This window comes from Oncorhynchus mykiss, chromosome 17 (genome assembly GCF_013265735.2).
Source record: "Oncorhynchus mykiss isolate Arlee chromosome 17, USDA_OmykA_1.1, whole genome shotgun sequence".
Lineage (NCBI taxonomy): Eukaryota > Metazoa > Chordata > Actinopteri > Salmoniformes > Salmonidae > Oncorhynchus > Oncorhynchus mykiss.
This window is the reverse complement of record NC_048581.1, coordinates 71,151,288-71,439,645: the sequence shown is the minus strand read 5'-3', so window position 1 is coordinate 71,439,645 and position 288,358 is coordinate 71,151,288. Positions and strand designations below refer to the sequence as shown.

General features: G+C 43.7%; 1 protein-coding gene and 1 pseudogene across 9 annotated transcripts; one reads left to right on the top strand and one right to left on the bottom strand.

Moving 5' to 3' along the window:
- Positions 1-70,686: 70,686 nt before the first annotated feature.
- LOC110494499 (membrane-associated guanylate kinase, WW and PDZ domain-containing protein 1) lies at positions 70,687-261,133 on the top strand. 9 transcript variants are annotated; one of them, XM_021569625.2, is made up of 24 exons: positions 70,687-71,521; positions 157,897-158,013; positions 194,202-194,321; positions 194,970-195,176; positions 205,769-205,979; positions 206,261-206,343; positions 207,812-207,847; positions 211,446-211,503; positions 212,354-212,457; positions 213,312-213,431; positions 213,992-214,177; positions 214,473-215,105; positions 228,003-228,034; positions 229,127-229,364; positions 231,526-231,617; positions 235,515-235,707; positions 241,307-241,621; positions 248,870-249,073; positions 254,840-254,933; positions 255,033-255,126; positions 255,533-255,676; positions 256,422-256,560; positions 258,006-258,091; positions 259,213-259,377. In XM_021569625.2, the coding sequence occupies exons 1-24, from the start codon at positions 71,224-71,226 to the stop codon at positions 259,267-259,269; spliced, it is 3,861 nt and encodes a 1,286-aa protein (XP_021425300.1). In that variant the 5' UTR covers positions 70,687-71,223; the 3' UTR covers positions 259,270-259,377. The 9 variants fall into 9 exon arrangements, with proteins under 9 accessions (XP_021425300.1, XP_021425295.2, XP_021425296.2 ...); XM_021569620.2 differs by lacking the exon at positions 258,006-258,091 and having other exon boundaries at positions 229,130-229,364; positions 259,213-261,133; XM_021569621.2 differs by lacking the exon at positions 258,006-258,091 and having other exon boundaries at positions 229,127-229,358; positions 259,213-261,133.
- A 5,268-nt stretch (positions 261,134-266,401) lies between these two features.
- Positions 266,402-267,633, bottom strand: LOC110494500 (annotated as a pseudogene).
- Positions 267,634-288,358: the final 20,725 nt, after the last annotated feature.

The window sequence follows — 288,358 nt, the reverse complement described above, 5'->3', positions numbered from 1 at the left end:
CTTTGTAGTCTGTAATAGTTTGCAAGCCCTGCCACATCCGACGAGCATCGGGGCCGATGTAGTATGATTCAATCTTAGCCCTGTATTGACGCTTTGCCTGTTTGATGGTTCGTCGCAGGGCATAGTGGGATTTCTTGTAAGCTTCCGGGTTAGAGTCACGCACCTTGAAAGCGGCAGCTCTACCCTTTAGCTCAGTGTGAATGTTGCCTGTAATCCATGGCTTCTGGTTGGGGTATGTACGTACAGTCACTGTGGGGACGACGTCCTCAATGCACTTATTGATAAAGCCTGTGACTGATGTGGTGTATTCCTCAATGTCATCGGAAGAATCCCGGAACATGGTCCAGTCTGTGATAGCAAAGCAGTCCTGTAGTTTAGCATCTTCTTCATCTGACAATTTTTTATAGACCGAGTCACTGGTGCTTCCTGCTTTAATTTTTGCTTGTAAGCAGGAATCAGGAGGATAGAGTTGTGGTCACATTTACCAAATGGAGGGCGAGGGAGAGCTTTGTACGCATCTCTGTGTGTGGAGTACAGGTGATCTAGAATGTTTTTCCCTCTGGTTGCACATTTAACATGTTGATAGAGATTTGGTAGAACTGATTAAGTTTCCCTGCATTAAAGTCTCTGGCCAATCAACAATCACCTCCCGGAGTCCTGTTTATACCCAAATAAGGCATTGAGAACTTTGGGGGAAATCCCACCATATTACCATGTATGGTTTGTATGAAAAATGCTTTTAGTTTTTACAACACAACTGAAAAGACAAGCTCTATATTTAAAACACATGCTCGGGAATGTTGGCGACTACTAAGTATTTTTTAAACCTCCCGCTTTGGGCTGGATGTGTACATGTGTAGTTCATACATGCATCGTCTATGAGCAGAATTACTGTCTTAACTAATAACATGAAATCCCTAGTTTGAAAGCAATAGTTTTTTCTGGGAGCTGTGTTACGCCCTTTTCCCTAGATGTTCTGCTACGTGGGTCAGCCCCCTATCAATTCCAGTTCTACTCAATGAGCTTCAGCCTCTCGCCATTTGAGTGACAGCTAAGATGCACACACAGCAGAGCGAGGGAGCAATGATGCGACATACTACGTACTGTAGTACAACATTTTCAGGGACAAAAGTACTGGAGAATCTCTTTAATGTGTCAGGGAAGATTTTCCTGCTCTTGCATACCTCAGGCCTGATATCAGGTACTTCCCTCCTCCACATGTAAAAACCTCTGTATATGCTGTGTTAAACCTCATGGCACCAGACACGGTTCCTGTTGAGCCACATCATCTCTCAGAATCTCACCTCAGCTGTCAGTCCGTCAAGCAGAGATGTGGATGGAAGGATAGGTGTTCTATGACTCAATAGCAGTACCTCAATAGATGTCTCAAATGTTCCCACAGTTAGCACTGTGCAGGGCTAAGGTGACTGACCTATCATCAGCACTGCAGCCTGGTGTAGTTTATCAATGGACCACATAGAACTACAGCCGGGCTACTATCCACAGACATTATCTTCTATATCACGGGACAGGAGTCAATCAATAACTGGCCTTTCTCGCCAGGATTACAGCTTACGGCATTCATACATGGACCTGGATGCAGCATAATGGCAAGTCAGTGGTCTATCCTGACAATGGTCACAGCCTGCAGCAAGAGATCACATGTGTAAAAGGAGATTGCATCCACCCTCCTGTCAATCCCCCCCCCCCCCCCCAGTCAGGCACTGCACATAGATCAATAGCAGGAGTGCCTGTCTTGGTGGGAATTAAATGTCTTTGAGTGGTTCTCATGGCAATGCTGTACAGATTGATGTGTCTCTGCTACAGACACTCCTCAGGCAGGGGGAAAGAGAGGAGAGTCACTGCTGCTTGCCCGGGGGAACGTCACTGATTGTCATCGACTGTATGGGTCAATAAAGGAAAAGCAGGTATTTCTGTGAAATATGCACAAACATGCCTTGCAATACAATCCTATTTGTGGTACTGTATGTGTCAGCCGTAATGGGAACATGGATTATCTATGGGAGGAATCCTTTCACAGCGTCATTTGACTTAGCCCTTTATAACACGCATCTCAGCTACAACACAAGAAATCCCAAATTAGTCAAGAGGGGTCTGTATATATTACAGGTATAACAATAACATAGTAGCCAATTCTTTCTATTTGATTAGATGTTGATTTAACCTGTCAAAACATACTATTCAGTACTGCATAGTACTGCAATACTGCAGTACTGCAAACTTGCCCTTTTTCCCAGATGGATTATGCAGATATGATATTAGAGTACAGAGGTCTTTGGTGAGACAGTGTTACTGTACATGATAAACTCAAGATACCATAACACTGCCACCATGTGGATGCGGAGCTACAAGGATTTGATCGTCAGATTTATACAGTTACCAAATCTCAGCATTAACATTATTGTCAATATTTTACAATGTTTTACAAGGGTTTAATGTCTCAATTTCTGGACAGGAGAATTAGTTATCTAAGCCTTAATGTTGAAGATTTAAATGACTTTGATTAAAAGACATTATGCTAAGCTTAGTATCTTAATTTGCTTGGCTTATGTGGAAATAACGACCTTGCAGATAGCAAAGACTCAGAGCAGAGCTGAGGGAGAAATCGACTTTCAGATTTAAAAAAGCTGAGAACATATTTGAACCATTCATGGTCTTATATTGCCATCTAGTGGCATGAAACACGCAGGGAAATAGTACAATAACAAAGCATTTCCCATCGTGACATTAGGAACCCCAATCAACTTACAGGTGATCTCAATCAGACATTGTTATATGGAAACTATGTTATTTGAAACTATTACTAATAACATTGCATTTCCCCACAGAGAGAGAGTGAGAACAGATGAAGTGTTCTTCAACAAACATTGTGATTCAAGGAGTGCAAGTCATCATCGGATACAATGGGGGAGAGTGTGTGTGTGTGTGTGTGTGTGTGTGTGTGTGTGTGTTACGGATACAAGTATCCTGTGTGTGTGTGTGTGTGTTTCTTTTCTCTCCTTCTCCCCTCACAGGTGAAAATCATCACTCCCCAATCAGTCACCAAGCCAATCAACAATCAGAAGACACACCTCCTCCTGTTTCTTACCCTATCACGGTTCCTTTCCCTTGGTTTAAAAACCCCATCAGTTGTTTGCTCTAGAGCTTAATCTCTCTGTAAATGCCATGTATGTAGATCGCTCTGTTTCACTCGCGTTGTGTCTTAGACCTCTCTTTTGTTTGAGCACCTCCATAGCACTTTGTCATCACCTGTGAGTATTGTTTTTGGTTATGGTGTTTGTGTTTGATTGCTGGTGGGAAAAGGGGAAACCAAGACAAGTCGCCCATGGGCATACACTACCCGTAGGTAAACTTTGTTAAATACACTAGTTAGAACTGGGCGGACCACCCACTGTATTTTTGGTTAGTTAGCTGTTGTTAAAGTAGGCTAGTCTAACTTAGGGGTGTTTTTGTATACTTATTGTTTCTTTCCTTGGGTCCAGCTCAGCCCCTTTTCCTGCTCCCGCCATTACCGTGTGTTTATAAGTAAACCCTGAGTTTGACGGTAGATTTCAGTTGTCCTGGTTATTTTGTTCACACTTTTACTTTGTCACAATTATTTGCATGAGTTATGTTACGGGTTTCATTACCATCCTCCCTAGACTGTCGGGCCAAAAGGGATTCGTAACAGTGTGTGTGTCATCCCATATATCAACTGTCACAAATTAATATATTGCCTGTTGACCTTCAACAAAAGAGACACAACTGCTTTGGTGATAATGTGTCTTTGAAACCAAGGAGACTCATGTATGTTTTTTGCAATATCCAATTTGTGTGTAATTGTACAAGTTCACTTTTTCCAACAATTGCCTCATCAATATTTTACCTTTATTTAACTAAGTCAGTTAAGAACAAATTCTTATTTTCAATGTGGGTTAACTGCCTGTCCAGGGGCAGAACAACAGATTTATACCTTGTCAGCTTGGGGGTTTGAACTTGCAACTTTCCGGTTACTAGTCCAATTCTCTAAGCACTAGGCTACCCTGCTACCCTAAATGCCAACATCACAGCTCTCATTTCCAAAACACTATAGTACAGCTCTCCCAGCTCCTTATGGCTTACTAATGAGTGATGCATCACTGTCATGCATGTCAGCTTAATTTAGCCTATTTTTACTCATGCCAGAGATACTCCTGGGCGTCAGGTAGCCTAGTGGGCCAGTAACCGAAATGTTGCTCTCGATGTGCCCTTGAGCAAGGCATTTAACCCTAATTGCTCATGGAGTCGTTCCAGATAAGAACATCTGCAAATTACAAATGTAATACTAATTCTTATGACATTGTTGACTATTCCTCATGTGAAAGGACCTTAACCTGAACTGTTGAAGAGCTCTTCCATTTCCTGACAGTGAGCAGTTTCTCAATTGAAATTTAGACAGGCATGCAACAGTAGTGGACATCTATCCAATGTTGCAGTCATTATAGGGGGGTTCTATGATGACATAGAAGCTTCAAAAGCTCTGGTTGGCTTTGTACTTCAGTCAGTGATTCTGTATATCTAAGGGATTGGATATACAGCCCATTGATCCAAGCCTTCCATCCATTCGTTATAAAGGAGTGTATATTTGAAGATTACTCCCTTCTGTAATATGGTAATTCTGCTGACAAGGGATTTGAGTAAGATCTCAAGTTTCCCAAACAGTTGTGGGTGTCAACTGCATACTGATATTAGTAGTGTTTAAAGTGGGATGGTATCCAGATAATATCACAGCCATCTTATTCAAGAGGCAGTATTTTATCAAAGTTTAAGAATTCAAACCAATTATCTTTTCTATAAAGGTATTAGTATTTTCACAAGTATGTGGAACATTTTTATAACTCTTAGTATAAAACTCAACTGGTAACAGCCAGTCGTACATTCAAAACCTTTCAGTGTCCATTTTGTTTGTACACATCTTTCACCACACAACCATTGATCCAAAATATGTTTATTGTGAAATATGAGTACATTGGTCTAATCACCAACACAACATAATGATATCCTCTCAATTTAGTTATTTAAACATCCAGTTAATCTATTTGCAAAACATTTAAGATACTACATTCAAACTGCAATTTTGAAATGTGTATGCTACAGTCCTGTAAATGAATGTACATTACACTGTTTTACATTAGGCAATACACTGGAACTATCCATTAAAATTGACTGAACATCACTTTTCCATAATTTCTATCCCATATGTCATTAATGGGGCGCTCATTGAAGACAGCTTTCACAATGTAACTTAAACCTTATATGAACATATATTGCAATGTGAATGTATTTCTAGATGAGAACCTGATTAGGTTTGGTGAAAAAGTGACCGTATGATTTTGTGTTGTACTTAGTCGAGTGAAAATGTGCTTAGAGTTTTGAAACAACTGCACTTTTGATGATCTGGTTTGAGTTTTGTATTAACAGTTGTGAAAAGTGACCACAGACTTGTGAAAATTGCACCAAAGCGATTTAAAAGTAAGCGCTCTCAGTTTTCTTAGCCATATTGCAGTACCCCTACCTCTCATCAGAGACTGTACATGCCATCAGTTAGTACTGCTAAACCTCTCACAAAAGCAAACTATTAGACATGGCTACCAAAGCTTAAAGGGGCGATCAGCCATTGCTACATCAATTTGTGGACTTATGAATTCATATTTTTGAAGAATATAACTCATGAGCTTAGTTTAACTGTCGTATCCCATCAGAACCCAAAATATAAGCTTGTTTTACTATGTTTCAAATGTATTTATATAGCCCTTTGTACATCAGCTGATATCTCAAAGTGCAGTACAGAAACCCAGCCTAAAACCCCAAACAGCAAGCAATGCAGGTGTAGAAGCACGGTGGCTAGGAAAATCTCCTGAGAAAGGCAGGAACCTAGGAAGAAACCTAAAGAGGAACCAGGCTACGAGGGGTGGCCAGTCCTCTTCTGGCTGTCCCGGGTAGAAATTATAACAGAACATGGCCAAGATGTTCAAATGTTCACAGATGACCAGCAGGGTCAAATAATAATAATCACAGTGGTGGTCGAGGGTGCAACAGGTCAGCACCTCAGTAAATGTCAGTTGGCTTTCATTGCTGATCATTCAGAGTATCTCTACCGCTCTTGCTGTCTCTAGAGAGTTGAAATCAGCAGGCCTAGGACAAGGTAGCATGTCCAGTGAACAGGTCAGGGTTTCACAGCAAGGCCAGGTGGACTGGGTACGGCCAGGTTGTCCTGAGGCATGGTCTTAAGTGTTAATATCATGGGAGAGAGAATAAAGTAGACGTCAAACGTATGATTTATGACCCTATGTCAGGATGACGTGTGCATGCCCATATTTGGGCATCCGGTCAGGACACCGTGTTCCTGTTGTCACGCCTTAGAGGGTGTGTGAAGTTATGTATATTCCTTTGAAGTTGTCATGATTGATGTGTAGGGTCCTGGTTGAACTGGGGGGGTCTGTGTTTGAACCCACACCCCCTATTTTATTGCCCTTACGGTTGTCTATGAAGCAGGAATGTCTGGGAGGGGATTGTGTGTGTGTCTGCATGGGGTGTTAGAAACAAGGTCCCTTTGCATTGTGTACATTTCAAGCTTTCAACAACAATAAATAAACCATCGAGAATGCTTCTCGGCCCAACACACTGAGTTTCCTATTTAGTTCTCTTTCTATGTACATGCATTAAGCTTCCAGGTGGCTCCAGCCTATGGATGCTCGGTGCATGTACACTTGGGGGATTTTGAAAGAGGGAGATTAGAACCCCAAAGTAAAAGGGGGTAAGAAAGATCCTAAAGGTAATTTCAGATTCAGGTTTAGGGTGTAATAACTTGAGGGAAACCGCATTTCACACTATGTACAGACATAGAGAGCCAACACATAAAGGTGTAACAGGGATGAATGGATATTCAATGTCCAACAGTAGTCTTCTGTAACAAGCAATACGTGTTAAATATGTGCCACAGTCAATCATGACTGCCTCTTTATGAAAGGCCTTTACTTATGACTTAAACAGATTCATTTTCTACCCATCGTATTAATTAATACTGTGGGATAAATCAGGTGTTTCTTGGTGGGCTTAAACAAATCTACTGTGAAACAAGTGTACAATCTACACATGTTTACTGACTTTTAAAAAGACCACAGTAACATGACAGATATAGTGGAGATGCGACAAAGTCTGCCAGTTCTCATGTATCTTCCAAGGCATGCATGGATGTCAACTTTTTTTATGCCAGTGTTTAGCTTTAAATGGAGTGATTATCCCATATTCATAACCCTTATGAATAAGCTGGAGTCTTTTCCAAAATCGTGAACAATTATGGCGCTGGCCGCGGCTATCCTTGAGACATACCTAGGACCTACAAGCCCGACTGATTATCTACCCATGGAGTGAACTTATGGAGCTTTGATAGTGTGCATGAGAGCCTGGCAAGGCGATGGTAAAATTGGATACGGATAATGGTCAGGGCTAACCAGGCCCTTTATCTGTAAGAAAGGAATAGTAAAAAGGTGTAATTAATTATGACATGCTTTAAACTGTATGTACTTGATATTTTGAATTAAATAAAAAATTGTATCTCACCCGCTCTCGTTTTCTCTCTCACCCAGTCTGTCACGAAGAAAAATAATTACGGAAAAGCCATGTGCGTGCATGTGCTGGTGTATGTGTGTTTCAAAAACAAAAAGGGTATGTGGGGTGTGTGTTCAACAATGCCCAAGCATCTGCACTCAAGGCCATCTCTCTCTCTCTGTAGGGGTTGTTTGAAACCAAGGTTTGCACTATCATGCAAACGGTATGTACAGATATCTGCCTACCCCCCCACCAAAAAGTGTCGGCGTCTCTTAAAATGGGGACTTTCGATTCATTAACACATATGCCCTTTCAAATCCTAATTTATCTCACCCCTCAGAGGATGTGGGGGCTAAAAAGTCAAACAGCCCCCAGAAAGAATGCACTATGTCTAGAACGACCCCCGGGGTTAAACATTGATATTTCTAATCAGCACATAGACTAACGGTGCCCCCACCCCGGGCTATAAATTTACACCGGACACCCCCCAAGGTGCTAACCCCGAGGATGTAGGAAATCAAAAGGGCCACGTCTTACTGTCTCGACACCCCTCCTGTTTGAAATCACTACCGTTGTAATCTAAACCAAATATACAGGGTGTTGCATACAGGATATCGCCAAAAAAACGTCACCCCAATGCCCAGTAAACTCATTCCGTACTTTCTCTCCTTTTGAGCCATGACCACGAATGAGTCTAGTGACAACCGATCCACTCTGTTAGCACCGCTTTAGCGCAGCTACAAACCTACAAACCCACAAACACGAATATTTATCGGACTGAACATTTAAAATATAATCTGTGAATCCATCCTAATGGAGCTTCCTGAAGGTGAGTTCGTGAAAAAATATATATTAGATTTGGATGAGGGGAATTGTTTGAATATTATGGATATTATTGTAATATTAAAAATGAGTTGTGTTTAAACCGATTTAAAAAAAAAAAAAAAAATTTAAAAAAAAAATGTAATGTCAAATGCCCATATTCTTGTAATTTTAAAAATGTGTATATATATCGTATAACATGTTAATGTTATCTAACGTTCGCAGGATATCCAGAGGCTACCGGGCATCATTGATTGGGAACCGACAGAGTTAGACGGGGATTCTCAGAAGCGTAGCCCTTCACACTACTAAGTCCAAAAAAATAAAATCCATAATAATATATATACATTAAAAACAAAAAGCGTGCACCCTATTTTAAAAGCTATTTTTGTGTTTACAGCGGACAGCCAACAAACAGGGGTACATACAGCATTAGGGACTTCAGAAGAGCAGATGAAACAGATACTTTTCTACGTTTTTGTACTAACGGCCTTACGCTAACTCCAAACACCAGGCAGCAGTCCCAGGACAGATAAAACGATCATCGGTGAATCCTTCCTTCCTCATGGCCTTACCCTAACTCCAAACACCAGGCAGCAGTCCCAGGACAGATAAAACGATCATCGGTGAATCCTTCCTTCCTCATGGCCTTACCCTAACTCCAAACACCAGGCAGCAGTCCCAGGACAGATAAAACGATCATCGGTGAATCCTTCCTTCCTCATGGCCTTACCCTAACTCCAAACACCAGGCAGCAGTCCCAGGACAGATAAAACGATCATCGGTGAATCCTTCCTTCCTCATGGCCTTACCCTAACTCCAAACACCAGGCAGCAGTCCCAGGACAGATAAAACGATCGGTGAATCCTTCCTTCCTCATGGCCTTACCCTAACTCCAAACACCAGGCAGCAGTCCCAGGACAGATAAAACGATCATCGGTGAATCCTTCCTTCCTCATGGCCTTACCCTAACTCCAAACACCAGGCAGCAGTCCCAGGACAGATAAAACGATCACCGGTGAATCCTTCCTTCCTCATGGAACTTTTTGAAGGGGAGTTGAATATTCAAGGTGATGTTTGTATATAGATATATATTATTTAAGAATGATGGGTATTAATTCTAGGCATTTACATGTATGTTTAAAAAAAATGAAGGCTAACCATTGTTTTTATTCATACTGTTTGTAAACAATAGCTTCGGCCTTCTTAGGGTCAACTTGACCCGCTTATTGATTAGAAAGTATGATTAGAAACCAAGGCGAACTATATTCAATCTGTGATTAGAAACGATAATTAGAAGCTATGACAAAACTATGATAATAAACTATGAACAACTATGAAGACAGGGCTGTGTGCATGAATGATCTATTATTTAAGTGTGGAACATTACTCTCTCTCTCAATGTATACCCTTTCACTCAATGTATACCAAAGTAGCAAATATTTAACAACGTTTCCACATCAGGTATTGCAACAATTATGAAAGACAATGACCTCCGATTTTAGGCAATTATCAACATAATGTGTTACATAGTGTGCAGCTGTGATAACTTTAGGTAATATATTCTCTCTCTCAGGCTATGAAAAAGACAAAAGATAGGACATTGACTCCTGAGTGTTGAACTTATGCCCACTCTACAGCAACCCTGGTTGTTATATGACCCCGAGGGTCATCTACGAACGTTGGAACATCTAGAAAAAAAGGGGCACATGTGCTCTTAAATGTCCACTCAGAGCATGGTACCTCTATATTTTTGTTCCTAGGTTTATGACTTCTATGGCGTGTTTCCAAGAGGCTGTGTGCTAAGGCATATAGGTATCCAGTGCGACTCGGCAGTCCAGAGTGTCCGGCGACAGTACCCAGTCCAGAGTGTCCGGCGACAGTACCCAGTCCAGAGTGTCCGGCGACGGGCCACAGTCCGGAACCTCCGGCGACGGGCCACAGTCCGGAACCTCCGGCGACGGGCCACAGTCCGGAACCTCCGGCGACGGGCCACAGTCCGGAACCTCCGGCGACGGGCCACAGTTCAGCTCTACAAAGGCGGAGGGACCCGTGTAAAGAAGGAGGGCGGCGTCCAGAACCAGAGCCGCCACCGAGAGTAGATGCCCACCCGGACCCACCCCTATAAGTACAGGTTTGCGGTCGGAGTCAGCACCTCTGGGGGGGGGGGGGGTACTGTCATGCCCTGACCTTTGTTATCTTTGTTTTCTTTATTATTTTGGTCAGGGTGTGACTAGTGTGGATATGTTGGTTTTTTTATTGTCTAGCGTTTTTTGTATATCTAGGTTTCTTCTGTAAGTAGGTTTATGTAGGTCTATGGTGGCCTGAATTGGTTCCCAATCAGAGGCAGCTGTTTATCATTGTCTCTGATTGGGGACCATATTTAGGTAGCCATATTCCTTGGGTATTTTGTGGGTTCTTGGTCTATGTTTAGTTGCCTGTCTGCACTACGCACATTAGCTTCATGGTTTGTTTTGTTGTTTTCTATAGTTTGTTCAGTGTTCTTTCTTTAATTAAAGAGGTATATACTCTTACCACGCTGCACCTTGGTCTCCTCCATACAACGAACGTGACAGAGTGATTACATTTCTCCAGTCCCATCCCTCAGATTTTTACTATTACAGTTGGCAGGGATGTTCTATGGTGAGAGGAGAGTAGGAGAAAATTCAGCCCCTTGTCAGAATCAAAGTTTAGCCATGAGAGGGAGAAGAGAGGGAATGTCAGTCATGGCGCGTCAGGGAAAAGTATGAAATGAAAGGTTGAACTAAACAAAAAGAGGAGAGCGGTTTTCTCCCACCATCTTTCCATCTAAAAGTCTACTGTTTGAGAGGGTGAGAGAGAGAGAGAAGAGATGGGGCTGGCTGATCCGGAGGAGTGATTTCTCATCCCGAGACAGTGGGGATAATGGAGGCAGATAATGGGTCGTCTCGTCTCTGGTTTCATCAGTGGGTTGTTTAATTAGATCAACGGCTGATAAATTACTCTATACTTTGAAATGAGCTTCTGCTGATGATCTCTACTCTGTCTCAGTCCTCATGAGCATTGCTTGGTTTCCAAAGTCAGCGTGGCCTTTAAAGTCTCAGTCTAACAGCAGTGGTTTCCACTGGCGTCATGGACCCATTATTTTAGAAGGGGCATGAAGTGTTAACCATTTTGCACTAAGTGTTAACTTTTCCCCGCAATCTGGAAACAGAATTCTATGGGGAGAAAAAATCTAATCAAATGTAATTTGTCACATGCGCTGAATACAACAGGTATAGGTAGACCTTACCGTGAAACGCTTACATGCTGACTAGCGTCCACATGCGCTAATATAATATGCGTGCACCATCGCACGCAAATTGATTTTGTCCATCCACACCACACAGGTTGAAACATGAAAACAAACCCTAAACCAACTTAATTTGAGGACAGGTCAAAAGCATTAAACTTTCATGGCAATTGAGCTAGCTAGCTTGCAGTTGCTAGCTAATTTGTCCTGGGATATAAACATTGGATTATTTTTTTAACCTGTAATGCACAAGGTCCTCGACTCCGACAATTAATCCACAGACAAAACCGAGTTAGTTTCTAGTAATATCTCTTCCTTCAGTCTTCTTCTTCTTTGGACTTCATATGACGGTTGCAACCAACTTTAAGGTGCATTACCACTATCAGCTGGACTGGAGTGTGGACGTCAGTTCATCTTCCAATCACCACATGGGTATTTGCTCCTAAAACCAATGAGGAGATGGGAGAGGCGGGACATGTAGCACAACCAGCGTCACAAATAGAACCAAGTTCTATTTTAGCGCCTGACTATGCAGATGCTAGTTGACGTGCGCGAGTTGTTTGGATGCAAAGTTTAAAGTTTGTCGGCATACACATCGCGGACAAACTGAATTGGTCCACCCACACAGACAGTGTGGTGAAGAAGGCGCAGCGCCTCTTCAACCTCAGGAGGCTGAAGAAATTTGGCTTGTCACCAAAAGCACTGACAAACTTTTATTGATGCACAATCGAGAGCATCCTGTCGGGCTGTATCACCGCCTAGTACGGCAACTGCTCCGCCCACAACCGTAAGGCTCTCCAGAGGGTAGTGAGGTCTGCACAACGCATCACCGGGGACAAACTACCTGCCCTCCAGGACACCTACACCACCCGATGTCACAGGAAGGCCATAAAGATAATCAAGGACAACAACCACCTGAGCCACTGCCTGTTCACCCCGCTATCATCCAGAAGGCGAGGTCAGTACAGGTGCATCAAAGCAGGGACCGAGAGACTGAAAAACAGCTTCTATCTCAAGGCCATCAGACTGTTAAACAGCCACCACTAACATTGAGTGGATGCTGCCAACATACTGACTCAACTCCAGCCACTTTAATATTGGAAATAATGATGTAAAAAATGTATCACTAGCCACTTTAAACAATGCCACTTAATATAATGTTTACGTACCCTACATTACTCTTTTCATATGTATATACTGTACTCTATACTATCTACTGCATCTTGCCATCTTTATATAATACATGTATTACTAGTCACTTTAAACAAGGCCTCTTAATATAATGTTTACATACCCTACATTACTCATCTCATATGTATAAACTGTACTCGATACCATCTACTGCATCTTGCTTATGCCTTATCTTGTACCATCACTCATTCATATCTTTATGTACATATTCTTCATCCCTTTACACTTGTGTGTATAAGGTAACTGTTGTGAAATTGTACGGTTATATTACTCGTTGGTTATGACTGCATTGTCGGAACTAGAAGCACAAGCATTTCGCTACACTCGCATTAACATCTGCTAACCATGTGTATGTGACAAATACAATTTGATTTGATTGAAACTTGAATAAGTTACTTACAAGCCCTTAACCAACAATGCAGTTTTAAGAAAAATATATTTAACACTAAAATAGTCTTAACATTCTGTATACTACCTTTGTCCAAAGGGTAGAAAATGACCCGACTTCACTAAATCCATCAAATAAAGGAACTTCATTGAATTTTAAACCCCAAATCTATTTTGCATGAAGAAACAACCTGTCATTCATCTCAAACTTGGTGAGTATCTGGGTGTTCCCTCTTCACAATGCATAAAGACTGCATTTAATCAGTGGACACCACCGTTTTATTACAAAACACACATAATTGTTTTCTTTACAGAGGTTTATTATATTATTATTGCTAAAGGTACTGCATGGCTGTAAACATACATTTCTTTTAGCAAGAGAGAGAACTTTTATAGTCTAAATAAGTAACAGAAATGTGAGGAAACTAGTTTTGAATGCATTTTATTGAAGGGAAACAATAAGTCTTGAACTTTTTTGGCAACATAGTGATATATTCCTACATACTGTACAATTGTAAGGGGTAAGTAATCGGTGGCAGGGAAGTCAGACGCAGGAGAGCGGAACTTGGTAATAGCCAGAGCAGTTTAATAGCAAAACCCAGGCATAAAAATATCAAGAATAATTGGGTACAAAAACCCGTCTCGCACCAAACAACATGTGCACAAGCACTTACAATAAACAATCCCACACAAAGACATGGGGAGAGGAAAGGGAAAAAACAAAACGGGTGAAAAACATGGCCCATCTTGCCTGGCGAGGGTTCAGTCTCCTCGCTGCCCGGATGTACTCCAGATTGCGGTGGTCAGTCCAGATAAGAAAAGGTGTTTAGCCCCCTCAAGCCAATGTTTCCACGCCTTCAGAGCCTTGACGACAGCCAACAGCTCCCGGTCCCCCACGTTATAGCTGAGCTTCTTCGAGAAGAAGGCACAGCGGCGGAGCTTCGGTGGCATACCCGAGCGCTGAGAGAGCACGGCTCCAATCCCAACCTCCGTGTCCACCTCCGCTATGAACGCCAAAGAGGGATCCGGATGGGCCAGCACGGGAGCCAAGGTAAACAGAGCCCTCAGGTGACCAAAAGCCCTGTCCGCCTCAGCTGACCACTGCATATGCACCAGGCCCCCCTTCAGCAGTGAGGTAATGGGAGCCGCTACCTGACCTAAACCACGGATTAACCTCAGATAGTAATTGGCAAACCCTAGGAACTGCTGCACTTCCTTTACCGTGGTGGGAGTCGACCAATTACACACGGCTGAAATGCGGTCACTCTCCATTTCCACCCCCGAGGTGGAAATGCGGTACCCTATAAAGGAGTCGGCCTGGCATTTCTCAGCCTTGACGTACAGGTCAGTTGACCAAGCACCCTGCGCACCAGGGATACATGCTAGGCTTGTGTAGTGGAGTATATCATAATGTCATCCATATACACCACTACACCCTGCCCATGCAGGTCCCTGGAAATCTTGTCTACAAAGGTTTGGAAGACTGACGGAGCATTTATCAACCCGTATGGCATGACGAGGTACTCATAATGCCCTGAAGTCGTACTGAACGCCGTCTTCCACTCGTCTCTCTCCCGGATACGCACCAGGTTGTAAGCACTCCTGAGATCTAGTTTGGTGAAGAAGCGCTCCCCGTGCATTGACTCAATCGCCATGGCGATAAGAGGTAGCGGGCAACTGTACCTCACCGTGATCTGATTTTGGCCTCAGTAGTCAATACACGGGCACAGACCTCCCTCCTCCTTCTTCACAAAAGAGAAACTCGTGGAGGTGGGTGAAGTGGAGGACCGAATGTACCCCTGACGCAGGAATTCGGTGACATATGTTTCCATAGCCTCCATCTCTGCCTGTGAGAGGGGATACACATGACTCCTGGGAAGTGCAGCGTCTACCAGAGATTTATCACACAATCTCCCCGTCGATGGGGTGGTTTATTGGGTCGCCTTCTTTTTGGAGAAGGTGAGCGCCAAATCGGCATATTCAGGGGGAATGCGCACAGTGGAGACCTGATCTGGACTTTCCACCATAGTAGCACCAACGGAAAACCCTAAACACCTCCCCGAGCACTCTCGCGACCACCCAGTGAGAGCCCTCCGTTGCCAAGAAACAGTGGGGTCATGACAAGCTAACCAGGGTAGGCCTAGCACCACGGGAAACGCAGGAGAGTCAATGAGGAAGAGACTAATTCTCTCCTTGTGACCCCCCTGTGTCACCATACCCAGAGGAGCGGTGGCCTCCTTAATCAACCCTGACCCTACTGGTCGACTGTCTAAGGCATGAACGGGGAAGGGCACAGCCACGGGAACAATGGGGATCCCTAAACTAAGTGTGAACGATCTGTCTATAAAATTCCCAGCTGCTCCTGAATCGACGAGCCCCTTATGCTGGGAATGCAGGGAAAACTTTGGGAAAGAAACATCAAAAAACATGTGTGCAACAGAGGACTCTGGGTGAGAAGTGTGCTGGCTCACTCTGCGGCCACAGATGGTGCACAAGCCGGAACCAACTCAAGTCTCACTGCGCACCTCCCAGCTCCATGGGTACCGGAGTGGCGGTGCTGGGGGATGGAACCGATAGAACCCGATCTGGACGTCCGCGGGTGGCCAGCAGGTCCACGAGCTGGTCGAAAGTGAGGGTGGTGTCCCTGCAGGCCAACTTCCGACGGATGTCTTTGTGCAAACTGCAGTGATAGTGGTCAATCAGGGCCCTATCGTTCCATCCCGCGCCGATGGCCAGTGTCCGAAAATTCATGGCGAACTCCTGGGTGCTCCTCATCCCCTGCCTCAGATGGAAGAGACGTTCACCCAGATGGAAGAGATGCTCTACCCTCGGGTGGATGATCAAAGACTGCCTGGAAGCTGCTGGTGAAATCCTCGAAATGGTCCAGCGCCGCATCTCCTTCTCCCCACACGGCGTTGGCCCACTCCAAGGCTTTCGCAGAGAGGCACGAGACGAGGGCGGACAACTTCTCACGACCTGAAGGAGCTGGTTGGATGGTTGCCAGGTAGAGGTCGAGCTGTAACTGGAAACCCTGGCAGCGTGCAGGCGTCCCATCATACTCCCGGGGAAGGGCGAGCCAAATCCCACTGGGACCGGTGAAGGGAGGGCGAGTAATGGAGACCCTGGTTGTGCTGGTGGAGGCGCTGGAGGAACTCCCTGTCTCTCCCAGCGGTCAATAGTTTGGACAACGCGGTCCATGGCGGTGCCGAGATGGTGGAGCATCGCCGCATGCTCCCGGACGCGCCCCTCCAGCCCTGTTCTAGGGGCTCCTGCTGACTCCATATAGTTGGTGTGGGATTCTGTAAGGGGTGCGTAATCGGTGGCAGGGAAGTCAGACACAGGAGAGCAGAACTGTAACAGAATTTGTAACAGAATTGGTTACAAAAACCCATCGTGCACCAAACAACACGTGCACAAGCACTTACAATAAACAATCCCACACAAAGACATGGGGGGGAACAGAGGGTTAAATACACAACAAATGATTGAGGGAATTTAAACCAGGTGTGAGGAAAAACAAGACAAAACACATGGAAAATGAAAAGTGGATCGATGATGGCTAGAAGTCCGGCGACTCCGAGCTCCGCTTGAACAAGGAGAGGGCCCGACTTCGGCGGAAGTCGTGACAACAATGAGGAATTCAACTATAAAATACTAGTCTTCTCCCATTTATTTTGTCATTGTTCCCACCCACAAGGTGTATAAAAAACAACAATAAATAAGAATAAAATAAGATAATAGATACAAAACAAAAACAAAAAACGTGAAGAACATAAATCAATCAACTCTAATTAGCATATTTAGGACAGTATGCAAGTGTGTGTGCATGGACTTTCCAGATGTATTTCTCACATGTGCAGCACATATTTGTTTTACATTCCTTCTTTGGGGGGCAGAATTGGCATGTCCTCCTCTTGCCTGCCCCAGCTGCAGCCTCAGGTGTATCAGGACAAGATTCAGCCTCCTGAACAGCTTTCACAAGCGCTGCAGAGGCTGTTGTGCGGGGGATCCCTTCTTTGAATGTGTGGAGCTACAAGTGACTTTCCCAGCTGCTCCAGGAACACCATCCTCTTGTTCCGCTTATCAGGCATTCAGGTAGGGTTGATCTTGTTCCATATTATGAAGGCATTGTATGAGGACACATCAATGATGCTATGGAAGATGACCAAGGGCCAGTGGGCAGTCATCCTCCTGCAGCTGTAAGTTCCAATCATCTTGTCCAGGTTGTCCACACCTCCTTTGTTGTTGTAGTCCAGGATGATGGCTGGTTTCCTGTCCTCACGATCACTGATCTCAGCCATTTTGTGCAGTGTGCTCAGGAGGACCACATTCTTGTTACTCTTTGGGAGGTAAGAAACTAGAGTGGCGGTGGGGGTGAAGGCAAACTTTGATGAGAAGGCCTCTCTCCCCCTTTTTGCAAGGAGTGCAGGGGGGAGCTCAGGCTTGTTCTTTCTAACTGTGCCAACCATGATGATCTCCCTCTTAAGGAGATGCTGGAGTTCATAAGAGGTGAATAAATTGTCACACTTGATATTGTGCCCCCTCAGTCCATCTGTCACATCAAGCACAACCCGCATCCCCTGGTTCTTCTCCGGGCCTCCAATGGTCAGCTTTCCTGTGTAGACTTGCAACTTCCATAGAAAACAATCACATAGAAAACAATCACATAAACCAATGATATTACAACAATACATAATACAATTAACAGTGAAAATCACTTGCATTACAGATATGAAAATAAAAATGTTTCTCTGAATGGAACCAGTTGCTCATCCATTGTTACTTCAGGCCCAGGGTTGTAGAGGTATGGCAGACGCTCCACCCACTTCTCCCAGCCCTTTCTTATGGTCGCCAGTTAGTCTCTCACACATCTTGCAGGTCTTGACTCACAGTTGTCAAATCGTAGCATTCTTGAGAAATTGTGAAAGACTTTCAGTGGCATCGTTGCACAGAACATTGCCCTTCCACTCTCTGCATTCCAGAGACTACATGTAGCCTTGCCTCGGGACCTATATACACCCGCTAAGATTAGCAGCCCTATGTAGGCACGCATGTCTATCTCATCCATCCTTTTCCAGTTGTCTCCATATTTTGGGGGGGAACCCTCAAAATTTGACATCTCCAGGATGATTTTTTCGATGGTTGGTGTGATGATGTAGACTGTTGAGGTGATATCCTGGGCATGGGCAACTGCATGTCTTGTGGGCCCTGGGGCCACCCTCATGACATCTTGTGCTTCCATCCTGCCCTAGTTGTCAGATGGTGACAAGGAACATGTTATTTTGCTGTTCTTTCAGCTTGGGGGATTTCTTCTTAATCTGAAGATGATGTATTGTGGTCTGGGTTGAATTCTTTCCCATCTTCTTATTCAGATTCCTCCTCCTCTTCTAAATCATTGTTCTCTTGTTCCTCCTGGACATCTGAAAAAATCTGATCAACAACCTGTCGGGCACAGAAACATGCACTCATGGCTTCAGCAAAGAGGGAACTGGGGGGACTGTCATCTGCAGAACCTTTATAGCCTCTGACTGCATTCCCCATTAGTAAACAATGCTTTCAATAAATGTTTATTTTGTCTGAAAATATGTTTATTTTGACAGAAATTGTTTTATATTTTGTCTGTGAACTTGAGTCATGTGTGGGGTCTTGGAGGGGAGATGCTGCCGATGCACACGAAAGTTTTAGTTTTGTCTGAGTAATAAGTAGCACACATAATCTCAATTTCTCAGTGTGTGTGTGTGGGTGTGTCTTTGTGGTTTTTGTGGTGTGTAAATGATTTTATAACTGTCCTGTGCCCTGGTGATGTACAGCTTTCATGGAAATATGAACAAAGGCGATGTTTCACTTTTTCTAATGTTGGGGTCACTTCAGCACTTCAGGACAAGTCAAATTTCAAGTTGAAAAAATATAATTTAGGGGGTTTTCTCTGCTGTTAAACATAGTGGCGGGTCATTTTTGACCCTTAAGACAACACAAGGGTTAAAAAAGTAACACAATAAAATAACAATAATGAGGCTATATACAGGGGATACCGGTACTGTCAATGTGCGGAGGAACAGGTTAGTCGAGGTAATCAAATGTACTTTTTTATTTTTTTATTTCACCTTTATTTAACCAGGCAGGCTAGTTGAGAACAAGTTCTCATTTACAACTTCGACCTGGCCAAGAATAAAGCAAAGCAGTTCGACACATAACTGTCACGTTCTGACCTTTATTTCCTTTGTTTTGTATTTATTTAGTATGGTCAGGGCGTGAGTTGGGTGGGCAGTCTGTTTGTTTTTCTAGGTTTTGGGTATTTCTATGTTTCGGCCTAGCATGGTTCTCAATCAGAGGCAGGTGTCATTAGTTGTCTCTGATTGAGAATCATACTTAGGTAGCCTGGGTTTCACTGTGTGTTTGTGGGTGATTGTTCCTGTCTCTGTGTTTGTACCAGATAGGACTGTTTAGGTTTTCGCACATTTATTGTTTTGTTAGTTATTTCATGTATAGTTACTTTATTAAAGAACATGAATAACCACCACGCTGCATTTTGGTCCGCCTCTCCTTCACCACAGGAAAACCCTTACAACAACACAGTTACACATGGAATAAACAAACATACAGTCAATAAAAAGTATTAATAAATAAAAAGTATTAATCAATAAAAAGTATTTATACAGTGTGTGCAAATTAGGTAATATAATAGTACATGGTGGCGAAATAATTACAATATGGCAATTAAACACTGGAGTGATAGATGTGCAAACGATGAATGTGCAAGCAGAGATACTGGGGTGCAAAGGAGCAAGATAAATAAATAAATAAAGTATGGGGATGAGGTAGTTGGATGGGCTATTTACATATGGGCTATTTACAGATGGGCTATGTACAGGTCCAGTTAGTGAGGGAGATACAGTGCCTTGCGAAAGTATTCGGCCCCCTTGAACTTTGCGACCTTTTGCCACATTTCAGGCTTCAAATATAAAGATATAAAAATGTATTTTTTTGTGAAGAATCAACAACAAGTGGGACACAATCATGAAGTGGAACGACATTTATTGGATATTTCAAACTTTTTTAACAAATCAAAAACTGAAAAATTGGGCGTGCAAAATTATTCAGCCCCCTTAAGTTAATACTTTGTAGCGCCACCTTTTGCTGCGATTACAGCTGTAAGTCGCTTGGGGTATGTCTCTATCAGTTTTGCACATCGAAAGACTGAAATTTTTTCCCATTCCTCCTTGCAAAACAGCTCAAGCTCAGTGAGGTTGGATGGAGAGCATTTGTGAACAGCAGTTTTCAGTTCTTTCCACAGATTCTCGATTGGATTCAGGTCTGGACTTTGACTTGGCCATTCTAACACCTGGATATGTTTATTTTTGAACCATTCCATTGTAGATTTTGCTTTATGTTTTGGATCATTGTCTTGTTGGAAGACAAATCTCCGTCCCAGTCTCAGGTATTTTGCAGACTCCATCAGGTTTTCTTCCAGAATGGTCCTGTATTTGGCTCCATCCATCTTCCCATCAATTTTAACCATCTTCCCTGTCCCTGCTGAAGAAAAGCAGGCCCAAACCATGATGCTGCCACCACCATGTTTGACAGTGGGGATGGGTGTGTTCAGGGTGATGAGCTGTGTTGCTTTTACGCCAAACATAACGTTTTGCATTGTTGCCAAAAAGTTCAATTGTGGTTTCATCCGACCAGAGCACCTTCTTCCACATGTCTGGTGTGTCTCCCAGGTGGCTTGTGGCAAACTTTAAACAACACTTTTTATGGATATCTTTAAGAAATGGCTTTCTTCTTGCCACTCTTCCATAAAGGCCAGATTTGTGCAATATACAACTGATTGTTGTCCTATGGACAGAGTCTCCCACCTCAGCTGTAGATCTCTGCAGTTCATCCAGAGTGATCATGGGCCTCTTGGCTGCATCTCTGATCAGTCTTCTCCTTGTATGAGCTGAAAGTTTAGAGGGACGGCCAGGTCTTGGTAGATTTGCAGTGGTCTGATACTCCTTCCATTTCAATATTATCGCTTGCACAGTGCTCCTTGGGATGTTTAACGCTTGGGAAATCTTTTTGTATCCAAATCCGGCTTTAAACTTCTTCACAACTGTATCTCGGACCTGCCTGGTGTGTTCCTTGTTCTTCATGATGCTCTCTGCGCTTTTAACGGACCTCTGAGACTATCACAGTGCAGGTGCATTTATATGGAGACTTGATTACACACAGGTGGATTGTATTTATCATCATTAGTCATTTAGGTCAACATTGGATCATTCAGAGATCCTCACTGAACTTCTGGAGAGAGTTTGCTGCACTGAAAGTAAAGGGGCTGAATAATTTTGCATGCCCAATTTTTCAGTTTTTGATTTGTTAAAAAAGTTTGAAATATCCAATAAATGTCGTTCCACTTCATGATTGTGTCCCACTTGTTGTAGATTCTTCACAAAAAAATACAGTTTAATATCTTTATGTTTGAAGCCTGAAATGTGGCAAAAGGTCGCAAAGTTGAAGGGGGCCGAATAGTTTCGCAAGGCACTGTATGAGTCTCCAGCTTCAGGGATTTTTGCAGTTCGTTCCAGTCATTGGAACTGGAAGGAAAGGCGGCCAAACGAGGAATTGGCTTTGTGGGTGACCAGTGAGATATACCTGCTGGAACGCGTGCTACGGGTGGGTGCTGCTATGGTGACCAGTGAGCTGAGATAAGGCGGGGCTTTACCTAGCAGAGACTTGTAGATAACCTGGAGTCAGTGGGTTTGGCGGCGAGTATGAAGCGAGTTCCAGCCAATGAGAGCGTACAGGTTGCAATGGTGGGTAGTATATGGGGCTTTGGTGACAAAACGGGTGGCACTGTGATAGATTTGTTGAGTAGAGTGTTGGAGGCTATTTTGAAAATGACACTGCCGAAGTCGAGGGTCGGTAGGATGGTCAGTTTTATGAGGGTATGTTTGGCAGCATGAGTGAAGGATGCTTTGTTGCAAAACAGGAGGCCGATTCTAGATTTAATTTTGGATTGGAGATGCTTAATGTGAGTCTGGAAGGAGAGTTTACAGTCTAACCAGACACCTAGGTATTTGTAGTTGTCCATATATTCATATAAGTCAGAACCATCCAGAGTAGTGGTGCTGGAAGGGTGGGCGGGTGCGGGCAGCAATCGGTTGAAGAGCATGCATTTAGTTTTATTTCCATTTAAGAGCAGTTGGAGGCAACGGAAGGAGAGTTGTATGGCATTGAAGCTCATCTGGATGGCTGGGTGGCAGTATTGAGTAGGTTGGATGAATAAGGTGCCCAGAGTAAACTACCTGCTTCTTAGGCCCAGAAGCTGAGATATGCATATTAATAATAGATTTGGATAGAAAACACTGAAGTTTGTAAAACTGTTTGAATGATGTCTGTGAGTATAACAGAAATCATATGGCAGGCAAAAACCTGAGGAAAAATCCAACCAGAAAGTGGGAAATCTGAGGTTTGTAGTTTTTCAACTCTTTGCCTTTCCAAGATATAGTGTAAAAAACGCTTACTAAGGCTTCCACTAGATGTCAACAGTCTTTAGAACCTTGTTTGAGGCTTCTACTGTGAAGGAGGGGGGAATGAGAGCTGATTGAGTCAGGTGTCTGCAGAGTGCCAAGAGCTCATTCAGGCGCTCTCCGGTGAGAGGTAGCTGCGTTCCATCGCATTTCTAAAGACAAAGGAATTCCTCGGTTGAAACATTATTGATGATTTATGTTAAACACATCCTAAAGATTGATTCTATACATCGTTTGACATGTTTCTACGAACTGTAGTGGATTTTTTAAACTTTTCGTCTGGCCTGCCCGTCGTGAATTTGGATTTGTGAACTCAAGGAGCGAACAAAAAGGAGGTATTTGGACATAAATTATGGACTTTATCGAACAAATCAAACATTTATTGTGGAACTGGGATTCCTGGGAGTGCATTCTGATGAAGATCATCAAAGGTAAGTTAATATTTATAATGCTATTTCTGACTTCTGTTGACTCCACAACATGGCGGATATCTGTATGGCTTGTTTTTGTGTCTGAGCACCGTACTCAGATTATTGCATGGTGTGCTTTTTCGGTAAAGCTTTTTTGAAATCTGAAACAGCGGTTGCATTAAGGAGAAGTTTATCTAAAGTTCCATGCATAACACTTGTATTTTCATCAACATTTATGATGTGTATTTCTGTAAATTCATGTGACTCTGCAAAATCACCGGATGTGTTGGAAGCAGAACATTACTGAACGTAACACATCAATGTAAACTGAGATTTTTGGATATAAATATGAACTTTATCGAACAAAACATACATGTATTGTGTAACATGAAGTCCTATGAGTGTCATCTGATGAAGATCATCAAAGGTTAGTGATTCATTATGTCTCTATTTCTGCTTTTTGTGACTCCTCTCTTTGGCTGGAAAAATGGCTGTGTTTTTCTGTGACTAGGTACTGACCTAACATAATCGTTTGGTGTGCTTTCGTCGTAAAGCCTTTTGGAAATCGGACACAGTGGTGGGATTAACAACAAGTTTATCTTTAAATGGTGTAAAATGTTTGAGGAATTTTTATTGAGATTTCTGTTGTTTTGAATTTTGCGCCCTGCACTTTAACTGAATGTTGTCATATCGATCCCGTTAGTGGGATCTAAGCCATAAGAAGTTTTTACACAGTGTCCAAAGAAGGGCCAGATGTATACAGAATGGTGTCGTCTGCATAGAGGTGGATCAGAGAATCACCAGCAGCAAGAGCTACATCATTGATGTATACAGAGAAGAGAGTCGGCCAGAGAACTGAACCCTGTGGACCCCCATAGAGACTGACAGAGGTCCTGACAACAGGCCCTCTGATTTGACACACTGAACTCTATCAGAGAAGTAGTTGGTGAACCAGGCGAAGCAGTCATTTGAGAAACCAAGGCTGTTTAGTCTGCCGTTAAGAATGTGGTGATTGACAGAGTCAAAAGCCTTGGCCAGGTCGATGAATATGGCTGCAGAGTAATGTCTCTTATCGATGGCGGTTATGATATCATTTAGGACCTTGAGCGTGGCTGAGGTGCACCCATGACCAGCTCTGAAACCTGACTGCATAGCGGAGAAGGTACAGTGGGATTCAAAATGGTTGGTAATCTGTTTGTTAACTTGCCTTTCAAAGACTTTAGAAAGGCAGGGTAGGATAGATATAGGTCTGTAGCACTTTGGGTCTAGAGTGTCTCCCCATTTGAAGAGGGGGATGATCGCAGCAGCTTTCCAATCTTTGGGAATCTCAGACAATACAAAAGAGAGGTTGAACAGGCTAGTAATAGGGGTTGCAACATTTTCGGCAGATAATTTTAGAAAGAGAGGGTCCAGATTGTCTAGCCCGGCTGATTTGTAGAGGTCCAGATTTTGCCGTTCTTTCATAACATCAGCTATCTGGATTTGGGTGAAGGAGAAATGAGGAAGGCTTGTGCGAGTTGCCGTGGGGGGTGTCGGGCAGTTGACGGGGTTAGGGGTAGCCAGGTAGAAAGCATGGCCAGCTGAAGAAAAATGCTTATTGAAATTCTCAATTATAGCGTATTTATCGGTGGGGTGACAGTGTTTCCTAGCCTCGGTGCAGTGAGCACCTGGGAGGAGGTGCTCTTATTCTCCATGTACTTTACAGTGTCCCAGATATTTTTTGAGTTTGTGCTACAGGATGCACATTTCTGTTTGAAAAAGCTAGCCTTAGCTTTCCTAACTGCCTGTGTATATTTGTTCCTAACTTCCGTGAAAAGTTGCATATCACGGCAGCTATTCGATGCTAATGCAGTACGCCACAGGATGTTTTTGTGCTGGTTAAGGGCAGTCAGGTCTAGAGTGAACCAAGGGCTATCTATATCTGTTCCTGGTTCTAAATTTTTTGAATGGAGCGTGCTTATTTAAGATTGTTAGGAAGGCACTTTTGAAGAATAACCAGCCATCCTCTACTGACAGGATGAGGTCAATATCATTCCAGGATACCCCGGCCAGGTTGATTAGAAAGGCCTGCTCGCAGAAGTATTTTGGTGAGAGTTTGACAGTGATGAGGGGTTGTCGTTTGACCCATTACGGATGCAGGCAATGAGGCAGTGATTACTGACATCTTGGTTGAAAACAGCAGAGGAGTATTTGGAGGGCAAGTTCGTTTGGATGACATCTATGAGGGTGCCTGTGTTTACAGATTTGGGGTTGTACCTGATAGGTTCATTGATAATTTGTGTGAGATTGAGGTCATTAAACTTAGATTGTAGGATGGCCGGAGTGTTAAGCATGTCCCAGTTTAGGTCACATAACGGCACAAGCTCTGAAGATAGATGGGGGGCAATCAATTCACTCACATATGGTGTCCAGGGTACAGCTGGGGGCAGATGGTGGTCTATTGCAAGCGGCAACGGTGAGAGACTTGTTTCTGGAAAGGTGGATTTTTAAAATAGAAGTGTCACACCCTGACCATAGTTTGCTTTGTATGTTTCTATGTTTTGTTTGGTCAGGGTGTGATCTTAGTGGGCATTCTATGTTGGATGTCTTGTTTGTCTGTTTCTGTGTTTGGGTCTGATATGGTTCTCAATCAGAGGCAGGTGTTAGTCATTGTCTCTGATTGGGAACCATATTTAGGTAGCCTGTTTTCTGTTGGGTTTTGTGGGTGGTTGTCTCCTGTGTCAGTGTTTGTACCACACGGGACTGTTTCGGGTTTTCACGTTTCTTGTTTTGTAGTTTATTCATGTATTATTCATGTATCATTATTAAAGAACCAGGAATTATAACCACGCTGCATTTTGGTCCGCCTCTCCTTCCCAGGAGGAATCCCGTTACAAGAAGCTTGAATTGTTTGGGTACAGACCTGGATAGTAAGACAGAACTCTGCAGGCTATCTCTGCAGTAGATTACAACTCCGCCCCCTTTGGCAGTTCTATCTTGGCTGAAAATGTTATAGTTAGGGATGGAGATATCAGGGTTTTTGGTGGCAGGATTCAGACATGGCTAAGACATCCAGGTTGGCAGAGTGTGCTAAAGCAGTGAATAAAACAAACTTAGGGAGGAGGCTTCTAATGTTATCATACTTGAAACCAAGGCTTTTACGGCTACAGAAGTCAACAAATGAGAGCACCTGGGGAATAGGAGTGGAGCTAGGCACTGCAGGTCATGGATTAACCTCTGCATCACCAGAGTAGGATAAGGGTATGGCTAAAGGCTATAAGAACTGGTCGTCTAGTACGTTCGGAACAGAGAGTAAAGGGAGCAGGTTTCTGGGTGCGATAGAAAAGATTAAAAGAAAAGTGTACAGCTATGGTAGGAGGTGAACCTAGGCATTGAGTGATGATGAGAGAGATATTGTCTCTAGAAACATTTAAACCAGGTGATGTCATCACATATGTGGGAGGGGGAGCTAAATGGTTGGTTAAGGCATATTGAGCAGGGCTAGAGGCTCTACAGTGAAATAAAACAATAATCACTAACCAGAACAGTAATTGACAAGGCATATTGACATTAGGGAGAGGCATGCGTAGCCGAGTGATCATAGGGGTCCAGTGAGTGGTTAGCTGGCTGGAGACACGGCGATTCAGACAGCTAGCAGACCGGGGCTAGCAAGCTAGCAGAAGGGCCTTGGAGGGACATCGCGACAGAGGAAAGTCTGTTTTAGCCTCCTCGTGCGGTTCTGTCGACAGACCAATCGTGATGGATTAGTAGGGTTCCGTGTAGCAGAGGGGTCTAGTCCAATTGGCAAATGGATCTATTCAGCTAACAGTCCAATATGCTCTAGACAGCTGGCGAGCATCAGCTAGCAGGCTAGCAGATGGGCATTCAGGGGATGTCGCAACAGAGGGGCCTGTTGGGGAAAAAAAACCTCAGGCAGATTACGTCAGTAGTCCAGTCGTGATGGATAAGCAGGGCTTATCCATCACTTATCCATCACAATTAGCAAAATAGGAATAGTGGCCCGAGAAGTTGGCAGATGGACATATTAGCTAACAGTCCGATATGCTCTAGACAGCTAGCGGGCCGTGGCTAGCAGGCTAGCAGAAGGGCATTCCGGGGACAGTGCGACGTGGGTAACCCCCTCGAGCAGATTACGTCGGTAGTCCAGTCGAGAAGGATCGGCGGGGTTCCGAACACCGTACCAGCAGTAAAAGGGGTCCAAGCCAGTTGGCAAAATAGGTATTATAGCCCAGGAGTGGCTGATGGACCTCTTCAGCTAGCAGGGAGATGGGCCTAGCATGGGCTAGCTCCAGGCTAATTGGTGCTTGCTTCGGGACAGGAGTAGTCACTCGGATTGCAGCTAGCTAGGTGAGAAGGTTCAGAGCTTGCGATAGGAATCTGGGGATATAGAGAGAAAATAGGTCCGTTATGCTCTGTTTTGAATCACGTTGTACAAACTGAAGAGAGCTTTCCAAGCTAATGGTAGCTGATGACCGCTAGCAATGGTTAACTGACTACTAGCTAGTAGCTGGTTAGCTGGCTAGCTTCTGTTGGGTGATTCCAGTTCAGAGATAAAGAAAAATAATTTAGAAAAAAGCAGATCCACACCACATTGGGTGAGGCGAATTGCAGGAGAGTATTTTGAATTTGAGGTTTATTTTAAATATTTTAAAAAGATATGTGAAGAAAAAGATATATAAAGATATATTCATGGGACATGACAAGATGAAGGACAAAGACGTTTCACTGCTACGCCATCTTGGATGACCAATCAAATCAAACTTTATTTGACACATGAGCCGAATACAACAAGTGTAGACTTTATCGTGAAATTCTTACTTACAAGCCCTAAAGTGCAGTTCAAGAGTTAAGAAATATTTACCAAGTAGATTAAATAAAAAGTAATAATGAAAAGTAACACAATAACAATAACAACAACAAGGATATACACAAGAGCACCTGTACTGAGTCAGTGTGTTAGTTGAGGTAATTTGTACATGTAGGTTGGGGCGAAGTGACTATGCATAGATAATAAACAGTGAGTAGCAGCAGTGTACAAAATGAAGGGGGGGTGGGTCAATGTAAATTGTCCGGTGGCGATTTTATTAATTGTTCAGCAATCTTATGGCTTGGGGGTAGAAGCTGTTGAGGATCCTTTTGGTCCTAGACTTGGTGCTCTGGTACCACTTGCCGATCGGTAGGAGAGAAAACAGTCTATAGCTTGGGTGACTGGAGTCTCTGACAATTTCATGGGCTTTCCTCTGACACCGCCTATTATACAGTATAGGTCCTGGATGGCAGGAAGCTTGGCCCAAGTGATGTACTGGGCCGTTCGCACTACCCTCTGTAGAGCCTTGCAGTCAGATGCCGAGCAGTTGCCATACCAGGCGCTGATGCAACCAGCTGTAGAACCTTTTGAGGATTTGGGGACCCATGCCAAATCTTTTCAGTCTCCTGAGGGGAAAAGGTTTTGTTGTGCCTTTTCACGACTGTCTTGGTATGTTTGGACCATGATAGTTCGTTGGTGATGTGGAAAACAAAAACTTGAAACTCTCGACCTGCTCCACTACAGCCCCATCAATGTCAATGGGGAACTTTTCGGCCCGCCTTTCCTGTAGTCCGCGATCAGCTCCTTTGTCTTGCTCACAATGAGGGAGAGGTTGTTGTCCTGACACCACACTGCCAGTTCTCCGACCTCCTCCCTATAGGCCGTCTCATCTTTGTCGGTGATCAGGCCTACCTACCACTGCTGTGTCGTCAGTAAACTGGATGATGGTGTTGGAGTCATGTTTGGCCACGCAGTAGTGGGTGAACAGGGAAAACAGGAGAGGACTAAGTACACACCCCTGAGGGGCCCCAGTGTTAAGGATCAGAGTGGCAGACGTGTTGTTGCCTACTCTTACCACCTGAGGGCGGCCGGTCAGGAAGTCCAGGATCCAGTTGCAGAGGGAGGTGTTTAGTCCCAGAGTCCTTAGCTTAGTGATGAGCTTCGTGGGCACTATGGTGTTGAACACTGAGCTGTAGTCAATGAACAGCATCCTCACATAGGTGTTCCTTCTGTCCAGGTGAGAAAGGGCAGTATGGAATGCGATTGAGATTGCGTCATCGCCTCCAAAGTTCAGTTGTCCTGAGTCTGCACAACTCTACCAGGACCTAGGATCAAGGGAGACACTCAAGTGTTTTAGTACTATATCTCTTGACACAATTATGAAAATAATCATGGCCTCTAAACCTTCAAGCTGCATACTGGACCCTATTCCAACTAAACTACTGAAAGAGCTGCTTTCTGTGCTTGGCCCTCCTATGCTGAACATAATAAACAGTGCTCTATCCCCGGGATGTGCACCAAACTCACTAAAAGTGGCAGTAATAAAGCCTCTCTTGAAAAAGCCAACCTTGACCCAGAAAATATAAAAAACTATCGGCTTATATCGAATCTCCCATTCCTCTCAAAAAAAAATGAAAAAGCTGTTATGCAGCAACTCACTGCCTTCCTGAAGACAAACAATGTATACAAAACGATTCAGTCTGGTTTTAGACCCCATCATAGCACTGAGACTGCACTTGTGAAGGTGGTAAATTACCTTTTAATGGCGTTAGACCGAGGCTCTGCATCTGTCCTCTTGCTCCTAGACCTTGGTGCTGCTTTCGATACCATCGATCACCACATTCTTTTGGAGAGATTGGAAACTTGTCTACACGGGCAAGTTCTGGCCTGGTTTAGATCTTATCTGTCGGAAAGATATTAGTTTGTCTCTGTGGATGGTTTGTCCTCTGACAAATCAACTGTACATTTCGGTGTTCCTCAAGGTTCCGTTTTGGGACCACTATTGTTTTCACTATGTATTTTACCTGTTGGTGATGTCATTCGGAAACATAATGTTAACTTTCACTGCTATGCGGATGACACACAGCTGTACATTTCGATGAAACTTGGTGAAGCCCCAAAATTGCCCTCGCCGGAAGCCTGTGTTTCAGACATAAGGAAGTGGATGGCTGCAAATGTTCTACTTTTAAACTCGGACAAAACAGAGATACTTGTTCTAGGTCCCAAGAAACAAAAATCTTCTGTTAAATCTGACAATTAATCTTGATGGTTGTACATTCATCTCAAATAAAACTGGACCCTGATCTCTCTTTTGACGAACATATAATGACTGTTTCAAGGACAGCTTTTTTCCGTCTATATAACGTTGCAAAAATCAGAAACTTTCTGTCCAAAAATGATGCAGAAAAATGAGTCCATGCTTTTGTCACTTCTAGTTTAGACTACTGCAATGCTCTACTTTCCGGCTTCCCGGATAAAACACGAAATAAACTTCAGTTAGTGCTAAACACGCATGCTAGAATCTTGACTAGAACCAAAAAATGTATCATATTACTCCAGTGCTAGCCTCTCTACATTGGCTTCCTGTTAAGGCAAGGGCTGATTTCAAGGTTTTACTGTAACCTACAAAGCCTTACATGGGCTTGCTCCTACCTATTTTTCCGATTTGGTCCTGCCGTACATACCTACACGTACGCTACAGTGACAAGACACAGGCCTCCTTACTGTCCTTAGAATTTCTAAGCAAACAGCTGGAGGCAGGGCTTTCTCCTATAAAGCTCAATTTTTATGGAATTGACGCAGACTCTGTCTCAACCTTTAAGTCTTTATTCAAGACTCATCTCTTCAGTAGGTCCTATGATTGAGTGTAGTCTGGCCCAGGAGTGTGAAGGTGAACGGAAAGGCACTGCAGCAACGAACCGTCCTTGCTGTCTGCCTGGCCGGTTCCCCTCTCTCCACGCCTCTAACCCTATTACAGGGGCTGAGTCACTGGCTTACTGGTGCTCTTCCATGCCGTCCCTAGGAGGGGTGCGTCACTTGAGTGGGTTGAGTCACTGATGTGATCTTCCTGTCTGGGTTGGCGCTCCCCCTTGGGTTGTGCCGTGGCAGAGATATTTGTGGGCTATACTCGGCCTTGTCTCAGGATGGTAAGTTGGTGGTTGAAGATATCCCTCTAGGGGTGTGGGGGCTGTGCTTTGGCAAAGTGGGTGGGGTTATATCCTGCCTGTTTGGCCCTGTCTGGGGGATCGTCGGATGGGGCCACAGTGTCTCCCGACCCCTCCTGTCTCAGCCTCCAGTATTTATGCTGCAGTATTTTATATGTCGGGGGGCTAGGGTCAGTCTGTTATATCTGGAGTATTTCTCCTGTCTTATCCATTGTCCTGTGTGAATTTAAGTATGCTCTCTCTAATTATCTCTCTCTTTCTCTCTCCTTTCTTTCTTTCTTTCTTTCTTTCTTTCTTTCTTTCTTTCTTTCTTTCTTTCTTTCTTTCTTTCTTTCTTTCTTTCTTTCTTTCTTTCTTTCTTTCTTTCTTTCTTTCTTTCTTTCTTTCTTTCTTTCTTTCTTTCTTTCTTTCTTTCTTTCTTTCTTTCTTTCTTTCTTTCTTTCTTTCTTTCTTTCTTTCTTTCTTTCTTTCTTTCTTTCTTTCTTTCTTTCTTTCTTTCTTTCTTTCTTTCTTTCTTTCTTTCTTTCTTTCTTTCTTTCTTTCTTTCTTTCTTTCTTTCTTTCTTTCTTTCTTTCTTTCTTTCTTTCTTTCTTTCTTTCTTTCTTTCTTTCTTTCTTTCTTTCTTTCTTTCTTTCTTTCTTTCTTTCTTTCTTTCTTTCTTTCTTTCTTTCTTTCTTTCTTTCTTTCTTTCTTTCTTTCTTTCTTTCTTTCTTTCTTTCTTTCTTTCTTTCTTTCTTTCTTTCTTTCTTTCTTTCTTTCTTTCTTTCTTTCTTTCTTTCTTTCTTTCTTTCTTTCTTTCTTTCTTTCTTTCTTTCTTTCTTTCTTTCTTTCTTTCTTTCTTTCTTTCTTTCTTTCTTTCTTTCTTTCTTTCTTTCTTTCTTTCTTTCTTTCTTTCTTTCTTTCTTTCTTTCTTTCTTTCTTTCTTTCTTTCTTTCTTTCTTTCTTTCTTTCTTTCTTTCTTTCTTTCTTTCTTTCTTTCTTTCTTTCTTTCTTTCTTTCTTTCTTTCTTTCTTTCTTTCTTTCTTTCTTTCTTTCTTTCTTTCTTTCTTTCTTTCTTTCTTTCTTTCTTTCTTTCTTTCTTTCTTTCTTTCTTTCTTTCTTTCTTTCTTTCTTTCTTTCTTTCTTTCTTTCTTTCTTTCTTTCTTTCTTTCTTTCTTTCTTTCTTTCTTTCTTTCTTTCTTTCTTTCTTTCTTTCTTTCTTTCTTTCTTTCTTTCTTTCTTTCTTTCTTTCTTTCTTTCTTTCTTTCTTTCTTTCTTTCTTTCTTTCTTTCTTTCTTTCTTTCTTTCTTTCTTTCTTTCTTTCTTTCTTTCTTTCTTTCTTTCTTTCTTTCTTTCTTTCTTTCTTTCTTTCTTTCTTTCTTTCTTTCTTTCTTTCTTTCTTTCTTTCTTTCTTTCTTTCTTTCTTTCTTTCTTTCTTTCTTTCTTTCTTTCTTTCTTTCTTTCTTTCTTTCTTTCTTTCTTTCTTTCTTTCTTTCTTTCTTTCTTTCTTTCTTTCTTTCTTTCTTTCTTTCTTTCTTTCTTTCTTTCTTTCTTTCTTTCTTTCTTTCTTTCTTTCTTTCTTTCTTTCTTTCTTTCTTTCTTTCTTTCTTTCTTTCTTTCTTTCTTTCTTTCTTTCTTTCTTTCTTTCTTTCTTTCTTTCTTTCTTTCTTTCTTTCTTTCTTTCTTTCTTTCTTTCTTTCTTTCTTTCTTTCACCTTGCCCTGATTTAAAGCAGTGGTTGCTGTGTTCAGTTTTGGTTGGGGAACGTTTTAATAGAAGCTGTGGGTATAACATCACCAATGCTCTTGTTAATAAACTCGCACACCGAATCAGCGTATTCGTCAATGTTGTTGTTCACCGCAATGTGGAACATATCCCAGTCCACGTGATCGAAGCAATCTTGAAGCGTGGAATCCGATTGGTAGGACCAGCGTTGAACAGACCTGAGCGCAGGAGCTTCCTGTTTTAGTTTATGTCTAAAGGCTGGTAGCACAATCGATATGCTGATAGAATTTGGGGAACTTTTGTTTTCAGATTAGCCTTTGTTAAAATCCCCGGCTACCATAAATGCAGCCTCAGAATATGTGGTTTCCAGTTTACATAGAGTCCAATGAAGTTCTTTCAGGGCCGTCTGTGTCTGCTTGGGGGGGATATACACGACTGTGATTATGATCGAAGAGAATTCTCTTGGCAGATAATGCGGTTCGGCATTTGATTGTGAGGAAGTGAGTCAAGTGAACAAAAGGACTTGAGTTCCTGTATGTTGTTATGATCACATCACGTCTCGTTAATCATAAGGCATACACCCCCGCCCTTCTTCTTACCAGAGAGATGCTTGTTTTTGTCGGCGCGATGCTTGAAGAAACCAGGTGGCTGTACCGACTCAGATAGCATGTATCGAGTGAGCCATGTTTCCGTGAAGCAAAGAATGTTATGGTCCCGGATGTCTCTCTGTCCTCAAACAATCGCATTGCATGTTTTTGCTGTAATAGCTACTGTAAATCGGACAGTGCAGTTAGATTAACAAGAATTTAAGCTTTCAGCCGATATAAGACACTTATTCGTACATAAATGTTTAAAATGCATATTATTTGTGATTATTTATTTGAATTGCGCGCCCTCCAGTTTCTCCTGAAGTTGTCCTGCTAGCAGGATCCCTAGCCCTTAACATTAGAGTTAGGGGAAGGGTTAGCTAAAAGGGTTAATATTAGAGTTAGGGGAAAGGTTAGCTAAAAGGGTTCATATTAGAGTTAGGGGAAGGGTTAGCTAAAAGGGTTAATATTAGAGATAAGGGAAGGGTTAGCTAAAAGGGTTAATATTAGAGATAAGGGAAGGGTTAGCTAAAAGGGTTAATATTAGAGATAAGGGAAGGGTTAGCTAAAAGGGTTCATATTAGAGTTAGGGGAAGGGTTAGCTAAAAGGGTTAATATTAGAGTTAGGGGAAGGGTTAGCTAAAAGGGTTAATATTAGAGATAAGGGAAAGGTTAGCTAAAAGGGTTAATATTAGAGTTAGGGTTGTTGCAAAGTAGCTACATAGTTGTAAGTAGTTGAAAAGTTGCTAATTAGCTAAAATGGTAAAGTTTTCCATGATAAGATTCATACTCACAACCTTTGGGTTGATAGACATTCACGTTATATGCCTACCCATCCACCTCCGACCAACCACCCAACTTTAGTTTTTGCCTTAAGTAACCATCTGTCTTATGTACTGTAACCATGCCAAACGTAACATATCATAACATACTAACTTAGTCTCCTGGATTTACACTTACTATGTTAGGTCTAGTCTTTGAGACCAGATTGCAACGGCAGATGCTGGGAAGCATCAGTTTCTAATGAAATTCTCATGCTCAAAACATTGCTTCAAGTGACACATTTCTTTATATTTTCCAGTAAATAAAAGTGCCAGTGAGGGAGAATATTACTTGCAAATGGGATTTGTTCCCTATCTGAAATGAATGTTACGCTGCATCAGCTCCTTCTCTGCTCTGGAAAACGAGTTTCTATTGATCTGAGATGAGATTGTTTACCCAGCAGCACTCTGAAAAGTGAAAACATGTTTCCCACTCAATCTACAATATCTGAATATCCCAAGGGGATCTGGTGTCCCCTGGACCCTGGTGTTCCATCTCATTTGCATGATCCCAAGACTTTCTCATGCTCTGTTGGCATATGGTTAATCTCATTTCCTTATAGGTTTCAGACACACACACATAGACCCAGGAGGTGGCATGTTAAGTCTGCATCACTGGGCCATTAGCCATCCCTGAGAATGGGCAGGCTCAGCTATACATCAAACCCAGTGAGGTACAATGCAGCTGATCTTATTGAACTAACTTCATAGTTAGTGTAAATGCAATGGTATCATTCCCTTGTCACATGTTGGCCTCCTTCACTGTCTTATGTGCAATGTTGTCTTAAAAAAATGCTTTTAAAGGGCAACCAGGCACATATTCATTCTATGACAGAAAATATAACAGAAATGTTTATCAGGAGCCATTTTTCTAATCTACGGTTATGGAGACCCAGTATATCTGTATTATAGTCAGCAGATGGCAGCATTTTGATTGTATAACGCCATAGCTTCTGTATTATTCCTATATATGAGAAAATGTATTAATGCTTGCTATTTTACAGTGAATTGTTCTCCCCTCAAGCCCACCAGTAAATGGATACTTTGCTGATTGTTTGATGGACATTTTAAGATGCATCTATCATCTCTCTGTGTGTGTGTGTGTGTGTGTGTGTGTGTGTGTGTGTGTGTGTGTGTGTGTGTGTGTGTGTGTGTGTGTGTGTGTGTGTGTGTGTGTGTGTGTGTGTGTGTGTGTGTGTGTGTGTGTAATGGACACACTAATGCTAGTTATGTTTCTCTCAATGATAGGGATAATTAGAGTGCAGTGGAAACCGTGTCAATATTCAAGGGGCTTTATTGGAATGGGAACCATATGTTAACATTGCCAAAGCAAGTGAAGTAGGTACCATACAAGAGTGAAATAAACAATAAAAATGAACAGTAAACATTACACTCACAGAAGTTCCAAAAGTATGAAGACATTACACATGTCTTATTGTGTATATGTACTGTACAGTGTTGTAACAATGTGCAAGTGGTTAAAGTACAAAAGGGAAAATAAATAAACATAAATATGGGTTGTATTTACAATGGTGTTTGTTCTTCACTGGTTGCCCTTTTCTTCTGGCAACAGGTCACAAATCGTGTTGCAGTGATGGCACACTGTGGTATTTCACCCAGAATTGTTTGTGCATCTGTGTAATCTGAGGGAAATATGTGTCTCTTATATGGTCATACATTTGGCAGGAGGTTTGGAAGTGCAGCTCAGTTTCCACCTCATTTTGTGGGCAGTGTGCACATAGCCTGTCTTCTCTTGAGAGCCAGGTCTGCCCACGGCGGCCTTTCTCAATAGCAAGGCAATGCTCACTGAGTCTGTACATAGTCAAAGCTTTCCTTAAGTTTGGGTCAGTCACAGTGGTCCGGTATTCTGCCACTGTGTACTCTCTGTTTAGGGCCAAATAGCAATCTAGTTTGCTCTGTTGTTTAGTCAATTCTTTCCAATGTGCCAAGTAATTATCTTTTTGTTTTCTAATGATTTGTTTGGGTCTAATTGTGTTGCTGTCCTGGGGCTCTGTGGGGTCTGTTTGTGTTTGTGAACAGAGCCCCAGGACCAGCTTGCTTAGGGGACTCTTCTCCAGGTTAAATTTTCTGTAGGTGATGGCTTTGTTATGGAAGGTTTGGGAATTGCTTCCCTTTAGGTGGTGGTAGAATTTAACGTCTATTTTCTGGATTTTGATCATTAGCGGGTATTGACCTAATTCTGCTCTGCATGCATTATTTGGTGTTTTACATTGTACACAGAGGATATTTTTGCAGAATTCTGCATGTAGAGCTCAATTTGGTGTTTGTCTCATTTTGTGAATTCTTGATTGGTGAGTGGACCCCAGACCTCACAACCATAAAGGGCAATGGGTTCTATAACTGATTCAAGTATTTTTAGCCAGATCCTAATTGGTATGCCAAATTTTGTTCCTTTTAATGACATAGAATGCCTTTCTTGCCTTGTCTCTCAGATTGTTCATAGCTTTGAGAAAGTTACCTGTGGCGCTGCTGTTTAGGCCAAGGTATGTATCGTTTTTGTGTGCTCTAGGGCAATGGTGTCTAGATGGAATTTGTATTTGTGGTCCTGGCGACTGGACCTTTTTTGGAACACCATTATTTTGGTCTTACTGAGATTTACTGTAAGGGCCCAGGTCTGGCAGAATCTGTGCAGAAGATCTTGGTGCTGCTGTAGGTCCTCCTTGGTTGGTAACAGAAGCACCAGATCATCAGCAAACAGTAGACATTTGACTTCAGATTCTAGTAGGGTGAGGCTGGGTGCTGCAGACTGTTCTAGTGCCCTCGTCAATTCGTTGATATATATGTTGAAGAGGGTGGGGCTTAAGCTGTATCCCTGTGTCACCCCACGGCCCTGTGGGAAGAAATGTGTGTGTTTTTTGCCTATTTTAACCGCACACTTGTTGTTTGCGTACATGGATTTTATAATGCTGTGTGTTTTCCCCCAACACCACTTTACATAAATTTGTATAGCAGACTTGCACATCATCATCTGCTCATCTATCACTCCAGTGTTAATCTGCTAAATTGTAATTACTTCGCTACTATGGCCTATTTATTGCCTTACCTACTCACGTCATTTGCACACACTGTAAATAAACTTTATTTTTTTCTATTGTGTTATTGACTGTACGCTCGTTTATTCCATGTGCAACTCTTGTTGTTTGTGTTGCACTGCTTTGCTTTATCTTGGCCAGGTCGCAGTTGTAAATGAGAACGTGTTCTCAACCAGCTTACCTTGTTAAATAAAGGTGAAATAAAAAATAAAAATAAAAAGACCCTCATGCCAAATTTAATTGAAGGCTTTTTTGAAATCAACAAAGCATGAGAAGACTTTGCCTTTGTTTTGATTTGTTTGTTTGTCAATTAGAGTGTGCAGGGTGAATACGTGGTCTATTGTAAGACAATTTGGTAAAAAGCCAATTTGACATTTGCTAACTACATTGTTTTCACTGAGGAAATGTACGAGTCTGCTGTTAATGAAAAGGCAGAAGATTTTCCTAAGGTTTCTGTTGACGCATATCCCACGGTAGTTATTGGGGTCACATTTGTCTCCACTTTTGTGGATTGGGGTGGTCCGTCCTTGGTTCCAAATATTGGGGAAGATGCCAGAGCTAAGGATGATGTTAAAGAGTTTTAGTATAGCCAATTGGAATTTGTTGTCTGTATAATTTATCATTTCCTTGAGGATACCATCAACACCACAGGCCTTTTTGGGTTGGAGGGTTTTTAATTTGCCCTGCAGTTCATTCAAGGTAATTGGAGAATCCAGTGGGTTCTGGTAGTCTTTAACAGTTGATTCTAAGATTTGTATTTGATCATGTACATGTTTTTGCTGTTTGTTCTTTATTATAGAGCCAAAAAGACTGGAGAAGTGGTTTACCCATACATCTCCATTTTGGAGAGATAATTATTTGTTGTTTGTTTAGTGTTTTCCAATTTTCTCAGAAGTGGTTAGAGTCTATGGATTCCTCAACTACATTGAGCTGATTTCTGACGTGCTGTTCCTTCTTTTACTGTAGTGTATTTCTGTATTGTTTTAGTGATTCACCATAGTGAAGGCATAGACATATTTTCTGGGTCTCTATGTTTTTGGTTGGACAGGTTTCTCAATTTCTTTCTTAGGATTTTGCATTCTTTATCAAACCATTTGTCGTTGTTGTTCGTTTTCTTCGGTTTTCTATTTGACATTTTTAGATTAGATAGGGAAGCTGAGGTCAAATATACTGTTAATATTTTCTACTGACAAATTTACACGTTCACTATTACAGTGTAACGTTTTGTCCAGGAAGTTCTCTAGAAGGGATTGAATTTGTTGCTGTCTGTTTCCACACTACATTCCTTCCATCTATAAAATGTCTTAATATTACTCAGTTCCTTTGGCTTTGATGGCTCATGATTGAGTATTGCTCTGTTCAAGTAGACTGTGATTTTGCTGTGATCTGATAGGGGTGTCAGGGGGATGACTGAATGCTCTGAGAGACTCTGGGTTGAGGTCAGTGATAAAGTAGTCTACAGTACTACTGCCAAGTGATGAACTATAGGTCTACCTACCATAGGAATCCCCTCAAAGCCTACTATTGACTATGTACATTTTCCAGCTTGCGACAGAGCTACAGGAGTTGTGACCTGTTTTTGTTAGTTATGTTGTCATAGTTGTGCCGAGGGGGGCATATGGGGGAGGGAATGTTGTCACCTCCAGGCAGGTTCTGGCATTTAGGTCGCCACAGACTAGTCCATGTCCCTGGGCCTGGGCCTGGAAATTATTGATTTCCCGGTCCAGGATGGAGAAGCTGTCTTCATGAAAGTATGGGGATTGTGGGGGGATATAGGTAGCACACAGGATGATGTTTTCTCTGTTAAGATAATTTCCTTTTGAATTTCTAGCCAAATGTAAAATGTTCATGTTTTGATTAGTTTCATGGAGTGAGTTAGGTCTGCTCTATACCAAATAAGCATACCCCCTGAGTCCCTTCACTGTTTCACACCTGGTAGTTTGGTGAATGGGGCTACCAGCTTTCTGTAACCTAGAGGGCAACCAGTGGGTCCGTCTCCTCTATACCATCTTTCTTGTAGGATGACAATGTCTGTATTTCTGACTTCTTTGATGAAGTCCAGGTTCCTGCTCTTTAGGCCAAAGGCAGATGACCTCAGGCCTTGGATATTCCAGGATGATATAGTGAAGGCTTCGTGTTCCATAAAGTGTCCAATGTTGTTGGTCATGGGGTTTGGCCTCAGGCCAGTAAGTGTGAGCAGAGCCTGCTGAGCATCTGGTACATGCTATTGGCTTGGGCTAGTGTAAGAGTGGGTGTTGGGGCTGTTTGCCTGCTCACGGCCTAGGCGTAGGTGTGACTTCCATGTTGAGGCCCTCTTTGCTGGGTTAGGGTGCATGGTGTGGGCAGGAGGGGTATAGGTCTGATCTGAGGGGGCCTAAATAGGGTGTGGGCATGTTTAACTTGGGGTGGTGTTGATTAGTGTTGATTAGTTGGGGTGGGGGTATGGACGTGGCTGGTGGTGTTGATTAGTTGGGGTGGGGGTATGGACGTGGCTGGTGGTGTTGATTAGTTGGGGTGGGGGTATGGACGTGGCTGGTGGTGTTGATTAGTTGGGGTGGGGGTATGGACGTGGCTGGTGGTGTTGATTAGTTGGGGTGGGGGTATGGACGTGGCTGGTGGTGTTGATTAGTTGGGGTGGGGGTATGGACGTGGCTGGTGGTGTTGATTAGTTGGGGTAGGGGTATGGACGTGGCTGGTGGTGTTGAATAGTTGGGGTGGGGGTATGGACGTGGCTGGTGGTGTTGATTAGTTGGGGTGGGGGTATGGACGTGGCTGGTGGTGTTGTGGTCTAGATGTAAACTCGGCAAAAAAAGAAAGGCCCTCTCACTGTCAACTGTGTTTATTTTCATCAAACTTAACATGTGTAAATATTTGTATGAACATAACAATATTCAAGATTCAACAACTGAGACATAAACTGAACAAGTTCCACAGACATGGGAAAAATTAAAGGGGGGGGTCAAAATCAAAAGTAACAGTCAGTTTTTGGTGTGGCCACCAACTGCATTAAGTACTGCAGTGGTCATGTGGTTTGGCCTCAGGCCAGTAAGTGTGAGTGTCCTCCTCATGGACTGCACCATATTTGCCAGTTCTTGCTGTGAGATGTTACCCCACTCTTTCACCAAGGCACCTGCAAGTTCCCGGACATTTCTGGGGGTAATGACTAGCCCTCACCCTCCGATCCAACAGGTCCCAGACGTGCTCAATTGGATTGAGATCCGGGCACTTCACTGGGCATGACAGAACACTGACATTCCTGTTTTGCAGGAAATCACACACAGAACGAGCAGTATGGCTGGTGGTATTGTCATGCTGGAGGGTCATGTCAGGATGAGCCTGCAGGAAGGGTACCACATGAGGGAGGAGGATATCTTCCCTGTAATGCACAGCGTTTAGATTGCCTGCAATGACCACAAGCTCAGTCCGATGATGCTGTGACACACAGCCCCAGACCATGACGGACACTCCACCTCCAAATCTATCCCGCTCCAGAGTACAGGCCCCAGTGTAAAGCTCATTCCTTTGACAATAAACGCGAATCCGACCATCACCCCATGTGAGACAAATCCACGACTTGTCAGTGAAGTGCACTTTTTGCCAGTCCTGTCTGGTCCAGCGACGGGGTTTGTGCCCATAGGCGATGTTGTTGCCTGTGATGTCTGGTGAGGACCTGCCTTACAACAGTCCTACAAGCCCTCAGTCCAGCCTCTCTCAGCCTATTGCGGACAGTCTGAGCACTGATGGAGGGATTGTGTGTTCCTGGTGTAACTCGCGTTCCTGGTGTAATCCTGTACCTGTCCCGCAGGTGTGATGTTCTGAAGTACCGATCCTGTGCAGGTGTTGCTACACGTGGTCTGCCACTGCGAGGACGATCAGCTGTCCGTCCTGTCTCCCTGTAGCGCTGTCTTAGGCGTCTCACAGTACGGACATGGCAATTTATTGACCTGGCCACATCTGCAGTTCTCATGCCTCCTTGCAACATGCCTAAGGCACGTTCACGCAGATGAGCAGGGACCCTGGGCATTCTTCTTTTGGTGTTTTTCAGAGTCAGTAGAAAGGCCTCTTTAGTGTCCTAGGTTTTCATAACTGTGACCTTAATTGCCTACCGTCTGTAAACCGTTCTGCAGGTGCATTTTCATTAATTATTTATGGTTCATTGAACAAGCATGGGAAACAGTGTTTAAACCCCTCACAATGAAGATCTGTGAAGTTATTTGGATTTTTAAGAATTATCTTTGAAAGACAGGGTCCTGAAAAATGGACGTTTCTTTTTTTGCTGAGTGTAGGTCCTCTCTGCGTCGGTCCTCTCTGCGTCGGTCCTCTCTGGGCGGGGTGTCTATTGATCTGTTGCTGTGTGTTGGGGCTGCGTTTGAGAGCGATGTCCTTTAGGGTCCGGGAGAAGGTGGGCACTGCTGCCTTCTATAGGTGGACCTGGTCGTGGTAGCAGGGTGGATATAACCACTTGTGCATTGGGGAAAGTAGAAGAAGCTTTTTCAATCACTCTCTTGAGTGCTGTTGCCACCCTTTCCTGCTGTGCTCTCAGGTCGTTTGTGCCTGTGTGTATTATTATGTGGCTAGGTGAATCTAGTCCATCAACACTTATATATTCATAACAACACTCCACATTCACCAGTAACAAAAAACATACATATGTTTTGCACTTGTCTGCATTACCTTGTCTCTGTTTTTGGCACGTGGAAATGAGGATGCTCCTTGTTATCAGTGGGTTCTCCTTACGAGCGGCTCTGGTGCAGGTCACCTCACCCTGCAGTGGTGATCAATGACATCCCAGTGTGTGTTAACAATCCCCCTGGTCAACATGGATACCATCTAAATGCTCTCAGCCCTCCACATAAAAGGTCCTTCCATTACTCATCCAGCGGCCAAGCTAAAGGTGATATCATCGACGCTAAGACGCTCCACTCACTGTACTCATGCTCTTGTTCTTCCACTGGCGAAGTGGCAAAGGAAAATGATGGTGACAGAGAAAGTGTACCCATCCAACCAGGAGGCACTTTGAGTGTGATGGAGTGAGAGAGGGAGAGGGAAAGAAGGAGAGGGAGATGGTAAAAGTGTAAAGAGGCACTCTGAGAGTGGCTAATGACAGCTGAGGAAAGAGAGGGGAGGAGAAAAAGAGAGAGGGAGGAGGAGAGAATGAAAGAAAGTTGTGTGTTATCGAACAATCATGCTGAACAGTGTTAAAGTCAGTTTATGAGAACACTTAAGTGGAATGGTTCTCAGCTGTGGCGATATGCAAGACTGAGGACAAAGACATCATGGCGGGGTGCTTTGTTTAGAAAATACTTTCTGTGAAAAGTTATGTATAATTATCTATAATTCCATACTCAAAGATTCCGTGAAAGCATTGAAGTCAGAACTTCAATCTCTGCACACAGTGTAGTCTTCCTGTATCTTTGTATGACTGCCGGACATAATTCCTGACTAGATGGCTTCCCAGAGAGTCTCAGTGAAAGTGATGTTTGGGGGGAAGATTAGAAAGCTGTCGGCATAAAAACATAGTGTCCCTGCAGGATGAGGTAAAACAGTATTTCATACTGCCATGGTGTCAAGCCCTGACCAAGTCATCACTCAGAAGTATCCCAGTGGGCTCAGCTTCTCAACTCTACTCTCCACTTTCCAACCAACCAACCTACACACACACACACACACACACACACACACACACACACACCATGAATAAGCCGGAGTCAGACGGAGCAAGTGTGCCATTGGCAATACAGTGTGAGCCAGACAGCATAACACAGAAGACCCCAGCACAGCATGACACATCATAGCTCAGAGTCAGCACAGCAGGGTACTGCATAGTGACAGAGGCCTACTAGAATGGAGTATGCCACTCCTCAGAGAAATACAGAGATTTCCCAACCCACAGAGGCATAGCTCATTCGGCGTTCACGCTTTACTGACTGCTCACTGAGTTGGATCATTTTGTATCTGGAGTTATGTAAAGGTGTAATGGCAGGAGTGTGTGTGTGTGTGTGTGTGTGTGTGGGTGTAGACTACAGTATGTGTGCATGTACGTCTTTCCGGTGAGGATGGTTGTCGGAGCACCATAAACTTTAATGTAAAAATACTCCAGCATGAAATATTTCTCCACAGCTTTGCCACAGTGGATTAACACTATTTTATGCCAAGACACTATGCCAAGACATTTCTCAAGTCATACAATAGCATCTCTGGCCCCAAGTTAACTTTTTACAAGGCTGATGATATACAGCAGGGGTCTTCAACTTTTTCTTGCCCAGGGACCCCCTCCCAGGAAAACCGGTGACCCAGAGACCCCATCATACGTTAGCAAAAAAAACGTTTTTCACGTCTTGTCTCATCATCAGGTGAATAATAATAGCAAGGAGAAGTAATCAACATTTCAACATGAATAGATTTGGTAGATAGTTTTCATTGTTTTGACCTCCTCACATTATAATAGGAAGGGGAAGTGTAAACTCTAACATAGCCTTTTAGCTAGAAAGGTACCATCAAACACATTTTGGTTAAGAGCAGCTGTTTAGTTGATTAAACAAAGGTTTGCCATGTGTTAGCAAAAAGTAATGTCCAAGTCAAAAAAGCTTACCAGAAGCCAGCGGCACTTGCTGGTAGCCCATTCACAAGTGATTTTTCAAAGCCTATGTCAGACACTCCATTAAAAGTATTAGGAGTTGAGAAATAAAGTTGACATCATTAGAACAAAGATATTCTCCTCTTTTCTTCTGTAGGTATGTCATTTAAAATTAGTTAATTCTGTTGTTGATAATGATATTCAGAAATACATTAAGATATATACAATTTTAAAAAGCGGACCTCCTGCAGTACCTCCGCAGACCCCCATATGAATACCCCTGATATATAACATTACTGTATGCAGATGTACAATCTTAATTTGCGCCCGTTTGCTGCAGCAGGAACATAATCCTACAGCAACATGAAATGTGAATTATTATGTGGATTTTTATTTATTTTATTTCACCTTTATTTAACCAGGTAGGCCAGTTGAGAACAAGTTCTCATTTACAACTGCGACCTGGCCAAGATCAAGAAAATCAGTTCAACACATACAACAACACCGCACATGGAGTAAAACAAACAGAGTCAATAATACAGTAGAAAAAGTATATATACAGTGTGTGCAAATTAGGTAAGATAAGGGAAGTAAGGCAATAAAGAACTGGAAGGAAATGCAGCCAAAGGAGGAATTGGCTTTGAGGGTGACCCGTGAAATATGGAGCGCATGCTACGGGTGGGTGCTGCTATGGTGACCAGTGAGCTGAGATAAGAGATAAGCTGAGATAAGGTGGGGCTTTACCTAGCAAAGACTTGTAGATGACCTGGAGCCAGTGGGTTTGGCGACGAGTATGAAGCGAGTGCCAGCCAACGAGAGCATACAGGTCGCAGTGGTGGGTAGTATATGGGGCTTTGGTGACAAAACGGATGGCACTGTGATAGACTGCATCCAGTTTGTTGAGTAGAGTGTTGGAAGCTATTTTGTAAATGACGTCGCCAAAATCGAGGATCAGTAGGATGTTCAGTTTTACGAGGGTATGTTTGGCAGCATGAGTGAAGGAGGCTTTGTTGCGAAATAGGAAGCCGATTCTAGATTTACATTTGGATTGGAGATGCTTAATATGAGTCTGGAAGGAGAGTTTACAGTTTACAGTCTACAGTCTAACCAGACACATACTGTATCTTTGCTGGCCATGGCAGAACACTGACATTCCTGTCTTGCAGGAAATCACGCACAGCACGAGCAGTATGGCTTTTTTTGCTGAGTTTACATACTGTATAAAGCAAGTTTCAAGAGCAACTAAATCTTGTCCAAAGGTAGAGCCTGTAGCCATTCTATCATGATGAAGGGAGTACTCCCTGTACTATGAAGAAGTGGGCATTTTAGCACAATTGCTGTCAAAATGTCACCCTTAGTCACTATTCGCATCAGCAATCTGTATTTGAACATCATTAAAACAGATATGCCGGGGGAGTGTAGTCGAGAATGTTTACATTATACATATACTGTAGTGCACACTGCATGAAGAGTAGGGGTCTGATGTATAGTCGCCACCAGTCATGCTCCTGCACATTTTACAAATAGAATCCGTGGTGGATATACAGTATGATACGTTCTAAAAGTCAAATAATTTGAAGGCCTTTTTTTGAGGACTGTTTTGAATTATTGTTCACATCTTGACTCACCCTCTTGCTTAGGGCCTCCGCTCACTACACTAGGTCCTATGTGAAACTCTATCCAGTAACAGTAATTTGAGTAGTGGCCGGAGGGCACACATTTAATGTATTGTGAAATTGGTTGTAAAATGTATTTTAATGTTTAAAAATTGTATTATAATGTATATTAGTGCCTTAATTTTTTCCTGGACCCCAGGAAGAGTAGCTGCTGCCTTGGCAGGAACTAATGCGGACCCTTAATAAATATAAATACAAACAGACAGGCCATCCCTGGGCTGTGGCCTTCACCCTGCCTACTGAGAGACCCTCACTCTGGCCCTCCTGGAGCACAGCCAGAGGCCTCATTCAACACTACTCCAGAAATTGGACCTGCCTTGGAGACTGGTTTGCTGTATTATGAACTGAAGAATAGAAATGAAATACGCTCCATTTCTCAAAATGGAAATGAGAATTAACACCGGGCTATCTTTACTGCTACTTGGATTCCGACATAATATATATTTATTTGTATACCTTTATTTATCCAGGCGAGTCAATTAAGAACAAATTATTAATTACAATGATGGCCTGGCCAAATTAAGGAACCCCTTCTATGATTAGTTCTACATGCTTTAGTGAAACTACTACAACAACAACAACAACAAAAAGGCCACACAACAACTGCCCAGACAGAGAGCGCATGGCAAGCATTCCCTTTCCATGGCAACCAGATCTTCCTCTAATCAGTCCACATTCCAGAACACAATGACAGCCTCTGTGCAGCATTGCAGTCTGGAATGCCAAAATGTTCAGTCAGATTAGTTGTTTTAGAGAGCATCTGGGTTCACGCCTGATCTCTCCTTTCTCCTTTCTTCTTCCTCTCCTCTCCTCTCTTCTCCTCTCAGGTAGAAGCAGGCAGCCTAGCGGTAAGAGCATAGGGCCAGCAACCAAAAGGTTTCTGATTTGAATACCAGCCAGAAAGGTGAAAATCTGTCGGTTGTTCAGATGGGAAAAGCACTTAACCCTAGTTTGCTCCAAGGGAGCTGTACTACTATGGTTGACCTTGTAAAACAACACATTTCACTGCACCTATATCTGGTGTATGTAATCATAAAACATCTTCATTTTTTTCTCTCCTCCCCTCCCCTTTGGGTGTGCCTTTTGAGGCATGACTGCTTTCACCATTACACACATTGTATACACCTAGTATGATATTGTAATTCACAGGTCATTATCAGTCTCCACCACATTAAGCCCACTAGCCCCTTGATTGCTATAAATCTATTGGGCTTTAGAATGGAGTACCGAGCAGATGTAGCACTGTATTGGTTTCACCAGCGTTGCAGCAATGCCCTTTGTTCTCCTCCATGACTGAAGGAATCCATTCTCACCAATGCAGAGTGGGCTCTGAGAAAAAGAGAGGAGAACAACCTGCACCTGGCCGAGAGAGAAAGGACCATATGCTGCCTGTCCTGGACTGAGATTTATACATTGGGAAGTCTAGCATGTGCCAGACTGGAATAATGCAAGCTCAGGTTTCCATATAACAGGGCAAATGTGTTTCATTAGTGTCCCCCTCCTCCTCCCTCCGCACAGCCCACTCACACTCACTCTCTATGATCTAAGGACTTCCACTGCCCATGCCAGAGGCCCATACTCACAATTCCCTCGCTGGCTGGTATATTACTGGAGGGGTGGTGTAGGATTATGAAAACAGAATGATTTTAGTCATGTTGTCTTTTAGATGGATCATATTAGTGCTGGGATTTCAAACGGGGATCACTTTAAACCCCCATCCAAGGCCCCACGGTCTGACTCATAGGAAACGGCCATTACTGCCATATAAAGAAATATTGGGACCACTCTGTTTGGTGTGTTTTGGAACGTGTCCAGACTCTGCTGCTTTCCTCATGCGGTCAAGGGGGAGGTGGAGGAGCAGTATGTGTGCCTTCTCTGCTTGACTGAACATTGAACAGGAGAGAGAGAGAGAAATTTAGAATGGAGGAAAAGGCCATTTCAGTAGAAACAGCAGTATACTTTTACTTAACATTTGAAGTGTTGCAGATCTAAGCAAATACTAGCAACAAACACAGAGTGAATGTACAATGAGTTATGTGCCCCAGCAATCAACAGAATAGCCAACACTTACAATAAGTTGTGTTTCCCCCACCCCCATGCCTCTCCAAAATCAGATGATCCAAACAAACAAGAAAATGCTGGCACACTGCTGTGAATTGTAGACGAATCAGAACAGGGTTGTGGTGGGGGTCTGGGGGGGTGAGGTCATGCTTGGTAGGCTAAAGAATGCACCAAGGTCACTGCGTCTCCCCTCATTGTGTACCTTGGCAGTCGTCATGCCGCTCCAACCAGCAAGGTCAAGCAAACAAAAGAGCACCTGGACAGAGTCAAACAATGGTTTCCTTTTCAAATCCACTGTGCATCAGGTCCGACTTGGCACAGACACCAAATCAACGTCTATTCCATAATTAGTTCAATGTAATTTCATTGAAAGTATGTGGAAACAACGTTGATTCAACCAGTGTGGCCCCCGTGGGTTATTTCGAGAGAGAGGGAGAGAGAGAGAGAGAGAGAGAGAGAGAGATGCTTTGTAGACAACAGGTGTGGACTAACAGTGAAATGCTTACTTACGAGCCCTTCCCAACAATGCAGAGAGAAAGAAAAATAGAGAAATAATAGGTTAGTAAAATGCGTCATAATAAAAGCAATAATATGTACACAATAAGTCATGATAACTTGCCTATCTATATACAGTGGGGAGAACAAGTATTTGATACACTGCCGATTTTGCAGGTTTTCCTACTTACAAAGCATGTAGAGGTCTGTAATTTTTATCATAGGTACACTTCAACTGCAAGAGACGGAATCCAGAAATCCAGAAAATCACATTGTATGATTTTTAAGTAATTAATTTGCATTTTATTGCATGACATAAGTATTTGATACATCAGAAAAGCAGAACTTAATATTTGGTACAGAAACCTGTGTTTGCAATTACAGAGATCATACGCTTCCTGTAGTTCTTGACCAGGTTTGCACACACTGCAGCAGGGCTTTTGGCCCACTCCTCCATACAGACCTTCTCCAGATCCTTCAGGTTTCGGGGCTGTCACTGGGCAATACGGACTTTCAGCTCCCTCCAAAGATTTTCTATTGGGTTGAGGTCTGAAGACTGGCTAGGCCACTCCAGTACCTTGAGATACTTCTTATGGAGCCACTCCTTAATTGCCCTGGCTGTGTGTTTCGGGTCGTTGTCATGCTGGAAGACCCAGCCACGACCCATCTTCAATGCTCTTACTGAGGAAAGGAGGTTGTTGGCCAAGATCTCGCGATACACGGCCCCATCCATCCTCCCCTCAATACGGTGCAGTCGTCCTGTCCCCTTTGCAGAAAAGCATCCCCAAAGAATGATGTTTCCACCTCCATGCTTCACAGTTGGGATGGTGTTCTTGGGGTTGTACTCATCCTTCTTCTTCCTCCAAACACGGCGAGTGGAGTTTAGACCAAAAAGCTATATTTTTGTCTCATCAGACCACATGACCTTCTCCCATTCCTCCTCTGGATCATCCAGATGGTCATTGGCAAACTTCAGACGGGCCTGAACATGCGCTGGCTTGAGCAGGGGGACCTTGCGTGCGCTGCAGGATTTTAATCCATGACAGAGTAGTGTGTTACTAATGGTTTTCTTTGAGACTGTGGTACCAGCTCTCTTCAGGTCATTGACCAGGTCCTGCCGTGTAGTTCTGGGCTGATCCCTCACCTTCCTCATGATCATTGATGCCCCATGAGGTGAGATCTTGCATCGTGCCCCAGACCGAGGGTGATTGACCGTCATCTTGAACTTCTTCCATTTTCTAATAATTGCGCCAACAGTTGTTGCCTTCTCACCAAGCTGCTTGTTGTTCTGTAGCCCATCCCAGCCTTGTGCAGGTCTAAAATGTAACCCTGATGTCATTACACAGCTCCCTGGTCTTGGCCATTGTGGAGAGGTTGGAGTCTGTTTGATTGAGTGTGTGGACAGGTGTCTTTTATACAGGTAACGAGTTCAAACAAGTGCAGTTAATACAGGTAATGAGTGGAGAACAGGAGGGCTTCTTAAAGAAAAACTAACAGGTCTGTGAGAGCCGGAATTCTTACTGGTTGGTAGGTGATCAAATACTTATGTCATGCAATAAAATGCAAATTAATTACTTAAAAATCATACAATGTGATTTTCTGGATTTTTGTTTTAGATTCCGTCTCTCACAGTTGAAGTGTACCTATGATAAAAAATTACAGACCTCTACATGCTTTGTAGGAAAACCTGCAAAATCGGCAGTGCATCAAATACATGTTCTCCCCACTGTACAAGGGGTTCCAGTACCAAGTTGATGTGCAGGGATACATGGTAATTAAGGTAGATATGTACATATAACTAGGAATATAGTGAGAGAAAATAAACAGTAGCAGCAGCGCATGTGATGAGTCCAAAAAGTTAGTGAAAAAAGGGTCAATGCTGAGAGTTAAATAGTTAAACAAATAGCTACCTGGACTAACTATTTAGCAGTCTTATCTGGTTAAGATGGCGTAGACAGAGGACACCTCGCTTCGAGCTCTGATAAAACATTACAGGTTTCTACTTTTCTTTTGTGTTTTCTGGTGTTTTCTTGATCAGTTTATTTCATGCATTACTACATACACCCAGGTAGGAATCACTGGGTACTCACTGTCCTTCCGACCTCCCCAAATTCCCTGAGACTGAATTTTTTTTGACTAGCTTCTTCTGCGAGGTGCCAGGCTACTTGGCAGACATAGCAGGGTCTTACTGAGATTAAGACGCCGGGTGACCCGTCCTCCATTACCTGAGCATAGCACTCTCCAATGTTCAATTATTAAAGAACAAACTTGACAAACTCAGAGTGAGGATCTCCTTCCAGAGGGACATCAGATCCTGCAACATACTATGTTTTTCTGAGACTTGGCTGTCTTCCGACATCCAAACGGATTATATATAACCAGTTTTTCGAGCGGATAGGATGCAGACTCTCTGGCAAGAGGAAAAGGTGGTGGGTTCTGCTTTATGACCAACAACACATGGGATTATCGTCATGGCTGTGTACATAAGGCCCTCCCCCGTCCTCCTTTCAGCAAATCTGACCACGACTCCATCTTGCTTCTCTCAACTTACAAACAAAACTCAAGAGGGAAGTTACGATGGTCAGGTCTGTACAGCATTAGTCCAACCAATCAGATTTCACTTTCCGAGACTGTTTTGATTACACGGACTGGAATATGTTCCGGGTCGCCTCTGGAGATAACATCAATGAATACGCCGACTCAGTCACCCTATTCATAAAAAAATGCATAGATGACGTGATACTGATAGTGCCTTTCAAAGAGTTCCAGAAGAAAAAAAATGTGGATTGATACCAGCCTTGTAGGGAAACTGAAAGAGAGAGATGCTGCTTATAAACAGGGTAAGGTGACCGGGGACAATAGTTTGATCAAACAGTACAAATACGACTTACGCAGATCGATCAAGATGGCAAAACACAAGTATAGGGACAAAGTGGAGGAGCAAATCAGTGGGTTGGACACAAGATGTATTTGGCAGGAAAGAAAGACAGACACATCACGATCACCAATGCCACCCTACCGGAGGACCTAAACACCTTTTACTTACGATTCAGGACAGGATACCAAGCCGTGCCCTCAGACCATGTTCAGACCAGCTGGCTGTTGTGTTCTCTGACATTTTCACATCTGTTCCTAGCTCAGGACGCTATACTCACCTGCTTCAAGATATTTACCATCATCCCCGTGCCCAAGAAAGGGAAAGTAACTGAATTGAATGACTACCGACCAGTAGCACTCACTTCCATCGTGATGTGCTTCCCGAAGCTAGTCAAAGACAATATCACCTCCTCCCTACCTGACACACTTGACCCTCTCCAATTTGCCTACCGCCCTGACAGATCCACAGACAAAGCAATCACCATTGCTCTGCACACTGCCCTTACCCACCTGGACAAAAGGAATGCACATGTGAGGATGCTGTTCATCGACAGCTCATCTTCATTACCATAGTGCCCTATAAGCTCATTACAAAGCTCACAGCCCTGGGTCTGAACTCCTCCCTATGCAACTGACTCCTGTACTTCCTGACGGCCCGCCTCTAGGTGGTGAAGTTAGGCAACATTACTTCCGCAACACTGATTCCCAACACGGGGGCTTTGTACTCAGTCCCTTCCTGTATTTCCTGTATACCCACGACAGGCGTGGTGCCAGGTAAACAACCTCTCCCTCAATGTTAGCAAAACAAAGGGCTGAATGTGGACTTTAGGAGGAACCAGGCTGGACACGCCCCCATCCTCATCAACGGGGCCACCGTGGAGACGATCAATAACTTCAAATTCCTCTGAGTACAAATCTCAGAGAAGTTTAAATGGCCTAATCAAACCAACACCGTGGTGAAGAAGGCACAACAACAACTCTTCAACCTCAGGATGCTGAAGAAATTTGGCCCGTCCCCGAGGGCCCTCACAGTGTTCTACAGGAGCACCATCACGAGCATACTGTTGGGCTGCATCACAGCCTGGTACAGCAACTCCACCGCCGCGGACCTGAAGGCTCTTCAGAGGGTGATACATGCAGCTGAACGCACCATTGGGTGAACACTACCTGCCCTACAGGACACCTACAACACCAGGCATCGCAGGAAGGCCAAGAAAATCATCAGGGACCCCAGCCACCAAAACCATGCCCTGTTCTTCCTGCTTTAATCACTCAGACGTGGGCAGTACAGGAGAATAATGGCAAAAACTGGAAAACTGGCCAACAGTTTCTACCATCAGACCATCAGGCTGCTGAATTGCCACCCTATGTGAAAATGGTTTTACATACCTGGAAGAAAATGTTTCTACCTGGACCCAAAAGGGTTCTACGTGAAACCAACAAGTATCATTTGAAAGGTTCTCCTATGGAGACAGCCTCTTACATTCCTGATAACACCTTTTTTCTATGAGTGTAGCTACATTAAGCATGTCTCTGACATCAAAATCATATCAAATTTGTCACATGCTCCAAATACAACAGGTACCTTACTGTGAAATGCGGTTACAAGCCCTTAACCAACAATGCAATTCAAGAAAGAGTTATATTTAATAAATAAACTAAAGTTAAAAAAAAAATAACACAATAAAATAAGGAGGCTATATACAGGGGGTACCGGTACCGGTACCGAGTCAATGTGGAGAGGTACAGGTTAGTCAAGGTCATTTGTACATGTAGGTGTAAGGTTCTGTATTTATTTTCTTAGTCAACCTTGTGTTCTGTTTTGTTGTGTTCTTGAACGTAGCCCTGTCTTTCATTTTTGTTCGTTGATTTCACCTGTGTTAGTTACTCACCTGGTCTCATCAGCTCCTTTTTTTAGTTCAGTTAATTCTGTTTGTGCCTTTGTGAGGTATTGTTCGTTTTGACTCTACTAAGCCTTTTCCTAGCTCGTTTGTGAGAACCAGTTAAAGCCTTCAGTCCTAGTTTTGATTCACCTGTCTGTTTTCCTACCTGTGTATTTATTTATTTTTATCTTTATTTAACTAGGCAAGTCAGTTAAGAACAAACTCTTATTTTCAATGACGGCCTAGGAACAGTGGGTTAACTCCCTTGTTCAGAATGACAGACTTTTACCTTGTCAGCACGGGGATTTCATCTTGCAAACTTTTGGTTACTACTCTAACAACTAGGCTACCCGCCAGTGTATGACCATTGCCTGGCTGTGACCACGAATCCTGCCTTCTGCGAAGGCGAAATAAACAGATGGCGCGCTCTGCGCGTGAATCTACACCTTTTTCTCCCTGAGTATTCATTACAGTAGGTAGATGTAGAGTGACTATGCATCGATAATATCACCATTTGATAATGCAGTCTTATGGTGTGGGGGAAGCTGTTTGGTCCTAGAACAGTCTATGACTTGGGCACTGGAGACTTTGACAATTTTTTGGGGCCTTCTGTTGACACCGCCAAGTATATAGGTCCTGGATGGCAGAAAGCTTGGCCGCAGTGATGTACTGTGTAGTAGAGACTAGCTTCTGTTGTGCCTTACGGTCAGATGCCAAGCAGTTGCCATACCAGGTGGTGACGCAACCGGTCAGGATGCTCTCGAATGCCAGTCTCCTGAGGGGGAAAAGGTGTTGTCGTGTCTTCTTCACAACTGTCTTGGTGTGTTTGGACCATGATAGTTCGCTGGTGATGAGGACATTAAGGAACTTAACTCTCGATCCCGCTCCACTACAGCCCCATCGCTGTTAATAGGGGTCTGTTCGGCCCACCTTTTCCTGTAGGCCAAAACAGCTTCACTTCCATACAGTAAGCCTATACATTTCACATTCTATAGAATGAAACAATTACCATTCTACCATTATGATTTAATGGAACAATACTTGAATCATTAAATGTATACATTTTGCATGTCAGGCCACTCTCATTCTCTGACATTCTTCTGTAAGCTGTTTGGTGCAGCTGTCCCACTGTCAGAGTTGGAAGCTTGCCACAGAACCGGTGGAGCAGCCCGTCTTGCATGTTGTCAGGGAAAGCATCTTTACATACTCAGATCAGAAACATGAGGGAGATTGAAAACGATCAGGTAGCGCAAGGCAATGCACTCATATGGCCCGGAGTCTGACACAAACAATCAGTTTAGACACAATCTGCCCACCGTCTCACTCTTTGTGTATTGCTTTGCATTGTATTTGTGTTTGAGTTTTTGGGGACCCAAAGCAACAGAAAATGAGGGTTTTAATAAACACAGAAATATTCCCATCAACATGAGTGCATGATTTGCACAAAAGTTAAGGATAGCCATATAAAAAATCTCATTAAGATTCCACCATTAGATGACTTCATCCCCTACCTTAGATACAATAAGTTGGCGGCAATGTGTCATAGTGTACCAAGGCTGGCTGAGTGGGCAAATTGAGCACCTGTTGTGTGTTGCATTGAATTATTCAGCTATGCTTTAACATGGACCACATGACTAATCAGTCAGAACCAGCAAGTCATGTTCTCTCTTCCCTCTATTCCCTATTTTCCTCCCCATTCTTCTTCTCTCTCTCTCAATTTCTTAATGAGAGGAACCACTCCTAATACCATCTCAACAAAAAACTGTTATTTGTTGAGATGATCATTTATGGTACCAAAGCATTATTTCATCAAAATACATGACATACAACAGTTTGGACACCCCTACTCATTCTAGGGTTTTTCTTATTTTTTAAAATATTTTCTACATTGTAGAATAATAATGAAGACATTACAACTATGAAATAACACACATGGAATCATGTAGTAACCAAAAAAGTATTAAATTAATCAAAATATAGTTTATATTTTAGGTTCTTCAAGGTAGCTATCCTTTGCCTTGACGATAGCTTTGCCCACTCTTGGCATTCTTTCAACCAGCTTCACCTGGAATGTTTTTCCAACAGTCTTGAAGGCGTTCCCATATATGCTGAGCACTGAGCTGATTTTCTTTCACTCTGCGGTCCAACTCATCCCAAACCATCTCAATTGGGTTTTGGGCCGGGTGATCTGATGCAACACTCCATCCCTCTCTTTCTTGGTCAAATAGCCCTTACACAGCCTGGAGGTGTGTTGGTCATTGTCCTGTTGAAAAACAAATGATAGTCCCACTAAGTGTAAACCAGATGGGATGGTGTATCGCAGAGTGCTGTGGTAGTCATGCTGGTTAAGTGTGCCTTGAATTCTGAAAAAATCACTGACAGTGTCACCAGCAAAGCACCATCACACCTCCTCCTCCATGCTTTATGGTGGGAACCACACATGCAGAGATCATCCGTTCACCAACTCTGTGTCTCACAAAGACACAGCGGTTGGAACCAAAAATTTAAAATTTGGAGTAATCAGACCAAAGGACAGATTTCCACCGGTCTAATGTCAATTGCTCATGTTTCCTAGCCTAAGCAAGTCTCTTCTTATTATTGATGTCCTTTAGTAGTGGTTTCTTTGCAGCAATTCGACAATGAAGGCCTGATTCACACAGTCTCCTCTGAACAGTTGATGTTGAGATGTGTCTGTTAGTTGAACTGTGTGAAGCATTTATTTGGGCTGCAATCTGAGGCTGGTAACTCTAATGAGGCTCCCAAATGGTGCAGCGGTCTGAGGCATCACTACAGACCCTAGTTCGTTCCTGGGCTGTATCACAACGGGTCGTGAAAAGGAGTCCCATAGGGCGGCGCACAATTGGCCCAGTGTCGTCCTGGTATGGGGAAGGTTTGGCCGGGGTAGGCCGTCTTTGTAAAATAAGAATTTGTTCTTAACTGACTTGCCTAGTTAAATAAAGGTTAAATAAAAATAAATAAAATAATGAACCTATCCTCTGCAGCAGAGGTAACTCTGGGTCTTCGATTCCTGTGGTGGTCCTCATGAGAGTCAATTTCATCATAGCGCTTGATGGTTTTGACACTGCATTTGAAGAAACGTTCGAAATTCTTGAAATTTTCTGCATTGACTGACCATCTCTTAAAGTAATAATATGGACTTGGTATTTTACCAAATATGGCTACATTCTGTATACCCCCCTACCTTGTCACAACACAACTGATTGGCTCAAATGCATTAAGAAGGAAAGAAATTCCACAAATTAACTTTTAACATGGCACACCTGTTAATTGAAATGCATTCCAGGTGAATACCTCATCAAATCAAATCAAAATCAAATTTTATTTGTCACATACACATGGTTAGCAGATGTTAATGCGAGTGTAGCGAAATGCTTGTGCTTCTAGTTCCGACAATGCAGTAATAACCAACAAGTAATCTGACTAACAATTCCAAAACTACTGTCTTGTACACAGTGTAAGGGGATAAAGAATATGTACATAAGGATATATGAATGAGTGATGGTACAGAGCAGCATAGGCAAGATACAGTAGATGGTATCGAGTACAGTATGTACAAATGAGATGAGTATGTAAACAAAGTGGCATAGTTTAAAGTGGCTAGTGATACATGTATTACATAAGGATACAGTCGATGATATAGAGTACAGTATATACGTATGCATATGAGATGAATAATGTAGGGTAAGTAACATTATATAAGGTAGCATTGTTTAAAGTGGCTAGTGATATATTTACATCATTTCCCATCAATTCCCATTATTAAAGTGGCTGGAGTTGAGTCAGTGTCAGTGTGTTGGCAGCAGCCACTCAATGTTAGTGGTGGCTGTTTAACAGTCTGATGGCCTTGAGATAGAAGCTGTTTTTCAGTCTCTCGGTCCCAGCTTTGATGCACCTGTACTGACCTCGCCTTCTGGATGATAGCAGGGTGAACAGGCAGTGGCTCGGGTGGTTGATGTCCTTGATGATCTTTATGGCCTTCCTGTGACATCGGGTGGTGTAGGTGTCCTGGAGGGCAGGTAGTTTGCCCCCGGTGATGCGTTGTGCAGACCTCACCACCCTCTGGAGAGCCTTACGGTTGAGGGCGGAGCAGTTGCCGTACCAGGCGGTGATACAGCCCGCCAGGATGCTCTCGATTGTGCATCTGTAGAAGTTTGTGAGTGCTTTTGGTGACAAGCCAAATTTCTTCAGCCTCCTGAGGTTGAAGAGGCGCTGCTGCGCCTTCTTCACAATGCTGTCTGTGTGAGTGGACCAATTCAGTTTGTCTGTGATGTGTATGCCGAGGAACTTAAAACTTGCTACCCTCTCCACTACTGTTCCATCGATGTGGATAGGGGGGTGTTCCCTCTGCTGTTTCCTGAAGTCCACAATCATCTCCTTAGTTTTGTTGACGTTGAGTGTGAGGTTATTTTCCTGACACCACACTCCGAGGGCCCTCACCTCCTCCCTGTAGGCCGTCTCGTCGTTGTTGGTAATCAAGCCTACCACTGTTGTGTCGTCCGCAAACTTGATGATTGAGTTGGAGGCGTGCGTGGCCACGCAGTCGTGGGTGAACAGGGAGTACAGGAGAGGGCTCAGAACGCACCCTTGTGGGGCCCCAGTGTTGAGGATCAGCGGGGAGGAGATGTTGTTGCCTACCCTCACCACCTGGGGGCGGCCCGTCAGGAAGTCCAGTACCCAGTTGCACAGGGCGGGGTCGAGACCCAGGGTCTTGAGCTTGATGACGAGCTTGGAGGGTACTATGGTGTTAAATGCCGAGCTGTAGTCAATGAACAGCATTCTCACATAGGTATTCCTCTTGTCCAGATGGGTTAGGGCGGTGTGCAGTGTGGTTGAGATTGCATCGTCTGTGGACCTATTTGGGCGGTAAGCAAATTGGAGTGGGTCTAGGGTGTCAGGTAGGGTGGAGGTGATATGGTCCTTGACTAGTCTCTCAAAGCACTTCATGATGACGGAAGTGAGTGCTACGGGGCGGTAGTCGTTTAGCTCAGTTACCTTAGCTTTCTTGGGAACAGGAACAATGGTGGCCCTCTTGAAGCATGTGGGAACAGCAGACTGGTATAGGGATTGATTGAATATGTCCGTAAACACACCGGCCAGCTGGTCTGCGCATGCTCTGAGGGCGCGGCTGGGGATGCCGTCTGGGCCTGCAGCCTTGCGAGGGTTAACACGTTTAAATGTCTTACTCACCTCGGCTGCAGTGAAGGAGAGACTGCATGTTTTCATTGCAGGCCGTGTCAGTGGCACTGTATTGTCCTCAAAGCGGGCAAAAAAGTTATTTAGTCTGCCTGGGAGCAGGACATCCTGGTCCGTGACTGGGCTGGATTTCTTCCTGTAGTCCGTGATTGACTGTAGACCCTGCCACATGCCTCTTGTGTCTGAGCCGTTGAATTGAGATTCTACTTTGTCTCTGTACTGACGCTTAGCTTGTTTGATAGCCTTGCGGAGGGAATAGCTGCACTGTTTGTATTCGGTCATGTTACCAGACACCTTCCCCTGATTAAAAGCAGTGGTTCGCCCTTTCAGTTTCACGCGAATGCTGCCATCAATCCACGGTTTCTGGTTAGGGAATGTTTTAATCGTTGCTATGGGAACGACATCTTCAACGCACGTTCTAATGAACTCACACACCGAATCAGCGTATTCGTCAATGTTGTTGTCTGACGCAATACGAAACATGTCCCAGTCCACGTGGTGGAAGCAGTCTTGGAGTGTGGAGTCAGCTTGGTCGGACCAGCGTTGGACAGACCTCAGCGTGGGAGCCTCTTGTTTTAGTTTCTGTCTGTAGGCAGGGATCAACAAAATGGAGTCGTGGTCAGCTTTTCCGAAAGGGGGGCGGGGCAGGGCCTTATATGCGTCGCGGAAGTTAGAGTAACAATGATCCAAGGTCTTTCCACCCCTGGTTGCGCAATCGATATGCTGATAAAATTTAGGGAGTCTTGTTTTCAGATTAGCCTTGTTAAAATCCCCAGCTACAATGAATGCAGCCTCCGGATGAATGGTTTCTAGTTTGCAAAGAGTTAAATAAAGTTCGTTCAGAGCCATCGATGTGTCTGCTTGGGGGGGGATATATACGGCTGTGATTATAATCGAAGAGAATTCTCTTGGTAGATAATGCGGTCTACATTTGATTGTGAGGAATTCTAAATCAGGTGAACAGAAGGATTTGAGTTCCTGTATGTTTCTTTCATCACACCATGTCACGTTAGTCATAAGGCATACGCCCCCGCCCCTCTTCTTACCAGAAAGTTGTTTGTTTCTGTCTGCGCGATGTGTGGAGAAACCCGTTGGCTGCACCGCTTCGGATAGAGTCTCTCCAGTGAGCCACGTTTCCGTGAAGCAAAGAACGTTACAGTCTCTGATGTCCCTCTGGAATGCTACCCTTGCTCGGATTTCATCAACCTTGTTGTCAAGAGACTGGACATTGGCAAGAAGAATGCTAGGGAGTGGTGCACGATGTGCCCGTCTCTGGAGTCTGACCAGAAGACCGCCTCGTTTCCCTCTTTTTCGGAGTTGTTTTTTTTTTGGGTCGCTGCATGGAATCCACTCAGTTGTCCTGTTTGTAAGGCAGAACACAGGATCCGCGTCGCGAAAAACATATTCTTGGTAGTACTGATGGTGAGTTGATGCTGATCTTATATTCAGTAGTTCTTCTCGACTGTATGTAATGAAACCTAAGATGAGCTGGGGTACTAATGTAAGAAATAACACGTAAAAAAACAAAAAACTGCATAGTTTCATAGGAACGCGAAGCGAGGCGGCCATCTCTGTCGGCGCCGGAAGTATGAAACTGGTTGAGAGAATGCCAAGAGTGTGCAAAGCTGTCATCAAGGCAATGGGTGGCTACTTTGATGAATCTCAAATATAAAATATATTTTGATTTGTTTAACACTTTTTTGGTTACTACATGATTCCACATGTGTTATTTCAAGGTTTTGATGTCTTCACTTTTATTCTATAATATAGAAAATAGTTTTAAAAAATAAAGAAACACCCTTGAATGAGTAGGTGTGTCCAAACTTTTGACTGGTACTGTATTGCACTGAGACAGTTGTAGGAATGCATGGAATGACATTAACTGTGACCGATGCCTTGTTTAAGTACCCAAAGATAAGCCGCTCCTTTGCTCTATTTGAAGTTAAAAAATGTCTGCCTTTTCAACCAACCTTTAAACAACCAGATGTGTTTACATTTTAATCTCCTTTTGTTTCTGCGATATTCTGCAGGGCAACATGGTCTTAAATATCTGTTCCTTAAAGCAGTAATCAGTAGTAGAAACAATTACAAAGCATACTCCCCACCCCTGTTTAGGTAAAAAAAAGCTGAGGGATGGGACTGGAGAAATGTAAACACTTTCAAATTCATAGACATAGCTATGGATGCAAAGACTGACCATCCACAATTATAGTTTTAATAAGCATGTTTTGGGGCTCTATAGTGTTTGTTCACATTTACTTTGTTTACACAAACAGAGTAAATCAAGCTTATGTTTTGGGTTCTGATGGGGTACGACAGTTGAACTAAGTTCATGAGGCATTTATAACTTATATTCTTCAAGAATCAATTGGTATATTCTGTTTCATTAATTTATCATTAAGTCCAAAAATGTCCCTTTTAATGTGTGTTTTTACATAAAATATCTCACTATTACATTAAGATACTGTATAGAGTTTGACAATGCTTTTGTGGAAATGGGAAGTTCTCTGAGGGCATTTACCAGCTAAATGACCCATGTGCCAAGAGAGAGAGGCTCTACATAACCGGTGGTTCAATCTTATCACCAAATCACATCAACCATTTGCAGAATCTCTCATTCTAGAGAAGGAATATATTGCTTTGGAGATGAGCCAGAATTTAGTGCTGACATGATTTGAGATGGTTCAATATCCTGTGTACAGCGTTTATTTTTCTGCGTTTCAAATCTAGACCTCTGGCACTGTTTTAACTTTGTGAGAGTGCTCATCACTCAGTTGCTCTGGATATTGCTTGATACAATTCAGACCAAAACATAACCTACATACTGAACTGCAGAATGGTATTGGTAAGAAAAATTATGATTTACAAGCCCCCAATGACATAGCCTCTCATTGCTGGTGGTATGACAGCAATCCTAAATAGTGTCAGATAATCTGATGGCCTTTTTGTGAGAACCACTCATCTGTAATCTGACAGGGTAACACTGGGCTTTGCTGCTCTGCTTTACATAAAAATAGGGATTTCGCTCCCCCTCCCTTCCTCTCAGTCTCTCTCTTTCTGTGGATATTATGACGAATAAGTCTTTATCGGGCCAGAGAGGAAAATAAGATTAAAAAGACATTGAAGCAAAAAATTGACCTCCTCTTTTACAGAACCCTCTTTTACAGAGTGTTTAACACAGAAACTTGTTGGTTACAGTAGGTCAGTGAATATCTGGCAAACTTGTTGGGAGTCTGTTACAATAACAGACAATCAGGCCACAGAGGGAAAAATGTGCTTATGGTTTTAAAGATTGTGGTTTTAAAGATTTTAAAGATTTAAAGATTGTGTTTTTCAGACCCATCTCTCTGCTGTACTGGCATATCACACATATATAACACTGTTGTTATTAGGAGGTCATCCCTTGGCAGTGCACTATAGCCTTCATAAAGTCTCTTATGTGATTTCACTATACTACTGTAACCATCCCCCAGTCATTCTACAGAGAACTATAGAGCACTCCAAATAAATGCATTTGTTACTCTTTATAGCTACAAACTTGAATGAAAAAGCCATTGTGTTCTGTAGCCTACTGTGCATGATCTTTAACAGACTGTTTGGTGACCAGTTTGTACCACTGGAATACTGTTATAAGCTGGGCATGAAACCTGTACGCATGAAAACTGTATGCATGAAACCTGTATGCATGAAACCTGTATGCATGAAACCTGTATGCATGAAACCTGTATGAATGTATGAAACCTGATATTACTGAGAAAGAGACATGTTCTCTTCATGATAGATCCAGTGAGGGCCAACATCATACAGTCTTCTTCTTCTCTCGCATGCTATGGAGAGGTGAGGGCTGTGACAGGAACGGCAAATTTAGTACCTTTCCACCCCTAATTCAATTACTTTTTAGTTTTACTTCTTTATTTTTCTCTCTCCCTCTCTTCCCAGGTCCAGCCAGTCAATTTAACAGTCCATTCAGGTATGTACAGAAGGGTGTGGACTGAGAGAGAGATGGAGGAACAATGCACCTCCACTACTGGTTACACCTAGATAAAGACCTACTGTATGCTGTTGATAACTCACTAAAACTGTGCTGCAATGATAGTTGTCTCCACTGGGCACTTTGAAGATGAGCTGGTGGTGATTTAATTTACTGAGTATGATGTCTTAATGATGGATGGGGCTGTTACCGTCTACAATGAATATCTAAATCCACTTGCTATTGATTGTGGATTCTTGCCAATACAGACATCTCAAGCACTCAAAAAAGTAAATTGTCACAATTGAAGCATAAAGTGTTTTGGATTGACCTGACGATTAGTCACCATGGTGACCGGTGGTACTTTGTCTACGAAGCCACTCAGCATTAACAACAGTGTATGGAAACCAGTGCAAATGGTCAAACAAACAGTTAGGCTTCCACTGGCTTCACTGAATCATAAATGCAAGTGGTGCCTTGGATATGATGAGATATAAAAGACCATTGATTTGATACGTGTCTCAGGATGAGGTCCTGACATTTATATGATTAGACCCCTCCAGAACAGAAACAACATGTAAACATGTATGCATTCAGAAAGTGTTTTGACCCTTTGACTTTTTCCACATTTTATTGTGACAGCCTTATTCTAAAATTGATTAAATCGTGTTTTTTCCTCATCAAACAAAAACAGAGTTTCTCCCATTCTTCTCTGCAGATCCTCTCAAGCTCTGTCAGGTTGGATAGGGAGTGTTGCTGCACAACTATTTTCATTGTCTCTCTAGAGATGTTCGATCGGGTTCAAGTCCGGGCTCTGGCTAGGCCACTCAAGGACATTCAGAGACTTTTCCTGAAGCCACTCTTGCATTGTCTTGGCTGTGTGCTTAGGGTCAATGTCCTGTTGGAAGGTGAACCTTCGCTCCAGTCTGGTGTCCTGAGCGCTCCGGAGCAGGTTTTCATCAAGGAACTCTCAGTACTTTGCTCCGTTCATCATTCCCTCCATCCTGACTAGTCTCCCAGTCCCTGCCGCAGCAAAACATCCCCACAGCATGATGCTGCCACCACCATGCTTCACCATAGGGATGGTGCCAGGTTTCCTCCAGATGTGACACTTGGCATACAGGCCAAAGAGTTCAATCTTGGTTTCATCAGACCAGAGAATCTTGTTTATCATGGTCAGAGTCCTTTTAGATGCCTTTTGGCAAACTGCATGAGGGCTGTCATGTGCCTTTTACTGACGAGTGGCTTCCGTCTGGCCGCTCTACCATAAAGGCCTGATTGGTGGAGTGCTGCAGAGATGGTTGTTCTTCTGGAAGGTTCTCCTATCTCCACAGAGGATCTCTGGAGCTCTGTCAGAGTGACCATCAGGTTCTTGCTCTCTCCCTGACCAAGGCCCTTCTCCACCGATTGTTCAATTTGGCCAGCTCTAGGAAGAGTCTTGGGTGTTCTAAACTTCTTCCATTTAAGAATGATGGAGGCCACTGTGTTCTTGGGGACCTTCAATGCTGAAGAATTTGTTAGTACCCTTCCCAAGATCTGTGCCTCGACACAATCCTGTCTTGAAGCTCTATTGGCAACTCCTTCGACCTCATGGCTTGGTTTTTGCTCTGACATGCACTGTCAACTGTGGGACCTTATATAGACAAGCATGTGCCTTTCCAAATCATGTCCATTCAATTGAATTCACCACAGGTGGACTCCAATCAACTTGTATACACATCTTAAGCATGATCGATGGAAACAGGATGCACCTGAGCTCAATTTTGAGTCTCATAGCAAATGGTCTGAATACTTATGTATAGTGGTTCAAAGTACGTTAAAGTATTACTTAAGTCGTTTTTTGGGGTATCTGTACGTTACTTTTTTGACTGCATCCCTTAAGAAAATATGACATACATTTTTTCCATACATTTTCCTTGACACCCAAATGTACTCATTACATTTCAAATGCTTAGCAGGACAGGAAAATAGTCACATTCACACACTTATCAACCGGAAATCCCTGGTCATCCCTACTGACTCACTAAACACACATGCTTCGTTTGTAAATTATGTCTTAATGTTGGAGTATGCCTGTGGCTTTCCGTATATAAAACAAAGAAAATGGTGCCATCTGGTTTGCTTAATATAAGGAATTTGAAATTATTTATACTTTAACTTTTGATACTTAACTATATTTTAAACCAAATGCTTTTATACTTTTACTCAAGTAGAATTTTACTGGGTGACTTTTACTTGAGTCATTTTCTATTAAGGTATCTTTACTTTTACTCAAGTACAGTACGATAGTTGGGTGCTTTTATCACCACTATAAATAAGGCATTTCTGTTTTTTATTTTTAGAATAAGGCTGTTACATAACAAAATGTGGAAAAGGTCAAGGGGTGTGAATGCTTCTCGAATTCACTGTATATGTGCAGCTTATGTAGATCTTTGATGCCATATATCATTGTGTCCATGTATGAACATAAACTGATACATTTTTCATTGTCAGGAAAAACAACTTATTATCTTAGACCAAATGGCAGACATATTGCTGAGAAAGAGAGTGTGAGTGTCACGGACGTCGTAAGAAGCGGACCAAGGTGATTCCTCTTTATTAGAATGTCGCCAACAAAAACAACACAAAACGTCCGTGAAGCTTAACAGGGCTATGATGCCTCTAACAAAGTTAACTTCCCACAATGACAGAAGGGAAAAAGGCTGCCTAAGTATGAATCCCAATCAGACAACGGTAGACAGCTGTCCCTGATTGAGAACCATACCCAGCCAAAACATAGAAATACAAAAACATAGAAAACAGAACATAGAATGCCCACCCAAATCACACCCTGACCAAACCAAATAGAGACATAAAAAGGCTCTCTAAGGTCAGGGCATGACAGCGAGAGAGAGAGAGAGAGAGAAGGAGTGAAAGAGCGATAGAGAAAGAGAGAGAAAGATAAGTCTGAGACATATAGAGGAGACAGAAAAACTAGTGGCCATGGGAGAATGGCCTGGCTGTACCCGTCTGTCTGATTTGGCTGACACAGTGTGACAGGAAGCTGGCACTGGCTCTGCTCGACCCCCAATGAAGGTCAAAGTACATCTGACTAGCACTGGCACACCATGTCACTCTTTTAAAGGGTTCCCTCTCTCCTCCTGTCCTCTCCCTAATGACCCTGGAACTGACAAGCACTAGAGAAGTGATAACAATATCACTTACAGCATATAATGATGACTCTCACCTATCCAGCTTCACCAGATCAGGGGTCCAAGGAGAGGCAGCGAGGACAATGTGTAATGGGACACTTGTGTAATGGGACACTTACACAAACGTTACAATGTATAATGGGATACTTATTATTATTCTGCTTACCTCTATGTGATCACCACTCTGAATGTATTAGTAGGCTGTACTATCTTACTAGAGGTAAATTAAGCGATGCTGCATCTGACAACATCTGGTTGACACTATGGTTAACACTATTTACATACATCCAGAGTGGGAATGTATGGTTTAACTCTATAGCCCTGGGCTTGATAAACTGTTCCTGTGTCTGATTAACTGATCTGAGAAGAAGCTACACAGTTTAGGCTTAAAAGCACTCACTCCGTTTCCCGTCCCATCCAGGCCAATGGCTTCCCTCCCGTGGGAAAGAGAGTACTTTGAATGTTATTTTTAGGTTTGGAAAAGCTCATCTGCTTTTCCCTAGGTGAGAGGCACAGCCCATCTGATTCCATCAAACAACATTTCCTGTTCCTACGCCTCAGCCCAGCTGTCTAATGCCTCTCTCTCTCTCTCTCTCTCTCTCTCTCTCTCTCTCTCTCTCTCTCTCTCTCTCTCTCTCTCTCTCACTGTCTATCTCATGATGATGATGATGGTGTGCTGATGATAAAACTGATGACGTTGACAGTTATCACAATTATGTTTAATATAGCCTATTGTAAAATTGTATAGTTGTAGGTCCTATAATGGTGAACACGATTTTAAACATGTTTTGTGTTCGACTCAAATGAAAGAATACACATACCAGGGCTCCATATTAGTAGGGCACAGAGGGGTGTGTATGTCTGTCCATTGGTTTGAGGGGAAGTTCCAGTGAGAGATGGAAGAATGTACCACAGGAAAAACCTGAATTACTGGACTCCAAAGAGAAGAACACATTTATTTCACCTGGCCAAGTGATCTGCATTCCATTCCAAACCAGTAACAGGCTGCGTTCACACAGGCAGCCCAATTCTGATCTTTATTTCACTAATTGGTATTTTGACCAATCAGATCAGCTCTGAAAAAGAGCTGACGTGAAAAGATCTGATGTGATTGGTCAATAGACCAATTAATGTAAGGCACTAACTCAGCCATGCTTGTTGGGGCCAAAGCCCTTTTTTGGGGGGGGGGGGGGGGGGGGGGGGGGGTTGGATAAATGCTGAAAATAAGGTCTGTTGTAAACACCTGCTTAGAAGATCTAGTACATTTTGTTCGATGAGATAATCTTCATCAGCTAATGTTAATGTTTGTGAGTTTTGAACCATTTATGTAATCAAAACAAGCACACAAAAGCTTCATAATTCATAAAGGTCATGTTAACTGACTGATATTATCTCATACAACAAAATGTATAAGATATTCTAAGCCTCTGTTAACCTCAGACCTTATTTTCAGCGTTCATCCCATAAAGCATCCTCCATTCAGGTTGCAAGGGCATTGATTTCCCCCTTAACTAGCCTTAATGGTTAGCTGCCCCCTCCTCCAGCCCAACAACAAAACACTGGAAAAATATGGGTACTGTCTTAATAAAACACAATTTTCCTGACATGGACATGACAGTTTGCCAGGGTAAACACCAGACTGCTGCAACCTGATCGGTAGCATTAGCCACTCTAGCATGGTGGTGGGAAAATGTGTTTTATTAAGTACGCCTATTCTTCATTTTATTGGGGGGGCGGCTCGTCATTAAGGCTAGTTAAGGAGAATATTGATGCCCTTGCAGCCTGAATGGAGGATGTTTTATGCATGAGCCGGACACGAGTGTATAGCTGGCTGCAAAGATTCCAGTTGGACGCAAACAACGTAAAAGGAATAATAGCTCCATCTGGGCTAGTTAGTAGGATGGGGTGGGTATTGTAGTAGGCTAGAGTGCATTCGGAAAGTATTCAGAACCCTTGACCTTTTGCACATTTTGTTACATTACAGCCTTATTCTAAAATGTATTAAATTGTCATCCCCCTCATCAATCTACACATAATACATCTACATTTACTGCTAGGGGTTCTGCTAGTGGAACGTTTCGACAACATCCGGTGAAATTGCAGAGTACGAAATTTAAAATAAATTATTAGAAATATTTAACTTTCATACAATCACAAGTGCAATACACCAAAATACAGCTTAACTTCTTGTTAATCCAGCCACTGTGTCAGATTTCAAAGAGGCTTTACGGCGAAAGCAAATGCGATTATCTGAGGACAGCACCCCATCAAACAAACACATGACAATCATATTTCAACCCGCCAGGCGTGACACAAAACTCAGAAATAACGATATAATGAATGCCTTACCTTTTCTGTTGGCACTCTAATATGTCCCATAAACATCACAAATGGTCCTTTTGTTCGATTAATTCCATCGTTATATCCCCAAAATGTCAATTTATTTGGCGTGTTTGATTCAGAAAAACACCGGTTCCAACTCGCCCAACATGACTACACATTATCTAATAAGAAACCTGAAATCTTGGTCCAAACATTTCAAACAACTTTTCTAATCCAAATTTAGCCATTTTAAAACGTAAATAATCTATAAAATTTAAGATGGAATGAACTGTATTCAATAGCGGATAAAATGAAAGTGGAGCGAGCACTAGGTCGCGCGCCCCAAACTCAATAGTACACTAGACTCGACACTAAGTCTGAACAGCTATACTTCTTCATTACTCAAGAGAAAAACATCAACCAATTTCTAAAGACTGTTGACATCTAGTGGAAGCCCTAGGAACTGCAACCAGATGCCTCAGAAATCTAGATTCCCATAGAAAAGCAATTGAAAACACAGTCACCTCAACAACAAAAAAATCCTTGATGGTTTGTCCTTGGGGTTTCGCCTGCCAAATAAGTTATGTTATACTCAGACATCATTTTAACCGTTTTAGAAACTGAAGAGTGTTTTCTATCCTACCAAGTATATGCATATCCTAGCTTCTGGGCCTGAGAATAGGCAGTTTACTTTGAGCACACTTTTCATCCGGACGTGAAAATACCGCCCCCTATCCCAAACAGGTTTTAATGACAAAGCAAAATCAGGTTTTAAGCAAATTGTTTTTTTTTATGCAAAAATGAAACATGACATTTACATAACTATTCAGACCCTTTACTCCGTACTTTGTTGAAGCAACTTTGGCAGCAATTACAGACTTGAGTTTTCTTGGGTATGACACTACAAACTTGGCACACCTGTATATGGAGAGTTTCTCCCATTCTTCTCTGCAGATCCTCTCAAGCTCTGTCAGGCTGGATGAGGAGGGTCGCTACACAGCTATTTTCAAGTCTCTGCAGACATGTTTGATCGGGTTCAAGTCCGGGCTCTGGCTAGGCCACTCAAGGACATTCAGAGACGTTTCCTGAAACCTCTCCTACATTGCCTTGGCTGTGTGCTTAGGGTCATTGTCCTGTTGGAAGGTGAACCTTCGCCCCAGTCTGAGGTCTTGAGCACTCTGGAGCAGGTTTTCATCAAGGATCTTTCTGTACTTTGCTCCGTTCATCTTTCCCTCGACCCTGCCATGTTTCCTCCAGACGTGACGCTTTGCATTCAGGCCAAAGAGTTCAATCTTGGTTTCATCAGACAATATAATCTATTGCTCATGCTCAGAGTCCTTTAGGTGCCTTTTGGCAAACTCCAAGTGGGCTGTCTTGTGCCTGTTACTGACGAGTTGCTTCCGTCTGGCCACTCTACCATAAAGGCCTGATTGGTGGAGTGCTGCAGAGATGGTTGTCCTTCTGGAAGGTTCTCCCATCTCCACAGAGGAACTCTAGAGCTCTGTCAGAGTGACCATCGGGTTCTTGGTAAGCTCCCTGACCAAGGCCCTTCAGCCCAATTGCTCAGTTTGGCTGGGCGGCCAGCTCTAGGAAGTCTTGATGGTTCCAAACTATTTCCATTTAAGAATGATGGAGGCCACTGTGTTCTTGGGGACCTTCAATGCTGCAGAAATGTTTTGGTACCCTTCCCCAGATCTGTGCCTCAACTCAATCCTGTGTCAGAGCTCTATGGACCATTTCTTCAACCTCATGGCTTGGTTTTTGCTCTGACATGCAATGCACTTTCCGAATCATGTCCAATGAATGTAATTTACCACAGGTGGACTCCAATCAAGTTGTAGAAACATCTCAAGGATGACCAATGGAAACAGGATCCACCTGAGCTAATGTCGAGTCTCATAGAAAGGTGTCTGAATACTTATGTAAATTAGGTATTTCTGTTTTACACTTTATATACATTTGATAACATTTCTAAAAACCTGTTTTTTCTTTGTCATTATGGGGTATTGTGTATAGATTGATGCAGAAAGAATGTAACATAAAAGCTGTAAAGTAAAATATGTGGAAAAAAGTGAAGGGGTCTGAATACTTTTCGAGCATACACTGAGCATAAATAGAAACCGACATGTAAAGTATTGGTCCCATGTTTTATGAGCTGAAATTAAAAATCCCCGAAATTTTCCAAATGCACAAAAAGCTTATTTCTCTCAAATTTTGTAGACAAAATTGTTTACATTCCTGTTAGTGAGCATTTCTCCTTTGCCAAGACAATCCATTTTTGACAGGAAGCTGATTAAACAGTGATCATTACACAGGATCATTAACTTGTGCTGGGGACAATAAATGGCCACTAAAATGTGCAGTTTTGTCACACAACACAATGCCACAGATGTCTCAAGTTTTGAGGGAGCACGCAATTGGTATGCTGACTGCAAGAATGTTCCAAAGAATTGAATGTTAATTTCTCTACCATAAGCCGCCTCCAACGTCGTTTTAAAGAATTTGTCAGGCCTCACAACCACAGACCACGTGTAACCACGCCAGCTCAGGACCTCCACATTCGACTTCTTCACATGAGTGGGTGGGGGAGGCTTGCTGAGGAGTATTTCTGTCTGCAATTAAGCCCTTGTGGGGAAAAACGAATTCTGATTGGTTGGCCCTGGCTGCCAAATGGGTGGGCCTTAGCCCTCAACGGACCACCCATGGCTGCACCCCTGCCCAGTCATGTGAAATCCATAGACTGATTTCCTTATTTGAGCTGCAACTTCGTAAAATCTTTGAAATTGTTACATGTTGCGTTTACAGTTTTGTTCAGTATATAAAGAATTGGCCAAATAATGTATTTCTATACAAATGTACGTATTAAAAAAAAAAAAATGTATTTATTATATATGTCACGCATCAAAAATACATTTAAAAATGCATAAATTATACATTACTTGGCCAAATTGTTATATTTAAAATACTGTATACCCTAAAATGCATCCACAATGTGTGTTTTAAATGCATCCACAATGTGTTTTATGTTTTAAATGTGTTTTTTTTTCGTTTGAGGAGCATTAGGACCTTGTAATAGGTGAAGCCATTAGGCTTTCCCTCTGGACTCCGGAGGGAAACAGGACGCATGCGCTCATTTTACTATCAGCACATCCCGATCGCTACTGCACGCAGTGGGACGAAATGTAACAAAACACAGGACAACGTTGTACCTGTTTAAAGGAGCCGTTGTGGTGCCACCAACCAAATCACCTATTATTCAAAGTAAAACCTTCATCGCTTTGATCTTGAACGGGAAATATTTAAAGTGGTTTCATAAAAAAGGAACTGAGAAAGGATTTGACAAGTGGAGACTATACGTTTGTGGCAGCGTTTACTCGGCAAAGATGTTAACAAGATGAGAAAAACAATACCTGTAAATTAAGACCAGCTGCTCAAGACGTCAATAGAAGTGGTCCATCAGACGAGAATGGCTTGATTTTGTTTGTGTGAACAATGAGCAGTTTTTGACAGCAGCACTCATGCTTCAGGGAAAGAAAAAGAAAGTTTGCTGCGTCTGATTTTGATATTACATCCTGAGACTCGTTTTGTTGTCTATATTGTTATTAGTCGGCAAGACCACCTGTTTGGTTTGGCATATTCACCATGGCCAAAGTGATCCAAAAGAAGAATCACTGGACCACCAAAGTTAACGAGTGCGCGGTTCTCAAAGACGCTCCGGGTGATTTGAATGTGCAATTGCTGGGCGGTGCAGAGAACGGAGAGTTCGCCTTCATCGGACAAGTTAACGAGGATATCGTTATTTACAAAAATGGAAAATTAACGGAGGGGGAGTTGATATTGGAAGTAGAGAACCTATCGATCTCTGGATTGCCTCTGTATGATGTACAGACAGTGATAAATAATTGCAAGGGTCCCGTCAGATTGAAAACAGTCAGACAAGGTAAGAGATGACACAGAAGCAGCAGCGTCTATAGCGCTTCATTCATCCATATGACGTGATGTATTAAAGTGGATGAGGCACACACAGGTTATTCAATAATTATGTCCTGATTCTTTTACAACTTTTCAGAATCCCATTTAAAGTTTTAGTTCTGTCAGATGTACATCCTCATAAAATGTATGACCCTGTTGTTTTTCACTGTACCATGCCTGTGATTACATCAGCATCCCTGTGCATGTGACTAATAAACTCCATTATGTATCTATCATGTATGCATGTTGAAATGCCCCTTCCTCCTTATAGCAACACCCACAAGCCTTGCATTTCAGCATTTTACTTTTATATGATTGGAGAGTACATATGTTGTGGGCCAAATAATATTTGGTCTGTAGACCACCCATTAGTCCTAAGGCACTTACTGATAGTTGACTACATCCCAACCTCTCTGCCTGTACCTCAGCAGTAGGATGACAACACCATTCATTTGCATCATATGTCTTTTTAAAGAGCTTAACTTGATTGCTGACATGCAACACATTTTGGGACTATATCAACAACGATCTAATGAAATTGCTACCAAAATAGTTTTGGGGTGGAATTTTGCAATATCAGCAGACAAAGAGCAGCTCTGGCCAGTGGGAACCATTCATGGTCAACTTGACTCGGCCTGGCCATATAGTTTGACACTAAGCCAGTGTGACCGGAACCCAGTGTGTCTTGCAGGCTTGTAGGGATGCTCAGAGCCACAGAGATGGAGTGTTACTCTGGGATCTGACTGATTTCAAAAGTTTGTCCAAAGAGAGAAAAAAATCACAGAAAGAGAAATCTTAAAAAAATAGCAAAACCATACTTTTTACACTTCTATTTGCTCTATACATCCTGAGCACATATGCCTACTTTGTTGGCACTGATTAAGAGCCTCTTGATGGGAAACCTGTACATTAGCATGGCAGTTCCATACCTCAAAATCCCAATTCAACACATGGTTCTAGTTATGGTGAGTCTCCTCTGTCTATTCGGAAGACTGACAATCCTACCCATGTCCATAAATTACTTGAGACAATTATCAAGAATCTGGCCAATCAGCTCCCACTCCAGTCCCAGTGCTCCACCTGGCCCATTTCCAGATCCTGTCTGGAGGTGGGGAGGAACGGAGGGGATGCCATGGCGATACACTCACATGACCATATTCTCTTTCAGGTTTTAATAATTTACGTTGTCTGGGAATGTTTCTCCCTAATCAGGCTTAATTGGGAAAATATTTTTGGCAAAGGGCCATCTAACCCATATTCAGTTGGTTCAAGGCGTCTGTCATTTTCACACAGTTTACGGAATGGAAAAGCAAAAGACTGCTGATTAGGCTATTGTTCATCAGGTCGTGAAGGTTTCTGCATCATCCCTCGAGTTCAGGGGACAGGTCGGGCATAGCATGTTTGAGTGCTGATTGAGGCATTTTAATAACAACCAACAGTTTCTGTGTGCTATTGTTGTGGGAGGGATTACAGTACACACGCATGACACTGAGCTGCCACTGTGTACTACATACCATTATGTGGCCATGCTGCTGTATTGACACAGTCAACTTGATTATGTAATTGGTCAAAGTTTCGAAATGCATTCCCACACTCTATACCGTGTATATTTTACAGGACTCCCGCTGTATATCACAAAGAGAGACATGTCTTTGATTGACATTTCCTATGTAATAATTTGTCTGAGGCTGTGAGGTATCGTATCCAGTCTGATCACTAAACTGTATTTGAGGGAAATAGGTTGCAGATTAGATTATTATCATTATGTCCAAGGTTATGATACAAATAACAGTTGTATGTGTGGGTGGCTCTACTCTGGTCTACTTATGACAGTTATCAACATTTCCTCTACACCCCCCCCCCCCCCCCCCCCCCCCCCACTTCCCATGAACACATACAGACACACACACACACACACACACACACACACACAAGCTACCATGGGAGTGGATTAGTGTGCCAAGGCTCCCAGAGTGAATGCATGCATGTGTTATTGAGCATGTCCTTGTGTGTGTTTGCTGTATGATCAGTGTGTGTGTGGCGCTCCATGGGGCTTGGGCTGGGCAGACCAGGCAGCATGAAAAATGGGGTCAGGGAGGAGGTATCTAGTGTCTGGATCATGTCAGAACACAGCACAGTGCAGGGTAACTCCATGTGATGCTGTTTAATCACTACACCGGGCTGGCTGACCCAGTCTCAGACACCCAGACTTAGCTTGCAGTCAGTCAGTCAGTCAGTGGGCTATACAGCCTGTGATCAGTCAGAAGGAAAGGCAAAACTACACTCAGTTAATTTACATTTACGTTCAAGCTTTTTAAGCTTCATCAACATGATGTGTGGCTCGCCTGATGAACGATGCAGGCTCAGCAGATTTGAACTCGGTTGTAAATCCAGAAGGCAGGAGTTTCCCTTTTTTTAACAATGTGATGTGAGTATAGCTAGCTGTTCCTGTGGTTTCAATTTATAGCAGTGAATTAACTGTAGGTGGTAGGTGGAGAATGTCTCTCTTTGTCTTTGCATGTGGAAGCGTTTAGTAGTGGTGTGAATGGTCCGTGAAATGCTTTTGTCGAGGGATGGTTTTTCTCCTCTTACCGATACTGCTTATCAGTCTGGTACTTTAACGGTATTCTTATCGATTCTTTTTGTTATTTTTCTACGAAAGAAAATGAAACAAATTAAGAACAGAATTAACATTGCTTTATTTTCTGAAATGTCAAATAAATATACAATTATTTACAGCAAAAAATACAGCAATGTTTTGAACAAATCACTATTATAGACTATAATGTTGTGGTGATGATAATGTAAAACAAATGAAATAAACAATATTTTCCTGCTAAAGCAAATACAGTGGTATAGAGCAACACGGGTGGGGCCTGCAGGTAGGCTGCAGAAGACAATACAGTGGTAGAGCAACACAGGTGGGGCATGCAGGTAGGCTGCAGAAGACAATACAGTGGTAGAGCAACACGGGTGGGGCCTGCAGGTAGGCTGCAGAAGACAATACAGTGGTAGAGCAACACAGGTGGGGCATGCAGGTAGGCTGCAGAAGACAATACAGTGGTAGAGCAACACGGGTGGGGCCTGCAGGTAGGCTGCAGAAGACAATACAGTGGTAGAGCAACACAGGTGGGGCATGCAGGTAGGCTGTAAAAGAAAATACAGTGGTATAGAGCAACACAGGTGGGGCATGCAGGTAGGCTGCAGAAGGACTAACAGTTCTTAGCAGTTCTTCTGGAGAAATATCAACATTTTTATTTTACCTTTATTTTAACTAGGCAAGTCAGTGAAGAACAAATTCTGATTTTCAATGACGGCCTAGGAACAGTAGGTTAACTGCCTTGTTCAGGGACAGAACAACAGAGTTTTACCTTGTCAGCTCAGGGATTCGATCTTGCAACCTTTCGGTTACAAGTCCAACGCCCTAAACACTAGGTTATCTGCCACTCCGGCATATTTGGCTTCTCTGGCAGAAGTCAGGACTTCTCCTGGCTTATTGTGTTCCCTGCAGTCGAAAATACCCTCGCTAGGGGTGGAGGAGGCTTGAGCACAGAGGTAGCTTGTTGCAGTGTTTGTGAGGAGTGGTAGAGTAGTTCTCTTCTCCCACCACCACATCACAGGATCTTCAACCATGGAGATGGGGATGGGATGCACGCCTTTGTAGAGCTCGACCTCTAGGTAAACACACGCTGATGGTGAGGGACGAGGTGTCCTGTTGGATTGTCAACCTCAACTCCCTGTCCTCCTCTGAGAACAGCTCCTCCAAGGCGCTCCTCCAAGGCACTCCTCGTTTTGTTCAATGGAGGGACTGTCTCCTCCTTTTCCTCTCCTTCTCCTTCAGACTCCTCCTCCTGTGTCTGGTGCTCTGTGTCTGTCTGCTCCGACAACCCTGGTGTTGCTCCTCTCACATTGGCCTCAACAGTTGCCTTCCTCAGTCTGTCCCAGGTAGCGTCACTCAGCCTCCCTTTAAATCTGGGGTCCATTGCTGTGGCCTCATGCAGGTAGGCTTGAATGTCCTCATCCTGATAGCGCTCAGAGAGGTTCTCCCACACCTTCTCTTTGATGGTTGCCACAAATGTTGTATCTTCATGCTTCATAGTGAAGTGCTCTTCCAGTTTGTGGAGGATGGGTATGATCTGTCCACAGGGGGCATTCTTTTCACATGACACATACAGTGTGGATGTATAGAGGATTCTCATGAGCTGGACAAACTCCTCAGCCTTATGGAAGTCCTCATCCTTCAGACGGTCTAGGTTGCTTTTTGCAGTCGTTGGTCCAATGCTGCTGCTTGGATGGCTGGATACTGCTCCATCAATCTCTCCATCATTAGATAGAGTTCCATCTGGTCTTGACATCACGGATGAGTGAGTGTTGCGGAAGGCCTGAAACAAACAAAAAAAACATACATTTAATTACCGCACACTTGAATATTGAATTAAATTGTTAAATATGGGAATTTCAAAATAATACTTTAATAGATTGAATTGGCTTCTTACCAAGGAGCTGCTGCTTTTCCTTCAAGACTGTTTTGGACATCGAGGATCTCTTGAACCACACGACCACTGCTCTGATTCTGGCTGCCCATTTATCAATGAAAGTCATTTTGTAGATTTTATGCGCTGCCAGATACAATGTGTGTGCAAAGCATCCTATTTTTAGGATGTGTAGTCACTTGATGGCAACGTCCATATTGCCAGCATTATCAACAGTCACAGCTACAATCTTGCTCGACTCTATCTCAAACTCTTCCAGAATGTCTGAGATCTCCTCTGCCACTACTTTGCCAGTTTGTGATTTGTACACTGCCCTGGTGTGGAGGTCCTTCTGTTTTACACTGTCCTGGTGTGGAGGACCTTCTGTTTTACACTGCCCTGGTGTGGATGACCTTCTGTTTTACACTGTCCTGGTGTGGAGGACCTTCTGTTTACACTGCCCTGGTGTGGAGGACCTTCTGTTTTACACTGCCCTGGTGTGGAGGACCTTCTGTTTTACACTGCCCTGGTGTGGAGGACCTTCTGTTTTACACTGCCCTGGTGTGGAGGACCTTCTGTTTTACACTGCCCTGTGTGAAGAACCTTCTGTTTTACACTGCCCTGGTGTGGAGGACCTTCTGTTTTACACTGCCCTGTGTGAAGAACCTTCTGTTTTACACTGTCCTGGTGTGGAGGACCTTCTGTTTTACACTGCCCTGGTGTGGAGGACCTTCTGTTTTACACTGCCCTGGTGTGGAGGAACTTCTGTTTTACACTGCCCTGGCTTGTGTACTGCACTATAACCATGAGATAGTGGTCCTGACATAGGCTGGTCCACCCGTCTGATGTGATGGCCAGCTTTGGCACGTCCTTCAACTCAGTGATCACATGGGCCTTTTCTACACCATACCAGGTAGGAATGAATGTGTCACTGAGGTAACTCGTAGAGGAAGGGGTATATTTGAGGTTGAGTGCCTTGCTCATCTCCCTACATTAAAAAAAAGAAAATTCAACACATGAAAACTGTCATTATTTAATTATTGTGTTGTGTGTATTATATTGTGGCGTGATGGGACTAACATACAACCCTTTTATATTACTATATCCTAAACATAAATACAACTCAATATATACTGACACTGTTACCTAAAGCCCTTGGACTTCACAGTTGCAAAGGGGTGTAGGCCTTTCACTATGAACTTGGTCACGGCTAGGTGGCACTCATTCACCCTCTCCTCAGTCATCCTCCCACTAGCTGCCAGCGTGAAGGGGCTTTGGGCTGGTCTTTGGCTTGGACCAGCGGTATTAGATGGTGGAGTGGGTTGGTTCATTGTAGCTGCAACTTAAATGAAAATTGTGCAAAATCTTTAAATGGGTGATTGAATTTCTGAACGTACCCACAGCTATACAATCAGCTGGCTAATGGTTCCTTTTGTTAATGGAACCCATGAACCCATGTTCTCATAATTGAGTTAGCTCTGTGTGTGGGCTCCAGGCTGCTAGTATACATACCTAACGGGGATTGGGCAACGAGAGATAAACTACGAGCTACGCAGTCGAAAACTGCATTTCTCTGCCTGTACATGATGCACTTTCCATAGATGTTTGGACAGATTACTCGGGTTTCCGCCCTTACAAGCAAAAGTCTTGTTGCACTTGTGGCAACGAGCATTTTTTTATTTTTTTTATTTTTTTTTATTTCACCTTTATTTAACCAGGTAGGCTAGTTGAGAACAAGTTCTCATTTGCAACTGCGACCTGGCCAAGATAAGGCATAGCAGTGTGAACAGACAACACAGAGTTACACATGGAGTAAACAATTAACAAGTCAATAACACAGTAGAAAAAAGGGGAGTCTATATATACATTGTGTGCAAAAGGCATGAGGTAGGCAAATAATTACAATTATGCAGATTAACACTGGAGTGATAAATGATCAGATGGTTATGTACAGGTAGAGATATTGGTGTGCAAAAGAGCAGAAAAATAAAAATAAATAAATAAAAACAGTATGGGGATGAGGTAGGTGAAAATGGGTGGGCTATTTACCAATAGACTATGTACAGCTGCAGCGATCGGTTAGCTGCTCAGATAGCAGATGTTTGAAGTTGGTGAGGGAGATAAAAGTCTCCAACTTCAGCGATTTTTGCAATTCGTTCCAGTCACAGGCAGCAGAGAACTGGAACGAAAGGCGGCCAAATGAGGTGTTGGCTTTAGGGATGATCAGTGAGATACACCTGCTGGAGCGCGTGCTACGGATGGGTGTTGCCATCGTAACCAGTGAACTGAGATAAGGCGGAGCTTTACCTAGCATGGACTTGTAGATGACCTGGAGCCAGTGGGTCTGGCGACGAATATGTAGCGAGGGCCAGCCGACTAGAGCATACAAGTCGCAGTGGTGGGTGGTATAAGGTGCTTTAGTGACAAAACGGATGGCACTGTGATAAACTGCATCCAGTTTGCTGAGTAGAGTGTTGGAAGCAATTTTGTAGATGACGTCGCCGAAGTCGAGGATCGGTAGGATAGTCAGTTTTACTAGGGTAAGTTTGGCGGCGTGAGTGAAGGAGGCTTTGTTGCGGAATAGAAAGCCGACTCTTGATTTGATTTTCGATTGGAGATGTTTGATATGGGTCTGGAAGGAGAGTTTAGAGTCTAGCCAGACACCTAGGTACTTATAGATGTCCACATATTCAAGGTCGGAACCATCCAGGGTGGTGATGCTGGTCAGGCGTGCGGGTGCAGGCAGCGAACGGTTGAAAAGCATGCATTTGGTTTTACTAGCGTTTAAGAGCAGTTGGAGGCCACGGAAGGAGTGCTGTATGGCATTGAAGCTCGTTTGGAGGTTAGATAGCACAGTGTCCAAGGACGGGCCGGAGGTATATAGAATGGTGTCGTCTGCGTAGAGGTGGATCAGGGAATCGCCCGCAGCATGAGAAACATCATTGATATATACAGAGAAAAGAGTCGGCCCGAGAATTGAACCCTGTGGCACCCCCATAGAGACTGCCAGAGGACCGGACAGCATGCCCTCCGATTTGACACACTGAACTCTGTCTGCAAAGTAATTGGTGAACCAGGCAAGGCAGTCATCCGAAAAACCGAGGCTACTGAGTCTGCCGATAAGAATACGGTGATTGACAGAGTCGAAAGCCTTGGCAAGGTCTATGAAGACGGCTGCACAGTACTGTCTTTTATCGATGGCGGTTATGATATCGTTTAGTACCTTGAGCGTGGCTGAGGTACACCCGTGACCGGCTCGGAAACCAGATTGCACAGCGGAGAAGGTACGGTGGGATTCAAGATGGTCAGTGACCTGTTTGTTGACTTGGCTTTCGAAGACCTTAGATAGGCAGGGCAGGATGGATATAGGTCTGTAACAGTTTGGGTCCAGGGTGTCGCCCCCTTTGAAGAGGGGGATGACTGCGGCAGCTTTCCAATCCTTGGGGATCTCAGACGATATGAAAGAGAGGTTGAACAGGCTGGTAATAGGGGTTGCGACAATGGCGGCGGATAGTTTCAGGAATAGAGGGTCCAGATTGTCCAGCCCAGCTGATTTGTACGGGTCCAGGTTTTGCAGCTCTTTCAGGACATCTGCTATCTGGATTTGGGTAAAGGAGAACCTGGAGAGGCTTGGGCGAGTAGCTGCGGGGGGGGGGGGAGCTGTTGTCCGAGGTTGGAGTAGCCAGGCGGAAGGCATGGCCAGCCGTTGAGAAATGCTTGTTGAAGTTTTCGATAATCATGGATTTATCGGTGGTGACCATGTTACCTAGTCTCAGTGCAGTGGGCAGCTGGGAGGAGGTGCTCTTGTTCTCCATGGACTTCACAGTGTCCCAGAACTTTTTGGAGTTGGAGCTACAGGATGCAAACTTCTGCCTGAAGAAGTTGGCTTTAGCTTTCCTGACTGACTGTGTGTATTGGTTCCTGACTTCCCTGAACAGTTGCATATCGCGGGGACTATTCGATGTTAGCGCAGTCCGCCACAGGATGTTTTTGTGCTGGTCGAGGGCAGTCAGGTCTCGAGTGAACCAGGGGCTATATCTGTTCTTAGTTCTGCATTTTTTGAACGGAGCATGCTTATCTAAAATGGTGAGGAAGTTACTTTTAAAGAAAGACCAGGCATCCTCAACTGACGGGATGAGGTCAATGTCCTTCCAGGATACCCGGGCCAGGTCGATTAGAAAGGCCTGCTCACAGAAGTGTTTTAGGGAGCGTTTGACAGTGATGAGGGGTGGTCGTTTGACTGCGGCTCCGTAGCGGATACAGGCAATGAGGCAGTGATCGCTGAGATCCTGGTTGTAGACAGCGGAGGTGTATTTGGAGGGCCAGTTGGTCAGGATGACGTCAATGAGGGTGCCCTTGTTTACAGAGTTAGGGTTGTACCTGGTGGGTTCCTTGATGATTTGAGTGAGATTGAGTGAGATTGTCAGCATCGACTCTGGTGAAGTGTAGCCACACTTTTGAATGTTTAGTTCTCTTCACCATCGTCACTAATTAAGAGATGTGTGTGCGTGCAAGAGACACAGGCTCTGCGCGAGAGAGATCTCTCTTCTGGATTGGGAACTGCGAAAAACATAGACGAATGTCTTCATCTTATTGTAAATTAGAAACGGTTGGTGAGATAAAATGTGCAAGATCACGTTTATGTAGCAATAATAAATAGGAAATGTATTTTCTTAATTTCTCCAGTACCGAAAGCCAAACCGATAACGTCGGAGCTTATCGATACTACTTTCATCATTTAGCCCCAGGGCCCGTTTAAAACCGGGTTTCGGTACCAATCCCTACTGTTGTCTCTACAAATGTACAATCGACCCTCATTAATCCACTAAAGGGGAACACTCTTTCTCCTGTCTCTCTCAAGTTGCCGGTTGTCCTTTTCTCCTACTGATTAGCTCAACTGGAGCCTCCTATGTTGAATGTGAATGGCTTCCCTGGAGGTTGTCCTCCTTACACATCCTGGCTGTCAGACTGAGAGAAGGGCTTGTTTATTAGCCCTGTAGATGTCAGTGGGCTCCGGCCCTGGCCCTGTGGTTCTCAAGGCGCTGAGGAGGTTCCATTTCTCCAGGTACGGCTGGCCTTGGCGGAATGCAGAAATGTCAATGACCAGGGCCAAGGAGTGTATTCCGCATTCAGCTCAGACCTGTATTCAGCTCAGTTTCTGTATGATTCATTGTGGGTGTATGAGTGTAGGCCTATAACAAAGTGTGACGTAGTCAACATATACTTGGGTTTCTATGGCGATTGTTCTTATTCATCAATGATCCAGGTTAGTTACCAAGGAAATGGGAAAACAGTGAATGGGCTCTCAGCGGTGCTCCAGATGCTTTCTGCCTGCCTGGATGGAACGTATTGTAAATGGGCTCTCAGCGGTGCTCCAGACTCTTTCTGCCTGAGTGATGGAACATGTTGTGAATGGACTCTCAGCTGTGCTCCAGACTCTTTCTGCCTGCCTGCCTGCCTGGATGGAACGTATTGTGAATGGGCCCTCAGCTGTGCTCCAGACTCTTTCTGCCCGCCTTGGAAAGTATTGTGAATGGGCTCTCAGCTGTGCTCCAGACTCTTTCAGCCTGCCTGGATGGAACGTATTGTAAATGGGCTCTCAGCGGTGCTCCAGACTCTTTCTGCCTGAGTGATGGAACATGTTGTGAATGGACTCTCAGCTGTGCTCCAGACTCTTTCTGCCTGCCTGCCTGCCTGGATGGAACGTATTGTGAATGGGCCCTCAGCTGTGCTCCAGACTCTTTCTGCCTGCCTGGATGGAATGTATTGTGAATGGACTCTCAGCGGTGTTCCAGACTCTTTCTGCCCGCCTTGGAAAGTATTGTGAATGGGCTCTCAGCTGTGCTCCAGACTCTTTCAGCCTGCCTGGATGGAACGTATTGTGAATGGGCCCTCAGCTGTGCTCCAGACTCTTTCTGCCTGAGTGATGGAACGTATTGTGAATGGGCTCTCAGCTGTGCTCCAGACTCTTTCTGCCTGCCTGCCTGCCTGGATGGAACGTATTGTGAATGGGCTCTCAGCTGTGCTCCAGACTCTTTCTGCCTGCCTGCCTGCCTGGATGGAAAGTATTGTGAATGGGCTCTCAGCTGTGCTCCAGACACTTTCTGCCTGCCTGGATGGAACATATTGTGAATGGGCTCTCAGCTGTGCTCCAGACTCTTTCTGCCTGAGTGATGGAACGTATTGTGAATGGGCTCTCAGCTGTGCTCCAGACTCTTTCTGCCTGCCTGCCTGCCTGGATGGAACGTATTGTGCTCTTGAGAACCATTTAGATCCATTCTAATTCTGAACACATGATGTTGAGTATGTTGAGTACTCCTGTCAACAGCCTCTTCGTCACCGTGGTCATTCCTCAAGGAGGACAGAGACGGTGGCATTCCTCCAATCCTCATCCCGTTTCCTCTTTATTTCCTGTCTGAAGATGAAGTCACACACGTCTTGTTGAGCAGCTGATATGTAGATTTCGAGCTTTGAGATGTTATTCCCAGTTCTTCTTTTTAGCTTCTCTTCTCTTCACCACATCCCAACCATAGAATCACTTGACAAATCTACTCATAAGGCCTCTGCTTATTCCCACATTGTCAATGTGGCTGTCATATCAGCATAATCCTATATCTGGGAGGTATTTCACAGTCAGTCGTTTGCAGTTCCACATTGTATATGGCGTCTAATAGCTGAGGAGTTTGGGTGTGAGCTTACTGTGAAGCCTTTGACCTCTATGGTAGATTTGATTTAATCTGTCCACTGAGCAGCGACATCACAAGGGACTTGTATTCCACAGTCATTCTACAATCGCACACAATGTTCGTCAGACAGTTCATCTGACCAAACAAAGTTGTGTTCTTCACATCCAACGCATGCAGAAATCTGATAATGTTCATGCCTAGAGCCGAGCGGAGCAGAGGGTGACGCATGCTGACATGGTAAAGACCTCTTGTCAGTTCTGCTTTTGTTTACGCTTATGAGATGCAGCAACAGCATCTCGCCTACAGGCATACTGTTACCAGGAAGTCAACTGATATGAGCTGAGGTAGATGTTTTAGTCTTGTCTTATTGGCCTTGTGTAGTCCATCGGCTATTGGGCCTTCTCTCTACGTAGCAAAGCTGCTCCTATGCCAGCCGCCACTCATAACATGACGCTAAGATATTAGATAGGAGCTAATAGCCGATGTAGCTAGCTGATGTAATAGCCGATGTAGCTAGCTGATGTAATAGCCGATGTAGCTAGCTGATGTAATAGCTGATGTTGTTTTTCTGAACATGCACCATTTTCGGCAACAAGCCATCTGACTTGCGGTGTGAACTATTTACTGGTGTGCTGATCTGACCAGCCACAATTGTATCCGTAAATTGACAATTGATAGTTGGATTAGATGACTGTCGTAATAGGGAAAGAAGGAAGTGTTTCAAAATGCCTAAATAAAGGTTGGCAATAGGTAAAGCTACCTAAGAACCTTCCTGCAAGTTTATGGACCGAGAAAGCTGTAGATGCGTGTGTGCGTTCTCACTTCTCAAACTATGGGCAGATTTGAGTCATTCAGACAATGTGCATGATCGTTTCATCTTTTTTTCCTACCCTCGCTCTCCTTGTTAGATATTATGCACATTTATGGCTTGGTAGCACATGTCATCAACATTGAGCTAGTTCTCATAGTAGCAGTAAACAGCTCCAAGTGATATGAGCGATGCAGAGAGATGTGAAAGGGAGCGGAGTTAGTCTCGCTCTATTCACTCGTAGTACTAGGATCAAGTTACAACCCGCCCATTTCTTGACAGATAGCTGAACTAGCTAATTGAGTTGTTTTGAATTTCATCCTGGCAGCTGAGTTGTTCAGAGATGAGTCCTGAAAGCAGAAAAAAGCAAGGTTTTCCCGATCACAGAAAAAAAGACTTGTTTCATAAGCATCCGTGATCACAAATCATGTTACTTAGGACCCATTTGCGTTGAATAGATATTATTTTCTGATGACCTTCCATACAGGTGTGACATGCTGGAGCAATGCTCCTATGCAGATGTTGATCAGTAAGCTAATATAAGTCCCAAATGGAAAGCAAACAGATTGTCATGTGTAGCACCATAGACTCCACTCATCAGCCACAATAAACCCAATCCCTTAATGCACACGCTCCTATTGAATATGCCTAACTGTATTGTGAGTAGGCCTATGCCATCTTAATTTACCCAGTTTATCAAGAGATTCACCAATCAAATACAATTATTACCATTATGTTGTTATGTTGTTGGATTGTTTTCATTATTTAGATTGATGCATTAATCCATACATGGCTGTCTCTGGGAAATGTTGTCATCCAAATTTTCAAATGTAATAATATTGAATATCGGCCTAAAATGTCAGCCATCCTTGACCTCCAGAAATCAATATCGGCATCAGCCCTGCATTCAGTTGTGCAACTGACTAGGTATCCCCTTTCAAAAAATCCATATCAGTCGTTCTCTAGTCTTGGCAGCATGGATGTCAGCAATGAGTACGTTTACATGCACAGTAATAATTTGATATTAAACTGATTATGGCAGTAGGCAGATTATGCAATAGTCATATAAACACCTTAATCCGCTTATCTTAATCGGCGTAAGATCAATCATGCATTGGCACAAATCTCTGCGTAAACCATGCCAATCATTTCAATGCAAAGTGTGATATTCATCAGTATGAAAGTTTGCTTGAGAGTATGGGTAAATGTACACACAGCCATGACCATGCGTGTGCACAGTGCCAAGTGCTGGAATAAGAGAACTGTTTGTTGAGCAAAGGATAGGGAAATTCACTTAATGTACAAAACACCTTTCTATTACAGACTGACCAGGTGAAAGCTATGATCCCTTGTTGATGGCACCTGTTAAATCAACTTCAATCAGAGTAGATGAAGGGGGAGGATACAGCTTAAAGAATAATTTTCAAGCCTTTTAAGAGACAATTGAGACATGGATTGTGTACAGTGCTTTCGGAAAGTATTCAGACCCCAAGACTTTTTCCACATTTTGTTAGGTTACAGCCTTATTCTAAAATTGATTAAATTGTTTTTTTCCCTCAACAATCTACACACAGTAACCCATAATGACAAAGCAAAAACAGGTTTTCAGTATTCAGACCCTTTACTCAGTACTTTGTTGAAGCAGCTTTGGCAACGATTAAAGCCTTGAGTTTTCTTGGGTGTGATGCTACAAGCTTGGCACACCTGTATTTGGGGAGTTTCTCCCATTCTTCTTAAGCTCTGTCAGGTTGGATGGGGAGAGTTGCTGCAGGTCTCTCCATAGATGTTAGATCGGGTTTATGTCCGGGCTCTGGCTGGGCCACTCAAGGACCTATAGAGACTTGTCCCGAAGCCACTCCAGCGTTGTCTTGGCTGTGTGGTTAGGGTCGTTGTCCTGTTGGAAGGTGAACCTTCCCCAGTCTGAGGTAGAGATCGATCGATTATGATTTTTCAACGCCGATACCGATTATTGGAGGACCAAAAAAGGCCGATACCAATTTAATCGGCCAATTTTTATTTATTTATTTGTAATAATGACAATTGCAACAATACTGAATTAACTCTTATTTTAACTTAATATAATACATCAATAAAATCAATTTAGCCTCAAATAAATAATTAAACATGTTCAATTTGGTTTAAGTAATGCAAAAACAAGGTGTTGGAGAAGAAAGTAAAAGTGTAATATGTGCCATGTAAGAAAGCTAACGTTTATGTTCCTTGCTCAGAACATGAGAACATATGAAAGCTGGTGATTCCTTTTAACATGAGTCTTCAATATTCCCAGGTAAGAAGTTTTAGGTTGTAGTTATTATAGGAATTAGAGGACTATTTCTCTCTATACCATTTGTATTTCATGAACCTTTGACTATTGGATGTTCTTATAGGCACTTTAGTATTGCCAGTGTAACAGTATAGCTTCCGTACCTCTCCTCGCTCCTACCTGGGCTCGAACCAGGAACATATCACAACAGTCACCCTTGAAGCAGCGTTACCCATGCAGAGCAAGGGGAACAACCACTCCAAGTCTCAGAGCGAGTGACGTTTGAAACGCTATTAGCACACACCCCCTAACTAGCTAGCCATTTCACTTCGGTTACACCAGCCTAATCTCGGGAGTTGATAGGCTTGAAGTCATATACAGCGCAATGCTTGACGCACAGTGAAAAGCTGCTGGCAAAATGCAGGAAAGTGCTGTTTGAATGAATGCTTATGAGCCTGCTCCTGCCTACCACCGCTCAGTCAGACTGCTCTATCAAATCATAGGCTTAGTTATCACATAATAACACACATAAATATGAGCGTTAGGTCATTAATATGGTTGAATCCGGAAACTATCATCTCGAAAACAAGAGGTTTATTCTTTCAGTGAAATACGGAACCGTTCCGTAGGGTTGGCATCCATTTGTCTAAATATTCCTGTTACATTGCATAAATATTCTTGTTACATTCAATGTTATGTCAATTACGATGAGCGCAAGAGAAGTGACACAATTTCACCTGGTTAATATTGCCTGCTAATCTGGATTTCTTTTAGCTAAATATGCAGGTTTAAAAATATATACTAATGTGTATTGATTTTAAGAAAGGCAATGATGTTCATGGTTAGGTACACGTTGGAGCTACGATACGCACTGCATCGATTATATGCAACGCAAGACACCATATCATCAATATCATCAAGCATGTGTAGTTAACTAGTGATAATGATTGATTGATTGATTGTTTTTTATAAGATAAGTTTAATGCTAGCTAGCAACTTACCTTGGCTTACTGCATTCACGTAACAGACAGTCCCCTCGTGGAGTGCAATGAGAGGCAGGTGGTTATTGCGTTGGACTAGTTAACTGTAAGGTTGCAAGATTGAATCCCCCGAGCTGACAAGGTGAAAATCTGTCGTTCTGCCCCTGAACAAGGCAGTTAACCCACCGTTCCTAGGCCGTCATTGAAAATAAGAATGTGTTCTTAACTGACTTGCATAGTTAAATAAAGATTAAATAGAGGTGTAAAAAAAAAGAGAAAAATTGTCATGTTCTGACTTATTTCCTTTGTTTTTGTATTTAGTTAGTATGGTCAGGGCGTGAGTTGGGTGGGCAGTCTATGTTTGATTTTCTATGATTTGGGGATTTCTATGTTTCGGCCTAGTATGGTTCTCAATCAGAGGCAGGTGTCATTAGTTGTCTCTGATTGAGAATCATACTTAGGTAGCCTGGGTTGCACTGTTTGTTTGTGGGTGATTGTCTATGTTGATTGCTTCTTTCAGCGCAGTTTGCATTAGCTTCACGGTTGTTAGTTCGTTTATTGTTTTGTATAGGGTTTTCAGTGTTCAGTGTTTTTCTGTAGTAAAATAAATGATGAACACATACCACGCCGCATTTTGGTCTTCCGATCCTTCTCGCCTCTCCTCTTCAGATGAAGAGGAGGACGACCGTGACAAAAATAAATAAATCGGGCCAAATGGGTGTCCAAAAATACCGATTTCCGATTGTTATGAAAACTTGAAATCGGCCCTAATTAATCGATCATTCCGATTAATCGGTCGACCTCTAGTCTGAGGTCCTGAGCGCTCCCACCTTTCTGTTTTTCTTATTTTTTCTACCTTTAATTACACTTAGACCAACGTCTGATTTACACAAATCTCATTAGATTCTGCTGGTTGCCCTCCCAACAAACAAACAAACAAACACACACACACACACCCACACAGAGAGAGTTTCTTGGGGATTTGAGGACAGGCCTGTCCTGATTTAAGAGGATTATATAGACGTGTATGTTTTCCACAATAGCCAGCAGTCTGCCAGCAGTCTGTGTTTGTGTGTTTGGTCTGGTATGGGACACACACCAGAGGAATAACCTCGGCACTGCTCTGGTATGCTCATTGCTGCCCCATTCTCTTTCTTAATCCACCTTCTCGCTTTGTCTTCTGTCTCCTCATCTTTTCTTTTGCCCATCCATTCTCTCAATCTATTCTCTTCTCTCTCGTTAACTAAGTGTGTGTGAATTGTAGATCACTGTGAACCAACTTGGCTGAATCCTTCTCTGCATGGCTCCCTAATTACAGTGCCTTGCGAAAGTATTCGGCCCCCTTGAACTTTGCGACCTTTTGCCACATTTCAGGCTTCAAACATAAAGATATAAAACTGTATTTTTTTGTGAAGAATCAACAACAAGTGGGACACAATCATGAAGTGGAACGACATTTATTGGATATTTCAAACTTTTTTAACAAATCAAAAACTGAAAAATTGGGCGTGCAAAATTATTCAGCCCCCTTAAGTTAATACTTTGTAGCGCCACCTTTTGCTGCGATTACAGCTGTAAGTCGCTTGCCCTTTACCACCTGGACAAAAGGAACACCTGTGTGAGAGTGCTGTTCATTTACAACACCTCAGTGTTCAACACCATAATGCCCTCCAAGTCATCACTAAGCTAAGGACACTGGGACTGAACACCTCCTTCTGCAACTGGATCATGGGGACCCCTCAGGGGTGCATGCTTAGTCCCATCGTGTATTCCCTGTTCACCCACGACTGCGTGGCCACGTACGACTCCAACACCATCATTAAGTTTAGCGACAACACAATGGTGGTAGGCCTGATCACCGACGATGATGAGAGAGCCTATGGGGGGAGGTCAGAGACCTGGCATCCAGGACCTCTATACCAGGTGGTGTCAGAGGAAGGCCCCTAAAAATCCAGCCACGTAAGTAATAGACTGTTCTCTCTGTTCTCTCTGCTACCGCATGGCAAGCGATACCGGAGCGCCAAGTCTGGGACCAAAAGGTTACTGAACAGCTTCTACCTCCAAGCCATAAGATTGCTGAACAGTTAGTCCGGGTGGCCATTTGATTATTTGTATTGAGCCCTCTTTTTGTTTTGCACTGACTTTCTTGCGCTGTCTCTATGCACACTCACTGGACTCACACACACACATATTACACTGACAGACACACACACACACTGCATATGCTCACACACGCATATTGTTGTCACACACACTCACACATACACACTTTCACACTATCTATCCTGATTGCCTAGTCACTTTTACCACTACCTACATATTACCTCAACTATCTCGCACCCCTGCACATTGACACTGTACCGGTACTCCTTCTGTATAGCCTCGATACGGTGCTTTTGTTGTTTCTATTTTCTTTTTTTTCTTTTGCAATTTGTTCTTACTTTTTTTTAACTCTGCATTGTTGGGAAAAGGCTTGTAAGTAAGCATTTCACGGAAAAGTTTACACCTGTTGTTTTCGGCGCATGTGACAAATACAATTTGATTTGTGCGTGTCTGTTCACGGTCCTCCCAACGGCAGCAATCTGGGTCTACTTTTTAGAAAGCCGTGTTCCTCTGTCCTGTCTAGCATGGCCAGATAGTTAGCAGCAGCTCAGACATTGCTGTGATCTGATTGGCAGTGATGATGGATGTCTGTTTCCATGACTAATCTTGATAGGAGTGGAGGAACGGGGCAGATGCCATGGGTCAGGGCTGAAGGCGTCCCCGATGTGAAATGTGCTGTTCACTCTGTCCCTTTCAATCAATTGCTCTTCTCCTCCCTCAGCCAGACACGCCAGGAAAATGGCTCCCCTTCACAATGTCCCCCCCTCCCCTGCCACTGTCCCCACACACACCACCCACCTCCTTTCTACGGGAATATTTGGTGCCTTTGGCTATGAATGTTTTTCTCAAGGTTCTTTGCCCACTTCCTAAAAAAACATATACAATTAGGTGAAACATTGCCTTCCTTGTAGTCTCTCTGCTGTCCTCTCTGAGAGCAATAGCCCTCTCTCCTCCCTCACAGTACAGTACCTCACCCTACACATACCCCTATGGCCCCTACACACACCCCTTTTAAAAGCCCTATGGAAACAATGATGTTATGACCATGACAGGAGTTCACATTCGCATGCATTTATTTGTGCTCTTAGTTTTTCCCTAACTAACCAGCAGAGAGACTGACAAGCTGAATCTAACAAACTGTGTGAAGCTGAGGCTTGTGACCAATCGCACGCTATGCTGAACGCTTTAATGTGGGGATTTGTTTTTAGCTATGTGTTAGTTAAAATGATCATGCACAGAGTGGGGATCTGTTGGCTGGCTCTGGAATTCCATCACCACTTAAAAATTTGCCACACTGCCACTCCTATCATAGGCCTCTCTTTGAGTGTTCAAATCCACACACGCGCGCGCACACAGACCCACACGCATACGCACATACACACACAGACCCACACGCATACGCACATACACACACAGCGCTACTCATTATCTCTATCACTCTGCAGTGGAAGGCTTTATTTGTGTATGGGAGGAGGAGGTCTGGAGTTGCCTGCTCAGAACATGGTTGTATTTCTCTCCCTGCAGATTTCAGCTGTATGTTAGCCAAAGGTTTTTACGGGGACTGTAAAATGTTTTCTTTAGGTTTGGTTTTGCTTCTCATGATCTGGATTAGTGATGACACTGTTACTATACAGTGTCTGCTTACAGTGATTGTGATGGAGAAGGCATTGCAAACTGATTCTCCACATCTTTGGCTTGTCCGTCTCAATTAACTTTCAGATAAACTCCCCAGCTGAGACTCCCCCCAATCTTTTAAAAGATTAACAAACCATACAACTCTATGCACAAGGACTACTTCAAACAAATTTCTGATAATTTTACAAAAACACATTTACTGGAGGAAATGTGTAGGTGCAAAGTTAGTTAACATAATTTTTGTACAATCTCCCTCTTTGTGTCCACGTTTTCCAAGAACTCTGTTAAATATCTACTTGGAATTAAGATACATCGATGTCTGCAGAAAGAATGGGGTGTCAGCTATGACATGAGGCATCGACTCTGAAAAAAATCTGTTTTGGTTATTTGCTTACTACAGTAAGTGAAGTGGATTTACACCTGCAAACGCAATTGTGGTAACGGAATTTCACCATGGGTCCCTGATCTGTACTACATAGAAATGCATAATTATGAATGTCATTCCCTTCATGGTGATGTATCCTAAATAGGTACACAAAGTACTGCACAGTAGAGTTCAATAGAGTATAGTACAGTAAAGCAGTGGTTCCCAAACTGTGGGGCCTGCAGGGGGTCTCCCCCGCCCCCCAAACACACATACACACATGCTGAGCAATTGTTGGCTGCTTTTCACGCTGCGGTTCAACTCATCCCTAACCATCTCAATTGGGTTGAGGTCTGGTGATTGTCAAGGCCAGGTCATCTGATGCAGCACTCCATCACTCTCCTTCTTGGTCAAATAGCCCTTATACGGTGTCCACACCATTGCAAAATAAATGTAAACATGCATGTTATTCAATTATTGCACCCACACTGCTCGCGTGTGCCAACGAGTGTCTGCGTTGTCAAGCGCTAAAATAGAAGGCAGTTCTATTTCTGCCTCTCCCATCTCCTCATTGGTTTATAGAAGCAGATACCCACGTGCCATCTCCTCATTGGTTATGCCCGCGTGGGTGATTGAAAGGTGAACTGAATTTGTTCAGTCGTCATGGTAACTATGAACGTTAGATGCCAATCGCCATATACATTTCAAAGAAGAAAAAGCCTGGAAGGAGGAGAGATGACTATAAACGATTCGGTTGACTGTTGTATGTGTGGATGAATTGTCGGAATAGAGGACCTTGTGCATTTCAGGTAAAATAACAACTCAACGTTTATATCCCAGGACAAATTAGCTAGCAACAGCAAGCTAGCTAGCTAAATTGCCAGAAATGTTTCATGCTTTTTGCCCTGTCCCCAAATTAATATAATTGGTTCAGTGTTCGTTTTGATATTTGAACCTCCGTGTCGTGATCGTGTTTGGTGTGGGGGACAAAATCAATTTGCGCTCGAGGCCGGTTTGAGTACGGTGTTACAAAGTCTGGAGGTGTGTTGGGTCATTGTCCTGTTGAAAACTTTCTTCCAATAGCTTACCAGCCCCTTCCCATTCCTGAGCTCAGGGCAGATAAGGTGGAAGCGCTCTACATCTGAAAGGAGTGCTCTGCTAGTAGTCCCCACATTTGTTTAGACTAATACTGAAGTGTTCACTGATTGTTAAATGTCATAGAATCTAGATGTCCGGGTCTAGAATTGGATCTCTTAGCCAAGAGCATCATCTGATGTGTAGGATCAGCAAGCTTTTTCATATGGACCTCTCTCTCGAATGAAGTCCCCACAATGCACCTACGCAACAGGTCATGAAGTGGAACGACATTTATTGGATATTTCAAACTTTTTTAACAAATCAAAAACTGAAAAATTGGGCGTGCAAAATTATTCAGCCCCTTTACTTTCAGTGCAGCAAACTCTCTCCAGAAGTTCAGTGAGGATCTCTGAATGATCCAATGTTGACCTAAATGACTAATGATGATAAATACAATCCACCTGTGTGTAATCAAGTCTCCGTATAAATGCACCTGCACTGTGATAGTCTCAGAGGTCCGTTAAAAGCGCAGAGAGCATCATAAAGAACAAGGAACACACCAGGCAGGTCCGAGATACTGTTGTGAAGAAGTTTAAAGCCGGATTTGGATACAAAAAGATTTCCCAAGCTTTAAACATCCCAAGGAGCACTGTGCAAGCGCTATTATTGAAATGGAAGGAGTATCAGACCACTGCAAATCTACCAAGACCTGGCCGTCCCTCTAAACTTTCAGCTCATACAAGGAGAAGACTGATCAGAGATGCAGCCAAGAGGCCCATGATCACTCTGGATGAACTGCAGAGATCTACAGCTGAGGTGGGAGACTCTGTCCATAGGACAACAATCAGTCGTATATTGCACAAATCTGGCCTTTATGGAAGAGTGGCAAGAAGAAAGCCATTTCTTAAAGATATCCATAAAAAGTGTTGTTTAAAGTTTGCCACAAGCCACCTGGGAGACACACCAAACATGTGGAAGAAGGTGCTCTGGTCAGATGAAACCAAATTGAACTTTTTGGCAACAATGCAATAAGTTATGTTTGGCGTAAAAGCAACACAGCTCATCACCCTGAACACACCATCCCCACTGTTAAACATGGTGGTGGCAGCATCATGGTTTGGGCCTGCTTTTCTTCAGCAGGGACAGGGAAGATGGTTAAAATTGATGGGAAGATGGATGGAGCCAAATACAGGACCATTCTGGAAGAAAACCTGATGGAGTCTGCAAAAGACCTGAGACTGGGACGGAGATTTGTCTTCCAACAAGACAATGATCCAAAACATAAAGCAAAATCTACAATGGAATGGTTCAAAAATAAACATATCCAGGTGTTAGAATGGCCAAGTCAAAGTCCAGACCTGAATCCAATCGAGAATCTGTGGAAAGAACTGAAAACTGCTGTTCACAAATGCTCTCCATCCAACCTCACTGAGCTCGAGCTGTTTTGCAAGGAGGAATGGGAAAAAATGTCAGTCTCTCAATGTGCAAAACTGATAGAGACATACCCCAAGCGACTTACAGCTGTAAAAGGTGGCGCTACAAAGTATTAACTTAAGGGGGCTGAATAATTTTGCACGCCCAATTTTTCAGTTTTTGATTTGTTAAAAAAGTTTGAAATATCCAATAAATGTCGTTTCACTTCATGATTGTGTCCCACTTGTTCTTCACAAAAAAAATACAGTTTTATATCTTTATGTTTGAAGCCTGAAATGTGGCAAAAGGTCGCAAAGTTCAAGGGGGCCGAATACTTTCGCAAGGCACTGTATACCTGTGATACATATTGCCCCATTTTTTGTAATACTACATAGAAAATAGTCTCTCTGATATGCTGAAGAGTCATTGGTAATAAGAGGGAGTTTGCTGGTGAATCCAGAAGTACGGACGGTACTCCCTGTCCTCAGGCTGCAAACTGGCTTCTAATCAATTAAGGAAGAAATCTAATTTCCCCCCGGTCTCTTAGAGCTGTAGTGGTACTGGCAGTCTCTTCAATGCCAGCATAGCTGGAAATACTTTGGGTGTCTCAGATTGTTCTTGCAATTCTCACATAGAAACTTCATTGAGGGAAGGATGTTTGATATGCTTTTTACATTTTTAACACAAACAATTAGAAAAAATCCTGATGAAGGTGACCATTTTAAGGCCCTTGTTAGACCTTTCTGCCTCCTGTAAGACCCAATGATCTGTGAACTGTACATGATGCAGACACCAACCTGGTGTCAGTATGCTCCTAATGATGTGCTCTAAAATATGGAGTATCACAACATTCACAAATACAATTTTACATATTCATTTATTCAACATTCAAACTATTAATATGTCATTAGTACCTTATCTGATTTTGTAAAATTTGACATTGTTTTAAACAATATACTCGACAAGTACATCAAATTTTCAGAGTGGGCTTTTATAGTTATGGTTCATTTTATGAGCACCACCAATTCAGTGAATGGGAAAATTGATTCAAAGGGTACTCCCTCAGCTGGTGATTTGCTGAATGTGCAATCCTACAGGAGGGTTGTGATTGGTTGATGACCTATAATTTCAATGTCTATGTATAAAATGTATTATTTCGTCATTTCGTAAAATTGTGATGTTTGAAGAGTATTTTGTTCCAAACAATATGTGCATTTTTACATTTTTATATATTTTTTAAATGTATATCAAAAGCTTACTTTTGAGATATTAATAATGTTTTATGTTGAATATATGAATGTTATTTTTTTTCTTCTGAATATAGACATATACTCATTAGTGTGCTCTAAAATATAATGACACCAAGATGTTGTCGGTATCATGTACGGTTTACGGATCATAAGGTTTTACAGGAGACATACGGGCATAGGTCATGCTTTTCTCAAAAAGGGTTTGTTAAACAAATGTAAAAAGCATGTTAAACATCCTTCCTCACAATGAAGTTTTTATGTGAGAATTTCCAGAACAATCTGTGATACATAAATAAAATTCAGGCCATGCTGGTGTGGAATTGCGCTACCGCATTTGATAAGGAGAGATGTGGTGCGGTTTGGTCTCGTCTTAACCCCATTTTGCCTCTGTCCTACTTGTGTGCTGACTCACTGTAGACATACTGCACTGTCTCTCACTGCCACACTGACTCTGCAGTGATGGTGAAGGAGGACATATGCTGGGCTGTTTTGATGGAGGCATGTCTTTCTCTAGCTCTATTACTCACATACCAAGCATTGTTTTCAGATCTCCCCTTGGGGTGTGTAAAGTTACCCTGTAGGTCTGCAAGCTACGGCGAACCTGAAAACCCTCCTCTCCATATATTGTGACTATATAATGTAAGATAAGGAAATTGATTTTCACTCTGTCTGTCTCTCACTGCTCTTCACAGACCCTCTCTCTCTCTTTCTCCTTCCTCTCGTTATTGTCTACCCCCCCATCTCTGTCTCTCAAGCCCTTTCAAGGTTGAGCACCACGTCCTGTGTGTCATTTCCTGAAGCCTTTGCTGTGCTCTCCAAGCAGACTGTTTGAAAGAACCCGTTTTGCCAGTTTGTTTTCAAGAATGCTGTTGGTTGATTTTGAAGAATGTGGCTCTGGATCATATAACAGCTTGTGTCATTTTTAGTTTTTTAAATAATATAGTAATTTTGGCTATTGCAGCATTCCTTTACTCTTATTTCATATGTTCACCGTCTCTGCCTGTAGTGTGAAGGTCTGAGTGACAGTATGGAGTCTCCTGCCTGAATGGCTGACCTGTACTGGCGCCAACATGGGAATGCCTGACATAGCTATGCTTCAACTGTCACCTCTGTGTTGTTTGTGTGTGTGCTGACACAGATGCACCTGTTTCCAGGTATAGCAGAGCCAGTCAGTCAGGTTAGGGCGAAACTGCTGCATACCATCATTGCATCAACAGGTGAAGGGATGTGGCTCTCAGCGGCGTGCCAGCTGACAGGTGAGCAGATCCAAACTCTGAGGCACATTGGTTGAGGAAGTGTCTTTTGTAAATGTTGCCTCCCTTTGAATGTACATTCCCCTTTAACCACTGTGTTTGTCATCAGCTATTTCTGATCCAGGATCAGCTCTCCCAACCCCACCCCTAACTACAAGCATCACAAACTAAACAATGAATAGCAGTCCCTAACTCTAATTTATTAAAGGCATGAAGTATCTACTTTACCTCAGCATGCTGTCTACTAAAGCCTTGTTAAATAGAGTACTGAGACATTCCCTCGAGTTGTTCCCTCTCTCTCCCTCCCCTCCCCTCGTCTCCTTCCCTCCCTCCATCCCCTCCTCTCCTTCCCTCTACCCCCCTCTCCTCTCATCTCCTTGTAGAGTGTAAATGACTTGGAGTACAGATACATATCTGTTGGTCACAGATAACTTTAAAAAGTTAGGGGTGTGGATCAGAAAACCAGTCAGTATTTGGTGGGAACACAACTCCTTCGCATAGAGTTGATCAGGCTGTTGATTTTAGCCTGTGAAATGTTGTCCCACTTCTCTTCAATGGCTGTGCGAAGTTGCTGGATGTTGGTGGGAACTGGAACACGCTGTCAAACACGTCGATCCAGAGCATCCCAAACATGCTCAATGGGTGACATGTCTGGTGAGTATGCAGGCCATGGAAGAACTGGGACATTTTCAGAGATGATGGCGGCAGATGAATGGCACGACAATGGGCCTCAGGATCTCGTCACGGGATCTCTGTACATACAAATTGCCATTGATAAAATGCAACTGTGTTTGTTGTCCGTAGCTTATGCCTGCCCATACCATTACCCCACTGCCACCATGGGGCACTCTTTTCATAAGGTTGACAGCAAACTCCTCGCCAACACTAAGCCATCTGGCAGGTACAGTTCAAACCGGGATTCCTCCGTGAAGAGCACACTTCTCCAGCATGCTAGTGGCCATCGTACAGAAGGTGAGAATATGCCCACTGAAGTCGACTACGAAGCCAAACTGCAGTCAGGCTAAGACCCTGGTGAGGACGATGAGCACGCATATGAGCTTCACTGAGACAGTTTCTGACAGTTTGTGCAGAAATTCTTTGATTGTGCAAACCCAGATAAAAAAATGTAACCCCTTTTTTTGATATCCAATTGGTATTTACTATCTTGTCTCATTGCTGCAACTTCGGAGAGGCGAAAGTCGTGTGCCATGCATCCTCCGCCCTGCTTCTTGACCCACCGGATGATTCTGGGCTAATTGTGTATTGCCCTATGGGTCTCCCGGTCACGGCCTCGAACCCGAGGCTGTAGTTCCAGGCCTCGAAGACGGGCCTCGAGCCCGAGGCTGTAGTGGCACCTCCGCACTGCGATGCAGTGCCTTAGACCGCTGCACCACTCGGGAGGCCCAAACACACAGTTTCATCAGCTGTCTGGGTGGCTGGTCTCAGACGATCCCGCAGGTGAAAAAGCCAGATGAGGATGTCCTGGGCTGGCGTAGTTACACGTGGACTGCGGGCGGTTGTGAAGCCAGTTGCATATACTGCCAAATTCTCAAAAACTATGTTGGAGGCAGTTTATGGTAGAGAAATAAAGATTAAATTATCTGGCTTAAGCTCTGGTGGACATTATTGCAATCAGAATGCCAATTGCAAGCAACCCTCAAACTTGAAATAACTGTGGCATTGTGTTGTGTGATAAAACTGCACATTTTAAAGTGGCCTCATATTGTCCCCAGCACAAGGTGCAGTGTAATGATCATGCTGTTTAATCAGCTTCTTTATATGCCATATTTGTCAGGTGGATGGGTTATATTGGGAAAGGAGAAATGTTAACTAACAGGGATGTAAACAAATTTGTGCACAACATTTGAGAGAAATAAGCTTTTGTGCATATGGAACATTTCGGGTACCTTTTATTCAGCTAGTGAAACTACATGTTGCGTATTATATATACTGTGCATTAGGAAAGTATTCAGACCCCTTGACATTTTCCACCATATTCAATTTTTTACATGTTTTATTATCCACAAAAATCTACCCACAATACCCCATAATGACAAAGCGAAAAGTTTTTTGGGAGCGGGGGCAAAACAAATGCAAAAATAAATGAAATACCTAATTTACACAAGTATTCAGACCCTTTGTTATGAGACTTGAAATTGAGCTCAGGTGCATCCTGTTTCCATTGATCATCCTTGAGATGTTTCTACAACTTGAGTGGAGTCCACCTGTGGTAAATTAAATTGATTGGATGTGATTTGGAAAGGCACACACCTGTCTATGTAAGGTCCCACAGTTGACAGTGCATGTCAGAGCAAAATCCAAGCCATGAGGTTGAAGGAATTGTCCGTAGAGCTCCAAGACAGGATTGTGTCGAGGCACAAATCTGGGGAAGGGTACCAAAACATTTCTGCAGCATTGAAGTTCCCCAAGAACTCAGTGGCCGCCATCATTCTTAAATGGAAGAAGTTTGGAACCATCAAGACTCTTCCTCGAGCTGGCCGCCCAGCCAAACTGAGCAATCGGAGGTGAAGGGCCTAAGTCAGGGAGGGGACCAAGAACCCAATGGCCACTCTGACTTAGCTCCAGAGTTCCTCTTTGGAGATGCAAGAACCTTCCAGAAGGACAACCATCTCTGCAGCGCTCCACCAATCAGGTGGTAGAGTGGCCAGACAGAAGCCGCTCTTCAGTAAAAGGCACATGACAGCTGTTGCCAAAAGGCATCTAAAGGACTCGGACCATGAGAAACAAGATTTTCTGTTCTGATGAAACCAATATTGAACTCTTTGGCCTGAATGCCAAGCATCACGTCTGGAGGACACCTGGCACTATCCCTGACACCATCCCTACAGTGAAGCATGGTGGTGGAAGCATCATGCTGTAGGGATGTTTTTCAGCTTCAGGGACTTGGAGACTAGTCAGGATCAAGGGAAGGATGAACGGAGCATAGTACTGAGAGATCCCTGATGAAAACCTGCTCCAGAGCACTCAGCCCCAGTCTGAGGTCCTAAGGTTCACCTTCTACCAGGACAAAGACTCTAAGCACACAGATAAGACCATGTGGGAGTGGCTTTGGGACAAGTCTCTGAATGTCTTTGAGTGGCCCAGCCAGAGCCTGGACTTGAAGCCGATCAAACATCTTTGGAGAAACCATCCAACCTGACAGGACTTGATAGGTTCTGCAAAGAAGAATGGGAGAAACTCCAAAATACAGGCGTGCCAAGCTTGTAGCATCATACCCAAGAAGACTTGAAGCTGTAAATGCTGACAAAGGTGCTTCAAAAAAGTACTGAGTAAAGAGTGTGAATACTTATGTAAATGTAATATTTCTGTTTTTTTTTTATTACATTTGCAAACATTTCTGAAAACCAGTTTTTGCTTTTTCATTATGGGGTATTGTGTGCAGATTGATTAGGGAAAAAACACAATTTAATCAATTTTAGAATAAGGTTATACAGTAACAAAATCTGAAATAAGTCAAGGGGTCTGAATACTTTCTGAATGCACTGTATATATGTTTTATTTATTTAACCTTTAACTTATACAGTGGTAAGAAAACGTATGTGAACCCTTTTGGAATTACCTGGATTTCTGCATAAATTGGTCTTTAAATCTTTATCTAAGTCACAACAATAGGCAAACACACTGTGCTTAAACTAACACATCAATTATTGGATTTTTCTTGTCTGTATTGAATAAATCATTTAAACATTCACAGCGTAGGTTGGAAAAAGTATGTGAACCCCTAGGCTAATTACTTTTCTAAAAGCTAATAGGAATCGGGAGTCGGCTAAACTGGAGTCCAATCAATTAGACGAGATTGGGGAGGTTGGTAAAAAATTTGAGTTTGCTATTCACAAGAAGCATTGCCCGATGTGAATCATGCCTCAAACAAAATAGATCTCAGAAGACCTAAGATTAAGATTTGTTGACTTGTATAAAGCTGGAAAGGGTTACAAACATATCTCCAAAAGCCTTGATGTTCATCAAATCAAAGTTTATTTGTCACGTGCGCTGAATACAGTGAAATGCTACTTACAAGCTCTAACCAATAGTGCAAAAAAGGTATTAGGTGAACAATAGGTAGGTTAAAGAAATAAAACAACAGTAAAATGACAGTCTCTATACAGTAGCGAGGCTACATACTGGTTAGTCAGGCTGATTGAGGTAGTATGTACATGTAGATATGGTTAAAGTGACTATGCATATACAGTGGGGTAAAAAAGTATTTAGTCAGCCACCAATTGTCCAAATTCTCCTACTTAAATAGATGAGAGACCTGTAATTTTCATAATAGGTACAAATCCAGAAAATCACATTGTAGGATTTTTTATGAATTTATTTGCAAATTATGGTGGAAAATAAGTATTTGGTCACCTACAAACAAGCAAGATTTCTGGCTCTCACAGACCTGTAACTTCTTCTTTAAGAGGCTCTGTCCTCCACTCATTACCTGTATTAATGGCACCTGTTTGAACTTGTTATCAGTATAAAAGACACCTATCCACAACCTCAAACAGGCACACTCCAAACTCCACTATGGCCAAGACCAAAGAGCTGTCAAATGACACCAGAAACACAATTGTAGACTTGCACCAGGCTGGGAAGACTGAATCTGCAATAGGTAAGCAGCTTGGTTTGAAGAAATCAACTGTGGGAGCAATTATTAGGAAATGGAAGACATACAAGACCACTGATAATCTCCCTCGATCTGGGGCTCCACGCAAGATCTCACCCCGTGGGGTCAAAATGATCACAAGAACGGTGAACAAAAATCCCAGAACCACACGGGGGGACCTAGTGAATGACCTGCAGAGAGCTGGGACCAAAGTAACAAAGCCTACCATCAGTAACACACTACGCCGCCAGGGACTCAAATCCTGCAGTGCCAGACGTGTCCCCCTGCTTAAGCCAGTACATGTCCAGGCCCGTCTGAAGTTTGCTAGAGAGCATTTGGATGATCCAGAAGAAGATTGGGATAATGTCATATGGTCAGATAAAACCAAAATATAACTTTTTGGTAAAAACTCAACTCGTCGTGTTTGGAGGACAAAGAATGCGGAGTTGCATCCAAAGAACACCATACCTACTGTGAAGCATGGGGGTGGAAACATCATGCTTTGGGGCTGTTTTTCTCCAAAGGGACCAGGACGACTGATCCTTTACGGAAAGAATGAATGGGGCCATGTATCGTGAGATTTTGAGTGAAAACCTCCTTCCATCAGCAAGGGCATTGAATATGAATTGTGGCTGGATCTTTCAGCATGACAATGATCCCAAACACACCTCCTGGGCAACGAAGGAGTGGCTTTGTAAGAAGCATTTCAAGGTCCTGGAGTGGCCTAGCCAGTCTCCAGATCTCAACCCCATAGAACATCTTTGGAGGGAGTTGAAAGTCCGTGTTGCCCAGCAACAGCCCCAAAACAACACTGCTCTAGAGGAGATCTGCATGGAGGAATGGGCCAAAATATCAGCAACAGTGTTTGAAAACCTTGTGAAGACTTACAGAAAACGTTTGACCTCTGTCATTGCCAACAAAGGGTATATAATAAAGTATTGAGATAAACTTTTGTTATTGACCAAATACTTATTTTCCACCATAATTTGCAAATAAATTCATAAAAAATCCTACAATGTGATTTTCTGGATTTTTTTTCTCATTTTGTCTGTCATAGTTGAAGTGTACCTATGATGAAAATTACAGGCCTCTCTCATCTTTTTAAGTGGGAGAACTTGCACAATTGGTGGCTGACTAAATACCTTTTTACCCCACTGTACATGAATGTATAGTTAAAGTGACTATGCATACAGTGCCTTGCGAAAGTATTCGGCCCCCTTGAACTTTGTGACCTTTTGCCACATTTCAGGCTTCAAACATAAAGATATAAAACTGTATTTATTTGTGAAAAATCAACAACAAGTGGGACACAATCATGAAGTGGAACGACATTTATTGGATATTTCAAACTTTTTTAACAAATCAAAAACTGAAAAATTGGGTGTGCAAAATTATTCAGCCCCTTTACTTTCAGTGCAGCAAACTCTCTCCAGAAGTTCGGTGAGGATCTCTGAATGATCCAATGTTGACCTAAATTACTAATGATGATAAATACAATCCACCTGTGTGTAATCAAGTCTCCGTATAAATGCACCTGCACTGTGATAGTCTCAGAGGTCCGTTAAAAGCGCAGAGTGCATCATGAAGAACAAGGAACACACCAGGCAGGTCCGAGATACTGTTTTGAAGAAGTTTAAAGCCGGATTTGGATACAAAAATATTTCCCAAGCTTTAAACATCCCAAGGAGCACTGTGCAAGCGATAATATTGAAATGGAAGGAGTATCAGACCACTGCAAATCTACCAAGACCTGGCCGTCCCTCTAAACTTTCAGCTCATACAAGGAGAAGACTGATCAGAGATGCAGCCAAGAGGCCCATGATCACTCTGGATGAACTGCAGAGATCTACAGCTGAGGTGGGAGACTCTGTCCATAGGACAACAATCAGTCGTATATTGCACAAATCTGGCCGTTATGGAAGAGTGGCAAGAAGAAAGCCATTTCTTAAAGATATCCATAAAAAGTGTTGTTTAAAGTTTGCCACAAGCCACCTGGGAGACACACCAAACATGTGGAAGAATGTGCTCTGGTCAGATGAAACCAAAATTGAACTTTTTGGCAACAATGCAAAACGTTATGTTTGGCGTAAAAGCAACACAGCTCATCACCATCCCCACTGTCAAACATGGTGGTGGCAGCATCATGGTTTGGGCCTGCTTTTCTTCAGCAGGGACAGGGAAGATGGTTAAAATTGATGGGAAGATGGATGGAGCCAAATACAGGACCATTCTGGAAGAAATCCTGATGGAGTCTGCAAAAGACCTGAGACTGGGACGGAGATTTGTCTTCCAACAAGACAATGATCCAAAACATAAAGCAAAATCTACAATGGAATGGTTCAGAAATAAACATATCCAGGTGTTAGAATGGCCAAGTCAAAGTCCAGACCTGAATCCAATCGAGAATCTGTGGAAAGAACTGAAAACTGCTGTTCACAAATGCTCTCCATCCAACCTCACTGAGCTCGAGCTGTTTTGCAAGGAGGAATGGGAAAAAAATTCAGTCTTTCGATGTGCAAAACTGATGGAGACATACCCCAAGCGACTTACAGCTGTAATCGCAGCAAAAGGTGGCGCTACAAAGTATTAACTTAAGGGGGCTGAATAATTTTGCACGCCCAATTTTTCAGTTTTTGATTTGTTAAAAAAGTTTGAAATATCCAATATATGTCGTTCCACTTCATGATTGTGTCCCACTTGTTGTTGATTCTTCACAAAAAAATACAGTTTTATATCTTTATGTTTGAAGCCTGAAATGTGGCAAAAGCTCGCAAAGTTTAAGGGGGCCGAATACTTTCGCAAGGCATTGTATGTACAGTCACTGTGGGGATGACGTTCTCGATGCACTTATTGATAAAGCCAGTAACTGATGTGGTGTACTCCTCAATACCATCTGTAGAATCCCTGAACACGTTCCAGTCTGTGATAGCAAAACAGTCCTGTTTAGCATCTGCTTCATCTGACCATTTTTTATAGACCGAGTCACTGGTGCTTCCTGCTTTAATTTTTGCTTGTAAGCAGGAATCAGGAGGATAGAGTTGTGGTAGGATTTATCAAATGGAGGGCGAGGGAGAGCTTTATACGCATCTCTGTGTGTGGAGTACAGGTGATCTAGAATTATTTTCCCTTTGGTTGCACATTTAACATGCTAATGGAATTTCGGTAGAACTGATCTAAGTTTCATCAGTCCACGGTAAGACAAATTGTCTATAAATGGAGAAAGTTAAGCACTGTTGCTACTCTCCCTATGTCACGTTCTGACCATAGTGCTGTTATTTTATCTTTGTTTTAGTATCGTCAGGGCGTGAGTTGGGTGGGCAGTCTATGTTTGTTTCTCTATGTTGGTTTTTGAGTTCGGCCGAGTATGGTTCTCAATCAGAGGCAGCTGTCAATTGTTGTCCCTGATTGAGAATCATACTTAGGTAGCTCGGGTTTCACTTTTGGGTTGTGGGTGTTTGTCTTCCGTGTCAGTGTTTGTTTATTGTTTTGTATTTCGTAGTGTTCAGTTTATGTTTTAAAATAAACATTATGGACACTTACCACCCTGCGTTTTGGTCCTCCGATCCTCCTTCTCGAGGTCCGTTACACCCTAGGAGTGGCCGTCCTGCAAAGATAACTGCAAGAGCACAGCGCAGAATGCTCAATGAGGTTAAGAAGAATCCTAGTGTCAGCTCAAGTCTACGTTACTTAAAACACTAAACAATAATGGTGTTCATGGGAGGACACCAAGGAAGAAGCCACTGCTGTCCAGCAAGAACATTGCTGCACGTCTGACGTTCGCAAAAGAGCACCTGGATGCTCCACAGCGCTACTGTCAAAATATTCTGTGGACAGATTAAACTTAAATTGAGTTGTTTGGAAGGAACACACAACACTATGTGTGGGGAAAAAAAGTCACAGCACATCAACATCAAAACTTCATCCCAACTGTAAAGTATGGTGGAGGGAGCATCATGGTTTTGGGCTGCTTTGATGCCTCAGGGCCTGGACAGCTTGCTATCATTGACGGAAAAATGAATTCCCAAGTTTATCAAAACATTTTGCAGGAGAATGTAAGGCAATCTGTCTGTGAATTGAAGCTCGCCTTCTACAAAGCTATTCAGAGAGGCGAAATAAAGACATCTCTCTGTAGTGAGAGTTTTCAGGGCTGTACCACATGCAATACAGAATATGATGTGAACTGTACAGTAGGATTTACAGATTGATTAGTTCCTGCCTCTGCCTACTAAGTACCTCTGTACTTAGTAGGCAGAGATAAGCAGGCCAGGTTCCTCTTAAACCAGAGATAGCAGCCCACATTCACTAATCTATGAACATGGATGAGGGAGGTGCATGAGATTTGCATGTTAACCAAAGGAGTGGAAGAAAATGTACTGCTTTGTTCTTCCTGTCTCATGTCCAGACCACAGGCTGCCTGCTGTGTGTGTGTGGGCTAACTAAGTGGGCTTTGCATGCAAATCTTGTCCTGACTGTGTGACTGGCTGCCCAAACAAGCCTACAGGCACAAACAAGGTCATAAAAACGTTCTGCTCTGTTTTCATGTGTTTCTGTTTTACAATATATTATGTATTGTCAACTGGCAAGTGTTGTGCTTCGTCTGACTTTTCTGATGATTCGTATTTTTGCTTGTTTATTTCTAAGCTCTGCTACCTGTTCTCCATTTCCCCCACCTCTGGAGCGTAGCTTCAGATGGTTCAGTCACAGAGCACCTTGGATGGAGTAGTCTAAAGAGAGTGGACATGAGCATCCTCATGACCACTTAGCTAGCTCCTGCTCTCTCCACTGTTAGAAGTCAACAGAGGGATGGCACACACACACACTCTCTCTCTCTCTCTCTCTCTCTCTCTCTCTCTCTCTCTCTCTCTCTCTCTCTCTCTCTCTCTCTCTCTCTCTCTCTCTCTATTTACATGTTTTTTTTCTCTCTTCCTTGCCTTTCTCTTTTCTCCTCTAACAAACACGGCTGAAGATGAGCGAGGGCAGGGCAGAGAAAGAGACTGGGGCCTAAATATCCTGTGTGAGCATTGTTCTCTATTTACCTGGGTTCATTCAGCCTAGCTAAACGCCAGCTGTACCCAGGGATATTTCTGGCTTCCTACATATACTGACAGAGAGATAAACAGCTAGAGGTCAACAGTCAGGCCTTGTTCAGACTATGTATAGGTTATAACTGGGTTGTGCAGAGTTAGGCGCCCTAGGCTGCATATGAATCCGTTTTTGTATTGTTTTTGTATTGTTAGGTACTACTGCTCTGTTGGAGCTAGAAACATAAGCATTTTGCTGCACCGGCGATAACATCTGCAAATATGTGTACGCTACCAATAAAATTGTTTTTTTACAGCAGCTCTGCTGGGCAGTGCAATGTATGTACCCCTCTCCTCGCCTCCTCTTCTGACAGCACTCCGTTGATCCGTGAAGGGATTGTGTTGTGAGCGCTACAGAATGCAGCTCCCTCATATGAAGGGGGGCAGGTAGCCTACAGGTTAGAGCATTGTGCCAGTAACCAAAAGGTTGCTGGTTCAAATACCGGAACTGACAAGGAAAAAAATGTCACTGTGCCCTTGAGCAAGGCACTTAACCCTAATTGTTCCAGGGGTGACCCCAGCCGTTACCCCACTCCCTCACTCCCTGCGAGTGTCTCGGGGAATTGGGATATGCAAAAAAAAATGTATCCATTACACACAAATATAAGCACCCCTATTATTATTATTATTATTATTATTATTGTTATTATTATTATTGTTATTATTATTGTTATTATTATTGTGTCTGCTTCCTTTTCCCCTCTGGCTGGGTGTGGGAGAAAGGAAGGACAGGGTAGGACGTGTGAGCTACTGAGGCACAGGAGGACATGTGGGCATGGATAGGGTAGACGTTTACTTGATTACACTCAACATTTACTCTCTTTCTCTCTATCTCTATTTGAAATTTGAGTGGTACATTTGACTGATGATTTATCAATATGAATTATATTTAGATGACGTGACTCCATAATCTCTGTGTTCCTGTGGAGGCTGATACTGTAGCTGCCTCCTGGGAGATTCATTCCAGCATTCACACTCAAATGGAAAACATTCGGAGAGCCAAATGCAGGCAGGCACCCTACCCATCTACCTTTTCACCGCTCATCCCCCCCGAGACTCATATTACTAGCAATCTATCACTTGAGGCTGTCTGGGGAAGGCTTTATGAGAGAGGGGCACATCATTGCTATCTTCCTGTCTATCGTTCCCCCTCTCTGCCCCTCCTTGTCTGTGGGAGAGGAGGCATTGCCTCAGGGTTTAGGGCCATGTGTCCATCTGTGTCCCAGAACCTGTTGACCTCTCCTTGGTCAGTCACCCCATAGGGCAAGCTGGCTGCTGCCCAGGTATTCCAACACCAAACACCTCCCCTGTTTACCCTGCTTGGGTCCCTGTTGGTTCAGTCAGTGGTGACACCACAACATCCTACTCCAACCTCTGTAGGACTAAATCATTCCTGGCCTGGGTCTCTGTGGTGGTGGTGGTGTGTGTGTTAGTTATTTTAGGTTATATTTATTCACACCAAAGAAAAGAAGTGAACGACAAAACAGTACAGATAACTGGTAAAAACGGTGTGCAGGGGAGGTTGGAAGCCCAAAAGCGCTGATATGAAAACCACACCACAAATATAAGAACAAAAAAAGTTTGTTCAATCAGTTAAACAAAGCATATGAACTATAATTGTACATGATATACTCAGTGTACAGTATATATACTGTGTATGTGAGCGAGTAGACAGAATCATTAAACTGTCGGGGCCTTGAGCGGAAGGCGGCAGATATTACCCCCATATAACACATGGGTGAGATAGACGGGTCTGTAGTAGGTCCCTCCTCCCCGATCAGGCTGTGTGAGTAAGCGACCACAAATCAGCCTCTCATTTATTTTTAGCTGGAGAGGGGGGTTAATGCGTTCTCATCCCCCCACCACAACATATTTCCCCATACTCACTGCCTGAGTGTGACTTGTTGTGATTGGTGGGTTGTGGTGTTCCTGCTAATAAAAGACTTGGGTGTCAGCAGAGCACAGCTACGGGGAGGTTAGATTCTATCTCCCAGTAGCTGAGTAGTTCTATGTGATATTGTTAGGTTCTTATCTTTCAGAGTAAATAACTCATGGACACTAGAGAAGCTTTAACCAAGTTGAATTCTTCCCAAAGGTTCTGTACAGCTGTATTCAGACAACCCAACACTTATCCCATCCAGATATATACACTGCTCAAAAAAATAAAGGGAACACTTAAACAACAAAATGTAACTCCAAGTCAATCACACTTCTGTGAAATCAAACTGTCCATTTAGGAAGCAACACTGATTGACATTAAATTTCACATGCTGTTGTGCAAATGGAATAGACAACAGGTGGAAATTATAGGCATTTAGCAAGACACCCCCAATAAAGGAGTGGTTCTGCAGGTGGTGACCACAGACCACTTCTCAGTTCCTATGCTTCCTGGCTGATGTTTTGGTCACTTTTGAATGCTGGCAGTGCTTTCACTCTAGTGGTAGCATGAGATGGAGTGTCCAGAGTGTCCAGAGCATGGAGGCACTACCAGGAGACAGGCCAGTACATCAGGAGACGTGGAGGAGGACGTAGGAGGGCAACAACCCAGCAGCAGGACCGCTACCTCCGCCTTTGCGCAAGGAGGAGCACTGCCAGAGCCCTGCAAAATGACCTCCAGCAAGCCACAAATGTGCATGTGTCTGCTCAAACGGTCAAAAACAGACTCCATGAGGGTGGTATGAGGGCCCGACGTCCACAGGTGGGGTTTGTGCTTACAGCCCAACACCATGCAGGACGTTTGGCATTTGCCAGAGAAAACCAAGATTGGCAAATTCGCCACTGGCGCCCTGTGCTCTTCACAGATGAAAGCAGGTTCACACTGAACACGTGACATAGTCTGGAGACGCCGTGGAGAACGTTCTGCTGCCTGCAACATCCTCCAGCATGACCGGTTTGGCGGTGGCATTTCTTTGGGGGGCCGCACAGCCCTCCATGTGCTCGCCAGAGGTAGCCTGACTGCCATTAGGTACCGAGATGAGATCCTCAGACCCCTTGTGAGACCATATGCTGGTGCGGTTGGGGACACACACTACTCATTTTGACTTGTTTTAAGGACATTCCATCAAAGTTGGATCAGCCTGTAGTGTGTTTTTCCACTTTAATTTTGAGTGTGACTCCAAATCCAGACCTCCATGGGTTGATAAATTTGATTTCCATTGAATTTTTTGGTGTGATTTTTGTTGTCAGCACATTCAACTATGTAAAAAAAAATGTATTTAATAAGAATATTTCATTCATTCAGATCTAGGATGTGTTATTTTAGTGTTCCCTTTTATTTTTTTGAGCAGTGTATATATATATATCCCACTTAAAACACTCCTCCTTCTCTCCAATCCTTATATCTTATGGTTTAACAGGAAAAGTGTAACAAGATACCAAACCCTTATTACTCCCTTCAGGTGACCTGTCCTCACCTCCTGACCTCAACCCCTCCTTCACCTAATCCACAGATGTCCATCTGTCTTTCCTGTTTCAACATGGTGCTCTGCTCCCGTCCCCCAACACATTTCAACACATTCCACAGTTATCTGTCTTTCCACAGATATTCTATGCTTCTTCTCTATCATTTATTTAACATCTCAATGTTCAAAATGTCGTATCCAACAATGTGTATGTCCAACGTATGTGTGTGTGTCAGGGCTGGGGTAAAATCGAATTGAAGACAGTCAAGTCAGGAAGTGATAAACATTTTTAAGGAAAGGATAAATTTTCTAATTCTCAGTTTATTGAGAGGTCATTGAAAATAGATACTCTTTTTTCTTCAATTTGAATTGACCCCAGCACTGGTGCGCATGTGTGTGTGTTTGCGGTCCTGCTGGCTTGCTGTGCGGTGTGATTGATGCAGTGCATCCTCGGCTGCAGCACGTCATCTGCATAATTGCTCCCTCCCACCGTTTGGCAAGGAGTAGAAAAACCACTGACATTAACGACAGAAGGCCACTGTACTCCTCCATCTCCCTCCTCTCTGCTCCTTACTTACGAAGGCGTCCACATGCTTCCCAGCCGAAACAGTTTGGAACAGTTCTTGCATATATTATTACAACATTTTGTATGTTTTGGACTTAGGCAATACTTTTTTGGGGCTGTTCAGGCACACAATGTGAGGCACGCCAAAGTTTGTAGCCGAAGTCTACGCCCCCCTCGTCGGCTATTGATCACCATAGGGATTCTACAATGACGTGCCTGTTGTCATTTAACGAGAGACGACACATCCTTCACTTGAGAAATACTGCACCAAACATCCGAGTCAGATGTAAAAATCGCGCAGCTAAGATCTCCTCGGCAAAATCTGCAAATTAAGGGAGTATGTGAGCACACTCATTTTTTCAACTAAAGCATGCTGACGCCTCTACATATCGCTCTCCTTTAGAACCACCATACCCAACTCTACTCTTTCCTCTGCATCCTAATAACTTTCAGGCTTTTTAAGTTCATAATTTCTGATCTGTTTTCCTTGTTGTAAAACTAGCGAGCAAATTTTATTTTTTACATCCTTTTTGTTTGGAGAGAGCAGTGAGAGCTTTTTAAAAGTTATTTAACAGCACAAGAGAATCAATAACTTCTCTTGTTTGATAAAATAATGTCGAAATATGTTTCTACCCACAGGCCAATGTCTAGAGCTGAACAGCAACATCAACAACTTGACGTTTTCAAGTTCAGAACACACTCATTTTCAGAGTTCGTGTTAATGCCCAGCTCTGAGACTGTTTATTAGGCCTGCAATGCAGAGAACCAGAGTGGGAGTGAGGTTTTACAGACAATCTAGTTTTTAGTGATGTTTTCATGGACGATTCATTTCTGCTACCAGTTCAGGTTTAGCAGAGTTGTCATGAATAGTGAAGTCTTGGTGATGTTTGTTTGTTTTGGGTGAGTGACTTCCATTTGTGGCGCTGTCTGTTTTGGGTATATTTTTCATAGCTTAGTTCATACAGTTTACTTTCAGCTCCCATCTCAGACCTGGATGGATTCTTTACTGTATCGGGCATAGCAGCAGCTTCCTGGATCCCCTCCGATCCCCTCAGATCCCCTCCTCAGATCCCCTCCTCAGATCCCCTCCTCAGATCCCCTCCTCAGATCCCCTCCTCAGATCCCCTCCTCAGATCCCCTCCTCAGATTCCCTCAGATCCCCTCCTCAGATCCCCTCTGATCCCCTCCTCAGATCCCCTCTGATCCCCTCAGCCTCACTAGCATGTTCATGTAAAAGCATGTTAATGAAAACGCTATGCCCTCCCTGCCTTAATCACAAAATGTGCTTTACATTTACATTCTTGCCCCTGGACCTAGACCGGCTCTGACTCGGCTTTCTTTATGAAAGGTGTTGTTTGTGTGATGCACCACTGTGGAACACCGTGACTTGACAACGGGACAGTATGCAGTGTGTGAGGGAGCAGAGAAGTGTGCTGAGAAGTGGAGTTTTTCCCGCTCAACCTGGACCTGAACAGACAGATAACAATCAGACCCGGGCCCGAATGGACCGGTCATTTAAAAAAGAAAATGGGTTTCGGACCCGACAACAATCTCAGCCGAACCCGAATATACCCGAGGACAACCCAACCTAGATCCGACCCGTACCCTAACAGGCCCGGGTCTAGACGAGACCCGTTTTGAACAGAGTGACACAAACGTTATGTTCATCAGCCAAGTTGCTCTTCTGGTTATCAAATAGGTCTTTCTATGTTGGCTTGGCTGTCTAGAAGATAAGAAATTCACCTTATTACCGTAACATAAATATGTTCTAGGCTATAGCCATGGTCGGGTCCACTTGGGTCTATCAGCTGTAATTACATAGACCCGAGACCCAATGACAATCAAACATGAGCTGACCGAGAGCTGAGGGACGGATTAGTATTCTGGATCCGGACCTGCTCAGGGATCGCGTCTCGGTTATTCAGGTTTGGCTGGGCCCGTGAAGACCTCTACTGAGGAGTATGTAGTGTAGGATCTGGCTAGAAGGTCTGTGGCTCTCTTTCTCTCTCTCTCCTCCCTTTTCTCTCCTCCCTTTCTCTCTCTCTCTCCTCCCTTTTCTCTCTCCCTCTCTCTCTCCTCCCTTTCTATCTCTCTCTCTCTCTCTCTCTCGCTCTCTCTCTCTTCCCCCTTTTCTCTCTCTCCTCCCCCTTTTCTCTCTCTATCCTCCCTTCTCTCTCTCTCTCTCTCTCTCTCTTCCCCCTTTTCTCTCTCTCCTCCCTTTTCTCTCCCCCCCTCTCTCCTCCCTTTTCTCTCTCTCTCTCTCTCTCTCTCTCTCTCTCTCTCTCTCTCTCTCTCTCTCTCTCCTCCATTTTCTCTCTCTCTCTCTCTCTCTCTCTCTCCGCCCTTTCTACCTCTCTCCTCCCTTTTTTTTCTCTCTCTCTCCTCCCTTTTCTCTCTCTCTCTCTCTCTCTCTCCTCCCTTTTCTCTCTCTCTCTTTCTCTCTTTCTCTCTCTCTTTCCTCTCTCTCTCTCTCTCTCCTCCCTTTTCTCTCTCTCTCTCTCTTTCCTCCCTTTTCTCTCTCCTCCCTTCGTCTCATCTCTCTCTTTTCTCTCGCTCTGTCTCTCTGATTTACTGCTGACAATGCAAGACTGACATTTCTCTCTGCCATTTTCTTCTGGCTCTGACTTGACTAAAAGCTTTGCCTTCATTACATAATTGATTTTAATCCCCATTCGAAGAATGCAAACTCTTGGTATTCAGTCTCCATAGAAAACTGTACTGTAAGCTATGCTTTGTTTACGTCATGCTGTACGTCATGCTCTGTCAATATTGGAGACGGCATCAAACAAACCATAACTGAATTTCGTCTATGAGACAAGTCCAAGCCTAAATGGGAAGCAGGCTGTGATGTTTGAGAATTATCTTTGATCTAGCCAATGAGAGAGGGGGAGAGAGGATAAATGTGCTTGAACCTGCTCTAGAGGAATGTGGGTGGTCTGATGTCATCATCCACCAATGCAGCCAGTTTCAGCCTCGTCTGGGCAGCCGCACAGCTTTGGTTTCTGTTCAACTGGGTGTGTGTTTATGTGCCCGCTCTTTTATAGTACTTTACAAATAGCTAGTCAAAAAACTCTGCATGACTTTTGGAGGATGGCCTGACAGACAGGATAGGAGGTATCCTCTGTCACTGGCAATATTTATCAATTCTGCAGCGGTACATTTCATAGTTATTGACAAACTTAGATCAGTGAAAATGTTGAAAGAATTGTTCTCAGTACTGCAATGGACCACCATGAAGTGAATGAATCATGCAACCAATGGGAGTATTTTGCTCTTTGTTGTGACTCTTTGAAGGAGGTGATCATATCATGCAAGCACCTGCCCTTCCCATTGTGACAGTGTCAGGTGTGTGTGTGTCCATGTTCTCAGGCAGAAACTGAAGGAGTCACATACAGGTTCAGTCATGCTAGATTAGGAAGCCGAGAGGACGAGGGAAACACATCTCTAAATTCCCACCAACCCATAAAACACACATAAACCAAAGAGCTCCTGAAGGTAAGCCTGAAGAATGGTCTCAACTGAACAAGAACAATTTAAGTAGTTCTTGCAGTTTCATGCCTAAAGTACAGTACGCTAGTATTTGTATTATATAAGTAAATTGTAGACTGTAATGTGTATAAGGAGCTTTACTGCTACTCATATGCCATGGCTCTTTCCATAGGCTAATTACCGTGTTTGAATTTGACTGGTTTCTAGGGAAGTTTGGAGTCAGGTGTGGCTTCACCAGTTGTTTTTTTCACAGGAATATGAAAGATTGTGATGACGAATGCAGCGGCCATTTCATCCTGCCTCCCATGCTGGAGAGAGAAAACGAGAGCTTATAGTTACATTTCTTCAGTATTTTGCTTGCTCTTTTCATCTAGCTGTTCCCTCCTCTCGCCTCCTCTCGTCTCCTCTCCACCCCCTCTCTTCTCTCTGTCTTGCGTGAACCATCGTGGTGGTCCCAATAGAGTCCTGGACGGTGCTGTGCAGTCAGGGGAACAGGAGAATGTGATGCTGTGCAGGAGTAAAAGTGGACATAGAACAGCCAGATCTGGACAGGAAGTATACAACTGATATGCTCTGTTTCTTCTTCATTCAGGCCAGGAAGCTTTCTGAAACGGGTGGGGTGTGTTAGAATCCTGTCAGGATTGTGTTTATTAATGCACAGGACAGGGTATTGTCCACCTCCAGAGTATACTACATGTCATACGCAAACATGAGCACCACCAACAACTGTCATATGGTTTGGTTTGTGTGCTGGATTGTGTTTGTACAGTGATATCAGTGTCGGATAACCTCAGCATGATCAGCCCTTTGTATACACTCACTGTATTGTCTCATTGGGGTCAGAGCGAGGTCAGTGGCGTAATCTTGAAATGTAGTGTGTCCTGCTGCAGTAATTGTGTGTGTAATTGATCCCACTTTATGGAGACATATTATCAGACAGGGAGAAAAGGGGCCATTACACAGCAGAGGAGCCCAGCAGAGTGATTGACTGGAGGATAGAAAAGCTAAGATCATTATTTTCTTTAAGTGTGTCAAGATGTCTGTTCAAAGCAGTAACATGAGGGGTAGAATTAGTAGCATTTAGGGGTAGCATTTAGTCATGGATATATCCAGCTGCATGTACACAATGGACAGTATGAGGTGTGCGTTTGTGTGTGAAAAAGAAGTGGGTTGGATGGGAAGTCTCTCAATACTTCAGGGTCCCTCTGGTGGCCAGGAGACCCACCTCCTGCCACTGCCTCCAGTGCAATGGTTGCTATGATAGCCTTGAGAGGGGGGCAGGATTGATGTTAGCTTTGTTAAAGGTGTCACGCGGCTTAATTGATGGCTGAGGAAAGCCAGCCCCAAGTTTGGCAATGACGCTGTCACCACAGGCACACCCGGCCCGGGAATCTATAGAAAGGATGTCACAGCACAAACATATGAATCAATAGGCATCTCTCCAAGCTCTCTCCATCTCTCCAAGCTCACTCCATTTATTCCAAGCTCTTTCCGTCTATTCCAAGCTCTCTCCATCTCTCCAAGCTCTCCGTCTATTCCAAGCTTTCCGTCTATTCCAAGCTTCTCCGTCTATTCCAAGCTTCTCTGTCTATTCCAAGCTCTCCGTCTATTCCAAGCTTCTCCGTCTATTCCAAGCTTCTCTGTCTATTCCAAGCTCTCCGTCTATTCCAAGCTCTCCGTCTATTCCAAGCTTCTCCGTCTATTCCAAGCTTCTCTGTCTATTCCAAGCTCTCCGTCTATTCCAAGCTCTCCGTCTATTCCAAGCTTCTCCGTCTATTCCAAGCTTCTCCGTCTATTCCAAGCTTCTCCGTCTATTCCAAGCTCTCTGTCTATTCCAAGCTCTCCATCTATTCCAAGCTCTCTCCATCTATTCCAAGCTCTCATCTCTCTAAGCCCTCCATCTATTCCAAGGTGTCTCCATCTTTCCAGGCTCTCTCCATCTCTCTAAGCTCTCTCCATCTATTCCAAGGTGTCTCCATCTCTCCAGGCTCTCTCCATCTCTCTAATCCCTCTCCATCTATTCCAAGCTATCTCCATCTCTCCAGGCTCTCTCCATCTCTCACCTGAGGTGCACAGAGGGGTATTTACACTAGAACACGACCACATTGGACTGCTGTTCGACTGAACACACACCCTCTCCTCTCATCTCCCTGGTTGAAATTAGAAGCTGGGTGAGAGTGCAAATGTCATGCTTATTGATCAGAGAGTTGGAGCAATCAGACTACAGGCCAGTCCCCCTTGTTTAATGACTCATTAAAGAGGCTCATTAGAGGCATGTACAGTTTTCAGGGTAGAGTACAGTCTTCAGGGTAGAGACAGAGAGTGCTCAGTACAGTCATCTCATCTGCCCTGGCCTGGCCTGCATGCGTTTAAGGTAATTTACAGATTGCTAATGAACAGCAGAGTGCGTTGCTCTCTATTCGGGCTGGGGTTAATAGTAGGTTATGTTACTGTATGTGCAGTGTTCTGGAACTTCACTCATCTATTACTGCTGGTGAGTCTGGAAGTCCCAAAGGAAATCAACATGTGTTTGAGGAAGGGTTGTGGTTGTGAACCAAACTGAAATTGTGCATTTAAACCAGAACAATTTACTCTGCTATTATTTAATAGCATATCTGTTTTTACTCACTGTAGTTTTCTAACTGACCCAATATTATTGAATTATCTGTTTAAGACTTAATTCTTCTTATTTCCAGCTGCTACCAGTCTGTTTGGTAGTCCTGCCCTGTTCTCTCCTGTCCTTTCCTGCAGTGCCCTCCTCCAGTAGGATATTTAGGTTTCCTTGTTTATCTCTGCTGGGAATGGTCAGGAAGCCACTTCCTCCTTCATCTTTTGGGGCCATTAGTGTAATGTCGTGTTTGTTAGGCCTCATCTACTGCTCACATAGCAGTATTAGACATATGATTAGACATATGATTATATATATGCTGCATTTAGGTAGATGTTCTGTGTGTTTTCCTTTTTTCTACACAATGATGTGATATTTTTGATATCAGAGATCAGAACTTGATCCAAATGGTGTATTGTTCCTTTTTATTGAGCTTTGTTCATTGGGTAAGATTAAAAACACCTTCAGTCGTCTGGGACGGAGGAACGTCTTGTTTGAGAGCAGGTGATAACACTGCGTTGGGCTGGTGGATAAAGTCTTGTTTGAGGGCCAGTAATAACACTGCGTTGGGCCGGTGGAGAAGTATTGTTTGAGGGCCAGTAATAACACTGCGTTGGGCCGGTGGATAAAGTCTTGTTTGAGGACCAGTAATACCACTGTGTTGGGCCGGTGGATGAAGTCTTGTTTGAGCCAGTGATAACACTGCGTCGGGCCGGTGGAGAAAGTCTTGTTTGAGGGCCAGTAATAACACTGCGTTGGGCCGGTGGATAAAGTCTTGTTTGAGCCAGTGATAACACTGCGTCGGGCCGGTGGAGAAAGTCTTGTTTGAGCCAGTGATAACACTGCGTCGGGCCGGTGGAGAAGTATTGTTTGCAAGCCAGTAATAACTTTGCGTTGGGCCGGTGGGTAAAGTCTTGTTTGAGGACCAGTAATAACACTGCGTTGGGCCGGTGGATAAAGTCTTGTTTGAGCCAGTGATAACACTGCGTTGGGCCGGTAGATAAAGTCTAGTTTGAGGACCAGTTATACCACTGCGTTGGGCCGGTGGATAAAGTCTTGTTTGAGCCAGTGATAGTACTGCGTCGGGCCGGTGGAGAAGTATTGTTTGAGAGCCAGTAATAACTCTGCGTTGGGCCGGTGGATAAAGTCTTGTTTGAGGACCAGTAATAACACTGCGTTGGGCCGGTGGATAAAGTCTTGTTTGAGGGCCAGTAATAACACTGCGTTGGGCCAGTGGATAAAGTCTTGTTTGAGCCAGTGATAACACTGCGTTGGGCCGGTGGATAAAGTCTAGTTTGAGGACCAGTAATACCACTGCGTTGGGCCGGTGGATAAAGTCTTGTTTGAGCCAGTGATAATACTGCGTCGGGCCGGTGGAGAAAGTCTTGTTTGAGGGCCAATAATAGCACTGCGTTGGGCCGGTGGATAAGTATTGTTTGAGAGCCAGTAATAACACTGCATTGGGCCGGTGGATAAAGTCTTGTTTGAGAGCCAGTAATAACACTGCGTTGGGCCGGTGGATAAAGTCTAGTTTGAGGACCAGTAATACCACTGCGTTGGGCCGGTGGATAAAGTCTTGTTTGAGCCAGTGATAACACTGCGTCGGGCCGGTGGAGAAAGTCTTGTTTGAGAGCCAGTAATAACACTGCGTTGGGCCGGTGGATAAAGTATTGTTTGAGAGCCAGTAATAACACTGCGTTGGGCCGGTGGATAAAGTCTTGTTTGAGAGCCAGTAATAACACTGCGTTGGGCCGGTGGAGAAAGTCTTGTTTGAGGGCCAGTAATAACACTGCGTTGGGCCGGTGGATAAAGTCTTGTTTGAGAGCCAGTATTAACACTGCATTGAGCCGATGGATAAAGTCTTGTTTGAGAGCCAGTAATAACACTGATTTGGGCCGGTGGAGAAAGTCTTGTTTGAGAGCCAGTAATAACACTGCGTTGGGCCGGTGGAGAAGTATTGTTTGAGAGCCAGTAATAACACTGCGTTGGGCCGGTGGATAAAGTCTTGTTTGAGGACCAGTAATAACACTGCGTTGGGCCGGTGGATAAAGTCTAGTTTGAGGACCAATAATACCACTGCGTTGGGCCGGTGGATAAAGTCTTGTTTGAGCCAGTGATAACACTGCGTCGGGCCGGTGGAGAAAGTCTTGTTTGAGAGCCAGTAATAACACTGCGTTGGGCCGGTGGAGAAAGTCTTGTTTGAGGGCCAGTAATAACACTGCGTTGGGCCGGTGGATGAAGTCTTGTTTGAGCCAGTGATAAAACTGCGTCGGGCCGGTGGAGAAGTGTTGTTTGAGAGCCAGTAATAACTCTGCGTTGGGCTGGTGGATAAAGTCTAGTTTGAGGACCAGTAATAACACTGCGTTGGGCCGGTGGATAAAGTCTTGTTTGAGCCAGTGATAACACTGCGTCGGGCCGGTGGAGAAGTGTTGTTTGAGAGCCAGTAATAACTCTGCGTCGGGCCGGTGGAGAAAGTCTTGTTTGAGGACCAGTAATAACACTGCGTTGGGCCGGTGGATAAAGTCTAGTTTGAGGACCAATAATACCACTGCGTTGGGCCGGTGGATAAAGTCTTGTTTGAGCCAGTGATAACACTGCGTTGGGCCGGTGGAGAAAGTCTTGTTTGAGCCAGTGATAACACTGCGTCGGGCCGGTGGAGAAGTGTTGTTTGAGAGCCAGTAATAACTCTGCGTTGGGCTGGTGGATAAAGTCTTGTTTGAGGACCAGTAATAACACTGCGTTGGGCCGGTGGATAAAGTCTTGTTTGAGCCAGTGATAATACTGCGTCGGGCCGGTGGAGAAAGTCTTGTTTGAGGGCCAGTAATAGCACTGCGTTGGGCCGGTGGAGAAGTATTGTTTGAGAGCCAGTATTAACACTGCGTTGGGCCGGTGGATAAAGTCTTGTTTGAGGACCAGTAATACCACTGCGTTGGGCCGGTGGATAAAGTCTTGTTTGAGCCAGTGATAACACTGCGTCGGGCCGGTGGAGAAAGTCTTGTTTGAGAGCCAGTAATAACACTGCGTTGGGCCGGTGGATAAAGTATTGTTTGAGAGCTAGTAATAACACTGCGTTGGGCCGGTGGATAAAGTCTTGTTTGAGAGCCAGTAATAACACTGAATTTGGCCGGTGGAGAAAGTCTTGTTTGAGAGCCAGTAATAACACTGCGTTGGGCCGGTGGATAAAGTCTTGTTTGAGAGCCAGTAATAACACTGCGTTGGGCCGGTGGATAAAGTATTGTTTGAGAGCCAGTAATAACACTGCGTTGGGCCGGTGGATAAAGTCTTGTTTGAGAGCCAGTAATAACACTGCGTTGGGCCGGTGGATAAAGTCTTGTTTGAGAGCCAGTAATAACACTGCGTTGGGCCGGTGGATAAAATCTTGTTTGAGGGCCAGTAATAACACTGATTTGGGCCGGTGGAGAAAGTAATACTTTGTTTTAGATTTAATGCCTCACCAGAGGTCAGAAGGGCATGGTGGAAATCACTGGCCAGTCATGTTGTTGTGAGCTTGTGCCAAGTCCCAAGGTTGGTTGAAAGGCAGGCTGGCTGTTTTCACCAATGATGTTGTGTGAATCAACATCATGTGATGTTCATGTTGGTCAATTTTATTTTAACAGTGCTTTTTGTCATTCAGGAGATCCCTATATGCACAGACAAAAACTCCCAGATAAACTAGGCTATATTGTCTGTAAACATCTTGATGGGTATTGTAAAATATGTTGACCACAATTTGAACAGTAGTGGTCCAGTAGCATCGCTGTAGTCAATAGGGGCATTGTGAGCTCTATAAGGGCGTCTGAGGCAGGGGAGAATCAGTTCATCAACATAAAGCAGCACAGGGACAGACCTAGAGAGGGGTAACGGGATTACTGAGCCGGAGGGCAGGGCGGACACAAACAGTGAGAAATCAATGCTCTAAAGAAACATTGCAGAACGCTGAATCTTTTATCTCCGCTCAATCAACTATTTAAACTTTGTGCTCTGAGTTAAGAGCTCCCCCTCTATCGATTCTGAATTGTTCTTCTTTGCGCTTAAATCTCTCTCTCTCTCTGAGGCAGTCAATGTAACTCAGGCCCTACTGTACCTGTGGGCCACAACAATAGTTTTTGCAGATAGTTACATTTTTTATTACCGTCGATATCAACCCTAACCCTTTTCTTGTCTCACTTTTCTTCTAAGTGCTCCATCAGTCCTGTATATACAGGGTGTATTAGGACAGTGGAGACTTGTGTCTCTGGCTGGTAGGTTGCTTTATGAGGTAGTCAGTGAGGAGTGGAGAGGCAGCTGGGTGTTTTTATAATGCCAGGCAGGGACCTGATTCATCTAGCTCCTATGGGCTGGCAGAAACAGGTTTAGTGCTTGCGTCAACAAACTGCTAAAGGCCTCTACTAGCAATATGCTGAGAGATTTTATATTGCCCCAGCATAAAATCACTTTCCCTAACTCTGGGCAGTGGGGTATGATGAGAAGAAAGAGAGCTATTTGTTATTGTCTACTACTGCATGTTGTTTTCTTTCTGCAGTATTTACAAACAGGCTGGCTCTGAGCAGACCACTGCAGACAGACACTAAGCACAGAAGGCAGACTGCGCTATGCTATGCTAGCAGAGCGAGCCCCAGGCAGAGTGAGACTTTGAAGCTAATACAATAGCCTGTTCCCTTCCGTCCTTGTTCATAATGAGATTGGAACACAGACATTTGGTCCCTTGATTAAAGCTACCAATCACAGTGAGGTTATCTGGTGACAGATTCCTCTGGCCTCGCTGTAATGGAGAATGTTATCGCCAACACCGTTATTACTGTCGCCTTAATTGCAAATGATGCCGTTGTTCACACCGCCAGGTTTTCTGGTCTACCCAGAGACACTTTATGATAATAGACTTTGATAGAGATAGTATTGTGTTGCCATTGAGTCAGACATACTAATTAAAATAACCATTCTACAGTACAATAGAGAGAAAATTAACTACATTTGCGACAGTGAAGTTAGCCATATCATCATTTATGTTTTCAGATTACCTCTTTACCCCAGTGCTGCCCCCAGGCAACATTGTTAGCATAGATCTGTTTGTGAGTAGTGCTGATGGGCCACTACAGGCTGTGCTGACTGATTGGTGACATTAAGACCTGCATGGCAATGTTCTACTGGCCTGGGACTAGGCCTTATTCTCACTGCACTAAATTAAGATGGGGAGGAGGGGGGAATCATTGGTCATTGTAGTTGTATTTTTTGGAAAGCAGAGAACATGCCATTATTGCATTGGCATGCATAGCTACGCTTTGCCTTTAGAATGTAGCCGGAAATTGAGGCCATATGTCTTGATGTGATGGCATATATCCCCATGCTCTCAGTCTCTGATGAAGAAAACTTAAGCTAGAACACATTTTTATTTACGTTTCTGAGAGAGTGGCCTTTTTCAGGGGCACCGTTATGAGGAAATGTGAACTGTGGGGAAGGAGAATTTAGGTGTAGTGTGATTCCACTGTTTATTTATCTGCTGTTCTGTATGGACCACCTTCTGCAAACCTCCTCTGTGACGTTCTAGTGAAACTAGGCTTCGTTTTTATAGCCAGGATATGACAATAAATCCCCTTTGTTTTTGTAGTCTGGAACATTTCAAAACATCTCTTTTTGTATTTATATTAAAGCATTACATGTTTCCATTCAGCAGTCTAAGTGACCCACGGTGCCTGTGTCGTGGATCAGTACACACCACATTAACAATAGTTCTTGTGCCAAAGTTTCCATGAAGTGGCCTGCATCTGGTCTGGATAAAAACCTGCTAGTCTTTATTATCAAAATCCAAAAGCCTGAAACATGCAAATGACAGCATCACATATTTCTGTCTTCAGTTGGTTCTGCAGGTCGTCAGTCACTCTGCAGTACAGTTTCAGGCAGTTGTTGCAGAAGAGAAACCTGACTGACTACTTCCAACAGTCCTGCCAGTATTGTGTTCCATCTCAACGTTCAAGGTGTGGCTGTAGTGATGTCATCACCAGTAGCATGTGTACTATACAGATTACTGGAACTGTACAATTACTACAGTACATCTGTAAGTACTTAACTACCTCCACTCTATCAGTCCCATAGTTTAGTTTCCTTTAACCAGTCCTCTGAGGCCGGTCTGAGACCCACAGTAGTAGTTGAGTATTACTGCAGTGCTGTACTGTGGGCTTAATGGGCTCTATCCTCTGGGTCTCTGGGTTCCGTCTCAGGACTATGGGACGACTGCTACCTGCCTGCTCCATTTGTCACAGGGGTAATGTGCTCCACGGCCTGAGAGGAGTGCCTAGTGCGGTTCTGCCTATCTATCTGGCCAGCTAAACTCCCCTGTACGCCCTCCCTCTCCTCTAACTTCTGCACAATCGCTCACTTTACTGTGGCTCATAATTGGATTGGATATTCTGCTAAATAAAATGAAAATAAGTGACTGCTGTGCTGCAGAAGTCTGGAGTTCCTCGTGACAAACAGGAGAGGCAATATCCTGATGGTTGACTAACTCGGGAACCATAAATCAGCCAGAATACTCCCAATATTCACGTTGTCCATTGTGACTTGTTGACTAATTTATCAGCTACTGTATGTTATTGTGCTGCAGGCTATTAGGCAGTTATGCTACAGCCGAGCTGTCAGTTGAATAACATAGTCAGACCATTACTGGCACTTAACAGCGGTATACCTCTGTGGCCATGACACCCTCAACACACAATTGGAATCAGGCATTTTATGCAGAGTGCCATAAACACTCCATAACCGATAAATAGGTGCAATTAGAGAAGTATCTTTGTGGGTGTGAAGGGCTAACTTTGATTTGAGTGGATTCCACAGTGGGAGGGACAGGATGGAAATCAACACAATGTGTTTTACATTGTTTTTTTGCAAACACAAACACACACACACACACACACACACACACACAGTATAACAATGGCGCCCTTAGATGTGCTTCTCCCATTCAGTAAGTCTGTCTGTAATGATTTGTTTTATCATCACACCAACAGACAGACTGAATGGTTCTTTTGTTTTAGTTGGGACTGTTATAACATTTTCCTGAGCCAAGAAAGACACCCGGATATTTCTTAAAACATTCTGTTTCTAGGTTCTTCAGGGAACAGCTGTTTTTAATTGAACCCCTTCACGTATGCACACTCAGCATACTTCAAATGCCCAGCAATACTGTGAATGTATAGTAGAACATAGTTGATCTGAATGTCAGTTTGGTCTCAGCTTGTTTTGCCTTGCTGGATAATTAGATCTGTGGATTTAGATCTATATGGCTGTGGATGTGTTCTGTGTTGGCAGTGTGTCAGCAGGTGAGGGGTTAAGGTGGTGGGCTTGCCAGTGGCTTGTTTGGAGAGCTGTTTCTAGTTCAGTGGTCGTGTGTACAGTTTACCATGGGGAGAGGAGGGGTTACACTACATGTAGTTAACTAATTGCTGTAATGTGTGATAGAGTTCAGATATCTCACTCTGTCTTTTTACCTCCTCTCTCGCTCAAACACTTACAGGAAGACACAAAAACACTAACACACGCATTGGTCACTGCCCAGTGAACACTCTCATCTCAAATTGATTCACTCCTTGTCCCTATTTGTTTTGCCTGCCTTGCTGCTACCACCCAGGAGCACTATTTTAGACAGTAGGGTTCCCTATGACACTCTACCATAAAGCCATTTTTTATTGTCAGAAGCTCTGGGCTTGATCTGGTCAACCTATAAAGACATTACAGGGGCTCTACATTTGTACTTGACTGTGATTACAGGTCAGCTGTCATAATATGAATGTTCAGACAAATCTCTCTTCAATGATTATGATCTCGATAGAATCACAAATTCCATTCTCCACATCACATTTATTTCCAGATGATCTGACTGGCAGCGTATATATGCGGATGCACACTGACAGGGTAAAACACATGAGAACATGATTGATGCAGCCCTATTGATGCTGAGAACTGTGATTATGGGATTAAAAGTGTTCCCTGCCTTTTTAATGCGTACAAAACGTGTTAATTTGGGTTGGACAGGGAACAAGATTGGGGCTAATATCTAATGTTGGATTAATTTAATTTAAAAAGCAGGGCTGCCATCTCAGCACTTAGTGGAAGTTGTGCTGCCATAAAAAGTCAATGAAAGTTTTAGTGTAAAAAAGACCAAAGTGATGTAAGCTTAATGACTTTATTACACTGCAGCCCAGAGTTCAGGCCAGAATGGTAGAATCCACAAGGGGAAAATGAACAAGAAGAATGTTTTTTATTTCCCTAGTATCTTAAGAGGCATTTGGTGCATTCATTTGCAAAAAAATATAAAAAATGTAAACCAATGTCAAACCCGCAGGGCTACAAACATAATTTGACTGCGGAACACATGAGTGCGCAATAGGACTTTTGTTTCGCATTGAGATGGATGATTTTGACACAAATGTGGAGGCACGAGATGGGCTTCAATGTTGTTCATGGTGTGTAGGAGGGTTAAAAAAGTGTCTTAATTGTGTTGCCCCCAGAGGCACTGTCACAGGAATAGCTGAAGCACAAATCTGTCTTTGGTGTGTCTGTTTGTCACAGCCTCTAGGTCCTCTTCTGTTTTGAGTTGGGTTTAACACACATAAATGGCTCAGCCATTATCTTCTTTTACTGTTGGTTAAACAGCTTTGTCACTAAAGTAAAATAAAAAAAAGAACCCAGTACTACGAAGCTGAAGGTACTTGAATTACCCGACCTCAAATCCTCAAGCTTTAAGAATTGGATCTCCATTTGTCTCTACTATTTGTACAAACCAAGGACTTTAAGAAATGTTTGTAGTCCCCCTTAAGGGCAGCTCATATCCCTTTGATTTGAATGTGACCATTCGTCTGTTGTCCTCTCGGGCCTGGAGTACAGAGTACATCTCATCAGATCAGACAGAGATACTCTTCAGACTGGTCTCTCTCCAGTCCTCTTATCTCCTACAGCTATCAGTCAGGAGTCGAGTCAACAAGATAAACTGACATTTCCTCCACTCCACTCTCCTCCCATCCTATCCCATCCCTTCCCTACCCACTCTCATCTACTCTGCTCCAGCACATTCCTCTTTCCTCCTCTCCTCTCCTTAGTGTGTTGAGATTAGAGGTTGGCACGTGAGGCATACATCTGTAAAGACTTGGGCTGCAGGGACTGAGGGATGAGGACATGGAGGCAGGGGATGAGAGTCGAGGAGGCAGGGGATGAGAGTCGAGGAGGCAGGGGATGAGAGTCGAGGAGGCAGGGGATGAGAGTCGAGGAGGCAGGGGATGAGAGTCGAGGAGGCAGGGGATGAGTGTCGAGGAGGCCGGGGATGAGAGTCGAGGAGGCAGGGGATGAGAGTCGAGGGGGCAGGGGATGAGAGTCGAGGAGGCAGGGGATGAGAGTCGAGGAGGCAGGGGATGAGAGTCGAGGAGGCAGGGGATGAGAGTCGAGGAGGCAGGGGATGAGAGTCGAGGTTGGCAGGGGATGAGAGTCGAGGTTGGCAGGGGATGAGAGTCGAGGTTGGCAGGGGATGAGAGTCGAGGTTGGCAGGGGATGAGAGTCGAGGTTGGCAGGGGATGAGAGTCGAGGTTGGCAGGGGATGAGAGTCGAGGTTGGCAGGGGATGAGAGTCGAGGTTGGCAGGGGATGAGAGTCGAGGTTGGCAGGGGATGAGAGTCGAGGTTGGCAGGGGATGAGAGTCGAGGTTGGCAGGGGATGAGAGTCGAGGTTGGCAGGGGATGAGAGTCGAGGTTGGCAGGGGATGAGAGTCGAGGTTGGCAGGGGATGAGAGTCGAGGTTGGCAGGGGATGAGAGTCGAGGTTGGCAGGGGATGAGAGTCGAGGTTGGCAGGGGATGAGAGTCGAGGTTGGCAGGGGATGAGAGTCGAGGTTGGCAGGGGATGAGAGTCGAGGTTGGCAGGGGATGAGAGTCGAGGTTGGCAGGGGATGAGAGTCTAGGAGGAGGGGATGAGAGTCTAGGAGGAGGGGTAGAGTGAGTGAGGTGGGGTTACATAAAAACACTCTGCCCTCCCTCCGGAGCCCTGCCAGGTCCTCTCAGCTAGCAGAGAAAACTGAGATTATGACTACAGCCCATGCACACCCACACCTCTCTCTCTCTCTCTCTCTCTCTCTCTCACACACCACACACCACACACACCACACCACACCACACACACACACACACACACACACACACACAGATACAGCTGTGTTTTCATTTTTTTGCCATTTAACAATTTTATTTTCTCTAACCCTAAACCTTACCCTTAACCTTAAAATAGCATTCAAACAAACAAAAAGATATTCAGGACCTTAAAATAAGGTTGGAAAACAAGTGCGCGCACACACACACACACTACATCAGCAACTTTTTAAGATTCATCTGTCTGTTGTGCAAGGGATACCCTGTGGTGTGGAAGGTGAGAGAGTGCTGTTGATCTACCTGACTGAGAGGGCTACACTAGACTGCTGAGTAGTGAAATTGATACTGTTGTCTAGCCGCTAGACAGGTTAATGTGAGGTCATATACTTTCATTCACTCTGACATGACTCTCCCTGGACTGACCTGGTGGAACACTGCATCTCAGCTCAAACACCTTCAGTCTGGGGCTAGGACTGAGTCAACCTCTATCTTTCTGTCGTTCTCAATCTCCCTCTCTCTGCTTTTCATTGGCTCCTGTCACTCTCCTTTAGTGTTTTCCTTATGTTAAGCCACGTCTTTTTCTTCCTTCTCTTTGTACAGGGCCCTTGATATGGCCCCATATATCTTCCTCCTCTCCTCATGTCCTCCTCTCCTCTGTGTTACGGGGTATCAGTCTTGCTCTGTCTGATTTGGGAGTAGTGGAGTGCTGTCAGCTGTCCAGGCCCCCTCCAGATTTATGTGACAGGTTAATTTCCCTGTCTCCTCCGAGACTTGCTGTCACCACGGTGATCTCCAGGCGCTCGCTCACGTCTCTATGATCCATCACCCTCTCGGAGAGCAGAACACACACTATGCACACACACACAGCACACACAGTCGGCACGGCAGGGGATCACTTAGGCAAAATTCTAAACGTAATTTGAATAAATCAATTCTGAGGAATTTTCTGAATCAGAATATGTTGTGCTGTCATTAAGAAGCAGTAGAAGAGGACTTGAGTCGTGTGTATGTGTGTCGGAGAGAAAGACAGAGAGAGAGTGTGTGTGTGCAGGTCAGTGCAGGCTCTATGGGGGAAAGGGGGGATAGTCAGTTGTCCAACTGAATGTATTCAACTGAAATGTGTCTTCTGCATTTAACCCTACCCCTCTGAATCAGAGAGGTGCGGGGGGCTGCCTTAATCAACATCCACGTCTTCCGAAACCGGGGAACAGTGGGTTAATTGTCTTGCTCATGGGCAGAATGACAGAGTTTTACCTTGGCTTGATTTTGTTCGCCTATTATACAGGGGGGCAAAAAAGTATTTAGTCAGTCACCAATTGTGCAAGTTCTCCCACTTAAAAAGATGAGAGAGGCCTGTAATTTTCATCATAGGTACACTTCAACTATGACAGACAAAATTAGAAAAAAAAATCCAGAAAATCACATTGTAGGATTTTTTATGAATTCATTTGCAAATTATGGTGGAAAATAAGTATAGGTGTTGGCCCGTCAGGTAGTCCAGGATCCAGTTGCAGAGGGAGGTATTCAGTCCCAGGAACCTTAGCTTAGTGATGAGCTTGGAGGGCACTATGGTGTTGAATGCTGAGCTGTAGTCTATGAACAGCATTCTCACGTAGGTGTTCCTTTTGTCCAGGTGGGAAAGGGCAGTGTGGAGTGCAATAGAGATTGCGTCATCTGTGGATCTTTTTGGGTGGTGTGCGAATTGGAGTGATTCCAGGGTTTCTGGGATGATGGTGTTGATGTGAGCCATAACCAGCCTTTCAAAAGTTCTGTGGGGCAGTAGTCATATAGACAGGTTACCTTGGCATTCTTGGGCACAGGGATTATGGTGGTCTGCTTGAAATGTAATTACAGACTGGGTCAAGGAGAGGTTGAAAATGTCAGTGAAGACACTTGCCAGAGTTCTCGCCCCGCGGCCTTGTGAATGTGAGGTCTTACTTACGTTGTCTACGGAGAGTGTGATCACACAGTCGCCAGGAACAGCTGGTGCTCTCACACATGGTTCAGTGTTGCCTCGAAGCTAGCATGGAAGGCTTTTAGCTCGTCTGGCAGGCTCGCAATCCTGGGCAGCTATCGGCTGCATTTTCAGATGTTGGATGTTGCACTGTCACTGCGGGGATGACGTCATCGATGCACTTATTAATGAAGCCGGTGACTGATGTGGTATACTCCTCAATGCCATCGGATGAGTCCTGGAACATATTCCAGTCTGTGCTAGCAAAGCAGTTCTGTAACTTAGCATCCGCTTCATCAGAGCACTTCCGCATTGAGCGAGTCACTGGTAATTCCGGTTTTCCGAGTTTTTGCTTGTAAGCAGTTATCAGGAGGATAAAGTTATGATCAGATTTGCCAAATGGAGGGCGAGGGAGCTTTGTAACCATCTCTGTCTGTGGAGTAAAGGTGATTTTTTTTTTCCGCATATAGTTTCGCAGTTGACATGCTGGTAGAAATTAGGTAAAAATTCAAATGTTCCTGCATTAAAATCACTGGCCACTAGGATAAGCATTTTCTTGTTTCCTTATGGTCTTATACAGCTCGTTGAGTGTGGACTTAGTGCCAGCAAAGGTGTGGGTATAATGACATTGATGAAAACTCTCAGTAAATAGTATGGTCTACATCTTATCATGAGGTATTCTAACTCAGTCGAGCAGGACCTCGAGACCTCCTTTATATTCGAGATGGTGCACCAGTCTTTGTTGATAAAAAGACACACCTCACGGATCTTACCGGACGCTTCTGTTTTGTCCTGCTGATGCATGGAAAACCCAGCTAATGGTATGTTATCCCTGTTCTTGTTCAGCCATGACTCCGAAAGCATAGTATATTACAGTTCTTTAAAAATAAATAGTTCACCTTTATTTAACCTGGCAGGCCAGTTGAGAACAAGTTCTCATTTACAACTGCGACCTGTCCAAGATAGCAAAGCAACAACACAGAGTTACATGTGGAATAAACAAATGTACAGTCAATAACACAATAGAAAAGTGTATATATACAGTGTGTGCAAAAAAAGATTAGGGAGATAACGCAATAAATAGGCCATAGTGGCAAAATAATGACAATTTAGCAATTAAACACTGGAGTCAAAGATGTGCAGAAGATGGATGTGCAAGTTGAGATACTGGGGTGCAAAGGAGCAAAATAAATAATATGGGGATGAGGTAGTTGGGTGGGCTATTTACAGATGGGCTATGTACAGGTGCAAAGATCGGTAAGCTTCTTAATGTCTCATTGTGATAAGAGTCTCAAACGGAGCTCATCCAATTTGTTCTCCAGCGATTGCACATTCGCCAATAGGACAGAGAGTAGGGGCGGTTTATTCTCTCGTCACTGAAGTCTCTATAGCGACATTTTTTCCTCCAAGTGTCTGGGATTAGGGCCTGGTCAAGGGTGAGCATTATGTCCTGTGCCGAAGTCTTTGTCCACATTGAGCTGAGTAATGGCTTTTTTGGTAATAGGAAACAATGGAGGAAACATTATGTACAAATTTAAGCGCAAAAAAACACACAAAATGGCATAATTGGTCAGGAGTCCGTAAAATGGCGGCTATGCATCCCAGCACCATTTTGATGTTAGTCCTTCATGTACTTTTAAGGGCCAGACGTCCTGCTTTGTTCTGGGCCAACTGTAATTTGCTTTTGTCCTTTGTGGCACTTGACCATAGAAATGGGCAGGAGTCTAGGCGTGCTTAAGCAAAGACCTGTAGGACTTGTTTGGTCGATTTGTGAAGAAAGCAGAGCAGCGCTTTACCATGGACAGACTTCTCATCTTAGCAACAGTTGAATCGATATGTTTTGACCTTGTGGCGCAGTGGTCTAAAGCACTGCTTCTCAGTGCTAGAGACGTAACGACAGACCCTGGTTTGATTCCAGGCTGAATCACAATCGGCCATGATTGGGATTCCCATAGGGCGGCGCACAATTGACCCAGCGTCGTTAGGGTTTGGCCGGGGTAGCCCGTCATTGTAAATAAGATTTTGTTGTGATTGTTTACAAGGTGAGAAATTATTATGTTTTAGTCAAATTGTATATATGTTTGGGCTTCTTGTGATCAATTTGCAGTCTACAAATTATTTGTAATTATGTCCTGGCTCCCATCCACTCAAGAAAAAAATCGGCCCGAGCCTCTAGTTGATGATCCCTGATCTAGGGTTACACCAAGTGTTTTAATGTCCTCAACTTAGTAAACTTGCACATTATTCATTATTAGATTTAGATAAGGTTTAGAGTTTAGAAAATTATTTGTTCCAAATACAATGCTTTTAGTTTTGATTCACTATACACTTCTGGTGAAAAGTTTTAGAATGCCTACTAATTCAAGGATTTTTCTTTATTTTACTATTTTCTACATTGTGGAATAATAGTGAAATCATCAACACTATGAAATAACACATATGTAATCATGTAGTAACCAAATAACTGTTACACAAATCAAAATTTAGCCACCCTTTGTCTTGATGACAGCTTTGCACACTCTCAAGCAGCTTCATGAGGTAGTCACTTAGAATACATTCAATTAATAGGTGGGCCTTGTTAAAACTTCATTTGTGGAATTTCTTTCCTTCTTAATGCATTTGAGCCAATCAGTTGTGCTATGACAAGGCAGGGGGGTATACAGAAGATAGCCCTGTTTGGTAAAATACCAAGTCCATATTATGGCAAGAACAGCTCAAATAAGCAAAGAGAAATGACAGTCCATCATTACTTTAAGACATGACGATCAGTTAATACGGAGCATTTAAAGAACTTTGAAAGTTTCTTCAAGTGCAGTCACAAAAACCATCAAGCTTTATGATGAAACTGGCTCTCATGAGGACCACCACAGGAATGGAAGACCCAGAATTACCTCTGCTGCAGAGGATAAAGACATTAGATTTTCCAGCCTCAGAAATTGTAGGCCAAATAAATGCTTCACTGAGTTCAAGTAACAGACACGTCTCAACATCAACAGTTCAGATGAGACTGTGTGCAAAGAAACCACTACTAAAGGACACCAATAATAAGAAGAGACTTGCTTGGGTTAAGAAACACGAGCATTGGACATTAGACCGGTGAAAATTTTTCCTTTGGTCTGAAGAGTCCAAATTTGAGATTTTTGGTTCCAACTGCCGTTTCTTTGTGAGACACGGTGTGCGTGAACAGATCATCTCCGCATGTGTATTTCCCACCTTGAAGCATATAGGAGGAGGTGTTAGGGTGTGGGGGTGCTTTGCTGGTGACACTGTCAGTGATTTATTTAGAATTCAAGGCACACTTAACCAGCATGGCTACCACAGCATTCTGCAGCGTTAGTCCCACTAAGCCCAAACCAGATCGGATGTCGTATCATTTGTTTTTCCATCAGGAAAATGACCCAACACCTCCAAGCTGTGCAAGGGCTATTGAACCAAGAAGGAGAGTCATGGAGTGCTTGCATCTACATTGTAGAAAATAGTAAAAATAAAGAAAACCCATTAATGAGTAGGTGTTCTAAAACTTTTGACCGGTAGTATATATACAAAGGTATGTGGACACAACTTCAAAATAGTGGATTTTGCTATTTCAGCCAGACCCATTGGTGACCGGTGTATGAAATCGAGCACACAGCCATGTAATCGCCTTAGACAGAAGTTAGCAGTAGAATGGCCTTACTGAAGTGCTCAGTGACTTTCAACGTGGCATTATCATAGGATGCCACCTTTAAAACAAGTCAGTTAGTCTAATTTCTGCCCTACTAGAGCTGCCCCGGTCAACTGTAAGTGTTGTTATTGTGAAGTGGGACAGTCTAGGAACAAAAATGGCTCAGCCGTGAAGTGCTAGGCCACACAAGCTCACCGAACGGGACCGCCAAGTATTGGAATGGGTAGCGCATATAAATCATCTGTCCTCAGTTGCAACACTCACTACCAAATTCCAAACTGCCTCTGGAAGCAACATCAGCGTAATAACTGTTCGTTGGAAGCTTCATAAAGTGGGCTTCCATGGCTGAGCAGTCGCACACAAGCCTAAGATCACCATGCGCAATGCCAAGCGCCGGCTGGAGAGGTGTAAATCTCACTGCCATTGGACTCTGGAGCAGTGGAAACGCATTCTCTGGTGTGATAAATCATGGGTTTGGCGGATATCAGGAGAATGCCACCTGCCCGAATGCATAGTGCCAATTGTAAAGTTTGGTGGAGGAGGAATAATGGTCTGGGGTTGTTGTTCATGGTTCGGGCTAGGCCCCTTAGTTCCAGTGAAGGGAAATCTTAACTCCACAGCATACAATTACGTTCTAAACGATTCTGTGCTTCCAACTTTGTGGCAACAGTTTGGGGAAGGCCCTTTCCTGTTTCAGCATGACAATGCTCCCGTTGCAGAAATGGTTTGTCGAGATTGGTGTGGAAGAACTTGACTGGCCTGCACAGAGTCCTGACCTCAACCCTATCGAGATCCTTTGGGATGAATTGGAACGCAGACTGCGAGCCAGGCCTAATCACCCCACATAAGTGTCCAACATCTCTAATGGTCTTGTGGCTGAATGGAAGTACCCTCAGCAATGTTCCAACATCAAGTGGAAAGCCTTCCTAGAAGAGTGGATGCTGTTATAGTAGCAAAGGGGGGACCAACTCCATATTAATGCCCATGGTTTTGGTATGAGATGTTTGATAAGCTGGTGTCCACATAGTTTTGATCGTGCGCTATATATTTCGGACTAGTATATTACTAGCCACCCATTCACAAACTGACTGCAACTCTTTGTTAAGAGTGATTTGACTTGCTGTGGTAGCTGGTGTGTTTAATGTTGAGTCATAGACACACAGTCTTCAAGGCTAGTGGTAGGTCATTAGTAAAAATAGAAAACAGTAATGGGCCAAGACGGCTGCCTTGAGGTACGTACCTGGTTTACGTTAGTGAGGCTTCCATTAGATAGGTAGGTCTCAGTCCACGATATGGCAGAGGATGTAAAGCCATAACACATTTGTTTTTGCATTTCTCATCCCCACCTGTTATGGCACGATAATAAGACATTTCCATCATACCTCAAGTGGAAAATAAATGGAAGGAAGTGTGTAAATCCCCGTAGAATATTATTTTAACAGAGGAAGAGTCTACTTCTGTCTGTCTGCATACCAGACCACTGACGGAGAGGAATGGGGAGAATGGAGGGGTGACCGGAGGATGAGAGTAGTAATAGGAGAGAGAGAGAGAGAGGCAGTAGCTCCTTGAGCCGAAAGCCAGCTGTGACGACGTCGTAAAGATGATGACATCTTTTCCAGTGAAGAAGACCTCATCCGTTTAACGGCCCTATCCCCCAGAGCAGCGCTTCACATGTCACACTGATGTTTACGTGTCGGATCAAGGTGTTTTCCCTTCCCTCGACAGGGATCACCTAATCCACGTCTAGCAGACAACCACACTCGGCACACACTAATGGAGGAACTTACAGAAAATGACACAGAATGCTAAGTTGTGGACAGTGGCCTCTAAAAGCAAAGAGATGGAGAGATGCAATTTTAATGAACCCCTGCTTTTAGCCCTGGTTAATGGACTGGTTGTGGGACTGGAGCAGTGGGGCTGTAGCAGTGGGTAATGAACTCCTGCTTTTAGCCCTGGTTAATGGACTGGCTGTGGGACTGGAGCAGTGGGGCTGTAGCAGTGGGTAATGAACCCCTGCTTTTAGCCCTGGTTAATAGACTGGCTGTGGGACTGGAGCAGTGGGGCTGTAGCAGTGGGGCTGTAGCAGTGGGTAATGAACCCCTGCTTTTAGCCCTGGTTAATGGACTGGTTGTGGGACTGGAGCAGTGGGGCTGTAGCAGTGGGTAATGAACCCCTGCTTTTAGCCCTGGTTAATGGACTGGAGCAGTGGGGCTGTAGCAGTGGGTAATGAACCCCTGCTTTTAGCCCTGGTTAATAGACTGGTTGTGGGACTGGAGCAGTGGGGCTGTAGCAGTGGTTAATGAACCCCTGCTTTTAGCCCTGGTTAATAGACTGGTTGTGGGACTGGAGCTGTGGGGCTGTAGCAGTGGGTAATGAACCCCTGCTTTTAGCCCTGGTTAATGGACTGGCTGTGGGACTGGAGCAGTGGGGCTGTAGCAGTGGGTAATGAACCCCTGCTTTTAGCCCTGGTTAATGGACTGGCTGTGGGACTGGAGCAGTGGGGCTGTAGCAGTGGGTAATGAACCCCTGCTTTTAGCCCTGGTTAATGGACTGGCTGTGGGACTGGAGCAGTGGGGCTGTAGCAGTGGGTAATGAACCCCTGCTTTTAGCCCTGGTTAATAGACTGGCTGTGGGACTGGAGCAGTGGGACTGTAGCAGTGGGTAATGAACCCCTGCTTTTAGCCCTGGTTAATGGACTGGTTGTGGGACTGGAGCAGTGGGGCTGTAGCAGTGGGTAATGAACCCCTGCCTTTAGCCCTGGTTAATGGACTGGTTGTGGAACTGGAGCAGTGGGGCTGTAGCAGTGGGTAATGAACCCCTGCTTTTAGCCCTGGTTAATGGACTGGTTCTGGGACTGTGGTCTCGGCCCCCATCTACATCTTTTCAAGAGATACATTTCCTCAATTCATGGCCAATTGTTTTATGAGCAGTATTCAGTTCTGTGAGAGACAGACAGCCTACTGTATGATGACTGAGTCAGCCAGGCCAGAGGCCACTGGGTTGTTGTGGGTGTTCCTGGCCACTCAGCACATTCTCCAGTTGGGGCAAATGGGTGGTACAGTCCCAGTGAGTCCCAGCCCCAGAGATCAGACCGGGAGTCCTGCCAGACAACTCAGCCTCCCCCTGCTCCCTTCTATTCCCCTCTGCTGTCACCTCTTTCCCCTCTGCTGTCACATCTTTCCCTCCCTTCCCCTTCCCTGCTACCAGAAGCAGTAAATGGCTGTGATGCTAGTTTATGTGTGTTCATGTGCTTGTGTGGCCATGTCTCTCCACCTCACCCAGGCCATCATCATTGCTCTCTCTCTCTCCTACCCTCTCCCTCCTTCTCCCTCATTTCAGCAGGACCTGTCGAGATTGAAGTGTTTACACAGCTCTCATTTTCATTGCGCTTATCTCTCGTCTGGAATTTTCTCTGGCCCTGTTTGTGTAAACTTCACATAGCTCAGTCGCAGAGTGGAGAGCATGCAGAGAGGGGAGGCTGGTGTCTCTGCCTGGGCGAGAGCAGCCGTGTGGAGAGACCTCAGTAACTACCTTCCTGCTATATCTGGCTAGTGTTACTGGATACATGTGGTATGCAAACAACCACCTCATTTTGCTGAGGTGCTAAGGACAAATGGGAGTTTTAGAGTCATATCTTCATGCAGTGTGCTTCACCTGTGAACACTGCTGTTTAATTTTAACTGAGTCTGACGCCAGTGGGTTGTGAGAGGAAATATAGCAGATTAGACCTGAGGGGACAGTCCTACTAGGTCAGTGGATTGTATCAAAGCCAGTTTGAGCAGTGGCATGATGGCAGTGTTATCTAGATGCATGAGTCTTACTTAAATTGTTCTTGTTATGATGATAAAGCCGTTACAAAACCACCCTATTTTCTTCTGCTACATTTGACTAAATTCAGTGGCTCTCGGTCGATGCGCTTTAGCGCGCTCATCATGCTAGCAGGATAATTCCTGATGTTTCACTGTTTATATTTAGTGCTGTGTGATCCCTACCACTGACACACACACAGACAAATTGGAAGCTCTCGGCCTGGCTTGTGTGTATGTGTGTGATACTCTTTGCAATCTATAAGTCACGTGATGGAGAAAATAGGACACCTACTTTAAAGGCCCAATGCAGCTGTTTTTATATCAATATCAAATAATTTCTGCATAACAATTGTAACAACCTTACTGTAACAGTTTTCCTTTCAAATTTACAAACTATAACTCAAACAAAATTGTTGCTAGGACTGTCTGGGAGTGGTGAGGAAGAGAGAACCTAAAATTAGCTGTTTTCATTTTACCTTTATTTAACTAGGCATGTCAGTTAAGAACAGATTCTTATTTACAATGACGGCCTACCCCGGCCAAACCCTAAACCGGATGACGCTGGGCCAATTGTGCGCCGCCCTGTGGGACTCCCAATCACTGCCGGATGTGATACATCCTGGAATCGAACCAGGGTCTGTAGTGATGCCTCTAGCACTGAGATGCGCCACGGGAGAACCGCTGCGCCACTCAGGAGTTATTGGCAGAGAGGTCTGGAACTCTCTTCATTGGTCTATTAACTGATTAACCTCCTGATAATGTCACCAGGCAAGCCGAAACTCCAGCCCCAGCAAACAGGCTGGTATTTTCAACCAGCAACTATCAGGAAATAACACTGATACAGTTTTGTTCACACTTTTACAGTGTTTGTTTCATCAGCTGTTGTACAATATGATACAAAACACAAGACAACATTAATTTTGACTGCACTGGGCCTTTAAATTATTAATCCCATTTTTGTTTGTCCAGATATGCATTTTCTGGTAGAGAACCATCTACTTGTTCATCACTTGATGGTTACTGTCTTGATCTCTGGTATGGAGGAGTAGAGAGAAAGCATTTTGTCACGGTGGGAAAACATGGCTGTATGATGGAGATGAGGAAAGGAGTCCTGCCATGTTATAAACTGCCTTGTGGAGGCTCACAGGCGTTAAGTTTTAAAACACACAATACACCTTCAATTGCTGTGATGTCTTAGACTTCCCCTGCTGGTCTGACATCAGTCCTACAGCAGGCTGTGTGAGAGTGGAGCCAGTTGTTGGCCATGCCGCACGGCTGATCTCTGGCACTGACCCAGAATCAGCTTGTAACTAACTAATTCTGACTGTTCCCCTACCCACAGCCATGTCACACAGACCTGGGTCTGACAGCTCCACATTCAACTGTGTGTGTGGGTGCATGCCGAGTCATAGCGTCAGAGCAGTAAAGCTCAGTAAAGCAGCTCTAAAACAAGGCTTCTGGCTATAACTCCACTATTCCATTCCTAACTGTCCTCTCCGTCTTGTCACTGTCTGTAAATCTGTCCCCCAGGACCCAGTTGGCAGGAGAAAACACTGCTCTGGGAGAGAGAGGGTCACATACCGGACACACACACGCACACACACATGCATACATTCCCAGTTAGTGTCGTCAATGTGTCAACTTTACACTTGTATCTCCATATTGATGAGTCTGATGAATAGCAGGGCTGAGCTACAATGTGGCCCCAGCAGTCTGTGTGGTGATGGGGGACTTATTGATGGAGCATCTGCAGTACTGTTCTGATAAGGATCATTGTTCCGTCTCCACGGGAGCAGGCCAAGTGACTGCAGTAGCTTTGGGTTGATGGGGAGGATGTGTTTTACACTATAGGTGTGGTACAGGATCTCTCCCTCTCTGTCATTCCATGTGTCTTCTCATCGTGCCACAATTCCCTTAGCCTCTGATGCTTTACAGCTTGGAAAGTGTGTGTGTGTACTGTGGTGTGTGTATGCTGTGCGTGTAACTAAAATTAGACTGTACAGCAGATGTGTGTGCATGCATTCTGGCCGTCTGACTCAGCAGCAGCTTCGTAGGGGCAGGAAAGTGGGTCAGTTGTGCCTGCTCCAAGGGTCAGAGAGAGAGGGCAGGGAAGGGAGGGAAATTACCATGGAAGAGAGGTATGGTTGGAGGGATGGTTGATGTGAGGGGTATGCTTGAGGAAAGGGAAAGAGGAGGGATTTGGGGTTAGTAAAGTATTGCATAAGGAGGTGAGAAGTGGAGGGTTAGAAAGCATAGCAGGGAAAGAGAGGTAGGACTAGTATAAAGCTTGGGTAAGGTTCAAATGGGAAGAGGAGATGGATGATTGTGAAATTATTGTAGAAGGTCCTTGATATTATCAACATGAACCAATGTCCTGTTTTGCTAAACCTTTAGATCAAGCCCGTAACGTAGCGGTCTCAGGACTGGTCATTCAATCGTTGTCTTCTGTGTTGTGCATTAGATCATGTTGAAAGCTGACCTCGCTATTTGATCTATGTGTCTGATGTGACCAACATAACCTCTCTGCTGATAATCATCATTAACTAAACTAGGAGCCAACTGATTACTGCAGAGCTTTGATGTCTTTATCAGACTTTACAGGTGACATTGAGTGACATCTGCCCCCTGGTGGCATTGCTAAAAACTGGTACTAGTAACTCATCTCCAATGACTATGCACAAGACTTGCGAGACTGTAATTTGATTAGTCAAATAAGTAATCTCTACTGGCCAATGAGAAGTCTGTATGATGAAGCTCAGTTCAGAACAGAAGTAGAGGGATACTTTTTTCCACTCGCCACTGGTACTAGCTGTGTAAAAAAGGACTTAGTCTCTGTCTCTCTGTCTGTCTCTGTCTTTGTTTGTTTATGTGTCTCCCCTTTGTATGGACCACAGAGAGAAATATTAGACCATTTTAGGCACCAATATTATTACAGCCTCTAATTCAACCTCAGCAGTCACCCATTTACCCCATAGAGGGAGATGGAACAGAGAGAGAGTGGGAGGGAGGGATTTCCGGAGTGGAAAAGGTTGAGAGGGAGGGAGAGAAGTTCCAGGAGACAATACGTCGTAGGTAATTTAATCCAGGGAGATGCTAAACAGGAGAAATCAAGGTATCACACCACACCTGTCATCCTGACACAGTGGGTGTTTGCACTAGTCACATCAGCCATCAAGCCTGAAGGACAATTCTCTGCACTGTGGTTGGTTACTGATAAGTAGCCATTAACCAATGAGATTTGGCTGTACTTAGTAGCTGTTGAAGAAAGTATCACTGATTTGGTTGATGGAGCAAATCAGCTTGATTAGTCAAAAAGCAGAAACAAGACTATACACTTGTTTGTCTGAATTATTCACACTCAGTAACGTGTGAGTAAGTTAGTGTGATATGGTATCAAAGATAACTATCTCAAATAATCCTATAGACATTAAAGTGGGGTGGGTGGGTGCATGTGTGTGTGTGTGTGTGTGTGTGTGTTCCCATGAACTGAATAATTTTCTGTCCATCTTCAATGTTTTAATTTCTCACCTCAGACAGGCCGTGGCTATACATGCTGAGCATGCACAATGGTCTCACTCTCTCTTTCCTACTCTAATTTTCTCCGTTTTTGTCATTTCTACTCTCGCTACCTCTCTTTGAAGTTGTCCTCCTCTTCCCCATCCCCCATCCCCTGTGTCCTTGTTTTTCTTTATTCTTCCACTCTCTCTTCCTCTCTCTCTTCCCCGTCTCTCTCGATCTCTCTCTACCCCTCTTTCTCCCCCCTCTGTCTCTCTCTCCCTCTTTCTCCACCCTATATCTCTGTCTCTCTCCCTCTCTTTCTCCCCCTCTCTCTCTGTTTCTATCTTATCTCTGTCTCTCCCCCTCTTTCTCCCCCCTCTCTGTCTCTCTCTCTCTCTCTCTCTCTCTCTCTCTCTCTTTTTATCCCTCCTCTCTGTCTCTCTCTCTCTGCCTCCCTCTCTTTCCCTCCATCTCGGTCTGTGTAAAGTGCTGAGAGTCTGTGACTTGGCTGTGGTTCCTGTAGCATGGTTTAAATATGTGAGCCAGTCAGAGGAGCAGAATGCCTCCACTAGGTCATAATAGGACCTATCAATAAGGAGGGCTCAATGATGGAGAGTTGATTACCTCCAGAAAACCCCACCCACCGATCAATCTATTATGTATCTAAGACATTGGTCTCTCACATCCACCTTGTTAACACAGTACAGTTCCAGCCAATTAATTCCTTCCATTCATCCTTTCTGTCCTACTAAAGAAAAGTATACGTGTTTGTATTGAATGACAAGTTAAACTCTGTTATGACATGGCCTGCTTTTAGAGTGTGATGTGATGTGCTTTAGGCTATGTATTACTTAGCAGTTATGGCTTCTTTATCTATTTATTATTTCACCTTTATTTAACCAGGTAGGCCAGTTGAGAACAAGTTATCATTCACAACTGCGACATGGCCAAGATAAAGCAAAGCAGTGCGAAAAAAACAACATCACAGAGTTACACATAATCAAACGTACAGTCAATAACACAATAGAACAATCTATGTACAGTGTGTGCAATTGTAGAAGACAAGAGAGGTAAGGCAATAAATAGGCCATAGCGGCGAAATAATTACAATTTAGCATTAACACTGGAGTGATAGATGTGCAGATGATGATATGCAGGTAGAGAAACTTGGGTCCAAAAGTGCAAGAGGATAAGTAACAATATGGGGATGAGGTAGTTGGGTGTGCTATTTACAGATTGGCTGTGTACAGGTACAGTGATCGGTCAGCTGCTCTGACAGCTGATGCTTAAAGTTAGAGAGGGAGTTATGAGGCTGCAGCTTCAGTGATTTTTGCAATTCGTTTCAGTCATTGGCAGCAGAGAACTGGAAGGAAAGGCGGCCAAAGTAGTTGTTGGCTTTGGAGATGACTAATGAAATATACCTGCTGGAGCACGCTCTACGGGTGGGTGTTGCTATGGTGACCAGTGAGCTAAGATAAGGTGGGGCTTTACCTAGCAAAGATTTATAGTTGACCTGGAGCCAGTGGGTTTGTTGACGAATATGTAGTGAGGGCCAGCCAGCGAGAGCATACAGGTCGCAGTGGTGGGTAGTATATGCGGCTTTGGTAACAAAACAGAAGGCACTGTGATAGACTGCATCCAGTTTGCTGAAAAGAGTGTTGGAGGCTATTTTGTAAATGACATCGCCTGAAGTCAAGGTTCGGTAGGATAGTCCGTTTTTCGAGGGTATGTTTGGCAGCATGAGTGAAGGAGGCTTTGTTATCCGAAATAGGAAGCCGATTCTAGATTTAATTTTGGATTGGAGATGCTTAATGTGAGTCTGGAAGGAGAGTTTACAGTCTAACCAGACACCTAGGTATTTGTAGTTGTCCACATATTCTACGTCAGAACCGTCCAGAGTAGTGATGCTGGACGGGTGGGTAGGTGTGGCAGCGATCGGTTGAAGATCATGCACTTAGTTTTACTAGCATTTAAAAGCAATGGGAGGCCACGGAAGGAGTGTTTTATGGCATTGAAGCTCGTTTGGAGGTTTGTTAACACAGTGTCCAAAGAACGGCCAGATGTCACCAGCAGCAAGAGCGACATCATTGATATATACAGAGAAACGAGTCGGCCCGAGAATTGAACCCTGTGGCACCCCCATAGAGACTGCCAGAGGTCCGGACAACAAGTCCTCCGATTTGACACACTGAACACTATCTGAGAAGTAGTTGGTGAACCAGGCGAGGCAGTCATTTGAGAAGCCAAGGCTTATGTGGCGATACCATGCCAGCATGGCCTGTAAATATTTAGGGTGTATCAGGTTTTTCTGGCAATTCTCACATAACTTCATTGGGAGGAAGAAAGTTTGACATGCTTTTTACATTTGTCCCCCAAACCATTTTGGAGAAAATCATGATGAAAGTGTACATTTTAGACCTATACAGGCCTCCTGTAAAGACCCAAAGATGAACCGTACTGTGCATGATACAGACAACATCTTGGTGTTTCACATACATTCGACATTTAAAAAATGAATATCTCAAAAGTGTCAATTTTGATTGAGCTTGTTTCTAGACATAGTTTGGAACAATATACTCTTCAAACATGTCTAGTTCTCAGACTCTCTCTCTGCTACTTTTGAATGTATGACCCATTTTATATATAGAAATTGACATTATAGGTCATTTAACTTGTTATGGCTGCAATCCTGATATCGGGATAAGTGTCATCAACAACCGCTGAATAGCATAGCTCTCCATTCAATAAATATTACTACAAATATTTATATTCATGAAATCACAAGTGCAATATAGGAAAACACAGTTTAGCATTTTGTTAATCCACCTGTCGTGTCAGATTTTTTAATTATGCTTTTCAGCGGAAGCAATCCAAGCGTTTGTGTAAGTTTATCGATCGCACACAAAACATTAAGTATACTTAGCATCAGGAAGCTTGGTCACAAAAATCAGAAAAGCAATCAAATTAATAGTTTACCTTTGATGATCTTCAGATGTTTTCACTCATGAGACTCCCAGTTACACAACAAATGTTCCGTTTGTTCCATAAAGATACTTTTTATATCCAAAATACCTCCGTTTGTTTGTCGCGTTATGTTCAGAAATCCACAGGAAAGAGCGGTCACGACAACGCAGATGAAAATTCCAAATAGTTTCCATAATGTCCACAGAAACATGTCAAACGTTTTTTATAATCAATCCTCAGGTTGTTTTTAAAATATATAATCAATAACATATCAACCGCAAATGTCTTTCACAGTAGGAGAGGGGAAAACAATGGCTGTCCAAATTCTGATGCGCGAGCAAAACTCATGTGACCACTTGACGCAATGTTATCGTTCTGGCTCATTTTTCAAAAATAAAAGCCTGAAACTATGTCTGAAGACTGTTGACACCTTGAGGAAGCGATAGGAAAAGGAATCCGGTTCATATCCCTTTAAATCCAGCAAAGGGAGTCTATGGAACATGGAGTTTTCAAAATAGAAGCTACTTCCTGTTTTGATTTTCCTCAGGGTTTCGCCTGCAATATCAGTTCTGTTATACTCACAGACAATATTTTGACAGTTTTGGAAACTTTAGTGTTTTCTATCCAATACTAATAATAATGCGCATATATTAGCAACTGAGGAGCTGGCCGTTTACAATGGGCACCTTTTCATCCAAGCTACTCAATAATGTCCCTGCAGCCATAAAAACCTATGTGAGAATGCTGTTCATCGACTACAGCTCAGCATTTAACACCATAGTACCCTCCAAACTCGTCATCAAGCTCGAGACCCTGGGTCTCGACCCCGCCCTGTGCAACTGGGTACTGGACTTCCTGACGGGCCGCCCCCAGGTGGTGAGGGTAGATAACATCTCCACCCCGCTGATCCTAAACACTGGGGCCCCACAAGGGTGCGTTCTGAGCCCTCTCCTGTACTCCCTGTTCACCCATGACTGCGTGGCCATGCACGCCTCCAACTCAATCATCAAGTTTGCGGACGACATTACAGTGGTAGGCTTGATTACCAGCAACAACGAGACGGCCTACAGGGAGGAGGTGAGGGCCCTCAGAGTGTGGTGTCAGGAAAATAACCTCACACTCAACGTCAACAAAACAAAGGAGATGATTGTGGACGTCAGGAAACAGCAGAGGGAGCACCCCGCTATCCATATCGATGGGACAGTAGTGGAGAGGGTAGTAAGTTTTAAGTTCCTCGGCGTACACATCACGGACAAACTGAATTGGTCCACTCACACAGACAGCGTCGTGAAGAAGGCGCAGCAGCGCCTCTTCAACCTCAGGAGGCTGAAGAAATTTGGCTTGTCACCAAAAGCACTCACAAACTTCTACAGATGCACAATCGAGAGCATGCTGTCGGGCTGTATCACCGCCTGGTACGGCAACTGCTCCGCCCACAACCGTAAGGCTCTCCAGAGGGTAGTGAGGTCTGCACAACGCATCACCGGGGGCAAACTACCTGCCCTCCAGGACACCTACACCACCCCATGTCACAGGAAGGCCATAAAGATCATCAAGGACAACAACCACCCGAGCCAGTGCCTGTTCACCCCGCTATCATCCAGAAGGCGAGGTCAGTACAGGTGCATCAAAGCAGGGACCGAGAGACTGAAAAACAGCTTCTATCTCAAGGCCATCAGACTGTTAAACAGCCACCACTAACATTGAGTGGCTGCTGCCAACACACTGACTCAACTCCAGCCACTTTAATAATGGGAATTGATGGAAATTGATGTAAAATATATCACTAGCCACTTTAAACAATGCTACTTAATATAATGTTTACATACCCTACATTACTCATCTCATGTATATACTGTACCCTATATCATCTACTGCATCTTTATGCAATATATGTATCACTAGCCACTTTAAACTATGCCACTTTGTTTACATACCCTACATTACTCATCTCATATATATATATACTGTACACGATACCATCTACTGCATCTTGCCTATGCAGTTCTGTACCATCACTCATTCATATATCTTTATGTACATATTCTTTATCCCTTTACACTTGTGTGTATAAGGTAGTAGTTTTGGAATTGTTAGGTTAGATTACTCGTTGGTTATTACTGCATTGTCGGAACTAGAAGCACAATAATTTCGCTACACTCGCATTAACATCTGCTAACCATGTGTATGTGACAAATACATTTAATTTGAAGTTAACCCATTATCCCAAAACTATGAAATAACACTTATGTAATCATGTAGTAACCAAAAAAGTGTTAAACATCAAATTCAGATTCTTCAAAGTAGCCACCCTTTGCCTTGATGACAGCTTTGCACACTCTTGGTATTCTCTCAACCAGCTTCATGGGGTTTGCTAATTTTAATTTTGAATGTTGAATATATTCATGTAAACAAAGGATTTCATAATCTAGACATACTCTATATTTTAGAGCATATTATAAAGACTATAATTACACCAAGATGTAGTCTGTATCCTGCATGGTTCACAGATCATACGGTCTGACATGAGGAATGTACAGTATATGTCTAAAATGGCCATTATCATTATGATGATTTTGTTTTGTTTAAAGCATATCAAACATCCTTACTCCCAATGAAGTTTCTGTGTGAGAATTGTCAGAACAATCTGAGATACCCCAAATATGTTCAGGCCATGCTGGCATGGAATGACTGCTACAGCTCTTTAGACTGTTGATGACCAGGCTGGCCACAGTGCTGGGTGCTCTAGTACTACCAATGTATGCAATTTGGTGGGGGGATGAAATCGTTTTTCAATATAAATACTTTACTAAATGATTTAGAATTATGCAGATTAATTTATCTCTCTTCCACACACACACAAAGCACAGATACATTCATAGACATACAAAGCAAATGAATCTGAGAAGCACACTTCAGCAAGTGCTGCTCTCCAGTTATGGATCAGAGCAGGAAATTGACACATCTGTGGGAGCAGCTTTGGCTTATAGCTGAAATTAGTCCTGGGAAGCATATTTCTGTGTGGAGGACTGAGATCGATAAAGCAATCTGGACCCACAGCCATGCACAGGCACACACTTCCATTTTCTGAGTGCTTGTGTTAGTTTTTCATTCAGTTGGTTCGTTCTTCATTGGCCTAGTCTGTAATGTTCAACATTCCTCATCTGCCGACCCAAGGCTTGTGTTGTGTGCCAATATCCTCAGTTAAACAATAAGTAATCTAAACTAGAAACGGTGGAAACGTTCTCTCTCTCCACCTCCTCCCCAGGTCTTGGATTTGAGGTCAAATTCTATAACTACGTTTCCCCCAACAGAGTAAACTAATCCTATCAATAATACAGCTGTGTATATCAACAGTCATTTGTGTTTTTTCAGTGTATACCATGACTTCTGGCTTCTGGGAGGACTGCTATTCGGTTTGCTATATATTTTGCCTTGAATACCTCAGTGGCAGGCCTTTAGGTCTCTCTGGAAAAAAGAGATGGCTTATCTCAATGGGATTTCCTGGTTGAACAAAACAATTTGCAGATAAAATATAAAGTAGTATATAAAAATACATTGTTTCCGTAGCTGAATCCATTAGATCCTTATATAATGCATGAGTATAGGGCTATTTGATTTTGAATTGTAGGACCACTTTAGGTATTAAAAAAAATATGGAAAAATTATTTGATAAAATATTGATTTTTGCCTTTACTACTATAGCCCATAGAAACATTGAGAAACATTGAAAAACACAGACTACTTTTCGGGATGTCTCTTGGTCTGACAAACATCAATCTAGCTCTGCCACACAAGTGCGTCAATCGACTGTAGTGGGTTAATGACCCTTGGTGGAAGGAGGTGTGTGGTTGTGAACACACATTTAGTGGAATGGACAATGATATTACACTCAGTGTACAAAACACATTAGGAACACCTGCTATTTCCATGAGACTGACCAGGTGAATCCAGGTGAAAACTATAATCCATTTTTGATATCACTTGTTAAATCCACTTCAATCAGTATATATGAAGGGGATGAGACAAGTTAAATAAGGATTTGTAAGCCTTTAGGCAATTGAAACATGAATTATGTGTGTGTGCCATTCAGAGGGTGAATAGGCAAGACAAATGATTGAAGTGCGTTTGAACGGGGTAAGGCTAGTCGGTGCCAGGCTCACCATTTTGATTGTGTCAAGAACTGCAACGTTGTTGGGTTATTCATGCTCAACAGTTTCCTGTGTGTATCAAGAATGGATCACTACCCAAAGGACTTTCAGCTAACTTGGCACAACTGTGGGAAGCATTTGATTCAACATGGGCCAGCATCTCTGTGGAACACTTTCGACACCTCGTAGAGTCCATGCCTTAACGAATTGAGGCTGTTCTGAGGGCAAAAGGGTTGCAACTCAATATTAGGAGGTTTTGTACACGCTGGATGTTATTGTCCATTCGTGTGTTGCTTTAGGTCAGCTAAACAATTATTTTCAGTGGTGGTAGCAGTGTGCAACTGAGAATTGTATCATCAAACTCATTAGATGAACTGTTTGTGTCAGGAATGCTGGAGCAGTCCTGATGTGGCCTGAAGGTGTTTGTGTAGTTCACCAGGGGTCCAGTTGGAGGCAGCAGACCCGGCTCACTGTCTGTCACCACTGCAGTATCCATGCTAATACCACTGGCGTTGCCATGGCGACTGGGCCCGGCAGTAACGCAAGTGAAGCCTAATGTAGAGGAACGCAGAGGGCAGTGTTGAGCCTGGAGGGAGGGAGGCGGCGAGGGAGATGGAGACAGGCAGAGAGGAAGGGGGAGAAAGAAAAGAACAAGTACTACACTTATTTACAATGTGTTTATCACTATATTAATAATTCAATAAGTCTGATGCATGTTTTGCCAGTCAGAGTTGAGACCATGTGTTCTTTCTGTCAGAGACAGAGTGGTGACTGACAGGCAGTTGTGAGGTTAGTTAGTAGCAGGAGAGTGTTTATTGACCGGGAGCCCTGATGGCCATGCCTTTAGCGTAATGAGAACTCCTCTCTCACATTAGATAGCAGTAAATACTTTGGGGTCCCAGCAGAGACTCACGCCGACGGGGGATTTCAGCTGCTGGTAATGAAGGCTGGGCTGGACAGTATTTAACATGCTCGCCCCCTAAGCACAGATCTAGGCTCAGATTATCCTGACCCTTATCCTAACCGTAACAATCAATGGCGGTAAATTATATCCGATAGCTCCATCCCACTGCTGCTCCTATTTATTAATGAATAACCCTGCTTTAATAGGCTGTCCAGAGGACACCCTTAGCAGAACACATTCTGAGATCAACATGCTGAACTCTTCATGATATAGTTAGCCATTTTTGCTTTTAACAACAGTACATGGCAGCTCAGTCAGACAAGACAGAGGAATGTTCTGTCTCTCGGCTTTGTCAGTAACTCAATGAGTTAATGACAGAGTTTACTGGATGTCTGCTCTCGTAAAAACCTGGGTTTTCTGCACTCTAGAAGCTTATTACCTAAAATTGATCAATTGAAAGTGTGGGTTCACAATTTGATTAGCTGGTTTTAAGCATTAAACTTTCAAATAGCTCTGTGTTGACTGTTGCTGGGTGTTATCGTCCATCATCAGCACCTGCCTGTACCCTAAATGCCCTATACTCTCTCCTGGCCGATTACACTAAGTCTGAATTTGTCCTGCTAGGTGACTGAACAAGTCCTAAAGCATTGGGACTCCCTCAGTCTTTCTCAGATTATTACCAATCCCACAAGGTATGACTCCAAACACCAAGAAAAAGAAAAGTTTTCCGTATTGACCTTAGTGATCACGGTTTTACAGCCTGTGTTCGTAATGGCTGCTCAGTGAAACGATCTGTCCTGATTTGTCATAGACGGCTGTTAAACATTTTTAATTAGCAAATCAAATCAAATGTATATATATAGCCCATCGTACATCAGCTGATATCTCAAAGTGCTGTACAGAAACCCAGACTAAAACCCCAAACTGCAAGCAATGCAGGTATAGAAGCACGGTGGCTAGGAAAAACTCCCATGAAAGGCCAAAACTTAGGAAGAAACCTAGCGAGGAACCAGGCTATGTGGGGTGGCCAGTCCTCTTCTGGCTGTGCCAGGTGGAGATTATAACAGAACATGGCCAAGATGTTTCAATGTTCATAAATGACCAGCATGGTCCAATAATAATAAGGCAGAACAGTTGAAACTGGAGCAGCAGCACGGCCAGGTGGACTGGGGACAGCAAGGAGTCATCATGTCAGGTAGTCCTGAGGCATGGTCCTAGGGCTCAGGTCCTCCGAGAGTGAGAAAGAAAGAGAGAAAGAGAGAATTAGAGAGAGCACACTTAAATTCACACAGGACACCGAATAGGACAGGAGAAGTACTCCAGATATAACAAACTGACCCTAGCCCCCCGACACATAAACTACTGCAGCATAAATACTGGAGGCTGAGACAGGATGGGTCAGGAGACACTGTGGCCCCATCCGAGGACACCCCCGGACAGGGCCAAACAGGAAGGATATAACCCCACCCACTTTGCCAAAGCACAGCCCCCACACCACTAGAGGGATATCTTCAACCACCAACTTATCATCCTGAGACAAGGCTGAGTATAGCCCACAAAGATCTCCGCCACGGCACAACCCAAGGGGGGGGGGGCGCCAACCCAGACAGGATGATCACATCAGTGACTCAACCCACTCAGGTGACGCACCCCTCCCAGGGACGGTATGAGAGAGCCCCAGTAAGCAAGCCTTCCTTCATGACCTGGCCTCTGTAAATTGATATAGAATCAGCTTGATCCCCTCTGTTGAAGACGCTTGGTCCTTCTTTTTGATATTTTCAGTGGTATTGTTAACAAACACGCCCCCATTTTAAGAAAATGAGAATGAAAAAGGTTCAGCCCCTGGTTAGACCGTGAGCTGGCAGAGTTACTCCACCTCAAAAATTCCATTTGGCGAACGGCTCGGCATACGCATACTCAGGCTGACTGGCTCTCGTTCAGGCAAATGAGAAATAAGTGCACTCAGGCTATCCGGAAGGCCAAAGTTAATTACTTTAAGGAGCAGTTCTCTCTCTCTGGGTCTAACCCCAAGAAGTTCTGGAAAACGGTTAAAGACCTGGAGAATAATCCATCCTCCTCACAGCTGCCCATGTCCCTTAATGTTGATGATGTGGTTGTTACTGACAAGGAGCACATGGCTGAGCTCTTTAATCACCACTTTATTAAGTCAGGATTCCTATTTGACTTAGCCATGCCTCCTTGCCCGTCCAACATTTCCTCATCTCCCACCCCTTTTAATGCGACTAGCCCTGATGGTCCTCCCTCTTTTTCCCCTGCCCCGTTACAAAGTTTCTCCCTGCAAGCGGTCACTGAGTCAGAGGTGCTAATGGAGCTGGGTCAGATGGTTTAGACCCCTTCTTCTTTAAGGTTGCAGCCACTCTCATCGCTAAGCCTATCTCTGACCTTTTAAACCTGTCTCTCTTCTCCGCGGAGGTTCCCATTGCTTGGAAGGAAGCCACAGGGTGCATCCTTTATCTAAAGGGGGAGATCTAGCTGATCCTAACTGTTATAGGCCAATTTCTATTTTGCCCTGTTTATCAAAAGTGTTGTTAAAACGTGTCAATAAAAAACTGACTGGCTTTCTTGATGTCTATAGTATTCTCTCTGGTGTGCAATCTGGTTTCCGCTCAGGTTATGGATGTGTCACTGAAACCTTAAAGGTCCTCAATGATGTCACCATTGCCCTTGATTCTAAGCAATGTTGTGCTGCTATTTTTATTGACTTGGTCAAAGCTTTTGATGCGGTAGACCATTCCATTCTTGTGGGCTGGCTATGGAGTATTGGTGTCTGAGGGGTCTTTGGCCTGGTTTGCTAACTACCTCAAGGAGTGCAGTGTATAAAGTCAGAACATCTGCTGTCTCAGCCACTGCCTGTCCCCAATGGAGTACCCCAAGGCTCGATCCTAGGCCCCACGGTCTTCTCAATTTCATCAACAACATAGCATAGCGGAATCTCTCTCATCCATTTATATGCAGATGAGACAGTCTTATACTCAGCTGGCCCCTTTCCAGATGTTGTGTTAAACGCTCAACAACAAAGCTTTCTTAGTGTCCAACAAGCTTTCTCTGCCCTTAACCTTGTTCTGAACACCTCCAAAACAAAAGGCATGTGGTTTGGTAAGAAGGATGCCCCTCTCCCCACCGGTGTGATTACTACTTCTGAGGGTTTTGAGCTTGAGGTAGTCACCTCATAAAAGTACTTGGGAGTATGGTTAGTCAGTACACTGTCCTTCTCCCAGCACATATCAAAGCAGCAGGCTAAGGTTAAATCTAGTCTTGGTTTCCCCTATCGTAATAGGGGAAACTGATTCAGAAGACCATCCTACCCATGCTAGATTACAGAGACGTAATTTATAGATCGGCAGGTAAGGGTGCTCTCGAGCGGCTAGATGTTCTGTACAATTTGGCAATCAGATTTGCCACCAATGCTCCTTATAGGACACATCACTACTGCACTCTATAAACTGGTCATGTCTGTATACCCGTCGCAAGACCCACTGGTTAATGCTTATTTATAAAACCCTCTTAGGCCTCACTCCCCCCAATCTGAGATACCTACTGCAGCCCTCATGCTCCACATACAACATCCGTTCTGCCAGTCACATTCAGTTAAAGGTCCCCAAAGCACACACATCCCTGGGTCACTCCTCTTTTCAGTTCACTGCAGCTAGCGACTGCAACAAGCTGCAAAAAACACTCAAACTGGACAGTTTTATCTCCACCTCTTCATTCAAAGACTCAAACATTGAATCTCTTACTGACAGTTGTGGCTACTTCGTGCAATGTATTGTCTCTACCCTCTTGCTCTTTGTGCTGTTGTTTGTGTCCAATAAGGTACCATGTTTTGTGCCACTACCATGTTGTGCTGCTGCCATGTTGTTGTCATGTTGTGTTGCTACCATGCTGTGTTGTCACGTGTTGCTGCCATGCTATGTTGTTGTCTTATAGGTCTCTCTTGATGTCGTGTTTTGTTGTCTCTCTTGTCGTGATGTGTGTTTTGTCCAAAGTATAACTTTTGTTTTTATCCCAGCCCACGTCTCCTCAGGAGGCCTTTTGCCTTTTGGTAGGCCGTCATTGTTAACTAAAGGTTAAATATATTTTTTACATATATAATCAAGCTCTTTGTTTCTGGGAAGAAGTGTAACAAAACGTATTACTGCAGCAATTTACTAATCTGTCGGTTCTTTAATTTTTCACATTGCAGCTCAACTAGTAAAGTCAGCTGAGGAGTGAGTGTATGGGGGTATTATTTTTGCAATGTGTGAATAACAGATGAAGTCCACTGCCAACAGAGGGCCTTGGCTGTGGCGGTGCAATGTCTTTTTGTGCCTGGCTGAAGAGCTTTACTCCGGGTGCAGTCACTGTGTGGAGAGTTGGCTGGCTGATCTCTACTGCATGTGTCCTGGCCAGCCTTTATAGTATTGCCACTCACCAATGGTATTAGTTTTGTAGAAAATGACTGTTTCTCTGTCTCACTCCCTCCCTCTATGGATAGTGTAGTTGTGTGTCCATACTAAAAGCCTGCCTGCTGACGGGGGGGCTTACTGAAATCTCTGCCAGGTGGGCTCTGTTTGGAGGAAATGTATTCACTAATTATCTGTTTGAGGAGGGATTTGAGGGAACCAATGGTTGCCTCTCACCATTTCCTCTACCCCTAGCTCTCTGCAGGACAGATTGAAACCATCAGAACTACAGTATGTGCTTTACGAAAAGCCTAGTCAGATATTTAAGATGGGTCATATCATGTGGTTTGTGATTCAGTTTAGCCATTGTCAGAATAGCAGCAGTCACAAAGAAGTAGAGGGGAACAGTGATTACATGGCTCTTACTGTCTCAGTCAGTAACTGTGTGTTTAGGTACAGTTAGACTGTAGCTCCTATCCATTCAGTACCAGTTAATGGGATTATTTCTCTCCGGTGTGATTTGTTGGGCCTGGCAGCCTGGGACTGTACGGATTTAAGGAGAGGATAGGGGTGGCCTGCTGACCTGAAACTGTGTTTTGTAATGAATACAGTTTATTGATGATGAGTATCTCCTAGATACAGCTCAAAGGACCATATCAAATCTGGGACCATATCAGGGTTGTTAGGGTGTGTAGTATTAAGGTGTGGAATGTGGAAGCTTGTCTAGCTAGTACATTAGGCCAACTGGCATGCTAGCTAGATAGCTAGCTAGTAGCAAAGTGAGTGACCCTGTTGTGGAATCCTCAGTACAGTAGCAGCAGCTTGGTGTCAGACAGAGGCTAACAGCAGGTTGGCCTGGTCTTACCTAGCAGGCCATGGCAGCTGTCCAATCCCTGTTGTCATGCTTCTGCACAGACTGTTCTGTCCTCCTATAATGTAGTGATGCCAATGGACTGTTCCTCCCAGCTGAGATACATACTCTGAAAGATGCTGGCTGCCCTTGTCGTCTAGCAGTAGGCTAATTATTTAGCCTAGTGGTTAGTGCGTTGGACTAGTAACCGAAAGGTTGCAAGATCGAATCCCCGAGCTGACAAGGTACAAATCTGTCGTTCTGCCCCTGAACAAGGCAGTTAACCCACTGTTCCTAGGCCGTCATTGAAAGCAGCAGTCACAAAGAAGTAGAGGGGAACAGTGATTACATGGGTAAAGTGACTAGGCGACAGGATAGATAATAAACAGTAACAACAGCATATGTGATGAATAAAAGTGTTAGTAGAAAAAGGGTCAATGCAGATAGTCCAGGTTAGCTATTTAACTAATTACCAGTATCATGGCTTGGGGGTAGAAGCTGTTCAGGGTCCTGTTGGTTCCAGACTTGGTTCACCGGTACGCTTGCCGTGCCGTAGCAGAGAGAACTGTCTATGACTTGGGTGGCTGGAGTTTTTTTTTTTAAATGGTGCTACCTGGTATATAGGTCCTGGATGGCAGGGAGCTCAGGCCCAGTGATAATTGGGCCGTTAGCATTACCCTCTGTAGTGCCTTGCGTTGGAGGGCCAAGCAGTTGTCATACCAAGGGGTGATGCAGCCAGTCAAGATGCTCTCAATGGTGAAGCTGTAGAACTTTTTGAGGATCTGAGGTCACATGCAAATCTTTTTAGCTTCCTGAGGTGGAATGGGGTTGCTGTCCTGTCACCACACTGCCAGGTCTCTGATCTCCTCCCTGATGGCTGTCTCATCGTCGTCGGTGATCAGGCCTACCACAGTGGCGTTGTCAGCAAACTTAATGATGGTTTTGGAGTTGTGCGCAGCTACGCAGTCATGGGTGAACAGGGAGAAGAGGAGGGGACAAAGCACACACCCATGAGGGGCCCCTGTGATGATGGTCATTGTGTCAGATGTGTTGTTACCTATCCTCACCACTTGGGGGTGGCTCGACTGGAATTCCAGGGTCCAGTTTCAGAGGGAGTTGTTTAATTCCAGGGTCCGTAGCTTAGTGATGAGCTTAGAGGGTGCTATGGTGTTAAATGTTGAGCATTTTGACGTAGGTGTTCCAGGTGTGAAAGGGCAGTGTGGAGTGCAATAGAGATTGCGTCATCTGTGGATCTGTTGGGGCGGTATGTGAATTGGAGTGGGTCCAGGGTGTCTGTTATGATGTTGTTGATGTGAGCCATGCCTTGCAAAGTATTTAATGGCTACAGATGTGAGTGCTATGGGGCGGTAGTCATTTAGACAGGTTACCTTGGCATTCTTGGACACAGGCACTATGATGGTCTACTTGAAACATGTTGGTATTACAGACTGGGTCAGGGAGAGGTTGAAAATGTCAGGGAAGACACTAGCCAGCTGGTCAGCGCATGTACGCGTTCTGCTAATCCATCTTAATGTTAACCTGTTTTAAAGGTTTTACTCACATCGTTTATGGAGTGCGTGATCATACAGTTGTCTGGAACACCTTGTTCTTTCATGCATGATTCAGTGTTGCTAGCCTCGCAGCGAGCATAGAAGGTATTTACGTCACTGGACGGCTCACAGCTGGGTTTCCCTTTGTAATCTGTGATAGTTTGCAAGCCCTGCCACATTCGAATAGCCTCCGAACCGGTGTAGGAGGATTCAATCTTAGTGCTGTATTGATGCTATGCCTGTTTGATGGTTCATTGGAGGGCATAGTGGGATTTTGCTCCTTGATAGCGGAAGCTCTAGCCTTTAGCTCATTGTGGATGTTGCCTTTAATCCATGTATTCTGGTTGGGATATGTACTTACGTATTTACGTACGGTCACTGTGGGGACGATGTCGTCGATGCAGTAATTAATGAAGCCGGTGACTGTTGTGGTACATTCCTCAAAGCCATCGGATGAATCCTGGAACATATTCCAGTCTGTGGTAGCAAAACAGTTCTGGAGCTTAGCATCTGCTTCATCAGACCACTTCCGTATTGAGCGCATCACTGGTACTTCCTGTTTGAGTTATTGCTTGTAGGCAGGAATCAGGAAGATGATTATGGTCAGATTTGCCAGGGAGAGCTTTATGTGTGGAATAAAGGTGATCTAGATTTTTTTCTTGCCTTTACTTGCACAGGTTGACATGCTGGTAGAAATTAGATAAAACTGATTTCAGTTCAAGTAGTTCAAATGATTAACTCAAAGAGATGTTGCTACCTCTCATCTCACATGGGGCTATCTGTGGTCAATGACTCATTGAGGTGTGTGTGTGTTCTGTGCACACAATATATTGAGTGGGTATCTGTTTGTCTGTTTTACAGTTTGATATCATCTCCAGTCAGCACTTAGTGTTTGCACACCACAGTGCACTGAGTGCTGCAGTAAGATGTATGGATGACCCTTCTGTGGGCTTTTGGCATGATTTTAAGTGATTTCCTTTTCTTGTAAAGTAGGTAACAATTAGCAAATCAAACTTCAGTCTAAAGGGCCTGTGTCATCACAAGCATTCAGTCCTGTCTTGTTATATATCCTGATGCTTAGTCACTTTACCCATGCCTACATGTACATACTGTATCTACCTCAACTACCACTTATCCCTGCACATTGACGTGGTATTGCTACTCCTTGTATATAGCTTATTTCTTGTGTGTTTTATTTATCATGTCTTTTTTTTAAATGTTTTATTTAACTCTGTATTGTTGGGAAACTGCTTGTGAGCAAGCTGTTTACTGTAATGTCTACACCTGTTGTATTTTGCGCATGTGACATACATTTGATTGGATTTTTATTGGATTTTTTAAAGAATGTATTTACTCTAAACATCTTTTCAATCAAATTAGACTGTCGGTCCCCTCCTACGAGAGGACAGGAGATGCAGAATTCAATGAGTTGTTATGTAATGGCTACTGGAGGTTACTGGAGGCAGTGATTCACCAGACAGATCACCATTTTTAAGTCTTGTCATACTGCAGCACTACTGGATTACTCAATATTCTATCTTTAATCTGCCCACTGTTTCACAGTAACTCCCCTTCTGCCTTGTCCACCTTTACCCCTCGAGCCTCCGCTCCTCTCCTTCCTAGCCCCGGTATGTCTCCTGTTGGTTAGATCTTGGAGGGCTGATGGTGGTGATTTGCCTCCATGGTGGGGGTCTGCCATCGAGGTCAGACTGCTTCTGGGACTTTCCAGGGTATGTGTGACTCTTCATTGGTCTGAATAATGGCTGGCAAACTGTTTAGGGATCAAGACATTAAGTTTGAACCCCATGAAGAGTAGCTGCTACTTTAGCAGTTGCTAATGGGGATCCTAATAAAATACTAAATACTAAGACACAATGACATGCCTGGATGGGAGAGGGGAATGACCAAAGCCAGAATGTACTCCTATAGAAGGCTTATGACACACACCCACACACCACACACACCTACCTACCTACCTACCTACCTACCTACCTACCTACCTACCTACCTACCTACCTACCTACCTACCTACCTACCTGTAGGAGGTTTTCAAATGGTGAGAATGTTATCATTCATGCAGAGACAAATCTCAAAGCAATTCCAGGGGATGGCCTCAAATGCCAGAGGATGGAAAGGAACAGAATGAGTTTGAGGGATGGCCATTAACTTTCCACTGTGGAGGAGGCACTGTTGACAGGTCTCTGTCTGGTCTGGCACAGTGGGAGTGGAGATCCAGTGAGGAAGTCCTCACATGACTGGATGACTGAGAGCATTGCACTACACATAGAACTGTGTACTAGTATGCCTGCTCTAGCAAGGCTAGCTGCCCCAAGCATCTTATTAGAGGCCTCTGGCTTTATTTACCAGCAGAGTAGTCCTACACAATGGTGCACACACACACTGTTTCCATGACAACACAATCTGGTGCTTTTAATTCGCCAGCAGACTGTTTGCCCGAGTTGGCTGAAACCTGGCTCAGAGATTGTGGTTTGAATGTATATGTCAATCACACACAGGGGTGTTATCATACAGATTACAGAAGCACAGAAATATGATAATTTATGTTCATTTTTGGTCATTGAGCTCAATGGATCATTATTATGTTTTTAATTTTTTTTATTTCACCTTTATTTAACCAGGTAGGCAAGTTGAGAACAAGTTCTCATTTACAATTGTGACCTGGCCAAGGTAAAGCAAAGCAATTCGACACATACAACAACACAGAGTTACACATGGAGTAAAACAAACATACAGTCGAAAAATAAGTCTATATACAATGTGAGCAAGTGAGGTGAGATAAGGGAGGTAAAGGCAAAAAAAGGCCATGGTGGCGAAGTAAATACAATATAGCAAGTAAAAACAATGGAATGGTTGATTTGCAGTGGAAGAATGTGCAAAGTAGAGATAGAATAATGGGGTGCAAAGGAGCTAAATAAATAAATAGGGGGAGAGGTAGTTGTTTGGGCTAAATTCTAGATGGGCTATGTACAGGTGCAGTAATCTGTGAGCTGCTCTGACAGCTGGTGCTTAAAGCTAGTGAGGGAGATAAGTGTTTCCAATTTCAGAGATTTTTGTAGTTCGTTCCAGTCATTGGCAGCAGAGAACTGGAAGTAGAGGGGGCCAAAGGAAGAATTGGTTTTGGGGGTGACTAGAGAGATATACCTGCTGGAGCGCGTGCTACAGGTGGGTTCTTCTATGGTGACCAGCGAGCTGAGATAAGGGGGAACTTTACCTAGCAGGGTCTTGTAGATGACCTGGAGCCAGTGGGTTTGGCGACGAGTATGAAGCGAGAGCCAACCAACGAGAGCGTACAGGTCGCAGTGGTGGATAGTATATGGGGTTTTGGTGACAAAACGGATGGCACTGTGATAGACTGCATCCAATTTATTGAGTAGGGTATTGGATGCTATTTTGGAAATGACATCGCCGAAGTCGAGGATTGGTAGGATGGTCATTATTGCACCACCCTGTACATTAATGCACTCCAGAAAACGTGGGTCCATTGCAGAATTACTGGCATGTAAATGGTGATACAATCCTAGCATATACTGTATGTTAGTATGTGTGTAATAAACGTATTTCTTAGAGAGTAGTCTGGCTCTGTAAATGTTGTGTGAAAATGACCCTGCATGTGAGAATGTGCTGACTGGCATTGATGTACCGTGGGCTCTCCCAGTCAGTGTGATGTGTCAACAGGAAAGCGTTTGGCTCCTCTCTCTGCCACTAGCACTGTGTTAGCGGCTACCAGTTAGCCTTTCCCACTGTGTGTCTGAGAGACAGATGGCATAGCTGTGGGAGGGGGCTGAGCCACCAGGCAGCACTGTCACTACAGGACTGACTGTCTACAGTCTGGGAGAGAGAGAGCTAGCCAGGTACCCCTCCAAGTGACAAGGGAAGGTTTGCAGAGGAGGGAGGGAGGGAGGGAGAACTGAGTCTCTCAGTTATATTATGCCTATTCATGTCCGACTGGTGTGTTTCTATCAATGACTGTATATATGAATAGACAAAGCCATAGATCACATTCTTTCCTATGTAAAGACTCAATAGCACATTGAAGCCAAATGAAGTAGGTTAAGATGGCATTTCATGGAGACATAACTTGCTTAGTTTGAGCTGCTCCACAAAAATGTACCACGAAGATTGCAGTTTTTCCATTCACTATAATGAGGGTTCCTGTTTTCTGCTAACAATGTCTGCAGTATCGCGGTCGGCCTTGACCCTCCGTGGCTTCAATGAGAGGGGCAGTCGTTCTCCCCTGCTTTCTATGGATGTAATGAAATGGACTGTGAGAGTGGTGTGCACACGAAATGCAAGGCAGCCATGTTTGGATTTGCTGTTATATACAGTTGGGCGTCCATGTTGTGTTGTGATGTAGTTAACACATGTCTTCCTGTTTGTCTGGCTGCCTACAGGAACCAAGCTAAATAAGGACCTGAAGCACTATCTGAGCCAGCGCTTCCAGAAGTCCTCCCCGGACCACGAACTGCAGCAGACCATTCGAGACAACCTCTACCGCCATGCTGTGCCTTGTGAGTAGCCCACAATCTTTTAAGTTCTGTTTTCTACTCCTCCTCATCGTCATCTTCTTCCTCCTAATCTTTGTGTTATTGGATTAATGTCTTATGTTTACTGTGCTGGTTTGGTGTGTAGCTTTGCAAGGACTCTGTGCTGTTTAGTGAAGCTTCACGCTGGAGGTCTCATGTTCCCGTATGTCTCTGTGTCATCTGAATGGTCAAATGGGTTGTCAGGTTCTAAGGGAGCTTCTAGCCCCTCAGAGATACAGATACTCAGAATACTATGCGAGTCGTGAGCACTGGATAACACACAGACGGGAGGAGATGGCTTCCTCCTCCCACTGATGAGTGGAACCAGATGACCATGAAGCCCATGCTCTCAATCCTCTTTATCCAGTCAATCAGACAGATATTTACCTTTCCCAGTACTATTTGATTAGAGTGACAAGGTCCAGCGCCATCCATGGTTGATATTCCTGGGGGCTTTTGCTCAATCAATATTCACAGTGATTAAACAAACTACATATTGATCAGAACCTCACGCCCATCTTCACTCCTATTTCTTCTCCGAGTGTACAGTATATTACATGATGTCCAAGGATTTGGACCTGTTTTCTGTGGATGTTCCCTCCTCTCCTCTCTGTGGCCAGAGAGATAGATGGATGCCCTCGCCTGTTCTCCCCATTCCCATTTGGATCCTACATCTAGCTGTGTGGACCAATCCCTGAGCAGCAGCTTTGATTATCATCCTTCTGATGTTGGAGATGGAATTCCCTGGTGTTAATGTGTTAGCCATGACAGACAGACGGACAGAAAAGGAAGAGCAATCAACTGGTGAGACCAGGAGACAGTGTGCAGTCATACACATAACATAGGGGAATAGAATGGGTTATTTTTAGCATATAGATGTGTAGTAGTCAGCGACTGCCATTTGGCATTTATGTATGGGATGGCATTCCTTGTTTATTTGTTATACCAAACATACAGTATTTTATTTATTGGCTAGATTCTTTTAGTCCCCTCACCCAATCCACAATTCAATGTGTCTACTACATTATCAAGGCTTTGAGTAGTATGGCATTTCAACACTGTTAATTCTATTCCTCTCCTTCAATGCCTTGTTATCCAAGCATGTTTTCTAAAGCCCCAGATACATCCTTTAATGTGTGCATTGAGAGGCCTGATTGGCCTCTAGCCTACTCCAGACAGGGCTTTTTCCTAATGATTCTCATCATTGGATTTTCAATTAGTTTATTCATGACCCTCTCACGCAAATTGCTGTCTGTATTCCAGGGGCTTTTTTCTCAGGACTTTATTGGAATTACCCAGTGTGCCATATGTCAGCCAGACAGGCCTGGATTGTGCTAGTCTGGTCATAATGGACGTTTTAATTACCAAAGGCCTAGCTCTTCTCTCCTGACTCCGACTCCCATTGACATCCTGATAAATGGTATTATGGTTAACCAAGGAAGGAAACATACCACCGAAGGTGTACAATATGATATGCAGTAATAATAATACATGTATTAATTGGATTAATTTCTTACAAATAGACTCAGTATAGATGTGGAGAGAGAGAGGAGGTGAAAGGGCACAAGGACTGGTTATGTTTTCGGCCGTGGTTTGGTTTCTCCCCTTGCCCTTCCAGGCCCTTGTGACTGGAGGTCAGTGTGTGGTGGTATAGATGTGTCTTTGGGTCAGCTAGGGCGTTTGTGAGGAGGCTGTGATTAATGGACAGAAAGCAACTGGAGATGACAGATGGAGGAGTGTGCTATACTACTGACTGGGGGAATCCTCCTCAAGCCTCCACCTCTCTGGTGCTCAAACCATGCAGTTCAAACTCCCCTTCTCTTATACACACACACATCTCCGAGACTATGCTTGACTCCACTCTTTCATCATTCATATAATCAGAGTTTGTCTGTGACGTTATTGTCGCCTGTCCTCAGTGCCTAGTAGACAGGAATTGACCCGGCCAACCGGCTCTCCCTGCCTGCCCTTCTACAGATTCTATAGACAATTGTTGCTGGATGGGGAATATCAGCTACAGCATAGACGAGCAGCGTAATGCCTCTGGCTCCTTCTTCTGCCTTTCCTCCTGTCACACTGTTGACTTCTCACACTAGCCTCACTACAGTCCATCTCCAACTACCACAGTCCACTACTATCTCTCTCTTTTCTCTCTCCCTTTTTCTCTCTCTTCTGTCTCCCTCTGCTACCCTCTTTTCCCTCTCCAATCTTCCGGCGTTGGTCGATTTCCCTGCGGTCACCTCACCCTCTCTGCATTCCTGCTCTACATTCCCAATCTTCTTTTCGCTGCTGTAGCTGCTGTTCCCTCTTCTCCGCTGTTGTTTTCCTCTCGTCGCTGTGATGGTCTTGGCAGCAGCAGAGCTCTCCTCTCTGTGTTTGTGTCTCAGTCTGCCTGCCTGCCCTGCATAGAGAGATCAACAGGATCCTTGCTGCAGTCTGTGGGCTACCGTTCTACCTCTCTCTTCCTCTCTCCCTCGCTCTGCATCAAGGCAAGTGGGATTTGATTTGTCTGCTGTTGCTGCTATTCTTTTTTGTATGTGTGATGTATTGCCATGCTGGAGCATGGTGGATGGCTTGTGTATAGGTCGGGGTTGGAGAGGGGGTTGGACAGAAGCAAAGAGGGACGATGGAGATCGGCAGACATGCAAGCAGGCTCAGCTACATCTAGCACACAGGCACAGATGGGGGACCACTAGTAGCCCTTTTTCTCTGCCTAATTCTATCCTGCATGGTTTGTATGTGGCGCAGTAGGACTTTGTCTTGTGCTTCTCACAGGCAGAAGACTGTCCTCTCTCTTTAATGTGTCAGCTTGCGTAAGTGTTTGTCTGTCTGTGCATATGTGTACAATAATTTCACTACACTTGCAATAACCTCTGCTAACATGTGTATGTGACCAATAAAATTTGATTTGATGTTTCTGTTTGTGCCCGAAAGCTATTGGATGATGGTAGAGTAGATGTGTGGTGAATGAGTGTATCTGCAGATTCTCCTAGCATCAGCTCTAGATGCCACCTGAACAATGGAGCACAGAGCAGAGTATTCTCTCTGCATTGCAGATTACAGAAAGGGAGCTTCACATTGTAAACCATTAGATGGGTATATAGGCAGGGAGGTGTTATTGGTGTTCTCTAGTTTCATCTTTACCCTGTTCTTTCCCTTGTATGGTTGTTTCCTTCAGGCTGGAGGATGGTGCGGTCTGTAGCATGTCGTACTGTTCACTGTGTCTAAGCATTAGCTGGGGGTGAGCAGGGAAACGCTCAGTGCTGTGTAGCCACTGTGTCTGTAGACACAGACTGACATAGTCAAGCATCAGTTGGGCTGAGGGAAAACAACCAGGTATGTGGTGTGTAGCTGCGTTGTTGAAAACCTACAGACCGTTTCTTTGTCTAGGCTATGCTGATGGTGTGTATATGTGTGTGCATGTCTACAGGTACATGGTTTTGGGTAGTTGGTATTTGTATATCTGATCCACCAGTCTGACTGACACCTGTAAGGGCTGCAAGGCGTGTGTGTGTGATGTTAAGAGATTTTTATGATGGTTTGTATATGTATGTACCTATTAATACTGATACCTACTCATGTAAAATACTCGTGCATTTTAGCACTGTCAAAGCAGAGCTTAAACAATTCATTACAGAACATTTTTATTAGTTTTATTCAACCAGTAGTCATCATCTTACCCCACCCCAAAGAAGACAAGATGAGAGCGCACATGTATAGTCAAAGGACACTCAAATGTGAACCAGTTTTTCTGGTTCTATGCTTAGGTATGTCCTCCTCACACCTTGTGACACACACCTTAATAATGGCGCTGGGGGGAATAGCAGCCGTTTTAAGGGCTCCTGACCATTTGTGTCCGTTTTTTTGTACATGATATTTCCGACATCATTTCCTACAGTGCCTTGCAAAGGTATTCACCCCCCTTGGCGTTTATCTTATTTTGTTGCATTTTAACCTGTAATTTAAATAGATTTTTATTTGGATTTCATGTAGTGGACAAACACAAAATCGTCCAAATTGGTGAAGTGAAATAAAACGTTTAAAAAAATAATAATAACGGAAAAGGGGTGCGTGCTTATGTATTCACTCCCTTTGCTATGAAGCCCCTAGATAAGATCTGGTGCAACCAAATACCGTCAAAAGTCACATAATTCATTAAATAAAGTCCACCTGTGTGCAATCTAAGTATCACATGATCTCAGTATATATACACCTGTTCTGAAAGGCCCTAGAGTCTGCAACACCACTAAGCAAGGGGCACCACCAAGCACTATGAAGACCAAGGAGCTCTCCAAACAGGTCAGGTACAAAGTTGTGGAGAAGTACAGATCGGGGTTGGGTTATAAAACAATATCAGAAACTTTGAACATCCCACGGAGCACCATTAAATCCATTATTAAATAATTGAAAGAATATGGTACCACGACAAACCTGCCAATAGAGGGCCGCCCAACAAAACTCACGGACCAGGCAAAGAGGGCATTAATTGGAGAGGCAACAAAGAGACCCAAAGATAACCCTGAAGGAGCTGCAAGGCTCCACAGGGGAGATTGGAGTATCTGTCCATGGGACCACTTTAAGCCGTACACTCCACAGAGCTGGGCTTTACGGAAGAGTGGCCAGAAAAAAGCCATTGCTTAATAAAGAAAATAAATAAGCAAACACGTTTGGTGTTCACCAAAAGGCATGTAGGAGACTCCCCATACATAGAAGAAGGTACTCTGGTCAGATGAGACTAAAATTGAGCTTTTTGGTCATCAAGGAAAACGCTATGTCTGGCGCAATCCCAACACCTCTCATCACCCCGAGAACAATATCCCCACAATGATGGCAGCATCATGCTGTGGGGATGTTTTCCATTGGCATGGACTGGGAAACTGGTCAGAATTGAAGGACTGATGGATGGCGCCTATTACAGGGAAATTCTTGAGTGAAACCTGTTTCAGTCTTCAAGAGATTTGATACTGGGATGGAGGTTCACCTTCCAGCAGGACAATAACACTAAGCATACTGCTAAAGCAACACTCGAGTGGTTTAAAGGGAAACATTTAACTTCTTGCGTCGAGCAATCCCGTATCCGGGAGCGTAATCATAGCCTGAAGCTCATTAGCATAACGCAACGTTAACTATTCATGAAAATCGCAAATGAAATGAAATAAATATATTGGCTCACAAGCTTAGCCTTTTGTTAACAACACTGTCATCTCAGATTTTCAAAATATGCTTTTCAACCATAGCTACACAAGCATTTGTGTAAGAGTATTGATAGCTAGCATAGCATTAAGCCTAGCATTCAGCAGGCAACATTTTCACAAAAACAAGAAAAGCATTCAAATAAAATCATTTACCTTTGAAGAACTTCGGATGTTTTCAATGAGGAGACTCTCAGTTAGATAGCAAATGTTCAGTTTTTCCAAAAATATTATTTGTGTAGGAGAAATCGCTCCGTTTTGTTCATCACGTTTGGGTAAGAAAAAACCTGAAAATTCAGTCATTACAACGCCAAACTTTTTTCCAAATTAACTCCATAATATCGACAGAAACATGGCAAACGTTGTTTAGAATCAATCCTCAAGGTGTTTTTAACATATCTATTCGATGATAAGTCATTCGTGGCAGTTGGGTTTCTCCTCTGAAGCAAATGAAAAAATGCACGCAGCTGGAGATTACGCAATAATTGCAACGGAGGACACCAAGCGAGCACCTGGTAAATGTAGTCTCTTATGGTCAATCTTCCAATGATATGCCTGCAAATACGTCACAATGCTGCAGACACCTTGGGGAAACGACAGAAAGTGTAGGCTCATTCCTTGCGCATTCACAGCCATATAAGGAGACATTGGAACACAGCGCCTTCAAAATCTGGGGCATTTCCTGTTTGAAATTTCATCTTGGTTTCGCCTGTAGCATCAGTTCTGTGGCACTCACAGATAATATCTTTGCAGTTTTGGAAACGTCAGTGTTTTCTTTCCAAAGCTGTCAATTATATGCATAGTCGAGCATCTTTTCGTGACAAAATGTCTTGTTTAAAACGGGAACGTTTGGGAACGGTGAATAGTAATGCACGCTCAAGTTTTCTGTTTTCTTTTGTCTTGTTTCTTGTTTGTTTCACAATAAAAAATGTTTTGCATCTTCAAAGTGTTAGGCATGTTGTGTAATCAAATGATACAAAACAACCAAAAATCGATTTTAATCAAAATAGGAAAAATGCCAACGGGGGTGAATACTTTTGCAAGCCACTGTATGACTGAAAAGAGCTTCTGGACATCAGAACAGCAATCACTAACTTCAATTTGGATTGGTACTTCAATGAGTCAGAGGTGGAAGACATTCTGTTCATCCTGGACCAGGCCCAAATCCCCGACACTCGAAGAAGGAAGAGGCGTCGTTATAGAGCCCGGCAGGACTACGTCGGCGAGTGGATAAACCACCTCTACCTTCCGTTCCTTTGGCAAACATGCAGTCACTGAAGACTAAACTTGCTAAGCTAAGTTTGAGACTATCCTATCAACGTGATCCGAAGAACTGTCATGTCCTATGTTTCTCCGAATCATGACATGGAAAATCATAAATCAAACTATTTTTTATATACATTGGCAGGACAGAATGGCAGCATCGGGCAAACTCTTAACACTGCTGCACAAGCTCTAATATTAAGAAAGTCTCAAGGTTCTGCTCGCCTTAGAATACCTCATGATAAGCTGTAGGCCATACTATTTATCAAGAGAGTTGTCAGCAATATTTTTTGTAGTTGGCTACTTACCACCACAAACTAATGTTGGCACTAAGACTGCACTCCTGTATAGGACAATGAGCAAACAAGAAAATGCTCACCCAGAGGGTGCACTCCTGGTGGCCGGTGATTTTAATGCAGGAAAACTCAAATCCATCTTCCCTCATTACCACCAGCATATCAACTGTGCGACTAGAGGTGAAAGAACTCGATCACCTTTACTCCACACACAGATGCATACAAAGTTCTCCCTCGCCCTCCATTTGGCAAATCTTACCATAACTCTGTCCTCCTGATTCCTGCTTCCAAGCAAAAACTCAAACCGGAAGTACTAATGCCACGCTCAATACGGAAGTGGTCCGATGAACCGGATGCTAAGCTAAGGGACTGTTTTGCTAGCACAGAGTGGAATATGTTCCTTGATTCATCCGATGGCATTGAGGAGTATACCACATCAGCCACCAGCTTCATTAATAAGTACATCGACAACGTCATCCCCACAGTGACTGGTTGGGATATGTGATATGTACGTACATATCCCAACCAAAAGCCAGGGATTAGAAGTAACATCCGCACTGAGCCAAAGGCGAGCTGCCGCTTTCATGGTGCAGGACACTAATCCGGACGCTTATAAGAAATCCCGCTATGCCCTCAGACAAACCATCAAACAGGCAATGCGTCAATATAGGACTAAGATTGAATCATACTACACCGGCTCTGACGCTCGTCAAATGTGGCAGTGCTTGCAAACTATTACGGACTACAATGGGAAGCCTAGCCGTGAGATGCCAAGTGACGAGTCTACAAGACGGGCAAAATGCCTTTTATGCTCACTTTGAGGCAAGCAACACTGAAGCATGCATGAGAGCACCAGCTGTTCCGGACGACTGTGTGATCACGCTTTCGGTAGCCGATGTGAGCAAGACCTTTGAAACAGGTCAACATTCACAAGGCCGCAGGGCCAGACAGATTACCAGGACATGTACTTAGAACTTGCGCCGACCAACTTGCAAGTATCTTAACGGACATGTTCAACCTCTCCCTGATTGAGTCTAATACCTACATGTTTCAAGCAGACCACCATAGTCCATGTGCTCAAGAAAGCGGAGGTAACCTGCCTAAATGACTACTGACCCGTGGCACTCACATCTGTAGACATGAAGTGCTTTGAAAGTCTGGTCATTGCTCACATCAGCACCATCATCCCGGAAACCCTAGACCCACTCCAATTCGCATACCGCCCCAACAGATTCACAGATGACATAATCTCAATCACACTCCACATTGCTCTTTCCCACCTGGACAAAAGGAACACCTTTCTTTCTTCTGAAACTCTTCAGTCTATTCTTGTTCTGAGAACTGAAGGCTTTTACATGCCTAGAAGGCCAGCATCCCGGAGTCGCCTCTTCACTGTTTATGTTGAGACTGGTATTTTACGGGTACTATTTAATGAAGCTGCCAGTTGAGAACTTGTGAGGCGTCTGTTTCTCAAAATAGACACTCTAATGTACTTGTCCTTTTGCTCAGTTGTGCACCGGGGCCTCCCACTCCTCTTTCTATCCTGGTTCAAGCCAGTTTGCGCTGTTCTGTTAAGGGTAGTAGTACACAGCGTTGTACAAGAGCGTCAGTTTCTTGGCAATTTCTCAAATGGAATAGCCTTCATTTCTCAGAACAAGAACAGACTGACCAGTTTCAGAAGAATGTGCTTTGTTTCTGGCCATTTTGAGCCTGTAATTGAACCCACAAATGCTGATGCTCCAGATATTCAACTAGTCTAAAGAAGCAATTCTACTGGCCTTCTTTAATCAGAACAACAGTTTTCAGCTGTGATAACATAATTGCGAAAGGGTTTTCTAATGATCAATTAGCGTTTTAAAATGATAAACTTGGATTAGCTAACAAAACGTGCCTTTGGAACACAGGAGTGACGGTTGCTGATAATGGGCCTCTGTAGATATTCCATTAAAAATCATCCGTTTCCAGCTACAATAGTCATTTAAAATATTAACAATGTCTACACTGTATTTCTGATACATTTTATGTTATTTTAGTGGACAAAAAAATTGAAATGTCCTTGTTTTTTAAAGAAAAACTAAGTGACTCCAAACTTTTGAACCGTAGTGTATATATTACCTCAACTACCTTGTACCCCTGCAAATTGACTTGGTACCTATACTACTTATATGTACTGTCGTCTTTTATTGTATTGCGTTACGATTTCTGCATTGTTGGGAAAGGGATTGTAAGTAAGCATTTCACAGTAAAGTCTACACCCGTTGTGTTTGGCGCATTTGAGAAATACCATTTAGTTTTATTTGGCAGCCACTAAAACATGGCAAACGTCAAAAGGCATAGTACTGGTGGGCAAAACAAATGTCAATGTCCTCCAAGTCATACACAAAGTAGGTTTATTACCTCTTTTTAGCAGTCATCCAGGGGTCTTCAACCATTTCTTGACCAGGGTTCCCCGCCCAGGCAAACTGGCGACCCAGGGACCCTCATCATATGTTAGCAAAAAATGATGAATAATAATGGCAACAAGAAGTGGCCTTATCAACTTTATCAACCTTATTTCAAATATATAGATTCGGTATATAGATTCATTATTTTGACCTCTCCACCATATAATTGGAAGAGGTAATCCCTTAACATACCTTTCTAGCTAATAGACTAACTCCAAACACATTTTCACTAATAGCAGCTGTTAAGCTGGTTAAACAAAGGCTAGCCATGTGTAGTCAAAAATGAATGTCAAGGAAGCTTACCAGCAGCCATCTCCACTTGCCGTGACTGGTACTCGCGGGTGCTTTTTCAAAGCCTATGTGAGATACACAGTGAGTGTAATTAACTCCACAAATTGTATTCGGTTGTTGCTATCGATATGCATAAAACTTTTAAATAAAAATACTTTTTTCCACTTTATATAAAAAACTTTATTAAAATAATATATATATATATAAAATGGTTTGAGGGATGGGGTGCTTTTGGATGGATGGATCTCGGGCGGAGGGGGGGTGAACAAAGGGCTTTTAATGTCTTTTGAAATGTCATTACGCTGACATCATCACTAGTTTAAGTCAACGAAAGGCATTATCAAGAGGGATTCAATGAAGGGAGGAGTCTCTGGGGTACATACCCAAACCCCTCCACACTCACCTTCAGCAAACACACATTAACAGGTTGTGTGTGAGGATGTGAATTCATCCTGCTAGTGATTATTTTCCTATGTAGCTTCTGTGTTGAGCATATTTTGTGTGGAAGCATATTTTCAGTGTTCTCAGACCTCTTGTTCTTTTGATGATAAAAGAGATGGACTAACCTAAACTACTGGCTGATCTAAAGTAAGAGAGTTTCTCCCTGGGTAAGGTCTCATTTTGAAGCACCGATCCAGCGGGGGTAACATGATTCATGTCTGTCCCCCGAAATAGCAGATTTCTTGTCTCTCTGTGCAACCTAGGGGATATCACACATTCCCATAGACACTTCTGCCCTGTTTTCTGAGGACTTTGCTCTGTCCGGTTGGGTTTGTTGTCTGAACTCCTGTAAACCTAAAGTGCTCCCTCTGCTGTGAAAGTGAGAAAGGTGAGACTGAGGACATCGAGATTTGAATCTTGTCTTGTTATAATGTTTATAACATCAAAAACATAGCCATTTATTTGTATTGTAATATAGTCAAGGATGTAGCCATTTCCTAAATGAAGTGGCTTTTCTGTAGGCAAACATCTCCCTCATTATTGGTTATTCAGGGTTTTTATCTGGATCAAAATGGAGCTTCAATGCCATACAACTCTCCTTCCGTGGCCTCCAACTGCTCTTAAATGCAAGTAAAACTAAATGCATGCTATTCAACCGATTGCTGCCCGCACCTGCCTGCCCGTCCAGCATCACTACTCTGGATGGTTCTGACAACTACAAATAACTAGGTGTCTGGCTAGACTGTAAACTCTCCTTCCAGATTCACATTAAGCATATCCAATCCAAAATGAAATCTAGAATCGGCTTCCTATTTCACAACAAAGCGTCCTTCACTCATGCTGCCAAACATACCCTCGTAAAACTGACCATCCTACCAATTCTCGACTTTGGCGATGTCATTTACAAAATAGACTGCAACACTCTACTCAACAAATTGGATGCGGTCTATCACAGTGCCATCCGTTTTGTCACCAAAGCCCCATATACTACCGACCACTGCGACCTGTATGCTCTCGTTGGCTGGCCCTCGCTTCATACTCGCCACCAAACCCACTGGCTCCAGGTCATCTACAAGTCTCTGATAGGTAAAGCCCCGCCTTATCTCAGCTCACTGGTCACCGTAGCAGCACCCACCCGTAGCACGCGCTCCAGCAGGGATATCTCACTGGTCACTCCCAAAGCCAATTCTTCTTTTGGCTGCCTTTCCTTCCAGTTCTCTGCTGCCAATGACTGGAACGAACTGCAAAAATCACTGAATCTGGAGACTCATATCTCCGTCACTAGCTTTAAGCACCAGCTGTCAGAGAAACTCACAGATCACTGCACCTGTACATAGCCCCAGCTGTCAGAGAAACTCACAGATCACTGCACCTGTACATAACCCACCTGTAAATAGCCCCATCCCCATACTGTATTTATTTATTTATCTTGCTCCTTTACACCCCAGTATATCTACTTGCACATTCATCTTCTTCACATCTACCATTCCAGTGTTTAATTGGTATATTGTAGTTACTTCGCCACCATGGCCTATTTATTGCCTTATACCTCCCTTATCCTACCTCATTTGCACAGACTCTATATAGACTTTTTCTAATGTTGACTGTATGTTTGTTTATTCCATGTGTAACTCTGTGTTGTTGAATGTGTCGAACTGCTTTGCTTTATCTTGGCCAGGTCGCGGTTGTAAATGAGAACTTGTTCTCAACTTTCCTACCTGGTTAAATAAAGGTGAAATAAAATAAATAGCTGTTGCGGGGGCGTGGCCATTGGCATGGCCAGTGGTTCCGAAAATGATTGAAGCCCTCATGTTGACTGCAGTTATTTGTTTAAAGCTAATTTCCTGCAGTTCTACACATTTTGCCATTTGGTGCAAATAAAATGTTTCATTTTTAAAGTAAATTTCATTCAATTCTGCACATTTTGCCATGAGGCTGAGAGTTTGCAGTTTAAAGCTGACTCAAACATAATAACAAAATCAAAGTGGGCCCCATACATGACAAAAATACTCCTGAATGCATAATGTTTAGGATTTTATATACTCTGACTGTTGAGACTTTTATTTTATCTTAAAAAAAAAAAAAATATATATATATATATATGCCCATTATCTTTTCTACATACTTTATCTTGTTTTAGTTATTTAAGTTTACACTGAAAACTTTTTTCCATCCAGAAAATGTATTATTATTATTTAAAAAATGTCAGTTTGGACAGAAATAATTGTTCATTGGGAGATGCTGTATTGATTGAGTTAGTTTTAGTGTGGTCAGACTTGTATGCCTTAGAGACTAGCCTCGAGGGGTTAAGGAACAGGAACTCGTGGCTAATTCTTTACCCCACGCCCTTTCTCCCATCACCCCTCCTGAAGGCATCAGCATGCTTCAGTTCAGCTGGTGCCTATCCTAGCTCTACTAGCCGAGCCCGCACACTCCCTTAAAATACCTTCGCTTGCAAAGCGAGAAAAAAGCATCAATAGTACTGTTTGTCCATTTTGAGACACCGTAGCCAGTATACACTTCCTCAAAATAACTCAAGTCTGTCATTAATTTTGACATTTTTGACTAGGGAGACCTTAGTCGTGTAATTTTGCATCTGACTAGGATGTTTGGTGCGGTATTTCTGACGTGAAAAAATGTGCATAAGGATGAGTCGTCTCACGCAGGAGTTGTCTCTCCCTACTGTTCACCCAAGCTCTCCCTACTGTTCATTGAAGCAAAACAGTGTCAACATACATTCAGTATACCAAACATTAGGAACACCTGCCTAATATTGCCTAATATTAATTTTTCCTCCGAATTGCTCAATTCGTAGGGGCATGGACTCTACAAGGTGTCGAAGGCGTTCCACAGGGATGCTGGCCCATGTTGATTCCAATGCTTCCCACAGTTGTCAAGTTAGCTGGGGGTGAACCATTCTTGATGCACAGGGGAATCTGTTGAGCGTGAAAAACCCAGCAGTGTTGCATTCCTTGACACACTCAAACCGATGCACCTGGCACCTACTACCATACCCCGTTCAAAGGCAGTTAAATATTTTGTCTTACCAATTAACCTTCTGAATGGCACACACACAATCCAAAGCTTAAGAATCATTCTTTATCCTCTCCTCCCCTTCATCTACACTGATTGAAGTGGATTTAATATGGGGGATCATAGCTTTCACCTGGATTCCCCTGGCCGGTCTATGGTATGGAAGGAGCTGTGTTTTGTATACTCAGTGTATATTCATGCACCCACACTCTACATGCCACATCTCATTCAGTCCCTAATCTAAGCCTATTCCACCCCATCCCCAGCCTTTTGTCCAGACCTAGCCCCATCCTTCTAGCCTGAGCAGCCCAGCCCCAGTAGACCAGCTCCGTCCATCCCTGCCCCGTGCTTGCCTTTGGTAGTGTTGATTGCGGGGGTCACATGATGCGTGGGGATGGGCTCCTTTGCTGGGACTGCCTTGTTTGTCAGAACAGAGGAACCATGTGTGACAACGTCTGTGTGTGATAGAGAGATATATATAGGCTACGGAGGGGAGGGGAGGAGAGAGAAAAAAGGGAGGGGGAGCGAGGGAAGCGAGACTGAGTGAGAGAGCGAGAGACTGAGAGGAGGTGGGTAGGTGCATGTGGGAGACTGGAGACGTTGGTTTGGTTCAGTCAGACAGGAGCAGAGCGGAGGAGCACAGCAGTGTAAGTGTTTGTGTGTGTGAGAGTATATCTCACATTGGCTGAGCCTGGACTCTCAGCCTGGCAGGAACAGGAAAACCCATCGGACAGAGGGACAGACCGACAGATATCGACAGCGAATCACAGACAGACTGGGGGAGGAAGTAGCTTGGATGTGAGCGTCTGATGCGCTCCCTGTGGATAAAGAGCTATCTGTTTTGTGTTTTTTTTCATCCTACCTGACTGGATTCTCTGCTGTGTGTCGTGTAGCCCTGGACTAGCTGAGGAAATCACAGCTCAGAGGTATTTGCTCACTATTTGGCTTTGGCTTCAAGGATTTAATGGTTGGGGTAGGAAATAAGGAATGGAGAGATAAAGAGAGTGTGGTAGTGGGGGGGATTGCTGTTCATCAGGCGGAACATATCAGTATATGAGACAGAGGCAGATCGCTGGCAGACATGTCAGCTGATGTGTTTTGGTCAAACGGAAGCTGTCTGTGTCTTGTGCGTGTGTGTCTGGCGGAGACAGCAGTGCTCTGTGATGGGGGCTCTATTATTAAGCTGTGATCTGTTGACATGCCTGCACCAGAGCTGGCTAGCAGCAGGGTTTCCAGGATACTAGTTTACCCCCTCTCCTCTCCTCCTGTCCCCCTCGCTGTCTCCCTCTCTCTCTTTCCCTTTCTCTCTCCCTCGATCCATCTCTCCGTCTGCTCCTCCCCTCCACCCCCTGGCGCTCTCTCGCCATCCCTCTGTAAATTGATTGTTTTAAAGCCTTTCTCTCTTACCCTCTGCCGTCGTGCTAGCCTTCGGTGAAGGAGCTTTTACTAGCTGAAAAAAATACCCATCTTGGTTACGGTATTTTAGGCAGGTTTCTGGGTAATTTAGTCTCAGTGACCCTCAGATCTTTCTTATTTTAATCCCCCCTCCCTGATGCTTCCCCCTCTGTTCAAATAATTTAGTGCTGAAAACAGAGGCTTTGCAGAGGAAAATGGAGCATGTCACAGGTTGAGGGAAAGGCCTGTTTTGATCTCATTCTGTGTGTGTGTGTGTGTGTGTTCCTGTCTCTCTCTCCTCACCATGAGCCTCTTTCAGCCAGCATTGTGAAAACAACAGCCTCTCCATAAAACCTCTCTGATCAATGTTGCCAATCAATCAAAAGCCATAACAAAGCCTGTCGACCTCTTCCTCCTAAAATGGGGGTGGGGGGAGTCTGTTCAGTCCAGTGGTGCCTGGGCTCGGAATGCGACCCCTGACCCGCAAGGGAATATGTGGAGAGGAAAATGCTGGAAAGGACGGCCTGTGTGCTATGGATTAACCCATTGGTGGGGCAGATGGTTGTGTTCCTCATGGAATTGGGAGCACGGGCACTGAACCCAGTCTTCACCCATCCCTGTGACCCCTTCCCCTGCGTGCACACACCAACACGCCAGCTAGATCAGGCCAAGATGGAGGCCATGATGGAGGTGTATGCTTATGCTACTGTACTGAGAATATGCTAGCCGCCTCTTTGTTTGCTGTCTGGAAAACCTGCATGAAAACATGCCTCAGTCAGTAATGCGAAACAGACTAGTGTGGTATCAGAAATGCTACTCGAATAGCCAAGTGTACAATTGTCAGTGGGTGATATCTTTGTTTTGTTTGCTGAAGATTAGATTGTGTTACATTATGTATCTGTGTGTGGAGGGGAGAAGAGGACTTCTGTTCCTCTCCTTCGACATTGACGGGTTAAAGCAGCAGATGTTTGGGTGAGGTCGCTGGTTTGAGACAATATGTCAGAACCTTCAAGACTGTAGACAGGCAGACGGACAGGCAGACGGACATATAGACAGAAGGAAACCCAAAAGGAATTCAGACGGTGCACATCTTCTTTCATGGAAGTCAACATCGGCAAGGCAACTTTGTACCAAATCAAGTGGCGTTGCTGCTATTGCGCTGAAACACAAACTCAGAATTGTAGCTTGACGGGAATATGGTGAATCTTAAATTCATTTCCTGTCTCCCGTCATGTTCTTCTTGCCATGGACAGAAGCATCACTATGCAGTTGACTTAACAGGTCTTCTGTAGGTAAGTACCCCTCTGTTCGCTCTCATTTTAGACCATTCATCTCTGGAAGAGAGATGTTAGTGTGCACAGCACATAGACACAGTGTCTCACCGATTCACCTCTCTCTCCCCTCTCACGTGAGACGTGCACAGACTACAGACTGAGAATAGAGACACTCACTCTAACCCACGCTATGCTGTTTAAGGCAGAATACCCTGACCAACATCCATACAAGTTTATACTGTTTAGTGGATCCATTGTGCTGCAGTGCAGGACTACTATATATAGTATAGGGTTGATGATGGCTTATCAGGAAAATACCTGTTGTACACATACAGTTGAAGTCGGAGGTTTACATACACTTAGGTTGGAGTCATTAAAACTCGTTATTCAACCACTCCACGCATTTTTTGTTAACAAACTCTAGTTAAAATCAAATTTTATTTGTCACATACACATGGTTAGCAGATGTTAATGCGAGTGTAGCGAAATGCTTGTGCTTCTAGTTCCGACAATGCAGTAATAACCAACGAGTAATCTAACCTAACAATTCCACAACTACTACCTTATACACACAATTGTAAAGGGATAAATAATATGTACATAAAGATATATGAATGAGTGATGGTACAGAACGGCATAGGCAAGATGCAGTAGATGGTATAGAGTACAGTTTATACATATGAGATGAGTAATGTAGGGTATATAAACAAAGTGGCATAGTTTAAAGTGGCTAGTGATACATGTTTTACATAAAGATGGCAAGATGCAGTAGATGATATAGAGTACAGTATATACATGTACATATGAGATGAGTAATGTAGGGTATGTAAACATTATATTAAGTAGCATTGTTTAAAGTGGCTAGTGATACATTTTTACATCAATTCCCATCAATTTATATTATTAAAGTGGCTGGAGTTGAGTCAGTATGTTGGCAGCAGCCACTCAATGTTAGTGGGGGCTGTTTAACAGTCTGATGGCCTTGAGATAGAAGCTGTTTTTCAGTCTCTCAGTCCCTGCTTTGATGCACCTGTACTGACCTCGCCTTCTGAATGATAGCGGGGTGAACAGGCAGTGGCTTGGGTGGTTGTTGTCCTTGATGATCTTTATGGTCTACCTGTGACATCGGGTGGTGTAGGTGTCCTGGAGGGCAGGTAGTTTGCCTCCGGTGATGCGTTGAGCAGACCTCACTACCCTCAGGAGAGCCTTACGGTTGTGGGCGGAGCTGTTGCCGTACCAGGCGGTGATGCAGCCCGACAGGATGCTCTCGATCGTGCATCTGTAGAAGTTTGTGAGTGCTTTTGATGACAAGCCAAATTTCTTCAGCCTCCTGAGGTTGAAGAGGCGCCGCTGCGCCTTCTTCACAACGCTGTCTGTGTGGGTGAACCAATTCAATTTGTCTGTGATGTGTACGCCGAGGAACTCAAAACGTACTACCCTCTCCACTACTGTCCCGACGATGTGGATAGGGGGGTGCTCCCTCTGCTGTTTCCTGAAGTCCACAATCATCTCCTTTGTTTAGTTGACGTTGAGTGTGAGGTTATTTTTCTGACACCACACTCCGAGGGCCCTCACCTCCTCCCTGTAGGCTGTCTCGTCGTTGTTGGTAATCAAGCCTACCACTGTAGTGTCGTCCGCAAACTTGATGATTGCGTTGGAGGTGTGCATGGCCACGCAGTCGTGGGTGAACAGAGAGCACAGGAGAGGGCTCAGAACGCACCCTTGTGGGGCCCCAGATCACCCGGGGGCGGCCCGTCAGGAAGTCCAGTTGCATAGGGCGGGGTCGAGACCCAGGGTTAAATGCTGAGCTGTAGTCGATGAACAGCATTCTCACATAGGTATTCCTCTTGTCCAGATGGGTTAGGGCAGTGTGCAGTGTGGTTTCGATTGCGTCTTCTGTGGACCTATTGGGGTGGTAAGCAAATTGGAGTGGGTCTAGGGTGTCAGGTAGGGTGGAGGTGATATGGTCCTTGACTAGTCTCTCAAAGCACTTCATGATGACGGAAGTGAGTGCTACGGGGCGGTAGTCGTTTAGCTCAGTTACCTTAGCTTTCTTGGGAACAGGAACAATGGTGGCCCTCTTGAAGCATGTGGGAACAGCAGACTGGGATAAGGATTGAATGAATATGTCTGTAAACACACCAGCTCTGAGGACACGGCTGAGGATGCCGTCTGGGGATGCCGGCTGGGGATGCCGTCTGGGCCTGCAGACCTCTGGTCTGATGAAACAAGAATAGAACTGTTTGGCCATAATGATCATCGATATGTTTGGAGGAAAAGGGGAGGCTTGCAAGCTGAAGAACACCATCCCAACCGTGAAGCACGGTGGTGGCAGCATCATGTTGTGGGGGTGCTTTGCTGCAGGAGGAACTGGTGCAGTTCACAAAATAGATGGCTTCATGAGGATGGAAAATTATGTAGATAGTCAGGAAGTTAAAGCTTGGTCGCAAATGGATCTTCCAAATAGACAATGACCTTAAGGACAACAAAGTCTAGGTATTGGAGTGGCCATCACAATGCCCTGACCTCAATCCTATAGAACATTTTTGGGCAGAACTGAAAAAGCGTGTGCGAGCAAGGAGGCCTTCAAAACTGACTGTTACACCAGCTCTGTCAGGAGGAATGGCCCAAAATTCACCCAACTTATTGTGGGAAGCTTGTGGAAGGCTACCTAAAATGTTTTCACCCAAGTTAAACATTTTAAAGGTAATGTTATTAAATACTAATTGAGTGTATGTAAACTTCTGACCCGCTGGGAATGTGATGAAAGAAATATAAGCTGAAATAAATCATTCTCTCTACTATTATTCTGACATTTCACATTCTTAAAATGAAGTGGTGATCCTAAATGACCTAAGACAAGGACTTTTTACTACGATTAAATGTCAGGAATTGTGAAACTGAGTTTAAACGTATTTGGCTAAGGTGTATGTAAACTTCAGACTTCAACTGTATGTGTGCATACACAGTCGTAGTCATCTGTTTATGATCATTGAGAATGACCACACAACAAACAAACCTTGTTCTACAGAGTTGCTTAGTAATCAGTGGTTGAATAGAAGCAACTGACTCATTCCCTGAATCCCAGCTATAGGACACCAATTATAGGCTTGCCTTGGCTCCAATACTATTTTGTCATTTTAATTGTTCCACATCAGTGATTTGCATCATTGTTTCTTCAGAAGTGCTCTCTTAATGAATTATATAATGTTTTGGGGTAGTCTTGGGGCTTTGACATTTTAGAGACACATGGATGCAGTTTGGGGTTTTGGCAGGAGAGGGATATGTGTTGACCAAAATGTAAAAACAGCAATAGACTCAGGCAGCCTCATAGCCCGCTGTCCAATTTGAGGTCACATTAGCATAAAGTGTGTAACTGGAGAATGGACTACACTGCAGTCGACTTAGGGTGCTGCTTTATTATATCAATGTCCACTATTAGAGTAGATGGGGACAATAGAGGGATGAGAGAGGGAAAATGCAGATATGGGGAGAGAGACGTGAAGAAGGAAGGAGGAGGGATGTTGAGATTACAGAGAAAGAAATAGATAGAAGATGGACATGGAATGAAAGTAGAGAGAGATGGCCACAGAAGGAAAGGAGAGAGAAGCTGAGAGGGAAATAGATGGAGAGAAGAAGAGGGGAAGATAGAAGGAGAGGGAGAGAGAACCACAAGCCTCCAGTGATATCCACTGGGTCACGCTCATGAAAAATGTAATCAAGCTTTGCAGATAACAGCTTCCTTCTAGCTCGGCACAAACATCTATATCTGCACAAATGAATTTTCTCAAACGCAATGATCTATTCTATGGCTTTTACATTGTAACAAACAAAATACTCCTTTTTTCAAATCTGAGTGCTGTATGTAATTATAAACTACAATTCTAGCGAGTCTCGCCATTCGCAAGGGCTGTCTTTGTTTCCTCTTTAGCCAAGAACTAGTTTAATACACTCTTTCAAATAACGTCTGTCCTGAAAGACTGGAATGCCAGAACACCAGCAGAATAAGAATAGCATTCCCTATTATTAGAATAATTATAATAATGATTCATTGCCAAACAGATTTACGATGGCCTACTTTTCACCATTGCACATATTGGAACATTATCATGGATATCACGTTGTCTTTTTCTCCAACGTCTGGTTAATAATAAGTCATACACGATGACCATTTTCTATCTTCATCTCGACCGGCAATAATGAGCTCTGTTTGTATCTTAACACCAGACCGTAGTACTGTCTTGGACAGAATGTGGATTTGAAGTTGTTTGCAGGCTATTTACCCGCCCTTAAATACATATTGGTAATCCTAGCTGTGTTCTGTGTCCACTAACATGGTCCTGGCTTCATGGCCTGGGCTGTCTGCTAGTTAGCATTTTCCATTTGAATGCTGCAGGCTATAGTTTTAGAAGCAGAAGGACCAAACAACTGTGAAATAGCCCTAGCCTGAATCTAAATAGGAATGATCAAATCCAATCACATTTTATTGGTCACATACACATGGTTGGCAGATGTTAATGCTTGTGCTTCTTGTTAGCGAAATGCTTGTGCTTCTAGTTCCGACAGTGCAGTAATATCTAATAAGTAATCTAACAATTTCCCAACAACTACCTAATACACACAAATCTCAAGGAGTGAATGAGAATATGTTATCTTTGCCTTCTTGGGTACAGGAACAATGGGCGCCATCTTGAAGCATGTGGGGACAACAGACTGGGATAGGGAGCGATTGAAAATATCCGTAAACACACCAGCCAGGTGGTCTGCGCATGCTCTGAGGACACGGCTAGGGATGCCGTCTGGGCCAGCAGCCTAACGAGGGTTAACACATTTAAATGTTTTACTCACATCAGCCATGGAGAAGGAGAGGGGGTGGGCGCAGACCTTGTTAGTTGGCCACGACGGTGGCACTGTATTATCCTCAAAGGCGGGCAAGGAAGGTGTTTAGTTTGTCTGGAAGCGTGACGTCAGTGTCCGTGACGTGGCTGGTTTTCTTTTAGTATGCCGTGATTTCCTGTAGACCCTGCCACATACTTCTCGTGTCTAAGCCGTTAAATTGCGACTCCACCTTGTCCCTGTACCGGCATTTTGCTTGTTTGATTGCCTTGCGGAGGGAATAACTACACTGTTTATATTCAGCCATTTTCCCAGACTGTTTTCCACGGTTTCTGGTTAGGGTAGGTTTTAGTAGTCACAGTGGGTAAAACATCTCCAATGCACATCTTTTTGAACTCACTCACCGAGTCAGCGTATAGGTCGATGTTATTCTCTGAGGCTGATTGGAACATATTCCAGTCCGCGTGATCAAAACAATCTTGAAGCGTGGCTTCCGATTGGTCAGACCAGCATTGAATTGTTCTCGTCACTGGTACATCCTGTTTGAGTTACTGCCTATTAGACGGTAGGAGCAAGATGGCGTCATGGTCAGATTTGCCAAAGGGAGGGCGGGGAGGGCTTTGTGTGAATCGTGGAAGTTAGATTGGCGGTGATTGTGTGTATGACCCATGCGCATAGTGCAATCAATATTCTGATAGAATTTAGGTAGCCTTGTTCTCAAATTTGCTTTGTTAAAATCCCCAGCTACAATACATATCCAGTGAAGTTCCTTGAGGGCCATCTTGGTGTCTTCTTGAGGGGGAATGTACACAGCTGTGACTATAAATGACGAGAATACTCTTGGTAGGTAAAATGGCTGCATTTGATTGTAAGGAATTCTAGGTCGGGTGAGCAGAAGGACTTCCTGAGTTCCTGTATGTTGTTATGATTACACCGTGAGTCATTGATCATGAAGCATACACCCCCACCTTTCCTCTTCCCAGAGAAGTGTTTTTCGGGCGCGATGCATGGAGAAGCCCGATTGCTGATACAATTCCGACAATATATCGGAGAGAGCCATGTTTCCGTGAAACAGAGAATGTTACAATCTCTGATGTCCCTCTGGAAGGTAACCCTTGTCTCGAATTTCGTCTACCTTGTTGTCAAGAGACTGGACATTGGCGAGTAGTATACTCGGGAGTGGTGGGTGATGTGCACGTCTACAGTGCCTGACCAGGAGGTTGCTCCGTCTGCCCCTTCTTCGCCATTGTTTTGGGACTGCTTCTGGGATTATATCCATAGTCCTGCGTGGTGGTCCAAACAGAGGATCCGCTTTGGGAAAGTCGTATTCCTGGTCGTAATGTTGGTAAATTGATGTTGCTTTTATATCCAATAGTTCTTCCCAGCTGTATGTAATAAGAATTTCCTGGGGTAACAATATAAGAAATAATACATAAAAAAGCTAAATACTGCATAGTTTCCTAAGAACTTGAAGCGAGGCGACCATCTCTGTCGGCGCCATCTTGCAATGAGTATTGGAAAGTGGGCATGAATGACTCTTCTTTGTTTTGTTTCAACAATATAATTGAAATAAATTTAGTCAAATGATGAGAAATTGGCAGGGACATGAGGGGCAGGTGACGTCTAGTAACATCTTCCATCAACAAGTGCAATGTGGATTAGCAGCAATGTCTGCACTGTTTCTATAGGCCTTCAACAGGAGAACTGATCTGGTTGAATACATACATAAGTAATGTTCTATATTCGGGCAGTGTGTTTGAATAAAGGGAGAAAACCTGTCTGTATCAGGTCAGGAGTGTTACTATCACATGCTGGATAAACAAGTGTTCTGAACTTGACAAGGGTAGTATAGTCTGTATTGATACCTGTAGCATAGTGGCTGGATTACACATGACGAGATGTGTATATGTTGTGTGGACGTGAAACACCTGCTCAGGCCTTGGCTGCTGTGCCTGGGTTTTGACTGTTATGAGTACTAAAGCTTTACTGTATGCGGTTACAGCTATCTGGCAGTAAGTAGGGAGTTGTCACCTGGAAGTAAGGAATCTCTTTAGCTACTCTGTTATGTCTGGAACAAGATTACACCTAGTTTAACCATAATCCACAGAGGGGGAGACAAATGCAAATAACATATTTCAATTTAGTAAGACAGTCAGTCATAAATTGATTTCTCATGTCAAATATTTCACCTGCTTGGTTTTAGTTTGTCCAGTACAAAACACAAGTACAAAGTGCAAAACTCTTAAGATAAATCAAGTACCCCAAATACAAACAGGTCTGCTGGGAAGGACAGAAGAGTAGTTGGATATGTCCTTACAACATATGTATTTGTGTAAAGTAAATGGATATTGTTTTGCAGGTAGTAGAGGAGGTACCACAAACACCATGGAGCGGACAGGTAACACCTATGTTTGATGTCCGCACACTCTCATACTCTCTCTCTCTCTCACACACACACACACACACACACTCATACTCTCTCACACACACACACACACACACACACACTCATACTCTCTCTCACACACACACACACACACACACACACACACTCTGTCCTTCCCATATCATTCCCACTCTTGTGATTAATTACATCTAGCCTGGTGTCTTCAGTGTGTAAACACTGCTGCTTTCCACCTATTTTATTTTAGCATGTAACTCCCCTCCCCTCTGGGTCTTGAAAGAGCTTTACAGTCAAATAGTCACGTCTCCTTCCTGTCAGGGAGTAGCATGGAGATCTCGCCGCAATCTTCCTCCAGAGGGCTGCACAGCCCTGGGGTGAGAGGGAGGTCGTCCTCCTAGTTTGTCCTGTGAACACTGGAAGTCAGCAAATATGGCTGTGACCTGGGCTCTGGAGCACAGCACACAGAGAGAGCTGTGGGCTATTCCACTGTAACGGAAATTGTTGTGGGCAATTCCACAGTACTTTAAATGTATGCCACACAAACAACATTGATTTCAGTTGAACAAATAAAACTACTTTTAACAATTTACACTTAATATTTTTACAAAATTACAGTTGCTGGAAGAACAGTGCAGATGCAAAGTTTGTAACAGAATTTCAGTAAAATCTCCCTCAGTTTGTGTCCACTTTTTCCAAAAACTCTTAAATATCTGCTCCGAATTAAGATTCAACGATGTCTGCAGAAAGAAAGTGGTGTCAGCTATGACATGACACATTGAAATCTATTTTGGTTATTGAACTACCGTAAGTGAAGTAGATTTACTCCCGGTAACGGAATTGCGGTAACGGAATTTAATCACTGGTCCCTGATCTATACTACACAGAAATACATAATCATGGATATGTACAGTATGTCATTATCTTCATGGTGATGTATCTTAAATAAGTACTTAAAGGTATAAATATGCAATATCCTCGTTTGCATAAATGGGTATTATTCTACACACTGGCTATTATTTTAAAGAGCTCCGCCCCCAAAACAAGACCACATTTGGTTGGTCCGGATCAGACCAAATCTGAACCAACCAGTCTAAGTTTCACAAGTTTGGACATCAAAGTACAGCACGGTAGAGCTCAGTAGAGTACACTGCAGTACAGTATAGTTTAATACAGTAGAGTACAGTAGAGTATAGTTCTGTACAGTACATTATTGTGTACTCAACTCTAGTGTGCTCTACTGTGTACTGCACTGAACTCTACTTTACAGTACTGTCATTTAGCAGACGCTCTTATCCAATGCGACTTCATCTTCATCTTAAGATAGCTGGGTGGGAGAATCACATATCACAGGCATAGAAAGTACATTTTCCCTAAACGTAGCTATCAGTAGAGTCAGAGATTGGGGGGGGGGGGGGGGGGTCAAGTGCTCTTTTTTGGGGGGGGGGTGGTGGTGGAGGTAAGGAGGAAGATTATTTAAGATACTGTTTGAAGAGGTAGGGACACTGCTGTCCTAGCTTCCTGTAGGGGTGGGAGGGCCAACAGACCTGAGGTGGCCGAACGGAGTGATCATGTTGTGATGTAAGGGTTTCAGCATAGCCTGAAGGTAGGGAGGGGCAGTTCATCTTGCTGTTCTGTAGGTAAGCACTATGGTCTTGTACTGGAAGCCAGTGGAGTGTGCGAAGGAGCGGGGTGACAAAAGAGAACCTAGGAAGGTTGAAAACCAGGTGGGCTGTAGCGTTCTGGATAAGTTGCAGGGGTTTGATGGCACAAGTTGCAAGTCCAGCCAACAGTGAGTTGCAGTAGTCCAGGCAGGAGAGGACAAGTGCCTGGATTAGGACCTACGACGCTTGTACAATACTCTACTTTTCTTTAATGTGCTGTGCTGTACTGTCCAAACTTGTGAACCCAACTGTGGTTTGTGACTACTATGATTTCCCATTGTAGCCAATTCAATTGCAAAAATGTTGTTTAGCGATTTCTTTTCTGGAAATTCCGTTACCAATTTTAATAAAAACATTTAAAAAATGTATACCAGTAAAAATACTAGAACTAATTGATAGGTCTACCTTTACTTGTTACTCCTGTGAACTCTCATTATCCTCCCTCCTCATGAGGGAGAGAAATTAGAATATATCTTATAAAGAGATGTGGGATTTTGGTAATGTAATTTCAAAGGCAATGTTTCTTAAATGTAAAAACTAAACCTGATATTAGTTGGCAGGGGTCTTTACTTCAAGATTATTGTGTGTTGATGTATTTTTAATACATTTCAAGACTTTTTCTGATAGATGTTTTCTAAGACCCCTTTTTCATCTGAAATCAAAGCCTTTGCTTTTTCAAATGGAAAATCGTTGAAAAATGTAAATATGCCTTACTTGTATTTGACACCCAATTTGACATGCACCTATGAAATTCACATGTTGGTGCACATAGGTCATTTTACATGGAAATGGAAATGCGGGCTACAGTAGCCTCACCACAGATGGTCTGCTAGGTAGGATTCAGCGCAGACAAAACAAAATCATTTTGGCCGCTCAAATGTAGGCTACAGTATGCCGCTAATTCTGGGGGGCATGACACACCATCGTTTTTACGTTGAATGTTTAAGGACTTGAACATTGGGCACTAGGTTGTTAGCTATACATGCAACAAAATCATGTCCACCCTTTGAAACATCTCTGTATCTCATTATCAAGGAGGAAGACATGCAGTCAGTAATGTGATGGCGGAGTGTGGCTCACTGTCTCCGTTCTGTCGCAGTGAAGTCGGCCAAGAAGTCCAACTCTGTGTTGCCCTTGTGGGAAGGGCTGAATGTAGGTCGTAGCTGAAATCCAAGCACAGGCTCTGGGGGGGGGGGGCTCTGCTGCTGCTCTGGGGAACGGAGCTGTAGAGAGGAAATAAACTGATTTTCACACACAGCTATTTTGAGCAGCAGCGTGCCTCCACAACCTCCTTTTGCCTTTCTGATCTATTTTGGAACTGTGATGTTCAAAACGTGATTGATTTTAGAGCAATGTGTGTTTGCCTCAGTGGTGCCATCTCTGTCAGTGCAGAGATGGGCTATTTTCTACCCTGGTTCTATGTATTTCTGTCCTCTCTGTCCTGAACCAAAAGCGGGTGATCTGAATGCAATCTTCTCCTTGCCAGTCCTTCATCGGCCAAGGGAATGTAGAGTGCTATGTAATTGAGTCAGAATCATTTCTGTCTTTTTGTCCTGCAATTTTGCACTCAAATCAAATATTACTGTCAGGGTCTAGCCTCACAAATGTCAGTGTTGAAAATATCTGAGTCAATTGTGCCAGCCAAAGAGAGAGCAGAGGCTCCCTAAAATAGTCTGTCATCAATGAAATATGCATTAGGCTCTTGGATTAGTTTACCAGTGCAGCAGTTCGGTGACGACCAAACGGCAGAGGTTAGTTGACTCGAATCCCCATCACTGAGGGCATTGAAGAGATCCATGTAGTTGGACAAGGCACAAGATAAACTGTTTATTTTATATACAGTATGGGAGGAGATTGTTCCACTCTATACAGCACAGATTCCCACCTTCTGATTTGTTGGCTGGAAGCATCCATGATGTAGTGCTTTAAAGGAAGAGAGGACTGTTTACAGGAGGCTGCTGGGTTATTTCCTGCAGCACTGAGGGACACAGCCAGAGGGACAAAGAAATAAAGGGCTTCCTGTGAACACACTCTCAGGCCAGGGTGGATTGGTAATGGGATTGTAAAGGCAGGAGGTGAGACCAGTCAGGCCTGTCCTAACTGAATCAACAGCTCTGTCCTTCCCTCCCACTGTATCATACCACACACATGCCCACACGTTAATCTATTGGGTGGGAAGGAGGCCCTGAGGAGAAGTGTCAATCTGAGACAAGGACCAGGGGGGAGTGTAACTATGGTCAATGATGGCAAGAAGGATAGACTCAGGGTTGTGTGTGATGGTTAGCACTTCATTGGAGATGACAGGGATAAGACTGTAGGCAGTAGGTTATTGATTGTCTCTGAGGTAGATAGCTTAGGTTACAGTGACTCTAAAGGTCATTATAACTGGTGAACGGGGGTGGTTATGTATAGATTGTGGTTAAGTTATCACGTTGATGTCACCCCCCCTTATAGCATCCAGCTCACAACAACAGGAGTGATGGTTGCATGCCAGGCCAGGGGATGATGTATTGTTTGTGATTGTAGAGGAAACATTACCAATGTATAGGGGGTGAAAACAGGTTAATGATGATGGCTGTGACATGGTCAGGGGTGATTGTGGACTAGTTGTAATGTTGCTAATTTCAGCTGCAGTCACATGGGGATGTGGTTTAGGTCACTGGCTATGGGGTTGATTAGGTCAGACCAGGACACTCATGCTGAACAGAAGAGAGATGCAGGAGAACACCTCATTCACAGTGACCGAGGACACATCCAGGTGTGTGTGTCTGTGTATTGCTGGGGAGAGGTTGCTTTATAAAGCCCCATTAGGAGATTGTTACTCGTTGTTTGGACCGGGACAATGCCATTTGGTGGCCACGGCCCCTCCCCCTTAGTAGTAGGCAAGCTACAGGTTTGTGTGTGTGTGTGTGTGTGTGTGTGTGTGTGTGTGGCTACTGATTGTGATCAGTGTTTCCTCTGCTAACCTTTGAAGTATTACAGGCTGGTCTGTGCACCATGTCGTGCTCCTGTGTCAACCGGTGGCCCAGTCACCCGAGAGCAGCAGGGCATGTGCAGGGATGGAAGGATCACGGGAGGGAGGGAGGGGGACGGTTCACATGGGGTTACAGAGAGGCCATGCACGGTCAAATATAACTGACAAAAAAAGTGCTATATTGGCATGGGAAACATATTTTTCCATTGCCAAAGCAAGTGAAATAGATAATACATTAAAAAAAAAGTTAAATTAAAAATGTACATTAAACATTACACTCACAAAAGTTTCAAAGGAATAGTGACATTTCAAATGTCATATGGATATGTATAGTGTTGTAACGATGTGAAAATAGTTAAAGTACAAAAGGAAAAATAAATAATAAATATGGGTTGTATTTACAATGGTGTTTGTTCTTCACTGATTGCCCTTTTCTTGTGGCAACAAGTCACAAATATTGCTACTGTGGTGGCACACTGTGGTATTTCTCCTAATAGATATGGGAGTTGATCAAAATTTGATTTGTTTTCAAATTCTTTGTGGGTCTGTGTAATCTGAGGGAAGTATGTGTCTTTATGGTCATACATTTGACAGGAGGTTAGGAAGTGCAGCTCAGTTTTCACCTCATTTTGTGGGCAGTGTGCACATAACCATCTTCTCTTGAGAGCCAGGTCTGCCTACGTTGGCCTCTCAATAGCAAGGTTATTCTCACTGAGTCTGTTAGTAGTCCAATCTTTTCTTAAGTTTGGACAAAGTCACAGTGATCAGGTATTCTGCCACTGTGTACTCTCAGTTTAGGGCCAAATGGCATTCTAGTTTTCTCTGTTTTTGGTTGTTTATCCCCCCCCCAATGTGTCAAGTTATTTGGTTATGTCTAATTGTCTTTCTCGCTCTCAAGATATGAAGGCTGATATATATGGTGCATCCCTAGTCATGTCCCTCAGTTGTGGATAAAAACTGATGGGTTCTGTCTGTGTTTTATAGACTGAAAAACAGCAGACTCTTTTCCAGTTCTGTGAGGAAATCAAGTGCAGTGTATATGGTGTCTGTGAGGAGAGTGAAGCAGACCATAGTAGACTAGACCTGCTACTCTCCCTGAAGCCCTTCTCTCTCTGAGTCACACAACATACTGTACCATGTCTCCTCCTGTTTTCCTGTTCACTTCATCAGGGTTCTCGCTCCTCCTCACACAACAATCACCAGGTCAGACACCCCTCTTCCTCCTGGTCTCCATATTCACATTATTACACAAGGACTGCTGTATGTATGTGGTGGTGGTATGCCTGCTTGGTTCTCCTCAGTGTTCTCACATTAATCGATTTGAATGCTGTTAATTGACTACAGCTCAGCCTTCAACACCATACTACCGTCCAAGATCATCATTAAGCTCGGGGCCCTGCGTCTGAACCCCTCCCTGTGCAACTGGGTCCTGGACTTCTTGATGGGCCGCCCCCGGGTGGTGAAGGTAGGCAACAACACCTCTACGACACTGATCCTCAACACAGGGGCCCCACAAGGGTGCGTGCTCAGCCCCCTCCTGTACTCCCTGTTCATTCATGACTGCGTGGCCATGCACGTCTCCAACTCAATCATCAAGTTTGCAGACAACACATCAGTGGTAGGCCTGATTACCAACAATGATGAGAGAAGAGGTGTGGGCCCTGGTAGGGTGGTGCCAGGAAAATAACCTCAATGTCAAAAAAACAAAGGAGCTGATTGTGGACTTCAAGAGACAGCAGAGGGAGCACATCCACATCAACGGGCCGCAGAGAAGGTGAAAAGCTTCACTTCACTGACAATCTGAAATGGTCCACCCACACAGACAGTGTGTTGAAGAAAGTGTACAGCACTTTGAGATATCAGCTGATGTAAGAACACCATGGGACCATGCAGCCATCATACTGATCAGGAAGGAGACGCTTTCCTAGAAGGCCAGCATCCTGGAGTCGCCTCTTCACTGTTGACATTGAGACGAGTGTTTTGCGGGTACTAATTAATGAAGTTGCCGTACATACTCTGGAGTCCGACATTGCTCGTCCTAATATTTCTAAATTCCATTATTTTACATTTTAGATTTGTGTGTATTGTTAATGTTACTGCACTGTTGTAGCTAGGAACACAAGCATTTTGCTACACCCGTAGTAACATCTGCTAAATATGTGTATATGACCAATAACGATTTGATTTGATTTAGGGTTTCTATGGGCCTGCTCTGTCGTGCCTCTGTAGCCTTCCATTTGTCTGTGCCTTTAAATGGTACCAACTACATTATAAGGAAATAAAGCCCTCAATGTCAGAGGAGACTGAGGCTGGCTTCTGAGTGATTCTGTTATTCCAGGGTTGTCCTTAGCAACAAAACAGAATGTCTCACTACACTCAATGCAATTACATTTTTATGTATAGATGGCCTAGGTGTGTGATTTTCACTATCTTACTCCATACACAAAAGGTTCATCAGTGTACGTTGTTTGTGAGGACATATATGTCACTGCAGTGGTTCACACAACAGTCTAATGTTGTAGCATACAAATAACTGTGCTACCATGCTAAATAGTACATTTTGAGTGGACAGCTACTCAGTATTTAAAACCTTATCATCTACTGTTTTACTGATGATCTTATTGCACCGACATATCGCAACAGTACTTCTAGCCATGAGTTAACGTTTGGCTAACGCTTGCATCTAATCTCAAAGGCTTTATTGTGTCTTGATGCGTGGATTATGCTAACTGTGTAACGGTTATTTCTGTGCTCTCTCTTGTGTCCCTCTGGGTTTGTGAGGTCAGGCTGGAACGAATGAGGCCTGTGCTGTGGCGCTACTCGTTAAAGTGATACTCTGAGGAGCTTTGAGAAGGACTCTCTCTTCCATAGCAAACATCAATTGAGCTTTTGTATGGGACAGGGAATTCATTAACTCAATAGGAATGACAGTGTCCTAATCTGTCCGAGGCTGGCTTTTTTGGCCTGGAAATACTGATAACAACCCACACTTCCTGTTTGTGTCCGAGGGGAGCCGTGTGATTGGTGGGATGAGTCAACAGCACTCTACTGAGTCTGCTTTTTTAGTAGAACACTCATCCTGGGGGAAGCCTCCACCAAGATCAACACTCTACAGATGTATTGTCTGCAATGGGAGACGCTTCAAAGTCTCTCTGATAAAGTTCATGCTTTGTTTGAGGGTTTGCCTTGCGCATCAATATTTCCCCGCACTGAGTGTGGAGGAGTTGTGAACAACAATGACCAGCCTGAGATTTTAAATCGATGATCGCAGTGATGTTGTACACAAGCTACGTTGTAAACAGAACACAGAACACAATGCTGTTATGTCACATCTCCTATGTAGCGGTGGCTACAGGGGAGATGATATTGAAGAAGTGATTGAGAATATGACCGTGGTGTGATGAGACCACGGCAGTGGGGTGTGTGAGTTATCGTCACGTGTCATTAAAATGGCTGCTGCGGTGAGGAGCATTTCCCAGCACCTTCTCCCAGCTCCCCGTGCTATTTTGACCAGCAGCCATATTCTCATCAGCTCAGTGATGGGGCGATAGAGGAGTGGAGGCTGTTGCTCTCATACTGAAGAGAAAGAGAACAAACAGGAGAGATTTGGTTACCAATCCATTGCTTAAGGGGAAGCAGCTGCTGCCTCGTGGACAGACATCTTTGTAAAGACACCACAGTGTAGGCAACATGTAGAGTAGACCAAGGTATGTATGTAAAAAAATAAAACGTCTTGAAAATATCATGAGCGTATGTATTTTAATTAATCCACCATGACAAAGCATTACCTCAATCATTATTGGTTTGAACAGAATATCTTAGTTGTAGTAGTATTTTAACTACATTGTTTAGGTAATGGAGAGTAGAAGGCAGAAACAGAGAGAGAAGGAGCGATATAAGAGCGAGATAGTGGGCGAGAGTTGAGTTTGACTGGCTCTGCCATCCTGTCATCAATTAACATAGCAGTGTTACATAATCTTGTCACCAACGCACCATAGAGCTGTTTAATACTGACTACACCAACTGGCCACTGTCAGCATCCAATAACATGTACAGTAGCATGCACAGGAAAGCCGTTCACAGCCTTGATTGCCAAACAGTCCCCCTCGCATACATCTCTATGTTAAATGTCATAATTTCTTGTTATTTTTGAAAACTTTTGGATTATGTATGTAAAATGGTGTACCCGACCAATAAAATTTGATTTGATCTACACACACACACACTTTCCCCACTCACCACACAGTAGTGTTACTCAGACTCACAGGGTTTCTACAGCACGTCATAATGAATGCATAAATAAACAAGACTCATCTTTAACTTGTCCTCCAATTTAAGTGGTCAATGTCACTGTTAAATTATTTTTTTTGTCCCTATGTGTCATGCTTGAATCATGACACTACCCGGGTTTCCATCAGTGGAGGCTGCTGAGGGGAGGACGGCTCATAATAATGTGTGGAAAGGAGCAAATGGAATGGCATCAAACACCTGGCAACCATGTTTGATGTATTTGATACTATTCTATGGACTCTGCTCCAGTCATTACCACAAGCCCGTTCTCCCCAAATTAGGTGCCTCAACTCCTGTGGTTTCCATCCAACCTTTTTATGTGAGTAAAGAACATGTCTAATAAAAAATCACAACAGGCCTGATGGAAACAGCACATTTGTCAGTAAACTTTAGGTGGGATCTTTTTGTGTCTGTAAAATTCATTATAGGAGAAATGGCAGTGGAACCGCTTTTCTTCGCAAATATTGATATAATAACCATCATATCAACGTAAACTTGGAGTCCCGTGATGATATGTTGTGTGGTCCTTCCACTACGACTCGGGAAATCATGCAGGTTGTTAGGCTACAGATGAAATAAGTTATGATGTACTTCAGTGTGATGAAAGCAGGAGCGCAACTTTCACTGGGGACTGGGGTTCATGTCCCCCCCCCACACATTCTGAGATTGCATTTTTGGCCCACCCAGTTTTATCATTGGAATTTGATAGGCTGTTTGGAGTGTTTATCCGACTGGATAAAACAAAATATATAGAATAATTATGTCCCCCCCACTTCTAAAACCAAAGTTGCGCTCCTGGGTGAAAGTGCAGGGTGATGAGCTTGATGTTCTTTTCAATAAATTTTTAGGCTCTTATTCTGGTGACATGATGATCAATGCTTGGCTGCCGTTTGGAAAAATCTAAATAATCTTGCACCTTTGTCCACAATAATCTCATCATTGATGCTATAACCGCACTGTATCTGCAAGCTGTTGGCTCGAACACTGGTGCCATTACCAGAGTAGGCACATTTGCTAAATACACATTTTATTTGTGACAAAACCATCAGTAGAGTTGAAAATGCAATGGAAACCAATTGAACTTGTATTTTTTTTCACCTTTATTTAACCAGGTATGCCAGTTGAGAACAAGTTCTCATTTACAACTGCGACCTGGCCATGATAAAGCAAAGCAGTGCGACACAAACAACACAGTTACACATGGAATAAACAAACGTACTATCAATAAAACAATAGAAAAGTCTATATACAGTGTGTGGAAATTAAGTAAGATTAGGGAGGTAAGTCAATAAATAGGCCATAGTGGCGAAATAATTACAATTTAGCAATTAAACACTGGAGTGATGTGCAGTAGATGAATGTGCAAGTAGAGATACTGAGGTGCAAAGGAGCAAACAAAAAAGATAACAATATGGGGATGAGGTAGTTGGGTGGGCTATTTACAGATGGTCTATGTACTGGTGCAATGATCTGTAAGCTGCTCTGACAGCTGATGGTTAAAGTTAGTGAGGGAGATATGAGTCTCCAGCTTCAGTGATTTTTGCAATTCGTTCCAGTTATTGGAGAACTAGAAGGAAAGGTGGCCAATGGAGGAGTTGGCATTGGGGGGTGACCAGCAAAATATACCTGCTGGATCGTGTGCTATGGGTGGGTGCTGCTATGGTGACCAGTGAGCTGAGATAAGGTGGGGCTTTACCTAGCAAAGATCTATAAATGACCTGGAGCCAGTGGGTTTGGCGACAAATATGAAGCGAGGGCCAGCCAGCAAGAGCATACAGGTCGCAGTGGTGGGTAGTATATGAGGCTTTGGTGACAAAACTAATGGCACTGTGATAGACTGCATCCAGTTTGCTGAGTAGAGTGTTGGAGGCTATTTTTGTAAATGATATCGCCGAAGTCAAGGTTCGGTAGGATAGTCAGTTTTACGAGGGTATGTTTGGCAGCGTGAGTGAAGGATGCTTTGTTGCGAAATAGGAAGCTGATTCTAGATTACATTTTGGATTGAAGATGCTTAATGTGAGTCTGGAAGGAGAGTTTACAGTTTAACCAGACACCTAGGTATTTGTAATAGTCCACAAATTCAGAACCGGCCAGAGCAGTGATGCTAGACGGGCGGGCAGGTGCAGGCAGCGATCGGTTGAAGAGCATGCATTTAGTTTTACTTGCATTTAAGAGCAGTTGTAGGCCACGGAAGGAGAGTTGTATGGCATTGATGCTCGTTTGGAGGTTTGTTAACATAGTGTCCAAAGAAGGGCCAGATGTATACAGAATGATGTCGTCTGCGTAGAGGTGGATCAGAGAATCACCAGCAGCAAGAGCGACATCATTGATGTATACAGAGAAAAAAGTCGGCCTGAGAATTGAACCCTGTGGCTTCAAGAGGTCTGGACAACAGGCTGTCCGATTTGACACACTGAACTCTGTCTGAGAAGTAGTTGGTGAACCAGACGAGGCAATCATTTGAGAAGCCAAGGTTGTTGAGTCTGCCAATAAGAATACGGCGATTGACAGAGTTGAAAGCCTTGGCCAGGTCGAGAATACAGCTGCACAGTATTGTCTTTTATCAATGGAGGTTATGATATCTTTTAGGACCTTGAGCATGGCTGAGGTGCACCCATGACCAGCTCGGAAACCAGATTGCATAGCGGAGAAGGTACGGTGGGATTCAAAATGGTCGGTGATCTGTTTATTAACTTGGCTTTTGAAGACCTTGGAAAGGCAGGATAGGATAGATATAGATAGGTCTGTAACAGTTTGGGTCTAGAGTGTCTCCCCCTTTGAAGAGGGGGATGATTGCCGCACTTTTCCAATCTTTGGGGATCTCAAATGATACGAGAGGTTGAACAGGCTAGTAATAGGGGTTGCAACAATTGTGGCGGATAATTTTTGGAAAGAGAGGGTCCAGATTGTCTAGCCCAGCTGATTTGTAGGGGTCCAGAAGTTTAAGCTCTTTCAGAACATCAGCTATCTGGATTTGGGTGAAGGAGAAATGGGGGAGGCTTGGGCAAGTTGCTGTGGGGGGTGCAGAGCTGTTGACCGGGGTAGGGGTAGCCAGGTAGAAAGCATGGCCAGCCGTAGAGAAATGCTTATTGAAATTCTCGATTATTGTAGATTTTTCGGTGGTGACAGTGTTTCCTAGCCTCTGTGCAGTGGGCAGCTGGGAGGAGGTGCTCTTATTCTCCATGTATTTTACAGTGTCCCAGAAATGTTGGGAGTTTGTGCTACAGGATGAAAATTTCCGTTTGAAAAAGCTAGTCTTTGCTTTCCTATTTGCCTGTGTATATTGGTTCCTAACTTCCCTGAAAAGTTGCATATTGCGGGGTCTATTCGATGCTAATGCAGTACGCCACAGGATGTTTTTGTGCTGGTCAAGGGCAGTCAGGTTTGGAGTTAGCCAAGGTTCTACATTTTTTGAATGGGGCATGCTTATTTAAGATGGTGAGGAAAGCACTTTTAAAGAATAACCAGGCATCCTCTACTGACGGGATGAAGTCAATATCCTTCCAGTATACCCGGGCCAGGCCGATTAGAAAGGCCTTCTTGCTGATGTGTTATAGGGAGCGTTGGACAGTGATGAGGAGTGGTCGTTTGACCGCGGACCCATTACGGACGCAGGCTATGAGGCAGTGATCACTGAGATCCTGGTTGAAGACAGCAAAGGAGTATTTAGAGGGCAGGTTGGTCAGGATGAGGGTGCCCGTGTTTATGGATTTGGGGTTGTACCTGGTAGGTTCCATAATAATTTGTGTGAGATTGAGGGCATCGAGCTTAGATTGTCGGGCGGCCTGGGTGTTAAGCATATCCCAGTTTGGGTCGCCTAACAGTACAAACTCTGAATATAAATGGGGGGCGATTAATTCACATATGGTGTCCTGTGGGGGGGTCTATAACAAGCGGCAACAATGAGACTTATTTCTGGAAAGTAGAAGCTCGAACTGTTTGGGCACAGACCTGGATAGCATGACAGAACTCTGCAGACTATCTGCAGTAGATTGCAACAGAGTCCTCCGTGGTGGATTGCAACAGTTCTAACTTGGTGGAAAATGTTGTAGTTGGGGATGGAAATGTCAGAATTTTTGGTCGCCTTCCTAAGCCAGGATTCAGAGATATGATGGAAACATTTCTCTGATGGAAAAATTGACACCATTTTTATTTTGGATTTTAGAATATTCGTATGAAAATCTATTGTCAATTGGATGAAAACCTAACTACTGACTATTTATATATTTATATTGGAGCATATATCTGAGTTAATCTCACTCCAATTTTAGCCACATTTCCTGTGTGGAAGGCTACATTAATATTGGCCATACCATCACCTAACATTGTCTTATCTTCTTGGTTGACTGACCCGTTCCACTCTCTTATTGGCTCCTCAGGTACAACCCGCCCCCCACGTGACGGAGAGGTCCCTGGAATAGATTACAACTTCCTGCCTGTGGAGGACTTTCTGGCTTTGGAGCAGAGTGGGACCCTTCTGGAAATAGGAGCATATGAAGGTAACTATTTGCAGCAGGTCATCAGTTGAATCCTGGACAAGTTGTTTACTTTGGTATTTATTGTATGTGGGTGTAGTGTGCTGTATATCTCTGGAGGTGAGTGTACTAGGAGTTTTTTAATTAAACAGGTTACTGCATTTAGTAGTCAAGACTACAAGGGATTCACACCCTGTGTGTATAATCCCATTCCCACAGGATAAAGTCATCATTACCCTGGCATTATGTTCGGTGTGAAAGGGGTCGAAGACGTGAGAGAAGGGGAAGGTGTCTGCCATTGTTCGCAAGCAACTTTCAGTATTGTGTATATTTTAATAGCGAAGAATTGCAATCAACACCTGTGGAGCATTACACATGTCATGCATAAATACCATTCATTCACATGCACAATTAATGAAGTGGCTGTTCTGTCACTGTAGCTTGGTCAGTGGGCCTAGACAATGCTCCACTCACCCAGAGGAAACAAACAGCCTCCTCACTTCCTCCAATAGAATGCACTAGACTACAAATCCCAAACTCTGTGGTCATGCCTTCTTAGTCCCCTCATCTGCATACAAAGACTCTGTGATTATACCCCCCTCTTCTCCCGCCTTCCTCTTTATTCCTTCTCTCCTTTTTTTCTAAACATGCTAATGTCCTCCTGTTGCCTAGGTAACTATTATGGAACACCCAAGCCGCCAAGGCAGCCCCCTAGTGGGAAAGTGATTACCAGTGATGCTTTGCAAGACAGCCTCCCGGGCTCCCAGCACTCCACTCCCCGACGCACCAAGTCCTACAATGAGATGCAAAATGCTGGAATAGTGCCTGTAGACCTGGAGGAGGACGAGGAACTCCCGGAGATGAACAGTAGTTTAACAGGTAAGAGAGAGAGGAGGGACAGGGAAAGACTGTTAGAGAGTGGGTGAGGGAAAAGGACAGTGGGAGGAAGAGAGACTGCTGGGCTATGGGGAGAGGGGGAGGGAGGGAGCGAGAGACTGCTGGGCTATGGGAAAGAGTGCAGGATACAAGTGGTCCTTTGTGTGGTGAGGGATTAGTTGGTTGTTCAGTCTACATCCGCCACTGTATATCTGATAGCAGAAAAAATAGTGCCACCTGGCTGCGATAGCAGAATGTGTACCTTTCATTTTTGAAACCAGTATGGTGGCTTTCTGTCTGTTTCTGTCTGAATTAAGTTGTTAATGGTCACTAATACAACATGATTTCACATGTGCTGTTTGAGAGAATGAATATGTATCCACTCAATGTACTTGTGAACAGGAGCATGATCATTTTCTTACTTGTAGAACTGTGATGTAGAAGTGTTTTTGTTCTGTGTGTGTGTGTGTGTGTGTGTGTGTGTTCTTGATATCAGTTTTCATCTAACATCTCACTGTTTTCTTTTGTATTTGCAATAGATAATAAATGTTTTTCTAGAAATAATAGGCTCGTGAACACAGGTCGGTCTACATGTATGAGTCACGTATATGTGACTTTTACATGTTGTGATAGCTGTTTTTTACATGTTGTGATAGCTGTTTTTTACATGTTGTGATTGCTGGTTTTTACATGTTGTGATTGCTGGTTCTTACATGTTGTGATTGCTGTTTTTTTACATGTTGTGATTGCTGTTTTTTTTACATGTTGTAATTGCTGATTTTTACATGTTGTGATAGCTGTTTTTTACATGTTGTGATTGCTGTTTTTTTTACATGTTGTAATTGCTGTTTTTTTAACATGTTGTGATTGCTGTTTTTTTTACATGTTGTGATTGCTGTTTTTTTACATGTTGTGATTGCTGATTTTTTTACATGTTGTGATTGCTGTTTTTTACATGTTGTGATTGCTGTTTTTTTTACATGTTGTGATTGCTGTTTTTTTTACATGTTGTGATTGCTGTTTTTTTTACATGTTTTGATTGCTGTTTTTTACATGTTGTGATTGCTGTTTTTTTACATGTTGTGATTGCTGATTTTTACATGTTGTAATTGCTGTTTTTTTTACATGTTGTGATTGCTGTTTTTTTTACATGTTGTGATTGCTGTTTTTTTTACATGTTGTGATTGCTGTTTTTTTTACATGTTGTGATTGCTGTTTTTTTTACATGTTGTGATTGCTGTTTTTTACATGTTGTGATTGCTGTTTTTTTACATGTTGTGATTGCTGTTTTTTACATATTGTGATTGCTGTTTTTTTACATGTTGTGATTGCTGTTTTTTTTATACATGTTATGATTGCTGGTTTTTACATGTTGTGATTGCTGGTTTTTACATGTTGTGATTGCTGGTTTTTACATGTTGTAATTGCTGGTTTTTACATGTTGTGATTGCTGGTTTTTACATGTTGTGATTGCTGTTTTTTTTACATGTTGTGATTGCTGTTTTTTACATGTTGTGATTGCTGTTTTTTTACATGTTGTGATAGCTGTTTTTTACATGTTGTGATTGCTGTTTTTTTTACATGTTGTGATTGCTGTTTTTTACATGTTGTGATTGCTGTTTTTTTACATGTTGTGATAGCTGTTTTTTACATGTTGTGATTGCTGTTTTTTTTTACATGTTGTGATTGCTGTTTTTTACATGTTGTGATTGCTGTTTTTTTTATACATGTTATGATTGCTGGTTTTTACATGTTGTGATTGCTGGTTTTTACATGTTGTGATTGCTGGTTTTTACATGTTGTGCTGTTTTTTTTATACATGTTATGATTGCTGGTTTTTACATGTTGTGATTGCTGGTTTTTACATGTTGTGATTGCTGGTTTTTACATGTTGTGATTGCTGGTTCTTACATGTTGTGATTGCTGGTTCTTACATGTTGTGATTGCTGTTTTTTTACATGTTGTGATTGCTGTTTTTTTTACATGTTGTAATTACTGTTTTTTTTACATGTTGTGATTGCTGTTTTTTTTACATGTTGTGATTGCTGTTTTTTTTACATGTTGTGATTGCTGTTTTTTTTACATGTTGTGATTGCTGTTTTTTTTACATGTTGTGATTGCTGTTTTTTTACATGTTGTGATAGCTGTTTTTTACATGTTGTGATTGCTGTTTTTTTTACATGTTGTGATTGCTGTTTTTTACATGTTGTGATTGCTGTTTTTTTACATGTTGTGATTGCTGTTTTTTTTATACATGTTATGATTGCTGGTTTTTACATGTTGTGATTGCTGGTTTTTACATGTTGTGATTGCTGGTTTTTACATGTTGTGCTGTTTTTTTTATACATGTTATGATTGCTGGTTTTTACATGTTGTGATTGCTGGTTTTTACATGTTGTGATTGCTGGTTCTTACATGTTGTGATTGCTGGTTCTTACATGTTGTGATTGCTGTTTTTTTACATGTTGTGATTGCTGTTTTTTTTACATGTTGTAATTGCTGATTTTTACATGTTGTGATAGCTGTTTTTTACATGTTGTGATTGCTGTTTTTTTTACATGTTGTAATTGCTGATTTTTACATGTTGTAATTACTGTTTTTTTTACATGTTGTGATTGCTGTTTTTTTTACATGTTGTGATTGCTGTTTTTTTTACATGTTGTGATTGCTGATTTTTTTACATGTTGTGATTGCTGTTTTTTACATGTTGTGATTGCTGTTTTTTTTACATGTTGTGATTGCTGTTTTTTTTACATGTTGTGATTGCTGTTTTTTTTACATGTTGTGATTGCTGTTTTTTTTACATGTTGTGATTGCTGATTTTTACATGTTGTAATTGCTGTTTTTTTACATGTTGTGATTGCTGTTTTTTTTACATGTTGTGATTGCTGTTTTTTTTACATGTTGTGATTGCTGTTTTTTTTACATGTTGTGATTGCTGTTTTTTACATGTTGTGATTGCTGTTTTTTTACATGTTGTGATTGCTGTTTTTTTACATGTTGTGATTGCTGTTTTTTTACATGTTGTGATTGCTGTTTTTTTACATGTTGTGATTGCTGTTTTTTTACATGTTTAGTTTTAGTTTTTTTTGTTGTTTTTTTTACAGGGACAGTGCACATTAATCAACGTTTCAGTAAAAGTGCCGGTTTTAGCCAGCGGCTAATTTTCAACCGCAGTCCCTGGGCAGGTTATTAAAAACAATTACAATATAGACAATAGCAGCATAGAACAAGCAAGACATAGCAACATAGGACAAGCAAGACATAGCATACAGACAGAGCAACATAGGACAAGCAAGACGTAGCATACAGACAGAGCAGAGCAACATAAAACAAAAAGCAGCAAGACAAAATTCATAAAAGCAACAAAGTGTTTCCACACCTCACAAGCTACAGACAACAGACAACATGGAAAGCGGCAACACACAGCTAGGGACCATGTTCACAAATCTGATTGACCTTTAGCCATGTCTTCAAGCATTTTGTGAAAGTGTGATATGTGGTGCAGTTATGTGTGTCTGATGGCAGTGTATTCCAGACATGGGAAGCTCTCACAGAGAATGCAGATTTACTAAAGGTGCGTTTCCTTAGGGGAACTATACAGTCACCTCTCATGGCAGACCTTGTGGATCTGCTGCCATATGTCTGGGTCTTCTGTTTAACAAAAATATTGAGTGGAGGGGGAGCCAGGCCATTAAGGATCTTGAATAAAAGACATGCGTCGGTGTATTGCACAAGATTTTCCCAACTCAAGAGCTCATGCTTTCTAAGAATGTGACAATGATGAAGGCTATTGGGCTTCCTATCAAGCACTTTGAGAGCCTGTTTGTAGACAGACTGAATAGGTTTTAATGTTGTACAGCAAGCATGGGCCCAACTAGTCAAGCAGTATGTTAAGTGGGGGAGTATCATAGATTTGAAGTACAGTTTTGCTACCTCTGTAGTCAAACAATTTCGTATAAATCGGAAATTAGCTAGGTTGAATTTGGTTATTTGAATTACCTTTTTCACATGCTTTTTAAAAGAGAGGTTGGAATCAAGTATGATGCCAAGGTACTTAAAATCGGATACCACCTGGAGCTTCTCCCCTGACACATAGACATCTGGCTCAGTAGCATATGTTGCCCTCTTTGTGAAGAACATGCAAACAGTTTTTTTCACATTGAGATGCAAACACGAGTCACTGAGCCACTTTGTAACCTGGACCATTACAGTAGTGAGTTCTTGTGCAGCTTGTTGTTTGCTCTTTGCATGCACATATATCACTGTATCATCTGCATACATTTGAACTTCAGACCCAGTACAGACAGAAGGCAGATCATGAATGTACAGGCTGAACAGGAGGGGCCCCAGTATTGACCCTTGGGGCACGCCCACATCATAGCTACGAGTGGGCGACAGCTCATTGCTCACTCTGACACACTGAGTTCTGCCTTCAAGGTATGATTTCATCCATCTCAAGGCATCAGGGGAAAAGTTGAACTTGGACAATTTTGTGATGCGAATCTCATGGTTAACAGTATCAAAAGCCTTCCTTAGGTCCAGAAACACAGCCCCAACAGCACCCCTTTGTCCATCTTGGACTTCACATTTTCCAGAAGAAAGCAGTTGGCCGTTGTGATTGCTGTTTTTTACATGTTGTGATTGCTGTTTTTTACATGTTGTGATTGCTGTTTTTTTTACATGTTGTGATTGCTGTTTTTTACATGTTGTGATTGCTGTTTTTTTTACATGTTGTGATTGCTGTTTTTTACATGTTGTGATTGCTGTTTTTTACATGTTGTGATTGCTGTTTTTTACATGTTGTGATAGCTGTTTTTTACATGTTGTGATTGCTGTTTTTTTTACATGTTGTGATTGCTGTTTTTTACATATTGTGATTGCTGTTTTTTTACATGTTGTGATTGCTGTTTTTTTTATACATGATATGATTGCTGGTTTTTACATGTTGTGATTGCTGGTTTTTACATGTTGTGATTGCTGGTTTTTATATGTTGTGATTGCTGTTTTTTACATGTTGTGATTGCTGTTTTTTTTACATGTTGTGATTGCTGTTTTTTACATGTTGTGATTGCTGTTTTTTTACATGTTGTGATAGCTGTTTTTTACATGTTGTGATTGCTGTTTTTTACATATTGTGATTGCTGTTTTTTTACATGTTGTGATTGCTGTTTTTTTTATACATGTTATGATTGCTGGTTTTTACATGTTGTGATTGCTGGTTTTTACATGTTGTAATTGCTGGTTTTTACATGTTGTAATTGCTGGTTTTTACATGTTGTGATTGCTGGTTTTTACATGTTGTGATTGCTGTTTTTTTTACATGTTGTGATTGCTGTTTTTTTTACATGTTGTGATTGCTGTTTTTTTACATGTTGTGATAGCTGTTTTTTACATGTTGTGATTGCTGTTTTTTTTACATGTTGTGATTGCTGTTTTTTACATGTTGTGATTGCTGTTTTTTTACATGTTGTGATAGCTGTTTTTTACATGTTGTGATTGCTGTTTTTTTTTACATGTTGTGATTGCTGTTTTTTACATGTTGTGATTGCTGTTTTTTTACATGTTGTGATTGCTGTTTTTTTACATGTTGTGATTGCTGTTTTTTTTATACATGTTATGATTGCTGGTTTTTACATGTTGTGATTGCTGGTTTTTACATGTTGTGCTGTTTTTTTTATACATGTTATGATTGCTGGTTTTTACATGTTGTGATTGCTGGTTTTTACATGTTGTGATTGCTGGTTTTTACATGTTGTGATTGCTGGTTCTTACATGTTGTGATTGCTGTTTTTTTACATGTTGTGATTGCTGTTTTTTTTACATGTTGTAATTGCTGATTTTTACATGTTGTGATAGCTGTTTTTTACATGTTGTGATTGCTGTTTTTTTTACATGTTGTAATTGCTGATTTTTACATGTTGTAATTACTGTTTTTTTTACATGTTGTGATTGCTGTTTTTTTTACATGTTGTGATTGCTGTTTTTTTTACATGTTGTGATTGCTGATTTTTTTACATGTTGTGATTGCTGTTTTTTACATGTTGTGATTGCTGTTTTTTTTACATGTTGTGATTGCTGTTTTTTTTACATGTTGTGATTGCTGTTTTTTTTACATGTTGTGATTGCTGTTTTTTACATGTTGTGATTGCTGTTTTTTTTACATGTTGTGATTGCTGATTTTTACATGTTGTAATTGCTGTTTTTTTACATGTTGTGATTGCTGTTTTTTTACATGTTGTGATTGCTGTTTTTTTACATGTTTAGTTTTAGTTTTTTTTTTGTTTTTTTTACAGGGACAGTGCACATTAATCAACGTTTCAGTAAAAGTGCCGGTTTTAGCCAGCGGCTAATTTTCAACCGCAGTCCCTGGGCAGGTTATTAAAAACAATTACAATATAGACAATAGCAGCATAGAACAAGCAAGACATAGCAACATAGGACAAGCAAGACATAGCATACAGACAGAGCAACATAGGACAAGCAAGACGTAGCATACAGACAGAGCAGAGCAACATAAAACAAAAAGCAGCAAGACAAAATTCATAAAAGCAACAAAGTGTTTCCACACCTCACAAGCTACAGACAACAGACAACATGGAAAGCGGCAACACACAGCTAGGGACCATGTTCACAAATCTGATTGACCTTTAGCCATGTCTTCAAGCATTTTGTGAAAGTGTGATATGTGGTGCAGTTATGTGTGTCTGATGGCAGTGTATTCCAGACATGGGAAGCTCTCACAGAGAATGCAGATTTACTAAAGGTGCGTTTCCTTAGGGGAACTATACAGTCACCTCTCATGGCAGACCTTGTGGATCTGCTGCCATATGTCTGGGTCTTCTGTTTAACAAAAATATTGAGTGGAGGGGGAGCCAGGCCATTAAGGATCTTGAATAAAAGACATGCGTCGGTGTATTGCACAAGATTTTCCCAACTCAAGAGCTCATGCTTTCTAAGAATGTGACAATGATGAAGGCTATTGGGCTTCCTATCAAGCACTTTGAGAGCCTGTTTGTAGACAGACTGAATAGGTTTTAATGTTGTACAGCAAGCATGGGCCCAACTAGTCAAGCAGTATGTTAAGTGGGGGAGTATCATAGATTTGAAGTACAGTTTTGCTACCTCTGTAGTCAAACAATTTCGTATAAATCGGAAATTAGCTAGGTTGAATTTGGTTATTTGAATTACCTTTTTCACATGCTTTTTAAAAGAGAGGTTGGAATCAAGTATGATGCCAAGGTACTTAAAATCGGATACCACCTGGAGCTTCTCCCCTGACACATAGACATCTGGCTCAGTAGCATATGTTGCCCTCTTTGTGAAGAACATGCAAACAGTTTTTTTCACATTGAGATGCAAACACGAGTCACTGAGCCACTTTGTAACCTGGACCATTACAGTAGTGAGTTCTTGTGCAGCTTGTTGTTTGCTCTTTGCATGCACATATATCACTGTATCATCTGCATACATTTGAACTTCAGACCCAGTACAGACAGAAGGCAGATCATGAATGTACAGGCTGAACAGGAGGGGCCCCAGTATTGACCCTTGGGGCACGCCCACATCATAGCTACGAGTGGGCGACAGCTCATTGCTCACTCTGACACACTGAGTTCTGCCTTCAAGGTATGATTTCATCCATCTCAAGGCATCAGGGGAAAAGTTGAACTTGGACAATTTTGTGATGCGAATCTCATGGTTAACAGTATCAAAAGCCTTCCTTAGGTCCAGAAACACAGCCCCAACAGCACCCCTTTGTCCATCTTGGACTTCACATTTTCCAGAAGAAAGCAGTTGGCCGTTGTGATTGCTGTTTTTTACATGTTGTGATTGCTGTTTTTTACATGTTGTGATTGCTGTTTTTTTTACATGTTGTGATTGCTGTTTTTTACATGTTGTGATTGCTGTTTTTTTTACATGTTGTGATTGCTGTTTTTTACATGTTGTGATTGCTGTTTTTTACATGTTGTGATAGCTGTTTTTTACATGTTGTGATTGCTGTTTTTTTTACATGTTGTGATTGCTGTTTTTTACATATTGTGATTGCTGTTTTTTTACATGTTGTGATTGCTGTTTTTTTTATACATGATATGATTGCTGGTTTTTACATGTTGTGATTGCTGGTTTTTACATGTTGTGATTGCTGGTTTTTATATGTTGTGATTGCTGGTTTTTACATGTTGTGATTGCTGTTTTTTTTACATGTTGTGATTGCTGTTTTTTACATGTTGTGATTGCTGTTTTTTTACATGTTGTGATAGCTGTTTTTTACATGTTGTGATTGCTGTTTTTTACATATTGTGATTGCTGTTTTTTACATGTTGTGATTGCAGTTTTTTTTATACATGTTATGATTGCTGGTTTTTACATGTTGTGATTGCTGGTTTTTACATGTTGTGATTGCTGGTTTTTACATGTTGTAATTGCTGGTTTTTACATGTTGTGATTGCTGGTTTTTACATGTTGTGATTGCTGGTTTTTACATGTTGTGATTGCTGTTTTTTTTTACATGTTGTGATTGCTGTTTTTTTTTACATGTTGTGATTGCTGTTTTTTTACATGTTGTGATTGCTGTTTTTTACATGTTGTGATTGCTGTTTTTTTTTACATGTTGTGATTGCTGTTTTTTACATGTTGTGATTGCTGTTTTTTTACATGTTGTGATTGCTGTTTTTTTTATACATGTTATGATTGCTGGTTTTTACATGTTGTGATTGCTGGTTTTTACATGTTGTGCTGTTTTTTTTATACGTTATGATTGCTCGTTTTTACATGTTGTGATTGCTGGTTTTTACATGTTGTGTTTGCTGGTTTTTACATGTTGTAATTGCTGTTTTTTACATGTTGTGATTGCTGGTTTTTACATGTTGTGATTGCTGTTTTTTTTACATGTTGTGATTGCTGTTTTTTACATGTTGTGATTGCTGTTTTTTACATGTTGTGATTGCTGTTTTTTTTACATGTTGTGATTGCTGTTTTTTACATGTTGTGATTGCTGGGTTTTTTTACATGTTGTGATAGCTGTTTTTTACATGTTGTGATTGCTATTTTTTTTACATGTTGTGATTGCTGTTTTTTACATGTTGTGATTGCTGTTTTTTACATGTTGTGATTGCTGTTTTTTACATGTTGTGATTGCTGTTTTTTACATGTTGTGATTGCTATTTTTTACGTGTTGTGATTGCTGTTTTTTACATGTTGTGATTGCTGGTTTTTACATGTTGTGATGGCTGGTTTTTACATGTTGTGATGGCTGGTTTTTACATGTTGTGATTGCTGGTTTTACATGTTGTGATTGCTGGTTTTTACATGTTGTGATTGCTGTTTTTTACATGTTGTGATTGCTGGTTTTTACATGTTGTGATTGCTGGTTTTTACATGTTGTGATTGCTGGTTTTTACATGTTGTGATTGCTGTTTTTTACATGTTGTGATTGCTGTTTTTTACATGTTGTGATTGCTGGTTTTTACATGTTGTGATTGCTGGTTTTTACATGTTGTGATTGCTGGTTTTTACATGTTGTGATTGCTGGTTTTTACATGTTGTGATTGCTGTTTTTTTTACATGTTGTGATTGCTGGTTTTTACATGTTGTGATTGTTGGATTTTACATGTTGTGATTGCTGGTTTTTACATGTTGTGATTGCTGGTTTTTACATGTTGTGATTGCTGGTTTTTACATGTTGTGATTGTTGGATTTTACATGTTGTGATTGCTGGTTTTTACATGTTGTGATTGCTGGTTTTTACATGTTGTGATTGCTGGTTTTTACATGTTGTGATTGCAGTTTTTTTTTTTTTACATTTTGTGATTGCTTTTTGGTGACTGTTGTGTTTGGTAATGTTCCATATTTTTCATATGAGAATACTACGTTGTTAGTTTTTCTCTTTTGTACTGGAATATCAGTGCTTTAAAGAAAATCTAATCTCCTCCACTCTCCTGGTATATTTAGGTATTGGTATTTTATTTGTGATTGGGTCTCATTAACTGACCCTTACTCTTCAGCAATGCAGCCTGACTCAAGTCCGAGAATTTTTGTGGTGATGTGGGTTTGATTTCAGATTGGACCAAGAGTAGTTAATTTGTTACCAGTATTTGTAGCCTAGCCAGATGCCAGAGGTGTGAATATGATTTGATGTCCTCAGAGAGAACAGGAGCACTAATCTAATCATCACTCTCCCCAAGAGGTCAGATCAGGGGCCTCGCTCAGTCAGAAACAACAGTAGTCAAGTGTTCGCCAAGTGTGTGTGTTTGTGAAAGGGAGAGAGATTCCTTTACCTCTAAACTACTAGACAGTATTTTTGTTTTATTTTATTCTATATATTTTTTTATTCCTTTATTTAACTAGGCAAGTCCGTTAAGAACAAATTCTTATTTTCAATGACGGTCTAGGAACAGTGGGTTAACTGCCTTGTTCAGGGGCAGAACGACAGATTTGTATCTGTCAAAACTGATACATGGGGCGGCAGGTAACCTAGTGGTTAGAGCGTTGGACTTGTAACCGAAAGGCCACCAAACTATAGTGTCATTGCCACAGAATGTGTGCATTTTGTTTACACATGTTTTCCCCTTCCCGCCACCCTCCCCCCACAGGAGACTCGAGTGAACCTGACGAGCACCCCTACGCCCCGCGTGAGAACGCCCCGTCCTACGGTGTGAACAACACTTTGTCATCCACCACGGAGGACTCTCAGCAGACACACATACACCTTAGCCATCCTCCCACAGAAGAGGACCCCCTGGGACCTCTAACTGACAACTGGGAGATGGCCTACACCGAGAACGGAGAGCTCTACTTTATAGAGTATGTATCCTATGCACACGTTACTCCCCATAACACACTATATAACATAGGCTACATGGCTCTATACCCAACATCCATAATATTATTTAAATTACAATCTTCTCAAGAGAATATTGTGCCACTTTCTACCTTTGACACTTGCCTTTAAGTCTGATTACTTAACAGTGTGTATCATATTTAGCCATGGAAGTGAGGATGTTTTTCAGACAGTGAGTGTTTGATGCCTTCCCAGTCAGAACAATGTTTCTGTCTGTGATTCTGTTATGTGTGTCTATCTATAGCCACAACACAAAAACCACTTCCTGGATTGACCCACGCTGCCTGGACAAGCCTCCCAAACCTCTGGAAGAATGTGAAGATGATGGTACGTCCACCACAGGCTCTGTGTGTGTGTGAAATCAGATGCTTGTCTGTCACATCTGTGATTCCATGAGTGGCCTGCAGATGGCACACTTGAGCCACCATAGTGTGAAATGAGACAGAGTAATATTCTGGTCTCTCGTGTGCTGCCTGCCTGCGGTAAAGTCTGAGCAAGACGCCCTGGCAGCCTGAAGGACTGACTGGGTTATTTGCATCATCTAGCATCAATAAAATATGTACCTTGAACTGTAGAGGAGCAAATACAAGCCCACCCACCCACCCACTCAAAACACTAGCACTAAATCTGCCTCTCTCTCCCCTCCACTCCCTCCTCTCCTTCCTCTCTCTCCCGTCATCTCTCTCCCCTCCTCCTTCCTCTCTCTCCCCTCCCTTCCTCTCCTCTCCCCACCTCTATCTCCCCATATCTATCTCCCCTCCTCTCTGTTCCCTCCTTTCGGTTCCCTCCTCTCTCTCCCTCCTGTCTCTCTCTCCTGTCTTCCCTCCTCTCTGTTCCCTCCTCTCTCTCCCTCCTGTCTCTCTCTCCCCTCCTCTCCCCCACCATGTGTCCTCTGCATGTGTTCTGAGGTACTTGTGTTGATGAGATGGCTCCTATTAGTTCTATCCTCTCAAACCGCTGCATGAGGACACAGGATAGATGGAGAGATTATTCATATTGTCAAGCATATGGTATATGAACTATGATTCATATTTAGTGGCAGCTGTTTTCACCCGCCCCAACCTAAAATGTTCAGTTCAGTATTATAATGTATGTCTGTCTCTCTGGTATGACACATTTATTTCACTTTAATGCACCTATTGATTTCTGGAGCTGGTTTTTCGAGGGCTTTAGTAAATATGAAACAGTGTCACCCAATGGCAAAGTATGAAGTGTGTTTAACGTTATGTTACAGACCGTGGCTAATATAAAGATAATATGACAGATATTGACAAGATGCATGAAGAGATTTTAGTATAGATTTAGCTTGGATTTAGCTTTTTATTTATTTGCTTTTTATTTATCCTTTTATTTATCTAGGCAAGTCAGTTAAGAACAAATTCTTATTTACAATGATGGCCTACCCCGGCCAAACCCTAACCCGGACGACTCTGGGCCAATTGCGCGCCACCCGATGGGACTCCCAATCGCAGCCCGTTGTGATACACCCTGGAATCTAACCAGTGTCTGTAGTGACACCTCTAGCACTGCGATGCAGTTCTTTAGACTTCTGCGCAACTCGGGAGCAAACCATTCCAGAAACATTATGTTTTCACAATGTATGGAGCCAAATTTTGCTGCTCTCTTAGCTTGCTTGAGGCTTGGAATCAAAATCAATCTCTAACCCTCTGGTGCTCTCTCTCTGTCTCTTCCCTGCTCTCTCTCCTTTCCCCCCCCCCCCCCCCCTGTCTCTTCAATCCCCACACTTGGTCCTCCACTCTCTCTCTCCTGGCCTGATGGCTTTCTCCTGGAGAAGAAGGGGTACACACAGAAGAGCTGGACAGTGAGCTAGGTAGGCCTCTTTCTTTTCTCCCCTCCCCCCTGCTGTGTCTTCTGGGAAACCTGGCTACTGTATAACATGCTTCCTGTACTGCTTCAGTGACAATGTCACCCTGGCTTCTTACAGCTTATAACATCTCTTCCTTACTGCCTAGAGGGTGTAAACATTATCATCAAATGGTTAATAATATATTGTAATATATTGTTTGTGTGTGCTTGCATGTGTGTGTGTGCGAGCTTGCTGGCTTGTGTCTGCTGAGTGGGCAGTTCTTGCAGGGTTAACCCACACGCCCGCGAGCCAGCGTGCCCTATTAAAGAGAGAACCATTGACGAGAGGCACATTGACCTGATGATAATTTCCTAATGGGCCTCTCGTCAAATGGACCTCTCACTCTCAAGCCCCATCATTCCATCCACTGGGCCTCATATTATAACTGGGCTAGCAAACTGGGCTAGCAAAGAGCACTTTACCCACCACTGTCTGCTGGTGCATCAGTCTCTGGAGCCAGATGGGGGCTTTAATTTTGTTTAATAACGTTCCCGTAGTAAACGGGATATTTTGTCAGAACAAGATGCTAGAATATGCATATAATTGACAGCTTAGGATAGAAAACACTCTAAAGTTTCCAAAACTGTAAAAATACTGTCTGTGAGTATAACAGAACTGATGTTGCAGGCGAAAGCCTGAGAAAAATCCAATCCGGAAGTGCCTCATGTTTTGAAAGCGCTGTGTTCCAATGCATCCCTATTGAGCAGTGAATGGACTATCAACCAGATTACTCTTTCTCCGTATTCCCGAAGGTGTCTACAACATAGTGATGTAGTTTTACGCATTTATGTTGAAGAATACCCATAAGCTGATACATTGTGTAAGTGGTCACCTGATGGCTCCCAGAGTGACTCTCGCGTAAAATACAGAGGTAGCCATTATTCCAATCGATCCTACTGAAAAACGAATTGTCCCGGCGGATATATTATCGAATAGATATTTGAAAAACACCTTGAGGATTGATTATAAACAACGTTTGCCGTGTTTCTGTCGATATTATGGAGCTAATTTGGAATATTTTTAGGCGTTTTCGTGACTGCAATTTCCTGGCGATTTCTCAGCCAAACGTGAAGAACAAACGGAGCTATTTCGCCTACAAAAATAATATTTTTGGAAAAAAGGAACATTTGCTATCTAACTGGGAGTCTCGTGAGTGAAAACATCCAAAGTTCATCAAAGGTAAACAATTTAATTTGATTGCTTTTCTGATTTCCGTGACCAAGTTACCTGCTGCTAGCTGGACAAAATGCTATGCTAGGCTATCGATAAACTTACACAAATGCTTGTCTAGCTTTGGCTTATTTATACTTAGCATATTTTGAAAATCTGAGATGACAGGGTGATTAACAAAAGGCTAAGCTGTGTCTCAATATATTTCATTTGTGATTTTCATGAATAGGAATATTTTCTAGAAATATTTATGTCCGTTGCGTTATGCTAATTAGTGTCAGTCGATGATTACGCTCCCGCATGCGGGATGGGTAGTCACTAGAGGTTATTAAACAGCCATGGCTCTGAGATGGGCTCAGAAAACTACTACCCACTATTCTATTTCAGTGGGGAATACTTGGGTGAATAGTCACAATCCTCCAATGTCATCAGTATTTGAGGATGTTTGTTATTTTCTATTAATCAGAGATTGAATTATACCTGAGAAACCAGGATTGTGCAATACCAGGTCAATCAGTGATATCAATTAATTGCTAGGGAGACATGAAAACACCCCTGGTTTAAGGTTAGGTCTGAGATAAGTAAGGGTGAACTGATCCTAGACCAGTGTTTAGCCGCCTCCATGTGGTGAACAGCAGCCAAGGTAGGAGCAGCCATTGTTAATACCATTGCTCAGATTGGATGAACACAGTCAATACGTATTGATTATGAAAGGCAATTACTCCAGTTGTGTATAGGACTGCAGACGTATGGCCCCTGTAGTGCAGCTCCTCGCTCAGGAGCAATCAAATAGTCAGGAAGACAGAATGAGATGCAAAAAGTTTAATCGACAATTTGTCACCTTAGTCACCCTTGAGCTGGAGTGTGCGTGGGGGTCATCCGGGGAGCGTGGAGAGGGGAGCTCTTTTTGAAGTGTCAGATTCATCCCACTACACCCACTCAGTATCAGCAAGCCCAGCAGTGACGTGATGGCTCTGGCACCCAGCAATAATAACACACAGGCAGGATCTCCTTTAGAAATACTGCCACTGTTGGGTGGGTGGGTGGGTGGGATGGGATGGGATGGGAGGGATGGGAGGGATGGGTGGGATGGCTGTATGGGTGGGTGGGTGGGTGGGTGGGTGGGTGTGATGGGATGGGATGGGATGGGAAGGGATCGGAGGGATGGGTGGGATGGCTGTATGGGTGGGTGGGTGGGTGAATGAGGGGTTGGTTTTGTTGTACTGTTTTTCTTTTTGTTCTCAAATCTGAAAATCTATAAATAAAGTACATAAAAAAAAGAAATATAGACACACTGGTGTGAAATACAGAGTGATTCTAATTTACGGTGAGAGTGATGTGCTGCTGGCTCAAAGTATAATGTTCCCCTTTAGAACATCGGACAATATTAAAGCCTAGTCCCTGTATTGTGGATGTTCCATCCATAACACAACCCCCCCCCCCCCCCCCCCCCCCCCCCATTAGCTGAGGCTAATGAGATGCAGGTCTGATACTGTACAGCGGAGGACTCAGTTATACACATCTGTTTGTAACCAATTACAGCACTCTGGCGTTTCCCTATAGCCATTGGTATAGTAGCTAGCTAACTCCATCTCTGCTGTTTTAATCACACTACTTTGTATGGAGAGATAATGCGTTGCTCTGCCGTACTGAGACATACTTAGACTGTATCAATGTAGCAGCCTTCACAGATGACTAATGCATGTCTCTATCTAAAACGTTCTGATTTAATTGGTCTCATTGTATGGCCGTGTTGTCAGGCCATTTATGGCGTTCATTCTCAGCATCGATGTCATGGAAGATATACATGCGAGTGTCCCTGGTTACACACAAAATTAAAAACATCCTCTCACACAACTCATCATTAATGAATTTGACCGCGGTGAATAAATACATGATCGAGGTCGTGAAGTTCTACAATGCCATGCGACAGACAGTGATAAAACAATCAAGGACAACATTGAATACCATTATATACACACCACGCCTACATCAGCGATGTCGGTCAACGTTGTACATCAGATTCCCTTACTGCCATGAACAATAAGAAAAGATATCTTCACGTGACGTATTTAAACAACACATTTTTAAACCAAAATTGACATTTAGACCACCACACACACATACCGCCAGCTCCTCTTCACCATCTGAGCGTCTGGTGTTGATCATGATCGGTCAAATCCCCCCGTAGTGTCTATCTGATGTGTTAAATGTCAGCCGTGTCCTGCCAGGAGCCAAGAGCCAGGTCCAGACAGCCTCTGGAGTCCTGCTCACTCCCCAGTGACTGACAGGCTGTGTGTGGTAGGAAAAGGTATTCAGTGACCTTCTGTCTTAACAATGAGCACCATCTCTAACAACGTGCCGTTTCCTCCTCTCTCTACCTCTCTTCCAGAGCTGCCAACAGGCTGGGAGAAAATAGATGACCCAGTCTATGGTGTTTACTATGTGGAGTAAGTCGTGACACACACACATCTGTCGCATTTAAAATGACCTCACTGTACTGTACATTTACAATGCATTTAACACTGAGCAGTGCCCTGGAACATTGCAAAACAACATCAAATGCAGGCTGTTTTGGGGATTATAGGCCATTTTGTTGCCGTCATGATGATTTAGACACAGGGTTTCTCATCTAGACCTTGGGGCTGTGCATTAATAGCAATACATGCATATGTTTTGCTGTTGTTCAAAGCAATACCTTCGAGGCAGATGCCCAGTTTTGTTTTCTGAGTTTTTCCATATACATTATTCCTATTGTTTCCTGTTTAATGCATAATTGCATAATGTTTCCATACTGTTTGAAGTGTCATTTCCTTACGGTGTACTGCTCCTTTAATTCCTTGTCGGGTTGTGGTATGACGTGGTTGTGGTGGTGGTGTTAACCTCCTGAAGCAGTGCTCCTCAGTGATTGTGTGATGCTGTTGATATTCAGGCCTCGTCGTCTCTGTCTCCTCTGATCCACCAGAGCATTGTCTGTACCAGACTTGACTTCCTTGACTTGAGCCCTTGGCTCCTGGAGCATAGGCCACCAGAGACTTTGTCTATCTGTGTGTTGTGTTCACTCTTTCATCACGGCCTCTCTGTAACTCAATCTTTCTCTTTCTTTATCCCTTCTTCTCCATCCCTGGCCTGATCCCCTTGGCTTTCTTCTGTTCTTTTTTCTTTCTCTTTTTGATCTAATTTCTTTCCTTTTATTATCCCCCTTGTTCTTACTTACGCTCTACTTTTCACTGACTCAATTATCTTTCTCTATCCCGCTCCCTTCCTGTCTCATTCTCCCCTTTTCCCTCCCTCTCTCAGTCACATTAACAGGAAGACCCAGTATGAGAACCCTATACTGGAGGCTAAGCGGCTGAAGCAGCTCGAGCAACAGCAGCCACCAGAAGGTGAGCGCTACATCCGAGGTTCGTTTCCAGCCCGCCGGGCGTCATTCCTTTCTTTCTTCATGTCTGTGATCGTGCCTATCTGTCTCTTTGTCCTGCTGCTCTGCTCTGCTCTACTCTGCTTCTGGCGCTTTATGATTTGCTATTGAGAAACCATAAAGGCATACCTATGATTTATTTTAATGGCCTTGAAGAGAGGTCTTTTTGGTTTAATTTGGCAATGTTTTAAGTGTCACTGATTCTCTCTCCGAAGGATTTGTGCTTATGTGAATAATTTTGGAAGTGTGCAGTTCTAGGTAAGTTTGGGTTTGACAATTATACATTGAAGAGTGTTTTACCGCAATGTAAATGTATCCCTATATTTGAATTCTTTCTGGGTCTTGCTCTCCCAGTGAAAGGTTTTTCAGGACAAGTGGTTTAAGTCTGAGTGTGCCCTGGGTTTACCTCTTTCTATATTAGATGTACGATGTCACTCAGATTTTCCCTAGACATGCAGGTCACACCACTAGGGACCAGGCTATTGATCCCCCTTCTGCAGGCTCAGCTAAATACGCTTCTGACTTGATTACTTGCTGACTTTTCCTCCTTTTAAGGTCAATATCTCTGTACGCTCAATATCTGTGAAGACTTTTACTCTTTCATTGATTGAATCTTAATACTGAGAATATTAATGAAGACTTAAGCCTCTGATACATTACACAGTGAGGCTGCCATTTAGATCTGTCAGAGATTGGATTACGTGGTATTACTTTCATTGGCAGCCATTCTGGCTCAATGCAGTACAGTAGTTTCCTAGCCACCCATTGGGGAACCATACGGAATCGGTGTAACTGTACAGGCACCAGAGACAGGAAGTATGCCCTTTGTTGTTCCAGAATGGATAGAGGATGCCACCCTGGCTGGTGCCCCGTTGGCCAGCTATACCGCCAACCACCAGGAGACCTACAGGGATCCCCAGGCTGGACCCCCACTGCCGCCCCTCATCGGGCCCAAACGTAAGTCCTGGCCAGGTTAATATCCTAGTTTTATGAGGGTATTGGTCCATTTCCCTATGCAACTCAGTGGATGTGTTTCCTGTTCCTTCATCAATTTACTCCCTCAACCCCTATCTCCTCTCTCTCTGCCTCTCACACTCTCTCTGCCCCATCCGCTCTCTGCCCCTCCCTCTCTCCCTCTCTCTCCCCCTCTCCATCTCTCTCTCCCCTCTCCCTCTCTACCCAAAAGTGTAGCTCTCCATAGGGGATAGCAGCCTCACAGGCTGAGGCTGGGGCACAGTCTGGGGGATTTACCACAGGATTACCCCCATTCTCAGGCACAGACAAGCTGGTACCCCCTAGCTCTTTGAATCCCTCTTAACCTAATTAATCAATCAATCATAATCAGTCTCTTTATGATTCATGGAGCTTGTCACATCAACACATCTCTCACAGAGCCCTCACTGATCCAGAGCCAAGACTGTGTAGGATAGCCCCTCCTTATTTGGCTAGCACTGCACATGAGATCAACGGGTTCTTATGAAAGGTGTGTAAGGCTTGTGTGTGTGTTTTTTTTACAGGAGGGAAGCCCTTCTTCACGCGGAACCCAGCAGAGCTAAAGGGAACCTTCATCAACACCAAACTGAGGAAGAGCCACCGGGGGTTCGGCTTCACCGTTGTCGGGGGCGACGAGCCTGATGAGTTTCTTCAGATCAAGAGTCTGGTTCTGGACGGGCCTGCTGCCCTCGACGGCAAGATGGAGACAGGTGGGCCGCCGCTCTATCCGTCCCTGTCACTATTAAGAGGTGTTCACCAACTCCTTAAGAGCTACAGAGTGTGCAGGCTTTTGTTCCAACCCACACTAAAACAATTGACTAATCAAGGTTGATTGATTGGTTTATTAGCTGAATCTGGTGCCCTCCAGGATTTGAATTGGTGACACTTGACTGGTGTCGGTTTGATAGTGTACTGTAGGCGTTCTACAGTTTGTTACTTCCAAGATTTTAGTTTTTGACATGGAGCTAATTATCCAACATGAATTTATTCTTCTCTTCCCCTCAGGTGACGTGATCGTGAGTGTCAATGACACATGCGTGCTAGGCTACACCCACGCCCAGGTGGTGAAGGTCTTCCAGTCCATCCATATTGGCTCCATGGTCAACCTGGAGCTGTGCCGTGGCTACCCCCTTCCTTTTGACCCCGACGACCCCAACACCAGCATGGTGACCTCCGTGGCCATCGTGGACAAGGAGCCCATCATCGTCAATGGCCAGGATAGCTACGACTCCCCGTCCAGCCACGGCAGCCATACTGGGGGCCCCGTTAATGGCATGAGGGAGTCGAGACCACACAGTCCCTCCTCCGCCGAGGTGGCGTCCAACAGCTCGCACGGTTACCTCAGCGACTCTGTGACGCTGGCGTCATCCATAGCGACGCAGCCGGAGCTGATCACAGTGCACATGGAGAAGGGAGACAAAGGCTTTGGGTTCACCATCGCAGACAGCCCTGCAGGGGGAGGACAGAGGGTCAAACAGATAGTGGACTACCCCCGCTGCAGGGGCCTGAAGGAGGGGGACATTATCGTAGAGGTGAACAAGAGGAACGTCCAGAGCATGAGCCACAACCAAGTGGTGGACATGCTCAGCAAGTGCCCCAAAGGAAGTGAGGTCAGCATGCTGGTGCAGAGAGGCGGAGGTAAGATAGCCTCACAACATGCTGAGATTTTATAGGTGGAGGTAAGACATAGACCCACGACATGCTGAGATCTGATAGGGGGAGGTAAGACCATAGACCCACAACATGCTGAGATCTGATAGGTGGAGGTAAGACATAGACTCATGACATGCTGAGATCTGAGTTCTAATTGGCAAGCCTGCCTCTTACTCCCGCCTCTTCTCTCCATCACCATTGTCATGAATCCGGAAGTTGCTAAAACATGCAAACAATTCACACACAAAAAATGGGTAGGGTTAATTAAGGTTAGCCCTAAAACAAGGCTTGTGTTATTTTTTCTTATCTATTTTTTTTATATTTAACCTTTATTTAACTAAGCATGGAAAGGTGAGGGGGAGATGGGAATCTAGTTTATGTGGAAAACAGAGAGAGAAGCAACACAGGGAAGTTAGTGGGTGAATGGAGATAATATGAATACCGAAAGAATGTGAGAGATGGTTGCAGAGATTGTTAGTGGAAGAGACATTTGGAGAGTGAGAGAAAATCCAGAGCAGTAAAGAGAGATAGTGTAGATCTTGTTCCAGGTCAGAAAGTCTCATGAATATATAGCTGGGTTCCTCAGTTCCTCCTGTGGGTCTTTCTGTGTTACTGTCTCATTTCTGTCACACTGTCTCTCTTTCTTTCTCTCTCACTCTTGCTCTCTGTGTCTTTTTAATATCTGTGTCTCTCTCTCTGTCTTTCTCTCTCTTTATTTTTATCTCTCTCTCTGACACTACACTGTCTATACTATAGTCTATGTCTGTTACTTTAAAGGTATCACACAAAGTTGCGTTGAGATCCAATTGTGGATTTCAACGCAAAATTTCGACCATCCTAGCTGTGATGTGTGTGTGTGCGTGCGTGCGTTCGTTCATTTTATTTTATTTTTATTTCACCTTTATTTAACCAGGTCGGCCAGTTGAAAACAAGTTCTCATTTACAACTGCGACCTGGCCAAGATAAAGCAAAGCAGTGCGACAAAAACAACACAGAGTTACACATAAACAAACATTCAGTCAATAACACAATAGAAAAATCTATGCACAGGCAATAAATAGGCCATAGTGGTGAAATAATTACAATTTAGCTAATAAACACTGGAGTGATGTGCAGAAGATGAATGTGCAAGTAGAGATACTGGGGTGCAAAGGAGAAAAAAAAACAATATTTAAAAAAAAAAAATATTGTTGAACCTTTATTTAACAAGGCAAGTCAGTTAAGAACAAATTCTTATTTTCAATGACGGCCTAGGAACAGTGGGTTAACTGCCTGGGGATGAGGTAGATGGGTGTGCTATTTACAGATTGGCTATGTACAGGTGCAGTGATCGGTAAGCTGCTCTGACAGCTGATGCTTAAAGTTAGAGAGGGCGATATGAGTCTCCAGCTTCAGTGATTTCTGCAATTCGTTCCAGTCATTGGCAGCAGAGAACTGTAAGGAAAGGCGGCCAAAGTGGGTGTTGGCTTTGGGGATTACCAGTGAAATATACCTGCTGGAGCGCGTGCTACATTTGAGTGTTGCTATGGTGACCAGTGAGCTGAGATAAGGCGGGGCTTTACCTAGCAAAGACTTATAGATGACCTGGAGCCAGTGGGTTTGGCGACGACTATGTAGCGAGGGCCAGCCAACGAGAGCATACATGTTGCAGTCGTGGGTAGTATATGGGGCTTTGGTGACAGAACGGATGGCACTGTGATAGACTACATCCAGTTTGCTGACTAGAGTGTTGGAGGCTATTTTGTAAATGACATCGCCGAAGTCAAGGATCAGTAGGATAGTCAGTTTTACTAGGGTATGTTTGGCAGCATAGGAAGCGGATTCTAGATAAAATTTTTGATTATAGATCCTTAATGTGAGTCTGGAAGGAGAGTTTAGAGTCTAACCAGACAGGTATTTGTAGTTGTCAAAATATTCTAAGTCAGAACCGTCCAGAGTAGTGATGCTAGTCGGGCGGGCGGGTGTGGGCAGCAATCTGTTGAATAGCATGCATTTAGTTTTACTAGCATTTAAAAGCTGTTGGAGGCCACGGAAGGAGAAGTGTATTGCATTGAACCTCGTTTCAAAGTTTGTTAAAACACAGTGTCCAAAGAAGGGCCAGATGTACAGTTAAACAGCTTGGCATATTCCAGAAAATGATGTCATGGCTTTAGAAGCTTCTCATAGGCTAATTCAAATCAAATCTAATTTATTTGTATAGCCCTTCTTACATTAGCTGATATCTCAAAGTGCTGCACAGAAACCCATTCTAAAACCCCAAACAGCAAGCAATGCAGTTGTAGAAGCACGGTGGCTAGGAAAAACTCCCTAGAAAGGCCAAAACCCAGGAAGAAACCTAGAGAGGAACCAGGCTATGAGTGGTGGCCAGTCCTCTTCTGGCTGTGCCGGGTGGAGATTATAACAGAACATGGCCAAGGTGTTCAAATGTTCATAAATGACCAGCATGGTCAAATAATAATAATCACAGTAGTTGTCGAGGGTGCAGCAAGTCAGCACCTCAGGAGTAAATGTCAGTTGGCTTTTCATAGCCGATCATTAAGAGTATCTCTACCGCTCCTGCTGTCTCTAGAGAGTTAAAAACAGCAAGTCTGGGACAGGTAGCATGTCCAGTGAACAGGTCAGGGTTCCATAGCTGCAGGCAGAACAGTTGAAACTGGAGCAGCAGCACAGCCAGGTGGACTGGGGACAGCAAGGAGTCATCATGCCAGGTAGTCCTGAGGCATGGTCCTAGTGCTCAGGTCCTCCGAGAGAGAAAGAAAGAGACAATTAGAGAGAGCATACTACAATTCACACAGGACACCGGATAAGACAGGAGAAGTACTCCAGATATAACAAACTAACCCTAGCCCCCCCGACACATAAACTACTGCAGCATCAATACTGGAGGCTGAGACAGGAGGGGTCAGGAGACACTGTGGCCCCAATCCAATGATAACCCCGTACAGAGCCAAACAGGAAGGATATAATCCCACCCACTTTGCCAAAGCACAGCCCCCACACCACTAGAGGGATATCTTCAACCACCAACCTTCCATCCTGAGACGAGGCCGAGTATAGCCCACAAAGCCAACCCAGACAGGAAGATCACGTCATTGACTCAACCCTCTCAAGTGATGCACCCCTCCTAGGGATGGCATGAAAGAGCGCCAGTAAGCCAGTGACTCAGCCCCTGTAATAGGGTTAGAGGCAGAGAGTCCCAGTGGGGAGAGGGGAACCGGCCAGGCAGAGACAGCAAGGGCGGTTCGTTGCTCCAGAGCCTTTCCGTTCACCTTCACACTCCTAGGCCAGTCTACACTCAATCATAGGACTTACTGAAGAGATCAGTCTTCAGTAAAGACTTAAAGGTTGAGACCTTTAATTTACATCCTTTGAGTCATTTGGAAGTGTACCTGTGGATGTATTTCAAGGCCTACCTTCAAACTCAGTGCCTCTTTGCTTGACATCATGGGAAAATCCAAATAAATCAGCCAAGACCTCAGAAAAAAATGGTAGACCTCCACAAGTCTGGTTCATCCTTGGGAGCAATTTCCAAATGCCTGAGATTACCACGTTCATCTGTACAAACAATAGTATTCAAGTATAAACACCATGGGACAACACAGCCGTCATTCCGCTCAGGATTGAGTTCTGTCTCTTATAGATTAATTTACTTTGGTGCAAAAAGTGCAAATCAATCCCAGAACAACAGCAAAGGACCTTGTGAAGATGCTGGAGGAAACAGGTACAAAAGTATCTATGTCCACAGTTAAGCGAGTCCTATATCGACAGAACCTGAAAGGCCGCTCAGCAAGGAAGAAGCCACTGCTCCAAAACCGCCATAAAAAAGCCAGACTACGGTTTGCAACTGCACATGGGGACAAAGATTGTTTTTTTTTTTTTAGAAATGTCCTCTGGTCTGATGAAACAAAAATAGAACTGTTTGGCCATAATGATCATCGTTATGTTTGGAGGTAAAAGGGGGAGGCTTGCAAGCCGAAGAACACCATCCCAACTGCACGGGGGTGGCAGCATCATGTTGTGGGAGTGCTTTGCTGCAGGAGGGATTGGTGCACTTCACAAAATAAATGGCATCATGAGACAGGAACATTATGTGGATATATTGAAGCAACATCTCAAGACATCAGTCAGAAAGTTAAAGCTTGGTCGCAAATGGGTCTTCCAAATGGACAATGACCCCAAGCATACTTCCAAAGATGTGGCAAAATGGCTTAAGGACAATAAAGTCAAGGTATTGGAGTGGCCATCACAAAGCCCTGACCTCAATCCGATTAGAAAAATTGTGGGCAGAACTGAAAAAGCATGTGCGAGCAAGGAGGCCTACAAACCTGATTCAGTTACACCAGCTCTGTCAGGAGGAATGGGCCAAAATTCACCTAATTTATTGTGGGAAGCTTGTGGAAGGATACCTGAAACGTTTGACCCAAGTTAAACAATTTAAAGGCAATGCTACCAAATACTAATTGAGTGTATGTAAACTTCTGACCCACTGGGAATGATGAAAGAAATAAAAGCTGAAATAAATCATTCTCTCTACTATTATTCTTAAAATAAAGTGGTGATCCTAACTGACCTAAAACAGATAATTTTACAAGGATTAAATGTCCGGGTCTAAATGTATTTGGCTCAGGTGTATGTAAACTTCTGATTTCAACTGTGTACAGAATGGTGTAGTCTACATAGAGGTGGATCAGAGAATCACCAGCAGCGAGAGTGGCATCATTGATATATACAGAGACAAGAGTCATCCCGAGAATTGAACCCTGTGGCACCCTCATAGTTCATGCATGCATGCTTGTGGATGAGACTGTCTGTATGTCAGATAAACGTTCTAATGAGAACTCAGGGCCGGGCTTTTGACACAGGTTGTATGATTAGAAAAACTGTCTCACAAAAGGTCTGAATAGAAGATGCAGTGTATGAGGGGGATGATTGAACCAGAGTGGTCTCTCACTCCAATCCCCAGACAGTACCCACTACCAAGAACCCACCTTCACAAAGAGCCCTGACTGACACTGACAGAGACATGTAATTGGATTGTTTCCACAGACATACAGAGTGGTCTTAACTGGCATTGGAGCTGAATTTGTGGAACTGTAAGACCTGAACATCAGCCGTGTAAAGCTAAGTGTTCAGAAAGGGAACAGGACATTGGCTGAGCACTCTGCTCCCACTCTGCTCCCTCTACTCTGCTACAAACTGCTTCCCTCCTCTTCCTACGTTGCTTTAATATAATGACCACCATTATACAACGCTACTTCCCTAATGCTCTGCTTTTTATGGAAGGTCAATAAAACAAAATGTTTGTTGGTTTAACCGGGGCTCCCTGAACCAGAGAGCGGAGAGCAGTGCGGGTGGGACGGTTAGAGAGAGTCATTCCTCACTGTGTGATGGATGGAAGACAGCGCTGATATTATTAAGGCACATTTTACTGCTGCTGTCAGTTTCTTTAATAAAGAGCCGTGTGCCACTACTCTGGAAAGGAGAGGACTGCTCAGCAGAAGATTGCTTCAAAACATGTGGTTAACCTATATGAGTGTCATGTATGTGTAGTACAAATATGACATTTTCATTATATATGGCTCTATGACATACAGCACTTCTCTCTCAGATCCTGGCTCTCCATGCAGACCCCTCATTCTGAGATCTGCTCCGGGGTTGTGTTTGTTTGTGTGTGGATCAGTCAGCTAAGACATCGGCTGCCCTTTCCCCAGAGAGCAGGATCGAGCAGGTCTGTCTTAATTACTCTGCTCTGTGCTCCTCTGCTCACTCTGTCTGTCTCTGTCTGTCTCTGTCTGTCTCTGTCTGTCTCTGTCTGTCTGTCTCTGTCTGTCTGTCTCTGTCTGTCTGTCTCTGTCTGTCTGTGTCTGTCTGTCTGTGTCTGTCTGTCTGTCTGTCTGTCTGTCTGTCTGTCTGTCTGTCTGTCTGTCTGTCTGTCTGTCTGTCTGTCTGTCTGTCTGTCTGTCTCTGTCTCTCTCCATTACCTCCTCTCCCATCTCTGGGAGTGAGTCCCTCAACACTGCAGGTTAGCTCACTGGCTCCACAACACTAGATTCTCACTGGATTCTTCTTTTGTCTTCTTGAGGCCAGGCGATGGGATTTCTAGCTTTCATCAAAGAAGCCATTACGATGCCAATCCCTCCATTAGTCTAATGTGCTCATTTCTCTCACCTACCTTTTGAGACATTCTGATTTGCTGACATAATTCATTCTAGCCCCACTTGACTAACGCTTCCCTGTAATTTACTTGAAGCTAGTCTGTGAATGCGTGTACCAGTCAGTAGTCTGCAGGGATGGTAGAGGTGGTGCAGACAGCATCTGTTGTATTAATTTGCAGGCCATGCAGAGCCACTGTGAGGAGAATAGCTGAGATCTAGGCTAGCTCTAGCCCTCTATAGCCTCACTCATTATTCGCCCAGATAATTTAACCTGTTGATGTCGACTTGTCAGAGTCCCATTCCGGTGCTTTAAAGGCATTCATTCATCTGTTTGTTAGGCTGGGACTATTGGACAATACACCACCACAGGCAATCTGCTGCTGTTGTTATGGCTTAGCATCTCAACCACCGCAGAGGAGGAAAAAACAGATGAGGGGAAAGAGAGGGGAGAAAGGATGTAGGGATGTCAGAGGACCAGAGGAGGAGAAAACAGATGAGTGGAAAGAGAGGGGAGAAAGGATGTAGGGATGTCAGAGGATCTGAGGAGGAGAAAACAGATGAGAGGAAAGAGAGGGGAGAAAGGATGTAGGGATGTCAGAGGATCAGAGGAGGAGAAAACAGATGAGAGGAAAGAGAGGGGAGAAAGGATGTCAGAGGATCAGAGGCGGGAGGATGATGAAAGAGTCCTTCATCAGAGGTGACACTGTCGTTACCGGCGGTGGCTGGGCCCATGCACTCCTTATTCCCCCGGAGCTGAGCGATGGCGGGAGGGAGGACGGACAGGGTCAGAGACTGACATGACCAGCAGGGATTAAGACTACATACAGCAGATGTGTGCCAGTCTGAAAATATCCAGGTTTTTTTTCTGCGTAAAAAGTCTTGGGTGGGCTGCCTAAGTGTTTATTTTGTCAAAATGAATATGAAATAGTTTCAGTAAAAACTTAAACAACTAAAACCAGACAGAAAGTGCACAACATTTACAAAATCTGTGGATTCAGCTATTTCAGCCCCACCCGTTGCTGTAAGGTGTATAACATCGAGCACACAGCCATGCAATATTCATAGATTAACATTGGCAGTAGAATGGCCTTACTGAAGAGATCAGTGACTTTCAACGTGGCACCGTTTAAGGATGATACCTTTCCAACAAGTCAGTTTGTCAAATTTCTGCCCTGCTAGAGCTGCCCCGGTCAACAGTCAGTGCTGTTATTCTGAAGTGGAAAGGTCTAGGAGCAACAACGGCTCAGGCTTGAAGTGGTAGGCCACACACGCTCACAGAACGGGTGCGCCAGGTGCTGAAATGCGCAGCGTGTAGAAATCATCTGTCCTCGGTTGCAACACTCCCTACTGAGTTCCAAACTGCCTCTGGAAGCAACGTCAACACAGGAACTGTTCATCGGGAGCTTCATGAAATGGGTTTCCGTGGCCGAGCGGCCGCACACAAGCCTAGGATTACCATGCGCAATGCCAAGCGTCAGCTGGAGTGGTGTAAAGCTCGCCACCATTTTACTCTGGAGTACTGGAAATGCATTCTCTGGTGTGATGAATAACGCTTCACCATTCCAATGGACGAATCTGGGTTTGGCGGATGCCAGGAGAACGCTACCTCCCCCAATGCATAGTGCCAACTGTAAAGTTTATTGGAGGAGAAATAATGGTCTGAGGCTGTTTTTCATGGTCCGGGCTAGGCCCCTTAGTTCCAGTGAAGGGAAATCTTAATGCTTCAGCATACAATGGCATTCTAGACCATTCTGTGCTTCCAACTTTGTGGCAACAGTAGGGGGAGGGCCCTTTCCTGTTTTAGCATGACAATGTCCCCGTGCGCAAAGCAACGTCCATACAGAAATGTTTGTCGAGATCGGTATGGAAGAACTTGACTGGCCGGCACAGAGTCCTGACCTCAACCCCATCGAACACCCTTGGGATGAACTAGAACACTGACTGCGAGACAGGCCTAATTGCCCAACATCAGTGCCCGACCCCACTAGTGTTCTTTTGACTGAATGGAATCAAGTTCCCACAACTAGTGCAGGCTGTTAAGGCAGCAAACGGAGGACCAACTTCTTATTAATGCCCATGACCTTCTTGTTTTTAGCTGAAAGGAGTGGAAACTGGTGTGGTTGTCATCTGAAATAGGCCATCCATGACAAGGATCGAGGAGTTGTGCGTTCCAAGATTCCTTTCTACACACCACTGTTGTACTGTGCCATTATCTGTCTGTTTGTGTTCTACCTGTTAGCTTGCATGATTCTTGTCATTCTCATTCCACCTCTCATCAACGAGCTGTTTTTTCCCACAGGACTGCTGCTAACTGGATGTTTTTTGTTTATCGCACCATTCACAGTAAACCCTAGACACTGTCGTGTGTGAAAAGCCCAGGAGGGCGGCCATTTCTGAGTTACTGGATCCGTTGAACCTGGCACCAACAATCACCAACTTTAAAATCGGTTAGGTCACTCGTTTTGCCCATTGTAACGCTCAATCAAACAGTAACTGAATGTCACGATGCCTGTCTGCCTGCTTTATAAAGCCACGCCCATGTAACTCACTGTCTGCAGGAGTCATCCATTTTGGTGAATGTGGTGGTGTACCTAATACACTTGGCCAGTGAGTGTATATTTTCAAATAAAATCATCTTTGAGAACTAAAAATAAACAAAATAAAAACTAGACAGTCAGGGAGAATCTAAAATTCCAAAGAGGATGCGTTCAGGAGTATTTTTGTCATGGTGTGGACCCTGTTGATTTTGTTATAAAGTTTGAGTCACTCAGATGGCATTAGAACATGGCAAAATGTGTAGAATTGAAGGATATTTGTTTTCTACCCCATGGCAAAATTGCAGGAAATTAGCTTTAAATCAGCAACGTTTTGTCTCTGCGTCCCAGAGTAAAATCATCAGTTGGTGACTGAGCCATTGGCCACACCCACTGTCACGCCCACCTAAGCCGCATTGTGATCCAGAAAAAAACCCTGATTACCATGTTGCAGCAGTGTGTAGGAGAGAGATGCCTAGATGTGAGAAGTGTGCAGGAAGGCATGAGATGATGGAATGAGATGAAGGAATGCGTGGTATCGGTGGAGCAAGTTATGTGTGTTAGATGTGGGGGTTCCCATGGGCCTGGATATCGGAGGTGTCCGGGGAGAGAAAGGCAGATTGAGGTTAGAGTTGTACAGAAAGTGTAGCAGTGAAGAGAATGGTAGAGGATGATGGGTACAGGGTGAGGCATCCTGAGAGGATTCCTGTGAGTAGGCGGAGATCAACAGATGGTGATGGGAAGAATATGTGCTTCAGTAAGGTGGGCTTTTTAGCATTTATAGCCATGGTTGTCAGTTGTACTGCAGAAAAGGTACTGCAGAAAAGGTTTGAAAATTGTGGAGGCAGCGGCAGAGAAGTACTTGGGATTGCGAGGATTTACTGCAGAACAGCTGCAGGGGGTGTTGAGGGGATAGTGTCCTGTCCTCTCAGAATTGAATGTACTGTAGGTAGGCCGTTAATGGCCTCACACCAGTACAGTAGGTGGCGGTGTATGCACCGAAAGGTTTTGGCGATCCGCCAAACAAATCCCAGAGAAGAAGAAGAACCCTGATTACCCAAATATCCACTACTACGCTGTTGCTTCATGCTAGTGGGCTGAAGCCAAATGACCTATGTAGTCCACACCTGCAGATCTGCAGATGCTGTTTTTACTTTGTCTCTGTTTGTGGGATGTTTTGTGTCTCATTAAGAGGGTTCGAAGGTCTATAAGGCAATGTCTGACAAGGCTAATATTCTAGCCAATACTCTTTCCTCTGTGTCTTCTCACTGCGCCGTGGAGAGTGACGAACTGTTCCTCTCCGACAGAGCAGAGTGTAAGATGGTTGTTTCTTCTCAGCATTGGGCCGTTGTAGAAGAGCAGTCAGAGTGCTGCTAGGAAGGAGACATCTCTTATCTCCACCCTGCTGTAGATGTTCTGCTGCTTAGAGTGGAGAGCAGGCTTAGTAAACACTGCTCCTGTCACAGTAACACAGATCAGTGTCTTCTGACAAGACACAAACACACCCAACCTGAAAGAAATGGCAACGATGGGGTCACACAGACAAAAGGAATTGATTTAATGTAAGGGCTGGATGCTGCACCTTTTTGCACGCTTTGCATAAAAACTTGCTGACTTCACGTTTGGCGCTAATAACGTACAGCATTGCAGAGAAATCCTACAGAAATGCAATGATCAAGGAATAGCATGCCAGCAGCTTGGCAACGCATTGCGCTTTTGAGCACCTGGCTTTGTTTGTGGGCGAGTCAGAGATACTGGCATAACAAGGACAAGGTGAGTCCCCCACCTTCTCCCCATCCTCCCTGTCTCTTCACACCCTCATGCCTGAAGGGGGAGTCGTAAGTCTCAGCCATCTTGCCTTCCTTTGTTTCCATGACAATACTGTGCAGCACTCTGCAGTGGGGCTCCTCTACTGGTGGGTGGTGTGTGTGTGGTGGGGGGGTACCCCTCATCCTATTCTCTCTAAATGCCAGGAGGGACATGACTGACAAAAGCACAAAATTGTCATTTCTGCTCAGCATCGTAAGCTACTGCATAAGCCTCTGACAGACTAAACATGGACACATTGTATTACTGCAGCACAGGATGCTTTTTATTTGCTCTGGATGTGTGATTAAACACCAGGTTGCTGACATCTGCACCTTTTCCTGGTCACCTTTGCCATGTCACAAGACTGGGGTGGCACCTATGTCACTTTCAATCCCATCTCCTATACATTGGTGCTGCTGAGTAAATAAATCCCTGCATTGGTAATTGCAGTCACATCTATGACAGCCTATTTGTACATGAATGACATGTGGCTCAGTCTCCACTGTACATAATGGAACAGCCTGGGCTGGCCTTCTGAGTCAACCGTCGACCGTCTGTCAGTCCCCTGTGCGCCTGTTGCTGTCGACGTGCTGACGGAAAGGCTGGGCTGTCGGAATCCATCCCTCTGAGCCCAGATGGAGGAGGGGGGCATGGACGTGGATCCAGTGTACCCCACAACCCCCCTGGACATAATTATCTCCTCAGTGATGGTCTCTGTTTAGCAGCTGCTGTGTCCAGCGTCCTCTGACTGAACTGAGCAGCCTCTCTCTGTGGAGGTATAAATATAGTGACCACTACAACCTTCATGAGGGCAAAGGGCTTCAACTGAAGTGGCATTATGCTGTTTTCAGATGATCATTAACCTAAATCCTTATGATAACCAGTGTTTCCTCTCTCCTGCTCAGTCCATCAGTGTGAGAACCAGCCATGCGTGTCCCCCTGTGTGTATTTAAGAGCATGGAGGGGGATTATGCTGTACGCTGCATCGACAAGGCACCCTTAACCTGTCTCTGTCTGACTCCTGGGTTCAGGGATTGGAGTCGGGGGTGACTGTGATACGCTGGCAAAAGAGGGGTATAGTGGAGGGGAGCAGGTAAGGGATAAGAGGAGAGCGGGATTTGTTTAGATGATTAGTGATGGGGGAGGAGATATCGGGGAACATGCTGTAGAGGTGGCTGGACTGTGGACCACATTTCAATGGCTGTTGAATGCAGATGTTGAGGGGATAAGAGCCATAAGGAACTGCCTACTCCACCCCAATCTCCCAGATATCCTTAAAGGATTGACACACAACACTGTCAGGATCAGCGTTACATGCTCCCTCCAATCTAATCCTGGCTCTTACTCACTGAAAACATGTTATTTTACTCACTGTCATCTTTATTCTGCTGAATACCATTATGCACATGTACATTGTGCAGTTATTTTTCACCATGTGCACAAGGGGGATCCAAGGATCTAGGCTTGTTTCCATTTTAGTCTCCCAGTACTCTCTGTTTGTGTTCATGTTGATATTGGTATTCCTGATTGTATTCCTGCCAGTGTTGGTGTCTATTAATATATGAGCATATCATTTATTCTGGCCCTGCCTGTCAGAGCCTGACCCAGATTGATGAAAGAGGAATAGAAAGAGCAAAGTGTGTGCGCATGTGTGTGTTTGTGTGTGTGCACGCATGTTTACTAGCGTGTGGGTGGAGGGGAGAGAAGGGTGATGGTGAGGAGGGGGGAATCAAGATCGCGGGAGGTGGAGTGATGCACAGCAGAGAGAGAGCTGTGTGACTGTAACTAGATGCTGGAGCCTTCATCAGCAGAGCGGCGTACTGAACGGACTCAGGAAGATGGTCTCAGTAAGAGGGGAACTGACGGTTGCCTATAATTTAATGTTCAGTATCTTGGACTCCTTCTCCAAGGGTATGACCGTGGAGTTAGCTCAGAGCTGCCTCTCTCACTCTCTTTCTACTCATTTGTCTGTCTATCTCTCACACACACACACATAAACACACACTCTTTCTTTCTCTCTGCCAGTGGGTTAGGCAGGTTCTAGTGAGCGGAGCGCTTGGTTAGCCCTTGGGGTTGTCCCCTCTTCTGCTGCAGCAGTCAGCTGCCTGCTAATGCAGATAGATCGTGCTGCCCCTTTTAACACAGCGCGTGGGAGCGTGGATGTGAGGGAGCGAGGCAGAGAAAGAGAGGGAGAAGATAACTTGGGCATAGACGAGCGGGCTAGCGCTGCTGCACAAATGGAGTCCCTGTTTGGAGTTCCCCATCTTCTCAACTCTGTTTTTTTCTTCTTTTTAACCTGCGGGGAAGGTGAAATATTTTTGTGTCGTTAATCATTTTTTCTTTCACTTTTCTCTCTCCATCTCGAACTGGATATTGCTTCCCAGGGGTGGTACCGGCAAAGAAGAGTCCAAGGCTGGTGAGTACCGACATCATCTATACCTCCTCGTCCACCCTTCCCTTCCATTCTCCTCCATCCGTCCCTCTCTCCACTCTCCTGTGTGGAGTGCTAATTTTCTCTGTCAGGACTCTCACTGTGTTTTGGCCCTGATGGGAGCTTTGATGCTTCATAATGTTGATCCATTGGTAGGCAGTGCAAGGCTGCTCCTGGATCTGTTTTCATTCTCTACACCATGTTCTCGTGTTCTCTTGGCTTAATGTAGGGAAATAGACTAGAGCTTTAGGCCAGCCTTGGAGCACTGAGGGAAATATAGAGCAGGGTGATTCTAGTAGACATTTTAGATCTGCCGAATTGACACAAATTAAATACAAATATTGTTTAATCTTTGGCCTACCATGAGTGGAGAAGTGTTCCAAGCTTGTGTAGGGTTGATGTTTGAGAATGGCCCAGCTCTTCTTAGTATTTCTGTGCCCCATTTAGAGTATGGAGAAATCATTTGATGACTAGAGACCACTGTCATTCTGTGTTACCCTCTCCCTGTATCTCTTGGGAGGAAGCTGCCTGTGTGCGCTCTCTGTGTTGTATGGTAGAGTAATGTGTGTTGCATGTTGTGTTCTCCCATCCTAGATGTATTCTCCCTTCATTGAAACACCCTCCTCACTGCTATGTGCTCTGAATGTCTCCTCATGCATCGGGCAATAGGGCTTGCCATTAATATATTCAGCTCTGTGTTGAACAAAAGGAATAAACTATGTACTTTGTCAGCCAAGCTGTTTTCTTTCTGTTAGGAGTGTGACTTTATTTCTATATGTGAAACTACAGTGAATTTTTCGCTTTCTCAGAAATACATCTCATGAACAAATCTGCTTGATTATGCTTTCGGTATTGTTAGAGATGTGTTGGCCTTGATTAAAGTGGTGTTTTGTCTCACTTCGTAATATGTTGTTAATGATTTCCCTTTCTCTTCACCACTCTTTTCTACTCCTTCTATCCCTCTCCTTCTTCTTACTCAATATCTCTCTTTCTGACCATCCTCCTTTTCCCTCTCTACCTTTCTGTCCCTATCGCCCTCCTCCTCCTCCTCCCCCTCTAACACTCTCCCTCATACAGCAGTTAGCGAGGAAGGACAGTCAGAACAGTTCTGTGTCCAGCCACCGGAGTACCCACACTGACTCCCCTGTGCACACGTCCCTGCCCCCCCCTCTCAGCAAGAGTACCGCCCCCCCACCCCCTTCCCAGCCCCTGCCCGGCCTACCTCCCCAGGACCCCCAGGCAGACGGGACCATTCACAGGAAACCAGACCCCTTCAAGATCTGGGCCCAGTCCAGGAGCATGTATGAAAGTAGGCGTAAGTATTTATTTTTGGTGCAAGCGTGCATGGGTGTTTGCTTGGGGGCTCCCCCTGTCCTGTTGGGTTGGTACTGCAATCTAGGGCTGGTGACGGGAGATAACCTGTATGCACAGAAGTAATTTAACCTTTGAGAAGCATCAGTCCCCTAAACTCAACATACTCATTGCCCCAAAACATATTGTCTGAAAGTTTCCTATTGTCTTCCGGTGTTTTAATCTAAAGTGGGCGTTAACTTGGTGGGTTAGGGATGTGGACTGTTTGCAGAGCATTGTGTCAGTTGGGTAGAAACATGGTAGTGAGAGAAATAACAACAGTCTAAGGAGAGTTGGTGCTAACAACTCTCCTGATCAACTAAACCTTGACTATAGAGTGTCTATAAAGTCTTCCTACACACTGACACAGTCTCTCTGTCCATGCTGCCTCCTTGGCACCTCGGCTCAATTACACTCCCTATAACCACTACATTATCATGCTTCCATGCTACAGTGCTCTACTCTTTAGAACACAGCTCCAGACAAATGTGCATAGAATTGGCGTTGGTGGTAGAGGACAGTGGCTCTCATATTTCCTGGTAATCTGGTGAGGCTAACGGGTGCCAACCTCCTCAATTAATAGGAATATTACTCAGCCCCTGTCAGTCGCCCTCTGAGGAGTGGAGGCTTCCAGGGTCCAGAGGTTTCCACGCCTAATCATTTCTCTGGTGCTCCTGCTTTCATCAAGGTCTTTCATTATTTAGAGGCCTTAAAGGGAGAGGAGCTGGGTATCGGTACTGCCAGAGTTGGCTCCATCCTCAGGTGAGATAGGATGGGTGTAGAATTCTAAAGGAACAAGGAACAAAAGATCAGCTTTATTAAGCACAGGGGGAGATTTGTAGGCAGTATAGAGAGACAGAGTTGTATTACCAGGTGTAAATACACTGCTCTGGATAGAGTATTTGCTCAGTCAGTAGACCCCCCCCCCCCCCCCCCCCGCCCTCGCCATCTCCTCTTCCTGATCTGAAGTTAATCTGCTTGTTCACCATGGTCAGTCCGAGCTAGGGTAGAACGACTAACCTTTAGTATGGATCTGTTTCCATACAGTTGTTTTGAAGTTGAGCTGCTGTATTGACCTGTTAAGCTGCCCAGTGCCTGCCCTTATGAACAAGAAGATTGAGACAGTTAGCCTCTGACCTGCCCATCTCAGCCCTACTCAGTCCCAGTGGGTGGGAAGAGAGCTAGCTAGCTTAAGACTGTGAGCTCATCTGTTGACTCAGGAAAAGATTGCAGCCAGGCTGGTCTCTTTCCCTCCTCCCTCCCCCTGCTGGCTCTTAGTGGCTTTAGCTGTTGAGGTCTGTACCGTAACATGGGGTATCCCTTGGGGGGCTGAACGCATGGACACACACAGACATACACAGACACACACACACAGCTCCAGGCTGTTGCTTGAACCCTGTTCTCAGGTGGTCTGCCCACCTCGAGTGCTACATGAACAATAAGCTGTCAGTCGCTGCAGTGCACCACTACATAGCAGCATGGTGCCTCTGACAGTACCAGGCACTCCCTTTCCTCCTGCTCAGATCTCCTCCAACCAGCCAGGGTTTCCTGTCTGAGCCTGAGGAGCAGCACTGCTATGGAGAGACTGGTGAGGTTTGCTCCCAGTCCAGTTCCCTGTCACCTAGCTACCTACCTAGGTTGACGACACAAAGTAAAGAAGGAATTTGTCTTCAAAGACATCTGAAAGGATAGAACTCAAATAAATACTAATTATGAAACTTTGATAAAGCAGGTTCTCTTGGCCCTCTCCAATCTTGCTTTGAATGGTGTTTAAAATGATTTTGGGAGTATCTTGAAATATATATATTTTCTTTTGATGGAATGTTTTTAGATATTTACACATTCCGCAGGGTAATGTTTTTACTAGCTGGATATAGAGGAAGAGGCAGAATGAGACAGTGGGAGGCTGAGAGAGGCATGGACCACTGACCTGATTCACAAGAAGCCGCAGGTGTGCTGTGTGCTCATTAAGGTCTTGATATCTTCAGCTCCCCCCTCCATCTTCTACAGCTCTCTGCCTCCACTCTTCTCTGAGAGGAACAGGGGGAGGGATTACTCTGTGTGGGTTCTGGTCTAATGATCCAGGATGTAGTGATCAATGCTGATGGATGGTTCTCTGGTTGCAGTGCCTGACTTCCAGGAGCAGGACATCTTCCTGTGGAGAAAGGACACGGGCTACGGGTTCAGGATCCTGGGAGGGAACGAGCCAGGAGAACCGGTGAGTTGGAGGATTCAACCATACACCAACATCACTGCTCAATATACATCTACAGTTGGAGTCGGAAGTTTACATACACTTAGGTTGGAGTCATTAAAACTTGTTTTTCAACCACTCTACAAATTTCTTGTTAACAAACTATAGTTTTGGCAAGTCTGTTAGTCATTTTTCAAACAATTGTTTACAGACAGATTATTTCACTTATAATTCACTGTATCACAATTCCAGTGGGTCAGAAGTTGACATACACTAAGTTGACTGTGCCTTTACACAGCTTAGAAAATTCCAGAAAATGATGTCATGGCTTTAGAAGCTTCTGATAGGCTAGTTGACATCATTTGAGGTGTACCTGTGGATGTATTTCAAGGCCTACCTTCAAACTCAGTGCCTCTTTGCTTGACATCATGGGAAAATCCAAATAAATCAGCCAAGACCTCAGAAATCAATCCCAGAACAACAGCATAGTCCCTGTGAAGATGCTGAAGGAAACCGGTACAAAAGTATCTATGTCCACAGTAAAACAAGTCCTATATCGACATAACCTGAAAGGCTGCTCAGCAAGGAAGAAGCCACTGCTCCAAAACCGCCTTAACCTCTCTAGGGTATGTGCTAGCGTCCCACCTGGCCAACATCCAGTGAGGTTGCAGAGCGCCAAATTCAATTACAGAAATGCTCATTATAAAAATTCTGAAAACAAAACATATTTTACATAGGTTTAAGGATTAACTTCTTGTAAAACCAACCACAGTGTCATATTTATAAAATGCTTTTCGGCGAAAGCATACCTAGCCCAGAACATACCTAGCCCAGAACATGCCTAGTCCAGAACATAGCCCAGTTGACAAATTATTACAAACAGTAACCAGCCAAGCAGAAGCGTTACAAAACTCAGAAATAGAGATAAAATTAATCCCTTACATTTGATGGTCTTCATATGGTGGCAATCAGAAGATATTCATTTACTCAATAAATTATCCTTTTGTTTGATGAAGTCTCTTTATATCCAAAAACCTCAGTTTTGTTAGCGCGTTTTCTTCAGTAATCCACAGGCACAAACTCAGTCAAAACAATCAGACAAAAAAATCCAAATTGTATCCGTAAAGTTCATAGAAACATGTCAAACGATGTTTATATTCAATCCTCAGTTTGTTTTTTAGCCTAAATGATCTATAATATTTCAACCGGACAATAACGTCGTCAATATAAAAGGTAAACAAGAAATGCACATGCGTCTGAAAAAACTCTGCGTCACGTTAGGGTCCATTCGTTTAGACTGGTCTTACTCCCTTATTTATAAGAATACAAGCCTGAAACGATTTCTAAAGACTGTTGACATCTAGTGGAAGGCATAGGAACTGGAGTCCCAAGTCAATAGATACTGTAATGGCATTGAATAGAAAACTACAGAACCAAAAAATATATACTACTTCCTGAATGGATTTGTCTCAGGTTTTCGCCTGCTAAATCAGTTCTGTTATACTCACAGACACTATTTCAACATTTTTGGAAACTTTAGAGTGTTTTCTATGAAACAAAAATATTACTGTTTGGCCATAATGACCATTGTTATGTTTTGAGGAAAAAGGGGGAGGCTTGCTAACCGAAGAACACCATCCCAACCGTGAGGCATGGGGGTGGCAGAATCATGTTGGGGGGGTGCTATGCTGCAGGAGGGACTGGTGCACTTCACAAAATAGATGGCCTCATGAGGAATGAAAATGATATGGATATATTGAAGCAACATCTCAATACATCAGTCTTGGTCGCAAATGGGTCTTCCAAATGGTCAATGACCCCAAGCATACTTCCAAAGTTGTGGCAAAATGGCTTAAGGACAACACAGTCAAGGTATTGGAGTGGCCATCACAAAGCCCTGACCTCAATCCAATAGAAAATGTTTGGGCAGAACTGAAAAAGTGTGTGCGAGCAAGGAGGCCTACAAACCTGACTGTTACACCAGCCCTGTCAGGAGGAATGGGACAAAATTCACCCAACTTATTCTGGGAAGCTTGTGGAAGACTACCCAAAATGTTTGACCCAAGTTAAATAATTTAAAGGCAATGCTACCAAATTCTAATTGAGCATATGTAAACTTCTGACCCACTGGGAATGTGATGAAATAAATAAAGGCTGAAACAAATCATTCTCTCTACTATTATTCTGACATTTCACATTCTTAAAATAAAGTGGTGATCCTAACTGACCTAAGACAGGATATTTTAACAGGGATTCAATGTCAGGAATTGTGAAATACTGAATTTAATTTGTTTTGCTTAGGCGTAAGTAAACTTCCGACTTCAACTGTGTCTATAGGTTTTATTTTAAGTATGTTTTTAATCTTGGATTGAACACTTATTCTCCGTTTATTAGCACATATATTTATCATGTTTTTTAATATATATTGACCATCATTGAATGCCATATTTCACATTCCAATTTGATGGTTATAAACACTTCTGTTGGAGCCAGCTGAATCAACTTCAGCAGCAGTGTTGTTCTGTGTGTGGCGGTGGTCTTTGCTCCTCTGTTGGAGCCAGCTGAATCAACTTCAGCAGCAGTGTTGGTCTGTGTGTGGCGGTGGTCTTTGCTCCTCTGTTGGAGCCAGCTGAATCAACTTCAGCAGCAGTGTTGGTCTGTGTGTGGCGGTGGTCTTAGCTCCTCTGTTGGAGCCAGCTGAATCGACTTCAGCAGCAGTGTTGATCTGTGTGTGGAGGTGGTCTTTGCTCCTCTGTTTTTCATCTCTTTGCTGCAGCCTCAATCAGAGAGAAAAATACATCTCAGACCAATTTTCTTTTTTTTTAGAGGCCAAGTTGTTGGTTCTCGTAACCTGGTCTTTACCTCTTTTGGAGAAGGAAAATAATGACACACGAGATTTAGACCGGTTGTGCAGCTGTTGGTTCCACTTTTCTGTGCTCCATTATTTACTTGACAAATACAGAACACTCCAAATGTGCACTTATAAATCATTACAATTTTAATAAAAATACAGCTGTAGACAGAAGTCAAAGATCAAACATCAAACATACAACCGATGTCTCTCCTGAGTTCTGCAAAATAGGGAATGTCCAAGGTGCTTTTAATATGCTTGCAGTCAACCCCTAGTGATGTAACTGCCTACATCACTACCTTCTAGTCACGAGACCAAGCCCATGCATACACAGTTTTACAAACTTGCAAGAGAGATACAATAGTTCCAGTGTTTTCTAAGTGCTCAGCAGTAATTTTCCACTCCACAAGTTGCTATATAGTGGTAAATCAGACTAGTCTCTTATCTCTTTCACTCACCTGCAGGGTTCTGTGTCTATGAATCTCTTTTAGCCTTGATGCGCTTTCTCACAAACCCCTGTTTTGACTGCAATAACACACATCTCTCAGACCGTTTCTTTATAAGAGGCAAAGACTAGAAAATAATAGTGGAACAATATTAAACCTTATAATGAATATATATATATATATATATATATATATATATATATATATATATATATATATATATATATTTGTTAATCTGTAGTCTAGGACCCTATAAATGTAGTGGTGGAGGGGTCTTATAGCCCTTCCCCTTCTATTAATACAACATAAGTATAATCAATTATTATAATACATCAAACATTTGGTGCAGCCCCTATCATGACCCCAAGTTGACCCTATCACAGCCAAGCGGAGAAAGATGAGGAAGACTAACTAGCTACCTTTCTAGCTTGGCCAGGAGTAGTCTGAGTTATGTTAGTGCTGCTGGAAAAAGAAAATCTTACCTGTCAATATCTCACCTTGATGTTCTTTTACCATCTACTGTTGATTGACCAACAACCTTTCCGATCATCCCCCTCTTCTGTACTCGCCTTTTCTCTTATTTTCTCTCCTCTTCTCCCCTACCCTCCCATCTTCTCTCCATAGATCTACATAGGCCACATAGTGAAGTATGGGGCGGCGGATGAGGATGGACGCCTGCGTTCAGGGGATGAGCTCATCTGTGTGGACGGCACGGCAGTGATGGGCAAGTCTCACCAGCTGGTGGTACAGCTGATGCAGCAGGCCGCCAAGCAGGGTCACGTCAACCTCACTGTGCGACGCAAGACCGGCTACGGAGGTAAACACAGCTAGTTAGACATGGACACTATGTTTTCCAGTGTGATTTGCAATGAACACCTTCAAAGAACAGCTACAGTGGGGCAAAAAAGTATTTAGTCATCCACCAATTGTGCAAGTTCTCCCATTTAAAAAGATGAGAGAGGCCTGTACTTTTCATCATAGGTACACTTCAACTATGACAGACATAATGAGAAAAAAAATCCAGAAAATCACATTGTAGGATTTTTAATGAATTTATTTGCAAATTATGGTGGAAAATAAGTATTTGGTCAATAACAAAAGTTTATTTCAATAATTTTTTATATACCCTTTGTTGACAATTACCTCTGTAATTGCCAACAATTTCAGAGGTCAAACGTTTTCTGTAAGTCTTCACAAGGTTTCACACTGTTGCTGGTATTTTAGCCCATTCCTCCATGCAGATCTCCTCTAGAGCAGTGATGTTTTGGGGCTGTTGCTGGGCAACACGGACTTTCAACTCCCTCCAAATATTTTCTATGGGGTTGAGATCTGGAGACTGGCTAGGCCACTCCAGGACCTTGAAATGCTTCTTACGAAGCCACTCCTTCGTTGCCCGGGCGGTGTGTTGGGGATCATTGTCATGCTGAAAGACCCAGCCACGTTTCATCTTCAATGCCCTTGCTGATGGAAGGAGGTTTTCACTCAAAATCTCACGATACATGGCCCCATTAATTCTTTCCTTTACACGGATCAGTCGTCCTGGTCCCTTTGCAGAAAAACAGCCCCAAAGCTGGATGTTTCCACCCCCATGCTTCACAGTAGGTATGGTGTTCTTCGGATGCAACTCAGCATTCTTTGTCCTCCAAACACGACGAGTTGAGTTTTTACCAAAAAGTTATATTTTGGTTTCATCTGACCACATGACATTCTCCCAACCTTCTTCTGGATCATCCCAATGCTCTCTAGCAAACTTCAGACGGGCCTGGAAATGTACTGGCTTAAGCAGGGGGACTCGTCTGGCACTGCAGGATTTGAGTCCCTGGCGGCGTAGTGTGTTACTGATGGTAGGCTTTGTTACTTTGGTCCCAGCTCTCAGCAGGTCCCAGCAGGTCATTCACTAGGTCCCTCCGTGTGGTTCTGGGATTTTTGCTCACCGTTCTTGTGATCATTTTGACCCCACCGGGTGAGATCTTGCGTGGAGCCCCAGGTCGAGGGAGATTATCAGTGGTCTTGTATGTCTTCCATTTCCTAATAATTGCTCCCACAGTTGATTTCTTCAAACCAAGCTGCTTACCTATTGCAGATTCAGTCTTCCCAGCCTGGTGCAGGTCTACAATTTTGTTTCTGGTGTCCTTTGACAGCTCTTTGGTCTTGGCCATAGTGGAGTTTGGAGTGTGACTGTTTGAGGTTGTGGACAGGTGTCTTTTATACTGATAACAAGTTCAAACAGGTGCCATTAATACAGGTAACGAGTAGAGGACAGAGGAGCCTCTTAAAGAAGAAGTTACAGGTCTGTGAGAGCCAGAAATCTTGCTTGTTTGTAGGTGACCAAATACTTATTTTCCACCATAATATGCAAATAAATTCATAAAAAATCCTACAATGTGATTTTCTGGTAGTGATTTTCTGATTTTCTGTTTTTTATGTTACACAGTAGTAACATCAGCAGCAGTCTGTCCAGTAGTACCATCAACAGCAGTCTGTCCAGTAGTACCATAAACAGCAGTCTGTCCAGTAGTATCATCAGCAGCAGTCTACACAGTTGTACCATCAGCAGCAGTCTGTCCAGTAGTATCATCAGCAGCAGTCTGTCCAGTACTACCAGTAACGGCAGTCTGTCCAATAGTACCATCAGCGGCAGTCTGTGCAGTAATACCATCAGCAGTCTGTGCAGTAGTACCATCAGCAGCAGCCTGTCCAGTAGTACCATCAACAGCAGTATGTGCAGTAGTACTGTACCATCAGAAGCAGTCTGTGCAGTAGTACCATCAGCAGCAGCCTGTCCAGTAGTACCATCAACGGCCGTCTGTGCAGTAGTATCATCAGCAGCCTGTCCAGTGGTACCATCATCAGCAGCCTGTCCAGTAGTATCATCAGCCGCAGTCTGCCCAGTAGTACCATCAGCAGCCGTATTTGCAGCAGTCCTGTATCATCAGTAGCAGTCTGTCCAGTAGTACCATCAGCAGCATCCTGTCCAGTAGTACCATCAGCAGCTGCCTGTCCAGTAGTACCATCAGCAGCCTGTCCAGTAGTACCATCAGCAGCAGCCTGTCCAGTAGTACCATCAGCAGCAGTTTGTCCAGTAGTACCATCAGCAGCAGTCTGTCCAGTTGTACCATCAGCAGCACTCCCATCAACAGCAGTATGTCCAGTAGTACCATCACCAGCAGTCTGTCCAGTAGTACCATCACCAGAAGTCTACTGGACAGTAGACAGCGGCATCCTGTCCAGTAGTACCATCAGCAGCATCCTGTCCAGTAGTACCATCAGCAGCATCCTGTCCAGTAGTACCATCAGCAGCTGCCTGTCCAGTAGTACCATCAGCAGCCTGTCCAGTAGTACCATTAGCAGCAGCCTGTCCAGTAGTACCATCAGCAGCAGTCTGTCCAGTAGGACCATCAGCAGCAGTCTGTCCAGTTGTACCATCAGCAGCACTCCCATCAACAGCAGTCTGTCCAGTAGTACCATCACCAGCAGTTTGTACAGTAGTACCATCACCAGCAGTCTACTGGACAGTAGACAGCGGCAGCCTGTCCAGTAGTACTATCAGCAGCATCCTGTCCAGTAGTACCATCAGCAGCAGTCTGTCCAGTAGGACCATCAGCAGCAGTCTGTCCAGTTGTACCATCAGCAGCAGTCTGTCCAGTAGTATCATCATTAGCAGCAGCCTGTCCAGTAGTATCATCATCACCAGCAGTCTGTCCTGTAGTACCTTGCAAAAGTATTCATCCCCCTTGGCATTTTTCCTATTTTGTTGCATTACGACCTGTCATTTAAACAGATTTTATAAGGATTTCAGGTAATGGACATACACAAAATAGTCCAAATTGCTGAAGTGAAATGAAAAACCATATTTAAAAAATAAATGTAAAAAACGAAAAAGACCTTTGCTATGAAGCCCCTAAATCAAATCAAAATCAAATCAATTTATATAGCCCCTCTTACATCAGCTGATATCTCAAAGTGCTGTACAGAAACCCAGCCTAAAACCCCAAACAGCATGCAATGTGGCTAAAAAAAATCCATAGAAAGGCAAAAATCTAGGAGGAAACCTAGAGAGGAACCAGGCTATGAGGGGTGGCCAGTCCTCTTCTGGCTGTGCCGGGTGGAGATTATAACAGAACATGGCCAAGATGTTCAAATGTTCATAGATGACCAGCATCGTCAAATAATAATAATCACAGTAGTTGTCGAGGGTGCAGCAAGTCAGCACCTCAGGAGTAAATGTCAGTTGGCTTTTCATAGCCGATCATTAAGAGTATCTCTACTGCTCCTGCTGTCTCTATAGAGTTGAAAACAGCAGGTCTGGGACAGGTAGCACGTCCAGTGAACAGGTCAGGGTTCCATAGCCGCAGGCAGAACAGTTGATACTGGAGCAGCAGCATGGCCAGGTGCTGAAAGAGAGAATTAGAGAGAGCATACTTAAATTCACACAGGACACCGGATAAGACAGGAGTAGTAAGATCTGGTACAAAAGTCACATAATTAGTTAGATTGCACACAGGTGGACTTTATGTATGTGTCACGTGATCTGTCACATGATCTCAGTATACATGCACCCATTCTGAAAGGCCCCAGAGTCTGCAACACCACTAAGCAATGGGGTACCACCAAACTAGCGGCACCATGAAGACCAAGGAGCTCTCCAAACAGGTCAGGGACAAAGATGTGGAGAAGTACAGATCAGGGTTGGGTTCTAAAAAAAATCTGAAACTTTGAACATCCCACGGAGCACCATTAAATCCATTATTAAAACATTTAAAGAATATGGCACCACAACAAACCTGCCAAGAGAGGCCCACCAAAACTCACGGCCCAGCAAGGAGGGCATTAGTCAGAGGCAACAAAGAGACCAAAGATAACTCTGAAGGAGCTGCAAAGCTCCACAGCGGAGATTGGAGTATCTGTCCATATAACCACTTTAAGCCGTACACTCCACAGAGCTGGGTTTTATGGAATAGTGGACAGAAAAAAGCCATTGCTTATAAAAAAAAAATAAGAAAACATGTTTGGTGTTCGCCAAAAAGCATGTGGGAGACTCCCCAAACATATGGAAGAAGGTACTCAGATGAGACTAAAATTGAGCTTTTTAGCCATCAAGGAAAACGCTATGTCTGGCACAAACCCAACAACTCTCATCACCCCGAGAACAACATCCCCACAGTGAAGTATGGTGGTGGCAGCATTGTCAGAATTGAAGGAATGATGGATGGCGCTAAATACAGGGACATTCTTGAGGCAAACCTGTTTCAATCTTTCAGAGATTTGAGACTAGGACGGAGGTTCACCTTCCAGCAGGACAATGACCCTACGCATACTGCTAAAGCAACACTCGAGTGGTTTAAGGGGAAACATTTAAATGTCTTGGAATGGCCTAGTCAAAGCCCAGACCTTAATCCAATTGAGAATCTGTGGTATGACTTGAAGACTGCTGTACACCAGCTGGAGCAGTTTTGCCTTGAAGAATGGGCAAAAATCCCAGTAGCTATATGTGCCAAGCTTATAGAGACATACCCCAAGAGACTTGCATCTGTAATTGCTGCAAAAGGTGGCTCTACAGAGTATTGACTTTGGGGGGGGGGGGGGATGAATAGTTATGCACGTTCAAGTTTTCTGTTTTTTTGTTTTATTTCTTGTTTGTTTCACAGTAAAACATATTTTGCATCTTCTAAGTGTTAGGCATGTTGTGTACATCAAATGATCAGCAGCAGTCTGTGCAGTAGTATCAATAACAGCAGTCTGTGCAGTAGTACCATCAACAGCAGTCTGTGCTGTAACATTCAGGCCTTTCACTGCTCCTGGCTCCATTTGTCTTCATCAGAGCAGTGAAGGGCCCGAGGACAGGGCTGATATTTGCAGGTTCATCCCCGCTGCTCTTCAACAGTCCATGGGTGTGTGGGAAAAATGTTTGTCAGAGGCGCTCATCGCTCCCAGCCTGCCCTTTAGCAGAATGAATAAAGGTTCATAAATGTGATGAAGAGGGTTCCAACCTTTCCCCATGCCCTCCACACACTAGCCTGTCTACCAGCCATTGATGAGAGTGCCCAGACAGAGGGCACAATGGTCTGTCAGAGAAGCGATGCCCTGTATGAAGCACTGCTTCAATGCCAGGAAATAAGATGGGAACCTTCTGTTGTGATGCAATCCGGAAGCCATATCTGTAGATGTTTTGGGGGGAAATAGATCAAAGCGTGACCGTTGGTCAACAGGGAGCATGCTGCTCTTTTTTCCTTCTATCGGTGTGATCCTCAGTGGGTAGAGAGGAGCAGCGTTATCCATGTTGATTAGGAAAACCTTTCATTTTGTGTTTCATTTGGTGTTATGAGCTGTGTGCTGTTGCTGTGAAGTGTTGGTAATAGTTTGCTTCTTGTCAGTCTGACAGCGTTAACATCTGTTTTTCTCCTCTTCTTACACAGTGTCTAAAGGGGAGGGTGAGGTGCCCCCGTCCCCAGCCTCGTCACACCACAGCAGCACTCAGGCCCCCTCCTTGACTGAGGGGAAGCGGACCCCCCAGGGCAGTCAGAACTCCCTCAACACGGTCAGCTCTGGCAGCGGCTCTGGCAGCGGCTCCACCAGCGGCATCGGTAGCGGGGGTGGCGGAGGCTCAGGTAGTGCTGTGGTCAACACCGCCCTGCAGCCCTACGACGTGGAGATCCACCGCGGGGAGAACGAGGGCTTTGGATTCGTCATCGTCTCCTCAGTTTCCCGACCTGAGTCTGGCACCACCTTTGGTAAGACCCCCATGTAATCTCTACCTTACTATACTTAAATATAGGTAACACACAGGCATGCACTATATACACACACACACACACACACACACTCAACCTTTCTCTCAATATACAGTAGAACATATTTTTCTTAGTAACTAATCGCTGTTTGACTATTGGGTACTGTCCCTTCTATGCAAATGAGTTTCTGAATAGTGCATATTTCTGGCACTTGGTGAATAGCTTTCATCCTCATTATTTTATTTTCTAGTGAGTGGTGATCCTCTTCTATTTTCTTTCATTCTGTCAAGCAGAGACACTGTAACCCAGCCCAAAGAGCTGTAATATTTATACTGTCTTTCATAATTGATCACAAGTGAAAGCATGTTGTATAATTCAGATGTGGTCTGAAATAACAATGAATAGAATAAAATCAATACTATGGCTTGACAGGTTCTAATAAGTAGGCAGGGAGAGTTATTTCTAGAGCGCCCGCTTAAAGATCTTTTTTATTATTGTAAATGGTTAAACTATCGAGAAGTATATGTGTAAAATGTAAGCCCAAATTTAAATGTTGATTTATGTTTAAATATTCGATTATTTTACATTGCTCTGATTTCCTGTATGTGGACAGCATGTGTTACTGCGTTGCACTGATTTCCTGTATGTGGATAGTATGTGTTACTGCGTTGCACTGATTTCCTGTATGTGGACAGTATGTGTTACTGCGTTGCACTGATTTCCTGTATGTGGACAGTATGTGTTACTACATTGCTCTGATTTCCTGTATGTGGACAGTATGTGTTACTACATTCCTCTGATTTCCTGTATGTGGACAGTATGTGTTACTACATTGCTCTGATTTCCTGTATGTGGACAGTATGTGTTACTGCGTTGCACTGATTTCCTGTATGTGGACAGTATGTGTTACTACATTGCTCTGATTTCCTGTATGTGGACAGTATGTGTTACTACATTCCTCTGATTTCCTGTATGTGGACAGTATGTGTTACTACATTGCTCTGATTTCCTGTATGTGGACAGTATGTGTTACTACATTGCTCTGATTTCCTGTATGTGGACAGTATGTGTTACTACATTGCTCTGATTTCCTGTATGTGGACAGTATGTGTTACTGCGTTGCTCTGATTTCCTGTATGTGGACAGTATGTGTTACTACATTGCTCTGATTTCCTGTATGTGGAAAGTATGTGTTACTACATTGCTCTGATTTCCTGTATGTGGACAGTATGTGTTACTACATTGCTCTGATTTCCTGTATGTGGAAAGTATGTGTTACTACATTGCTCTGATTTCCTGTATGTGGACAGTATGTGTTACTACATTGCTCTGATTTCCTGTATGTGGAAAGTATGTGTTACTACATTCCTCTGATTTCATGTATGTGGACAGTATGTGTTACTACATTGCTCTGATTTCCTGTATGTGGAAAGTATGTGTTACTACATTCCTCTGATTTCCTGTATGTGGACAGTATGTGTTACTACATTGCTCTGATTTCCTGTATGTGAAAAGTATGTGTTACTACATTCCTCTGATTTCCTGTAGGTGGACAGTATGTGTTACTACATTCCTCTGATTTCCTGTATGTGGAAAGTATGTGTTACTACATTCCTCTGATTTCCTGAATGTGGAAAGTATGTGTTACTACATTCCTCTGATTTCCTGTATGTGGAAAGTATGTGTTACTACATTGCTCTGATTTCCTGTATGTAGACAGTATGTGTTACTATATTGCTCTGATTTCCTGTATGTGGACAGTATGTGTTACTACATTGCTCTGATTTCCTGTATGTGGAAAGTATGTGTTACTACATTGCTCTGATTTCCTGTATGTGGACAGTATGTGTTACTGCGTTGCACTGATTTCCTGTATGTGGACAGTATGTGTTACTACATTGCTCTGATTTCCTGTATGTGGAAAGTATGTGTTACTACATTCCTCTGATTTCCTGAATGTGGACAGTATGTGTTACTACATTGCTCTGATTTCCTGTATGTGGAAAGTATGTGTTACTACATTCCTCTGATTTCCTGTATGTGGACAGTATGTGTTACTACATTGCTCTGATTTCCTGTATGTGGACAGTATGTGTTACTACATTGCACTGATTTCCTGTATGTGGACAGTATGTGTTACTACATTGCACAACCTCACGTTTTGACCACCTCGAATGGAGGGGAATTGCACATCTTTTTTTACCTCAGATTAGTGATGTTAGTATAAACGTTATATAATAATCGCAATGAGATGAAAACGATGGCTTGAAACAGATCAGTATCATTCGTTTTGTACCATTGATTTTGTCATATGCTCTGGCAGTTTTCTACTATCATTTTCAAACTCAAATGGCAGGGAAAATTCAGCTCTCTGTATAAAAGTTGCTGGCCTCACAACTACGCCTGTACATGGTTTGAGAGTCAAACTATCACTGAAATAACAGCCAACCCTTGTCACTGTTGCTATATGGTGGGTTGTGATTCGTTGAAGATAAGTAACAAAGCATCTGATTTGTTTCCTTCCCCATTTTGACAGCCTCACAAAACTTCCATCTGACATTCTAGAATTTAGATGACTGTCTTCAGCAAATTCTCTTCTAACCAGTGATATAAAAAGTATTATCAGATTCAGTGTGGCCTTTGAATAGTGTTAGTTTAAATGGTGTATACACCCCACACGTTTGCCCCTGCTCTATTGATTTCAAATTTATATCGATGAGTGATTTAACAAAATAGTTTTGCGTTTATCTTTCTGTGTTGGTGACCAACTTTGAAACAAAATGCAACAATCCAAAATGTAGCTTGCTGTCTTCTACAAATTGTCCTCTAACCAGTGATATACATATTATTCTCAGATTCTGTGTTTTTTTTAGACAGGATGTGTAGCTCGACTCCCCTCTCTATTTTTGGGGGTTTCAACATGATATCAATATGAGTGATTGACAAATAAGTGTTGTGTTTCTCTTTCCGTTTTGGCGACCCCCATATGAAACATGCCAAAATAGTAATCATATTACTTGTTTTCTTTTAAACGATCACCTTATAAACAGCAAATGCACTAAAATCCATGTTCTTGTGACAAGTTGCAATTAATCACTCATATTGCTTATGGGTAAATTGTTGTAACTAAAAAAAAACAGAAACTGTAAATATTGTTTACATCACTCGTTAGACGGACATCTAGATGGTTGTAATCAGCAGGTTATCCTCTATAGAGGATATATTGTTATATATTGTTAAAAATACTTCCTGTTTTATTTTCATGATCTACCAGGAATCATGAAAACGGGGTTGACTTGGATTAGTTATTAAGGGGGAAGATTATTGTAATATTTGTAGATTGATAGACCTCCCACTGTCCTACAGCTCTTTTTGTCCCTCTGCGTGCCCTGTCTGCCTACAATTGCTGCCTAGAGATATTGCTGCCACTCTCCCTGCCTGACCACAGCTCTGGGAGTCTCTCTGGGCACAGGGGTGCTGATCAGGCTTACACTGCTTATGGGCATCCAATGATCTAGTAAAGCACAGCTTCATGTACTATACACAAATAGTAAGAGTTGGCAAGTTTGTGCCAATTTGTTAATCATATCAAAGTGAAACACATTGGTTGTTGATCAATAGTGTAGAGAAATGACCTTTTGATCTGCATGGATCCCAGTTACTCTGACACAGAGACCCATCCATCCCCTCTCTCTGTGTATTAGACAAACACATCCTGCTGTGAAACCATCAAAGCTTCTAGTTTGTACAGAACTCAATGAGTTGAGCTCCACAGAGCTCTTCTAGACTGGAGTGACTGACCGCAGAGGAAAGAGACAGACTGATCACCCGGGCCAAGCTCCCTGCCATCCAGGCCACACCAGGCGGTGTCAGAGGAAGGCCCAAAACATTGTCAAAGACTCCACTCACCCTAGTCATAGACTGTTCTCAAATTTCAATCAAATTTATAAAGCCCTTCTTACATCAGCTGATGTCACAAATTGCTGTACAGAAACACAGACTAAAACCCCAAACAGCAAACAATGCAGGTGTAGAGGCACGGTGGCTAGGAAAAACTCCCTAGAAAGGCCAGAACCTAGGAAGAAACCTAGCAAGGAACCAGGCTATGAGGGGTGGCCAGTCACTTCTGGCTGTGCCGGGTGGAGATTATAACAGAACATGGCCAAGATGTTCATAGATTACCAGCAGGGTCAAATAATAATCACAGTGATTTTCGAGGGTGCAACAGGTCAGCACGTCAGGAGTAAATGTCAGTTGGCTTTTCATAGCCAATCATTCAGAGTATCTCTACCACTCCTGCTGTCTCTAGAGAGTTGAAAACAGCAGGTCTGGGACAGGTAGCACATCCGGTGAACAGGTCAGGTTTCCTGAAACTGGAGCAGCAGCACAACCAGGTGGACTGGGGACAGCAAGGAGTCATCAGGCCAGGTAGTCCTGAGGCATGGTCCTAGTGCTCAGGTCCTCCGAGAGAGAGAGAGAGAAAGAAAGAAAGAGAGAAAGAAAGAGAGAAAGAGAGAGAATTAGAGAGAGCATACTTAAATTCACACCGGACACCGGATAAGAGAGGAGAAATATAACAGCCTGATCCTAGCCCGCCGACACATAAACTACTGCAGCATAAATACTGGAGGCTGAGACAGGAGGGGTCAGAGACGGTGTGGCTCCATCCGACGATACCCCCTGACAGGGCCAAACAGGCAGGATATAACCCCACCCACTTTGCCAGAGCACAGCCCCCACACCACTAGAGGGATATCTTCAATCACCAACTTACCATCCTGAGACAAGGCCGAGTATAGCCCACAAAGATCTCCGCCACCGCACAATCCAGGGGGTGGGGGGCGCCAACCCAGACAGGAAGATCACATCAGTGACTCAACCCACTCAAGTGATGCATCCCTCCTAAGGATGGCATGGAAGAGCCCTGGTAAGCCAGTGACTCAGCCCCTGTAATAGGGTAAGAGGCAGAGAATCCCAGTGGAGAGAGGGATTCTGCCCCCAGGCCATTAAAATGCTGAACAATTAAATCCCCTTTTGGATTTATACTGCTGCTACTCGCTGTTTATTATCTATGAATAGTCACTTTACAAATGACCTGGACTAACCTGTAACCCCGCACATTGACTCGGTACCGGTACCCTCTGTATATAGCCTCCACATTGACTCTGTACCGGTACCCTCTGTATATAGCCTCCACATTGACTCGGTACCGGTACCCTCTGTATAGAGCCTCGTTATTCTTATGTACTTTTATTGTGTTACTTTTTGTTTGCATTTTTTAAAACTTTAGTTTATTTAGTAAATATTTTCTTAACTATACAGCATTTCACTGTAAGGTGTTGTATTCGGCGCATGTGACATACAATTAGATTTGATTATTGTTTGTAGTTAAATCAAGAAGTGGAGTAGAGAGAGAGGGAATGATATGTGCAATAGTTCACTGTAATAATTGAGATTAGGGCTGACCCCAATTAGTCGACTGGTCGATTGTTTGGCTGTTTGTCGACCAACCTTTTTTTTTGTCGAGCAGTAGCAAATATATATAAAAAAATGTGTGGCACACGAAACACCTGTCTGATTTGTGCCCATCTCAGTGAACTAATTCATTGAGGAGGCTGAGACTAATCCTTTCGGCGACTGCGTGGATGACACAGTCCAAGAAGGGTTGTGGCAAAAATTCACAATGCAAGTCTCTCTCCAATGTGCGCTTTCCTGCAAATTTGTGCACATTCATTGTTTCAAAACTTAATTGTGTGGATTGTTTGCCTTGATTGTTAGTGTCTATCAATTCCCCATTACATATGGTATATCACCAGCAGTAGCCTACTTTTACCGTTAATACCTATAATTTCTAATCTACAACGTTTGTTTGGTTATGGTAATTTCTGTTAATCAATTCAATATATTTTTATTCCAGTCTTTTAATGTTCTCATTGTAGGAGTGGACACATTGTTTGCAGAGCGCACAACCTATGCTACACTTGTGAGAAACAAGTTTTGGTTTATTCCATTTTATAGTTTTTTTTGTTGAGCGCTTCTGTCAATGTTGACAAAGGAAACGCACCTGATTACGCATAGAAGTAGGCCTATCGGCTACCTGGCCTATAAATGTGCCCATTTGGGGATCTGGTAGTATTTCTGATTGGCGTAACGCAACACCACTAAAGAGCTGTGGAGCTTCTCAAAGTAATGTTTTCTTCACCTCAAACAACAAGCAAACAATGTCTGTTTTTACATCCATTGAGAATGGCAATAGGTCCTCAATGTATTTTTTTTTAAAATCCATCACTCTCCCTTTCGATTACCACTCATCGTGATGCTAAATGTCTGATCCAGTGGAAACGTCTACCTGATGAGCTCTTATCCCTTACCCAAAATAGCCTCCAGCTGTTTCTGTCCCGAGCTCACTGGCATGGGAAACTCTGAGGGCACAGCATATTTTATACAATGTTGCAAGTTTGCTAGCATAAGCTTGGGGCTGGACCCAAGTTAGTTGATACAATGTTTCAAGTTCATTGCAGACTGGCCATGGGTAGCCAATGTGATTCATAGGATATTTATTTTAATCAGGATATTTTCTACCTCCAGGCTGGTGTTTTTATTTGTTGGCTTTATGTAGGCTATTTTTACATAATTGGCAGTAGAAGTTATTTTTTAGGTTTGTATCATTTTCATGTAGATTTGGATAGAATTTTGATTAACCACAAGACAATGATTTTGATATTTGAAGACGTTAATATACACTGAACAGAAATACAAACGCAACAGGTGAAGTGCGGGAGGAGAATGGGCAGGTTAAGGTCCCTCTCTTCTGGGTATCTTGATCTCTGGCTCTCTCTTGTGTCATTTTTGTCTTATTTCATCAAACAGAATCAGACTAGCATATAGTTGATTTTATTAAAACACATAGGGTGTGTCTATTTATGGAAAAATTAAAGTTTTAAAATTGAGTCCAATCGATTGTTTGAAAGAACAGACGACTTTTGGTTGACCGAGATTTTTATTAGTCGGGGACAGCACTTGGCAAACGCTTTCCATTTCTCATAGCAGATTTCCGGGCACACTCTGTTGGCACTTGGCTTGGTGGGTTTGGTGAATAAACCCTTAACCTTCTGCCTTCCTTCCTTTCTCTCTCTTCTCTTCCTCTTCTTCCTCTGCCCCTTTTCACCTCTCTATCTCTTTAAACAACACCCCTTACCACCAAAAATGTCACATCACACACTTTCTGAATCACACAAACGCAAAAAGCTGGAAATGCATGTGTGGCCATGCCCCACAAAATAGGGCGTATTATCGAGGGGAGCCCTGCGGACCGCTGTGGGAAGCTGAAGGTGGGAGACCGTATCCTGGCCGTCAACGGCTGCTCCATCACCAACAAGTCCCACTCGGACATCGTCAACCTGATCAAGGAGGCCGGGAACACCGTCACGCTAAGGATCATTCCCGGAGACGGTGAGAGGACCTCTTCTGTCTCCCATATCTAATGTTCCACTCATATATACCATCTAGACCAGGGCTGCACAACCCCTTTCCTGGAGAGCTTCTCTCCTTAGGTTTTTTGCTCCAACCCTAATCTAGCAATCCTGATTCTAATAATTAGCTGGTTTATAATATTAATCAGGTTAGTTATAACTGGGGTTGGAGTGAAAACCTACAGGAGGGTATCTCTCCAGGAACAGGGTTGATCTGATCTAGACCGAAGACTATCTCAGCCGCTAGGATCAACCTGTGTCAGGAATTATTTGTGCATTACATCAATTATGTAAACATGTATTGTATTGGAATATACAGTACCAGTCAAAAGTTTGGACACACCTACTCATTCAAGGGTTTTTCTTTATTTTTTTACTATTTTCTACATAGAATAATAGTGAAGACATCAAAACTATGAAATAACACATATAGAAAGGGAAAGGGGGATACCTGGTCAGTTGTACAACTGAATGCATTCAACTGAATTGTGTCTTCCGCATTTAACCCAACCCCTCTGAATCAGAGCGGTGCGGGTGGCTGCCATAATCGACATCCATGGCTTCGGCGCCCAGGGAACTGTGGGTTAACTGCCTTGCTATTTTCCTATTTTTAATTGTCAGTTCGGGGATTTGATCCAGCAACCTTTTGGTTACTGGCCCAATGCTCTAACCACTAGGCTACCTAATGTAGTAACCAAAAAAAGTGTTAAACAAATCAGAATATATTTTATATTTGAGGTTTTTCGAAGTAGCCACCCTTTGTCTTCATTACAGCTTTAAACACTCTTGGCATTCTCTCAACCAGTGTCATGGGGTAGTCACCTGGAATGCATTTTAATTAACAGGTGTGCCTTGTTAGAAATTAATTTGTGGAATTTCTTTCCTTTTTAATGTGTTTGAGCCAACCAGTTGTAGGGGTGGTACAAGGTAGGGGTGGTATACATAAGATAGTCCTATTTGGTAAAATACCAAGTCCATATTACAGCAAGAACACCTCAAATAAGCAAAGAGAAACGACAGTCCATCATTACCTTCTGACATGGTCAGTCAATCCAGAAGTTTCTTCAAGTGCAGTAGCAAAAACCATCAAGCGATATGATGAAACTGGCTCTCATGAGGACCGCCACAGGAAAGGAAGACCCAGAGTTACCTCTGCTGCAGAGGATAAGTTCAGTAGTGTTAACTGCACCTCAGATTGCAGCCCAAATAAATGCTTCACAGAGGTTAAGTAAAACAGACACATCTCAACATCAAATGTTCAGATGAGATTGCGTGAATCAGGCTTTCATGGTCGAATTGCTGCAAAGAAACCACTGCTAAAGGACACCAATAAAAAGAAGAAGAGACTTGCTTGGGCCAAGAAACACGATCAATGGACATTAGACCGGTGGAAATCTGTCCTTTGGCCTGATGAGTCCAAATTTGAGATTTGGGGTTTTTGGTGAATGGATGATCTCCACATGTGTGGTTCCCACCGTGAAGCATGGAGGAAGAGGTGTGGGGGTCTGTGATTTATTTAGAATTCAAGGCACACTTAACCAGCCTGGCTACCACAGCATTCTGCAGCGATACGCCATCCCATCTGGTTTACACTTAGTAGGACTATCATTTGTTTTTCAACAGGACAATGACCCAACACACCTACAGGCTGTGTAAGGGCTACTTGACCAAGAAGGAGAGTGATGGAGTGCTGCATTCGATGACCAATGACCTGGCCTCCACAATCACCCATCCTCAACCCAATTGAGATGGTTTGGGATGAGTTGGACCGCATAGTGAAGGAAAAGCAGCCAACAAGTGCTCAGCATATATGGGAACTCCTTGAAGACTGTTGGAAAAGCATTCCAGGTGAAGCTGGTTGGGAGAATGCCAAGAATGTGCAAAGCTGTCATCAAGACAAAGGGTGGCTACATTGAAAAATCAAAAATACATTTTGATTTTAACACTTTTTTGGTTGGTTACTACATGATTCGGTATGTGTTATTTCATAGTTTTGATGTCTTTCAGTATTATTCTATGTAGAAAATAGTAAAAATAAAGAAAAATACTGGAATGAGTCAGTGTGTCCAAACCTTTTACTGGTACTGTATATACACTGAATGAACAAAACATTAGGAACACCCTTTTGCCCTGAATTCATTATTTGGGGCATGGAATCTACAAGGTGTCGAAACCGTTCCATAAGGATGCTGGCTGATGTTGATTCTAATGCTTCCGTCAGTTGTCAATTTGGTTGGATGTCCTTTGGGTGGTGGACCATTCTTGATACACACAGGAAACTGTTGAGCGTGAAAAACCCAGCAGTGTTGCAGTTCTTGACAAACTCAAACCGATGCACCTGGTAGCTACTACCATACCCCATTTCAAAGGCACTTAAATCTTTTGTCTTGCCAATTAACCATCTGAATGGTACACGTACACAGCCTCAATTGTCTCAAGGCTTAGAAATCCTTTAAACTTAATCTACACACTGATTGAAGTGGATTTAACAAGTGACATCAATAAGGGATCATAGCTTTCAACCTGGATTCACCTGGTCAGTCTGTCATGGAAAGAACAGGTGTTCCTAATGTTTTCTACCCTCAGTCCTTTTGCTAAAGGAAAGCCTTTCTCGGTACATCACCATCACACTGTTTTTACATTTCAAGTGCTCTAGTCAGTTTGAACACCCTCACAATGTTGACAGAGCTGCTTCTCTGGGATGTGAGGGAACTTTCTAGTGCAGTCGTGCCTTTCACATACTTCTGAAACATGCAAGAGTAATTCAAGTGTCAGAGGCTGTCACAATGTGTGTATGTTTGTCTGTGTGTTAGGGCTAAAAGCTCTCGCTACACTGCACTAACACATCACCCTGGACTGCTGTTTCATTAAGTGAGGGAGAATCAGGGGGAACGGCCGTGTAACCACGAGTCTTTGTCAACCTGCATGTTGGAGAAATTGGAACTATTTGTTCATGTTTTTTTAGGCTGTTTTTATGGATGAAAGCCTTTTTCTGTAGAGCCATAGATGATTACACTGAGGCAAAATTGTTCTGCCAAGAAAACAGAGGTTTTTTAAAAGCATAGTTTGGGTTTGTGAGGGAGAGGAAGAGTTTGTATGTCTGTATTTTGGGCTGAGAGGTTGTGTGTGTGTGTTAGATCCCTGTATTAGTGAGATAGGTAGATTTATCCAGAATCCTGCTGTTAAACACAGGGCTGTTAGGGAAGGAGATTTAGTAAGGAGGCTGATTCCAAAATCACTGCAGGGAGACTCAGCGCTCTCTCTCTCTCCTTTCGCTTTCACTCTCGCTCTCTCGCCCTCCCCCTCCCCCTCTCTCTCCCCCTTCCTCTCTCTCTCCCCCTTCCTCTCTCTCTCCCCCTTCCTCTCTCTCTCCCCCTTCCTCTCTCTCTCCCCCTTCCTCTCTCTCTCCCCCTTCCTCTCTCTCCCCCTTCCTCTCTCTCTCCCCCTTCCTCTCTCTCTCACCCCTTCCTCTCTCTCTCCCCTTTCTCCCTCTTCCCCCTTTTTCTCCCCTTTCTTTCTCTCTCTCTCTCCCCCCTTTCACTCTCCCTCCCCTTTTTCTGTCTCACTCTCCCCCTTTCTCTCACTCTCTTGCGCCCTCTCTCCCTCCTTTCTCTCACTCTCTCGCGCACTCCCCCCTCCTTTCTCTCGCTCTCTTTACCTCTCTCCCCTTCCTCTCTCTCTGCCTCGCTCTCCCTTTCCTCTCTCGCTTCTCCCCTCTATATCTCCCCCTCCCTCTCTCTCCCCTCCCTCTCTCCCACCCCTTCCTTCCTCTCTTGCTTTCTCTCGTACGCTGTCCTTCCTCTCTCTTTCTGTCTCTGCCTCACTCTCCCCCTTGCTCTCTCTCTTCCCCTTCTCCTCGCTCTCTCTGTCTCCCTCCCCTTCCTTCCTCGCTCTCTTTCTCCTTCCTCTCTCTCTTCCCCCTCTCTCTCTCTCTCTCTCCCTCTCCCTTCCTTCCTTCCTTCCTTCCTTCCTTCCTTCCTTCCTTCCTTCCTTCCTTCCTTCCTTCCTTCCTTCCTTCCTCTCTCTCTCACTCTCTTTCTCCTTCCTCTCTTGTCCACCTTTCTCTTTCTTCCCCCTTTCTCTCTCCCCCTTCACTCTCTCTCTCAATTTCTCCCCCTTCTCTCTCTCCCCCTTCCTCTCTCTTTTTATCTGCCTCTCTCCCCTCTTCCTCTCTTGCCCCCCCCTTCCTCGTTCTCTCTCTGCCTTTTTCTCTCGCTTCCTCTCTCTCCACTTTCTCTCACTCTCTGCCTTGCTCTCTCTCTGCCTCTCTCTCCCCTTTCTCTCCCTCACTCCTGGCCTATCTCTCTCTCTCTCTCTGCCTCTCTCTCTCCCACTTCCTCTCACTCTCCCTCTCCCTCCCTTTCCTCTCTCTCACCCCCTTTCTTTCTTTGTAAAAGCAACAAGGGAGAGATGGTGTGACCCTTACTCAGCCCCCTGGGTAGGCAGGAGGGGCTGAATTCTTCCTCCCATGACTTCTTCGATAAAATGGTCCTTTTCCCCTTCCATTCTCACAGTGGGAGAGACTGATCAGTGGTACAGTTCAGTGCCTTCTGCGTCCTCAGTCCTGAATGTTTACAGAGGGGGAAAAAAAAGAAAAGGTTGCAAACTGCACTAAAGTGGAAAAACTGGGAGGGAAGAAGGGATAGAGTATTGGAAAGAGGACAGTGGGAGAGAAGAAGGATTGGATGAGCGAAGCAGAAATTGAGGGAGGAAAAGAGAAGGATGGAGCCTTGGCTGCAGGCAGTTGACACTGGTGTGGAGAGAGGTCTATTTTAAGACATTGGGATTCATGGGCAGAGAGACAACTCATCAAACCCTGGGTCTCCCCAGCAATGACTACCCAGCAGAGTGGAATTAAACCCCTCGGCTCGGCCTACACCTTGATTGGCCGGCCCAGCGTCTCAGGGGCTGTGGTCTGAATGGAGAGTTAAGCCAATGGAATCCAAGGGGACTAGTGGGGGAATGATGGATAGATGAGAGAGGAATTGAGCACAGTTTGTGGGGTTGTGAGTGGAATAGAGAGCAGGGGCTAGGATCAGGCTAGGGGTGGTAGTTGGGCTGAGAGCAGGGGCTAGGATCAGGCTAGGGGTGGTAGTTGGGCTGATAGCAGGGGGTAGGATCAGGCTAGGGGTGGTAGTTGGGCTGATAGCAGGGGGTAGGATCAGGCTAGGGGTGGTAGTTGGGCTGATAGCAGGGGGTAGGATCAGGCTAGCGGTGGTAGTTGGGCTGATAGCAGGGGGTAGGATGTGGTAGTTGGGCTGATAGCAGGGGGTAGGATCAGGCTAGGGGTGGTAGTTGGGCTAATAGCAAGGGGTAGGATCAGGCTAGGGGTGGTAGTTGGGCTGAGAGCAGGGGCTAGGATCAGGCTACGGGTGGTAGTTGGGCTGATAGCAGGGGGTAGGATCAGGCTACGAAGGGTTGATAGAGAGAAATGAGGGGGCGGTTTGGAGTGGGGAGATGGTAGTTGTTACGTGTTTATTTAAGGGTTACATTCAACTATAGGTAATTAATCACACAAATGATGTCACATTGAGATAGAGTGCTGTGATTAGATGAGAGTCATGAGTGTACCACTCCATCCGGTCCAGGCTTCCATATGTCCCTGTTTGAGTAAATTATATCTTACCAGTGTAATAACGGCTTACGAAAGGTTTTGTGAAACTGCTCTTGTTTTTCTCCCTTTGTCTTCTGCATGCTTCAGTCTCCAGTCTCCTGACTCCCCCGCTCTCTCTTTCTCTCCTATTAGACTCCTCTAATGCATCACTACTGACCAACGCTGAGAAGATCGCCACTATAACAACCACTCACACGCCCCAGCAACAGGCTGCACCTGAACCCAGGTGAGAGGGATTCTGAGACTTGGAGTACCTAATTGACTAAGAACATGTATCTATGAGCAGTGATTTTTAACCTATATTTTGACATCTTTCTCATTCCAGAAACAACACCAAACCAAAACAGGAGTCCTCTTTTGAGTTCAAATCCCCTCAGGCCCCTCCTCCCCCCGCCCCAACAACACAACCTCCAGCCCAGGTAAGGACTTGTCCAGCACCAACAAGGCCTGCCCCATCCAGCCCAATACACACCCTACAGCAATGTGTTCCCTTTAAGTGGCTGTCACACTAGGGAGATGCTTTATTCTGATACCATGTTGATAAGATCCTGAACAGAGCAGGGTGGGTGTTAGTCGGTGTCTGTGGCTCTGCGTGCCCTCTCGGCCCACCTCAAACCGCCCCCAGAGTCCAAACCATCTATGATTCATCTCACTCACCACCACTCTGGAGCTCCGATCTAATAGGTGCAACTGTCCTCAAGGTGGCATTCATCCCCACACTGAAATACGAGCCGTCCCCAGGCACAAACATCAAGTCCAGCCACCGGTGAATCACCAGTCTGACCTTGTCATGTGTGTGTTTGCGTGTGTGTGTGTTTCTCTCAGGATGCTGCGTTCTACTCAGTGGACTTGGAGAGGGAAAATAAAGGCTTTGGGTTCAGCCTGCGAGGAGGTCACGAGTACAACATGGACCTGTACGTGCTGAGGCTAGCAGAGGACGGAGCGGCCATACGCAACGGCAACATGAGTGTATGTATCAGCCCCATATAGGAGCGTTTTGAAATTTGAAGTTGATTCATCTACTCATTGATGTGGTTATGTTATGCTGAATGCCTAATACAAAATGTGCAGTGCTGTTATGTATGCAATGCCCCACAAGCATGAATTGTTATTCTTTAAAGTCTGTATTATGTAAATATGATGTCCTTTGTGCTCTCTTGTAGTTGTCAAGCTGTCATTTAACCTTTAATTTGATGAATTGTCTAAAAGCTTAAGCGTCTCATTCCCCTGGGTCCTTTAGACAGAATGAAAGGGTTAATTGATTATCCGATATTATTTGTGAATATGTGAAGTGGAATTCCCTCGACAGAGAGAACACTGACAGATAACTTAAGGCGCAGAGAAAAACCTCTTCCCCTCTTGTAACATTGTGGATTTATAGAAATGTTTCCTTTACAGCAGTCAGAGCAGTTTTAACTATAATCTAACCTTCCCTCTCTGGCACCTCTTATGTTCCCGTCTGTCCCCTCCCCTCTGCATCCCCTCTGCCCTCTCTTCTCCTCCTTGTCCCTTTTCTACCTATCCTCACCCAATCTCTCTCTGCCTCACCCTCTTTCCTTTATCCTCCCTTCTCCCTCTTCGTCCCTGACACACTCCCCCCTTCTGTGTCTTACCCAATGTCTTCTACTGACACCCCCTCTCCCTACAATGTCTCCACCTCCCCCTCCTCCAATGTCTCCCCCTCTCCTCTCTGCCTCACTCCTCTCTCCCTCAGGTGGGAGATGAGATCCTGGAGATCAACGGTGAGAGCACCAAGGGCATGAAGCACGCCCGCGCCATTGAACTGATAAAAGATGGTGGCCGTCACGCCCACCTGGTCCTCAAGAGGGGTGACGGCTCAGTGCCTGAATATGGTGGGTCAATCTACGAAAACATTCCCTTTTCCCCTGTCTTCACCCCCTGAGCACAATGGGGAGAGGGACAGGGTGGGGTGCGAGAGGAACCCTGTCTCCTGTCCTGCTCTGTCCTGTCCTGCGCTCCGGGCTCGGGACCTTCCACTGACTGCCACTGTCCACTGGGTGCGTCTGGTTCTACTCTGGGTGCTCTCTTCGGGTCTGGGTCAACTGCTGTCACCTGCTGTCACCTTTTAACCTTGTGCTGTGTGTCACTGAGTGGGGGTGTGCCTTGGGGAGCAGGGCGTGGCTTGGAGAGCAGGGCATTCTGGAATTCCCCAAGAATGAAAGGGGTCTATGGACCCATTGATAAAATAAAAACAATGAAAGAACTGTGAGGAGAGGGATAACAATCTTATCTTAAAGATTTAGTGTTTCTAAATGTGGATATGTTTATTGATTCTCAGAGTCCTTGCTGAATGATATTTTTAGGGTTGAAAAAAAAATAAACTGGGAAATGCTCTCTGGTTGTATTGCATCTCCAAGCTTTGATATGGCGTTATCAACATATTTATCATATTTATTGATGGTGAATGTAAGCTTCTGAGTTTAGGACTTCAGTTGAGAAATTAGAGCATTCTAATAGTTTCTACCATTTCATTGGGAAATCCACAATACTTGTTTGACTTTGTTTGACAAAAATCCACAGATTTATTCTCATCTACTGTAACTGTCATTGGGAAGCTGTGATTCTTGAGACTGCACTCATTTCTGACAATTCAATTCCATTCAGCTCCACTTCTACAGAAATGTTTGTACATGTACAGAGCCATGATCATGATCAACCCACATATTCATATAGAAAGTATATGGCTGCATGAAGTTGTCAGTGTAAATCCAAATGTTTTTTTTCTGATTTTATTTGTTGATTTTCCATAATATTTATGGAATATTTCATTTTAATTGTATTGATCTGTTGATTGATAGTCACAATTCATCTTAATGCATTCTTGATTTCTATTCATGTGATTTTTTGAGCTGAGAATATCTTATGTCTGTCCTGCACCAATATGACATCTCTGTGAGGTTGTATATTTTTTACTATTTTTCGTGCTTTTAGTTTCCACCATTTGACATTTCATTTCTGCAATGTAAACGGCTTCATACGGTGTTGTGTGTGCGTCTCGCTGTCTCTAAGGGGTTGGGGTCTCTGTGTGTGTGAATCTCTGTGAGTGTGTGCTGGGTTCCAGGACTTTCTCTGTAACTGATTGTTTTTTCCTCAAGGGTTGTGTTATTTTCTGGACTGTCTCTTTCTCCGAATGATTAAATGATCAAATAAACACCTTTTCCATTGGACAAGAATTCTTCTTCTGCCTATTGTTGTAGGATCTAAACCCTGTTGCCTTTCTCTTCTCTCTGTTTTATCTACCTCTCCTTTTGTTTCACTGGGCTCTTTCTTCCTTCAGCGATGGTTGCTCCCCATCTCACCGCATGTATGAGAGCATCTAATGACAAGCTGGGAGATCCTAGTTCCTACCAAAATCAGACCATGGTTTGTAGCTGTCCTCTCTCTCTCTCTCTCTCTCTCTCCGGTCTCTCTCTCTCTCGCTCTCCGGTCTCTCTCTCTTGCCGTGCCTCTGCTCCATGCAAGAATCCATTCACCCAGAATGCATTGCCAATACCGCCGCCTCTGTTGTCATGTTGACCAGTTGGAATGGATTCATACATACCACATCTTGCATATAACCTCTGGGAATGGCGTGTCCACTGCTGACATGCCGAAGCTTTCGTTCGATTCATGTCACGTTAGTTTGGTGATAGGGATTGTGGGACAATGGTAAAAGTTTTTCTCTCCTAGACATTTTCTCAGCCAATCAATCAAGTAGAGTTACTATGACTTTTAGAAGCTGTCTTGTGACACTTTGATTACCCTCCGTGTGGTTTATCCACTGATCTGGTGAGATGATTAGAGTCAGGTAAGAACCAATAGAACTGCAGTCATTTTAATTAGGATCAGTAGTCTCCTTGATTAGTCCCTAAAACAATTCCATGCACCCTCTATCCATGGTGTTGAGCCCACTCCCAGCAGTCTTTATAGAGTGCAATCTGTGAAAATAATGAGCAACCACGTTCTTCCTGAAACCAAACATGCTCATTCATTATTTACATCATTACTCAATTCAGAAACTCATCTTGGTTTTGTTAGTTGCATTAAATATTGATATAACATCAAAGGCAGAGCATGAGTGAGAGCATGAGTGAGCATGAATTAGTCATGTCAAACAATCAAAATCAGCATCAACACCACGCAGCATCGCAATCAAACCATTGGTCCAACCATCAGCTGAGCCCCATTCAGCTCCATAAAGCCAGACGCCACCCTAGGCTCCTTGCCTGGGGACAGGTTTGTTGTGGAGAACGTCTCCGGGCTTTGGCTGTTCCACCAGTCCTCGCACAGTACATTGCTGCTTTTGGCTCATACATAGCAATACTAATATCTAACCATCAGCTGTGGCTGTGCATCCAAATGAAGAATTTAGCCGTGTTTGTTTGCTGACATTAACTTTACAATTGGCAGTATTACTAATAATGTTAGATGTTATTGGTCAGGGAGTCTGTGAGAGCATTGTGTTTCATCCAGAACCCTGTGTTGTATGTCATGTTCTATTCCAGACCCCAGCATCGACGGTGCAGGCCCAGCCGCAGGGGTACAAAACGCTTCGGAAGTGAGCACTCTGCCCCACAACAACACACCATCGGACACCAACACACCAGACCCTCACAAACCATCACGGAGCAAGGACAAGAAGGGCCACCACCATTCCAAACATAGACACCACTCCCCGGACAAGAAGAGCAAGAGCAAGGGAGGGGCGTCTGGGGAGACAGGGGCCTCCTCCAATCAGTCCAAGAGAAAGGGCGACAAGAGCAAGAGGTCTGGTGTGGATAACCACGGCACTCACCAACACCACAACAACAGTAGCGGCCACCGCCACCGGAGACACCGCTCCCCTGATAAGGGTCGTAGCCGGGCCCGCAGCGCAGAGAAAACCCTGGACAGTAGACAAAGCCAAGGGCACAGAGAGAGGGAAGGCCGCTCTCCTGACCGGCACCGCACCCACCGCCAGCGCTCTCCCTACAGGTCCCCTCGGCGCAATCGGTCACCCTATGGCCACCGCTCTCCCTATGGTCACCGGTCGCCCTATGGTCACCGGTCACCCTACCACTCACGCCACCACTCCCCCACCCGCTACCACCGCACCCAATCATCAGACCCCTACCGGCAGCCCTCCCCATACAGACTGAGGGGCCGGGAGCCAGAGAGGCCCAACGGGGCGGTGGCACCAGTGCTGAGGAAGCCTCCTGGCCCTGTGCCCAGCCCCTATCGTGAGGAGAGTGTGCTGCGGGAGCCTCCAGCCCTGGACCGGCTCAACAGGGAGCCCACGCTGCTGAGGGAATCCAGGGAAGAGCGCCTGTTTGAGGAGGATAGCCTTCTGCTGAGGGCATCCACCCTGGAGCGTGACTACAGAGGAGATGGCCTGTTATCTGCTGCTGCCCGTGGCCAGAGAGGAGAGACCATGCCCAGGGTCCATACCCCCGAGTCCGACAGCGCCTACAAGCGGTACAGCTCACTGCTGAGGGGCCGCTCGCCTGAGAGGGTGGAGAGAGAGGCACGCTACGCCCCCAGAGAGGAGTCCCCAGACCCCCGCTACAGAGTTCAGAGTCTGGGACGAAACATCTCCCCTGTCAGGAGCTTCATAGAGCTGGAGGAGGAGGGAGCAACAGCACCCAGGCTGAAGGAGTCTTACAGCACACTCAAGTCTGACATCAGCCGTGCTTCCAAAGCGCCCCCGGAGCCCAAGCGGAAGGCTTACAAAGACAGCCCCAAAGATCTGAGCATCTGATGGGACGTCTGCTATAACACAACCAGTCCCCCCCCCCCTCTCACCGCTCCACGGCACCATGGTTCCCTCTCACCACTCAGCTCTACTCTTCATACAACAGAACATACCTGGACCCTGGATGAACCTAAATTATTGATTATATTACATTCCTGCGTTCCTACTAGACAGTGATTCCAAAACCTACAAACTTTTAATGGCAGAAGTACGATATCTTATTTTTTTTAGTTTTAGTTTTTTGGGGGTCGTTTTTTTGTGATTTGGTTAAGCATTGTACATTCATCAGAATTTTACAGAAAATGTAAAACCACAAAAAACAATGATGTGCCTAACAGTTCCATTAATGAGCGTATTTTTGTTTTGTTTTTGTTTAATATGAGATGGCCGTTTTCCCAGCCATCAGTCTGATGACTGGTATGTATTTTTCCACTGAGCCCAAGGAGGCAGGCAGCACACAGTTCCAGTGACTGGTGCCCCCCACACAGATGCTGTGCATGTCTTTTTTCTTTCTCTCCCCCAGTGCCACTGTTTTTTAGACATTTGACCAGACTATAGCACAAGCCTGCATTTGTTTGTATATTTTTGACTGCAGAATGTGTACATTGATGGGATCATAACGAATGAAGGGAAATGAAGTTAAACTACGATGGTGATGATGATCATGTTAAAATAAAAATAATATATTAAACATATCTTCAGTGTCCCTATTTTGGTATTGTAATTGATCAGTGTGGGAATGTGAAGTTTTGATGTGAGTCTGTCTTACTACCTCATGAGATTCATAAGATATAATATTGAAGATAGGGCAGAATGGTAGATTAATAATATAGTATAATATTTCAAACAAAGTAAAAGTATGGTTTACTTGGATTTGTCTGTTTATAAACCAGTGTGATCCTTTTCCATTTAATTCTTCAAATGAGAGAGGAAGAAAGTGTACGAAGTCAAGACGATGACAGGAGCTAGTGGATGGGAACACCAAGGTCATGTTCTCTTCTTCCCAGACCACAGACAGACAGAACGACAGATGGTAGATGCAGACAGAGGCCAGTCAGTCAAGTGACCTGTGGAGGCCACTCAGGTTTATTAGAGGAAAACCTCTTCTATCAGCTGTCAGCTTCTGGCCGGACAGATTGACAAAGAAATTGTTAGACATACCATATTAAATATCTTGTCATGGCCTGATCAATAAAGTTGTTTCATAATGAAGCCAGACAATTTGAAGATGTGCTTGGATAATAAGCCTTAAAATATTGTCTGAATTGCAAATCCTTTCCAGTATTATTCTTTTACTTTTGAATAACTATGGGTCCTGGGTCTGTTTAACTATAATACATTTTAGGAACATGCCAGTTTCTTTTAAGAATACTTTTCTCCCAAAAGAAAGTACCACATTGATGGTTGTTTTTTAAATATTTTCTGTAGGTGCCATAATATATATGATAAAGATGGTGCCAAAGAATATGGCTAATGTTTTACATTCTCCCAACAAATTGTGCAATTTGGTTATTTTTTTTTGTGTAACTTATTTTTTAAACGTATTGTGTACATAATGTTGTTGCTACCATCTCTTATGACTGAAAAGAACTTCTGGACATTAGAACAGCGATTGCTCACCTGTAACTGGAAGAAAGTTTTTCCTTTAACGAGTCCGACGAGAGCGATATCCTGCTTTCACTGGAACAGGCCCAGATCCCCACCTTTTGCGTGAAGAAAAGACGCAGGAAAAGGGTCCGCAGATCGGGCAGCCTTCTGAGAATCAGTAGGCAAGCGAGTAAACTCCTACTGTCATCTGTTCTTGTAACATGCAATCATTGGAAAATAAAATGAATGACCTGCAATTATGATCCTACCAACGGGACATTAAAAGCTTTATCATCTTAATGTTTCACAGAGACGTGGCTGAACGAACATGGGACAATATAGAGCCAGCGGCATTTTCCATGCACAGGTAGAACAGAGACACTGCCTCTGGTAAGATGAGGGGTGGGCGTGTGTGTCTATTTCTCAATAACAGCTGGTGCGCAATGTCTAATATTAAAGAAGTCTCAAGGCATTGCTCGCCTGAGGTAGAGTACCTTATGATATGCTATAGACCACACTATCTACCAAGAGAGTTCTCATCGATATTATTCATAGCAGTCTATTTACCACCACAGAACGAAGCTGGCACTAAGACCGCTCTAAACCAACTCTATAAGGCCATAATCAAATAATAAAATGCTCACCCAGAAGCGACACTCCTAGTGGCCAGGGACTTTGATGCAGGCAAACTTAAATCAGTTATACCAAATTTTTACCAGCATGTCACATGTGCAACCAGAGACAAAAAAAATCCAAGACCACCATTACTTCACACACAGAGATGCATAAAAAGCTCTCCCCTGCCCTCCATTTGGCAAATGTGACCATAATTCTATCCTCCTGATTCCTGTTTGCAAGCAAAAACTAAAGCAGGAAGTACCAGCGACTCGCTCGGTATGGAAGTGGTCAGATGACGCGGATGCTACACTACAAGACTGTTTTGCTAGCACAGACTGGAATATGTTCCGGGATTCATCCAATGGCATTGAGGAGTACACCACCTCAGTCATCGGCTTCATCAATAAGTGCATCGACGATGTCGTCCCAACAGTGAATGTACGTACATATCCCAACCAAAAGACATGGATTACATGCCACAACTGCAAATGCTTTCAAGGAGCGAGAGACTAATCAGGACACTTATAAGAAATCCTGTTATGCCCTCAGACGAACCATCAAAAAAGCAAAGCGTGAATACTGGATTAAGATTGAATCCTACTACACCGGCTCTGACGCTCATCATATGTGGCAGGGCTTGAAAACTATTACGGACTACAAAGGGAAACCCAGATGCAAGCTGCCCAATGCAGTGACGTGAGCCTACCAGAATAGCTAAATGCCTTTTATGCTCGCTTCGAGGCAAACAACACTGAAGCATGCACAAGTGCACCAGCTGTTCTGGATGACTGTGTGATAACGCTCTCGGTAGCTGATGTGAACAAAACCTTTAAACAGGTCAATTTACACAGCCGCTGGGCCAGACGGATTACCAGGATGTGTACTCAAAGCATGCGCAGGCCAACTGTCAAGTGTTTTCACTGACATTTTCAACCTCTCCCTAAACAAGTCTGTAATACCAACATGTTTCATAGAGACCAGCATAGTCTCTGTGCTCAAGGAAGCGAAGGTAACCTGCCTAAATGATTACCGCCCCGTGGCACTCACGTCGGTAGCCATGAAGTGCTTTGAAAGGTTGGTCAGATCCACAGATGACGCAATCACACTCCACACTGCCCTTTCCCACCTATGTGAGAATGCTGGTCATTGACTACAGCTCAGCATTCAACACCATAGTGCCCACAAAGTTCATCACTAAGCTAAGGACTCTGGGACTAAACACCTCCCTCTGCAACTGAATCCTGGACTTCCTGATGGGCTGCCCCCAGGTGGTAAGAGTAGGTAACAACACATCTGCCACACTGATCCTTAACACTGGGGCCCCTCAGGGGTGTTTATTTCATTAATCTTTATTTAACTAGACAAGTCAGTTAAGAAGAAACATACCAGACGGGACTGAATGAAGAATGCTTTATATTAATATTACTATTACTATTATTGTTACGACTCTCTCCAGACGAAATACATACAGTACCAGACAGGACTTAATGCAGAATACTTTTATTCTATAAGATATAGATAGATACATTGCCTTCAGAAAGTATTCAGAGCCCTTAACTTTTTCCACATTTTGTTACATTACAGCCTTATTCTAAAATGGATTAAATAAAATAAAAATCCTCAGCAATATACACACAATACCCCATAATGACAAAGCAAAAACAGTTTTTTATACATTTTTGCAAATGTATAAATAATAAGAAACAGAAAAACGTTATTTAGATAAGTATTCAGACCCTTTGCTATGAGCTTGGGTGCATCCTGTTTCCATTGATCATCCTTGAGATGTTTCTACAACTTGGAGTCCACCTGTGGTAAATTCAATTGATTGGACATGATTTGGAAAGGCACTCACCTGTCTACATAATGTCCACAGTGCATGTCAGAGAAAAAACCAAGCCATGAGGTTGAAGAAATTGTCCGTAGAGCTCCGAGACAGGATTGTGTTGAGGCACATATCTGGGGAAAGGTACCAAAACATTTCTGCAGAATTGAAGGTCCACAAGAACACAATGGCCTCCATCATTATTAAATGGAAGAAGTTTGAGGCCAACAAGACTCTTCCTAGAGCTGGACGCATGGCCAAATTTAGCAATCAGGGGAGAAGGGTCTTGGTCAGGGAGGTGACCAAGAACCCAATGGTTACTCTGACAGAGCTCTAGAGTTCCCCTGTGGAGATGGGAGAACCTTCCAGAAGGACAACCATCTCTGCAGTACTCCACCAATCAGACCTTTATGGTAGAGTGACCAAACGGAAGCCCCTCCTCAGTAAAAGGCACATGACAGCCCGCTTGGAGTTTGCCAAAGGCACATAAAGACATTCAGATCATGAGTAACAAAATTCTTTGATCTTATGAAACCAAGATTGAACACTTTGGCCTGAATGCCAAGCATCATGTCTGGAGGAAACCTGGCACAATGCCTACGGTGACGCATGGTGGTGGGAGCATCACACTGTGGGGATGTTTTTCAGCAGCAGGGGCTGGGAGACTAGTCAGGATCGAGGCAAAGATGAACGGAGCAAAGTACAGAGAGTTTCTTTATGAAAACCTGCTCCGGAGCTCGCAGGACCTCAGACTGGGGCGAAGGTTCACCTTCCAACAGGAGAACGACCATAAGCACACAGCCAAGACAAAGCAGGAGTGGCTAAATGAGAAGTCTCTGAATGTCCTTAAGTGGCCCATTCAGAGCCCGGGTTTGAACCCTATCAAACATCTCTGGTTAGACCTGAAAATAGCTGTGCAGCAACACTCCCCATCCAACCTGACAGAGCTTGAGAGGATCTGCAGAGAAGAATGGGAGAATCTCCCCAAATACTGGTGTGCCAAGCTTGTAGCGTCATACCCAAGAAGACTCGAGGCTGTAATCGATGCCAAAGATGCTTCAACAAAGTACTGAGTAAAGGGTCTGAATACTTATGTATGTAAATGTGATATTTCAGTTTTTTTATTTTTAATATATTAGCAAAAAAAAAGTCAAGGAGTCTGTATACTTTCCGAAGGCACTGTACATACTTCCACCAAAAACAGGTAGAAACAATGTAGATGTTAACATGTTCTCTGAAAGCAAATTATCCTTTTTCTGTTATTTCAGTAGGTGCGTGTTTCATTAAAATATAGGCCATTTTTATAAATGTTTTAATTAACAGTTCTACTCTTTCAACTTGTAAGATAACTTCAGTACACTGTAAATTGTTGTTGTTTCAACTTGAAAAGATAACTTACACCACTGACTTGCAATTGTTAGCTACATCAACTCTTACATTATAAGATACAAGTGATTGGGGTCACCATTCTTTTTAAATTGAAGCACTGAAGATTTCTTATAGTGTAAAGACTATAAAAATTCCTAAGTATTTTAACTTTAAAAAATGAGTTATTCCTCTGACTTAAAAGTTAAGTTGTATCAACTGGCTTCTTGTACTGTAACTAATATTTGTTTTTCTAAGATAAAACAAATGTTTACGGCAGTGAAGTAAACACAGAAATTACAGTATACTGAGACGTGCATCTACAGACATACGTTGAAACTAACCTGAATGTAGAAAGTGTCTTATGCAGGTCAAACTTTTCCATAACCTGAGGAGACGGAAGGGCCGCAGCAGCCATCTTGTGCAGAAAACACTGAGGTGGAGGCTCCCTCCTCCTCATCCAAGAGGTTTCTGCAGGACAGGGTAGTGATCATGCAGCGGCAGAACTGCAGGGCTGAGTTTTTGGCAAAAAAGCCAGAACGGTCATGAACAAGGGTCAGAAGGTGAGTCACTGTTGGGTGAAGGCGTACACGGCAATACTGGAGTAGGGCACCCAGCACAACAGGAAGGAGTTGACCATCATGATGACCATGTTGGTGACCTCCCTCTCAGCCCTCTGGGTGGTTTCAGCAGCATCTTGGATGGAGCAGAACAGGTTGCCATTGCAGAAGGAGATGACCAGGGGAATGGTGAAGTGGCAGAAGAACATGTTGATGACATAGGAATCTTTATTGATCCCTGAGGTCTGAGTGTAATAGTCAAAACTGCATGAGCATTGCATGCCCTTCGGAATGTAACGTGACCAGCCGAACAGAGGGGGCACGGAACAAGCGGCAGCGATCACCCAGGGGAATGCCACCATCAATATGGCATGGCTCTCCCTGAAGCGCAAGTTTACAATAGGCTTTGCAGACAACCAACCTCCTTTCGCTACACAGCACCACCAGGGCCCAGAGGGCGATCCGACCGCCGTGGGTAGCGCAGAAGCCCTCAATGATGTAGCTGGTGAGGCCGAAGACAAAGTAGCCATTCATGGAGGTGTAGAGTGTGGTGGTGAAGCCGCCGAACACCGTGACGAGATCAGCCACATTCAGGTTGAGCAGGATTTAGTTGAGGGCTGTCCAATGCTTCTTGTGCTCGATGGTGACTTAGAATATAAGGAAGTTGATGGTGAGGCAGGTGATGATGAGGAAGAACATGTATGCGGGCATACATGCGTAGGCTCAGAGATCAGCCAGCTAGTACTGAGGGTACTCCAAACCATATATTGAGAGTTTGGCCAGGTTTTAGAACGGACGCCATGTTAGTGCCTTTTTACTCAAAATGTAGGTGATGTAACAATGCAATTCCATACGAAATGATGCACTCTAAATAAGCAAAACTGAGCTGCGAATTTAAGACAATTTTATTGATTAGAACTGGGATCATTTGTATCCAAGTCAGTACTGTGTTGTGATCATAGATATCTTATTGAGTTAAATTGGTATTCTAATTCCTAATTCTATGGTTGTGTTCTGAAAACTCTCAAAAATAAACAGCACAAAGCAGAAGCGTCAATTATCACTTAGCAATGGCTATGGAGGAGAAAGTGGTGCTCTCGGAATGTTCAGAAAGAAACCGCATTGGCCCAGCTCTCTATATACAGGTATATGACTCTGAGGGTACTCAAAAGGCCTCCGCACCACTCCTGTAAGCGTTGGACATGTGGATGTAGAATTTGGGTCCCTCTGCGCCTTCCATGGCTACTGTGTGTGTACAGTCTGTGTATGTATGTGAGTAACCCTTATAAAGGAGCTCACCTGATTGCCAGGACTGATGTGACAGCAGAAATGTATAAATTGACCAATAATCCAATGCTGCTATTCAGAGACAAGCAACTCATCAGGATATTTGGGTAATAATGTCCATCATCATTAATCCAAATGTGCTCTGAACTAGCTACTCATCGGGTTATTCACATTATTATGGCCATTAGGGATATTATTATGGCTATGAGTTGCTACCTATCAATCATCATTATTATCATTAGTCCAAATTGACAAGTCGTAATCTGGAGCTGGGGGGTGGATCTTAATCTCTACTGTGTGGTTTGGAATATTTACTGAGAGTTAATCAAACAAATACACAGTAGAAGCCTGCATGTTGCTTTATCCCACTCACTTTTTTTAACAACTGTGCTTTTTTTATTGTCAATGTTTATTGTCAACAGTTGAACAGCATTTGTTTGTAATAGAATAGGATACTGGCTAAGATATTTATTTTGTGATGGTTTATTTTTAGAAATGAAATACCACCTGTTGTCCACACATTCTGGGTTAGCAACATCAATTAAGAATCCCCATAGGGAGTTTGAATATTGTGTTTAATTACAGTACAATGCACCTAATTTCTCCTGGTAGGTAATAAAGCTCAGTCAGTCTTTGTAGCAGGACAATTACAGCGCGGTCACCTGTGATACAAGTCAGGATTAGACGTCCATCCATGTCTGAGGACGTCGGGAGATGAAGTGGAAAACGGCAACTAGGGGCAACAGTGAGCGCTGTTCCCTTCAAGAAGGTTTAGTTTTTGCTAGGGTGTTGTGGACTAGGGTGTTGTGGACTAGGGTGTTGTGGACTAGGGTGTTGTGGACTAGGGTGTTGTGGACTAGGGGGTTGTGGACTAGGGGGTTGTGGACAGGGATGGTGGATGACTGTAAACATCTGTCTCTGGTGCAGAAGATGGCAAGACAGAACTGTTCAGGTTGCATTGGTCCCCAAATGATACAGAATGAAAACCAAGAAACCTGTGTGTTTCTTGGTTTATGTTCAAGTGGGTGTTAGAGAGTGCCATCTTATGGTCAACATGTGAAATCACATCCACCCTGCACATGACGTCACCATTCCGGTATTTTGCCTGGACTTGCGCTGTGCTGATGGAATTACTTTAATATGTCTCTCCACTGAACAATATGTCACATGAGATGAGGACACTAAATGTTTTCCCTGTAGTTCCTTAGAATATTAGAGTGTTTGGCTGAACTTTGGCCCTTCTCATTCAAGGCCATTGGTAGGGAATGACCCATCTGTCTCTGTCAGGAGGAGTGGCGTCCATAGATACACCGATCAATATAATCTGGAGTTGTTATTTTACTGCCTGGTTGGAGACAAGGCTGATGTTGTGGTCTGCAGAGCGACACAAGGCTTATTTATCCAACATGATTTCACAGCCCTGGGACACGGCTCCGAGATGGAGATGATGCGCCCTCTGCTGTTTATAAACTTCATGGGCAGACCTTTCGGTGAGCGATGTGGTGTCACAGTTATCGGCCTTTAATATACATATCTTTAATATACATATCTTTAATATACATATCTTTAATATACATATCTTTAATATACATATCTTTAATATACATATCTTTAATATACATGCATAATATACAACGTCTAACATTTCCAATGTTTAAAAAAATGCCACTCCATGCTGAGGGCTTCCAAAGGACATGAGAGTTGTGAGTGTTCACTGAGGCTACACATTACTTCACTTGATACCTGTTTACACTCTACAGTCTAGATCCGTTCTGGGAAAACAGAAAAGCAAAGGCATAGTTCTCTCAATGTAACCCAGTGACTGTTATCAGAGAGAAGGTCTTACACTACACTCAACTTCCTCTTTGAAGTGAACCCCACACATTCTCTCACATGACAGACGATGTAAGTTGTTGGTGTTTGGGGAGGCCTGGGTGACTGATAAATGATTGGTGAACAATATCAAAGGAACAGTAAAAACACTTTTCCCGCTCTCTCTCTGTCTGTCTGAATGAACAAATCAAGGCTCTCTCACTCTAGCACTGTCTCCTGTGTCAGGGAGTTACAGACCCAGACCCTGAGCTGTACAGGACGTGTCTGATGAATCTTGGGCTACCATTTGCAACGATTTTCAGAGAAACTTAACTAATTCTGTCATTTTCTCATGGCAGTTTATCTTTGCTCTTTATCTAATGTCAGACTATTCTAGATATTACACAGGAGTCAGTAAAGTTAGCCACATAGAAATATGTGTAGTCTAATGATGATCTGTAGCCTCTCCCAATGAGAAGATAGCTTCATCGCCTCTGGACATTGTGTATGTACAGTACCTTCTCATATTGTCGCAATTTGGTAGTTTTTCCTGTTCTAAAATGTCCAGTGGAACCGAGGTCTTATCCAGGGAGGGGGTTTCGACCAAAAGAGGGGCTTACACAGGAGATACACTGTAACTAAATGAACTTGCAGTTTGCAAAGAACCTGTCTGACTGAGTAGACAAAATAGAAATTATAAATACTTTATTTGTAATAAACATTGACAATGGCTTTTTGTGCGACCTGATATTGTCAGCATACTGGCCGTGCTGTAATGGATTCCAGGGCTTTGTTTTTTTCAGGGTCCTCAGCCATCACCAACTACCAAACAATACTGAGACTTTCCCCCTCTCTCCTGTTTTAGGGATTATTTTTGTTATTGCAGAACAAAGCCCCTTTGCTCTCTGGAACAAAGACAAACACGCATCAGGCTTCAGGCTGACCATAGCAGCCATACACTTCCTGCTCTCTGGGGCCTGTAGCCTGCAGGGGACCCTTCACTGTGGAGCAGGCTTTGAGAATTGTCAATAATTGTCCAGACTCCATATTGACCGGTGGCCTCTGTTAAAAAAAGCGGATTCCATGGGGGTTAATTTCCTTTGGGTGGTTGTGTGTGGATACAGACAATGATGTTTGTCGCTATCCATCTGGACAGGTGAAAGCTAAATAGTGAACAGTATCTGCCATCCCATTGGTATGTTGGTTCAACCAGTGTGTGCCCAGTGCGATATTGTTTTCACATATCCCGTTCTTTCAGCATTCTCTACGACCTCCGCTCAGTCGAGGACTATAATCACTGACATTTGAAAATGTTTTTCAAGCAACTCTACCATGAAGACTTGTGATAATGAAAAACAACTGAAAACATTATATTTAGACATCTATGGCAGAGGAGAGGGGAAAATTGAGAAATGTGATTGTAATCATCACTAAATAAAGCTGTCATCAGGAATCCTGCCGTAGTGAATCAAGGACAAATGAAAACCTCTCAGTATGTCTGCCAGTAATGTTGTTATGTGTGTGGACATTATTATTGCCCCTCTTTATTTCCCTGGAGTACGGCACTCAGGCAGTGTGCTTATATAGAGTTGTAAATCTATTAGCACAGCTATTCAGCACCCAGGAAGAAAGGTTACCAGAAATGGGGGATTAATGGTGCCTGGCCAAGTGGAGTTAGGGTAAATCATGTGTACTCTGGGTGAAGAATGTGTGAGAAAAGAGGGTGGTGGCAGGGATGGATACTGTGGAATAAATATGATAGGATCATGCTCTGAGATGAAAACCACCCTGCTGGACTTTCTTCACGGTAATAGACCATATAGTGTAAAGGGGTGTGGCTGATGATGGGAGGGGCTGCTGAAGGGAACAGGTGGGGGGGGGTTGATTGATGGATGCAGGGAGGGGATATAACTGGAAACTCCTGCAGGAAGGTGACAGGAAAGAGGATGTGGGAAGAAAGGTTTTGTTAAAGATAAGAAAGAACAAGCGAGGAACTGAGCAAGCTTCCACCTTCCTTCCATTCTGTAGTTCCATGAGCTGGAATGGTTGACTAAGATGTTACCATAAGACTTACTGTTTGGCACACAATTCGGCACACGGTTTGGTACACTGTGTAGTGAGTATAACCCCTTTGAGACAAGAGTTTTGCCTCTTGGCTGGGGAGAAGGACTGGTCCCTTCCTTTAATTATTTGTGGCACACCCCCTCTCGTCCAGCGAGGAAGTACATGTGCATGGCCCATGACCAGATCTCAGATCTTACGGTAAGTAGGTGAATGAGGGGTGTGTGTCGCCTCTGTAACACCACTACTCTGGGAGGGGTTACATCCTCTGAGAATTCAGGGCTGTACCACTGAGGGAGGAATTCACCACAGAGACATACGACATACCTCACACCAGGATGGGTTGTGAAACCCCTAAGGGTCTGGATGTGGCCTTCCTCACGGAGGGACGGGACAGACTTTCTGGGTGGAACCATGCCCCTCCTTGCCCTGATGTTCTGATTAGGCTGGGCTTGAGAGAGGGATGGTAGAAGGGAAGTGACCATTCTCTGTCTGGTCTGACGCAGCAGCCGGTAGTAAGAGTGGGTCACAGTCACACAGCGTCTCCGATGAGAATCTAGTTCAGTGGGAAAACAGCACTGAGCATGCTCCATGATTCCTCTGGGCAGTCTGAGCACAGGCCAGTGACATCTTCTAGGGCAGTGGTATTCAAACCTTTTCAGCGGGGACATTTTTTTCTGCCAGAATCTCTAGGGAACCCCATTTTTCCCCCATGAATTTCTTGCGTCCCCACCCCACCCCACCCCTCAACCTTAAAATCTGTATATTTTCTTAAATTCATTGCATTTTTATCTCTTATCAAAGTGAAAGAAACCAATAAGAACATTTACTCAATAAAATGTTATCTTTCAACTGATCTTTCTCAAAAATGTTTGTATATTGTCCCATACAATTGTTGTATTATTATTTTGCCGACCCTCCTGCAGTTTAACCCCGACTTTGAATACCACTGCTCTAGGGAATGACCTCATAGGACAATGAAATCGCCTGCTGGGCAGAGAAAGTAGAATCTCTCACACACAGACAGATCTATCCCCCCTCCCCTCTCCATCTCTCGGCCTCTCTCTCTCTCTGAGATTTGCTCACACAAAAATAATTTTGTTTTGTGTACTGGAAAGTTCAAGCTGACCTTTCTGTCAGCACACACACACACACAAAGCTGTAGTGATACTACACAGACTCAGGGGGCTTTGCTCAGTGAATCTTCTAGTTTTACTTCAGCATGCTTGCAAACCCATCTCCAGCATGGTTTTCCCGCTCGTCTGACGCTGGACTGACGTAGCAGGACAGTGAGGACTCTGTACATACTGTAAATACTGTGACGTCTGCATACCCTGGGAGATTTCAAGGCTGTTCAAGTAGGCTACGGAGAGCTGCCTGTGTCACCCCACTCAGAGAGGATAGATGCACAGCACAACAACCGCATCACTGTGATGTCACTATCCTTGTTATTGTTATTGCCTGTGCTAATATTGTTATTAGTCAATGTTCCACTATTCAGATACTTTGTTCAGCTGTGTTACTCTGTTACTTGAGTGTTTCCTAAAACATTGTGTAATAAACACTGAGAAAAATTGGAAATAGATAACCTTTGATACTTGAAATATAAAGCATTTTTTCTGTATTATGTGTGAACGTAACAAAAAATCAGATTAGTAGAGGACATTACAAACAGATACACACAATAAACAACATGCACACACACACATCTGTAATTGGGTGGCTGTGATGACCTCATCGTGATCCCTGATCCCCTCCCTAACCTCTCTCTCTTACCCACAAATCAGTGCTCAAGACTGTGGTAGCCCTGCTGTACTGCTGTTAGCCCTGTATGCTGTGAGTTACAGTCTGGGTATGTAGGTCATCCATTTCTGACCTTTTCGTTGACCCTTTCTACCAGAGGCTGTCTGAAGGAGGTGAACTAGGGTTATCACGTCCTGCTATCAGTTCATGTGGGGACTAACTGAGTGCCTGGCTGCAATTCAGCTGCTCCCATCAGGATAGCAGTTTAAACTACCAGACTACCATCCTAAACCCATCCAATGCTATCACTTTGACTTCTGACCTCTGTGCCACACTGTGGACCTTCTAGAGAAGGCATTCTACACATGATTAAGGATGTGTGCAAAGAGCCCTCAGATGTAGAGTCCATTAGCATCCCCCATGATAAACCCACATATGCTGTGAGAATGAGGTAGGAGCTTAACCCAACTAGGGCCTGGGGTGGCATTGGCTCTCCAGGGCTCTACGCTGTAGTAATGCTTTAATGCAGAGGGCTGTGCAACTGTGTGACACCCAGCCATCATCTGGAGAGACCAGGGCCAGATGGGTATGTTCTCAGTAGAGTGGCTAGAGAGAATAGAGTCTGCTAGCTCTGCTCTAAGCCAACTCCATCATGCTCTCTGTCCCCTTCATCCTTCTCTCTATCCCTCTGCTCCTCTATGTCCATCCCTCTACCCCTGCAACCCACTCTATCTTCCCACTGACCCTCTACACCCCTGTAGACGGACGCACACCCATCCTGCTCCCTCTATCCCTCTCTACACCCCTGTAGACGGACGCACACCCATCCTGCTCCCTCCATCCCTCTCTACACCCCTGTAGACGGACGCACACCCATCCTGCTCCCTCCACCCCTCTCTACACCCCTGTAGACAGACGCACACCCATCCTGCTCCCTCCATCCCTCTCTACACACCTGTAGACGGACGCACACCCATCCTGCTCCCTCCATCCCTCTCTACACCCCTGTAGACAGACGCACACCCATCCTGCTCCCTCCATCCCTCTCTACGCCCCTGTAGACGGACGCACACCCATCCTGCTCCCTCCATCCCTCTCTACACCCCTGTAGACGGACGCACACCCACCCTGCTCCCTCCATCCCTCTCTACACCCCTGAAGATGGACGCACACCCATCCTGCTCTCTCTACACTCTCTGTTTAGGCCCATTAAGTTGGCTGAAAACATGTAATTCACCTTGGAACAGGGAGGAGCAGACCGGAGGAGAGGAAGAAAGAGAGGAGAGAAAGCTTGCATAACCCATCTTGTCCCATCCCTTTCTTTTATCTGGTTGCCATGCCATTAATTAGAGGGGAGAGTGTTTTTATTAAGGCACATTCCCAGGATGCTCCAGCTATCAGCTCTGTACACCGGAGTGACGAGCACAAACCACGGGGGCGAGTGGGATGGTGTGTGTGTTCACCCAGGACGACGTGGCCGCGCACGACTCCAACACCATCATCAAGTTTGCTGACGACACGACGGTGGTAGGCTTGATCACCGGCGGTGATGAGAGAGCCTACAGGAATAACCTCTCCCTCAATGTCAGTAATACCAAGGAGTTGATCGTGGACTATAGGAGAAAGAGGGGAGAGCACGCCCCCATCCATATTGACGGGGACTGTAGTTGAGTTGATAGAGAGCTTCTAGTTCCTTGGCGTCCACATCACTAAGGACTTAACCAGTGGTTAATTTGTAAATTGGGAGGTACCGGAACAAAAAGTGAGCATGAGAGGAGGGTGACCTGAGGAGCTCTGAGGTACCAGAACACATTCAAAATCACCTTTATAATAAAACATTGCATGCATTTCACCACATTTGCATAATGGCATAGAGCATTATAGTAAAGCCACTTACAGAACTTTCACACATGGGATTGTTTTTAGTACTTAGGTCCGGGAAGAATTTGGCCTTTTATAAACACATTTCATTCAATTCTACATCATTTTTTATGACTGGAGAGATTTTTTAATATCGCACAAATTATCGAAATGACAGGCTACTTTTCTACACTGAGAATCTGAGATCAATAAAAATGGCCTTGAAGCCATCAATAACCTAGACCTACTGTAGGTGTGTGGAGGAGAGACATATTGTACAATATGAATAGGAAATGATAAGCTTTTTAGGACTTCCAGTTTCAATGACTCACCCAATGATGTGAAACTCACTCGGCGGAGAAGGCCGATACTCTCGTACCAAAAGCCTATCTCTCTTTTGTTTAACTGTGTAAAACAATGTTCGCTCAATAGGCCTATTTGGAAGCGAATAAAATATTTCGTAGCCTACAGTCAGATTAGAGTCTTCTCTTTTAAGCAGGATATATTTGCTTTCCAACCTGTGTTTTCCTCCAATTGTATTTGATATATTGCGAAAAGCTTGTTCTGGCTGCATGCTGTTCAGCTCCTTCAGCTCCTGCGGCTATTATTCTATAAGGAAATAAATGATGAAGAGCAACGCTGGAGAGATGAGAGTTGCAGGCTCATGTCAAGCAGAGAGAGGGAGCGAGATCATAGAAAGTTAATCTAATTCTAGTTCTGAGAGAGCGTACAAGCACGCTTCTCTCTCTCTCTCTCTCACTAACACTTCTCTCTATCACTACAGCAACAGCCATGCATTGGTCTCAAACATAAGCTATAATGTTGCACAAACCATAAGCCTGGGCAGGCCTAACACGAATTCGAATTCATTCTTAGAAAATTCGTAGAATATCAGGAGCGGACAACGTCTCAATTGTCTCAAGGTTTAAAAGTCCTTCTTTAACCTGTATCCTCCCCTTCATCTACACTGATTGAAGTGGATTTAATAAGTGACATCAATAAGGGATCATAGCTTTCCCCTGGATTCACCTGGACAGTCTATGTTTTGGAAAGAGCTGATGTTCATAATGTTTTGTGCACTCAGTGTACACAACTATATATACACACACTACACTGACACTCACACATTCACATACACTACATACGCACACACAGCATGGATGTAAGAGTCAGGGTGAGATAGTCTAAGGTGTCTTGAGAGATTTGAGTGCATCAGCAACAGTGATGAAGATGTTTGTCTCCTGTCTCTGCCTCGCTAGGTTTCACTGTCTATACACACATCCCTACTTTACTTCAGCAGTGTTTAGCCATTGCTCCAAAGGTGAACAAGGTAGTTCACTCAGCCTGGTCACAGTCTGTCAGTAAAGCTGAGAACTTATTTGTGTATGTTTTCCCCTCTGTTTGCCTGTAGCATTCTATCAGTCATCCATTCATCTCAGGTATTCCCTTCGGCTGATCCAAGAAGTAGATGTTGACTATTCTCACTCACTCACTCACTCACTCACTCACTCACTCACTCACTCTTCTAGTTGGCCTGTAACCCCAGTCACATCAAGCAGGCCTGGCTGTGGACTGTGAGATGTAGTGTTTAGCTATAAAATGGTGATCCTGTAAAACAGACCAGCAACAGACCAGCACGGCACGGTGTCTGGAGGCTTTATCAGCCACATAGCGCTGTCCATTAGCAGCTCTTTCATCTGCCCTCTGTTCCTCAGCCACGCCACTAGGTTCTCCCTTTCTTCCCCCTTCTATTGAAGCTGTTTGGAGAATTATCTTTCAGAGGGGCTCGGGGGACTAGAGGCTGGGGACCTGAGAACCATCAGGACGAGTGCTACTGAGACTATATGTTAGAGTCAGAGAATACACAGTGAATAACGAATAACAAAAAAGAGTAATAATAACATGTCTATATACAGGGAGAAGCAGTACAGAGTCGGTATGTAGGGGCATAAGGTCATTGATGTAGATAGAGTGCATTCAGAAAGTATTCAGACACCAGACTTTTCCACATGTTACATTACAGCCTTATTCTCAAATGGATTCAATAAATGTTTTTCCTCATCGTTTTACACACAAAGCCCCATAATGACAAAGTGAAAACAGGTTTTTAGACATTTTGAACCTTAATTGAAAATAAAAAACTGATATCATTTTTAAATAAGTATTCAGACCCTTTGTTAGGTGACTCAAAAATTGAGCTCAGGTGCATCTTGTTTCCATTGTACATCCTTGTGATGTTTTTATGAATTGACTGGAGTCCACCTGTGGTAAATTCAATTGATTGGACATGATTTGGAAAGGCACACACCTATCTATATAAGATCCCACAGTTGACCGTGCAAATCAGAGCATAAACAAAGCCAAGAGGTTGAAGGAATTGTCCGTAGAGCTCCGAGATAGGATTGTGTCAAAGCACAGATCTGGGGAAGGGTACCAAAGCATTTCTGCAGCAGTGAAGGTCCCCAAGAACACAGTGGCCTCCATCATTCTTAAATGGAAGAAGTTTGGAACCACCAAGACTCTTCCTAGAGCTGGCCGCCCGGCCAAACTGATCAATCGGGGGAGAGGGGATCCAAGATGGCATAGCAGTCAGACGTCTTTTGTCCTCGTCTTGTCGTGTATATACAGTGCCTTGCGAAAGTATTCGGCCCCCTTGAACTTTGCGACCTTTTGCCACATTTCAGGCTTCAAACATAAAGATATAAAACTGTATTTTTTTGTGAAGAATCAACAACAAGTGGGACACAATCATGAAGTGGAACGACATTTATTGGATATTTCAAACTTTTTTAACAAATCAAAAACTGAAAAATTGGGCGTGCAAAATTATTCAACCCCCTTAAATTAATACTTTGTAGCGCCACCTTTTGCTGCGATTACAGCTCTAAGTCGCTTGGGGTATGTCTCTATCAGTTTTGCACATCGAGAGACTGAAATTTTTTCCCATTCCTCCATGGCTTTCTTCTTGCCACTCTTCCATAAAGGCCAGATTTGTGCAATATACGACTGATTGTTGTCCTATGGACAGAGTCTCCCACCTCAGCTGTAGATCTCTGCAGTTCATCCAGAGTGATCATGGGCCTCTTGGCTGCATCTCTGATCAGTCTTCTCCTTGTATGAGCTGAAAGTTTAGAGGGACGGCCAGGTCTTGGTAGATTTGCAGTGGTCTGATACTCCTTCCATTTCAATATTATCGCTTGCACAGTGCTCCTTGGGATGTTTAAAGCTTGGGAAATCTTTTTGTATCCAAATCCGGCTTTAAACTTCTTCACAACAGTATCTCGGACCTGCCTGGTGTGTTCCTTGTTCTTCATGATGCTCTCTGCGCTTTTAACGGACCTCTGAGACTATCACAGTGCAGGTGCATTTATACAGAGACTTACACACAGGTGGATTGTATTTATCATCATTAGTCATTTAGGTCAACATTGGATCATTCAGAGATCCTCACTGAACTTCTGGAGAGAGTTTGCTGCACTGAAAGTAAAGGGGCTGAATAATGTTGCACGCCCAATTTTTCAGTTTTTGATTTGTTAAAAAAGTTTGAAATATCCAATAAATGTCGTTCCACTTCATGATTGTGTCCCACTTGTTGTTGATTCTTCACAAAAAAATACAGTTTTATATCTTTATGTTTGAAGCCTGAAATGTGGCAAAAGGTCGCAAAGTTCAAGGGGGCCGAATACTTTCGCAAGGCACTGTATATATATATATATTTACATTTACAACTTTCTTCGCATACCTTTTTATGTATATATTTTATTTTCCATAAACTCATCTTCAAAACACTCTCCTGCAACCCGCCTCACCAATTTATATTTTAAAAAAGAAAGTATTATTTACCTCAAATCTGTAATCCTCCATAGAAGCTAACCAGAAGCTAGCCTGAAGCTAACCAGAAGCTAATCAGAAGCTAGTTAGCTTCTTTACTGGCTAATCATTAGTATTCAGCTAACCACGGTTTGTGGTCATCAGCTATCCTTTAGCTCAAAATCTATTGTCAGTTTTGGACGGCGCGGCTCGGACCGGAACATACCGGACCTATTTTTCTCTCCATGTCCCCGGATATAACTCTGGACATTTATACCTGGATCTCGCAGCTAGCTAGCTGCTATCCGTGTGACTATCGGCTTACGTCAATTCCGGAGCAAACATCAATTATTCCGGAGCTAGACAGCTAAAGAGTTCCAACAGTCACTCCTGGGCTACAATCACCTATCCGGACCCGTTTTACTGCCAACGCGGAGCCCCACCGGGCCTTCACAACTGGACTACCGACGTTATTTGCCCGAGGGAGTTATCCGGCTGGCTCCTCCGTCACGACGTTACCTGAACGCCCATCTGCGGTTTTTGTTTTTTTGCGAATTGGATTGTTCCCCTCTACCACACGGAACTCCACTAATCCTACCGACGGAAACACACGAGGTGGCTAAAAACAGACCTCCATCCTATGCTAGCTTGCTACCGATGGCCCGGCTAGCTGTCTGAATTGCCGTGACCCCAACCAACCTCACTACTCACTGGACACTTTTGATCACTCGACTAAGCATGCCTCTCCTTAATGTCAATATGCCCTGTCCATTGCTGTTCTGGTTAGTGTTTATTGGCTTAGTTCACTGTAGAGCCTCTAGTCCTGCTCACAATACCTTATCCAACCTATTAGTTTCACCACCCACACATGCGATGACATCTCCTGGTTTCAATGATGTTTCTAGAGACAATATCTCTCTCATCATCACTCAATACCTAGGTTTACCTCCACTGTATTCACATCCTACTATACCTTTGTCTGTACATTATACCTTGAAGCTATTTTATCGCCCCCAGAAACCTCCTTTTACTCTGTTCCAGATGTTCTAGACGACCAATTCTTATTGCTTTTAGCCATACCCTTATCCTACTCCTCCTCTGTTCCTCTGGCGATGTAGAGGTGAATCCAGGCCCTGCAGTGCCTAGCTCCACTCCTATTCCCCAGGCGCTCTCTTTTGATGACTTCTGTAACCGTAATAGCCTTGGTTTCATGCATGTTAACATTAGAAGCCTCCTCCCTAAGTTTGTTTTATTCACTGCTTTAGCACACTCTGCCAACCCGGATGTTCTAGCTGTGTCTGAATCCTGGCTTAGAAAGACCACCAAAAATTCTGAAATTTTCATCCCAAACTACAACATTTTCAGACAAGATAGAACTGCCAAAGGGGGCGGTGTTGCAATCTACTGTAAAGATAGCCTGCAGAGTTCTGTCCTACTATCCAGGTCTGTACCCAAACAATTTGAACTTCTACTTTTAAAAATCCACCTCTCTAAAAACAATTCTCTCACCATTGCCGCCTGCTATAGACCACACTCTGCCCCCAGCTGTGCTCTGGACACCATGTGTGAACTGATTGCCCCCCATCTATCTTCAGAGCTCGTGCTGCTAGGCGACCTAAACTGGAACATGCTTAACACCCCAGCCATCCTACAATCTAAGCTTGATGCCCTCAATCTCACACAAATTATCAATGAACCTACCAGGTACCTCCCCAAAGTCTTAAACACGGGCACCCTCATAGATATCATCCTAACCAACTTGCCCTCTAAATACACCTCTGCTGTCTTCAACCAAGATCTCAGCGATCACTGCCTCATTGCCTGTATCCGTAATGGGTCAGCGGTCAAACGACCTCCACTCATCACTGTCAAACGCTCCCTGAAACACTTCAGCGAGCAGGCCTTTCTAATCGTCCTGGCCGGGGTATCCTGGAAGGATATTGATCTCATCCCGTCAGTAAAGGATGCCTGGTAATTCTTTAAAAATGCACCTCCTCCCAGCTGCCCACTGCACTGAACATAGGAAACACTGTCACCACTGATAAATCCACTATAATTGAGAATTTCAATAAGCATTTTTCTACAGATGGCCATGCTTTGCACCTGGCTACCCCTACCCCGGTCAACAGCACTGCACCCCCCATAGCAACTCGCCCAAGCCTTCCCCATTTCTCCTTCTCCCAAATCCAGTCAGCTGATGTTCTGAAAGAGCTGCAAAATCTGGACCCCTACAAATCAGCCGGGCTAGACAATCTGGAACCTTTCTTTCTAAAACTATCTGCCGAAATTGTTGCCACCCCTATTACTAGCCTGTTCAACCTCTCTTTCGTGTCGTCTGAGATTCCCAAAGATTGGAAAGCAGCTGCGGTCATCCCCCTTTTCAAAGGGGGACACACTCTTGACCCAAACTGCTACAGACCTATATCTATCCTACCCTGCCTTTCTAAGGTCTTCGAAAGCCAAGTCAACAAACAGATTACCGACCATTTCGAATCTCACCATACCTTCTCTGCTATGCAATCTGGTTTCAGAGCTGGTCATTGGTGCACCTCAGCGACGCTCAAGGTCCTAAACGATATCTTAACCGCCATCGATAAGAAACATTACTGTGCAGCCGTATTCATTGATCTGACCAAGGCTTTCGACTCTGTCAATCACCACATCCTCATTGGCAGACTCGACAGCCTTGGTTTCTCAAATGATTGCCTCGCCTGGTTCACCAACTACTTCTCTGATAGAGTTCAGTGTGTCAAATCGGAGGGTCTGCTGTCCGGACCTCTGGCAGTCTCTATGGGGGTGCCATAGGGTTCAATTCTTGGATCGACTCTCTTCTCTGTATACATCAATGATGTCGCTCTTGCTGCTGGTGAGTCTCTGATCCACCTCTACGCAGACGACACCATTCTGTATACTTCTGGCCCTTCTTTGGACACTGTGTTAACAACCCTCCAGGCAAGCTTCAATGCCATACAACTCTCCTTCCGTGGCCTCCAATTGCTCTTAAAATACAAGTAAAACTAAATGCATGCTCTTCAACCGATCGCTTCCTGCACCTGCCCGCCTGTCCAACATCACTACTGTGGACGGCTCTGACTTAGAATACGTGGACAACTACAAATACCTAGGTGTCTGGTTAGACTGTTAACTCTCCTTCCAGACCCACATCAAACATCTCCAATCCAAAGTTAAATCTAGAATTAGCTTCCTATTTCGCAACAAAGCATCCTTCACTCATGCTGCCAAACATACCCTTGTAAAACTGACCATCCTACCAATCCTCGACTTCGGCGATGTCATTTACAAAATAGCCTCCAATACCCTACTCAACAAATTGCATGCAGTCTATCATAGTGCAATCCGTTTTGTCACCAAAGCCCCATATACTACCCACCATTGCGACCTGTATGCTCTCGTTGGCTGGCCCTCGCTTCATACTCGTCGCCAAACCCACTGGCTCCAGGTCATCTACAAGACCCTGCTAGGTAAAGTCCCCCCTTTTCTCAGCTCGCTGGTCACCATAGCAGCACCCACCTGTAGCTCGTGCTCCAGCAGGTATATCTCTCTGGTCACCCCCAAAACCAATTATTTCTTTGGCCGCCTCTCCTTCCAGTTCTCTGCTGCCAATGACTGGAACGAACTACAAAAATCTCTGAAACTGGAAACACTTATCTCCCTCACTAGCTTTAAGCACCAGCTGTCAGAGCAGTTCACAGATTACTGCACCTGTACATAGCCCACCTATAATTTAGCCCAAACAACTACCTATTTCCTTACTGTATTTATTTTATTTATTTATTTTGTTCCTTTGCACCCCATTCTTTTTATTTCTACTTTGCACATTCTTCCACTGCAAATCTACCATTCCAGTGTTTTACTTGCTATATTGTATTTACTTTGCCACCATGGCATTTTTTGCCTTTACCTCCCTTATCTCACCTCATTTGCTCACATCGTATATAGACTTGTTTATACTGTATTATTGACTGTATGTTTGTTTTACTCCATGTGTAACTCTGTGTCGTTGTATGTGTCGAACTGCTTTGCTTTATCTTGGCCAGGTCGCAAACTTGCCTACCTGGTTAAATAAAGGTGAAATAAATTTTTTTAAAAAGGGCCTTGGTCAGGGTGGTGACCAAGAACCAGAAAGAGCTCCAGGGTTCCTCTGTGGTGATGGAAGAACCTTCCAGAAGGACAACCATCTCTGCAGCATTCCACCAATCAGACCTTTATGGTAGAGTGACCAGACGAAAGCCACTCCTCAGTAAAAGGCACATAACAGCCAGCTTGGAGTTTGCCAAAAGGCACATAAAGGACTCAGACCATGAGAAACAAGATTCTCTGGTCTGATGAAACCAAGATTGAACTCTATGGTCTGAATGAATGTATACATTTGATTAGCTATTTAGTAGTCTTGTTTATCAGTCTTATGGCTTGGGGGTAAAAGCTGTAACCTCTTGAAGCCAGGGGGCACTATTTTTATGTTTGGAAAAATAAACAGCCTATTTCTCAGGACCAGATGCTAGAATATGCATATGATTGACAACTTAGGATAGAAAACACTCTGAAGTTTCCAAAACTGTAAATTTATTGTCTGTGAGTATAACATAACTGATATTGCAGGCGAAAGCCTGAGAAAAATCCAATCAGGAAGTGACTCTTATTTTGAAACCCCTGTGTTTCTATGCATCCATATTGCCCATTGAAAGGGATATCAACCAAATTCCTTTTTCTATGGCTTCCCTAACGTGTCAACAGCCTTTAGACATAGTTTCAGGCTTTTATTTTGAAGAATGAGCGTGAACGACCACATTGCGTAAGTGGACAGGTGGGGGCTCTCAGAGTGATTTGTACGCAAAAGAGAGAGGCGGCCATTGTTACTCCCGGTCCTAGTGAAAAGCCAACTGTCCCGGTTGATATATTATCGAATAGATATTTGAAAAACACCTTGAGAATTGATTATAAAAAACGTTTGACATGTTTCTGTGTACATTATGGATATAACTTGGAATTTTTGTCTGCGATGTCGTGACCGCTCTTTCCGGTGGATTCCTGGGCATAACGCACCAAACTAACGGAGGTATTTGGATATAGAAAATATCTTTATGGAACAAAAGGAACATTTGCTGTCTAACTGGGAGTCTCGTGAGTGAAGACATCCAAAGATCATCAAAGGTAAATGATTAATTTGATTGCTTTTCTGATTTTCGTGACCAAGTTACCTGATGCTAGGTGTACTTATTGTTTTGTTGTGCTATCGATAAACTTACACAAATGCTTGTATCGCTTTCACTGTAAAGCATAATTTCAAAATCTGAGACGACAAAGTGATTAACAAAAGGCTAAATTGTGTTTTGCTATATTTCACTTGTGACTTCATGAATATGAATATTCTCTAGTAGTATTATTTGACTGTTGCGCTATGCTATTCAGCGTTGCTGATGACAAATATACCGGATCCGGGATGGGTGGTTCTAAGTTAAGGGTCCTTTCGGTTACAGACTTGGTCCACTGGTATTGCTTGCCGTGTGGTAGCAGAGAGAACAGTCTATTGTTTGAGTGGCTGAAGTCTGACCATATTTGGCGCCAACCTCTGACACCGCCTGGTATAGAGATCCTGGATGGCAGGGAGCTCGTCCCTAGTGATGTACTGGGCCGTACACACCACATTCTGTAGTGTCTTGCGGTGATGCAGCCAGTCAAGATGCTCTCAATGATGCAGCTGTATACCTTTTTTAAGATCTGAGGGCCCATGCCAAATATATTCAGCCTTCTGAGGTGGAAAAGGCATTGTTGTGCCCTCTTCACAAGTTTATGAGTGTGTTGTCCATGCTAATTCCTCAGTGATGTCGACACCCAGGAACTTGAAGCTCTCGACCCGCTCCACTACAGCCCCAAAGATGCGGTTGAGGACATGCTCACCCCTCTGTACTCCATAATCAGCTCCTTTGTCTTGCTAATGTTGAGCAGCTCTGGGAGTTGAGGTTAGCATGGTCTAAGCACTGCTCTGCTACCACTGCAGCCTGGGCCTCATTGTGATGTGTTGAGGGACCTGGGTCAGCCAGCCCTATGGGGAAGCCTGGCCTGGGACCCCAGTATACGCACAACCTGAGGGGGGAGCGGTCTGGGTTGCGGGCTGGGGCCTGGTCGGCTCTGTCAACCCCAGCTCATTTCACCACTCTCAGGGTACACATACCTCAGTAGTACGGAACAATACAAATCCTCAATGGGAAATCATAATAATACACAGTGGGAACATGAGGAGAATGATCATTAGAAATGAATGCTTTTCTTTTTGTTTTCTGCTCATTTTGAAAGTATGCTGTGATTAACCTTTAGGTTTTAAGGAAAATATGGTCCTGTTATGAGAGAGCTTGGATTTATTAGCCAATCTCATATCCTTTACTCCTGTGTGTGTGTGTGTGTGTGTGTGTGTGTGTGTGTTCCAGTTCGCTCCTCTTCTCACCTCAGTCAGGGGAAAAGGTCGTAGAGATGTAGCTAATGGGACAAGGCTAGCACTGAGTCCAACCACTAACTAGCACTACATAAGGCTGTCACCACTCTCCCCTGATACCATAATCACTGTCAACTATTACCTTAACGTCCACTTCACACTGCTTCTGAAAACACAAACTGTGTTATTACATGAGTATTACTTTACATGCCAGCCCCTGTCATCACTTCTCTCTCACAGCTTGAGAAAAGCTGGAAAATGACTGTTTGCTTGGATGTGTACCACTTTCTTACACTAACAATCTCATGCTGAGGGATTTTGTCACCTCACCTCCTAACCTAGGCTGCTCTTTGCACAGACTCAGCACAGAATCCTCCTGTTTGTTTGCGTACCTTCCTCTTGGCCGTAGCTTCTGTCCTGTTTATGTGCGTGTTCAGCATGTTAGGTGTGTGTGGTTGTGTTCCAATACCCGTACTTGTGTTCTAAATGGTAGGCATTTTGGATATGCGAAAAAATAAAGTTTCATAGTATGTGACATTTCTAAAATGTAGTATGCTTTAAATGCCAGGATGTCATACTCATTTCAGCTTTCCATCTAGTAGAATTCGCTGCACACTATTGAGGAAGAGAATTGTCTTTCGGGACCCACATGTGTCTGACAAAAGCTGATAATCAGTTGAGGGGACACTTTCGGGAATCAAAGCAATTGTGCATTAGATGACACATTCTCAGTAGCATGAGCCTAGTATGCTGATATTTGTTGCTTGCTGCATTAATTTTTACTAAACTGTATGTGCTAAATGGTATGTAGACTATGGGGTTTAAGTAAGCCAGATTTCGTACACGGCCTGTGTATGTGTGTGTGTTTGTGTCTCTGAGTCTTTAGCCATGCTTGTGGTTTACCTCCCTGCTGAGTTTACAGGACTTTGATGCTGAGTCTGGGGAACAGGGATGATCTCTGGTTTGACTCTGTCTTTTTTCTCCCTCTAATCTTTGCCTGGAGATGCAGCTGTGCTCTGAGCTCATTCCTCTGTGAAGGTTGGAAATAAAGGTACACTGCAACTCTTGCCCTTCACACTCTGTTTCCCTTCCTCCGTATCAATCCAGCTCTTCCTCTAGGAACACATATTTCTCATAGGCAACTTGTAAACAATAGGATAGTGGTATCTCTTTAAACCACAGGAGGTTGGTAGCACCTTAATTGGGGAGGACGGGCTCGTGGTAATGACCGGAGCAGAATAGTGGAATGGTTTCCATGTGTTTGATGCCATTCCATTTGCTCCGTTCCAGCCATTATTGTGAGCCATCCTCCCCTCAGCAGCCTCCACTGATTTACACACTAACTATGCTTCTTCCATTCGGATAAGAGTATGTATTTGTGTCCTGCCTTCAAATATTATGTGTATTGACTGCACATTTCCCTGCATGGTTACAGTATAGAGTGTGTGTGTGTGGAGTTTCAGTGTAACTGTCCCACTGTCGCTCAGTGCTGAGCCAAAGGGCTACAGGGCTGAAGCGAGAGGTTGCAGGGGGTGGGTAATTGTGATAATGCTTCATCTGTCAGGGTCACACCCCTTATGTAAGGCACCCAACAACAGCACTCTTTGATTAACATGCACCTTCCAAACAACCACAGTACTGATGCAATGAAATGTTAGCTGCTGAGGTGACCTGGAAGCTTGCAGTTAAAGTGATTTAGAGGGCTTAACGTATCTACTTAAGGGTGCAGGGTGTGAGTGAGTGAGTGTGAGAGAGAGTGAGAGTGAGAGTGAGAGAGAGAGAGCAAAATTGTTTACAGTAATAGAATAAGGAGTCATCTGAGGGGGATCAACTGTTGTTAGACTCTTTAAAAAAAAATGGTGCTATCTAGAACCTAAAGGGTTCTTCGCCTGTCCCCATAGGTGAACCCTTTGAAGAACCCAACATGGGTTATCCTATTGGGACAGCCAAAGAGCCCTTTTGGAACCTTTTTTCTAAGAGTGTACAATACCTAGTCTTAATGACCCTAGCTAAAAACAAAGTCAAAGCAAAGCGCCAAGTAAAGTGCTCAGCAACAACCAAGGCCTATCCACCTGATTTTCGATTGTTGCTATGGGTACAACCAAACAATGGAAGGGACTTTACCCTGGAAGGGACGCTTTACTTCCAGATTCAATTATTTGAAAGAGTAAAGTAAATAATTGTAAGTTTATAATTGTAATTTTATATTTATTTTATTCAAGTTTGCTAACGTTAGCTAGACCTAGTAGTCGGCTAGTTCTGTTGTGATAATAATTACATGTCAGAGTTAAGGCCAATAACTATAATGTTAACTGTAATGATAAACTATAAAGTTACATAACTAGAAAACGTTGGTGAGCATCCACACTAGAGGTAAATGTATCATTCTAGTTCTACACCTGTCAATCAAACGGATCCACTCATCCTACTGCACACTAGTAATAAGATGGTAGCACAAGACAATTCATAAGGTCTCTAACACACAGATACTGGTTCAGACCATTCAGTGCTTTCAGGGTGTGTTCATTGGTATAGTGACAACTGCAAATAATACTTCAATGTACATGTAGGCCTAATGAAAAATTAAGATAGGCCAACTATAGGAAAATATGGCCTCCTCTTTTTCAACTCCCCGACCGTTAATGCTGTAGCCTATTTTACATTCTGCAAGCAAGAGCAAGCTTGCATCTCTCCTCCAATAGGCTAAAAGTAGGCCAAAGAAAATAATTTGAAATAAGTGTCCAACAAGGTTTTGTAGTCTTGCTCTTTCTTGCCCTCCACAAGATTTATAAGGAATAACCGTGGCAGCGGAGAGGCCCAGTGCTTAATTGCACAACAGAACAATGAAGACAGACACTCTCGAGATGTAGCCTATAGCCTAAATTAGAAGCGTATACATATGAACCTATAATTCATAACCTTAATGTTAGGCTTAATAGTG

Excerpts from the sequence above, each read along its gene's own strand:
- LOC110494499 (XM_021569619.2), top strand. The coding sequence starts at position 71,224 with ATGGCCAAAGTGATCCAAAAGAAGAATCACTGGACCACCAAAGTTAAC. Across the intron at positions 212,458-213,311 it reads AGGTGAGCGCTACATCCGAG|AATGGATAGAGGATGCCACC; the intron begins GTTCGTTTCCAG and ends TTGTTGTTCCAG. Across the intron at positions 255,127-255,532 it reads CAACACAACCTCCAGCCCAG|GATGCTGCGTTCTACTCAGT; the intron begins GTAAGGACTTGT and ends TGTTTCTCTCAG.